The 283,639-nt window shown below is 50.7% G+C and overlaps 2 protein-coding genes across 2 annotated transcripts; one reads left to right on the top strand and one right to left on the bottom strand.

The window, feature by feature from the left end:
* Nucleotides 1-41,862: 41,862 nt before the first annotated feature.
* On the bottom strand, nucleotides 41,863-48,108 carry SOX8 (SRY-box transcription factor 8). The gene is made up of 3 exons (XM_082006676.1): nucleotides 46,276-48,108; nucleotides 44,741-44,979; nucleotides 41,863-43,862 (listed from the first exon to the last, which is right to left on the bottom strand). The coding sequence occupies exons 1-3, from the start codon at nucleotides 47,082-47,084 to the stop codon at nucleotides 43,126-43,128; spliced, it is 1,785 nt and encodes a 594-aa protein (XP_081862802.1). The 5' UTR covers nucleotides 47,085-48,108; the 3' UTR covers nucleotides 41,863-43,125.
* A 6,272-nt stretch (nucleotides 48,109-54,380) lies between these two features.
* LMF1 (lipase maturation factor 1) lies at nucleotides 54,381-259,500 on the top strand (the record flags this gene model as incomplete). The annotated part of the gene is made up of 11 exons (XM_082006549.1): nucleotides 54,381-54,579; nucleotides 64,286-64,595; nucleotides 79,185-79,195; nucleotides 113,976-114,124; nucleotides 136,152-136,217; nucleotides 195,359-195,526; nucleotides 230,550-230,733; nucleotides 233,838-233,991; nucleotides 238,691-238,874; nucleotides 249,051-249,163; nucleotides 259,326-259,500. The coding sequence occupies 11 exons, from the start codon at nucleotides 54,381-54,383 to the stop codon at nucleotides 259,498-259,500; spliced, it is 1,713 nt and encodes a 570-aa protein (XP_081862675.1).
* Between the last annotated feature and the right edge of the window lie 24,139 nt (nucleotides 259,501-283,639).

The following is a 283,639-nucleotide window of genomic DNA, read 5'->3' as shown; positions in this document are numbered from 1 at the left end:
GTTGCGAAGTGAGAGGGGAAAGGCCACGTCCACAGGTTTCACGACAGGTTGGCTCAAAGGAAAAAGCCACGTCTCAGGTGAAACACGGTCTTTGCAGAAGCTGAAGGACCGGGTGGAGGCATGGCATTCGTTAAGGTCAGCGGCAAAAACCACGCTAACTTTCCCGAGGTTGGGATTTTAGCCTGGGGAGAAGCCAAACAGCAAAGCAGAGTGACTTCATATCATTTGTGCAGAGCTATGGTATCATCCTGCGAACGCTGCTTGCTGTTAAAGGTGGACCCGGCTCCCCCCGCAGGAAAAGGGTTCATTGCTTTGAAAATCATTATGGAAAGTTGATGCAGTTGAGCAGTCCGGTCCGTAATAGCTTAATCCAAAAAGGGCTGCTGAAATGCACGATTTCAGCTCAGTTCAGTCCAGCTGGTGCCGTGTGTTGCATTGGTCATGGTGGTGTTGGATGGCAGAGCAAGGGAGCGCGATCAGGCGCAGGGGCAGAGGCGGGACTCCCAGACATCTGCCATGCAAACCACGCACAGCCGGCTGGGTGCAGCCAAAATCCCGAGTCCGTTGCACAGGGCAACAATGTGGGAGCCTCACCCCGCAGGTGAGCCGGGTCTCTGCAAACATCTTCTCAGCCCAGGGCAACTCGCAAGGTCTGGGTGTGCACACACGCGCGGGTCACCTGCGGCTGGTAGGACCCCGAAGAGAGCGCCGTGCCAGACCAGCCCGAAGCCGAAGGAGCATCATCTCGCGGTGAAAGGCACGCAGGGGAAGGGCTGGCCCTGGCCGGGTGCAGATGTCCAACTGCACCCGCACATTCCAGGCTGAATTCAATTTTCTGCTCCTCACCCAGGGTCCTGGAGAGCAGCAGCTGCCTCAGACTGCACCTAAGATGCATATAAATAGAGGCATAATACCTTATTATAAAGGAATGCATGCCTAAGCAGGAGATACTGTTACCTTCTGAGGAGGAAGGGGGAGGAGGCAAAATGCTGTGCAGAGGAAGGAAAAGTAGGCTGACAGAGATCTAAAACGACTTACAGTAACGAGACGCTGTCCAGATTAAAAAAATCACCTTAACCCCCTCCTCTTGCATTGCAGCAAAAGAAAGGACCGAGTCCTGGCACCCTCCGCTGGGCCGTGCTGGAGGAGGACCCGGGTTTGCCTCCAGGATGCTGGGATGAGCCCTATGTCCTTGACTGTGTGTCACAACCACGCACGGCTCCACCGAGCCCTCTGCGCAGCCACACAGAGCGAAAACCGTGAATTCTGGAAACTACCACCTCTGCAGCACAAGACGTGATGTTAGGTTTTCATCTGAGGGCTGAAAACTACTTTGGGCATTTGGTCCATCTGACACGTTCCTGGGCATCCTGCTTCGGCAGCGTGTCCCAGGGCACGCAGGAACCGGTATGACATCCCTGTCATGTATGACGTCTGTGCTGTGTATGACATCACAGAATCACAGAATCGTTAAGGTTGGAAACAACCTTTAAGATCACCAAGTCCAACCACCAACCCAACACCACCATGCCCACTAAACCATGCCCCAATGTGCCACGTCTACTGCGTGCGACATCCCTGCTGTGTGCGTGGAGCGTGGAGCCCGCCAGGCGGAGCAACTTGGCAGAGGCCGCGTGAGCAGTCAGTGGCAGAGCAGGGCCCTGACCCTGGGTCCTCCCCCCCGCCCCACTCTGCTGTTTGTGCAATTTTGGGACAATCCTGCCCCTGGCTTGCAGCCAGCAAACGCAGGCAGGGCTCTGCCTCCAGACCTGGCAGAAATCCTGCCTGACGCACACCAGCGGGCAACACCCAGCGCGCCCCGGCCGCGCGCCCTCCTCCAACCCAGCGGCCCTCGAGGGCACTGGGGGTTTTCTCGAGAGCTGCGTTACCGTCGTGCGGGCCCCTGCAGAGCCGCCCCCTCCCCGCGGGCCGCGCCCCCGGCACGCCGCACGCGCGGCTGCTGGGGTAGTTAGAGCCGAACCGAGTCTGTGTGGTGCTGAGCTTGCCAGCGCTTGGGCTTTGATCTTCCCAGCCAGGGATGTGATGTAACACCTGCAGAATGATACCGTAATGAGGGAAAGGAAAGATTCTGGCAATTAAAAAGAGTCTGGGAACCAGCCCCAGCTCAGCGCAGAGCTCTGTGTGCCTCCGGTTTAGGGAGCTGGTTTTCAGAGGGATTTTTAAAGTGTGTTTGTTTTTCCAAGACCTATTGCCCCAACTTTGCGCTCGTGCTCTTGTGTTTGTCTGAGCACCAGTACCCGCTGTGAGCTCTGGCCATCGCACATGGGGAAGGGGAGGCCAGGGCAGCCCGGCAGCCGACGATGCCCCGTCCCGGGGCTGTGGGGCAGTGGCCATGCCCACCCACGCTGGTGACCCCACACAGACCCCAAGGCATCGGTCCCCTCCTCTGGCCAACTTCGGAGGTTTCCGAGCAATATTATGTGCAACCAATAATAGTAATAATAATTTCAGACTAAAGAAAACACATTTGTGGAGCATCTACTTTAGAACAAGGACACAAACGGGTGCCAGCAACCATGGAAATCCCAGAGAAAACAACTGAAATTCGTGTTAATGTGCAGCTCCTGGTAGCTGCAGAAATTGGATTCCCACATGGAAGGGGACCTTCGCAGCCGCTGTACACGCTGACAAACTCTCCGGCTGTGACCTTCCGTGGATGCGCTGGTTAATAAAGCCAGGGAGAGAGGGGAAATGTGCTCATTAGTTAATTTTCACCAAAATACTTGGCAGGTGAAGCTGAAAAGCCTTATACAAAAGCTGGGCATTCATCTTTTAGAGATATTCCTCAGCAAATTCAGGTGTCAGCAACTTCGACTTAGGCAAGGACTGGCTCAATGGCATTAGGCAGCGGTAAGGGAAGAGCAGGACCTGGGCCAGTTTAGGCTGCAGGATTCGCACCGGGATAAAGCAGAGGGATGGCAAACACACTCGAGACTTTTACCAACAGTGCCAGGGAGGACAAACAAATTTCCAGATTGAACCCAGCCAGAGCAGAGGGTCCCTATTCCCTTGCAGCAGAACTGGAGTGAGCCAGGCGCTCCAGCCCGAGTGTTTCCACGTCCCTGACAGTGGATGGAGACCGCCGTCGGCAGAGCCGTGCGACCGCCAAAGACGTGGCCCCCGGCTGATGGAAGCAAACGTCCTGAGTCTGGTTTGTCTTCGGGTTTTGTGAGAAGGCTTTTCTGGGGGAGGAGTTGGTTTTCACGTTAAGGATCCTTCCATTTCTGATGATTTGTGACAAGCATAATCCCATACTAATTAGATTTCGGTGCATGTGTTGAAAGCACTGCGCACATTTAGATCGGTTGGGGTTTATGGAGATTCGCTTGTTCTGCACAATTGTTTCAAAATTAATCCTTGGAAGCCAGAAAGCTCAGACCAGATAGAGCAGCCAGAAATTCAACAACCAATAAAAAAATCACTTTGTGTTTTTTAATTCCCCTGATCTAGTCGGGTACTAGGCAGGTTACAATTTCTGACATTACGCTACGGCTCAAAAATGTCCCAAGCTGTCTAGTTTCATTGCATCAATGATATCAGCTGTGTTGACCTGCTCTTAGAGAGTTTTAATTCTGTTTGCTCTTGGCTAAACTCCATTCCTAATCCTATTTTCACCCATTTCTATCCAATTTAATACAGCTTCTGTAAGTCAAAATTAATTACTCCGTGTGCTCTCCCAGCCCTGTGGTCTAAAGGAAAAATAGAGAAATCCCACCTCGCCGTTAACGGCACCTCATGGCGGCTCTCATCCAGGGAAGCTGAGAGAGGGAAAGGGGCTTCAATAAGAAAATCTTAATGCTTTGCTCGTTTTTGCAATTAGTATTTCATCCTCATGGCTCTCTCCTCAGTAAGTCTCCACATGCCCATTTTTGCCTTATTAGATGGTGATACCCATGGAGGAAGGCTGATCTCCTGGGGCAAAGAAACAAGTCAGCACCTCCAGGTCACCTTCTCCCTTTTCCTTCACCTACTGAGAAATAGTTCATTTGCCTTTCATTTCCAGTATTAATTACTCCTTCTGTCCAACCTTTGCCAACGGGGCTCCCAAAGGGAGGAAGGCTGGTTGTCTGGTCACACGCGTCTCATGTTTCTTTAGTCAGGCCTCCTGGTTTATGACTTACCCCACCTAGAAACTGAGTTTGTTCTTTACAGGGGTGCTGTAGATTAGAATTAACTGGGAGTCATCAAGTATCCCAAAGATGTAAAGCAGAATTCCTACTAAACTCTAGAATAATTATTTTACCCCTGGTTTGTAGGCACCTAGGAGGTCTCCTGTATCTACGATGATATTTATTCCTATTTTTTATTTCTAACTGTTTTAGCCTATGTGCGTTCTCACGTCCATCTTTTACTTCTCTCTCCAGATATTTCATCCACACACTACATAGTTGAGAGGTATTTGAAATTCGGGGCTCGTTCTCTGATTTGACTTCCATGGCAGAAAAGACAGAAAACGCACCACGTCAAGGACACGAGAGCTCAACCAGCAGACTTTTTCGTTACACACAGGTCATGGATGGTGGGAGTAAGCGTAGCTTCACTCACTGCAATTGCGAAAGACAGTGAAAAGCTTTAGAAAGAAACTTCAAATGCAGTGTGACCAGCTTCTCAGCCAAGAGGACGCGGAGGGGAAACTTCCTCCCTAATATTCAGTAAACTGTATGCAGAGGGTAGTCAGAGTCCACCAGTAAAAATCAAATGGCTTTTCCTAAAAAGTGGAACAAATCACAAGCATGAACTGCATGACATGACTGAGAGCGCTACAGGGCTAAAAACATCCAGCCAATAAAAAGGTTTGAATTTTCTATGTCAGAGAAGAAAATAAATCCACAGTATAATAAAGCAAGGAGTTTGCTTTCATATAGGCTTAGATCGTCGACGCTGGCCTGTGCTGTGTCCCAATGGGTACAATCCAGTTATAGAAGAAACTACGAACAATGGAAAAATCAACATCATTAAAAAGATCCAAGAGAAGATGCATTTCTGCCACGTTCAGTTTGACAAGATGTCACTGCAACGCTCGGATGCGTTATGCAGCATAGGTCGTCTGGCATTTGGGGAAAAAATTGCTTGGCTTCTTTCTTAATCATCTTTAATGCACCTGCTAAACCTTCGTTAGAGGACATTGCATGCTCCAAAACGCGTTTGCCTTGTGGTTTTTGCAAGCAGTAAATAGCTTTACGATTATTAAGTAATCACCAGAAATTCAATCTGGGTATCTTTGCACCAACAGCACAGTATTTATGTGATGTTTACGAACAGCACACAACTCCAGTTTGCTCTCGGAATAAATGCCACGGTCACCATTTTGCTTTTACCTCCGCAGGCTTCTTGCTCCAATGGCTTTGATGGAGATGCTTATAATTAAGCTGTTACAAAAAAACTCAGAATTAAGAGTAAGGTATTAAAGAAGAGAGGTTCTAGGCCAAGAAATGACTTTCCTATGCAACACATGAATGTCCCACGGCTCCTTGTAACAGAGACAAATACGTATCTCAAGTAACTGCGGTGTCCCAGGTACCAAGGAAAATGCGATTGCAGGCTGGAAATCATAATTTTCCTATAACATGATGCTAATTCATGTAAGCAAATTGAAAACTAAACCTTTTCAAAAATAAACTTGACTTCCATCGCTTCATTTCCATTAAATGTGCTGTGTTTTATTCCTTTTAGCCTCAGTAAATTGTTCCTCTTCCAATTCTTTGGTAATTAGCACATCGGTGGCTGTTGGTCAGGAAGTTGTTTTAGGATTTGCTTACCACAAGGCGGTAAGACAGAAACACGCGGAACTGTATTGCGAGGTGTTGCGCCTTTCCTAAGTGCCTGGGTCTTACAGAAAATAATAACATACTGTTGCTATTTCTTAATAGCCTTACCCCTTTAGCTTAAACAGCAGAAGTTCATATTGCAGAGCTGACGCATTTTGTGTAGGACCAGCCAAAAAATTATGTTCCTTCCTAATGAAGAATGTCAAGGTTTCGTAAGTCCTTTTAATCCCCACCAAGGTTTTTGGAAACTATTTGTGAAAAAAAAAAAAACAAACAACCCACACAAAAAACCCACTAAGAAGAGAAAGACCCTGATTGACCCACGCGCGCCACGGGAGCCAGTAGCTTGGTTGGTGGTAAAGCATCTCCCAAGGGAAGCGAAGGCCAAAACTGCTTGTTATATTTCATCTGCTAACAGAGTTGTGTTCCTAAACGATGATATGTAAGTGCTAAAATACAGCAAGCACAAAGGTGCTCTTTCATTCGTGGAAGCCATCATCTTAAAGTAATTAACTGGGGATTAGTCAGAGATGATGCCCAAACAAATGAGATACGGAAGGGCAAGAAATTGTATTCCTCTCTTGAACCTTGCGTTACGTGGAGCGCTGCCAGTGCAAACAGCAACGAGAACAGAGCGTTATGTCTTAAGAATAATGAAAAAATGAGATTGGCAATTAGAGCTGGATGGTTGTTTTCAAAACAAAGCGTCTCGGGGACGGACAGCGCTCTGCCTGCCACCAGCACTGTCATCCTCTGGCGTCCCGAGCGCTCGGCCCGTCTTCTCTCTCCAGCAGGATGCGAACACGGGTTGCACGGGACTTGCTGCCGCTTCCACGGCTGCAGATCAACGGCTGCGTCAACAGCGCGTCAGCAGCACGAAGGAATACACACTGCTCCTCGTGCGACGTTTTCTCCTAACAACCTCCTCCTTTCGTTGGCCTTCCCGCGACTGACGCGGGACTCAGGAAGGAAGCGCAGGAACAGTGCATTTGCTGGGGATGACACTGCACCAGCTCTTGCGCAGGGAAGTTTTATCGCTGCGGAGCACCCGTAGAGCAGGGCTGGGCTGCCCTTCCCTGGAAGGGACGAGAAGAGCTGCTCGAGCTCCGTGCCCAAGGGCTGCTCACGTCAGGTTCTTTGCAGACTGAAGTTCTGGCGTTGCCCCCTCCAGTGCAAAGCTGGCCCCGAGCTCCCCGCCGGAGCCGACGCACGAGCCGGAGCACCCCAGGGAAATCATGAGCTGACACGAAAATCCCAAACCCCCTCTAAACGAGCCTCGTGGCTCCCCCGAAACCTTCCCGAGGTGCACGGGCTGCTGCCAAACGCCAGCAGCTCGTGTGTCCGCGCCGTGCCTGTTGCTGATGTCCTGATAAATGCTGAATTGGCTCCCTCGGGAGCAGCAGCCAGCGCTGCTGCTACTGAGGAACGGCACAACCCAGCGCCCCGGGGCTCTGCAGGCGGCTATAAATCCCCTGACCTCTGCCACCCGCCTGCTCAGCAGCCGCTGTAAATCCAGCCCGCGCTTCGCAGCCGAGCTCCCCCGGTAAAAGGCAGGCGGTTGCCTCGCAGACGCGGCGCGCGGCGTGTCGGTTGCGCTGGGAACAAACCTGCCTTATTGTAAAGCCCATATGGAGGAGAGGGAGGCAAGTTGTATAACCCGAGACCAGTAATTGAGTGTGTGTGTTAAGTGACTTTACAACCATGCTTCACTAGGAAGCCAATAAAAAGGCAAAACACAATTGCTGGGTTTTAATTAAGAAGCTAGCATTTAAATGAGGTGCATCATCTGTTTGTATTAAACGTGTTTAATTTAATTTGTTATAGTACACTTATTAAATAAATCAGCTTTATTGAGTTTGCTATGCTGGTGGCATGCTGAACAGACGTGAACGGAAAGAAGCCGGGTCTGGAATTTTCTTTTTAAATCTACCGAGGTTCTGTCTGCGTGCAGCGACACTCAGGAAAATTAATTCCCGATAATTAAAGGTGTGAATTTAGAGCAGATCAGTTCAGCCGCCCTAAGACTCTGCGCAGACCTCTTCATTCAGAATTCAAATGCCATTGATTCGTCTCAGCTTGATTCACCCAGCGTGCGATGTAAGAAACGGAACTAAGGCCGTTTTAAATCTGAATTAATGTCTGCACCAGCCTTTCTCAGGGTTTAGTTCGTCCCCTCCTTTTTTCTGAGCATCTCTGTGTGGACCAGGGGTTTGCAGGAGCCGTGCAGGTTGGGCCGGCAGCCTCCGCTCTCCCAACCTTCATCCTCGTTGGGGACGGCCAGCAGCCAGAAAAGCGAAGCGCTGACGGTAACGAGCTCCTCGGCTGGCCCTGCCTGGCTGATCTCCGCCCCGCTCCGTCCTCTCCCATCCTCACTCCGCCGCGGAAACGCAGTGTTTCAGCTCATTGCTATGGGAGATCCAATCTCGAGCTATTAATACATACCAGCTGGGAAGAAATTTTCCTGAAAACTTCGGCCTCTGTCCAGACCGCAAATCCCTGGATGCAGCAGCTCCCGGGGCTGGGGCTCCGGCTGTCCAGCAGGACCCGGCCTCGGGCTTTGGCTTCTTCGCCTGCCTCGTGGATGGCCTCACACCTCGGTGCGGGAGCTGGCAGACCCCCAGCTCTGATGCCTCCGGCCGTGGGGGCTAGAGGTGCGTATCCAGCACGGGGGTATCCAAAGGCACCTCCAGCATCTGACATTTTGGAAAATGCCGTTGCGAGGCTCGGCCTTTTCCTGGCTCACCTCCATCCCTGTGCAGAGTCAGGTAATACCTACTTATTTCACAGGACAGCCAGGAAAGTTCCAAAGCCTCCTGCAAGCCCCCCTGAGCTCCCCAGCCGCGGCAGCGAGGCCGAAGCGTCGAGCGTCGGGGCGCTGGCTCGGACGGCACGCTGCCTCCGCTCCGGAGGGGAGCGGCACGCGACCGCCGCCGCCCCCGGGGGGCCGCACGCGCCGGAGCCCTCCCGCCGCCGCCCCACGTGAAAGGGCCCCTGTGCTCCCCGCTGCCGCGCGGCGAGGCCGCCCCGCGTCGTCCCTTCGACTTGGTGCGCGCTTTTCCTGGGAGGAAAATGGAATTCCTGCCTTGGAATTGGCGCCACGGTGCCAGAACGGCAGTGACCTCTGTAACCACACAAGATTTAGTGGTTACTTTATTTCGGCTGTAATGAGGCTTTGTAAACCACTAAAAGCCAAATGTTTTCTTCTCCTTTAACTCTTGGTGGATCGCGCGAAATAAATAACAGAACCGACGTGCTGTCTGTGCATGAATTGAGAATTCACTTAAAATTACCCGCCGTCCGAAGCGGGTGAAACGGAGGTACTGAGAGCAGGTAGGTGCCGAGTGAGAAGTTATTTGGAGAGATGAGCCCTGCGCTCCTTCCAGCAGGCGCAGCCGCGGCTGGTCGAGGGCACGGGGAACGGCTCTGGGCGCAAGGCGGAGAATCCGCTCTTCATCCCTGCGCCGAGACCTGCGGAGCGCCTTCCTCCAAGCCCCGCTCGGCACACGTGAGGCGTCACCTGCGCTCAGCCGGCGCCGTATCGCGCCTGTCGGGAGAAGCGTGTGCTCATCCTTTTGGTTTTCTCTCCAAGCGGCACCCGCAGGAAGGCTCCTTCCCGTTAAGAAGTGGCCCTGGCTGCAGTCCGCCGACCGGCACCGCCTGCCTTGAGCGCCACAGACAGACACCGGCTGATAAATGCAGTTGAAGTCGTTGTTAAAGGGCATGTTTTTCAAGGTGAAACGCTCTTTCCTTAAACATACTCCTCATTCCAGAGCCTGCCTCTCCACACCGAAAAGCGTTAAAAATGGTGATGATCAAAATGCGCTGATGTGGCTGTGCTTTACAGGGAACTTCTTCACCCTCTGCTGCCGATTAAAAAAAAAAATATAATCCAGTTTTTATTCTTCGGAACAAGTGTCCATACGTGTGCCACTTCCATACCAGCGAGCTGCAAGGGCTGCCGGCACGGTGAGGCGGGTTGTTTCGGGACTCAGCAGAAGGGCTGGGGAGTGGCAGTGTCCCCAGGACACAGGCGATGCCACCGCCGTGCCACCGCCGTGCCGCTGCCGCCGGGAGCGGCAGAGCCGTGCAGGATTCAGCCTGGGTGACCCAATTAATTTGGCACAAGCGGAAACATCTTTCTCCAGGTTTAATTTGCTGCATGACTGAATACCACCTGTGTGATGATTTAATGTGGGAGAGGGGCAGGGCCCCGGGCAGGGTGACGGCACGGCGTCACGGAAATGAGGGCTCATTTCGAGGTCCCTTCCCCAGATGCGCCTTCCCGGGGCGCTGGGAGCCACGTGGCACCCAGTGACCAGGCTGCTTATCTGCGAGGCCAGCGCCTGGTGCAGGGCACCCAGAGACCAGGGATCCGCTGCACAGCCTGCACCCAAAGTGAGGAGGGCATGGCTTCTCCCTGCTGCTAGCAGAGACAGGCTGCTCGCCACCCGTAACTATGAATTCATCAGAAAACAGTGTCTTCTGCTATCCAGACCACGGCAGTGAACCGTGCCCGCTCTTCCTCCCCAGAAGGTGAGCTCAGCTGCACGACTCACCCTTTGCAGTCGAGATCGGCCCTTTGGGGTGGAGGTACCAGGAGTCTGCAGAGGGTGAACGGAAAGTCAGGATTTCTGGTTTCAACCCCCAGCTTGGCCCTGAGTAAATACTAACAAGGGAGTAATGAGCTTTCATCAGGAGTCTGATCCACTCATGCTCGGGGAAGATTAAGAATTTCCATTAAATTCACCCTTGTGGGCATTTTGTGCCCAACCCTTTGCCCAACCAACGCTGTGCGGCAAACTGTGGCTGGAACACGGGGCTGGTTTCAAAGTGCTGGAGGGATTTGCCAGATTTTTCCAAGCACACCGTCTCTTTGTTCATTTTCTGGTGAACTAATCTAGCTTGATATTCTAGTTTTTGTTACAGCCATGACCTTTTCTATTCTAATTCACATATATAAGTCTAACCATTTTGGCATCTCTTAAGCTATTTGCTGTAACAATAATCTTGCATCAGTAAGTTCCACAAGTTTATAACCTATTGTACTGCACCAGTTTTATTTAAATAGATAACGTCAGATTCTCACCTGCACTAGGTTGGAGTGAAGTCAATTTATGCCATCAAAAGAGCTGGCCCAAAGTTTTAATTTCATCAAACGCCTCTTTGATCTTCTATTAGAGGAAAGGGAAAATAGAAGCACTTTATAGCTGGAGGGGGTTATGCCACACGTTTTATCTCCTTCTGCCTCTTAATCTTTCAGAGTGGAACTGTGCTGTCCCTTTGAACTCTTCTTGGATAGAGACTCCCACCACTGACTCTCTGGTCTCTACCGACCCTCAGGAAAGTCCAGGGGATCATCTCTTTGGCTCGACCTGCAGGACAAAGCTCCTGCTGGGTTACCCACTATGAGGGGAGAAGATACCTACACATTGCAAACGTGTTTTAGGAAAGGCGGCAATTAATTCCACACCTGCAGGGTGCCTTGCACCGCTCGGCGATGTCGGGTACAAGGCAAGATTCTGCACTACCTGGACATGGCTTTATCTAATCTCACTGCTCTCAGATTAAGGAAGGACCTTATCTTGTCATTTGCTCTCACTACCAGGAAGAGACATCTTCTCCACGTCTACGGTGCTTCACACGTAACAACAAACAAAGGCTTTACTGTGCGATACCCAGCAGCATTCTCCTTCCCACCTTCCTCTTTAGTCCCTCCCTTGACCTCCCCGTGTTCCCTCAGGTGAACCAGCTCTGGTCCCATTGAGCAGCCTCTCTGCAGCCAAACAAATTTCCTGTCCATGTTCCCAGCGTAATTTCTCGTGATATGGCCTTGGGGTTGAAGAGGAACCTGGGAAGGTTTCTGGAAAGGCATCTTTATGCCCCCATTGTTGAGTGGGCCAAGGAACACCATATGAGAAGGCATTTTTCCAGTTAGACTCCTGTTTTTTATACTTTTTTGTGTGCGTGTGCGAGATCAGTCTGAGCTACTGAAAGGGTCTGAAAGCTCAAACTAGGTCAATGTGCAATGAGTGCATCCTTGGATCACTGCCTTGCTGATATGTATCTCACCAAGGACAAAGCCACGTTGCCTTGGCAGGCCTCTGAGCTATCATCTAAAGCTGATCATTTTTTATCTTCACCAGCCAGGGCTGGATCTGAAACCCCAGGCAGTGATGGATGCGTAAGCTGCCTACTCAATAAAACAGCTTACCTTGGAGCCACAGGAGTCCTCACGCTGGGCTTCGAGTGAGGAATTTAATCGAGTTGGGTCTCCCTCATCTTCAGGAGTGACTCAGGCCAACTGCTTGAGAGGAAAGTGCGAACAGGCAGCCACAGGCCAACGTGCCCAAAAGGGAAGTTTTGTCCCTACCCCTGTTAATTAGAGCTTTGCAGAGCACTGAAGCATGAGGATTTACAACCGTGTTTCTGGGTTTCTCCTAAGGCTCTCCAGCTCAGGGTGCTGGCGTTACGCTGCTGTTCCTGCTCCCTCCTGGAGCCCTCTGCTCCAGCACAGCTCAGATCACCTGCCATCGCACCAGGCATCAGCAAGCCCAGCCAGCAGTTGTGCAATAAGCTCTTGGAAACTCTGAAAGGTTAAAACATCCTTAGAAACCAAAGAAGGGCTACAAAAGTCTTATTTCCAACCCTCCGCCTTTCCCTGGATGCCTTTGAGTCATGCTCTTTATGGCAAGGTGAAAAACCCAGAGCTTTTAATTCAGACTCTCTGTGCTGATATCCACTCAACATTAGGAAGAGGGCACCGGGTTCTCTTCTGCTTTTACAGATGCTACATGTGGCCATGCCAGATTTTTTCTAGAGGCTCTGTTAACGGGGACAGGACACAGAGCTCAAGAAACACTGATTTTTGGCATGTGACACTAACGCCGAGTTGCAGCCTTGCGCTGCAGAAGTGGCGAGTGGAAGTCCCGAGGACGCAATGCGGGAAACGCTTAGGCGCATCGCACCCCAGCAGTCTCAGCGAGTTCAGCAGGACCACGTAGGTGTGTGGCTGAACAACATGTACAGCGCCAGGGCTAAAGGGCGAATGAGGGCTAAATTCCAGAGCTCGGGTGTGCAGTGGTCTTCCACACCCTGCCCGAAGGCTGGCCCGACAGAAGGGGAACCCTGCATTTGCCCCCCACGCCCTTTAGTTAACATAAATCAGTGAAGCATGATCCAGACTCTACCTGTTGACCCAGTAGTGATCCAGCATCATCCAACCAGCTCACGCCGTTGGCATAGTCCATGCTCCTTTTAGCTAAAGCTGCATCTCCAGAGACAAAACAGGTAAAGTCAGGCCTAGCTAATTAATTTTAAATAACTTTGACACAAGACCGCTTTTTAATTTGTCTAGGCAGAAACAAGAACGGTGTGTAAGACCATGGCCAGGTATACACCCGGAGCAGCAGAGGCTGTGACAAGAGCATGCAGGCAATTACCAGGCACACGTAGCTGTGACCCACAGGAAGACCCTACCAGCCGCGAGCTGGGGGAAGGAAAACCCATCGCAGCCAGCCGTGAAGGAAGCCTGCACACTGAAAGAAGGTGTCTGCCACTCGGCTGTGCAGCAGCAATCGCGACAGAAGTCCCTGGCTTGTGAAGTTGTCAAACCGTAAAGTTAATGAGGTAGAAATGAGAGTTCGGTGCAGGCGTCTGAATGTTCGAATTGCTCCCCAACGGCTTTGCCCTCCTCTTATTGCAGCCTGCGTAAATGAAGTGACTAAGGGTCTCCCTGGACGGCGGCCAACTCGCCACTGCTGCTGCAAAAAGCGCGCAGCCTTGTTTTGCAGATTAATAAATACGAAGTTGCCGGTGAAGGAAGAACATGTGGTTTCTAAGAACTAGGCAAGCGGGGAAAAGCAGACAGACATTACACTGCTCCTTGTCCCGGCGAAAAAAATAAAAGCCATCCAAGCCATGCGTGCACAAACACCCCTGCGCCGAGCACGGGAAAGCAGCGCTGCTGTGAGACAAAGCAGCGATGTCTGGAGGAGGCTGGGGGATGCTGACAAGGGCTAGATGGAAAAAGTTGGAGATTTTTATGCTTTGCCACTGAAAGAGGAACTTAAACTGGACGAATTTGGTTGGAGTTGAGGCCTGCTTTACCTGTGTGGAGGGACAAGTGGATGAAGACACAGCTGGCGTGCCAGCAGGAGAAACCACCCGGTGGAGGAAGACCTTCCTGTCTGGTACTGGTGAGTGGGTGGCTCCCCAGAGAAGATCGGTGTGCCCTGGCGGGAGCCCAAGGGCAGCAGGAGGAACACCACAGGTGGAAACAAAATCAACAGACTTATGTGCTACAGAAAGGTGAGGGACGAATTGAGACATCTGCAAACAGCCTTGCTGGCTGAGTAACTCGTATATCCTTTCGGGAGCCCCACCAGCTGACCTGCAACACTATGCTGAAGTGTAGGAAGAATATTAATGGTAGAGAGCGAGCAGCAGAGCTAATCCCACAGAGACATTCGTGTCTAAAGGCTTGTGACTATGAGATTTTGTTTCTCAATATCCCTCCAAGTTCGCCTCGAGAAGTGGGTCATGGTCATCATCGTGGTCCTAAAAAGAGTGATGCAAGACCTCCATGAGCAAAACTGAAGGAAGAGCACACACTGCAGATTTTGAATAATTTTCTTAATTGCCAGAAAGCTTAGAGAATCCTGGAGCTGGAGTTTGGGCTTTAGTGCAGCTTGAAAGCCCAGCTTAACCAGAAAGTGAGATGTGTGCTGATGATGTCCACGAGCTCAGTAAGAGACCCTCCTCTTGAAATTAATTATTTCAAATAAGTCCTGTCTGTCCCTTCCTTACTGCTAGAGATGAGGGGCCCCATTACAAAGCAGGGGCCCGAGGAACAACTTTTAGCTGGTAATACAAGCAAGTTCAAAGGAATATGAAAGTGGGAACAAGGGCTGCAACAAGCCTTCCACTACTGTCAAGACCACAGGAGCGATCTACTAGGGTTTAAAAGATTTGGACCCCATTGCTGTGTCTTCCCCACACCAGAGGAACTGATCCATATGTCAACTTTGAGAACAGACATCCCAGCAAACCCAAACCATTACCGACGTGCTGATCATCATGTAAAACAGGCCAGACCCTCGCTGCTAACATCTGTACGCTCTGCATTATCAGCGCCATCAAGTTTTCTATACTTAAGGCTCGACTCCATCCCCAGTGCAGGTTATTTTGATAAAGCAGCATCGGTTTAGATCCTGTATGGTATCCAGTGTGCAGACAAACACACGTAATGGCAGCCCAGGGGTACTCTGCTCTCCGCTGATGACACACACAGAAACGGGGAAATTGCGAGGATCAATTTTACACCTAATTTAACATGAGTTAACATGTCCCTGTAAGTTTCCTAATGGAACACAGTCCCACTGCATGTCACTTACAGCTGTTTCCTTCATTTTGTGACTTCCAAAATTGCGGACTTGTGACTTTAGGAAACTGCCAAGCTGCGACTTTGGATTTTGCCAACTCGCGCCTTCCAAGAGGCTCTGGAAAAGCTCCAGGGAAGCTCTGGGACAGCTCTGGGAAATCTTTGAAGCATCTTATTGGGAGTGGGAACATCTGAGATGATTCTAGAATGTGTCCAGAGAAACTCTTAGATAAGACAAGGTCTGCCTGGGCTCTAGAGAGGCTCTGGAATGGTTTTAGAAAGCCCCTGTGAGCTCCAGGAAGGACTATTGAAAAGGTCCAGGATGCTTCAGGAGACTATGTACTTGTGCTATGGAGGTGGCTCTGTGGGGCTCCAGAGACACTCCGGAGAGCTCTTGGTTACCTCTAGAAAAGCTCTGTAGTGCTCTGGAAAGCTCCAGGAAAGGTTTGTTTTGCCTCCAAAGTGGCTCTGGAAAGGCTTAGAAAAGGTCTGGGATGACTCTTGTGAAGGTGATGGGGAGCACCACGAAGGGTCTAGAAATGCTGCAGGATCTACAAGTCTCCAGAGATCTGTGGACGCCGCAGCACCACTCTGCAAAATCCGCCGGCACGACTCGACACCTTTGCAGAGTTCCCGCTCGGCAGTGTCGGGAGACTGGGACTGCAAAATTCGCATTTGTGACCCAGTGAATCACAAGGTCTTTGATTTACCATGTTTCACTGATTTTTGCAGGTGTTTCACATCTGTGGGTTACCAGTCTGCAGAGCTGTCAGCTGGAGGGCAATTTTCAAGCATCATTCTGTTACGTTACTGCTGCTCCATCACCTCTGCTGCTTCCTCCTCTCTCGAAGAGAAGAACCAGAGTGCAAAGAGGACAGGGCTTGAGCCTCCCATGTACCTGCACACCTTCTTCCTCCTCATTCATTTCTCCACAGAATCAGTGATTTTCCACACACCCAATTTTCTTCCAAGTTACTTCTTCATGCTTAATCGCTACTAGGAAGTCAGCACTTTCCTGCCTCCCCTTCTTCCCCATGACAGATTATGTTTTCTCACAGGTTTCATACCAATGTCCAAGGGCACACATTTTCCTCTGCCTTGTCTTGTCTCTGCTTTCATTTCTGCTTGCCTTCAGCATCCCTTTACCTTCCCAAGAAGAAACCAGGGGCTTTCTTCCACATGTCTTCCAAGTCTTGCTGGATCTGTGCTTTTAACTCCTGTTTTGCCACTAGGGCATTGCTTACACTTTGTAGTAATCTCTAAAGAACAGGACTTCATGAGAAGGATTTCAGAAAGCATGAGATTGCAAAGTCAACATGCCAATCCTGTTTAATATAATTCCATCACTTGCCTGTAAATCTTATTTAAGATCTTTTCACCAAAGCACGTTTTGGCCCCGGTCATTCAAAAACGCATGAGAGCCTCATCTTCAACACACAAATCAAGCAAGAGATGCCGATTCACATGAGTCCAGTCAAGCAGGACAAATTTTGCAGGACTGGCATCTCCTTGGAAGTGCTTTGCCCCATTGCTGGACTGTCTGTCCTCACCTGGGGACACCTTTCCTTGGGTCTGTTTGTGCAATACCAGTCCTGGCTGTACTATATCTGCCTGCTTCTGCCACAGAGAAGGGGCTGAGGCCCCGTAGCCCCTGCCTCGCCGCCCGGTGCCGTTAATAGGGTGAGATGTTTGCAGAAAGCCCTGCTAGCCCCTAGTGTGCGCGGGCTAGGACGTGCGCTGGCGACGGCTCCTTCCCACCTCCCCAGGCACGGCTCTTGCGAGGAAGACGAGGAGCCTCTCGCTCGGTGTCTGCCTCACCTCGCGGGGCGCAGAAACACAAGACCTCGTTCAGGGGACGCATAATATATTTCCAGAGCGCAGATGAGTTTACACGCTGCAAGGCAACGCTCTTTTAAAGTGATGGCAGCAGCTCCTGTTCTGCAAACATCGACTTTATTAGGTCCCATCCCAGAGCTGGAGCTCAGGGTTGGTTGTTTTTTTAAACGCAGGTTAAATGCTGCAAGGAATCAAAGTGCTGCTTCTTCCAGCTGCCTTAATCTTCAGAAAAACAGCGCAGTGGTTTCTTCCTATTGCAGTAACTAAGACTTGTTTCTGCTGTGTCCAAAGCCTGAGCTTATGCCTTGTTCCCAACTTTACATGCCAAAACCCTCATTTACCCAAAGATATGAATCAGGCACAGTTCGCATCACCTTCTGCCTCTCCCTTGCCTGTATTTTTCCCCTTTTCCTACGAGGGCCCTTTCATCTCGGCTGAGCCACCGGGAAAAATGTGAGCTGCCTCTCAGCTCCTTGGCTCCGTTGTATGGATGCTGGGATTATGTTGCAGATGTTGCCTGTGCTGAATGTGTAAGGATACTACATGGTGGTGTCACAGCTGGACATCCCATTAATAGGAACAATATTTGGTTTGAGCCATTTTAATTGAAACCACGGCTGTAGCAGCATGTATTTTTTTCTTAATCGTACGCAAACGTGTTCCTTTTGGCCCTCCCCGCCTCCTGTGCGATAGTTATTGCTCTAAGACATCTGGTTTCACAGTTCAACAAGCACAGGCGTATTTCCACCATGTAGTTCTTCGCTTGTTGACAGGGCAGAATTTTTTAATATGGGGTTACTATCATCCAGACTTCCTCCACCTCCTCATTTACGTGACGGATACCTCTAAACAGTCCCTCAGCTCCTCCATCTTCAATCTGCTGGCCCAGTTTTATTAGCTCGCATACATGACACCTCGATGTCTGATTTCCCGCTCCCCTCCCCTTCTAGGTGAAATCCAAACCCCAAACGTGAACCGGACCTAATACTTTTTTTTTTTCCCCCTTTTGTTAAGGTCTGTTCTATAGAAACAAGGCCAGCAGCTTGGAAGTAATTCACAAGTGGATATAAGGGCAGGATGAGCCCCCACCCCATTGCCGACCAGCGCTGTAGGACAACCTGGAGCAGAGCAGCTCCAGAACCTCAATTTTGTTCTCTACAACCTCAGATGTTGCACAGACATTATACTTTGCAAACTGCTTTGGGACCTGTGCGAGGGCGAAGGGTACCGCCGGCTGCCAGGGCATTTCGGGCTTTGGCATTTTGCGACACAAACGGTTGCTTCGCTACGTGCCACCGTCACCAGCTTTGCTGAATTCCAAAAAAAAAAAAAAGCCCCGCTCGGTGGGGAGGCCCTTCTCTGCAGGGTGGCTTCGGAAGGGGAACTGCTGTGCAAGGGGAGAGGTGCCCTTCGCAAGGGAGCACCCTTGCCCTTGGGGTCTGGACATCGGTGGATCTTTGCCCCAGGCTGATCTGCCTGCCCAACCTCCCTCTTCACTTCTGAACATCAAAACCAAAGCAGTTCTATCACCAATGCACCCCAAAACACACGTCTCAGTCCCTCCCAAAGAGTCACGTTATCTCCCATCACGCTCCCGAATTTGTGCCTCATGCAGCCGAGGAAACCTGCGCCGGCAGCTCCAGCCCAGCTCCCTCCCCAGCGTCTCCCCGCGACACCGACGGGAACGGCATCGTAGGGTGTAACTGTGACATCTCACGTAGTCACCGCGCCCAGCATCGGCCTCGGCTCAGCTTTGCATCCTCCCGCCTTGGAAGGTTTTCTCCAGCTATGAATTAACCCCTCCAGCGCTGGGCGAAAGCATCAGTCCCGCTCTAGGGACTGAAGGTGGGGAGGTGACCGGAACGGGGCAGAGTGGAGGTGACGTGAGCTACCAGCGACAGGGACGCACACGTGGACTGCGAAGATGAAGCTAGTTTATGTAGATCATCGAGCAGATGAGAAAAGGCAGAGTTAATATTGCACTGGGCTAGAAGGAGCCCGGTGGCAAAGCAAGGACAGCAAACCAGAAGTCCTCACTCCCCAAACCATCTTTTGTCCCAACCTGGAGCTGAACGTGAAATAGCACCAGCAGACCCTCGTTACCTGAATTCATGCACCACCTAAGAGGGGTTTAAGCCCGGCTTAGAGGTGCACTGTCACTGGAACAATTGCATCTGTTTGCCCAAGGTGTGAATTCAGCTCTTTATTCTCCTTTTAGGCTTTATTGTACAAAAAAAGGCAAAACTCAGAAAAAAATAAAATTATTAGGTAAGGTAAAAACAAACTTTACCTTTCATTCCTGGTTTATTGGTTACTGGAAAATAAGTTTTACAAACTATCTCTTGCAGAGGACTTGTTTTCAGCTAGTTTATATAGTAGCTTTTGTTCACATAAAAATTTAGAAAGCTACTTTCCTCTTCTCCTTTCCCCCCCTCCAATACATAAGGGAGGTATTACAGTGTGAAATATATCTACCGCTAGCAGGGCTGTGTTGTGAAGCTAAAATGAACACAGTAAATTCTGAGAAGGAATTTGTTTAACCTATAACCTTAAAGTAATAAGTGGAGTGCTAAATGTTTTGGCTCACACTGATATATTTTTATAACACTTGGCAAGGCAGCTTGGAGTCTGAAAGAAAAACTTGAGCGCTGGAGAAACAGCTCGCTGCCTCTCCATCTCCGGGAGGCCGAGCCTCAGGCCGGCACGGACCCCGTCCCTCCGCCCGGGCACCAGGAGCACGCGCGGGGCCACGTGTGCACGTACGCGTACCCACGCGTGTGCCCGCGGCAGCCGCGGGAGCCGGAGCGTGGGGGGACGGCGAAGCTGGCGTGGCTCGAGCCGGCGCACCCCGTCCAGCCTGCCCGGTGCGAGTTGCCGCAGTTGCATTTGCCTTTTTTGATTTCATTGAAACCCCTCCGGAGGGTTTTAGAGAGCCGGGGCAGCGGGAGCCGGTGTTGGAGATGGCGCGGGTCCCGCGGGGCTCGGTCCCCTCCGCCGGCAGCGGCGGCTCAAGGCCGGCGCCGGCGGCGAGTGACCCCGGGGGCCGCGGCGCGCCCCACGCCCCCGCTTCCCACCTGCCGCTGGGAGCAGTAATTACCCTCCTCCCGGCACGCAAACACCTTTTCCCAGCGGTTGTGGGGGGCTGCAATAGGCAGGCCTGCTTTTCCTTCATTAACACCCGTTTGACATGGATCTCAATAACATCAGCCCCTGCTCGTGCCACCGCCGGAGCCGAGCGGCAGGAGCATGGGCGCCGGCGGCGCGGCGCCGTGCACGGCCTCCTTCTCCACGCCAGCCTGAGCCGCGGGGCAGAGGGCAGCGGGCCGACCCGCGCTCCCCCGCCGCGCCCTCGGCGGGAACCCGGGGTGAACCGCCCCGCAACCGCCCCGCGGGAGTTTGCATGGCCGAGGAGCAGACCAGGATTCGGCCCATCTCCTGGCGGGGGCCCAGGGTACGGTCTAGCCTGGAGCCCGCCTGTATACTTTGGTTGCAAACCCACGCGCCCGCAGGTTAAAGCAAATCCTTCTTTCGTTCCAGACAACGTCACGCCTGTTGCCTCGCAGCCCAAGGTGATGTTTTTCCTGGGGAGAGACCAAGGGCGCAGCATTTGGGCTGGGTTGCAGAGCCGCGGTGAGGTGCTGCCGCTGCCGCCCCGCGCCGGGCAGCGCTGGCAGGGAGCCGTGGGGGGATGCAGGGGCTGCGGCTCCAATCTCCATTGCTGGGGGTCTGCAAAGGTGGGAACGGAGGGGATCTCCCGCCTGGGAAACAGCCCAGGGACCGCAGGCAAGCTGGATCCTGGGCAAGGCAATAGGGGAGGTGGTATCCTCGCCGTGCAGCAGATGGGAAAGTGGATTTTGGGGGGATTAATAGGAGATCCACAAGATTTCCCAGCCCTCCCAGTGAGATCTGCGGCGGCACCACGAAGGGCTCTCACCCGTGGCCACTGACGCTTCCTCGACAAAGAGTAAAGGGTCTGTGCTCAGCCCGGGGCAGCGCGGGTCCCTCCAGCACTGGGTGCTGCCAGCCACCCCCTTCATTTGGGAGAACGGCACCCGACAAAGACCTTGCACCCATCCTTAGTTCCACAGAATCACAGAATCATTAAGGTTGGAAAAGACATTTAAGATCAAGTCCAACCATCAACCCAACACCCCCACGCCCACTAAACTGTGTCCTGAAGTGCCCCGTCCACACATTTTTTGAACACTTCCAGTGATGGTGACTCCACCACCTCCCTGGGCAGCCTGTGCCAATGCTTGACCATTCTCTCCATAAAGAAATTTTCCCTCATATCTAGTCTAAATCTAGTTTAAATACATCTGTGGCACCCATTGCCATAGCTCTGAGCACCCATGCCCCTCATCCGCGTAGGACACTGCCCTCGGGAATTTGAAAGCATTAGTATTTTGTGTTTAAAGATGGGAAAACTGAGTCACAGCGCTATGAAATGCCTTTCTCCAGGGCTCCTGGGAAGCCCCTGGCAGACCATGTGTCAGGGTAACTTGAAGTGAGATGGGTGAGAAGCTCAACCCATCTCTGTCAGCCCTCGAAAGCTCAGGGGAGGCAGGGGAGGACCCGTCTTCTGAATCGGGGTATTTCCCTTCCCATTAGCAGCCCCCAGGAAAGCACGCTGCCCCCCCAGGGAGCAGGGACAGCAGCAGCAGGAGGGTTTCACACCCCTCGTCCTCCTCTTTTTTTTTTTTTTTAATTATTTGGCATTATTAATCTCAGGGGGGGCGTATAAATAACCTTGCTCACCCCTTCCCTGCCTCCGCCTCCCAGAGCATTTACTGTGGATTAATATTTGCTAGCTCGTTTGCACAGTAGCCTGTAGATTTTCAGCCTCCTCGTTGGAATGATGTTGACTTGCAGAGAAATTACAGGGGCTTTGCCCTGGTACAAAGCAAACAGTGTGTGCTGTAATCAGACTCAACACCTCAGCAAATAATGAAAAGAGATATTATGTGGCTATAATTTCCACGCGGGATTAGGTGTTTGTCTTGTAAAGCATTCAGGTGCCGCCGGGTGTATAAACGAGTGTGTAATTATGGTCATCAGGTTAAACAGAGGGAGCAGGAATCCGAGCCGGGGTTGGGGCGTGCACCGATGGGCCGACGGTAGCTCTTAATGCGCAGCTATGGATGGCCCCGGCAGCCGCTGCGTGTTGGAGTGACTCGGCTTCTATTTCTGGTTCCCGCAAGCAGAGCCCGGTCCAAGGCTCGTGGGGGTCCACGAGAGCTTTTCCGCCACCCCGCGCTGACCCCCCTTCGGTTTTTGCTCATCTGGTTTTCGGGGTAAATCAATCCCGCGCTGTCCCCCCGGCTGGCACCAAGCCACCCTGTCCCACACCGGGAGATGGACCTCGTCTGCTGCGGGGCCTGCGTGAGACCAAAGAGAAACACCCGGGACAAGGAAACAGGGGTGATGTTGCCGGCCCCGGGACACATCCCAGGCACGGCTCCTCGCCCCTCGGGTGCGTTACGGGTGGAGGGGTGTAAAGCACCGAGTGGGAAGGTGGGACGGGACGGGAGCACACACTAAGTTTCCTCCTGAATCGGTGCCTTGTTCCCTAAAGGCTGGAGAGGGACCAGCCCGCTTTGCCCTGGCCGGCCAACAGCCGACGGCTATCCCTGGAAAAACCACCAAAGGCACCTGGGGCAGAAACCCACACACACAAAGGAAAGCTGGGGTGGTCACAGGCTCTTGCCAGCAAACGCCGGCGGGGGCCAGCACGGGCCAGCCGAAGCCCAGAAATGGAAAAAAATGGGCAAAACTTGGCCTGGGGCATGGGCTGGCGCTCGGGCAGCGAGGCCCCAGCAACGCGCACCCTCTTGGCCCGGCACAGAGACAAGCTGGTGGTGCCTCGGGGCCAGCGAGACGCCCCAGTGCCGCCCCGGCCTCTGGCGCGGTGACAGCCACCCACGCGGCGCAAGCCAGTGCTCCGGCGTCCGAGCAGGGGACGAACCCTCCTCAACACTTTGTCTCTGCCTGGGACCGGGACCGGAGCTGCGGGGCCAAGGTGCTCGCGGGCGGCGGGGCAGGGAGGGCGGCAGGCCCGCAGGGGAGGGAGCGTCGCTCGGCGGCTGTGCTCGGCTCGGGGCACACGTCCCGGGCAGGCAGAGCCGGGCAGGAGCCCGGCCACCGGGAGCGGAACGGAGGAGGCTGGAGCGGGAGGCCGGGCTGGTTGCCCGGCCGGCAGCGCCAAAGCTGGAGGCCGAGGGGACGGTTTGCAGCCCCAGCAGCCTCCTGGAGCCGTCCCGGCTGCCCAGCCTGAATTCGCCCCGTGGGGGAAGGCAGGAGAACCGTACACCCCCGTGGCACCCCCAGGGCATCCCCTGCTTTTCCCCGCCAACCCGACTCCATCGCAGGGGTTCCCCTGTGCAGAGACCCCCACCCCGAGCCGGGTGGGCCAGCGCCTGCAAGGAGACAGGTCCGCAGCCCCCCCCGCCGCCCTCCGTCACCTCCGCTCAAGGGGAGCGGCCGGGCCGAGACGGCTACGCCGTGCTCCCCGCTTCCCCGGAACGGAGTCGCCGCTTGTTATAGCGAATGTTATCGCAGCGGCGAAAAGAGGCCGCATCCAGGAGCAGACAATATCCCGCCCGAAGGGTCCGGGGACCTCTGCCACGCGCGCCTTCTCCCACGGCATAGTGAGGGTGGCAGGCGCTGGCCTGCTCGGGACAGGGCTGCTGGGTTGGGGTTTTTTTTTCTTCTCTTTGCAGTAGATTCACCTCAGATGGGGAACACACTAGTTTATTGAACACAGAATGTTCCAGAGGAAATCATTAAAGTGGGGTGGAGTGACGGAGGTCTCGGTTAATGTCACCTAAGAGACAAAGGGTTTCCAGAAAGGAAGAATTCAGGAAAGCCCTGACGGACCCACACGCTCTCGGTGAGGAATGGGGACATGAGGCCGATGTTCTCCCAGGGAAAGGCTGCAGAGAACCGATGGCTTCTGGGATTGGCACGAGGAAAGCGCAGCGCTCGGGGCTGTGCCACGCGCGGGATGGAGAGCCTCGCCGAGGCGTGGTGGCAGAGGGGACGCGTTAGCTGAGCCATGCTTGTGGCTGCCTCCAGCCAGGGCTGCAGGTACTGGGGGGAGCTGCCCCCGCGCCTTCCGAAGGCTATGCCTTCGTCACAACAATATTTTCAAATTGAAAGTTTCAACTATATCTTTTCAATGCTGTCAGGCCTCCGGTTTTGGTGGAACTCATGCACTCCTCCTTGTTGGAGGCTCATGTTTTTGGGGAGGTTTTACAAAAAAGGTCGTGGCAGCTGGAGCTGCAGCAGCCTGATGAGTCCGGGCTCCTGACCAGCCCCTCCATCACCGCCTCTGTCCTACCTCCTCCCACGCAAAGTCCCTGCTGCTTAGTAGGGGCTGAGTTCAGTCCTTTCCCTTAACAGAGGCACGAGCAGCATCTCATAGGAAAGTGGGATTCGTCCTGGAAGTGGCCTTGGGACCGCTCGCGGGGCTGAGCGAAGGTCTGCAGATCTTCAGGCCTGCTTGTGCTGTAGCCTTCGGGGCAACAAGCTCTGGGGCGCTCAGAGGGAAGGATGCTGTAGGTCTGTGACTTGTAGCGTCCGGATGTTTGGTGCACTGAAATAGTCAACAACATATCTAATAATAAGTCACTATTTCAGTCCACTTCAGCTAGGGAATCACAAACTTTTAACTGAGACTAAGTAACCGTAAAGCCCACCTCCTTAGATTGCAGAAGAATTAAAGAGTTTAGGGGGAAAATTTAACTGCTAAGTAGGCTTGTGTTTGATGAGGGTGTCTGGAAATAACTTCATCCATTCATTCATTTCACACGGCGTGGGTATATGGAGGAAATGTGTTACCCTGAATGCTGTCTTTGGGTTTCATGTTAAAGCATACACTTAATATTTAGCTTGCCGTTTTCCTGTTTCCCCTCTGGGGTGACCGAGTCCCCAGGGAGAAACCTCCACAGCTATTTTGGAGCCCAAGGATGTGATTCAGTGCAGGCAACCTATGCAAACAACAACATAAGTGTCTGTCGTGCCTGTCCCCAGGAAGCGGAGGAAATCTGTCATGCTTTCAGCTCCTTGGCGGACACGTCACTGCACAGCAATTTTCTCCCAGCAGCCACAGGGGTGGGTGCCAGGGTACCACTGCCAGGCGTCTGCAGGCTGATACTCCAACCTTTAGCCCACGCTGAGTGCAAGTTTTGGGACTTCAACCCACTGGGAGCTGCTCCCTTCCTGAGCATCCATCCCTTTCGCCCCGTAGCTGCCTATCCCCTTACAGCCGTGGTCTTGCCTTCCCATTGCAGCAGCCTATCCCACAGAAAAACAGCACAAAGCAACATGAAATATATGTCCCAGAAAAAAAGGGCTGTGCCTTGGCTGGAGAATGAATAGCCACCTCCCAGCTCAGGGCCAGTTGGGTTTTCTGTAAGAGGTCTGGCACCGAGCAGGGACAGCGAGGGCATCCAGGGCTCGGCGGCCCTGGAGCAACCCAGCACAGCGGGTTGCCCTTTCAAACTGGCTCCGCACCCCAGCCCGGGCTGAGGCTGAGCAGGAAACCTCTTCACAGCAAAGCAGGGGGGATATTTATTACCACTGTCAGGATTTGGGAGTCGGAGAGTGGCAGCAGAACACAAAAACCAAGCCCGGGGTACAAAATCCAAGCCCCTGGGTTAGAGAGATTAAATAAAGGGGCTGTGTCCCGCAGGTGAGAGGCCATCTCTCCCTCCCGCTCGTGAAGGATGGCTTTCTGGTCTTGCTACCTGCATGGAGAAGCACTGTTAAGTCTACAACTCGGCCCGTGGCTGCTCCTTCCACCACCACAGTCCCTGCCAGCCAGCGTCCCTCCGAGCCCCGGCTCGCGGCTGCGCCGGCTTCGGCTGAACTGGGAGGTGGGTGCTGTCGTGCCGATGGAGGTGCGGTGGGCAGGGATAACGCTGTTAGAAAGACGACAGGATGGGATTCGTGTTCCCCTCAGATTTCGCACCCTGCTTTCGTCCCACCCAACATTACTGCACCTTCTGCGGGCGAGAAGCGAGGCGTCCGCAGCTACACGGGGTTGTCTCCTTCAGGAGGAGCCAGAGAGACGCGAGTAACAGGACCGCGGCCGCTCGGGTTTGTGCCAGGTTTGTGACACGATGCTGCCCAAGCCCCTTGTTCCAGCAGAAACCCAGGAACCCCCCACAGGGACAACACCGAGCACCCTGTCAAGGACTTGCAGGCAGAAGGGACCTTTCCAATGAGATGCTGGGACCTTGGGCATGGGCCGGGCAGAAAAGTTCTTCCCTGTTATGTAAAGCAACGTCAACAAGCTCGGTAAAAATGCAGCCACTGCTGGGAATGCTGGGATTAGCCCTGAGAAAGCAGGTTTCGGGTGCCCTCTGAGCCCCTGTCCCAGCACAGCTCCGGCAGGGTGAGGGACTGGAGAGCTCGTGGGAGCTGGAGGGGATGCAGAGCTCTGGAACGAAAGGGAAAAGTATGTTAATCAGCTGAAATTCAGGTAGTTTTACAGAGGCAATTAATAGACAAAATTTAGCCAGCTAATTGCAATGGATCCAGCTGTATTTGCACGAAGAGGAATGGGATTTTTTTAAGTTGAAAAGATAAAGCTTTAAGGTCCTTGTCCTCCAAACTCTCTGTCCAGAAATCCGGTGTGGGCCCAGCAGCAGAGACATTGATACCCACCGAGAGAGCTGTAAAACAATTCCCTCCCACCCTGGTACAGCTCCAAGCAGCCTCTACATGGAGCAAACGATGCAAATCCATGCCCCTCTCTTTTGCATCCCATCTGCATGCCTCCTCGCGCACCATGCGGATCTGCTCACGCTGCAGCCCTCGGCCTGGGGCTCTGGGGGCAAACAGGGAGGCACTGCCAGGATGGGATGGGATGGGATGGGATGGGATAGGGATAGGGATAGGGATAGGGATAGGGATAGGGATAGGGATAGGGATAGGGATAGGGATAGGGATGGGGATGGGGATGGGGATGGGAATGAGGCATTGGTGCCTTCTCATTCAAGGCAGGACCCAATTTCAGAGCCAGCAACATCAGTTGGCATCTTCCTTCCTTGTCTCTTCTGTACGAACAGAGATGATTCAGCTCTGATCATCTTTAAAAAGTGAATGAAGGTTTCAGGGAAAACTGATTTCGGGAGAAAATCCTCGGTCTGATCGGAGCGAGAAGGCAGGCAGCGGGCTGCTCCACCGTCGGCAGGGCCCGCTGTGCCTGCGTGCTGTCTCTAGCATCTCTCCTCAGAGAAAAGAAAAAGCAGATACTCGCAGCAAAAACAAGCCCCTTTGCTCTCGGAGCGGTCAGGCAGCCAGGCGTGACTCCAAGGGGGGATCCTCAAAAACAACTGTTCCCCCATTTGTTATCCTGGTTATGGGCCTGGGCAGTTCCTGAGAGCCAGGGCGGCTGCAGCGAGCTGCGGCGTTCTCAGCTAGCAAAGCCGAGAGCGAGGGGCTGCAGGTAGCACCGAGGGGGAGCAAAAGCACATCCCCCCACGCCGAGACCCGCAGCCCGCCCACGGCCACCCACAGCCCCCGGTGGGCATGAAGGTGATCGCAAACCCTTCAGTTGGGGTGATCGCACGGAGTAGTAATATTAATAAGAGTAATAAAACCCCACTCTGACTGTGGTAGTGAAGCTGGAGTGTGGCAGAAAGAAAAAATCATGCAAATGAGGCTTATCGGCTGATCAGAATAACAAGTGAACTTGATCTGGAAGAGGGCAGCCTTCCTGGGTAATGAGGATTATTTACCCATGATTTCACTTGCAAATCAGCAGCGGGTTCCCAGAGCCGGGCGCGCACAGGGCGATGCTCGGCACCCTGCTACGCCTCTCCGGGGCCGCGGTGCAAAGCCTGGGGAGCACACGGGTTGCCTGGCCAAGTCTTCAGCTCTTTGCGATAAAGCTCTCAGGTAGGCGCTCCCCTCCGCCGTGCCCCGGGGTTTGAGCCAGGTGCCTTACGGACACGTCGTTTTTCTTTTCATGGCTACGCTGTGTGTGTAAAGCAAAGGCGAGTTCGTGACGTCCGCAGCCTCCGCTGAAGAGGGAGTTGCAAGCCACAGAAGCGAGTTTACATTTTGGCAATTAACAACGTTTGTAGCTATTTTTCTCATTATTAGCAGGCAGAGCATCTGTCCTGTGTCATGGAACAGCACTCGCCAACGGCCTTGAAATCCTCCGCAGCAAGGCCAGGGTCTCAGCAGGCCGGTTGTCCTGTTTCCTTGGCTCCAAGAGATCGCCCTTTATTGAATCCAGCTTCCAAGCAGCGTCCAGAGAGCTGTCTCTTCGAGCTATTTGGGTCTTACCCATGCTTTCCGGGCCAGGACTATTCCCATATGCATGATCCGTGTGTTCCAAAATATTAGTGTATTGGAAAGGTCCTAACTCGATTTCACTCTGCGTTTTCCAGACATTTATTAAAACAGTGAGCTGTGAAATTCTGCTGTGGATTCCCCCCGGCTCAATTTTGTGTCTGGGATGGAGGAACCTGGAGAATACCCATCCAGCGCATACCGGCACAGGAGGCACCCTCGCTGGGTGCTGACAGGAGCCTCTCGCAGGGATCCCAGTACAGTTGGCGAAGTCAAAGCTTTTTCCTTCTGAATATTCAGTACGAGGACACAGGGAAACGTCAGGAATAGCCGAGGCCTCATTGTCTCTGCAAGAGAGATGTTTGTAGGACCCTCGGGAGCATCACCTCCCTCTTTACCGAGTGCCCCGGTTCCCAGCCCCAGCTCACGCCGCAGTCTTCCGCTGCCCCGTGGGAGGAGCAGATACCTGGAAGAGGGAGCAGATGTACCAGAGACACTGTGCTCAGGCTGCTGGAGATGGACAAGATGTCAGGATCGAGCCCATCCCAAAGCTGCGCATTATCTTTCCTGCGCATGTTCTCCCAGGCTTCTGGGAGCAGGATCTCAGGGCGTCACCCATTGGTATGATCTACTACCAATTTTTCTTGGCTCTGGACCAAACACAAAGGTGAAAGACCTCCGAGCTGAGGTTCCTGGTGGGCACGCATGGTTCACAGGGCAGGGGGGTTCAGCAGAGGAGATCTTGCCCTCCCAAACCTTGTTCCTGACGAAGGACCTGCGGTGGGACTGTGCAGGAGCTCTCTTCCTTCTCAGCCCAGCTCTGCCTGGGGATTTGCCATGGAACAGTAGGATGTGGCTCCTTGCGAACAAGCATTCAGCTCTGGAGACACCTGGCCGGGTGGGCACATGGAGCACTGCCATGGGCAACCCTGCGCTGCCAGCAGCACGGCGGAGCCACCCCAGCCCTGGTGAGGGCACGGAGAAGTATGAGAAAAGGGGAACAAAATTATTAAGGCCATGTGAATATTTGGGGCAGAAGTCCAAGTCTAGCCAAGCTCAGTGTGCTGAAACCCACCACACCCATGCCCAACAATGCATATTCATTTTGGCGTACCGGGGGGGCGGAGGGCAGCCGCTCACACGCCTGCGCTAGGACTTTGTTTCAGAGCGTCATGCTGTGAGACGGGGACGTCCCAGCGCAGACATTGTCCCATTGTCCCTTTGCCCCAGTGCTCCCACAGTCCAGAGCCGGTCTCCAAAGAAGAGATAGAGGAGGTAGCGCAGGGTCATGTTTCCAACCTTGAGGCCATCTCCGCTGTATGAACTTGCCAAGTGCAGCATTGATCACCCCAATAATCCAGAGAAGGATTCGCACCGCTGCTAAAAATGTCGAGGCCAGCTCGTTACAGGAGGTTACGGTTTAATTTCATGATGGTTTCCCCAGGAGCTGCTGCAATAAAGAGCTCGGTGCTTCAGAGGCTTTGGGTACTCTTGGGCCAGGTTCATCTCTCGGTACCCTTCTGCAAAGCTGAAGATGCTGCATGTTTGGAGGCTTATTAGGGAAAATAGGATTTGGCCTAAGATTTCTCCCAACAAACCATTCTTATGCAAATACGGCCATTTTGCACACGCCTTGAATACCAAATTAGTACATGTTTTACTGCCTCAGCCTCACGTTTCCCCCACGCATCCCACACCACCACGTCTGCCCACACCGAGTACCGGCACACGGCTTTCCCTGTCCCTGAAACATGTTCTGCCGGTGGTGACTCTGCTCGCTGCAAAACCAAATTGCTGTTGTTACACCAACAGCAATGTTGGGCCGTCAGATGGGACGGCCAAGGGCTGCTCATGTGGGAATATTTGGCCATGGATGTTGGAAGGAGCAAAAGAAACTGGGACATGACAGGGAACCCGAGAAGCCCATGAGGAGCTTTGCTGCGTCTCTTGGTTGTAGATGAAGGTGCCCGAGCATCAGAGCACCGGGTGGAGGGTGGGTATAAAACCCCCAGATTAGGTAAATGACCTTTAGGCAGAAGCGCTGGAGCAGAACGGTGTATTTCTGTCATGCCGAGTGTAGCCGAGGACGGACCCCTCACTCCCCAGCCCCTTCAGGTGCCGCGCGGGACCGGAGCCACCGGGGGGCATTTGCTTTTTCCTGGCTCCGAATCGTGCTGGTCCCGCTGCAGCTGGGAGGGGATTTCCCGTCAGCTCCGACCCAGCTGCTTAAAAAACTCCTCCGCTAAGTGAGCTAATATTTCATGAATAAATTGAAGTGGTCAAGTCCCATTTTGTGCAGAAAGCACGGTTCCCTGCCGATTAGCCTCCTTGGTACTTTCGGGGATATAAATAACTTCACAGGCTCATGCTCTGTGTCTTTCAAAATAAAAGCAACATTCAGTTATTTGATTTTTTTTTAATTTTATGCAAATGATCTTCTGTTCTGTGTTATTATGTAAACGAGCCAACTGAAATGGTAATGAGGGAACCCAGAACTATGCATATATTAACTGCCACTATAGAGTTTACACCTACAGAAATGGCACTGAATTACATTTCTAAGGGAGGGACAGGTGTCCCGAGGATGAAGATTTTACTCCAGGACTTGGTTACTTCTGAAATTTCTGTATATGAACGCTTCTTCCTACAGAGAATAGTCAAGCATTCAATTCAAAGAGCAAGTCAGTAGTACTCCCGTCAGAAATTGCTTATTTTCAGTGGGGGAAAATGTACGGCATTCAGTGCAGCAGCAGTTCACGTCCCACCCCTCGTACTCCAGCAAGTCTACCTCAAATCCGAGCTCACCTGAGTATAGAGAGCATCAGATAACGCACGATGAAGACAGAGCTGTAGGAATGTTTCTCTCCATGCACTCCATTGCCATAGGAGAACCTATGGGCAAATCATCCCTATGTGCACTGCTCTAGGGCTGGGGTGAAAAGGGCGTCTCTGGGCTCAGGTGAGCCCATGGCATGATAGCTGTGTAGGATGATACACATTAAGAGCAACTTTTTGAGTGCTTACGGTAGAGGCAAAGCCCATTTCTGAAGGTCATGCAGTCTCCAGTGAAGTCGGTGTCAAAACCCAATGGTGTTAGAGGAACGAAAATGTTTCTGTGTCCTAAACCGCACCCCGGAGGCTGCTCAGCATGCAGCCCCTGCTCAGCGGGGTCCTCAGCTGCTCTCCTCCAAGGTGCTGCATGCGACACATCTCAGGCTAGAAAAACCGCCGTGAGAACAGCAAGACAAGTAGTATCTTCATTTTCTACACTCTTCAAAAATATTCAAGGGTTTTAACCAAGGTGAAAGCGTCAGAATTTCTCACCTTCATAAAACATCCTGGGAGAGCTGAAGCTTAGATCACAAGGGAACAGATGCCTCAAAACCCTCCTAATGCTAAAAATCCAGTGTTCAGCAATGATGTTTAAACGATTAGAGGCACGGCGAGTACCGTCCCCAAGAAGGTAGAGCAGATGTCGCACGCAGAGATGCATCAAGCTCACACTTGTGGCTGGACTGCAGAAATGTTGGCCAAGGTCTATCTCAGTATGCCTGACGCTTATGGCTCCCAACAGAGTGGACTGGACCTGTACCATAACAAAATGGATCCGTTTTTCACAGTTTGTGAACTCACCACCGTGGCAGGAGCCAGAGTGAAATCCAGGGACCTCCTGAAGGCAACGGGAGTCTCGTCCTTGATTTCAAGGCACCTAGGAGCTCAATATCTGCAGCTTCTGTTTAGTAATTAAATGTGAACTAGCAAATAATAGATAATTTGTCATAGGAAAAACTACACCACGTGCCTAGGTCTGATCCAAAAGACCATGAAAGGCTTCTGCTGAGCCGACTGGGTTTTGGAACAAGCCCGTAGTGGTAATAAAAATAAATCCCTGTTATTAGGCAAAAGGGAAAATGCAAAAGATGCCATTTGAGCCATTTAGGGCTCAAAATCTGTATCCTGGGGTTTGGGCTGGGTGGCCCGGAAACCTCAGGAAATCCCACGAGCCCACAGGAGGTGGGTCACGGAGGAGCTCAGCCGTCCCCGTGAGAGGGGATGGGGGACCATCTTCTGCACCCCAAGTCTCAGCCTGCGGGAATGGCAATTCCCAGGTGAGCCAGGGTGCCCCGAGCCCCAGCGGGATGAGGAGACATCACCCCAGTTTGGGACCTGGCTGCCCCGTTCCCAGTCTCTGGCGGCACATGTACGGCAGTCCTGTCCAGGCCGCTTCACCATCCACGATACAAATGTCATTTCGGGCAGTGCTACAGCCTTTTCCACTTTGTCTGCTTTCCCTAGAGAGTATTTTCCCAGAGATCTAGAAATTTATCACTTGGAAGGCATGGCCCAAAAAGCAAGATTTATGGCTCAGAAACCAGGAAACCCTGACTTTTAAAGCATGTTTAAAGTCCATTTTTCACACTGGGATGAGACAAATGTCACCAGCATCAGCGCCAGGAGTGTACTGGGCCCCAACATGGAGCCGGAGACGGGGACAACATTTTGCCCAAAGTGGATATTTTAGGTCTGGAGCTGAAATATGTTGCTTGCTTCTAGTAGGCTCTTTCCAGCCCAGACCGAGGTCTTCTGGTGTAGGCGGTGAAGCACCAAATGGGGAAAGGAGAAGGGGAAAGGTTATTCTTGCCATCACCTGGTATGTCTCACGATAGAGTAGTTGAACAGAAAGCTGAAATTAAATAAAAAGAAAGACTTTTTTTTTTTTTTTTCAGAGCAAACAGTTCAGCCGCAGAGCTCTGCCACAGGCAGAAGCCGAGCAGCAGAGCTGGGTTCAAAGGAGGGTTAGACAAATTCATGGAAAATATGCAACTTCTAGGCATAGCACTGAGGCAATGCAAGTGTGTCTCAGCAATTGCTGATTGCCAGAGGCTGGCAGAGAGCAGGGGAAGGGCTATTTTGCACAAGCCCTGTTTGTTTCCCTGGTTTGAGGCGGGTTTTGTTTGCTCCTGCATGGCAAACCTACGTGTGCCTTTGCGGGACACTCCTGAGACAGCCCTTTGCTCTCTCCCATTGCAGATATTTCCATCTTCCCTCTTTCTTCCAAGCAGATCTGAACCTCTACGTAGTTTGGGTCTGATTGTTTTAGCATTTTTTTTTTCCAGGGGGGGTTCGGAGGTTCTTTCCTGCATTCCCAGAAATAGAACACAAACATCTACTACTCGGATGTTTTGTTAAGTTATTTTCATTAAAAAAATAAACTTGCTTCCATCTGGGAATTTTGTTAAGTGTTTTGGATAAGTTTTTAACTTCTCTGCATCCCATCACCAGGCATGGATTTCAGCCAACTATTCCAGGGCTTGAACACGCAGCTCTTAAGGGATGGTCGGAATCTGGCTCTGAAGCTCTCACCTGACTTCGTTCTGACAGACATGGCTCCAAGCTCCTCCTCCGCAGATCTGATTTCTCCCAAATGTTGAGAATATCTGGATTCCTGCCTGAATGTTGTCTGTCTGGGTCCAGCTTTATCCCCATTTCCATCTGGTGACCAGGAGAGGATCCCAAAGCCAACAGACCTTCTGGGGCTCAGGTGGCCCCGGAGCAGCGAGAGCTTCGGCGGGACGGGAGCAAGCGCCGGGGGACCTCGACAGCCTGGGAGATTGCTGCCCCGGGGGCTCGCTTGCATTAAATCCTCCTTGCCGGGAAAAGAGGGGGTTTGCAGGAAGAGGTGGCTCGCTGGTCGGGTGTGGGTGACCCACGGCTCAGCTCCAGGGGCTGGGTGCCCAGCCGATGGCAGCGAGGGTCCGATGGCGGCGAGGGCCGTCGCCGGCGGCAGAGCGAGCGGTGGTGGCATGCCCCGGCTCGGCGGGCACCGATGCCCCCCTCGTCGCGAATAACGGCTTTTCCCTTTGCCTCCGTCCCGGCTGCAGCGCGGACGGAGGAGCGCGAATGGCAACGTATTTTTTTTTTTTCTCCTTTCACGGTGTTAAGAAGCTGAAGCCTCAGGAGGAACATTACAATGTCCAGTGGAACCAACGACCTTCCCACCTCTTTTTTTTAATTGTTTTATTTTATTTTTGTTTGACATGCACGCCTTTACCTTCCCGAATGAAGAGTGCCACTACCTACCTCTTAAAATATTATTACAGAAGGGCTATATTCTACCGAGAATGGCGTTTTTTGTAATAACCCCATTTTCCTTTTCACTTATTCTTACCTAAAAAGTTTCAGATTGCAGCTCATCCATCTCCCTGACACCCAAATCCCCTCTCACGTTTTCGAATTTTATATATATATGTAGTTAACCCATTATTAGCCCATAGTACCCAGGGAGAAAAAAACCCCTACAACATGGAGAAGCGTGGGAAAGGGCCAGGCCCTGAGCGCAGGCGCGGGACGCCTGTGGGGGTACGCCAGTTTGGGCTGCTGTTTTGGGGAGCTTGGTCTGCAAACGGGTGGCTGCGGAGCCTGCCTTCTCTCTGCAGCTCCCCTCTGCAAGGGGCTTCGTGGGGACACCTCGGTGTCACCAGTGGAGGGTGACACCCCTCCTTCTCTCCCCGGGTCTTGCTCCAGCGCCTGGCGGGCAGCACCAGCCCGCTCTGCCCCACACCATGTGGGGCGTGAGACCCGCTTTGCCCCCAGCCCGCCCGGACAGGAAAACTGGGGACCAAAGGCTGAGGAGGAGGAGAAAACCAAACTGTCCCTGCTGTTTCCTCCGGCCGGGACCGGAGGCGCCGTTTTCTGAAGGACGTGGGTGTGTGAGCTCGTCCCAGCGCGGCAGCGGCGATGCCCGTGGTGCTAAAATCTCCCCGAACTGGGTTCCTGGGGTGGAAGAAGGACAGGGACGCGGTGTGGCTCGGGATGCAGAGGCAGACCTGGCAGCTCCGTGCTGCCCGTGGGAGCCAGGAGCAGTCCGTCCCAGTCCATCCCAGTCCACCCCAGTCCATCCCAGTCCATCCCAACTCCCCCAGAAGAAGCCAGCAGGAGATTTCAGGCAGGCTGCAGGGGCAGCTGGACGAGATGCATCAGCGCTCGGCGGCTTTTGCCCCTCTATTCCTTGGAAATGGGGGGTCCCTCCATGGCACCGCGCACCCCTCAGCCGGGAGCGAGCCTGCGGGAGCGCCGCGCCGCGGTGCCGGCCGGGCGGAGAGGCGTCCGCTGCTCGTGGCTCGGGAGGAGGGGATGTCTGTGCATTTGGTTACCAAAAAGCAGCGAGGTTGGGTGGCATCCCGAGGGCAGGAAGGAGGTTTGTCAGAGACGAAGTTATCCTCTGTGAGCTTTTGAGCAAAATTTAAAATATAAACTTCATTGTGTAAAAACCTCTAGTTTACGTGAAGGTGACGGCTTTCTGTTTTCATCGGGCTGTAATGAATGACTTGCAGGGAAAAAAAAAAACCCTGTATCTTCATTAAAGTTTTCTTTTTTCCCCCTGAAACTTTCAGCCAGCTACGTACAGACCTGCTATTCCTATTTGTTATCCTCTTCAGAAAAGAAAAAGTGCATTCCTCATCAAAATCACACCTACCCAATGTGCCGAGAATTTTCTTTTATTCTTTCTTCCCCTTCTGTGTGTGTGGTTTTTATTATAACTCACAGGCAACTGCTTAACATCAACAACAACAACGAAACTTTGGCAGAAGCCGCCTCAAAGGATCCGTGTGCGAGATGTTCAATGAACTTCCTAGCTACCAATAATTCCAGTTGGCTGCTTTTCCTTAAGCTGCATCCTCCCGGCATCAGGGTGTGGAAGTGGTCAGTGCCCCGTCGCTCGCGGGGGCTCCACCAGCTGCACGAGGCTTCCCCGAACGGCGGCTCTTTGGGAACGGAGGGAAGTGGCAGAAGTTTATTAGTTCTTTTTCTAAATGAAGCTACTTCTCGCAAGTCTAAATATTTACTGCCATTTCTGGACACACACACGAAAATTAATAAAACTATCCGTGGAACGAGATTCTGATTCCCAATTATTTTGCCTTCGTGAAGTTAAAAAAAAAAAAAAAATCCCAACTTTGTTTGTGCATTCTTATTGCAAACACAATGCCAACAATGGCTAAATAGACAGCATAATAAATAGCACCACAATGCCGACATAAAGGCCTTTCTGGTACTGCATACAAAATATAAACTGTGCCATGCCATTATTATTCCAGAGCCCTTGCTGAAACAGTGCAGTTGAAATTCCACCCCCAACGTGCACCTAATCAGCCATTCAGAGCCCCTTAATGACTTGTCAGTTCTTTGCCCTGCCATTTTCTGTCCAATTAATTCTTTTATTGTGCACCGGATAAAGGAAGACAAAGGCCTTCCATGCAATAATGAATCATTAAAATTCAGCAGCTCCTCTCTTGTGCTCTTGGCTCCTCACCAGCAATTCAGGCTGTTTCGCATTCGTTATGTGTGTGGTGGTTAAAATTCACTCTACCTCAAACAAGACCTTTCAAAATGCTTAACCCTTTCCTGGGTGAAGACCTCCATCGCTACACTGGGAATTTAGACGTACACACACAATTAAAAAAAAAAAAAAGAAAGAAAGAAAAAGGAGGAGGAGGGTTTGAGCGAGGGGAGGAGAAAGGCAGGCAGAGGTATTTTGGGTAAATGTTTTAATATCACGTCTCTGACAGTCACAATATTGCCTGCGCACACATCCACAAACAAATACGGGGAGCAGGAGCCGATGCCAGCGCGGCTGCGAGAGCGGCCGGGCTGCGGAGCCGCGGCGGGACGGGTGTGCGGGCGCCCTTGCCCCCACCCGGGCAGCGCTCGCCGACCGCGCCGGCAGCTTTGCATCGCTTTCCCTAAACCAACACAGCCCCGGGAGCGGGTGGCGGAGGCAGGGAGGGACACCCTCTTATTTTGGATTAGGAGCGGCTTGTTTTTCATTCCTAATTGGTTTAAGATAAACTGAAAGAAGCCGGCTTTTAAACCTGAATAAGTGTGTCCAGCTGGCTTTTTTTTGCACGGGCTTCACTAAATCAGGTCAAAACCAACACTCCGGTTAAGCCAGTGACACACCGTGCATGGCTGAGCTCCGCGGCCATACGGGAGCAGCTGAACAGGGGTCAGCAGCAACGCCGGCGGCTCCTCCCGGCACGGGGAGGGGAGAGCCCCGCTTTCGGCAGCACCCACCGTGTTTATCCAAGCGCCATTTCTGAGCAAGAGCCCCCGGGCTGGTGGCAACGGGCACCCCGCCGGCGACTCCTGTGCCGCCCCGCTACCGCGATCTGCGCTTCTCTGCAAACACGGCACGAAGCTCCGCGACGGCGACGGAAGCCCCGCGACGGCGACGGAAGCCCCGTGGCCCGGGACCCACCACGAGCCGCCCGGGCTGAGCGAAGGGCTGTCGTTCCCGAAACCCCGCGCTCACCGTCAGGGAGCAGCCCCGGCACCCCGCCGCGTCGCGCCGCGCCCGCAGGGATTGCCCTGCAGCCTGGCGCGGGCTGGGGTCGCGGGATGGCAGGAGAGCGAAGGAATTTGTAATAAGCACCATTTTCTGCGGTTTGGGCTCCGGGGGACTATTTTTAGCTCCTGCTGACTCATTTGGGAAATGGCTTCCCCTCCCCAAGCCTCGTCCTTTGCCACTTAGGGCCATCCCTAATTCCTGCCTATAACACGTATAAAGTGAACTTTAAAGGCCACCACGCTGCCTCGCCTGGGTGGTGGCGGAGGAGGTGGCATCGGGGCTGGAGCGGGTCTCCCACGGTCCCGTGAAGCTCCCCTCCCTCCATTAACTAGGGTGCCGGGAGATGAATCCCCCCAAAACCCTGTGGAGGCTCTGCAGGGTCTGCGGGGAAGCGCGGGGCGGCACAGGCGCGGTCTCTCGTGGCAGCGGGGGTCCCGCCGTGCATCGCTCACGGCGCGGCCAGCCGCTGACGCGGAAGGCCCTGCTCTCCCCCGTCCCCCGGGACGGGAGCCCGGAGCCCTTCCGCCGGGGGATTCGCGCCAGACTGAGAGGAGCCCTAAAACGGTTGGACCCAACCTCACGCTCCTGCAAGGCTGAAAACGGGGCAATACTGGAGTCTCCTGAAAGCCGTCCCCGGCAGCTGGGCTCATCCAGGCTCCCCGGGGCTGTGCCACGCCGCGTTCGCCGCGGCACCGCCTCAGCCCGCCCGGCCTCGTCCCAGCAGCTCCCGCGGCCACAGAGCCTTCCCGAGGGCTGGCACGCCGCGGCTCCCGCTCCCAAAATCCCGCTGGCTCTGCCCGGGTCACCGGCCGCAGCATCTGCCGGCTCATCTGAAAACGGCCCTCCCGGCGCTTAAAACACCACGTGTGCCAAACGGCGCTCACGTCTCTGGTTGGTTTTATTTTATATTTGATTTTTTTTTGCCTCCAGGTCACGGGCAGCGTGCAGCAAGCACCCCGCCTTGGCGCTGGGAGGACAAACGCGGCAGAGGGAAGGGCAGCCGCACGCCTCTTCGCGTCTCAACGCGCGCAAGGCTGGAGACGGCGGGCGAGGACCGGCAGCCCCGCGGCTGCTGCTTCCAGGGGCAGCACGTGAGGATGGCCAAATCCCTGCGTCCAGGTCCCCCGGGATCCCGCGGGGAGCAGTCCTGCGTGGAAGGGCCGGGGAGCTCGCCCGGTGGGGCCGTCCCGTAGCCCCGCTCTCGTGGCCGAGCTGCGGGTTGGGGCCGGCGAGCCCAGCTGGAAAAGCCAAACGTCCCGAGGAGGTCAATCCATAGGCAGGGAGCAAGGATATACCCGCGTGGAAGTTGATTAAAACTGAACGCCCTCACAGAAGTGCCATTTCAGAACGTCTTTGCCATAAACCTAATAGCCAACTGTAAAAAATGTGTAACAAAAGTTGATATCACTCCAGGAAAAATTACATTAAGGAGGACGGGAAGGGACTTTTTCTTTTTCCACCATGCAGAAGGAATGTGGATACGGTCTATAAAATTAATTTCCTCTTTCTTACTACACAGTACCTTCTGGGCAATTCAGATAAATAGCAACATTCATTTTTCTCTGCACCAAAAATGAAAAAAGAGGAACTTCTATCGCTTGTGTATTCCCGCGATTATCTTGAGAGCCCTTTTTCGTTGACAGCCAGGGGTCAAAAGCCGGTCTTGGTTTCACCTGATCTCATTGACTTCTGCAGAGACATTCCAGATTCACGCCAACACAAGAGCCATCAGAGCCGAGCTCGGGACACACAATGCTGCCATTCACGTCAGGAAGACGCCGGGCTCATGGAAAATCACTTCTCTTTCTGTAGGTGCTATCTACACATAAAATGGAAGAAAAGGACGATGCGTGAAAATGCATTTATACGAAGAGCATTAATTTCAAATCAAAATGCTCATCTCTGAATATAAACTGTGCCCCCGGGGGGTGTTTTGCTCCTAGGGAAATGAACTGGGAGACTCGTCTGTTTAAGTCTAAACCTTGGCGTGGGGAACGAACTTCTGCTGCTCTTAGAACTTTCCAGCTCGCCCTAAAGCCCGAGTCACTGGGATCATTCAGGCCGGTGAATTTTACCTGCCTACCACCTTCTTGAACACCCATTTTGCGACGTCTTTGAATGTTACTCAACAGCAAACGTGCAGCGAGTATCCCCCGACTCGGAGGGCAATAAAAAAAAAGTTGAATGTCACTATTCAGCATTAAATATCCAAACAGGAGCTGCCCCCGGGCGCTGCAGAGGGGTCCCCAAGGCTCACGTCGTTGCTTGTACCTCCTGGAGGGTATCGGTCTGTAGCACTTGGTTTCTGCAAATATTAGTGAAAGCTCACTCGATTTTGCAAAGCTGGTAGAAAGCAAGACCAAACGGAAAGTAAGCGTGGCCGAAAGCGAAGGGATTTTAAATCTGCATCTTTTGGGCGCGCCTCGCCTCGGCGCAGGCACCGGGCTGGGCCGGGACCCCCGGGCTCCCGCCGCGGGAGAGCCCGTGGCCGCACAGAGCCCGCGGGGGGAAAGCGCGGCTGGTGGGACACGCTGGGAGAAGAAGGAAAAGGAGAGAGGGAAGAGCTTGGTAACGCTCCCCAAGCCTGCAACAGGCCCCCGTCGCACTCTCCCAGGAGCCAGAGACGCGTCGGTGCGGTCTTTAATTTCAGCATCCTGGGCGATTTACCCCACCATTGCATGCAGGTATTTTAACTCCAGTTTAAAGATTAATCCAGGTATCAGTGAAGACACTGTAAGCTTTGCCGTCGAACACCGAGAAGAAAGTCAAGGTAAGCGCTTATAAATCCCGCCTCAGCCTCTTTTCCCCAAAACGTGCGACTTGGGAGGGGAAGCACTACCTCAACACGCGGAACAGGCAAAGCCAAAGCGCGTCGATTTTTCGAGCACGAGTTCGGAGAAGACTTGGAACTTGCCCTGTAACTGGAGGGAGGGGAAAGGAGGAAGGAAAGTCTCTGAAAGTTATTCTGCAGCTTTGGCTTCGAGCGTAATAAAGTCGTTTTGCCAGCAGTTTTGTAAATGAGCGCAGAGAAAATGGTGTCCCGTTACAGACACTCTGGCAAGATAGCTCTTGGCAGATACTGCAAACAGCAAATTTGCATTGGGACTCTGTTGTTCAGACTTTGTTAATGTTCTTCAGCTTCATTAATTGTCATCACATTTCTTTTCCCCATGTTAAAACATTTTCCACAGTGCTGCACTGCAACCGAGTCCTGAGCACGTTTCTCAGGCAGGGGCGGCCGAATTTCCCTAATCCCAACCTTTTCCTCCCAATTGGGGTCGGTATGTCTGAACTGCAGAAACCAAACTGCAACTTAGTTTATATAAGCAAAACAACAACAACAACAACAGTCACAAATATAACTATTTTAATGACTGTATTTAAAAAAAAAAACCAAACCCACTACGTGCAACATATAATTTTGTTGCTATCATAATGAAGAGGTATTTACAAGGGCTCGCCAACCAGAAAACAGAATTTGTTACTGTAAAATTCCGACGTGCTGTACAGAAGAAAAATGAACTTGGTCTAAAACCATGCAGTCTGACCTTGCAAACCCTTCCTCATGTGAGCAGTCTCAATGAAATCCTATGAAATCCTTGGGATTACGAGTGTGGAAATACACTTCTCAAGGAAGTAAAAAAAAAAAAAATTTAAAAGTCTCATAGTAAGACACCATTTAAATACAGAGAAAGTGAACGAGGGGGGAAAAAAAAACCAAAACCAAGACATTAGGAGAACAGAGAACCTTGGTCAAAATATTTTATTCTGAACATCCTGACTCTCTCAAAGCTGTTCTCTGCGGGTTTTTTTCCATCAGAGAAATAGGCTCAAGCAGAAAGAAAACATAACACGTACTTGATAAAAAGCAATTTTTAATTTTATCAAATTGATCTGTACAAAAGTTAGCATTGCTTAGTCAGAAGCTAGTGAAGAGAACAGATAAGTAACAGCCAAAGTCTTTCAAACTTTATACAGAAAAATAGATTGCATAAAAATGAGTTTTCTGTATTTTGTCCCACCCCCACGTCCCCAAAAGGAAATATGCAAAAAATATTTTTAGAAAAAAGTAGGAAACGTAGAAAAGGTAAAAAGATGATAACCTCTGAAATGTGTTTTTAGATTTACAAAGTTTTTAAAGGCACAAGTTACCATAAAATAGATGGTTATTATATGCTCAGCATACAATGGAAGAAGTAGAAATATATCAATGAAATATTAGTCTAAACCTAAGTACCTAAAAATTTTTTTTAGTGGAGAAGATTTTAGTTTCACAGCTTGGTGGATGATATCTGGTCCCTAGAAGCCAAAATTAAATCAGAAGTTGATAATTTCTCATTAAATTACATCTTCCTATAGAGTAGTCCTGGTTCTGAAAGTGTACAAAGACCCCGCAATGCCTTAAAAATCCAATTTTAACACCTGAAAGCAGGTAGCCAGAAAAACCGCCTGCTCCTTTTTGCAATCGCTTTAGCCTCCCAATTTAATTAGTAACTTTCCCCCCCTCGTTATTTTACATTCCTGTTTGAGTTTCCTGCTGGTGACCAGGTCTGCGATGGGCAGATTCGTTCAGTCCCTCTCTCAAACACGACTCCTGCAGCGGTTCAAAACGAAAAAAACCCCAAAAACCAACAAAAATCTATAGACTCACAACACCGTTTTATTGTATCATCTCCACTATTTTTATGCTCCCTCCCCACCCCATCTTTAAAATCTTTTAAAAATCTACTTTTTGCACAAAATTACTTCATTAATTAAAAGACAAAATAATACACAACATAAATACATATTTAACAGATTTAAAAAAAAAAACAAAACACTTTAAGCTTCCAAAAAACAAAACAAAATGTTAATTACAGCCAAACCTTGCTTAGAAGAACTCCTGACTAAAAAAAACAAACACTTCAGACATTTAATTGGTTGGTCCCACCAGACTCATTTGTTCCCACGAGATTGTTCCACGGAATAGCCGGGTTTTCGGGTTTCATCCGCGTTGGTCCGAGTGAGTTCTTGCCCTCAAGGTTGGTCCGTTCCTCACATTGCAATAGACCCTTAAAGTCTCGAACAGCTTTTTATTGTTTTTTTGTCTTTTTTGTTTTTTCTTCCCCTCCCTTCCCACCCCCCTGCTCCACTTTTGCACTTGTCAGCTTCCACGAGGAGTAAGCTCAGTTCAGTCCTCACAGAGGAGTCAAATGGTTTTGTCCTTCATTTATTCAAAAGGAATCGCCGGTCCTTTTTTTTTTCCTTTCTTTTTTTTATTAATTTTTTTTTAAATTGTATTAATTAAAGAAAAATAGAGCTCTGTCCTTTTGGAGAGTTTTGAAGCAAGGGGACATCCAGTCGCAACGAGCAGAGTTCCCAGTGGCTCAGGAGGCACTTCGGAAACTATCGCGGCACTCCACGCTCTTCGTCTTCATTCCTTCATTAGTGCATTCGTCGGGGAAGCCCTCGGGGGCTCCGCGCATCCTTTACGGCCTCGTCAGGGTCGTATAGACCGGCTGGTCCCAGTTAGCGGTGGGGCTGTGGGCCGGCGGGATGGACAAGCCATTGAGGATGGGCGTCGCGTAGGGACGGCGGGAGGAGTGGAAATAGGGGTACTGGTAGATGCTGGAGGGGTAGCCGGGGTAGGGGTTGTAGTAGTTGGAGCTCTGGAGGTCCGTGTAGTCGCACTGGGAGCTGGAGAAGGAGGCGGCGGCCGTGGCGGTGGAGGCGGTGGTGGCACACGCCTGGGCGCTGTAGGAGCCGTAGTCGGAGTGGGCCGGGGAGCCGTGGGACTGGTCGCTGTAGTGGCTGGGGCTCAGCTGCTCCGTTTTGATGTGCGGCCTTTGCTGGCCCGAGTCGGCAGACGACGGTGACGCCGAGGCCGGGCTTTTGTGAGTCCAGACCTGGTTGGTCCCACCGGTGCCCGTGGCCGCGTGGGAGTAGGACGTGCCGTAGGAGCCGCCGGCGGCATTGGGGCCGTGGTCGGCCGGCATGGCGGCGTGGCCGTTGAGCGGCAGGTACTGGTCAAACTCGTGCACGTCGAAGGTCTCCATGTTGTTGATGACTTCGCTGCTCAGCTCGGAGATGTCCACGTTGCTGAAGTCGATGTTCTGGCGGCCGCTCTCCACGAGGCGGCGGCCCTCGTGCTTCAGCTCCTGCTTGCTGCCGTGGTGGAGGTCGGTTTTGGGGGTGGTGGGTGGGGTGGGTGGCCCGTGGGTCTGGCCTGGGGACAAAGGGACAGCAAGGCTTTTAAGAGCAGCACCCGCAAAACAACCGACTCAAGGGGGATACGCAAGCACACATTTCTCCCCCTTCTTGTTGCAAGAGGGGAAGGGGGATTTAAATCGCCATCCCTGCGTTGGAGGTAGCTGATGTCCCCCCGTGCCCGTGCTGGGGACCATGTCCTCGGCCGGGGTAAGCCACGGGCCTGGGCGACGGTTCGCAGTGGGGAGGAGAAGCTGGGGAGCGTGCTGTGCCCGTCAGGGCCGCGCTGGGACGCGCCTGGGAAGTGGGTGCATTTGGAGGGACCGGCTCGGCCGCTCTCCGCGGGCAGCCTGAGGCCAGCCCGGCTCTCCCGGAGGCAGAGAAGCCGTGCCGGCAGAGCGGGCCGGGATCCCCAGCCAGGCTGGGCGAGAGCGCAGACGCGTCTGAAGCTGCAGGACGTTCGCAATCCTCCTGGAATCTGTCAACACGCGCCCTGTGCCAATTCACAGCGCCGACGAGGAGCGGGGAGCTTCGGGGGGAAGCCGCGTCTCCAGGACGCGTTCCCCCAGGCACCCTTCGCACGGTCAACGGATTATTAACCCTTATGAGCTGGCAATTAATTCTCCCTACGCTGGAGCCAGCTAGGAAACCGGGGTCCCTGCACTTTGGGGGCTTCCTATCGCACAGTCGGCTCTATAAGCATTTACTACAGAAAACCGTGGCTGTGTTTTCACAGCCCGGTGCAAAACCACAGCTCTCGGGGCAGCAGCTCCTTTTGGGGATGGTCCCAGTCCCACCGATATTCCTCCAGGCGGGTGAGGGGGGGCAGATGAGCCCATGCCCACTGCGAGTTCCTGTCCCAAAACAACGCGCCCCGGACCTGCAGGAGCCCTTTACCTGTGTGATCGCCGTGATGGTGGGAATCGGCCATGCCTGCCAGCCCGCTGTCCGCTTTGTAGATCTGCGTGCCCGCGTGGTGGCTGAGCTCGGCTCCCGAGTCGGAGTCGCTCTGCCCGGCTTTTACGCTTTTCCTCCTCCGTGGTTGGTATTTATAATCCGGGTGATCCTTTTTGTGCTGGACCCTGAGCCGCTCAGCTTCTTCCACAAAGGGACGTTTCTCATTTTCACTCAACAAACTTGTTTGGAATGGATATTTTTTTTTTTTTTTTTAATAAGGAGGAAGGGAAAAAAAAAAATAAATCCCAAATTAATGTCTTTTCCCTAGAAGTTTTCAGCCCATTGTCAGACTCACATCCCCACTTCCCATACACTGATTTGAGCAGCCAGAAAGTTAATTACAAAACAAATTTGCCGTGGCAAAAAAAAAAAGAGCTAAACTTTGTTGCAAAAACATACTAAAATACCAACTATAGCGGTGTGAAAAAAACTACTACGGATATCGATAACTGGGCAAAACGAAATACCCCTGCCCCACTTTAAATGCCTTTGCCAAATATTATTCTTATGTTTGTCCTACAAATGCCACCCCCTCACCGCGATACACAATGCTGCCCATTTCCAGCTTTGTTTGGTGCTTACAAAGAAACCACGAAGGCAACAGTGATGGGATTATTTCTTTCAAAACTCTCCCCTGCCCGGACCTCTCTTTGCAAACTCTTGGCGAGTCTCAAACCGCACGGGAGCATCGCTGGCCCAAGCAGGCAGGAAAGATGCAAGTTTGGCACAGCCAGACACGACCGAATATCCCATGCGGTAGAGCGCGGCTCGTCGCGGAGCCTTGGAAAGCAGAGCGCGCTCAGATGCCGCCCAGCAGAAAAAGTTTGCATCGGTGGGCAGCGCTGAGCATGCAAGCACACAGATAAGAAGGGAAATTAGAAAGAAGATTAAGATAATTGCTAAAAATGAGCTTGTTCGTTCTACAGCTTGTTAAGCAGCAAGCCAGCCAGGGCGAAAAAACTTTTAGAAAAAGCAGCAAAAGAAGCAATTTTTTAAAAGTCTCCGTCTCCTGGGGACCAGGACATGGGAAACCCTGGCCGGGAGAGGAAAGGGCCAGAGCTGCACATCTCGCTGATGGAGCGGGGAAAATCCACGCGTGACACAGCGCTGGGGCAGGACCCATCGCTGCGGCCGTCGGGGCCGTTTTTTTGGAGCGGGGACCGGCACGTCCTTTGCAGCGTGCCGACACGCACCGGGGGATCTTTGCGCGCCAGTGGGAAACGCTTCGAGAATCCCCCGGAGCACAGAAGGCCAAAATAATAAAAATAGTCATAATAATAGCTGCAATAATAATTAATAATAATAACAGCAGCAATACAGATGAAGGAAAAGACGACTTTAAGAAGCGGTGGGAGGGGAAATCCAGCCGTGCGCCCCAGGCGAAGCCCCGTCGCCCTCCCGGGCAGCCCGCGGGGGTCCCGCCGGTCCAGCCCCGCGGCGCGGGGCGGGGGGGGGCTGCGCGGCGCGGGACTCACCGCCAGAGCTTGCCCAGGGTCTTGCTGAGCTCGGCGTTGTGCAGATGCGGGTACTGGTCGGCCAGCTTCCTGCGGGCGGCCTGCGCCCACACCATGAAGGCGTTCATGGGCCGCTTGACGTGCGGCTTGGCCTTGAGCGATCCGTTGCCGCGGACGGGCATGGGCACCAGGCTCCAGTCGTAACCCTTCAGCACCTGCGAGACGGCGTCGCGGATGCAGGCGGGGAAGCGCTCGTCCACCTCGGCCGCGTCCACCTTGCCGCCCAGCGCAGCGGCACCGGGCGGGCGCGGGGCGGGCGCGGGGGCGCAGCCCAGGCCCTCGGAGCCGGCGGGGGACAGCGGCGAGTCCGAGTCCGAGTCCACGTGGGACATGGAGCTGGCGGTGCCCGCCGGGCTGCACGGAGCCTCCAGCGCTTTGTCGTGCTCCTCGGTCATGTTGAGCATCGGTGGCGACGGCAGGGGAGGGGAGGGGGGGGAAAGGGGGCGCGGGGCTGAGCCGCCCCGAGGGGGAAGGATGTTCCCGGGCGGAGCGGCGGGCGCCCGAAAGAGCGAGAAAAAGAGGAGGAGGAAAAAAAAATTAAAAATAAAAGAGACAAACGGGCAAAATGAAAAATCAGCCGAAAAAATGTAAAAAAAAAAGAAACAACCCCAACCAGTCCTGCTGCCGGCTCCCGCGCGCCGCCCCGCGCCCCGCGCCCCGCGCCCGGCCCGCCGCCGCGCGCGCTCCAGCTCCAGTGCCAAGCGCGGCCCCCGGCAACAAGTGACTTTAAGGCGAGGGCAAGCGGCCCCGCCTCCGGCGCCGCGCCCCATTGGCGGACTCGGGGGCGGTCATTTACATATGGGGCGGGGCGCGGAGCGGCCTCGCCGCTGCCCGCGGGGCGGCCGGACGCGAGCCTCCCGCGGCGGGGACCCGCTGTCGGGGTGCGCGGGGCTCCCCCGCGGTACCGGCGGGGGCCTCCGACGTCGGGGCTGTGCTTTGTGCCCCCGGCGTGCGCTAAGCCCCCCCCCCCCCTTTGAGGGGGGTGGTTAACGGTGAGCGGGAACGGGGCTGAGCGGTGGGCGCTTGAGCCCGTTCCCAAGCCCCGCGGGACGAAGCTGCCGCCGAGGTGGGCGACCGCGCACCGGGCGGTTCGTGCCTCTGCGGTTACTTTCTGGTTAAGAAATTCCGAGGGGGTTTCGGGAGGGGGGGGGGTTGTCGGTACGTTGGCAGAACCACCAGTGCGTCCCGGCTGCAAGTGGGGCCGGAGCTGCCGTGCGCTCCCCGCACCCCCGAGCGGTGTCGTTTCTCCCCGCTCTCTCCAAGGGGCAAATAACGGAGGAAAGCTGCGAATTGCTGGTAAACACCGAAACGAGCCCCTCTCCCCGGGCTGGGGGTACCGGGCTCCGGGGACGCTCCCCGGGCCGGCAGAGCCGGGGCTGCCCGGGCCGCGTCCCGTCCGACGCCGGCGGCTTCGGACGCGGCACCTCGGGGTGAGCTCCGGGGGCTGGACGGGCGGTTGTTGCCCGCAAAATCTGTCCCCGTCAGTTCCGGGTGCCGGAGACCCCTGTGCGGGGCTGCGCGCCTCGTGCCGCTCAGCAAAATCCCACTTTTAAAATTTTTTTTAACTTTTTTTTTTTTTAAAAAGGTCTCCCTGTTCGATCCGGAGGGCTGCCCCTCTCGAAGCGAGCCCGGGTTTTGCAGCGTTTATTTGGAGCATTTGATTCTAATTATCCGCGGAATCCAGCCTTCTAATTGCGACTGGAGGAAAAAAAAAGAGGGGAAAAAAACCCCCCAACCCCCAAATTCCAGCTTTATCCGCTGCTTCACCCCAGCCCCACTACCCCGTGGAAAAAGAGGGACAAGTAGGAGATTTATAGGAACAAAATTAGGAATTGTGCGAGTGCTTCAAGCATTCGAGCATTTAAAAAGTAACAGGAACGTGGTGGGTTTGAGTGCATTTTGTTTAATTACTGCCATGTATAATCACCTTGAAATACAGCGCACACTTTGAATTTAAATGTAACGCTGTTTAAATGTGCCTGAACGTCCATATGCCTTCTGTGTGAAAAGGAATATAGTCTGTTGAAGTGCAAAGCAGGATTTTTATTTTATTTAAAAATTCTCTCATTTCCCTATTAGTAATTTCTCAAGATTGCAGCTTTCAGTTTGCAGAGTCACAAAGTGAGTTACCATCGGACAAAGGTTTTTTTAAAATATAATTTTACAAAGTGTCTTTTTAAAAAATACTGTTTTTAAGGCTCAAGGCATACTCTGTGTGTTAAACTTGCAAGCGAGGAATAATTGAACTTTTCTTCCAGGACTCAATTCAAAGCTTAATGAGACTGTGGAAGAGTTTCTGTTTCCTGGGGCTTTGTAGTGCTGTTGGACACTTGGCAAAATTTTTTTTTTCCTTCATGTGACATATAATTAACATACATCTGTAGTGCCTGTCTCTTTGGGTTCTCAGAGCTCTTTTTAGTAAGTTTACCTTTCTGAAATTCTGTGAGTTGGGTAAATTGTATTTCATCTGTTTTAGAGGTGGCTGAGTCAAAGCAATAATCACTATTTTCAGTCCATCTTTTCAGACAGCTGCTCCTGCGGAGTACCTTCCTCAGAAGATTCGAACCTCGTGGCATGGCTGAGGCTGGGAAGGGGTTTGGGGAACACCCGGTGCTTTGGGGCAAGGCCACAGAGGTAGGAATGAAAACAGGAGCCCCTATTTTCTGAGCCTTGCCTTCAACTACAAGTCAAATTCCTGCAGAAGAAGCCCCCCAGGACAGCACGAATTGGAGACACTGGTTTTCTTCCCCCTTGCATGCTGCTGTCTTTCAGGGCTCCCCAGCTCTGCCGAGCCAGGGAATTGCATTTCCCAGACCACACACTTGAATTACTCTTTGTCCGATGCAGGTAGCAGGAGGAGGACAACTTTTGGTAGTTGCTCCCTCTTCCTCCAGAGACAGGCATGGGGGAAGAGGCAGTGCCTGGAACCCAGAGCAGCCTACGTGTCCTGCTTCACATCTGGTTTTGTGATCTTGCACAAACCATTTCATGTCTCCGAGTGTCCGTTCTCAGCTGAGCTGGTGGAGGGAGCAGCGTTGTCCTGCCTCGCAGACCGATCCACGCTGGGCAAGGTGGGAGAAGCTGAGGTGACACAGGGAGAGGAGGGAGCTGGAGCACCTGGGAAACTTCAGTAGCTCTGGTTTCCTGAGAAGTTCACTCATCCGTGAAATGGAGTGAGATTATGCCTGGGACAGTGAGTGTGTTCAAGTGGCATCATTTGTCTTACGGGGTCTCATGTTCAAATTTGGTACGACAAAGTATACCGGCGATGTTTGCACAGGGATGGGCAAATGATGAAGCTGCAGGGCAGGTCTTGCAGTGATCTCACAGGATGTGTCATCTAGACCTGGCCTAATGCTTCTCTGTCTTGACCCAGCCTGCTGCAGGGTGGGCCCTGACATTGGGATTTCCAGGGAAAGGGTGCAGATCTGGGAGGGAAGAACCGAGATTCCCGTTGCCCCATGGAGCCTTAAAAAGTGTACCCAAGCAGGGTACATTTAGAGAGAATTGGTTGTTCCTGACAGAGAGCGGGTGCAGCAGAGGTCCACCAGCTGCCTGTCAACATTGGTAATATTGCTTCATTTTCTTTAAAGTCTGACACTATCTCCAACAAAGTTCCTGGCCAGCTCACGCTGGCGTTTCTGAAGATCAGGCACTGAACACAAGGTCTGCATGCTTGGCTCCATCATGTTGTCACTTGGCACCTGTGAACCCTAAGAATCCTCGTGGGATGGAGGTGGCTTGATCTCCCGTCCCAGTTCCTCTCTGCCATACCTATTCCTTATGCAGGAATAAGTGTGTGTGCGTTAGCTTCAGAGCAGTCGGAGCCCACTAACGTCCGGGAGGAGAAATTTCGTCTTCAGTAGAAGACAGGGAAGGCATTTTCAGAGCATGAGAGCACGTGGGAACCACTGCACATGATGGGATGTGCCCTGCGACGCATACACATACTGCACTCCTTCCCTGGCTGGGTGGAGGCCCACCCCAAAGGTGGGCTCTATCGCTTAATCTGATCAAGTGGTAAAGTTATCATTTTTCAAAAACTGGCTACCTTTGAACTGCGAGCAGAGTTTACATGGGAATTTCAAAGAGCAAATAGAAAGAGCCTTACGGGGGAAGAAAAAACAACCCCCGATCAGATAAGAGTAACCTATGCGTGGTGTTAAAATAAGCCTCTGACATCTGCAGGATTAATGCTCTGCCCAGAGGATACAGCAGCTCAGTGGCAGCTCAGAGATTGCTGTGAAACAATGTTCAATCCTTTTCAGGAAAGCTCCTGATAGCTGGGGGAAAAAAAAAAAAAAAAAGGCCTGTGGTAACTTTCAACTAATTTCAATTAGTCGAGCAGCAGAAGAGCTGAAAAGCTTTGCCCTCAAGATGAACTGTAGTTAGTGATGGGTCCAATCCTACACTGTGTGCTTGTGAAGGCTCCAGCACACAGCCGGTGCCTGCTCACACGATTTTAAGACTAAATTTGTATTGCTCAGCTGCTTGCAGATCAGTTTAGGTGCAAAATTTGTCTTCTGTTCACATGAAACGAGCCTTGCTGCTCTGAACAATTCGGGAGTAAAAGGGACAGAACTTTTCTGCAAACGTTAACACTTGGGATATTTAGTCCTCGGCATTTCCACAGCTCTTACCACTGTGCTTATCTGTACTCTCAAAATCCTTGTTTTTACCTGCACAGCAGGAGTGAAAAATTACTGTGTGCTGTCATGAAAGTCACTGTGTGCTCCCACCACAGCAAGAACAAGTTTTCATCGCATGGCCTCATCCAAAGCCTGTCATTAGAGGTGTTTCTGTGGATTGTGAAAAGCTGGGGACTCGAGGCTCCCACCACTGTGACTGGATGCAAAACTGCACCCCTTGCACAGCTGCTGCAGTCTGCTGAGAACAGGGGGAAAAGAGAGAGTCTTAAATATTAGTTTAATATTAGTTTTTACTGTGTTAATGGGGTGCTTAGCTCCGGCATCCCTCCTTTTTCTGGACCGGAATAGTTTGGCAGCTGCAGGGTGAACAATGGAGGAACATGTCCCGCAGCAGCTCTTTTTCCAAGCCATGCACATTTACCTGGCGTTGATACAAGAAACTGCACACCTGCACTGGGCAGGACTCCACTGACCTCTCTCCTGCTTCAGATCCAAGTGGGGAGGAGTACATAGGATTCCTAAGGTCTTTTCTAGGTTTCATCAAGGCAGCAGATATCAGAGCAAAAGGATGTTTATTTTTAGAAAGCTTTGACTTCAGTGTGAGTCAAAGGTAGTGAGGGCTTCATGAAAACCTTTACATCTGGCCTGGTGTGGAATTTCTGCTGAAGCAAAATAAAAGTAGCCCTTACTAACAAATAAACATAATTTTTTGTTTATTGATTTTTTTTTTTTTTTAATATCCCAGTGGAAAAAAGTTAGCTAGTGGCTTGTTCTGCATTTTTATCTTGCAGCTTTCCCAGCCTGAAGCTGCACACCGTGGTGCTGGCAGTCAAGGACCCAGAGGGGAAAGCAATTACAAACCCAAAAGGGGTGGCCTTCTCTTGGTCTCGGAAAACATGTATGCGTAAGGACCAAAACCAATGGAAAAGAAAAGGTATGTCAATGTGTTACTTCTGTTCAAACACTCTAGGATACCAGCAACAAAACAAAACTTGCTTTTGCAGGATCGACAACGCACATGTATGCATTACATGTTGAAGGCCAGGTGAAACACTGGCAAAAGATCTCCTCTTTCCTCCTGCCCAACACAGGCTGGACGGCATCTTTTCAGAATGATGGACAACCACAATTCTGTTAATTATGATTACTGCGATTATTAATTGTTAGTCCTATGGTACTGCTTAGGAATCCCTCTTCTGAATCAGCACCCCCTCATTATAGATGCTGTACAAATACAGGAGAAAAAAGGTAATTCTTCCTCTGAAAATCCTTTTCAGCCTTAATCCTGGAGTTAAAGATCAGATTTCCACAGGGAAGGATCAGGGATTTTAATGGAAAAAATATTACTGCTGGAAAAATGTTAACTAGTAGAAGGGAGCTCCCAAATTCTTTGCGAGATCCCCACCTCCCATTTAGCGAACGCAGCTGAATGTTCAGCGGGATTGTGTATAACTGCATTATACATAATTGAATGTATTTTTTCTTTAGAGGAGTCCCCAAATGTTAAGGCTGCTTTACAAAATCGTTATTTCTGCGCACATTCACTTTCTCTGTTTTATTTAAACCCAATTCCTGGCAGCCAGAGGGGCGAAAGACTAGACCTGAATGAACACAGAGTAATTTAGGGTGCCAGGGACAGCAGGGTTGAGGTGCTGGTGGGGACAGCTGCTGGGTGCTGTGACAGTAAATGCTTGTTTCTCTGTCACTTTTGCAGCTGTTTGGAACACAGCAAAATAGGGTTGGGCGGGGGGACGTGGCGGCGCGCATTTTGTTGAATGAAGATCAGCATCAATGATGCCTCAGCGCCTGCCTGCCGGCCTGACATTTATGAATCGCTTTCCTTTTGAGACTTTAAGGCTCAGAGCCTCGCTTTTAAATATCTTGTTTGCGTTACTCACTTGGTTTTTACATTGTTTGCTTTTCTGATACCTTACTTTGAAAAGAGGGAACGCGAGGGAAAAATCGGGACGTGCAAATAAAAGCTGACAGTAAATAGGTAAGTGAGGAGAAAAACCCAACACAGATGACAGTCCGCAGAAAGCCGTGTACCAGCAGGAACTCAGAAGAGAGAGGAGGTGGTTTGATGTTCTGATCTACCATTTTATCGCATGTTTTCCTTTATGAGCTTGATCCATCTCCCAGTAAAGCTAAAGGAAAGGCTTCCATTGCCTTTTATGAGGGTTGGAGCCGTCCTTTAGAGTAACGACGTTTTTATGCCACTTAACAGACTTACAACGTCGCAGCTCGTGTTGTTGCAAGGCACTGTTGACACACGGTGTCCCCCGAGCTTGGGTCGGCTGAGCTCGGTGTTCGTTCCCGCTCCCATCCCAACCTGCGCGTCCGGCAGATCTCAGGGCGACCTTCGGTAATGAAAACCAACCCAGTTTGGCGTTCCCTTCCCAGCTCCAATTACTCCCTTTTTTTTCTTAAACTTTAGCCTAAACCATCCGCTTCTCCTCAGTAATTTCCTCAATTATCCAGTTTGTTTTACAGACATTTCCATTTAATGTGGAATTTGCTGTAAAAGTTTCATAAAGACTCCACAAAGGAAAACCATTAGCTTACATCTACTTAAACTTATCTATCCAAACCTCGTGGCTAATCCAGAGGGAGAGCAAAACTGCAGTATACCAGAGGCCTTTAACAAATAGCTTATTTTTCTTTCCCTATACAATGCACCATTATGTAGGTTTTTTCTAAGGAGAACAATGCAAGCAGCAGTGATGGGAAACTGGGAAAACAAAAGAGGCATTTAGAAGGGACCCGTTTACAGTCTGAAAAGCATTGACTAATGTTACACCTGATAACGGATACTTTCTCAGAGACCATCGAACGGTTTAGCGCGGCGGCGTTTACCTGAGCGGGATACGTGACGCGCACCTGAACTCACCGATGACTCCCGAGGCCGCTTTATTGAAGTGGTTTTGCTAAAAACCAGTATTTATGAACTCAAGTGCTCGACGGCTACAGACTACATGAAGTAGAAATCACGGCAGCACCAGAATGTCGAAAGCTGAGGAATTTAACTGAACGTTTTTCCTCAGGGACGGAGCCCCGGCACAGCGGGGTGAGCTGAGGGGGCTGCGGCGCCGCAGAGGGCCTTGGGCGGGAGGTGGACGGAGGGTTTTGGAGCCAACGCCTTCCGTTTCTTTCCGTCTTGTTGTGGTGTTTCCCCCCCCGCCCCGCTTTGCACTTTCTCGCCGTTTTTTCAGAGGTCGCTCCCTGGGGCCAGGGCGTACAAACGCCATTTTTCCACAGAAACCCCCGCTCAGGCTCCGCTGTAGTGACAAAGGCCGACCCGGGGCAGCTTCCCGGCAGCCAGCGCCAGGACCGCCGCCTCAGCCGCTGCCGCCCGCCCGGCCCTGCCCGGCGGCGGCGGCAGCCCGCGGCGGGGGGCGGGCCGGGCCGGCCGCACGCATGCTCGCTGCGGGCTCCGACATGGCGGCGCCCAGCGCGGCGCTGAGGCAGAGGCGGGCGGCGGCGGGCAGCGGCCGCCCCGAGGCCCCGGAGCGCGTTGTGGCGGGACCGGCGGGCAGCGGGGCCGGGCCGCTGCCGCCTCGGGGCACCTTCTGGCTGACCCGCATCGTGCTGCTGCGATCCATAGCACTGCTTTACTGTGAGTCTCCGGGCGCTGCCCCGCGCCTCTTTCTCTCTCCGCTGCCCGGGGAGCGGGTGGGGGCCCGGCCCGGCCCGGCCCGGCGGAGTCGCCGGGCTGCTGTGGGGGCGGCCGGGCTCGTCGCCCTGCAGAACCTCCGTGAAGTCTTGGGGTTGCCCCGTCCCTCAGGGCCTTCCCTGCTGCGAAGCCTCAGGTGTGGCAGGCGGGACCCCTGCCACGGGGAAGGGGTGAGCCCACGGGGTGCCTGTCCTCCCGTGGGGTCTGTGCTGGTGCTGCAGTGGGAGCCCCTGCTATGGTGGGAGAGGAGGCCCGTGACCGTCTTACGTACTCGGTGGTGGATTTCTGTTTGTGGGACAGGGGCTGCAGGGTGCTTCGCCCCGGCTCCTGGGTCTGGCCTCTGTCCTGACCTGGCAGGGATGTGGCTAGTGCACTGAGGAGCCTTCCCTGCCTTTCACCAAAGTGCTGCTTAATTTTGGGTGTTGGAAGTATGAGTTTGTGTAAGCAAAGCTTGAGAGGATGACTGATATGTGAAATGGGAAGAGCCTCTTGTTTTCAACTCATGATTTGCCAGCTGGTGGGATGGGAACCCTACAGCTGGGATGGTGGTGGGTGATGTTGGGGCTCCTGTGTTGGTGGAACTGGAAGGAGACTTTGCTCACACCACGAGGCTGGTACCTGTTAGCAGAGCTGGTAGTCCTTTTTCTTCAAGGTAGATGTTGTGAGCTAACTGTGCAAGAGAGAAACTTCTCGTCTTGCACAGAAGCAGGCCTTTAGCATCTTACGGAGGACCAGAGAAACTACATCCTTGGGCGCCAACACTGCTGGTCAGGACCTAGAATTGACATGACCTTAAAATGGTTAACGGTGAAATTGGTTTCCAACCTCGGCTGTACTTGTTTGGCTCTCACTTTGGGAAGGAATGCTGAGAGCCGTGCTTGGAGCCCACTAGTGCTCCACTTAAAAAATATTCACAGTGAAACCTAAACTGACATGTAACACACTATGTTACAAATTCTAAACTTGCCCCAGATTTGTCCACAAAATCGTTAGGATTTGTAGACTGCCAGCCTGCTTAGATTATTTTGCATCAAAACCATGCAGAAGTTGTAGTTTTGTATGGCTTTGACACGTGCTCTGTTTCTAGTTTGGTTTCAGCTCTCAGTGAAATGCAGGGTTATGACTCTTTCAGTCAAAATGAAAGCGATTCCAATATTCCCCTGTGTGTAAATCCAGACTGCAGAGTTTCCCGTAGCTCAGTTTGCAGTTTCCTTATGAAAAACTGATTAGCGTTCTCCGCTCTGCATTCGGTGGAGGCCACTGCTTTCTGATCGTGGATTTGGGGTTATAAATATGCCACATCTGTGACCAAATGCTGTCCTGTAGTGTGGCGGCATGTTTGATGGGAAGGGGCTGGTGGGGAGGGAGCGGTGGTGACTGGAGGGGTGGGAGTTGGTAAGGGGGTGATGAGGCAGAGGAACATGAAGAGCGAGTCAAATGTATGGGACCTTCTGGTGAGTGGGAGACCTGATTCGGGACGAGAGCAGTAAGGTGAGGAGCAAGCACCCAGTTCAGGGTCAGGTGAGTTACAGTATGGAGATGACTGAAACCTACGGGCTGCAGGGGGAAAGGGCGAGTGAGCACTCCTACAACAGAGGATGAAGCTGAGATGACAGGCTGGTGAGTGAAAGTGGGATGACAGAAAATAGGGAGGAGAACTGGATTCGGCACTTTTCAAAAGAGGAAAGGGGAGTGGGAATGCCTGGAAGTGGCAGAAGCAGGGAGGAGACCCCAGAATGCTTCCACAGTCCAGAGTGAAGAAACCTTTTTGAGAGAGGTAACCTCAGGGGAAAGGGTTTGGGTACCAGAGCTGGAAGGAACAGGGTAGGAAGGTGGCTCTGTCCTTTGTAATAGAGAAGGTGCAGGAAGAGAAGAGTTTACCATCTTGTTATGCAACTTCAGCTTGATTGCGATCAGGTAACAGTGATCTCTGCTGTTTGTTTTGGTTGAGTAACAGCCAAGGGACCCAAAGCCAGAAACCTGGGTCAGATTTGGACAGGTCAAATTCTGACTTTGGCTGTCACTGGCAGTGATGTTGGGGATCCATCTCTGATCCCAGTGCGCGGGAGATGCTGCACAGCCTACAACCAAAGCACTTGTGGAGTGGAAACTAATTGATGTGTCTGAGATGGGGAGATTGTGAAGAGGCAGATTCCGCTGTCAAAGGCTGCAAAACCATGACATGACTGTTGGGGTGGGATTCTCTCGAGGGAAGGTGGGTTGCCTTTTGATCTCTTCTGAGAGCCTGGGTTTAGAAACAGCAGAAAACAATTTAAGGCCTCTGTGCCAAGCACCTCTTCCAAGCTCTTTTCTGAAGATGGAACCATTTACTCTGACAGATTATTTTTTTTCCCAGACGTGGCGATTCTGCACATGCCAAGTCTCAGACTTGCTGAGGAAACGGTTGATGCCGTTGTGACAGTTTGACATTCCTCAGTCGTGGGATGTTTTTCCCCCTTCTTTCATTTCACCCTTTTAAACGTAACCCTTTCATTCTTGCTGTGTTAAGCAACAAACCCTTTGGGGCACCTTGTGCTAAAGTATCAGGAAAGTGGTCACCCCCTGATGATTGCAGCTCCTGCCTGTTAGTGCAGCTGTGTGAGCTGAAAGCTTGTTCTCTCTTCTAGGTGGAAAGGGAGGGCTGGGAGAGTGAAGGATCCTGTGGATGGGATGGAGAGGAATATGATTTGGGGCATACAGTGACGCTGAGGTGAGGGGCAGAATTGCCAAGTGTGATTTGGGGGCCTGTCATCTCCTTCTTGCCCTCTGCTCCTGAGAGGCTGTTTTATTGCCTGATGCGAGCTGGGGAGATGCTTTCCCTCTGGATCTCCTCCTGTGGAAGGAGGACAGGCAGAGCAAGGCAGGTGTGAAGTGTCCTTCTGTGTGCCCTCCCTTCTCCTCCACCTGCTTTGGTTATAACAGCTCTCCTCCTCTTTTTTTTTTTTTTTTTTTTTTTTTTTTGAAGGGGGTTTCCAGAAGCAGCCGGAGCCTGGGAAGTCCCTGGCAAAGCAGCTGTTGTCTGAGAGGCAGGTTAGAGGTGGAAAAGGATCTGATGGTTCGTGGAGGCCAGCGACCAAAACCACCTGCTCCTTGCAGGAGTGGGAAGGAGGGGGAAAGCGGATCCAAGCTGAAGGTGCGCAGTGAGCTTTGCCCTTTGCAGCAGGGCTGTGCCAGTGGGGTCCTCCCATCTGAGCACTAAGGTAAATGAAATGCCTCTCTGTGCAATTCTGTTTTTAATAGTAGCTAGCACTGCGCACTTGTAAATTAGATGATACTTAAAGTCGTATAACTGACAGCCCTTAGAGACATTTGCAGATCTGGGACCTCTTTCTCCACTTCAGCAAGTAAGTGTGGGCAGACCAAGTTGTAAAACCGTTTTGGAGGAGGACAGTATGAAGTCACACGGAATGCAGCCTGAACACTGAGGAAGAGAGCAGTTGTGTAGGTCTTACCCTGTGCTCTGCTGCCCAGACCCCTCTCTCTGTTTTCTGTGGAGGCATCTTTGTCACTGGTATGTACTGTACTGGTGTGCCAATTGAAGAGACTTGTCCCACAGACTTCCACTGTTGCAACCTGTCCATCACTGGCTAATTGCAGTCTCTCATACAGTAATTCATGGGACAGGGAGGCTTGGAGAAATGCCGTTTTGAGATTTGAAGGTTTTCTGTCCTTGGTCTTGCACTGTGTGTTTGTTCTTTATGGCAGGAATTGACATTTTGTAAATACACAAAGTTCTTGAGGTCTTCTTGGAAGTCCTGTTACAGGTAAATAGCTGGTCCCAAAGCACTGGACAACAAATGTGCATTATTTGCTCCCTCCACCCACCTTCTAAATCATTAAGTGCCCTTTTTGGATGATTGCTATCATCAGATTCCAGATGTAGAAGTTTAAGTAATTAGATACCACCCTTCCCAATTTCAGCCAGGCTCTGTAGAGTGCTTTGAAATAAAAGCTATTATTTAAATCCGGTTTATCTTCCCTCTCCTTATGTATTGCTTAATGGTAGTATTTTCTTTCCTCAGAGCTAGAGCTATGGGAGGTTCATGCTACTTCTTCCTAATTCTGAAATCTAAAGCCTTCTCAGGGGGGTTTGGCTTCCTGTAGGTTGCTGGCTCTCCATGGTGTCCTTCCTCCTCCCTCTTTCTCTCTGCCATCTCCCCTGCTTTCCCCCTTCTCTTCCCTCAGTTATACTAAAAGGCTCCCAGTAGCTTTCAGCTTGCCTAGTCAGGATTATAGTACATCTTCGGATGCTTTTTCTCCCCTGAAAGGTTTTATTTCAGCGCGGTGCTTGTTAGCAAGTCTGTACAACAAAGGCAGTATGTTAGCACTCCGTCCTCTCAGCGAGCTACATGCTCCCTGTTTAACTCTGCACGAAAGAGCTGCGTGAGCGAGACAGAAGTGCGTTTGGTGCTGAACAAAGCACTTTCACTGTGGGAAGATAAATTCATACCAAGCAGTGGTAATTTAAGGGAAATGATAACAAGAACTGAGGAGAAGAGAATCTGTCTCCCAGACTGCTGTTTGCCGAGAGCTGGTCTGGAGCAGAGGGATCTTCTCAGGGCATCCTCCAGCTGCAGGCTGGACTGTTGCTGGTGGGGTCCTATGGGGAAGCTTTTTAGCAGTACCACAGCCCAGCCTTTTCTGTTTGCTTTCATATTATTTCAAACAAAGAGGCAATGGGGAGATAAGCGCTTAAAAAGCCTCTGAAGCAACCACCCCAAAGTCTTTAGCTTTGCTGTGAATGGCAATAAACAAAAAAGTGTTAAGAACAAACTACTTTGTTGTGTGTTTATTTGTGGCTGCAGGATTGCACGATGAAAAGAGAGTGCTTGGTTTCACTCTGGCTCTTTGCTCAGTACTACAGTGTTTGTGTTTCTGTGTTGCAAAAACTTTGCAGGGGAATTTATCAATTGAAAACGTATTTGATTAATTTCTGTGATAATAATGAAAAGACCATGCATATTCGCCCCCTTCTCCTTTTCAGTAGTACAACCTCAGCTTGCCAGCATCCAGCATAGGGCCTTTTTTGAATGCCTTGTTGTGTCAAAGGTGTACTTGATATATGGCTCCAGGCAGATTTTTTTTGTGCGTGTGCAAAATGTAGTTTGGTTTTCATGCAAAGCTCTGTGCTCTTGGTTCATTTCTTCTTGTGGTTTGGGCTTCAAGTAAAAGTTAAGACTTCTTTTAATGGGGAGAGAGAGAGAAAGCCATATGACCGGAAAGTTTTGGATTTCACATCTTTAAATCTTTACAGAGCATGAAGAATGGGATTCTCTCATTCTCCTACCATGACAGGCTGAGCCTGAACTGGGGGAAAGGAACTGAGGTGACAGGGCAATACAGATAGACCAAATAATTTCAGATGGGTGACTCTTGTGTTGCATGCTTGGGTTGTGTTTATTGGTAGCATGTGGGTTTGAACAAGGAACGTGTTCAGTTTTGGGGGCAGAGAGGAGGCTGGGAGGGGAAGGAGAAGGTGGAGGGGGGGACTTAATGGAAAAGTACAGTAAAGCACCTTCTGAGGTGAGAATAAGTAGTGAAGGTCTATTAGCAGTTGATGACAATTTACATGTATTACTTATGTAAAGATCAGCTCGCAGCAGGTAGAGGAGCGTGCTCCCATGTGAGCTGTCAAAGGCTCTGTCTGCCTCCTGAGTGGGAGGGAGCATGGGAGTCTCTGGGGCTGAGCTTTTTTTCAATCCACAAAGGAGCGAATAGTCTGAAGAATGGCAGAGTGCTTCAGGTGGAAAGAGGGGAGACTGGCATGGGCTGAAGATACCCAAATCCAGGAACTATTGGTAAAAAGGACAGGCAGCGAGCAGCCGCAGGGGTGAATGGCAAGGTGATGGGGTTTTATGCTGGGTTGGGAGACTTGGAGATGTGCAGAGCTGTGCTGGGAGTCTGCAGGGGATGTCCCTGAATTAGGAGCCCAGCCACAGCCTCACATCATTCCCATCCGGGATCCCTCCAGCATCGGCTGATTTACTAGCCGGTGAATTCTGGTTCATGTATTTCATGAACCAGATTCATGAATTCAATACTCTGTTCATGTAACAGAGCTGCTCTGCCACTCCCTTGCCAGGAAGAAGCTACAGGACAAACAAGAGAAGCGATTAACCTTGCCCCATGCCCCGGCAGTGTGGTGAGCGTGGCAGCACGCATGCCAGCCAGTGCCCAAGGTGGAAGCAAACTTGTTTGACCATGTTTACCTGGAGGGAGTGGGAAGATGGAGAGTGGAAAATCCCCAAATACGAGGCCAAAGGGAGAGAGGTTTCAGAATGGGGGTTAAGGAAGAGGAAGAAAAGCACAGGCTTTGAGACCAAAAGGGACTTTTCTCCCCCACCCCTGACTAAGCCAAGATCAAAGAGAAGGTTCCTGGAGAAGGGAGCAAGGTCTGTCTTATAGTCAATTTAAGGGTACAGTTTCTCGAGAGGGGTTCAGGGAGAGGAAGCAATGACAAGCTGATAAATAACTTCCCTTTTTTTCCCCCCAGATCTGTGCACCTCCTGTGTTGCTGAAATCCTTTACAGAATCTGTCTTTAGTTTCAGCTATTGCCTGTGTCTGGTAACATGGGAACTGCTGCCTACAGGGTGAAGCCTCTCAAAGGCTTAGCTGGTGCCTTGGGAGAGTAGGTCTAGATGATTTGGTGGTGGGGTTTGAGAAGTGGTGCTGCCTCAGGGATGCGCCTTTCAAAGGGTGCTCCAAAAGATGCTGGAGATGAGTGGAGAGGGAGCACGGTGCAAGACAGCGGCTCAGCTTGGGGAGCGTCCAGGAGAGGGAGCTGGATCCGGGCTGGAGCAGCACGTCTAGGAAATGCTGCACGCGTGTGAGCAGTGAACGGTGCTTGCCGGATGTGGGCCCTGGTGGCTCGGGAGGGTGATGGATCGACATGCAGGTGGAACGGTCAGGATTTGGTTTGGGTTAGATGAGTTCTTCATCAAATTGGGGCTGTTGCTGATGAGATTTAGCTATGAAATGGTAACGTGCGAAATATCAGTGATGAAGCGTCGTGTGAGAAATTGATTTGTGGGAGAAAACCACTTTGGAGCCCAAGCTGGGGCAATCTTTAGATGTGCAGTTCATGCCAACCTATAATGCAGTCTTTTCTGCTTTCAGACCTAAAAAGGCTGTACAGTATTTTGTATATACAATGTGTACTTTTCTGCAATTGCTATAGTTCGTTTTTCCTAATTTACCCTTTCCTTGTTTGTCTTCCATACTGTCCAGGGGTCTAATTTAGATTTTTTTTTAGGAAAAAAAAAAACCAAAACCCTGCTTAGCAGTTATGGGTTGGGGAAGCAATTTCTGTAGCATTTAGAGGTGAATTTGATTAGCACTTTTGGAAAACTGTGCAGCAAATTGCAGTGCTAATCAAGGGAAATCAAGCCATGGAGTTTTAAGGCAGAGTCAGTCTTTATTTTTTTTTAAACCAAAAATGAAGATACTAAGTTGTCTGAGGCTCAGAAGCATTATATTTCTGCCTGTTTCATGTGTCAGGCTTTCTGATTACACTGTTGTGCTGAAGAGAGTGTTGGTAGAAAAATACTCTAAAATGTAAAACACTTAATTTGCTGTCCAAAGCTGATTCTTTAGTGTTGCGATCAGTTTTTTTCTCTTGTCCCTCCCTGTCCGTAATTGAGTAAAATATTCTGCATGTCTTTTATTAGTTTGTAAAATCCTGCACTGTGTATAAAAGACGGATGGAAAGAGATGCAACCAATTAAACCCCTAACTTTATTGTGTTAGCGCTGTGATTCGGGATCTGTTGAAATCAATGGGAACCCTTCTAGTGACCTCGGATATGTGTTGGACTGTGAGTGTGCGCCGTTTCTCAAATGAGAACAAAATACATGCCGTGTGCGAAGACATGGAGGAAGCGTGAAGTGGATTAACTGAAACCCACCGGAGACGTTTGCATGTGTTTGGGGGGAATGGGACATTTGTTTTTATTCCCTGGGGCTGCAGACTTCGGGTTGCCAGTCGAACTTCAAGGAAATGGGAATCCAGGCCTCAGCTCGGGGTATAGTTTCACACAGACTTTCCAGCAGTGAGAGACACCAACCAGATGAACACCAGAATTCTTGTTTTCAGAATGACAGTCAGATAAGGAAACAGATTTGATCATTAACTAAGGGAGACTGGGGGGAGACAGATTGGCCTTTTGCAAGACCTCTGGTATTGCTGCATGTGACGTGGCTGGTGTCAGGATAATGTTTGAAAGATGGGTAAGTTAGCTGCTGGGAGCAAAATGTATGGCGCGTAATCAGGAAATGTTGGCCTTCATTTTTTTTCTGAGAAATGGAGATTACTGCAGTTACGAACTGCAAATTGGTAACTGGAGGAGATTCCTAAAATATGAGATAATCCCTAGAAGCCGACCAGCTTTCTTTGTAGAACATCAAATTCTAGGTCTATAATCTGTAATTAAATTGCTTATGTGCTGTTAAAAAAAGCATCTGGCTGTTCTAAGATTGTCCAGTGCAAGAGCATAGATACTACAAATAAGAGAGCTGTAGTGACATGTAAAAAGTAGCAATTTGGAGGACAGGAAAGTATTAAGAGTTTGTATTTCCAACCTACCAGGATGTGAGAGGATCCAGAAGGTCCGCCCGTAGCATAACTAATGTCTTTTGCAATTGCCATGGATACCCATAACTTCTTACGCTGCCAGAAGAGTTAAGGTGTCCTTTAGATGCCTCTTAAATATTGTATATGACTTTAAGCTGTCTCATTAACAGTATTTTTTAATATTAAGCATTGACAAGGTAAGGAAAAAAATCCAATACTTGATAGTTGCACAGGTAGTGTTACGTAAAAAGGGAGATGCGTTGTCCTCTAAAGTCAAAGCAGAACCTTGCAGGCACAGTCTGCTATCAGTCTGCTGGGGGCTGTTTGTACTGGGAGCAGCAGACCTTGTGAATCACCATCAACACGCCCACCCCTGCGGGAGCTGTTGTCTATTTACACTGCAAAATGTTTTGTGCAACTGAAATAGGAGGGGTCAGAAAATACAGCTGTGTCTTTGGTGCTGCAAAGCTGAAGGGAGTTGTGTGTGCTCCTCTGGCTGCTTCAACCGTGCTCCCCAATATCTGTGTGTGAACTGAGGGTTTCTTGGCGTCTGCTTTCCAAATGCTTCTTGTAGAAAGGAAATTCTGTCTGAAAGCCTTGAGATTAATGCATTACTTTCACTCGTACTCTGCAGTGCAATTAAACTGTTTTCCTCATCTGCATTAGGAGATGAATAGCGTATGTGACTAACCTAAGGTCACACAGAGTCTAACAGAACTGGACTGAGCCTCCTGTTTCTACACTGGGTCAGGTCGCTCAGTTACAGGGAGCTTTTCCCAGAAGTGCATTGTTGAGTTTGCCTGAAGCAAGTGGCATGTCCCTTACAGCTGTTGAGGAGAAAATTATCTCAAAACGGACTCTGTGCCATTTCTTGGTGTGAAGGCAGAGACAGTATTTATAGGATTCTTCTGCCTTCTGCATCGTGGTTAATAGAAATGACTGTGTTGTATTTTAATGGAGATGAGGACATGTGAATAAATGCCTTCCCGAGGAATGAATATACTTCTGTAACTCAAAATATGTACTTCAGCCTGGATGATTTCTAATAGTGGCTTTTTTCCCCTCCTTGTTTTCCTCTAGTTGTGGCCTTCCTGGTGGCGTATCATCAAAACAAGCAGCTAATAGGAGAGAAGGGTCTGCTCCCTTGTAAACTGTACCTGCAGAATGTCAAGAAGTATTTCAAAGGGAAGATAAACCTGGATGCTCTGAGCTATGCGCCAACAATCATCTGGTTTCTGGACTGGTCTGACATGGACAGCATCTTGGACTACCTCTCCCTGTTTGGCCTGGCAACTTCAGCCTTTGTATTGGTAACTGGATGTGCAAACATGGTCCTCATGGCTGCCCTGTGGGTTCTCTACCTCTCGTTGGTCAATGTTGGACAGATCTGGTAGGTCAACAATCTCTCTGCTTTGTTTTTCGCTGTAATCTCTTGCTGTTCATTGTACACGTTGACTTTCTATTACCATTTGAGGCTGGTAATCTGGTAAAGAGCGATGTAGGAATGTGAGATAAGCAAAGCATTTGGCAGAAGTGAGCTATGGGCATGCCCTTGCTGTCTGGGATATCTGCTCTGATTTCTGTTGTCCTCTGTGAGGTGCAAACTGACTGCGTAATGTGCCATGCTACATGTTGTCCCTGCTGTGGAGTACTTTCCCTTGTGGCTGTTGCAAGGGAATTCCCCTAATAATTACCTTTGAGGTTGTTCCTCAATTTTCAGTTCTATCCAGAAGAGAGCTGGAGCACTTATCCTAAGTGCATAAAACCAGTGGGGGAAAAAAAGTAAAGGAGAAATAGTGTCTGCACGTCACCTTGCTGGAGGGGAAGACTGTGGTACAAAATGAAAGGCTTTAGGTGGTCCTCACAGCTGTTGAGGCACCAGTTATATTTGTTAAGAGGATGGGCCCTTAGGAAACCACATTTCAACAGCTGACCCCTTCAGGTACCTCTCTGCCCATAGCAGAGGTGATATGGTAACTTTGGGGAGGTAAAAAGCCATGGTGTGAAGGGATGCCCAAGCTGTGAACATGGTACAGTTGAGTCATTGAGATGTTCTGGCTCTGCAACACATGACAGAGCACCTTCCATACAGATGAGCTCAGTGAATTTAATTCTAAGGCTTTGCACGTGCTTGGGCAGCTCTGCATCTTGTCCTGTCCCATTCATTCCTATCCTACTCCAGATGGTATGTAAGTGGGTGAAGGATAACAGCTTCAGTTTTCTGAAAAGCTCTATTCTCTGAGGTCTTAACTCAGCATGAACTTAAGACTGTGAAAGAAAGCCACAAAACTTGAAAAATAACTTGGTGGCTATTTTTCCATTGCCCATTTCCAAGTTATTCCAAAATCGCTTGTCTGTTTTTCTAGATGTTTTATGTTACAGGGCAAGAATTCAAGCATCGTCCTGCTCTCATTTCCAGAGATACAGGAGCCTGTGACATTGTAGCAGCAAAATCTGAATGTGTTCCTTGACTTCCTTCTATTTGCCATTCTGTTTGGGGAAGGGGGGGAAAAACCCTAATGACCTCTCCCCCAGGTTCATCGTTATTAAAGTTGCAAAGGTTTTGCAGCTGGAAGCTGGACCTGTAGTGGCTTCCAAGGCTGAAGGCTTGATCTGGCTTGCTCTTAAAGGAGTGGACTAAGACATTGTCATGACAGGCTTTCTTCGCTAGTCCCTGCAAGGCAGGGGTGCTCAGTGTACTGGTGCCACTGCCGTAGCAGTGTGAGAATGTCGTTATAGTTTTGATGTAAAAGCAGCTAGGTGGAATGTGTTCTCCATGTCTCGTTGGGCAGTCGCGTTCTGTGCCGGTCCTCTGCTCCCAGCTGCTTTTCCTGGTACAGGCAGACTGAAGGCAGAGGTGTGATGTCTACTCTGCTGGTGCTGGAGAGGTGGCCGTCCTGCAGAGCTCTTGAGGTTTTGCCAAAAGAAATGCAGTTGTGCCCGTTGAACTCTGCGTGGCTCTTTTGTCATCTTTCAAGTCTTTAAGGGAGAGGTGAAGGGCGGGGGATAGAGAGGGGAGTCTTTTTTTTACTCTTACACTGAACCACCACCAGTGTCCAGCAGACCATGTCCACATACCTCTTCCTGAGCGGGGTTAGAAGCTCACAGCCAAGCGTTAGGTCTCTTTGCAGCTCTGAAGACAATGAGCTGGCCGGCAGGAATGCAAGCGGAGCCCAGAGTTCGCCTTTTGTGCATGCTGTGGTTGAAAGGAATTGACTCTTGATATTTGAGATAAGGCTGTATTTTTTCCTCCTTTGCTACTTTGGATTTGGAGTTTGAAAGTTACTGTGGCGTAGGCAGGTGACTCCTGGTATAACGGCAATAACACACCAAGGGAATGGGTCAGGTTCTTCTGGGGAAGGGGTAAGAAAGAAAAGGCGGGGGGATAGGAGGCATTGCCTCAACTTCATCTCTTTTTAATTGTGGCATCAATATATTAAACAGGAAATTAGGTTCTTCTTGTAAAGGGGTGGGGGAAAGAATCAAAGCAACCCAGCAGCACAGTTCATTCAGCTGTGGTTACATTTTTCATTAGATCCTCTGAAATGGGTCACTGGGTGGTCAAAACCATATTATTATTGTGCACGCAGTGTGACGTTCAGTTCCCTGGAGAAGGGGACGCTGGGCGGCTAGGTGCTTACAGTGCAAGTAAACATGGGGAAAGAGCAAAGGTGGGATTAACTGATTTCTCACCGTCCTTCAGGGAACTGTGGTGGCATGAGGGATGAGCTGAGAGTATGTCAAACCTCATGAATTCTGGGGCTGATCATGAGTGGTAGTATCATCCTTAAAACTAAGGCTGGCTTTAAAACTCCCTTTTCACACTGGTTTGTGGGTGCAGTTAGATGATCCATTAACTTTGTCTTACTCTAAAATTTGGACAGATTCAGACGTTTTGGCAAGTTCTGATTCTTCTCCAAAGCATCTGTTGAAGACCACAGTGACTTCTTAAAAAGGGGGACAGGACAACTTCCTGATCAGAGTTATGGGAGGGCTCAGCAAAGAGGCGTCTGAAATGAGGAATAAATTCCTTCTGTGGCCACGTTATTTTGTAGTTCTTGTACAGTCTTTCTTAATGTTCCTCTTCAGCTGGCAGGCACGGACTCCTGCAAGCTGGCATGGCTGGTCGGGGCATGGACCCGTGGGCTGACCTGATCCAGAAAAATCCTTCGCAGTAGTTGCCTGGGAAGCCAGTTCAAGGAAGATATGGGGTGATAAGGAGGAAGAGAGTTCTCCTCTTTAGGCCAGTGAGGAACAATTTATTCCTTTTATCGCCTTTTCTTTTTCTATTTTAATTTTAAATGTTTCTATTTGTTTTGGGCTGGAGTCTCCAGATACCAGGCGCTGCTGAAGGAGCGAGTCTTTCAACTGCTATCCAGCTGGCTTGGGCTCAGAGTCAGAGGAAGCTTTAGAAGAGCAAACTATCTCCTTTGAAGGGCAGGACGCGTTGTCTGTTTGCCCCAGTACTGCTGACCTCCACCTGCAAGCTGGGGAATACACTGTGTGCCTGGGGACAGCTGAGCCTGCTGTGACAGCCCGGCAAGGGACCAGCTAAAGGTCTTTCAGGGTGTTATGAGCCTTAAGCAAGCTGCTTCTGGAGCAGGCTGATGTGAGCTCTTTGTAATGGATTTTGCAGTATAAGGATTACTTTGGCAACCTAAAATCCCGAGAACTGGGATCCCTGAATTCTTGACTTTGCCCGTTTGCTGTTGGCTCGGGCAAAGTGCAGGTGAACTGTCTGAAATAAGATGTACTTTGGTGGTTCTCAAAACTGGGCTAGCTTTCAGAGCTTTGGTACCTGGGAAACGTGGGGCAAAGATTGCCTTTGCCAAATTTGAAAGTGGAATGCACCAGGAAGCTTTTGTAATTCTGGGCACTCCATTCCCAAAACAGCGTTCGGGGTCTGCTCAGACTAAACCTGGTGTTCTCTGGGTCATGGGGCATGCATATAATGATGCCCCACTTGCATCAGAAGCTCAGTGTGTCTGTCTTAGACAAACACTGGAGATTTTTTTTTTCCCTGCCTCTGCCATTTTGAACTTTTCGCTTTGAAGTAGGAGGAGACTGTCAAGGATCTAAAAATCTGTCAGTACAAAAGAATATTTTATGTCTGACCCATAGGGTGGGTGATGTGCTTAATCATTATGTTAATTTTAGCCTTGATTTTTCTTGTAATTTCAGCAGACTATGCCTAATTTCAGTAAAATAATGATAGGAAAAAGTGGTTCCAGTTTGAGTATAATAGAAGCTTTTTAATGAAGCTAAAGATGCTTGAAAAGACTTTGTGGGAATTCCCCATGCTTCAGCATCCATTTTGCAGACTGCAAGTCCTGCTTGTCTAGGTTCAGTCATTGGAGGAACGGTGCAGCTCCGCACGAGTGGCTTTGCCTTTCTCCCCACTTCCTCCCTCCTAAATATTAATGTAAGGGATTATTGTACATTTAAACAAGGATGGGGAAAGCTGCCTCTTTGTTTAAAAGTAAAAATACTTGTTGCAGGTGACCTCATGAAACCTCCATTTGTGGTTTTAATCCCTATGGTTTCTGCTGGGGCATATGTCTGCAGAGATGGACCATCAGCAGTAAAGGTCCTTTGGCAGGACAAGCTCTCCGGGAGAGGTGTTCCGGCAGAAGTTAAATCATTTTTGTACCAAAATAGCTAATGCACTTCTAAAGTAATTCTTCTAATTGGTAATTCTGGAATAAAATAACTTTTATCCCACAGTAAGGTGCCTCCAGAGAGCTATTACATTTTCTTATATAAACAAACTTTTAAACTACTTTGCCACTGATCTCCTGTTTCTTCTCCTGTTGTTTCCTCGTTGAACCCCCCCCGACACTTTAAAATGTCATCTGAAAACCTCTGCTTTCCCTTGGTTATTGTGTTGTTTCATTTTACACAGCGTATTGTCCACTGTTAGAGAGCATTCAGTGGTACAGTTTGTAAGACACTCGATACAAAAGCTAGAATTGCGGTTTTTTAAATCCTATTGCCTTTTTTCTTTCATAACTAAGATTCTGGTAGAGTTACAAGAGCTCGAGGGAATAGGTTAAACAAGCCAATAAATAAAACATTATAGCATGAGGTGGCTACAGCGTTCTTTTCAGTGCGTTCTTCCCTTGTGGAAAATTTTGGTGGAGCTACTGCTAACAGGTATTTAGGATAAAATAAGACTAAGCAGCACACCCTTTTTTCTGCAAGGAATATGAGACTGAGCAGTGTGTCAGTGCTGTAGAGCCCCAGAGGTCGCTGGCGAGAGCCATTGAGTTGTGCTCCCATGCCCTTCAAAGCCTGCGTGTCCAGGTGGTTTCCAAGAAGTTGCAGATGCTGCATGCTTTTGTAGAGCACGGAGGAGAGGACATGCCTCTGTCTTTCTGTCCTCAAATGCCTGGTGTTTTTTCATGTTTAGCTGATTGAACACAATACTGATAGCTTTTAACATTAAGGACTTACTGGAGGGACAGGTGTACTGCAGGTTGTGAAAGCATGTCTTTGAGGCATGTATTTTAATTGCAATTAAATTACCATCCTTGGAAATTCATTTACAACAGAGTAGAGGAAAGACTTGTATGGCATGGAGATTTTGTGGTTTATATGTCTCTTTAAAAACCACGTGACCCATGCAGGACTTTAATCACAGTCTTCTGTGTGCTAGTGGATGAACTGGTGAATGGTTCAGGCTGAACTCCATTAAATGCTCAGGGCTGTGTTCACGCTCCAGGAGGGCATTAGTAGCCATTAAATGGACCTCTTCCCCACTTTTTTCCCTCTTACATTCTACAGCTTTGGTTTTTCAGCCTAAATCACTTGGGGTTTTTGTCTAGTGTCATCCCATCCAGTAAGGTTGGATACAGATCTCTTCTGAGTTTCTTATTCCAGCTTGTAAAACAGCCAGCCTGTGAATTGTGAGCTGGATTTGGCAAAACGTCACTCCCATTTTTAAGTGTAGTGGCTTGATGACGAGGGCACAGCACTTAAGGAGATACTAGTTTTTATGACTGGAAGAGTCTTAGTCTGACACACAAAATACAGGTGGAAGAATCACCCTTTGAGCTTCCAGCAGACCAAAGCCAGATCAAGGGCGAATGAACGTATCCACACGGGTGCATTTGAGCTAATGCACATTTTATTCAGTAGCATGGGTAATCCAGTAAGACTTTTTTTGGCTGCCCCTGAGCAAGCAAACGCTGAAAGATCAGCAGCCGTGCAAGTAGAGGCTAGGAACTTGCGTGTCCTGGGTTTCATCAGTATGCCTGGTTCACTTGGGAAGTTCACTGAGACCCCACTGTAGGGGCAGGAATGGATGTGTCAGGCTGTACTTAACTGTGTGACCTTGGCAAGGTCTTCCCATCGGTCTATATCCTTCTTTATCTGCCTGTCTGGAAGTAATACAAGCTTGTACTGAGGGACTGTAAGACTTAATTGATATCAGCTTTACAGATATTAAAGTTTGAAGTACAAGCAAAAATTAATGTTGTGCCTGAATCCAGTGTACCATTTTGTGTATTAAAAAAAAAAAAGTATTTAGGATTTTAGATGAATCATATTAACATACCACCTTGATGCGCATGCTAAATTGGAGCCATTTGAAGTTTGCTAGGGGCTTTGCAAATAACCCTCTTGCAAAGAACCCTTTTTGCAACCTGACTTTATTTTTCTAGCTCTCAAAAATAGCCCAACGACAACAACAACAAGAAAACTTAGAATATCTTATTCCTTTATCTGTCCATGGCCTTGGCAATAAAACTCAGGAATTTCTTTGTTATTGTGGATTGCAGCCTCACATCCCTTTACTGCAAACTCCCCTCCCTCTTTCCCCAGAAAGAAAAGATTATCTCTAGAAACGTAAACCAAAAGTTGAAGGATCTCAGGGGGTCATCCTTCCTGTCGAGGAAGCTGCTTTTTGGCACTTCCTACTCGCACAGAAGAGAGGGAGCGTATCGGTTTCAAAGAATGCTGTGAGCAGTTGATATGACATATTAATGAAAACAAAGATTAATACCATGTGACACTGTTGCCTTGCAGTACAACTGGGAACTAATGAGGCTAATGAGAACCATATTTTTGTTTGAGAGATTAAAATTTAATCATGGCTGATGTCAGAAGTGAATCATTTAGCGTTTCCCCCTCCAGCATGTGTAAGGTTTCCCCTCTCTGCCCTAGGCTGGCTTTTGGTTTAGCAGCAGACCTTGAGAGGGGCCAGCCCCTTGTCACCCACTCGCCTGGCGTTCCGCGTGGCTGGGGAGGAGGAGGGTGATGCCGTGGCCGGCAGGCCTTCCGTAGTCCCCGAGACCCGTAGATGTGTGCTCTGCAGTGTGAGGTTACTTTCTTGGTTGAGGCGGCTCAGTTACATGCGGGTGACGACGGGTTGTATGCCGTTGATTTAGGCTGGACTTTTTAAAGGGGCAAGTAGGAGCAAAGAATGCAGTTGTCATAGGATGTCCAAAGAGGTTTGAGTGTGCTCCTGTCCACGTCTACTCCAAAATCCGTGCATTAGCCTGTCAGAGTGGAGTGGATTGAAAAGGCAGGTGGAGATGAACCTGATGAAGAAGCCAGGTCCAGCTATGACATGAATTTGAGAGGATCTGCATGAGCTGTCACTAGACGAGGAGCTGCCAAAAGCCTTAAGGGTTGTCAAGGGATGCTTCGGTGGGGTCTCGGACTGCACCAGGTCTGATTGTTGCCTGCTTCTGTGAATGTATTCCTGGAGGAGAACTGACCCGTGGCAACTCTTAACTTGCCATTGAAACATGGTATGAAAAACAAGAGAAGCAGCTTTGGTAAAATGGTGTGCTGGGGTTTTTTGAGCGGTTGCAGCATGGAGATTGCTGCGTTACTGCTGAGGCTGTTGATTTCGTAGCAAGTAGTGCCTCTAAGAGTAATGTCATCAGAATAATGTGAATGCTTGTAGGAACTTAAATAGGTTTAAACAGAAGGAAACTAAAGAGGAATTTAAATATTTTTCACTGACTGGTTGCATGTATTGTTTTGACTTGCTGTAATTACTGGCTTCACTTCACTTAAATGTTTCTATGATTCCATGATTACGTTGGAAAAGACCTTTAAGATCATCAAGTCCAACCGTTAACCTAGCACTGCCAAATCCTTTGGAGGATTTTTAAAATTTTAAATCTGCTGTAAGACAGCCAGAGATCTAAAAAAAATTAATTCACCATATGTAGAAGAGATTGTGTATTTGTCTACAGTAGAAAACAGTATTGTGGCGAGGGTCCCCTTACGGTGCGTGCAGGGGCGACAGCGTTACGTCGTGCGGCAGCGTGTCCCGGGTGCTGCCTGGTGCCGCTCCCCTGAGCACCCCATTGCCAGCCAGCTCCTCCCGCGCCAGCGCGTGCTCCCTCTGTTAAATGTGCGCTGTGGAATTGCCCTCTGAGTCCCATTCACAACCTTTTATCAAGTTAATCCTTTAATCAAGTAATAGCTTCTGTCTAAATGTCAGAGCTGTTACCTGTGTCTAGCATTAGGAAAGCATAGAAAAGCAGTGGTGTGTGTCTGCTGCTGCAGAAAGCCTGAAAAAATGACTTAGCATTGTCGAGCGCAATGCTTTGATAGCAGAGCGAATGTCAACAAAAGGCACGTAGCAATATTCGTTCACCTCCTTCCTGCTTCCGCTGCCCCTAACGTGATTTCATGAGACGACCACATTAAAACATCGGCAGCAGTTGGGGTGGGATATGGGGTAGAGCCGTCGCACGGGGCGTGGTGTGTACCCTATGGACAGTTAATAACACGCCGCTGTTGCCTTTGCACAAACTGTCTCTAGCTTCCAATCACTTCTGCAAATCACAACCGATGAGAAAATGAGAGCAAAGAAATTATCAGAAGATTATATGGTTAGTGGCGTGGCTGTGCAGGGTCTGATGTACCACAGGCCTTTGCCAGAGACCGAGACAAATGTTTTTTAATTGCTTATTATCTGGCACATCCAATTGCCAGCTGTATCCAGTGTGTAGACTTGGGTATTGATTCCACAGCTGAAAGGTTTAGGAAAAGAATGAATAATGGGTGTTTTTTCTGGGTTTTTTTTGTTTTTGTTTTTAAACTGTAACTTGCCAAATAGCTTCATGCGCCCAGTCTGGTCCAGCACGTTCATGTTGTTTAACTCATCTAACTTCTCAAACAGCTGTGGTTGGAAAGAATGTTAATACAGTGATTGGTACAGCCGAAAAGCAATCAGGGGTTAGGGAAGGATCCAAGCCGTGGTGGGATCTGTGTTTACTAACTTCCCTAAGGGTCGTAATCCAGAAATTTATTCTTGAGAGCAGCGTTTGCTACCAGTGGTGCCGGCTCATCCCTGGGCTGGGGTTACTCTGCAACCAGAGCTGTTTGCAGGGCTGAGCCATGTTGCTGGAGAAATGTTCCAGGTCTGTCTGGGTAAACAGCAGCTCTGTCCGGGAGAAGGGGAGGCAAACGACTGGAAAAACAAGCAAGCTCTCTTGGGGAAAGGGTCTGGGGTAGAAAGTAGGTGGAAACTTGCATTAGAATAACTCATGTCTTTGTGAATTTAGTGTAGAAGAAATGACCATGCTTTTACTGAAACCCGTAGCCTTGCTACAGACCTCTTCATTTAATGGGGAACCACACTTAGTTTGTAGAATGGTTGACAGTGGGGGACCAACCTTTGGAGAGAGCTTAATTAATGCAATAAAATTATTATTAAATTATTATTATTTTTTTTAAAAATCAAGGAATGGAATTACTGAAATGCAGTTTTCCTGGGATTTTACCTGCCAGCATGCTGGCAGCAGAAATACAAAACCTTTCTGCTGCTGGTCCTGAAAAAGCAGGATTGCAGCACTCATTTTGTGCAGCCTCCCCGTGCACGCTCGTGCACCAAAACATCGCAGTGGGACTGACCTCCTGTTCTACGGTGTGAACGTGTTCAAGCTGATGCTAACCATCGTGTTTTCCATCAGTGTCCATTTCCACTTGCTGTGCACATGCTTTTGTTCAAATTTGTTTCTGCTTAGGGAAATGCAGCGGTTTCGGCAGGTCGGGCAGCCTGGCATGGCTCCTGCCAGGCTCCGGCAGGGCGGAGGAGCTGCGGTGCTGCTGCGGTTGCCTTCAGGCTGCCGGCTCCCATTCTCACCTTTCCTGCCTTGGACTCGCCGTCTGGCTTAAGGAGTGGCTCAGAGCAGGATTCCCAAGGCTGCCATCTCGGCATCTGGTTTTGCCACTGGAAGGATTTAACCAAAGCGGACTTCACTTGAGTTTGGCAAATTCTGCAGCTGCGTAAGCCTGGGCTCGTAATAACTTCTAGCTTTGAAAATGAGCACGGACAGAACAGTTGGCGAGTGCCAGGGCTTAGTTGGGTAATTCACATTTGGTCTCTTAACCAAGCCTGGTCCCCTGCCGTGCAAGGGGAAAATAAAGTGGTGCTTCGATGGCTTGCCACGTGGGAGCTGCCGCTTGCTCAGTCACGGGGAGAGCCGTGCGGCAGTGCCCGACCATGTCGTGGCTGTGCGGGATGGGGCATGGGTGTGAGCACCCGGCGCTGCTCCAGGAGGGCGGCCGTCCCATTCCTCATCCACTGGTTCACTCCAGCTCTGCTCAGGCATCTCTCCCAGCACCATGTGCAAACCGAGGAGTAAACCTCATCCTCGAGCGCTCTTTTTTTTAATGTTATCCCTGTTCCTTCCATTTAAATGTGGATGTTGTAATTACAGAGCGCAGAATCCCAGTTTTTAGAGATCTGTGACCACAATAAAGTGAATCCAGAAACCAGACGAGTGGTTTCATTTACTACCATTCTAGCTTATTTCCTCCCCCCATAACCGCTGTGCAATACTAAAGGCTTGGCAGCAACTGAAACCAGCTGTCAAAAATGTTTCTTACCCCCACACTTTCAAGTTAATGATGTTCTGAAATTAATGGTGCACTAGACTAATTCTGTCATCTCATTTTGATGGACTGTCAGTCTCTTGCAAGTTACATTTGCCAACTGGCTGCTTTGTTTTGAGCCAAGGAAGTGGATCTCCAGGTGCCAGGTTCTGTATGTGTACGTATACACACACGTATACACATTGAAAAGATGTTGGTTTTTGTCCTGAAGCGTTTACAGCTTTAATTTTGTTGGTATATTGTGGTTCACCAAACAAGTTTTCCAGGCACGTAAACCAGTAACTTTTAGGAATGTCATGTGCAAGACAGCAGTGGATGAGGTTTTCCACTTCTCGGAGCTGGGGAGGTGTCAGCCAGCATCTCGCGTCTGGTTGTCGCACTGCGCTGGAAGCGGCTACGGCCCCACGCCGGGCAGAGAAGAGGCACAAGCCTCGGTGGTGGTGCAGAAAGTGGCCTGTTGTGATGAAAAGCAGAAGAAGCTGAGTTTGATCAGTCGAGAGAAAGGAAAACTGGGAAAGGAGAAGGATCTTCAAGCACGTGAAAGCAGCAGAGAGGATGAAATTAGCTGTTCTCCGTGGTCTCGGTCTCCATGTGGACAGGACAAGAAGCGGTTGGTCTACACGGTGGAAAGGAAGCTAGAGGTTAGGCATAAGGAAAAGCCTTGTAAATGTACGCATGGAGGAACACTGGGCTGACTCTCTGGAGAGGGAGGTGGAGTGTGCATCGCCGCTTAGACAGGTATCTGTCAGAGGTGATTCTCACACAGTCAGTCCTGTCTTGGGGTAGGTGGATTTCCTACATTTTCTATACTTCCATGGCTTAGCCCTTTTTTTCTCCCCTAATGCAATGCCTGGATTTATGGCAGGCAGCTTTCCCCATTACTGAAATTTTGGAAGTTCTTCGCTCTGCCAGTTGTGTGTCCCTTTGATTGCCCACTGCGGTCTGAGGCTGCTGCTCTCTCCTGGGGACATGGTCCCCTGCATCCTCCGCTCCCCACCTGGCTACTGGAGGGAAGACCAGGGCAGGTGATGTGTCACATTTCCACCCTTCGCAGGGAAGGGATCCCTCACAGTGTTTCCGTTGTGGAGAGGTGCTGCTGTGGAAACCTTGTTACGGAAGATTTTGGAGCCATATCCTGATGGAGAATAGAAAATGTGTCTGTACTACCCAAATACCTTTTCTCCCATCCTAAGTACACAGACCAGAGAATGAGAGGTTCATAATGGAGATGAAAGTTGACATCTGGGTTCACTTTCCGTAGAGGATGTTCTCCATGGAGAACAGTGAGAGAAGCTGTTAACACCAGCTGCAGATTAGGGATGCAGCAGGGAATTATCCTGCTTGTGGAAATCAGTTTAGCTGGAAAGCTCTTGTGATGGTGGGAACTGCTGGGATGTGAATGGTGGGTAGGGCTGTTTTTTGGGGTTTTTTTGATTATAAATACAGATGTATTTTCCTAGTAAGCATCAATATACGTAAAGGTAAGAGTTCTATGTTCTGATACTGTTTCTTAATAGACTCTAGAATTTTGTCATGTTTTACAGACTTATAAGAGGAGTCCCTGTCCCAGACAACTCTCACATTAAATAATTTGTGTAGCTATGGGGTAGGTGAGCGGAGAAGGAATGTAAGTTTGTTGGGCAAGTCTGGCCGATCTGCTTTTCCTCCTCCTTGAGCAAATACAAACCATCATCCCGCATGCTTTCCATGCACTAAAAAAAGATGTTATACAGAGAAGGCGGTGTTTTCGGCTGGGTTGGTTTGAGAGCTCCCCGTTCGTTTGCACAGTGGTGCCTGCGCGTGGTTTGGAGACGTGGGAAGCTCTTGCAGAACCGTGTCTTCAAACCCAGCTCGGCTCCACGCTGCCTCTGCCGTGGGCACTGACGGTGGCAAGCATTTTCATCAGGAGTGATATAATTTGATCTAGGTTAAACTACATTTTTTGCTTTCCAGGAATATACTTGAGCTAAAATTAACCAGCATGACAGTGTGGTGAAAACAATGTAACTCAAATATCTGGTGATGTTTATGATTCCCAGCTGATACTTACAGTCTTTCTAAGTATGAGGTGAAGTTTGCCTCTAATGACAAATCATGGCTAATTACAATGTTTCTCCAACCAGAAAACAGAAATGGCATCACGTTTTAATTTGATTTAGAAGATTCGAATGGAATATACTTTTAATTTTCAAAATTTCTGGTTTTGACAATGTGCAGATCAAAAGTTACTCTGTTGAAATTTGCCAAAAAAACCCAAACCCGCAAAATCAAATCCATGTTTTTACTCATCATTAACTGTCGGTAGTGTTTCAAATGCCAAGGCAGGCAGTAGGAAAAAAAAAAATCAATTTTTTTAATAAACACTTCTGGTTACTCCATATAAGCAAGGAAGAGGACCTTGGAGAGGAAACATGGTAATTAGGTTCCAAACTACAACCTGAAGTCTGCAGGAATTGGGTACCTGCCTGTTTGTACCTATTTAAAAAAAAAAAAATTCCCTGCAAGAAGCCCTGCTGCTTTTATGTATTTGGAGTGGGCCATTTGGTTTGGGTTCCTGGGCATTTGTATCACAGGCTTCTTCACAGAAATAAATTCACAAGTGTTTGCCTGTCATCACATGACAAGTTATGGAGCCTAGATTGATGTAATCAGCAACAGACACACGTCAGAAAACTTAATGTGGTTCAGAAGAATACAATATTTTATTAATTCCTCATTTTGTGTGTGTCTGTGTGTATGTGTTTTAAATGAGCCTCAGGGGGTTCTTAGCTTCTGCCAAGAAATAAGAATAATTCGTACAAGTTTGTGTTTAACTGCACCACAACTGTGGTGGAGAATACGAAGTTAGGTTGCCCTTAATGACAGATATCTTTATAAAGAGCCACTTTTATTAAGAAAATTAAAACTTATTGTGCCTTTTAAAGTTATTGCTTTCTAGATGTCAGTAGCCCTGCATGAAATTGTTGTTAAATATGTAGGAAAATATTTAGGTTGACGGATTTTAGAACTATTCAGACTATATGTCTGCGAGTAGAAAATTTGCACACCTATTCAGGACACTGTCAGTAAGAGCAAATCTTTCTGAAAATCTTTAAAAGCCTGGGATTTTTTTGTTTGTTTGTTTGTTTTGGGGTTCTGTGTTTTGGTGGTTTTGGGGGTTTTTTGTTAGTGTAATGCAATATGCTGCAGATACAAATAATAAAGCCCTGACGTGGGATTGAAGCCATAATGGGAGTAAATACAAGCTGTCTGTTGAAGAACAGCGTCTTAAAACTTATTAACCTTTGGGTTTTACTCTTAATCGGAACCGGTAATCTTACAGAAAATCACTATGTTGTAGCTAAGGCTAACTGTAATTCCAGTGAGTTAAATGATGCACCGGAGTGTGATGAAAATTTACGTGGAAGTGGTACAGTAAGTGCGTATCACTGTTCCTGAGAGAGCGAGGATTGGTGAGCAGCTCGTACACAGCACTCGGCTAGCAGACGGCACGGTGCTGGACTTCTCGGTCTTAAAAGTGAGAAAAACCCAGTGAACAGTTTACCAGCGAGAAGTAACTTCTTGTTTTTCAGTGTTGTGAGCTTCATCAGAGCAGAAGCTTGCATTCGGCTTTGTGTTTTTAACAACTTCAGTTGTTGCCTTCTGCCTGGGAAGTGCTTAGCATGCCTTGGAAACCATAAACGAATAACCGTGCAGTGGAACCTGGTTAAGCTGCACGAGCAACTAGACTGCTCGCTCAGGGTTGTTTCTTGGGTCAGAGGGAAGGTGAAGAGCAGCCCATGGTGAAGCCCAGTATCTGTTGTGATTTGCGACTGTGCTGTCTCTTCTGGGTATGCTGCTTAAGCATCTTTATTGAAAGAAGGGTGGCCAGTTGCTCAGAGTGCTAAATAACAGCTTAATTTGCCCAGAAATGAGGGAATGTGCTCTTCTTGCATTTCCAGGTAGCAGCAATTTACCATTTATTGCCTGAGAGTTGCATGCTACATGGTTCAGGCATGCTTCCCTACTCCTTGACGGAGTGAAATGTGTGAAGTTTGAAAGAAAACTGTGAGACATAGGTTCCTACAATTGATCAACCGAGTTTTTAATTTTTTTGCTTTTTCTTCATTTTGTTTTGCAGGTATTCCTTTGGTAAGTGAATAAAAGTGAGAAAAAATCTGCAGTTATAATTTATTCGTTCATTTGTGGGTATGTAGCTTTTACATTACTCTAGCTTGCTTTCTCTATCTATCTCTGTCAAATGTTTAAATGACAATTGTCTCTATTCTCTGCCTTTCACTGAATTTTTTTCTGCCTGTATGCCATTAAGGAAAGGAAAACTGGTGTAAATTCTGTATATTGAGGTTGAAGGAGACTTGGTGGAAGGGTTGTGTAAGCACCAACAGCATCATTTGGAGGGTGACATTAAAGACTAGTAGTTAAATAAGCCTGAGGCAACCAAGTGAAGCGAGGTCTGAAGGACATCCCCTGGGAGGGAACGTGTTCTTCCTGAATTCCAATTCCTTTTCCACTGGTGATTTGTATGAGCGTCAAGAACCTCTTACTCATCTCACCTGCTTTCCCACTGGTGTGTGGTGCAGATACTACTTCCCTGGAGGTCTGGAATGTAGATTCATGCTTTGCACAGGTTGGATTTTTTTCAACATTAAGTATTCCAACCCACAGCTGGAGTCTAAACAGAAAGTTAGAAATCCCAGTAGAAAACCTGGTTTTCTCTGTGGAAATACTAGGAAAACTGCTAGTGTACTTCTGATTTTTACTGGGACGTACTGCCATGGCGTAATGTCTTAAAACAGCCTATTTGGCCATGGCTTCTCATCCTGTCAGCCTGGTGCTCATGATGTTGGATGGGTGAGTGGAGAAGGGTGCTTCACCACTGTGTGGATGAAAAGGGAATTCGCATTGCCAAGTTGTCACTAGCCAGTCACAAATAGAAATTTGGTTAGTCTAATATAAGGCACAAGAATAGTTAAAAGTCCCTTTGTGTATTATGGAGGCTTGCGAAAGAAATGACCGAGCATGTCTCCCCCTTCTCCATCAGGGAATTGCATCTGTCTCCTTGTTTACTAATTGATTGTTTTAATCAGTTGTAAGTGAATGAAATGGTTTAGTGTATGTGGGGTCATTGAGATGGTGCTTCACCAAGTGGAGAAGCGGAGGAGTATGGAGAATTGTTTCCACTCCTGGGTGGCTTAGATAATACTTTCACATTGGATGTGGGTATTTTAACCAGCTGGACTTTACAGTATGAATCCAGACTTTTGTTGGGTTAGTGAGGAAACCCATCTTAGCTTTAACTTGAGTTACTCATCTTCCATATGTGTTTTCCACGCTCACTGATGGTTGTAGAAAAAACGCTTTTCGCCAGCGGTGTGTTATCTTTCTTTGGCCTTTCTTTATGTCCCGACTGGATAGCCACCCTATGAGGATTACTGAAGTCCTTTGTACGCAGTAGGGTCTCTCCCCTCCTTGTTTTTGGCTTAAGGGCTACTTCTGAGTAAGATGAATGAGATGTAAATCTTGAGTTACTTTTGTTAGAATACAGGAAAACCACAATATTTTTGTTATAATATAGCTGAAACAACAACATTGTCATCCATTGCTGTAGAAGTACATTAAATATTGCTGAGCTCTGGAAGCCTTATTCTTTGGTAGCATCTACTTCAAAGCAAGATCTTAAAAATAAAAAAACAAAACAAAAAAAAATTCCTGGAGAGATCTTTGTAAATGCTGACTGTTTCCTATTCCCCTCCAGGAAGTGTGCTTTTTTTGATACATCTTAGGATGGATTTTGGTAGCCTCTATTAAAACTGCAGGCTGTCCCTATGAATTTTAAAGAACTCCAGAGTCTGGAAATAACAAGAAGCTGTTAGGCCAAATGGGATCAACTGGTATTGCCACAGGTTTTGCTCTTTGCTCTTACTCCTGTCAGGTAACAGTTATTAAAAACACTCCTCACTTCAGGGAATGAACAGCGAAACAGCCACGCAAGAGCTTTCACTGTGCAAAGCACCGGCCGTGTTGGACTATTTGTCTTTGGAAGGTGAAGAGGTGCTCTGCAACGCAAATCCTGGAGCAGGCGTCAGCCTGAGGGTTAGCGCTGTTCTGAAATGAGCCAAGCTGTAATAACTTCTCGGCTTTATTTACTGTTATTCGGGTATAAACTTGGCTTTAGATGTAGCGTGGCGTGTTTCAGTGAGCACACAGCAGTTTTGCATCGGGTTCCTCCCCGTGGGTAGGCGCAGCTCAGGCGTGCGAGGTTCCCTGCCAGCAGACCGGAGCGCCCAACTTGATGACCCCTTTTCCTCCCAGTTTTTGGCAGTGCAGTGCTCTGGTTGCGGAGCGTGGACTGTACTCTGGTGGGACTGCTGGTTGGCTGGAGTACACTGCATTGCTTTGGTCTTGCTGAGCTGAGCTGAGGCTGCCGGGAGTTTTGGGGATGGATGGATGGATGGATGGATGGATGGATGGATGGATGGATGGATGGATGGATGGATGGAGGTGCTGCCTGTCCTCGGTGGACCACACCTGCAGGACCAGCAGCCAGGCTGCTCCTGGAGATCTAAGCTTCTGTGGCAACTTCATCCTCAGCCTAAGTCTCCTCTTTGAGCTTTTCTGTTCCAAGGGCTTTCCTCCAGGGCCCTCTCTGTTCAAGCCCCTTTCTAGGTGCCTCGGTGACCTGTGCATGCCACCATGAGCCAGCTGGCCTCGCTCAGCACCCTTGGTCCTGGCTTGTCTCCAGAAATGGCAGGTCTCCGTCTCTTTGAAGGTTACAGCTGTGGTGCTGGGACTGGAAAGAACCAGCAAGATAACTTGTTATTTTATCCTTCTTTAAAATTAAGGACATCTTTTCTCCTGGCTTAGAATGAGACCAAAGCTGCTTCAACAAATTTGTGGCGTTGACAGCTTTGCTGTTTCTGACCCTTTCTGAGCAAGGGTGTGCTCTCCTGGAGCAGTAGCTCCTGATGGTGCTTCTGTCTGAGATACCCCCAAGGACTTTTTTTCCCCCAGTAGAGGCCTGATTTAAAACAAGGATTTATTATCTGGTTTCTAACAGAGGCTTTGAAAAATACAGTGCTCTTTTACAGGCTTTCTTGTCCTCTTCTGTTCTGCCGCCTTATTGTGTTAAGTAGCCCCAGATATTCAGCAGACTGTTTGACAGCCCTAGGTATGTCCTGATATACTGGTCGAATGAGATACCACTGGGGAGCTAAGCAGAGCTGCAGAAAAGCTGCAAAGATTGCGTGAAATGTAATGGATAGCCACCTCTCTCGGTAGAGTGAAAATCCAGGTGTGGTGTGGGAAAATGATGCAACTGTCAGGGAGATTCTGACTCCAGATCGTCATCTCCACGGCCGTCAGATACCTCTTGGAGCAGCAATCTGGATTCTCAGCAAGGAACACGCAGAAAAGACAGAAATGTGTCTGTTTACCTTTTGGCTATCAATGGGATCATTAAACAGAAAGAATTGAGAAGCAGCTGATCTTATTTGATTCTTGATGCACAAAAGTGTCCTATTTGGAGCCAAAGCAAATGTTTCCTTGGGGATTGTTCCAGCGAGCCTTGCTTCTGCACTCTTGCAGGCCAACTGTATGGCTAGAATTAGAAGCATATTTTAAAAGTAAGAGCTTTTTTTGCTTTTACAGTAAACTTTCTTGTTAATTTTGGTATGGAGAGAAGACAATCACTGAAGGTTGAATTAAAGTCCTAGTTTTCTTCTATTATCTGTAAACATGGAATAAGCAAATAATTTAGTTCCTACCCATGCCTGCTGCCAAATTTTGTATTGCATCTATTATCTCAGAATTTAAGATGAAATGTGTTTTGATTAGAAGTAGAATAAAAAGTTGAGAGCCAAGTGTATGTAATTCTCCATTACTTGTTAAATCCTCACTCTTTACTTCAATGCAAATTGTTCCAAGGAGGATTTTCTTTTAAAAGGTCTTCAGGGATCTTGAATTTTAGATGTGCATTGACATAAAATGAAATGTTAGAGTGCACAGCTGGGGTTCTGGCTTTTGCTGTACAAGATTGAGATGTTTCTCCTCTGTGAGCGCATGCTTCCAAGGAAGGGGTGAAGTTTTCATATTAGTTGCACTACACCAGTGAGCAGTGGTCACCGAAGAAAATGAGAGTAAGTTGAAAAGGCAAAGGTCAAACTTCACTAGTGCAGGCCCAAGGCTTAGTTGAAAAGCGTACTGAGACGGGGATGCGTGGGCTGAACTGTGCCCAGAGCTAAACCCGCTGGTTCCTGCAGACCCATATGCAGCGTCTGCGTGGTGGGTGTGAGGTTGCTCGAGTGCAAGAGAATTCACTGGCAGAGGTTTGCTTTTTCGCCTGGTGGCACGTTAGTATCCTGCTAGCACCCGGTGGTACGTGGTGCTGCGGTAGCTTGCTGTACAGACGGCACGTGGGAGAGCCACTGGCAGCGGGACGTGGAGGATGGGTTGGTCTGTGTTATTCCCGGAGAACTTTGTTCTGTTCGCAGCAGGAGACTGTGGAGCTGCGGCGCGCGCGTCCCAGCAAGCCCCTGGGAATCGCTGCGGAGTTGAACACCCAGATGGCCATAGGCTGCTATTTATTCCTCCTCCTCCCATGCTGAGATGGGAGGGACGGGGGCTGCTTACCGACTGTTCCTGTTCCTGGCTAATATTGTGATCTGCTGTTCCTATTTCTCGTGTAAGAGTGGGAAACTTTTCTCTCTGTCTTATTAAATCTATTTTTCAAGCTGTCACTTAACCAGGTCTAGTGACAGAGTCGGATGTTTATGTGGCCCTGGACACTTGAACTCTGGTGTTTTCAATCACAACAGCACCTTTTGCCAGCCGTTGTGAATTAAATACTCCTCGTGACCTTTTACCCTCGCCGCTCTTAAATTCATGCTTTAAAAACAGCTTAATGAGGGGTTTACTGGCCCAATTGGAAGTTTTTATTAAAACCTATTAGTGTGCTAGAGTAGCCTGCCTGAAGGAAACGATTAGCCCAAAGCAACGAAACTCGGAGCTGGCCCCTAGCCACACCAGGTTTTCTCTAAACTGTTTCCAGACCCACGTTAACCCTAACACTGCAGCTTGCATGGTATTCATATCCTCTGCTTTAATTTATAGCTTGTCTGATTCTCTCCCCAGCCTTTCTCCATGTTCACGAAAGCATTTTGTTTTAATGTAATTAGACCTGCATTAAAGGGCAACATGCCTTAATTCAGGCCTGACTCATTTGAGAACCTCAATTAAGTGGAATTGTTCCCCCAAAGTCCTCTGTTGATGCCACCTGGGGAAGGAGATGCCCTTTGGACAAGGTGTGGAGCCCACTTGGACAAAGCTGTGATGGTCCCAGGGTCCTCCTTTCCATGAGGAGCATCCCAGCATCAAGTTGGTGATGCAGCTGCATTGGTGGAACACCCCGGGGTTTGAAATGAAGCTGTGTTATCTGGAGGACACAGACCTCGGAATAACATGCGGGAGCTGGAGGGTGGAAATCCCCACTGGCTTCTGCCGCTAACTTCCAATTGGATCTTAGCTTGTTTGCTCAAAGTCTGTGTTTCATATTCAAAATTGGGCCAGTGGTTCCTGCCTATCTTAAAAATGACCTTTACAATGCTACTGAAGCCCTGTAGCCATTATCTGTGTGTTCCTGTGCTCATGTCTCCATGCAGCTGTGAAAAGCGGGCCAGAGCTCCTACTTGTTAAGAAAATGGCTGTAGCAAGTCCCATGCCCCAGAAGTGCTGAGCAACTGTCAACTTTGTACGTATTCCCTCCCCATCCATGCGCCTGGCTGCTTGTCCAGGCTTCCTGCAGTGTCTCCTTCTGAAACCTGAAACCATGAGGTCTTTGGAGAAGGGGCTTCCAGTTCTTTTTTATTTTATATATATATATATGTGTGTGTGTGTGTGTGTGTGTCTATATAGATTTGGTACAGTAGCTTGCCTGTTTGTAGATGTCTGCAACTACTGAACTGAAGGCATGGAATAACACAAAACTTGTATTTCATGTTTTGCTGGTGGTGTTCTTCATTGTCTGGCTGCCAAAACGACTGTCGATGTGTTAATTGTACATCCCCAAAGTAACAGTACATCACCCAGGGAGTCACTGCTGTACGTATTGAATTCACTTGTCAGGCTTTGTGTTTTTCTTTGCTAACCTATAGTCAGAGAAGGTAAGCTGAAGAGTGAGACATGGACTCTCTCTCGCTTACAAGACCTTGTTTTAGCCTGGAAAGCAGCCAGATTCCCCTATAGTAAGACTACAGACAGTAAATATCAAAATTAATATGAAAAAAAAAAACAAAACAGGGAGTTGCCAGTGTACTATCTAGGCTGCTGTTTAACTAACAAAGGTTTAGGCTCTGGGATAAATTTTGAGCATCATAAAGCATAAACAAAGCACAAAACATGTGGTCCCTCTCCACACGATGCATTTCGCAAGTGTCACCTCCCATCTTTATTTTTACTGGCATATGGATGCACCAACCTTGGGAGGTACCTTTTAAAAAGAATGTTTAAGGAAAAATCTGCCATTAAAGTTATTACTGTAAAGTAGTGCCTTTGATTGCGGCAATTATGCAAATGATTTTAAGGGATAAAATACTTCTTAACAAGGACTGATGTAAATGGTGGTGCTGGAATGAGTGCATAACTTCTTCAAACAAGATCTTTCCATGCAAGTAATTTTCTTTCAGCTGTTTGCCATGTTGCCTGGATGTCGACCTGTGTAACCGATGACCGGCCTGCGGATGTGATTTTATTTTCTCTTAATACAGGAATGTAAGTGGGTGGAATGGGAACGCTGGTCTTGCAGAAACTGGGAAACCCTTTCCCTAAGCAAATTGTTTCTCCACAGCTCTTGTGACTGACTTTTGTCCTAGCCTTAATAAAACGGAAACAAACAAAAATGCTTTTTGCAGGCAGAGATTTTCCTCAGAAAAAGGCGAGTTGGACTGGGTGATTAGCAAGAGTGGAGCTCTCCTTGATTAAGGCTTTTGCTTTAATGCGTTGCCAAAGTTAAGTTAGATGAAATTTCCTCCAATATTAGTTTTAAAGCAGAGAAGTTGGATCCTTGTCTCCCGTAGTTTGGAAAAACATTGACCACAATTAGAAGGCAAGCATATGTTGTTGGTGTGGCTGAGAGACTTATCTCCTATTTCAGCCTGTGGTGCTTAAACTAAGCTTTTAGCTTTTGGTGGAGCAGAAATGCAGTGCTGCACAGTGCATGACATCAGTTATGAGAAGGTTTACTGTTTCAGTTGAAATTATTCCCAAAAAATGGGCAGTCAGTGCCTTGACTTCGGACACAGTCAAGGATGTTCTCCCCATATTATGGATTTGTTGTCGTTGGCCCTCCTGCAGCTGGCATATAGCAGCTTAAAAGCCAAAAGCCTTTTAAAGTCAGTGCAGTGAGCAGTCGTGGAGATACAGCAGCATGGCAGGGTGCCCACACGTGACGTGAGTGCCGTTTGTGCTCTGCGAGGTGGCTGAATTGCTGTGTCCGTTTGAAACCTTAGCATTAGAGGTATGGTGGAACGCAAATGAGCATGTGTGCGCTTTCACTAGTGATGTGTCTAGTCTGCCGGGACACCCGCGTTGTGGGGAGAAAGCTGCAGGAATTAAAGGTAGAACAGCAAAAAAAAAAGTCTCGAAGGTCTGGTGGCGTAGATGTCATGTACGGGTCTTGGGGTGCAGTGAATTACAGGGTATTTTGTTCAGTGTGTGCTTCAAAACCGGGCGCAGCCTGCACACGGATGCAGTAGCCTTTGCCTTTGCCGGCAGTGGCGATGGGCAGCCCCCTTGGCCGGTCGGCGTTGGACGTACAGGCGAGCGCCGCGTCCCTGGCGAGAGCGTGGACGCTATTGCGCCGCTCGAGCTGCAGTGCCCAGTTTGGCTGCAGCAGGTGTAATAATTTGCAATTATAACCCTAGTCTCTGGTTTTGCACATCTGTGTGCAAATAGCAAGGGTATTGTATTCAAAGCTTCGTAACCTCTGCATTTTCTCCTGAAATGCGTTCTCTCCTTTTGGGTGCTTTTTCTCCTTTATATGGAAAGGATTTAGTGTGTTTACTGCAACGGTATTAGCATCTGCGTAGATTTTTATCCTTTTAACAAGATGCTAAGGAGAGAAAATTTGTATACATATTTCTTTTAAATCTAAGCATCTTTATACTAGGAGAAAGACAATGCAGGTTGATTAACTTTAATTGCTCTAAGTATCTAAGACTGCACCTCTTCACAGATACACCTGAACAGTTTGGTACTGGCACTGAGTTCGCTTGTGTGCGTTATGAAGCCAGTACTTGTTCTCCTTATCTTACATTAGCGTCTCCGTTATCTGCTATCCTGACCTTACGTTGGATTTGTGTTAAGCCTTTCTGTTAAACTTGTGTCTTTGTGCAGTGTTCCCAGTTGCAGATTCTGTGCAAAAGCAAAAACAAGACTAGGGCTAATAAAAGTGCCAGCTCACTTCCTTTTTTTGGAAAAAAAAAAAAATCTCCTTATAGTATCCTTTTCATAGAAAGGTGTATCTGAACAAAGGCACTGGCTCTGATTGCGCTCAAATTTTTGAGGATTTGACTTACATCTAAACATCCCAGCTTGGACCGATTGCTACTTGTTTGTGTAGAAAAAAAAAGGCGGCATTTCTTTTCCCAAAGAAAAAAAAACTTGTTCCAAACTCACTGTAGGCAAGGGCAATGCTGCCCACCACCTGAAGGCTGCCACCACTTCAGCTTGGGGTTTAGCACTGCCGAATAATGCACAGGGATGGTGCACAGCGTGAGCCGGGGTCACCTGAACACAACAGCCGCCCGCTTGCGGGGGTTTAAGGACCTCAAATGTAAGTACCCAGTTGGAGCGTGGCTGAGGGAGGGCGATTAATTCCCCCGCTCCTTCAGAAAAGCCTGTGGGAATTGTAACGACCCCAGGGATAAGATCCTCCGTTTTGAGCACCGTTGGGAAAAACAGAGCTGCACTGCCCAGCCCTGCTCTGACACTGGGTGTGCTCGGCTTTGGGACCGATTCAGCAGTGAGGAGGGACGGAGAGGAGCGGTGCGGGTGAGCCATCTGCAGAGCTACCATCAGTGTCCCACACCCTTTGGCGGGTGTCCGAAAGGTAACCAGGTGGGCACGGCCGCTCCGACCCTGCTCAGGTTGTTAGCAAGAGGTTGCAGCAGTTGTACTGACTGGTGGGAGTTGTTCCTTCTCCCTCTTTTGGTTATTCCTATTTAATTGCACAAAGGCATGAATTTTCCCTCCGCAAAACTGGAACAAAGTCTTTCAGCAAGGCTAGTCTCGTACAATAGCCACAACGTCGTTCCTGTAAATACTGTGCTATGTGATTATTTCTTCCTTTTGCTCTGTTTTTAAAAACAAAACTCAGAGAACTGTTTCAAACGGGATTTTTTTAAGTGTTTAGGCAATGGCAGAGGACATCAGCTTTATTTTATGTCCTCACCTCATTTATGGGCTAGTGCTGTTTTTTCTGCTTCCGAATAGTACCTTCTTTATGGCCGTAGCACTCGCCTATGTGTTCCTGCGTGTGAAGGATCTTGAGCGTGCTGCTGTGACGGGCAGGAATAATGGCACTCCTTGTCCCTGCAATATTTGCCAGTTGTCATAAATGCCAAGGGTCAGCACAGCCCAGGCACAGTCCATCTACTTGGTCTTACCTTCTAGAAAGCAGTTGGTTCTTGTGATTATGTCTTGCAAGCCAGAAGGCCAACATAAAAGCATAATACACCTCAAAAGTGGGAGCTGGATAGTAAAGTTTTTTCTGATTCTTAGTGAGAAAGACAAGTTGGGGAGAATCCAGTGAAAACAGTGGATTAGCTCCATGACAGTGCTGGCTTCAACAGGCTGACACTTCTCAGCAAGGTGCTGTTTAGATTCATTGTGATATCGCCAGGCTTTTGATGGAAGGAGGGTGGGAGGTGGGCAGAGTTGTCTTCAAGGCATGCTTCGATCAAAAGATCAAGTCTGGCATGGGAGGACAAGTTTCATTTTTATTTTTCTGAAGTTAAGTAAACCTTGATGGGCAGAATAACCCCTGAAGAATAATAATAAAACTGAAGGACATGCAAGGAACTGCTGCTGTTTTTATTTTTCATTAACTACACTGTCATTTCTGATTTATCTGTCTGGTTAACCGTGCAAATGCCCTTTTTCTGACCTGATATACCTCACATAAAAATTTTACGGCAGTAATTTATAGAGGATGATTACAGCTCTGAATGTGACGTTTCGGAGCACAATTCCTCTTGACGATGGTGGGTCTTGTTGGATGTTCCTGAAATACATGGTAGAATTACAAATTAAAGGGTTGAGGTCTGGAGACTTGGCATCTCTGGGCAGCAAAAGGAAGTTGTGTGTGGACCTCTGAGGAAGGTCAGTGAGAGTATGGGCCCTTTTTAAGGAATCCAACTCTATTGGGATGTTTTTCGTCCTTTATTCTGGATTTGATCTGGAGTGTGGAAGTTTGAGTGGAAGTCCATAGATTTTGGATGCTTTCCGTCAGGAATGTTTGATGAACAGAAATGCACTGCAGTTTGGGTCAGGTTAAATGGTCTAGATATTTTGTCTTTTTTAATAAGTCGTAGGATTTAAAAGCAATTTGTCTGGAGAATGATCAGCAGAACTGCACTGTACCCTGAAAGTCTCCGTGCAAAATCCCAGCTGCTCAAATGCAGATTTGGAGGGAGCAGTAACAGCATTGCAGTGGAGATGGCATTTTGGAAGGAGGAAGAACACTGTAGTAATCCAGCCCATTTGTAGCTGGTACAAACTTTCTTTGGCCATGCGTTTAAAAACAGTATTAATCCAGTGACTTGACCAATAAAACAAAGGGCCAGTTTCAGGACATGTATCCTGGCGTGCTCTCATCTATTCTTTTGGTCGTCTTTGTCGTGCTGGGGAGAGGAGGAGTGGTGTGTTTTGTTTTGTTCGGGGTTTTTTTTCCTTCTTTTAAGTCATCTTTTTAAGGGCATTTATTTGACTGTTCAATGCTACTGAGGGCTAAAGAGGTTAATGTATTTATGCTGGCAGAGTCCCTTTTTGAAGCCTGTGTGTTTGTTCACAAGTCTGTATTTTGAAGTTTATTGCATTTTCTGTGTTCTCTCCACACAGAAAGACTGGTAGAAGTACTGGCATTGGGTAATGGAGTGAGAGCCAGAGGTCAAGTTTGATCTTCCTCTAAGCGCGGGACTCCTTGATCTCCCCGGAGCAGGGAACAAGCTGTCACTCTTCACTGTCTTTGCAGAAATTGATGCAAAAGTGAGTGACCACATGAATGGAGCCGTCTATGGATTTCTTCTTAAAGTTCCTTTGTCTAAAAATGTCATTTCCTTGAAATGGAGATTATTTGTGGGAACGCACCGGTAGCTTTCTGGATCAGAAAGATGAAGTCAACAGTTTTGAAATTGTTGAAACTCTTTTTGCCTTGCCATCTTTAAATTAGAAAAAAAAAGCGTGTCACAGTTCAGAGAGGTTTAGTATATAGAAATTTAGACATCAATTGCACTATTAGTGTGTTTGCACATGTGGAAAAATGGAACTGTGCAGCACCTCAAAGCCGAATTAAGATCAAATCTGTAGGCTTAGTAGCAACCAGAAATACTGCATTTCCTTGCCTCTCCCCAGATTTAAATGTGAACAAACTGACTGATTTGTGTGAAGGAAATGTTTAATGACTTAGCATCATTTAAAACCTGTGTCTTTGTAAAGTTAATAGGATTTGACTGCATTCTGGAGCATCATCTGCACTTCAGATTTTGGGTAAAATCATTCCAAGAGCGAATGTGCAGAATTGGACACGACGAGAGGGCGTGCGGAGTGTGCCCTGTGCTGTCGAGCTGTGTTGAGTGGTGGCTCAAAGGTACCGCGTCAAGGAGCTTGGGCCTCGGAGCTGCCAGTTTTCTTACTGGCCCCGAAGCGTCTCGTTTGGCTGGAAGGAATTTACTGCGGCAGTGGGGTTGAAATAGCTTGTGTGTTTTTATATGATTTGTGGCATCTTTGCAGAGAAGTCAAAGCTGATGCATCTGCTTCCTAATGAGCCCCGTGTGCTTCAGCACGCGGAGCAGCGGGATGCCCTTATTTTCTTAAATACCGTAGTAGCGGTTGAGTATTACAGTTTTATGTTATCAGTTTTGGTTTAAGGAGAACGCTACCTAGCCAAATACTTCTGACCGCCTCCTCATTGCATCCACCATGTTCCCTTAAACTCTTAAAAATTTTGATTCATTTATTTGTTTTTAGTCTAGCGAAATAATTTTCTCATGGGTTTCTTTTCCGTTTCTAAACTGGGTGAAACCGCAGTGTTAAGCCGTCCTCTTCCCAGTCGCATATAGGAAGTGAGCGTGAGCCAAGGTACATATTTTATGTTAGTCAAAAGAGATAAGTGTCAGGATTTCAAAGTAAATTCCACCCTGCAATTTCCAGCGCTGAAATCTCTGCTGTACCTTGGCTCCCGTGCCTTGATTCAGAACAGTTGGCGCTTTTATCGCAAGTCTCTTGTATTTTCGTATTCTTTTGTGTGGGGGGTGCCTGCACGCATGTCAAAATTACCTGTCCGAGTCATAGTCCCTCCAGGAAAACCCTTGGATGGCAGGAAAACTGCAGGTGGTGAAGCCGGAGAGGGGGCCGGCCGGGCGGGGAAGAGGAAGGCGTGTGGTGCCGAGCTTTATCGTCTCAGAAGGAGCGAAAGCGGCTCCGGTCTGCACTGAGCGGGCGGCTCATCGCCTGCAGAAGCTGGCCTGTCCCCGGCGGGTCGGACCTGTCGTGGGGAGGGAGGTGAGCCTGGGCCGTGGCCCTGTTTGCTGGGTGCACGTTGACTGCATCTTCCACGTCCTGTTTCCCGTGACGTCAGATGGGGATAAGGCTTTCCCCAAGGGGCTTCCGGGCCTTTATGTAAAGCTGCTGCGTAAGAGCGAGAGAGGTTGCTACTCTGTTAAGGCACGGTGCCTAAAATAACAGTGTTTTAGTAGTGGGATTTTGATTTTTATCCTATGCTTCCAGGCTATTAGGTGATTAAACCACCATTAAAACTGGACTAAACGGCTCAGGGTTTTAGCGGAGCAGGTAGCTGAGGTGTGGAGGTTCGTGAGGTTGCTTCTTGATTTACCATTCATTATGAACATTTATCGGGGAGGAGATCCGGGGTAATTTTCTGTGGTGTTTCGTGTTTGCCTGAGCCCTGCTGGGTCATGTCCGATTCGGCAGCTAACCTCGAGCTCGGCTGGAAGACCTGCGGCATGGAGGCCTTCGCTGCTGCGGGTGGGAAGGATGAGGAATCCCGAGCGGCAGGCTGTGGTTTCAGCCCTGCAGACTGAGCCTCTCCACGAGTATTGCTCAACCTCCCTGGGGCTGGCTCGCGGCTGGCCGGCTCGCTGCGTGGGCAGCCCGGGCTCCGACCCGCCTGCCGAAGCCGGTGCGGGGCTGGCTGCCAGCGGTGGGTGGGAAACGGCCAAGGCAGGAATAGGTCCTGCAGCTCCAGCCTGGTCTGCTGTCCCTTCTGCAGATTCGGGCTTTCTTCCCCCGCGAAGGAGGGGTCGGGGCAAGCACAGAATGGCTGCGCTGGCAGGCAGCGGAGATCTGCCTGGGAGCTGAGCCGTGGTACCCACGGGAAGAGTCGTTCTGCAGTTCTCCAAAAATAGGGTGGCACGTTTGTGTGGGAGAGGTGAAAGGAGAGAGCGGAGATGATCCCCCAAAAACAGTGAGGGGGGGAATAAACAGCCATGCCGTAAATAAGGAGTGAGCAATCTGGGTGCAGGGTAGGGAGGAGACGTCAGGAAGGCTCCTCCGGGGCAAAGGAGCAGTGGGGAAGGGTGAAGGACGCGGGGTAGAAACCGATGGGGAAACAGTTCTTGTCCCTTGTCTGGGATTGCTGTGGTAATGCTGTTATTTTTGAGGAGAGCCGGAGCGCGTGGCGGAGCTCAGTTCCCCCGTGTGATGTCTCTGCTCGGCCTCGCAGCTGCAGGAGGAAGGCTGTCAGCGACGGGAGCGACGGGCCGATGGAGCTGCGGCACAGCCATTTGTTACTGCCAATTGTCACAGCGGCAAATGCTGCCAGGATTTATCTTTTTTTTTTTTTTTTTTTTTTTAATGCTGTTTGGTAAACACGAGGGCCAGATTCCGAGTGTAAATCTGGAATTGTGTCAGTGCAGTTGGATCTGCCCAGCTGTGCTGGATATCTCGCTCGGGGGAAAGCACGGCACAGAGCCGGCGCGCTGGGCTGCGCTCCGCTTGGAGACGCTGAAAAATTACCAGAGGGATGGGGAAGGGCGGCGAGAGGGAAGGAGACGCCGGGGAAGTGTCCAAGGGGATAACGCAGAGCTGTTGCTCTTCCCATCTATTCTGTGCTTTGCTAAGCTTTAAAGTGGCACTTTTTGTCCTCCGTGTTTAGCCGGTACATTTACATGGCTTAGTTCTTAATATGACCTCTTCTGGCTTACTCAACTTTTAAAACAGATGTGTCTGATAGCTGACGGCCAGAGAGAGGAGGAGAAGACTTTAAAGTCACGATTCAGTGCTTTAGGTTCAACACTTCAAATCTGAGCTTCAGAAAATCCAGCGATAGGAATGATGTTTGCATGGAACTGCGTGTGCCTTCATCCCAAGGCTTCAGTGAGAAGTGAAACCCGGTGCCCTGGGCCCGTCTGGGGTTGCCCAGGCAATGCCGGTGCTGAGCAGCCCCAAACGCCAGCAGCGGAGCCCCGACGTCGCCCAGCTCTGCCCACGCAGGCGCCGGCACAGGGCGGCATCGCTCCACACAAATTTCCACGCTCATGCCTATCTGCAGGCAGGGCACGGGGATCTTTGTCCTAAAAGGCTCCGGGATTTCCAGCTGTGTTGGTTGTCGAGCCCTTGGGAGGGGAGTTGGAGGGCTTTCAGCATTAAGAGCTGCCTTGCCTGTGCCCTTGCTGCAGAGTAGGTGAGGTTCAATGTCAAGTGTCATTTGGGCTTTAAAACTTACCCCCGAATACGGGATGAACCAGAGCTCGGAGCAAAGGTAAATCCACATCCTTGGGGGTTTCTCGTGGGCTGCTGGGTCTTGCGACCAGTGCTGCAGGTCCTTCTGTGTTGTGATACAGCACAGCTCTTCGTACAAAATCCTTGCTCACGCTTTGCGGTGTTGTGTCAGCCCTGCAGAGTAGCTCAGACAGTGATTTCATTTATTTATTTATTTTATTTTAAAGAAAGTAGCTTGATGTACATATTTCAGTCTACAGGAATATGGAGAGCTCTGAGATCTGTGCAATGAAAATGGTATTTAGATAGTTAAGCAGGGGAATTTGGCCAAGACTTTCTGGCACAGGGCTTGGACAGTTATAATAATTTATTATAATATTTTCCCATCTGTTTGTTATTATTAAATATGAAGTACTGATGTTGCACAATCTTACCTTTTGGATTTATGTCCAGAAGAAATCGGTGTACATTTTTATTGAGTGCCTTTTAACTCTAACTTATGGTTACGAACAGCATTTTGAACTTCTCCTTTGTGAGTTTGAAGTAAAATTAAAGTAAAAAAAACCTTCTGACACATGCCACTCTTTACAGGTCAGCACTTTCTCTTTGGAAGATTATCCCGTACATGAATGTCTTTCTCAAGTGTTTTATTTCACTCCTAGATCCTGGGCTGCCAGCAGCTTCTTTTCCTGTTTGAGTTGTCCCTGAAAGAAGGTAGCCGGTTTTGCATTTGTGTCCCAGGCCATGCACACACGGAAGGCAAAATACTCTATATTTATGCCAGCACCAGGTATAAAACTGCTGTGAACTTGAAGGCTCACGTGGTTGCCAGAAAACAACTCCTGCTGCTGGACTGCTAATACCCGCTGCCTCGAGCCGGTGCAGCCAGGGCCGGGGGGAGCTGTAGGTACATGCATGGTTTTGTCACACACGCTGCTTTGCGGGGTCCCTGTGATGGAGACAACTCCGCAGGCCAGCAGGCATCTCCAGAAATTCCAGATATTGGCTAAAAACTCCCCTATCTGCAGAGGCATCGGTTGGAAGGGGATCTGGGCTCTTCCTTTGAAACGAAGCGCTCTCTCACTCCTTTCAGTCCAGAGGCTTGCTCTGCTCAGTTCTCTTTATTTCCACATTTCTAGATACTTTAAAAAATGGTTTCTCTCTGATATATGTACTTATCCTGCTGTGTAGTCATTTAGAGTAGGACAGTGTGTCATGCTAAAAAGCTATTAATCTCTTTTAAATGTCTTTCTAGACCAAACCAGCAATACTACGTTGCTTAGGGAGAAGAGTAATTTTTTGTATGAAAGGTTACTGTACTTGGTAACATTTTAAAATTGGCTATTTTATAGAGAAATTATTTTAACAAGTAATGCAAATGCTTTAGAATGGCTTTTGCTTCCCTTACCATGTGTCAAATGATTTTTAAATAAAACATTTTGTCTCCCTTCCATCCAGGGCTTTACTGGTGTGAGCATACCGCAGGCTCAGGTGTATGACAAATCACTGGAGTAAGCAATGCTGGTGTTCGGGCTACCTTCACGCGTGTTTCCAGTTACTGAATTTCAGCCCCCAGCTTTACTGACAAGTTTCCCATTAATGACTGAAAGTTCGCATCAAAGACTGAATGGTTATTTCTGTCAATAAAAAGAATGCATTCTTTGAGCGACTACTTTAGAGGCATTTCCATTCACTTTCAATTTCAGCATTAAACCAGTTGCAGGATGTTTTCCCCTGCTTTGGGGTATTGATAACCATTTGTCTGGAAACTCCCCAAGCGATACCTGCTATTTTGCATTTCCAGGTTGGCTTTACATTGCTGAATGCTTAACGAACTACACGCTCCCTTGCTGGATCGCTCTTTGTTCTGGCGCACACGTGTTTTCAGCCTGAATTAATAACACTGTAGAGTGAGGACAGAAAAGCCAGTGATTAATTCATATGGTTCATTTTATGCACTGAAGTAATTTGGATTTCTTGCAGCGGGGAGAGCAGAGCGGGTGTACGAGGCTTGTGGTATTGGGACATATGTGAATAGCTGTTTAATATCAGTTGTCACTATCCTGTGTGATTTTTTTTTTAATGTGGTTCATTTCAGCGGTTTATATAAAAATGTAAAAAGCTGCTTCTTCAAATTAGAAGCAAAAATTCTAATTATATGCTACAGAATATCCTCGCAAGTGAATTTGATGTCACCACGCATGGGAAACCCACCACCCAGGTTGCCGGCAGCATAACCATGGCTGGCTGCTTCGCGGCGAGGGGTGAAGGAAAATCTTGCTGTACGCTGTGTTATGTTATCGTTAAACCGCTGAATCCTTCCAACTGGCAGCTTCTCAGCAGAATTTGGGGAATGGTAATATTTGTGGGAAAACATGTTTCTTCTCTTCTCCCCTCCCTTCTTTACCAGGAAGGCTTCATGGCGGTTGTGGCTGGGCTGGAGAGGGGGGATCGTTCTGGGGTCCCTGTAGGTAGATGTTCACTGGGATGCCCGACCCCGCGTCTGTCTTTCAGCAAGCCGTGATGCAAGATCCGTCAGATCGAGACGACAGGCAAGAGAGTTATTTTGCCAGGGTGACCTGAATCAGGACTGTGACCAGAAGTTGCATGAGCATCAGGACACCTTTGCTGATAAACCGGTTGTGCAAAGCCCTTGCTCAGCACTCCTGGGGGGGCCAGCGGTGGCCAGGCCATACTCGTCTGGGCTTCTCTTGAGAACAGAACTTGGGTGAGCAGCCTTCATGCTGCTGCATCCTTAGGAATCAATGCTGAATATCTGCGGTCACGAATGGAGCAAAATTCCTGCTCTAAACATCTCCAGAAATTAATTTGCAATTGGTTTTGATTTTGTAGCAGAAGCGATAAGTAATAAACAGTTGTTAAGAGCTCTAGGAGGTAGGGAAAGGGCTAACGATTTTAAAAACGCATTCCTGGAAAAAACAGCCTTGCCAGCTAAACTGTTGGACAATTTAAAATGAAAGATTGCATCCTGTGAGTGTGGTGGGGTTTCTTGTTTGTTTATTTTTGTTATTATTTTGTTTTGCTGTTTGTTTTTTTTTTTTTAATGATCTCCTGGCTAGAGGAGAGGAAAGACGGGATTGGATTTAGGGTTGTCTTTTTATTGCTGTGTTTTGTTACTGATTATGGGATGTAGACATGAGTAAAAATAGAATTGTGAGGCTTAAAATATTAAAACGTTGCTGTGTCAGGAGCTTCGGGATTCCTCAATTGCCGTCTCTGGCCCTATAGATGCAGCAACGGTTGTCCAGACCCTGCAGTTGGTGGGGGTGCAATACCCTGGGTCAGAAATAATTAGTGTACTTAATTCCCTGAGGGAACTTGGGTTTGATGGATGGGGCAGAAAACAAGAAACAAGAGCCCTCCAGTTCTAAACCTGCCGGTGCCGCTGCCGGTGCCTCAGGCTGGAGCCGGGCTGCATCGCTCTGGTGCCTGGTGTGGTGGTACCTGAATTACGGTGCAAAGCCACCTACCCCAAAGTACACGGGAGAGCTGGGAAACTGAGGCAGTGGCACAGCCTGAGACAGAGCGTGGAAGAGCGGCGACTTCCCGCAGAGCGTGCGGCACGTGTTTAGTCTTGCATAGTCATTTCTGCAGAGTGCAATTATGTAGTTACTTTGCCTTGGGTAAATATAGATTTCAGCTAGCACGAGTTTGAAATGGATGTTGTAATTTTGGGAACATATATCTGTTTTAATTTCCCTTCTAGGATTTTCTTGATCGCTCCCTTGATACTTCTCCCATCAAATTATTCTCTTGATGGTTGAGCATGACAGCTCGGGTTTCTCAAGAACATTTGCTCTTGTCCCAGATGAATTTGGGCTTGGAGGCTGCGTTGGAGGGGACAGGTGAGGACAGGTCGGTGGAGCAGCCGCTTCTGTGGCAATGCGTGCAAAGTGCACGCAAAAGGGGAAAATGGAGCGCTTGCTCAGGACCATCTTTAGGCACTGAACTTGCCGGTTTTAGGGCTCGGGCGCACTGCCACCCTTCTCCGCCTGCAGGGCACAGCCTGGACCATGGTGCAGGCTCCGGCACTCGGTGGGGCGAGCGATGCTCAGCCCTCCCATCCCACGACCCGGGCACAGGAGGGACCAAGCATGGGGCTGTCACCCAAACGCCCTGATAACGCTGTAGGGGGAAGGATTTGTCCCAGGACTAGGTGACCAGCGCCACTGTCGGAGCACCCGGGGGCCGAGCCCAGCCGGGACGGGGTGGATTGAGCCCTCTGCGTTGAGTGGTGTCCCTGGGCTGCCGGGTGCTACAGCTAATGATGGGCTGAGATACCGGGGAAAACTCCGCGTTTGGATGAGTTACTAAAACCTGTTGAACAGCAGCTCTTCAACCTTCTCAATTAGACGGTGTCTCCGAGCCCTTTGGCTTGGCTTTCCCAAGCATCTCAGTACAGAAACACTCCTGTTTACCCAGACAGGCAGTTACTACTTTTTATTTCATTGTACTCTGTATTGTTTCGTACCTGAATAATTCTGTTTAGCTGGATTTATTAAAACTGTGTGAAAAAAGGAAACAGTACTGTGTGTACAATGATTCAGGAGGAGTTATGGAGTAACTTTGTGTTACCGTTTAATTTACTGCGGTCATTATAAATCCTATTCGACGTTGACCACGGACTGCTCACCTTTGTACATGACCAACAAATCTGTGTTCAGACGTATGGCCCCACCTTTGCCAAAGGTTTAAAGGATGGGTTTTTCTGTTAGATTTTTTTTTTTCTTCTAAAGTATAAAATAATATATAAGTTGCCATTTTTACCAGGTTTGATGTTGAATTCTGCCTCCTTGGCAGCTGAGTGTGGCTTTTCTGGGAGTTTCTTCCCAGGAAAGTGTTTCTGGGGGAAAAATTTTATATTTATCTTTTGGTAGTACGTAATGATATTGACTACTCAATAGTAGGCAACAACTCTGCAAAATGGCCAGAAAACAAAGAAAAATATACATTATTTGCCAAGAGTTGGGGAAAGTGAAAGTAATTTGTCCCAGCTGGCATTGTCAACCATAAAATGAATGCGTAGAGTTTTCCAAAAAATAGGGTGGCTCATAACTTCCAGGAACTGAGAACCTTGTTTTTCTTCAGGCAATATTAACAGTGATTATTCCCATAGAAGATGTGCAGTTAATGCCAGTTAACCGTGGCTGTGTTGTTAACAACATACTTATGTTCTTAATTTTTATTTAATGAAGTCCTAGGGTATCTGCAGAACTTCTACTGATGGATATTGATATCAGAGCAAAGAGGCAGGTCCCCTAATGAGAAAGTATCTGTGAAAACACATGTAAAGTGGTCTGTTTTCCTCTAGTTTCAATGTTTTCAAGGGGAAAAAAAAAAAAGCTTTCTGAAGAATTCATGTTCATGTACAAAAAACCTGAACGTTTCCGTGTTGCTTCTGTAGCAATAACCTCAGGTTTGGGTTTGGAAGTTTTTTCTCCTCTCTTTCCCTCATCTTCTTCCTCTGTGGCTGCATCTTTGTGTTGGAGCCCATCCTGCCGTGCGTGGTCCCCGTCCCGCTGTCCCTTCTGCAGGGACTGCACCAGCTGGGGCTGGTGAGGGGGAGCAGAGGGCCGCTGGCCGGGGGCCGCCGCAGCCCCGCGCCGGGCACAGCCTCCCCGCGCCGGGCACAGCCTCCCCGCGCCGGGCACAGCCTCCCTGCGCGCTCCCCATGGACTCCCGTTGCCCTCGCTGGGCTTTTGGCAAGACCTTTTGAAGGTGCGTCAAGGTACGACCCATTTTCAGGCACAGGAAATAAAGGACCTAGGAATGGTAATTTGTCGTGCCCTTCAGGTGAATGGGAGTTAAATATTTGGAAAGTATTAAGGTTAAATCCTCTGTGTTGTGAGGTCTAATTTCCGCTGAAGGGAAGCGCGTTCCTATTTATTCTAAACAAGAGAGCAAACCCGGGTCGTTGCTGCGGGCGGGTGGCACCTGCAGGGGTTTAAGCGGCGGGAGCCAGCCGGATGCCCCGGTGCCACGCTCACCAGCACTGACCCCTACCTTGACGAAACTGGGGGGACTCTGGGGTGACACCCGCCTGCCCGTGCTTGGGGCGGTGGCAGGGACCCCGCGCCTGCCAGGGCTCCCGGGAGCATCGCTAACCCTCCCGGGCAGGCCGGGGAGGCACCAGAGCCCTGTGCTGGTGTCCCCCCCCACCCCTTTCCCCATGGCTGTCCCCGATCCCAAAACGTGTGGTTCGGCCGTGCCTCCTCTCTGGACTCACAACCCGGCTGCTGTTACTGAGGCGTCCTTATTTTCCTGAAGTGGATTTCTGAGTTTCTTTTAGAACCATCATAAACAGTTAAAACAACTGAACTGCAGCTGTCAAAATAAATAACCCTGCTTTGTGCTGCTTTATCTTTTTGTTTTCTTACTACTCTGAAACTTGCTTATTCCTAAAAATGAAATCCACAGTATTCTCACAGCTGCTGGTTCAGATTTATAAGGGTGTCTGTCTCCAGCTCTCTTGCCAGAGTCTGAGATTTTCAAGTTTAACAAGTCATATCTATATATGTGGCGAGGAAACACAGTGAATGGCATGTTAATAAGAGCAACACTTAGTGAATGCCGCATTTTCTCAATTTAAACCTGATTTATATTTACCTTTTTTATCAGCTAAAATCTAAATTTGTATTTTAGATGCATATTACAATTGGGTATTTACTCCTGTTATTTTGTAGGTCATAAGCCAGGCATCTGCATACTCGTGTTTGACACGGGTGGAAGCTGCTCTGGATAACTGCTGTGCGTCTGCCGTTCATAGAGGGAGTAAGATACTAGGACAGGCAGAGAAAAGAGCTTAAAGAAATGACCTGAGATCTTAAGACTCTTGCAATTATTTCTCTCTCCTCTCAGTGCATCCTGGTGAAGACTGATGAATAATTTGATCATGGTGGGGAATTTCTGTGGTAGAGGGAAGAGAAAAGGCAAAATTAGGGCAATGTTTAGGGCTGCCTTATGGCCAACAAAAAAAAAAGATAAAATTTTATGGATTTGACATGCTACTTAATAATTGTAACAGGTTCTGGGGGATGGGGTGGAGAGGTCATCTTCTGAAATCTTGACATCAGGCCTCCAGCATTTTAAGTTGTGTAAGCTGGAAGTGGCAGGGTTTGGCTCGAGGTGGCTGAGCGCAGCTCTGTCCCTGGGCTGGCTGCAGGCAGTGCCGCTGCGTCCTCCTTCCCTCTCTGTCTCTGAAATCCATTAGCAGGTTGGCTTTAAAGGTGTCCAAAGGACACTTTGGACTTTTTTTCAAAATAAGTAATGGTGGGAAGAACACCAGCTTCTACGACAGGCGGGTTTTGTTTCTGCTACTTCGGTAAATTGTCCTTTGCATGTGGCAGCAGATTTGCCAGAGTAGGTCGCTCGTGTTGAAGGCTTAATGTTTCCTGCAGACTGAGTGAAATGGTCGCTTACAGGTCCATTTGCTGTTGCTGAAAATCATAAACAATAAAAGAAATCAGAAATACTTCATCATAATTATTTTCAATGTGGTTTTTGTTAGTTTAGTTGTTCAAGCACTGAATTAACGGATTGCTGTTCTAGTCCATCTCTTTCTTTGTATCAACAGGGAGATTTCAAGGCTCGGAAGACTTGGCATGTCGCTCAGGTCTCTGACCATCAGCATTTCTGCCTGTTTGTGTGTTTGCTCATCTCTTTGTACTGTGCAGGGAGAGAAAGACTTCCTAATGCATTTGACTTTTTGGCATTCGTCCCATAGTTGCCAAAAAGCTGCTTCTTCCTCCTACGTATCCATCAGATCTTTTTAAAATCAGATGGGTTTTGAAAACAGCTTTTTGATTTCCTGAGATCTGTCTTTGGGCTTCCTTCTTCCGGCTCTCGCTTTCTTCCTTTGTTCTTGGAGGTTAAAGATGTGGGTGTTGAGGTCCCATTAGTCATTTTGGCCACTTCTGAGCTCATCATGTTGAAAAATGCGTGGATTAAACCATTCCAGAATTGCAGCAGATTTACATCACTGAAGCTTCATTAGACTTGTTTGAGTTACTTCAGTGATGTAGCTGAATGGAGAGTCTTGTTTACTTCTGCTGGGATGGAGGTGGTGTCCTAAAGGACACAGCAGTATCAATTTTCTTATCTAACTGTAATCCTGAAAAATGACCTTCACTCCAGACAGAGCAACTCCCCTTTTAGAATCAGAAAATTCATATTGTAGGTACTGTAGTGGTTATCTCATGCGGTCTTGTATAAATAGTATCTCACTTTTGGGGGGTGGTTTGGCTCTTTTTTTTAAAAGGATTTGAGTGTAAAAGATGGTGCAGGAATGTAACTGAAAGCTACATGTGTGGGTTAAAATAGTTTCTGGAGTTCGCCACTGCCAAAGGAAATGGGCCCTGTGGTCATCTCCCTCCTGATGGCTGTTGGCTCGGGCACTGCTGCTGTTTCCTTGGATGAGCGTGGTTGGCGGGATCCGGGCTGTGCAAACACCACCTCTCCCCAGGCTCTTGCTCTGTACCTGGTTCGCAGGGCTGCTGATGCCTCCTGGGCGTTTGGCGTGCGTGTTCTGATGATTCATTGTGTGTAACTGCGTGTGGATGAGTGTTTGTCATGCTGAGTGGTGGGACCAAGTCTCTGGCCCCTGTCCTGGTAAGAGCAGCCTATTGGAAACCAATGTGCCATGCCCGCTAGCTAACATGCAAAGTTGTGCTCTCCTTCTCTGGGACTCTTTTTTACTACCAGGACCTGCATTTCCTCTCTTGCACCAGGACGGCCTTTCACGCTCAACCTGAAAGTTGGCCATAATCTGCTTATGGTCTTCTCGCATATCACCTTGGAGATTACACCTGTGTTATCGCTCCTGTGATCCTGCTGCTGTTGGGGTGTTGGATGGGTGTATCTGCCTTGACGTTAATGAACTATGCAGCCTTTGTTTCCTGCTCAATGTACAAGCTGTACTTTAAAGGCACTACTTTCAGGAAAAAATTAGGGAGGTGGAGAAAATTTTAAATGAGAGGTCCATTTCAAACTGATGGGGAAGCCCGATGAAGGAGTCGTCCCTTGGTGAGTATTTATCATCTCCTGCAAATGTTGATGCTAAAACATGTGCTTGCATGAGGCTAAAATGTGATTTCTCTAGGGCAATGGGAATCTCACATGATACAGCAGGAAAAATTTATCTAATATGCTTTTTATTTCAAGACTTGCTTTCTGTCTGCTAGCAAAATAGCTTGCCAGGTGCCTTCACGGTATTGGTTTTAATTTGTTCTTGCTTGAAGTGTACAAGTGGGGAATGATAGTTTTGAAATGGTGAAGAAAGCGGAATGGTTGAGCTGTTAGGCTCAACGTTGCCATGCTAACCATGTTAACAGCTGCTAATGGTTTCTTAAGCTGCCAAAGCAGCCTGCAGATAGATTTAACACCCAACAGACACCTGTTTTTAGCAATTTAGCTCTGCAGGCACATGGCACGGTACTGCAGGGGTCCTGTCCGTAAAGAACAGATAAAATGTGTTCAACAGGTTGCTTGAGAAGGTGGAAATTGCTGACCTTCTACTTCATGGTAGGGCTTTCTTGGTGGAGAGTAAGAAGGAAAAATACAGTAAGAAGGAATGTAACCTGGAAGAGATGAACACCAAAAGGAATTTTTGGTATTTCAAACTTGGCTACATCTTCCAAAGTCCTTGGTGCCTTTCCCTCAGTCAAAGGACACTCGTGTCCTTGGTTGCAGTGTACTTCTAAGGTTCAGGGTGCTTTGCTGGTGGGAATAAGATGCCATTTCTCCCAGATGCTTGGAGGCTTCTGTTCCATCTCTGAAAGAGTCCACCTGTAGCAAGGCCAAGTTGCAAGATGACTTTCCCAGGAGTTTTAGCCCCAAGGCGGTGTTAAAGTCCCTGCTGGCTGATCCCAGCACGACCTTAAGTTTCCTGAATGAACATTTGTGCTCATTTGCACTGTATTTTTCCCTGCCTCTTCCCTTGGCGCAGTTTATGTCCTGTGACCATGCGAGCTGCAGCAGCCACCAAAGCTGAGCAGAAGGCCGTCCCTGGAGTAGCTGGGGCAGGGGGGGAGTTTGCGAGCAGCGGAGAGGCCCTGCTGGGAGAGACAAGCTGGGCTAGGGAGGGTGTCTTGTATGCAATGGCGATGGCCTTCAGGTATATCTGTCATGTTGGAGTAGACTGGAACTTCCAACCCAATCAGTGCCATATCAGCTGTTGATCAATGCTGGGAGGAAGACATATATTTCTCTGTGAAAGAGGGCTGCGAGCTGAGGTTCTTCTCTCTAAGGCTTTCAGAGCCACTACTTCAGCCTCCTGAAGCTTTGCATGACCATTCATTGCAATAAAGGGGCTTTGAGAGATTTCAGTTGCTGAATCGCTGTTAGCTTCTTGGAGGAAAGGTGCTGCAAACGCTGGTGCAGGATTTCTGTGTAGATCTTTCTTGTCCTTTGGTTGTGTTTGGGCTTTGCTTATTTTCTTTTAAGCCAAAACCTCCTGACTGTGTGCTCTTGGCTGTGCCATCATGTATTCTTTTCATCTGATCAGCGTGGGTTTCCAGAGAGAAAACTCATCAGAAAACTGTAATTGGCTTTTAGTTGTATCATGAACTTCAAAGCAATCGGCACAGAAAGGATAATTGGAAAGAAAATCCCTTCCAGGTTATAATTATTTGTCCCAGGAACCGGAGTTCCTTAGTGATGATACATATTTTTCCTTCTGTTTTCCTAGTGCCATGGGAACCTGGCAGTAAATGGTCCCCACTGGTATGTGCAATGTATACCTGAACCTCCGCACAGCGGAGCGGAGGAATCACAATATTGAATTCAAACCAGTGACCCATCAAGACTTGCTTCCAGCAGTACCAGAGCCAGCTGCTTCAAAGGAAAATGGAGAGCTCCGCAGTAGGCAGGTTATCGGTTTCGCAGGGAAAGCTTTCCTGCGATGACTCCCGTCAGGCAGGGATTGTTCTCTGCCTTCAGGCTTTTTTTGCTTCAAGCCTTTAAAACTGCTTTCTTTTCTTCAGCTGAGAATTGATTAAGTGGGAACATGCTGCTGTGCCCTAATGCAGTGTGTAGCACCAATACTACATGGGTCATATCGCCTGGTGATAGTGGCATCACCTGGCCTTGGCCTCTCCTTTCGTTCTCCATATGTTCCTGCCTCTGTTCGATGTCCCATTTCACAGTTAGTCCTTTCCATCGCTTCCCACTTCATTTACGAAGTTCTCTGTGTGGTTTGTGGACCGTCGCAGGATGCTCAGGTTTTTTTTCCCCCCTCCCTCTATCTTTGTGGCCGGCCTAAGTCCTGCTGATCTTTGTCTAAATTTATTGATGGACATCATTGACCCTACTCCTAATAGTCTGTTAGGGGGAAACGGAGTGAATTCCCCACTGCGGGAGGTGAATCTGGAGGAGCTGTTAAACCTGCTGTTGGGTTGCACCAACCCAGCATTGACCCCAACTGTGCCTGCAGGAGGACGATGGGGAACCCTGTGAAGCCACTGCCATCTCTTGGCTGTGAACCATTCCTGATGCTCATTCCCCTCTGCTCACCAAGATTTGTGGCACAGGTCTTGTGGCTGTTGGCCATGTGAAGATTTTGAGGGATGGCTTGAGATGTTGAGAAGTCAGTGAGGAACCAGTAGCTGCTGTGGTTACACATCTCCAGAGGCAACACACATCTCACTGACGATGCAGGTTCTCCTTGCCTTGATGGCCATGCTTGAGAGGTGCTGGTGCCAGTGAGTTCATACGAACACAGATGAAATTATTTTTGTTACTTTAAGACAGAGTAATTAAATACAGTATATACGGATCCCTCAAAATGACAGCCGCCCACAGAGCTAAAAACAGGAAATCCATTAACTTCATTATTTAAAAAATAAAATAAAAACCCTCCCAACTGATTCCTCTGTCACTTAAAGTTCTGCATGGAAGGAGGGCTAATTTAACGCTGCATTAACTTACTGTTATCACCCTCCTGTTACCTAAGTAGTTTCTAATGACTACCCTGGAGAGCACTTGGAAGCTTTTAAAAGTTTTTATGCTAAATTTTTTTTTTTCTGTGTGGTTTATACTTTAAGAACAAAAGTTATTGATAACATTTTTCCAAATCTTCCAACAACATCAAGAACTATTCTGTTGGCTGCAGAGATGTGAAGTGTCACCAGTCTCTTACCTCTTTGGCAGACGAGAAATTTGAAGCATTTAATGTAGGTGGTGTTTGGGGAAAAAGGATATGGCAGAGTTCGACTGCGGGAAGCTGGTTCAGATCTTGGGCTCGTTGGTGCTTGGGGCAGCAGCGTGCCCTGGGGGCGCAAGGGGAGCAGCGGGGTTGTCCACTCTTGCCCAGGACAAGGTGCCAAAGGGGACCCTGTCCTTCAGCCCCCTGAGCTTTGGCTTTCATAGCTCTGAAAAGACTCGAGACCCCGTGGGGCAGGCGGCTTGCGAGACGTACCGCTTTGTTCTGGGATCTGTAAGTGAAAGGCACCACCGAACTGAGAAGCAATAAATCATTGTCTTTTCCTCAGAACTGCGGTGGGCTGATTTCTTCCTTTTTTAAGCGTTTCTCCTTCTTTCTCTGTCCTAGATCAGATGTGCTTCTGAGGGCAGCTTCTGTTGCGCTGGGAATTTTGGGTTTTTTTCGGGGGTGACTTCAAAATGAAGCATTCTTGTTGCTGTGCAGTATTTTTAAGTCTTAAAGGCAACACTTTCTGCTGTATATTGGTTTGAAAAGAGAGCTTTGCTGTGCTCCTAAGGGGTGTGCAGTGCCAGTGCCTGGGCTTCACTTTCCCCCTGGTTGGAAGCCCTAAAATATTTCAAAGTTAAGGCTTGCATGCGTGCTCTGCCTGTTGATGGAGGAGATTCAGAACTGCTCTCTGAGATTAACAGGGTTTTCATGTCTACAGGCTGACTATGTGACTGCGGAGAGACCTGGTCGTTCCATTAGGAATCACCAGGAACCCTGTCCATCGGGAGCCCTGGAGAGCTTTTAAAACTTGATACAAACTTGAACGTTTCTTGTCTGTGCTCTTTATGCCTCTACTTTTTACTGGTATTTGGAAAGCTAGAGAGTGAGGGGAGGGAGTCTGTCCCCTTGATAGGTTTGTTGTCCTTCTGGAAAAGGAAAAATGACTGGAAAAAAGGCAAAAAGGGGCAATGTCACGGGGAAGGACAGCTGGTGGCGATGCCTCGCGGAGCTCCTAGTGCTTCTGGGGTGCAGAGCACGACTGATCCCGGTGTGAACTTCTGCACAGCGAGTTAAAGCGATTCACTGAACAGCCTCAGCTTGCCGAGGGTTTCCTTCTGTAGTCTAAGCTGTTTGCATCTAGCTGTTGCTCTCCTGAAGCCTGAAATGGCACAGCAGCGGACGGATCCTGCTTACTTGGGTCTTTAGTGTCACCTTCAGCACCGTGATGCTCTTCCCCTGCTGCGGGGCTGGCCGATGAACCCGCTCCCCTGGCACTTGTCTTCAGCGGGGAGGAAAAACCATGGTTCAACAGGTGGTAGCTGAGACATGTGAAACTCCTGCGTGAAAGCCAAACCCAGTTGAAACTGGTGATAATTTTGCCACGGGTTTTAGTGTGGCCCGTATTTCACGCTGGATATAAAAAAGGCATTTGTAGTTAGCTGGCAGGCGCAGTATTTTAATTTGTTAGAGGACGTGTTAGCAAGACGCTTCAAAATGATGCAGCTCTATTTAGGATAGTTGGGAACTTTGCTTTCCTTTGAGGAAGTTGTTGCTATGAATGACGAAAGTTGTAATCTACAGAGTTATTTTGGTTTTGTTTTTTTTAAAGTAAGGGAAAAAAGCAGAAACATTTATTTTCCTTTTTTTTGGGGGGAGGGGGTGTTTGTGGATTTTTGAGATTTATCTTTCACAGTTAGAGAAGAGGGCTGGGTTTGACCTAACTGTTGTCCTTTAAGGCGATGTCTACTTATTAAAAAAAGTATTGCTATATGGGTACAGTTCTGTGCATTTTCTAATTTGATCTGCGTTTCTGCAAGCGGGAGGTGAGTACGGGCGGCAGGGTGAAGGAGGAGACCCTGGCGAGGAGGGTGACAGGGATGAGCGGTGGGTGCAGCAGTGAAGAGCGGTGCCCGTGGGAGCACGCCGGCCGGTAAACACCGAAGCGCTCAGCATGTTGCTCCGGTTGAGCCGCACGTGGTAGTCGCAATGAGTATTTGCAGACTAAAGTCCTTGGTCAGAATATCCTGTAGTCCTTAACGTAACCCTATTTTCAACAGGTGTTTTAACGCTATAAGCTGGAATTGTATCATCCCAAATTTCAGGGAGGTAGGGAGGAGAGGCTCAGGAGCAGTGACTCTAATTCCAGTGTCAGTCGGTCCGTATTGGGTGTCTCCCTTGCTTCGGCTGCTGGGATGCCTGACACCCAATATTCCGAGGGAGACAGCTGCTCGCCCCGCTGCCCAGCCCCTCTGCGCGCTGGCCGCGGAGCGAGCTGTAAAATGCGTGTGCGTTGTAGAAGCGTTTGTCTGTGCCATGCAAACGTGCTCTCTATAAGTTTTGTGTGTAGATATGTATATACAGAGAGGCGGTTTGCTGTTTCACCTTATCCCATGTTTTATGAAGGGGAATTAATACCAATAAATTATCTATCTGAGCTGTGTCTACCATAGCTATGTATGGGTTTTGATTTTGACCAGATGATTTTTTTTTCCCTCATAAAAGTAGATTAATTGCAAATAAGTAACTTCATTATCTTTGGACCTGACCTTTTTGTGTTTAGTTCTGAAGGCTTTCTGCTCTTCGCTGCCTCACTGCTTTCTCCCCGACTGTCCATGTAAACATAAAACTGGTCTGGGATGCTGGAAGGCTGAAGGTGCCACGGGCAGGGCTGGGTGGGAAGGGGTTGCGCTGGCTTTCCTCTATAGCTGTGGACAGGCTGTGATAACTTGGCTGTTTTTTTTCATCGGGTATTTGATGGTAAATAATAAAGACAAAAATTGGAAACCTTAATGATGCAATGCTATATAATCTATATTCCACTAGACATAATACTCTCTAGAGAGAGCCATAATGGGGCTGCTTTGGACTTTTCTGGAGACTATTCATACCAAATTGACTTTTTTTTTTAAACATGTTAAGCACCAGTAATGTTGTCTACAGCACATTTGATGTTCCTGCCAACGCATACGGTCTCTGCCATAGGACTCGGTGAGACCGCGCGGTGCCGGCTTTCACAGTTCCTCTTTCAAGCAGCAAATGGTTTTTGACTCTAGAGATCACTTGATGTGGAGCTAAATTCCCTAGCTGAAAATTTAAACTCTTGGAGGGTTTATATGATTTTAAAGAAAAGCATTTGAAAACCTGAAAAGGAATGTGGGAAAGCTTTTTTCGGTTTTGTTTTTGCTTCCTCCCCTTCCCTCTCTTTCCTGCCCCCCCAGCACATCCTCCCCGCTTCTCCTCCTCCCCTGCCCCAGCAGAGACCTCTAGAAAATGCCAAACTGTGGATTTTGCCGCATCAAGTTTGGAGCACGTAACAAACATTCGAAACGCGTGTGGGGCAAGTGCAGCCGCCATTGGCAGTTTATTTTATTTCAATTTTTTTTTTTCCCCAAAAAAATCACCCCCGTGGCTCCCTCTCCGGCTGCGCGGGAGATAACAATGGGGCGCTTTGTGCCGCTCTGCAGCTGCTGAAATTTGACTAGATCCAACTGAAGAAAACAGGAGCAGGTGGGTCAACAACGTGACCCTTTCGTTCCCAGCAGTATCAGTGTGCGCCGGGGCCGGAGGGACCAGGGCGGAGGTGAGCCCTGAGATTTAGCCCAGGCAATAAGGATGTGTTGGTTGGCGCTTTGAGGATGGGAGCTGCCTTTCTGAGATAACCCCCATGCCTCTAAATATCGTAGGGTTTGCCGCCATTTATAAAATGGGTTTCACTCAAAAAATGCTAGGATTGTCTCTGTACGTGACAAACTGGAGTCACCACAGGCAAGAGGTCTTTGCTCCATTATGGTGCTTTCGTTCCCTTATTGCCGCTAGTTCCTCGGTTTGTGCAATGCCCTGCGGCTGCCAGGCAGATGCTCCTAAAGCTCCCGACGCCAGTGCCTGCCCTCCCCTCCCACAGCCCCAAAGTGGGGGATCATTAGGTCCCCCCCAGGTCATGGAGATGACTGACTTCATGTCCCTGTTCTTGCTGTGATAGAACTGTCCTAAAAAACATCGAGGGTGGGAATTCCTGCAGCTTGGAGGGGGGTTTGGGACGTGGTTCCCAGTACGATTGGTGGAGATGGAGGTTGTGTTTGACTCCTTTGCCTGGCACTGATGCATGAGCAAATACATCTCATCAACACTGCCCACTTGCTAGCAAGGAGAGGAGGATAAGTATAGGGAGAAAAATATCATTATTACTTGGCTGCACGCGTCAGCTAAGTACCAGTTGTTCCTAAGGTCTTCCCTGCCAAGGTGTGTTGACTTGGTTGATTCCTTGTAGGTGTCATGGCGTCTTTGAGCTTTGTGTTTTCGGAAATGGTGTTAAAAGGTGGCAATGCTCGAACTTCAGCAGTGTTCAGCAGACACATGGTTACAGCCTCAAATCTGTCTAAGATTGCAAGGGATTTTGAGTGAGGCTTTTAAGGAGTAGACAGGAACAACTGGTTGTAAGTCAGCAGTTAGAAACGCAAGGTTTCTGTTGATGGATCTTGTAATCTTGCTTTCTAATATCAACTTACAGTAAAGTGAATGTGATATGGAGCAGAGCTCGCCCCCCTTTTACACTGTACTGTGGATGTAGTTGTGATGTTCAACAATGTGTTCACATCCTTGAAAGTCTTCATGATCTAGCTGTAATTTTTAGTAGAGAACGTGACACAGGTAGCGTCTCAGATAATCCGACCATCACAAGCACATTGCTTATGGGGCAGGATCAACCATCAAGGCTTAACTGTTTGCACGTGATGAAGCCTGTAAGAGGACTAACAGCAGGATGAGTCCATGCTAAATGGGGAAGGGGAAAGCAGTGACAGGTTTGGCAGTGGGTCGGGAGCAGGAGGGCTGCTGCACGGAAGGGTCCAGGGCGAGGAGCTGCTTGGGCTGGAAGGAAGATGGATGGAGGCTGGAGAAGGAGCTTCTGCTGCCAAGGGCAGGGTAATGTGACTGTTTGGGTGATGTGTGCTAGTAGGGAAAATTGATCTGCATGACCGCATTGCCAGCTGTGGAGACTCAGTCCATCAGGAAGAGGGTTGTTAATAAATCAGAGGCTCTCCCTGCATATCTGCATCTTAAACTTGGTTTTTTAGCAGGAGCTTGCCGTGATCTGATATGAAGGTCAGTAGCAGAGCAAAGTACAGCACAGCGCTTCATCTGCGCTACCAGATCTGCCTGTTGCCATCGAGGGGTGCAGAGCTGGACAGCATTTAGCCACAAGCCGAGGAGGTTTAGACGGAGACTTCTGAAACGGTGCTGTGACCGTAGTCTGTCCTTGGCTGCACTTGCAGTTAAACCCTGTTTGGTGCCGGCTTAGCTGCACCCGCTGCCAGCCCCCGTTGTCAGCAGCGGGTAATTTAAGAGGTTTCTCCCAACAGCTGGCAGCACCGTTTGCTCCGGTCCTCCCCTCCCACCGCGGCGCTGAGCTGTCCCCCTCACTGGCACGGTTCGCTCCGGCTTGTGCTGTTGGACTCGCAGCCGGGTGGTGGTGGTGCCAGGAGTCAAACTCGTCGCTTTGGAGCAAGAAGCACAGGTGCAGGCTGAACTCATGATCCTTAGAGGCCAGCACATACCGGGAAGGCTTCGGCTTCGCTTCGGACACACGCGCGCTCACGCACGCGTCCCCGTGGACGCGTGCTCATACAACCCATGGAACGCACAAGAAGTGTGCCACGCAGGATCGCGCGATCCTTTCGTGCCCCTTCCCTGCACGCACGCAAACACCTACCGAGGAGTTTGGTTTAAAAATGAAATGTAAAAAAATGCCACTGTGTCCTGCTTGGTGAGACACAATACTGCTCTGCAAAGGGAGGTGTGTACGTAGGATCTAAAGGCTATTTGGAGATGTAGAGGCGTACGCCTTCCTGCTCAGCCATCCAGCGTGCATCCTATACGTCTGCAGGGGAACGCAGTGATTAACATATGAAAACGCTGATAACAGTGGGATTCTTGTGCAGGCAGAGACGAAGGAGATATACTACCATTTTGGTGCCAGTTAGACCCATAACTGCTGTTTGTGGCTGAGTTTAGTAACAATTAACCTTTCACATTTTGTATTAGCTGTTGCTTTCGTGGTGCAGCTGCTTTTATAACAATATACTTCGCTTCTCCTCTCAGAAGCGCTAATTTTGGCAGTTGGGGTATCTGTTCTAGAAACTACAGGATGTATGGAGGGAGAATGGGGATGTATATTATTATACAATTATATTATACATCAAATAGAGACTTCTGAAATGGTGCTGTGACTGTAGTTTGTCCTAGGCTGCAATTGCAGTTAAACCCTATATGTTTGTTGTATAATAATTTTTCTACAACAAAACAAACCAAAAAAGAACACATTACATTTTGATTTAAAGGACCTTGTGCATATTAAGAAAAAGAGGAGATTGCATGACTGCTACTTCAAATATTTTAAAGCAAATTCAACGTAGTCTTGCTTGTGTCAAATCAGGGGTCTGAAAAATCTCGCCCTGGGGTGCATTCAGGTGTCTCAGACTGGATCTGGGAGAAATTAATGCCTTTGATAGGTGTTGCCCTGGGCTGGGTGAAGGGAGGTGTTATGGACCAAACTTTGTCGCTGCCATTTGAAAACTGGTAAAGTGCCCGGGGGACTTTTGGGAAGGAACACGGCTACAAGTGACCCACAGGCACCATCTGGTTTAATTTATGTAGACATGTAGATGGAAATACCAGCATCTCAAATGGCTCCAATGAGGTTGCTGAGTTTTCAGGAATTGTCCCCACTAGTGTGCCATTTAGCGTCTTTTTTTTTTTTTTCTTTAATGACTTCGGTGTACAACGGTATCACACAGAAATACGTGAAAATAAGGGCGTGTAATTGGAGGCAGGACAAAGTTGGAGTAATTTGGTTTTGTCATCAGTATGTTGTTACTTAAAAACATAGTGGAGGTTGGACTTCACCTGTCAAAACAGAACTTCCGTGTTCTGGCTCTTCCTGAATAATCATTTCAATATTTATACTCTATGCTGTACTGGAAGAAGAAAATGCAAAACGCAGATTTGCATTAAGTAAGCTGTGGTCTGCCTTCTCCAAAGTGTCCAGCATGGCAGGTAACAGGTTCACGGTGTGGTTACAAGGCTGTGCTTTGATCTCAGCTCTACTGGTTTTCAAACTAGAGTAATTTTGCTAAAGCCAGCAATGTGTAAAACTGACTTGATGGATGATTTGGACTTTTTTCATTATTATTTTTCTTTACAATTAAAAATTCAAAGCTTCTTGTTGTACGTTAAAGTCGATGGTGAATAAGACTTAATGTGATTTTAATAATTGCCTTTGGAAGATAAAGACTACCGCATTTTGGCACAAATCCAGTAAAGTCAGTGGGACCGTTGGCAATGGCTCGGTCAGTCCATGGCCTGCAGTGATCAGTAGCAGCACTGATCAGTTGTGTGTCTGGGTCACCTTGCCAGTTCCCAGGGCACTTAAATTGCTTTTCCTTTGCTTCGTAAAAGTTCTTATTTTTTCTCTTGCTTCACACTGCATAAAATAACGATATAAACAATGAAAGTGTCCGTGGGTGCTCTTGGAGAAGAACAATGCAACAACACAACCCAATGCACCAAACGTAGATGCACATCATTCACGCTGTAGCTTAAAGCACGTGAATTCCCAGTGTGTGTGGTCTGTGTATTAGGACAGAGTTGGTACCTAAGTTCCCCCAAGTTAAATTTAAAAAGTGTTATGGTTTGTTTTGGTTATTCTCTTCTTGAGTGTTTAAAATTTGTGAAAGGATAACTCAGAGGGCTTGTACAATAACTATTTTCTTTTTCATTTTTCACATGTTGGCACTCCAGGATGGGAATCGCAGCTTCTGGAAACAGGGTTCCTGGGGATATTCCTCTGCCCGCTCTGGACCCTCTCCCGCCTGCCCCGGCACACTCCTCCTTCCAGCATCGTCATCTGGGGCTTTCGGTGGCTGATTTTCAGGATCATGCTTGGAGCGGTAAGCAGGACTTCCTTTTTTTTTGTCTCTTTGAGGTGACAGCAAAAGGAGGCTCTCGTCCTAGCAGAAAACCTGCCCCTCGTCCCACATAGTGGAGTCCTCTGGTGTAGGAATTTTTCTGGTTACGAGGAAGGAGCATGTAGCAGGAAATTCTTCATGCTCTGGTTCGCAGAATCTTTCAACTTATTATTAGTGTTTGTTTTAAGGAGGACAAACATAGGAGTAAGAATATCTGTGTTGATATGTTGGTGCTGGTTTTGTGATTGGCTCTTGAAAAGGAATAAAAATGAAGTTTGCAACTTGGGCATTGTGGCTTTTTGATAAGATGGTTGGGAATCCAGTAGGTAATTCCCAGGAACCAGAAGCTTTACCCTGAGTTATTTTTCTTTTGTGTGTGCTTTACGAAATGTCATCCTCTGCTCCATGTTTTCAAAGAGAACAATTGCTGCATTACTGTCCCAGTGCCAGTGGAAATTCCCAAGTAGCTTGTAAACGAATCCATCAGGAACTGACACATCTTTATTAAAATAAAGGTGTGGCAGGGGCGTTACCCGGTCATCTGGATCCGCATTTTGGACATTTCAAAATATCCCAAAACTTCAAGTTAAGGGTCATCACTGTAGAAGGAGATTGCAAGCAGGTGGGATGTTCCTGTTTCCATCCGCTCTAAAATCCTTCCCTCAAACCAGCTCTTAAAGTGCTTGAATCTGTAGCTGAGCTCAATAAGCCTTTAATTATCCGCCTGCTTTTAAAAAATAAAATAAACGTAAGACAAACTTTTCTTGTGTTAACCTTAGTCTTATGTGTTTTTGAGACAACTTTGTTAGTGGAGAATGTGTTATTGCAGTACATATTCTTGGAAAACGTGCACTGGATGCTTGTTGCATCAAAGGGCCGCTTCCCAGCCCACGACAGTTCAGCAAATTCAGCTTGAAAGAGCAGAAAATTTTGCTTTTTCATATGTGTCGTGCAAGTGATATTTCAAAACCCACTCTTTGATGTTGCATTCATTTCTCTGCCATAGCTATTGTGTAGCTTTGCCAAATTTTGCTCAGCTTCCTAAAGCTGCCATTCTTGCTGGTAGTGAATTAAATACATCTAGTCCTGCAGCAGGGCAATACAGATGGATAAAATGACTCCTGAAGGTCCACTCCAGCACAGCTTTCTATAACCCTATAACATGTCTGCATGTGTAGATAACCCCATAGATTTTAATGCAACTGCCAGTTGAAAATGTTCAGGAAAGGTTTATGGGACAAAGTCACCTTTGTAACACTTTTAAAACGCCATAAGGCTGTCGGTTGGAGTTCAGGTGAATGTACTGTTCTAGCACCCCACTGCTCCGCCATACCTTGGGATGGAGGCTACTGGATGCATCTGTCATTGCAACTTTACTTTAAATGATAGAAATCCAGTCTTTTAGGAAGCCGGACTCTTGTAGAAAGAGGGTCGTCTTTGACACTCCCCAGGATGAGAGCAGGAGATGGAGCTAATGGGAAGGTCTCTGTGCTAGGCTAAACGCACAGCGTCAGGATGCTCACGGCAAACAAGCTGTTGTGGTTGGGTAGGTAAATGCAAAGATGATCTCAGTCTCTTGTGAGCTGGTTTGTGGAGTCTTTTCTTGGGGCAGCTGGGAAAGTGCTATCAGAAAAAAGTCTGGAATGGTTTTTAGCAGGACTGCTGATGGGAAAGGAAACAAAATGGGGATGTCTGCAGAGCTTGGTGCTGTCTATGGGAAAATGGTGTTGGAAGCGGGTGACAGCCAACTGAAGCGCCGTATATGGTTTTGGGAGTGAATGATGGAAGATAATCCTTAAAAACGGCCTGCCTTAAGACAAAAGACAGTTTGTAAATCCGTGTGTGGGCTCTGCTGCAGCGGAGTAGCAGTCGGGGGGCTTCAGGGCTGTCTCTGCAGCAGGCTCTTGCTGCAGAGAGGCACTGGCTTCATAGCCTCAGGGCTGGGTCTGTGGCGGTGCTTGTTGCTCAGTGTCACTTCTGCACGAGATGGCCTGTTGACTTGCCGCTGGCTCTGCACAGAGCTCCCTGGAGGCAAAAATTTGCAGTCCACATGAGCATCGCAGATGATGAGATGTGGGTCTCCATGCAGTTGATCCAACAGGTATGAAGAGTACATTGTTGGTCTAGTGAGAACGGTTCTGTTGAAAACTTTTTTGGATGAGAAATTAAGAGTGGTTTTAGTACAAGGTTTTTGTGAGAAAGCATCTGTTGTTCGCGATGCTTTCCCGTTGCTCGTTTGGACATCACGTTGACTTGGTTAAAATTGAGATCTTTCAAAGTTGGCTGGAGAAGGTCCCAGTCACGTCTGCCCTCGAGCTGGCTGGAGCCATGTGTCCCCAAGCCATGGGATAGGTGTGGGGAGGTCACAGTCCCAAAGGCAGCTGCTCTCGCCACCTGAGGAAGTTTAACTTGTACAAGTTTAAAGCAGCGTTTAAAAGTTAACACACCAACCACTCTTGAAGCATGGTTTTTACAGTAGTTGTCAAGTATTTTAAGCAACTGTTTAGGGAACACAGTTGAAGGCTGCTAGCCTGACAGAAATATCCATCCATGTTTTATTACAAATTAAATTTCCTGTCTTCTCCTTTAAGCACAGAGTGATAAACACTTCAGTAGCTGGCCTGTGTGGTTTCTTCATTATAGTTTTGAGGGCAGCAAAGGTCTAAGTTGTTAAAGATTTGTGAGTGCAGTAACATAGGGCTGTCTGGCCTTTAACGACAGTCGCGGTGGGTGACCTGAGGGCCCCCAGTCTCTGCAGGACCCCTGTGCAGTGATTCAAGAGGAGCTGAGAGTGTTCCCTGTCTTGCCAGATTAGATCCCATGAGGTGACTTGTTAATCCTCTGAACTGTGAAGTCCAAGGAACAAATTACCCTAAGTGCAAGTTAGACTTTGCTTTGACTGCAGGGCTTTGAGGGGTGCTTGGTTGTGGGTGGGGTTTTGGGGTTTTTTTGTTTGGGTTTTTTTAGGAACTTCATTGTGAATGTATTATTTGGGCCATTTATAACCAATGACTTTTGGTGAAAATGTCATCCTGACGGATGGAGGCTGACTCCTGTGGTCTTGATGCTTCTCAGCTTCTGAAATATTTCTTCTCAGTGTGATGCTGATTATAGAAAGGATCAACAGTCCATGACACCAAACGTAAGCAAAGACAGCTAATTTTCTTGACAAGTTCTATGATGACCAAGTTTGTATTTCCTTTCCTTTTAAAATGGGAGTCTGACTCTGAGCTTTGCTCTGTTCCTGCTGATTTGTGATATATATTCTGAATTATGGGACAGGTTGTATGTAAAGGAAAAACCATGCTCACCAAACGTCTTTGTTACTGTTAGATAACTGTGCTGCTTCTCAGTTTCATCTGGAGGGTAATAACTCTCCTGTTATTTTAGGGAGAGCCCTTTGCAGAAGAGATGCCACCCCTTGAGTCCCTTGTCTGTCTGGGTTACTGATATATAAGTAACAGGCATGGCAGAGGAAAACATGGAAAGGTCATTAAATGGGGATCTATACAAGCAAGTGGAAATCGGTGATTGATGGTATCTTCAATGTTTTGGGGCCCAAACACGTGTATGTTTCCTTCTCGCCGGAGTAATGACGCTTGCAGGCACCGGGAAGCGAATTTAATGCATGAAACCGAAGTATCCTCCCGAGCGCAGGTGCACCCGCTCACAGGCCATCTTCAATTTCTTCCCTAGGCTGGGCAGGAGCTGGAGCCTGTGCACAAATGTGGGCTGAAGGAAGTTTTTCCCAGGGGTGGGATTGTCAGTCGTTATATCTTAGGCAGAAAGAATGTTTGACTTTCCCGCCTGGTTCTCCAGGGACTTCTTTTAGCTGGTTGGGCTTTCCTTGTAAAATGCTATCCTCCAAGCAAACGGCGTTCCCGCGGGTCAGCGGGGTTTTTCTCGCCTTGTGGTGGACGTTCGGTGGTGCCGCGCATGGGTTTGAAACGCACCATAGATGGGCAAGCTTGTCTCTCTCTTGCAATGTGATTGCTCCCAGGGAGGACTTCAGGTTCCTATCCCATACCTCTCCTGTTTTCTGCCGTCGGTTCCTGTATCATGAACAGCACATGGGGATGGATTTCACTTGCCACACCCTTCCCCCCCGCCCCATTCAGTGTGCTGTATTTGGGAACCTTTTCCATGCGGAGCTCTGGCGACCACAGACTTTGCGCTGAAGCACCAAGAATTCCTACCAAAATGAATGCTGCTGTGCCGATGCCCATTGCAGCCCCTCTTGTATCAACCTGTGAAGGAACAGAAGATCAAGCCCAGTAGCTGCTGGACACAAAATAAACCTGACTGTGAAGAAGGGAAGCTGGACCTAGAGGACGTTCTTTCCTAACCTGAATTGGCATGATTGTCGCCATCCATCTCCCCAGAGCGCATTAACCATCCTCCAAAAGCTTCCGTGTCCTATCGCTCCACGTGCTTGTTTACAACCTCCTGGTTAAGGAGCATTGGAGCAGCAAAACGTCTTTGAACTTTCTACCACGTAAAGTGTAGAAACCCGCAGAGCTGGTGGACGACGTCTGAGCAGCTCACGAAGCTCACAAATGCACCGTGCCCGCTCCCTTGCTTTGCTGCTGCCTTTTCTTTTGTGTCTCCCTGTTAATCTCTCTCCTGCTTAGGAGGTGACTGTTGCTCCTGACGCTCAGCAGCATCCCCAGCACAGTCCTGTTCCTCCTCTCTTAGTCTTAACCAGGTGCTTGATGCTGCAGCGTGTGAGCGCTGTCGTCCAGCTTCGGACTGGTGTACGGGACCCTTGCTGTCTCCTGGCTAATCCTCCCCGCCCCAAAATCATGTCCAGGTCTTGCTTTATTGTGCCAGCCTTCCCTGGGGGCTGGCTGGGCTTTCTTAGGGGAGATACAGCATATGGCAAGTAAAATAATCCCGGCTGCGTACTTGCGGGAGGCAAGGAGTGTGGGCAGGCTCTGCGTCTGGGGTTTGATTGGCAGCAAGTGCTGGGCTGATCTCAAATATTGCTGACTTTTTAAAAGGCATAATTATGTGATTCCATCTATATGTTTGATGTTCCTAATAATCCATTAGTGCAGGATATAAAGACGAATGCTTCTTAGGACCACGTAGAGGCAACAGAATAGCGGCCCCGTTGTGTGAGCGCGCAGCTTGTTAGGAAATAAATGATGCAAACAGTCGTTTATGGGGCTGATTTGCCTCAGAAGTTATTGGTGACTTGATGTCTCTGTCGGTTTGCTTGCGACTCTCTGTCACTCTGATTTCTTGAAGCTTGGGAGATGCAAAGCATCATTTTGTGTTTCCGTGAGAATCCAGAGGTGGGTAAGCAAAGGTGCGTCAGACGTTGACCGAGGATGCTAACCACGCCAGGAGCGGCCCGCGCTGTCGGTGAGGTGCTTTGCTCGGCGGTGTTGCCTGGTGGTAATTAGGTGTTTTGACATCTGCAACTACCTAGGGAGACATTGAAGGCACGATGCTGCGCTCTCAAAGCCTCAGCCCTCTCTCAAGTATATATATTTTTCAGCAGCCCGAGATTGCTTTCCAGCTGCTCCGTTCCCTGTAGAGCTGGTGTTGGACTCGGTGCGTTTGGTGGGTTTGAGGATGGTGGGGCTGTCTGAGTGCTGCTGGGTCAGCCTCTTCTCCCAGCCCCTCACCGCCGGCTGGAAGTCTTGGGGGGATCTCGGCTCCTGAGATTTTTACAATCACCTGATCCCCAGTAATGGGACTTGCCGAAGGAGTAGCTGTGCTTGCCTGGTTCAGTGGAGCAGCATCCCCCCTGCATCTTGCGGCTTTTCAAAGCCGAGTCTCCCTGGTGCCGCTGTGGCCATGCTGTTGGGGAGAGCCTCTGGTTGAATTACCAGGGCTGTGATCACACGCAGCTCTGATACCCCGTTGGGCAAATGTTAGTCCTGTTCTTTTTGCAGAAGACCTGAAAGTAGATGTCAACTTTGTCGAGTTCATATATTCTGTGTAATTACCTGCTGCAGGGGAAACCATGTGCTGGGGGAATCCAAAAACCTGCCCCGCTTGTGTTGGGGCAGGCTGGGGAGTAGCTGTGAGCTGATGAATTGCTAACGCCGAGTTGCTGAAACTTGGTAGTGGCTCGTTCGGTCCTGAAAGTCGCTAGTGATTGCATACGTAAATCATAAAATACAGTTTCTGTTTCTTCATTAGTTGAGTGTCTAAGAAACGTGGCGTGCATACTTGCTCAGACATGCGAGTGTGATTTTCGTCAACACCTGTGTGCGTAACTATAGTAACACCGATCAAACTTAGTAACTGAAAAAAACCGTGAAAAGGGATAGAAGTACGGGAGCGTGATTTCACTAGATTTTGGGAAGAGCCCTAGACGAGGTTCATCCTTGAGCCCCCTGCAGCCAGCCTCGGTGGGCAAGGGCTGGCAGCACTGGGTGTCAGGGGCGTCCCCTGATTTCTCTGCCGTGGGCTTTTCCAGCATCGCATGAGCTCTCATGTCGGGCGTGCGGTGCGATGCCACGCTGTGCTGCCGAGGAGCCCCGGCTGCATCTTGGCGTGCATCGAGCTGAATCGTGACTTGCAAAGGTCGATGCTTTTGACGGTAGACATGACTTTGATGATTTCCTCACCGATTATTCCCCAGGATTGCCCTCTGCTTGTTACACACAGCTTCTCCAGTCTCACACTAGAGGGGTTTTTTGACAAGAAGTAGTTAAATGTGAGGTTATTCCCTCTGACCAGCACATCAGAAAGGTTGACGAAGCCGATACAAACAGGGTGTGTAGTGAGTTCAGGTCCAACTCCTGGCATTGCCTCTCCCAACAGGAGCTGGTGAAGTGTGGTGGTACCGGTGGGACAGGTCCAGGACTTATCAGGCAAAAAAGCAAAGCAAGCAGTGAGTCCCCTGTAAAAACTGCCCCACTGCTGGGGACAGAAACTATGACTTAGGGACTGGGATGGGGAAACAGGTCCCGAACTGAGCCAGGGGAGAGACTGGGACGAGCACAAGCAAAGCGGGAGCAAGAACGTGGGAGCCCCATGCGCAGCAAAGGATGCTGTGCCGGTTCGAGCGAGGTGACGGGGCCCTTTTCCCGCTTGGGCAGGTTTTTTGCGCTTGGTGCTGCCAAAATCTTGTGTGGCCAGGTTCAGGCCTGCCCAGCTCCTTGCTAAGATCCGTCCTCACCCTATTACATCTTTGCCTTAACTGGGGGAGTGTGAAATAGCGGGCGGCTTTGAGCGGAGGAGACGTGAGTGGTTTTTATGGGGGTACGTGACAGTGTTCGCACGTGTGCTGTCTCTCCTGCTCCGTGTTTCTTGAGGTTTGGAGATATTTGAAGTATGCATGAAGGTTTGTAGCGGGTGCGTACCCGCTGTGCACGGCCTGGATTGCTGCTGCAGATGAAGCCGGGGGAGCAAGTCGCGCCTGGGAGCCCTGCCTGGGAGCGTGAGCCGCTGCTGGTTTACTGCAGCTCTGTGCGGCGCAGGTGGCACTTGGAGGGCTGGTGCGGAAGGCAGCATGGAAATGTCATTATCCGTTCACGACTGGTGTTTCTCCTGTAAAACGCGAGTCATGCAAAATGCCTTTAGGTCAGGTTGGACTCGAGGCCAAGGAGAAGCAAGAGCCGAGACCTGAGCTTTCTTGTTCCAGAGCGAGTGTTTGCTGCTCGCGCGTGGCACACGGCCGCGATGCTGTCGGGTCTCAGTGGTCCCTCCGGAAGCGCCCAACAGCGACGGTGTGCTTCGAGTTATGTGGCTTTTCATCGTCTCCAAAAGCCATCTGCTGTGTCTTTTCCATCCCTGCCTTTCTCTTTGCGGAGCCTGGCACTTCCCCGCGTTATATGCAGCCGAGGGCTGGTGGTTGCTGTGCTGGTGACATGGATCCCATTCCGACGCGCGCTCTGAGCAAGGGAGGTGTCAGTGGGAATACCTGTCAGAAACAGTGGTCAAGGAGGTTAAACGCCTCGAGATTCCCACTCTCTCGTTCCCACAAGCCTGCTGCGTCCCCGTTTCATGGCAGCATAGACACACGTATACAGGTGAGGGTGTACACATGCAACACGGCTTGTTTGGACGGTGAACAGAGAGGTGGTCATTCTCAAGGGTTTGCAATAAGCACTTTCATTTGCGTCAGGATGGCTTGGCAGTGCCCCGTGAGCAGGGATGTGCACGTTAGTCACAGGACTAGGTAGGTAACGTTTGCCAGCTTGGTGATGTGATGCTCTGTACAGATATTTATCGCTACTGGAGATGCAGCAGGGAGGGGAGGATTCAAGCGCCGGGGGTGTAACGGCATGTTGGGAAACTGGAAATAAATAGGGAATTAAGGCGGAGCTCTGTCTTGCAAAGGATCACAGACATATGGAATAAGTTACCAGGGAAGGTGGCTGGAGCAGAGAGTATAAGTGAGTCTGAGACATCTTGATTAGTTTCTGGAGGAAAGGATTGAAGAGTGCAGTGAAAAAGCAGGGAAACAGGATTTAAAGCACATTACCACTTTAATTTAAAAGTGCCCAGAGCAAGGAAATTCAGATTTAAAGCTGCCAATCTACCACTGGCCGCTGCAGGTGTTGGGGCTGGGAGGGCTCGGCCGGGGTCTGTGTGCAGACGGGTCCGTGCCCTGCAGGCTCCGCTCCCCAGCCGGGGCCATCAGCTTGGGCAGCTGAAGCCAAAGCCGCATGCTTGCCTCAAGAGTTAGATCCTTTAATATGTGTTTTATGTAATGATGTAATAATAATATTTATTATATGTATGTGTTTTTATCTGGTAAGAACATCATAACCTGCTGCGTGTGCGGTGTCCTTGACGTCTTCCTTGGGCAATACCCTTAAAACCGTTGCAGGGGCTGCTCGCCGGGCTGGCGGCACCCCAGGGGCTGGGGTCACCCAGGGAAGGGGGTTTCTCCCCCTTATCCTCATGCATTTGAGAGCCCTCCTCAGGGAGTCACGGCCCCGCTCCTCCCTGCGCGGGGTATGTCGTGCGGAAGGTCCTGAGGGGCGCAGGGGGAATTTAGGGGAACTCAGGTGCCTCTTTTCAAGTTGTGATTTTTGACTTGGTGGCTCCTCCTCTCAGTTTATTTTTTGTAAACAAAATTTCTCTTTATTTCCCCCCTCGCCCTTTTCTGGATTTCCCTTTCTGAATGTAACTACAGCCTGAACCCCCTGGGTCTGAGCTCTGCCTCCCTGAGCTGTTCAAGTACATCCTCAGAAGAAGCCACTGCAGAACAGAGGAGTCCCGGAGCATTTTTTGGCAGGCAGAGACTTAGAAAATAATTTAAATCCTCTGGCGTTTCAAGTCTACACAAAAGATATGTTTCCCCTTTTGCGGGAGCCGGGGGGAATCATTTAAAGTGCTAGTCTTGGGAAAGAAATAGTGCAAAAAGATTTATAATAATTAGCAATAAATTCTTCCGCTAAATTCTCATCATTGTTTCCTAGTAAATGTTGCCCATCTTTCACACAGAGATGTGTTTTCACAGAGAAAGGATCAATTGTTTCCAGATTATTTGTACATCATTAGGTATTTAATCTCTTTGTAAATTATTTTTTTCTTACAATTAGAAAAAATGGTTCTCTTAATCAACTGCAGCGAATTATTTTAGAAACTAGTGGTTCATGTTAAACTCCTCATTTTTCTTGTTTTGTTTTTCCTTGGATTCTGTTAAAAGTGTCATAACGTGGGTGGCATTTTAAAGGTTACTGGAAAGGGTGGGGATGTGATTAGCTAATAAGGGAGATGAACTTTCTGGCAAAAATAATGAAGACTTTGAAGCGAACAGAATCTGGATGCCTCTAGTAAAATTACATTAGATGTAATGAAATAAAAGTTGGAATTTAGTCGATCTCTGTAAATATATAAAAAAAGAAAAGAAGAAGACTCAAACGGATGTAGTTGTCATTTCAGTGACAAGCATGCCCTGATCCTGGGCATTATGGCTCTGAAATTGAGAATAATTATTCTAATTTGTTTTATTACATTAGCGTGGGTAGGAGGGAAGAAAGGGAGCTTTCTTTTACGGCTTTCTCATTATTCATAGGCGAGCGCGGCGGGGCCAGGCTCCCGACTCCCGCGCCCGGGCTTCATGGGAATTTTTGGAAAATGATGTCTGCAATGTTCTGACCTTTGCCGTCCCAGCTGCAGCCCTCCTCCTCTCCGCAGGGATCCCACACTTGACTCCTTAGCAACCTCCTTTGTGCCTCTGATCTCTCTCCATTCGCCTGGTAATAGCCCTTGGCAGGAAGACTTCTCCTTCCTTCGGTGGCTGTGAAAGGCGGGAGCCGCCAATGCCAAGTGCTTCTGAAACCCCCTCGCCCACTCCTCCCGGCACATCTTCAAAGCCGGTCAGATGCTGGTGCAGCCGTGGTGGCTTCTCAAAGGGTCTTTCTGGTAGCTGAGGGGGAAAAGCGGCAACGATTATCTGTTATTTTATAACAAAAATCAACAGCAGTCACTTCTCTTCCAGAAAAGCGTTTTCCAGCCCGCCACTGAGGTGCCTCGCGGTTGCGTTTCGTGGTCGCACCGGTTCAGCTTTGACGCCGGAGCGGCCTGCGCCCACGGCAGCACCATCTAGATGCTTGCCTCTTCTGCGGGCGCGACCTGTCCCGTGGGCTTGCGGTCCTGGGGCCATCGCAGAGCCCGTCCCTGCCCGTGCGGGACGCCGCTGCGCCCCTGGGGTTCGCTCACCTGGGGGTGGGTTGTTCCAGACCGTCTGGTCCTGCAGCCTGCTAACGCTGGACCAGAACTAGTGTTCTCCGGAGGATGGGGACGTCCCGTCAGCTTGGCGCAGGCTTGGCCCTGAGCGGGTCTGACTGTGGGCTCTGCAATGGCGCACAGGGGACAGAATAAAGCTATTTAGACAGCAGCGTCATCTGATGAGCACCGGCTTGTCATTCTCTGAAAAAGGAAGAGGTATTGTAGCTCGTTGCTTCTCTCTTTGCATGGAAGAAGCAGGAGAGATTTGAATTACCGGAGGTTCATTTCATGAGAGGTTTGTATGAACATCAGGTGCGGCTCCTCTTAAAGTCTTTAGTTTCCTACTGTCAGAGTTGTAGAAAAAAGTTCCCAAAAAACCTACTACCTGTGTCACGTCCAGTGTGGCGTTTGTAAAGGGAAGGAGTAAGACGCCCTGGCGCAGCACACGCAATCCAGGTCATCCTTCCTGCGCCGCCAAGCTCGAATCCTCCGGCAGAGCCTGCGGGTGGGAGACGGGGCCTCATGCGGAGGGTCTGCCTCGGCCTGGCCCCCACCCAGCCGCTGCCGCTAGCGCCGTTCGTGGCGAGCCCTGCGCCACAGCGCGGTGCCGCTGAAGGTACGGCCTCATAAATGATGCAAATATTTAAAAGCATGTGAACAATTTCGACAGCCTTAACATGAGCCTCCGGGCATAAAAGGAACACAGAAAATGTATTGAATTTTCCAAAAGCTAGAGCCTGTGCTGGTCTTGGGAATTAAATATTTTTCTCTTATGAGGTATATTGAAAAAAAAAAAAAGGCGTAAACCAATGCGTTAGCGTTCGGAGGGAGTTTTACACGTCCAGCAGAAGGGTTGTGCCACTGCTGTGTGTTGCTGTAGTGTTGCACCCATCAAGCATCCTTCCCCTTGTGAATGCAACATTTGAGCATGATATTCGTTATTGAGGTTGAAAGAAAATCCACAAATTTTTCAAGATTTATCCTTTCAAATGCAGAAGGAAACTGGAGCAGGCGGGCAGCAGGCAGGCTGGGTGACCTGGTGCGTAGCAGCAGGAAAACTCGAGGCGCTTTAGCATTTCTGTCGTGGTCTGAAGGCATCGTGTCGGGTCCCTCAGATTTGAGCGCTTCAGGTGGTTGAGCGGCAGCGTAGCTGGTTGTCCCCTTACAGCCCTCGCCTATAGTCCTGAAATGTAGAGTTTTGGGGTTTTTTTTTAATTTTAACTGTGTAAAGCTCTTTCTTCTTCTGTGAACTTGGGATCTAAATTACAGCGGGTTTTGTCTTTGGAATACACTGGTATGTATTTGGCTTTGAAAAGATGTTGGAACCGCTCTTTCCGTGCGTAGCCGAGGCTGGCGGGCGGCTGAGTGTGTGAAGGGCAAGGCACCGCTTGGGCTTTTCTCTGGGAGTGTTTCATATTCATATTATGAGAAGAATTAAAATCTAGAATTTAGGATTACCCGTCATTGAGGATTTTTTTTCTTTCTCGCCCGTGTTTTGTATTGTGAAGACGCAGATAGGAGGTCTTTAAATTGACTCCAAATTTATAACGCTGATGCCCCGTACCCCACCCTTGTCTCCAGAGCCGGTATCAATAGGGGTTTTGCAGACATAGCTTGAGTCACCAGGCTTTTTCTTGGCTTCCCGTGCTATTGGCCTGTCTGTACCATTTTTTTCAGAATTAATTTTGGGCTGAAAAAGTCTCAAAGAGTGCTTTGTTCCTCCTTGACACTCACTCCAGGGAAAAAAAAAGAAAAAAAAAAAGAAAAAGAAAAAAACCGTGGAAAATCTGACATCTGCATTGTAGAGAAAAATCAATAGATAGGGAGGAATATAATTATCCCCCACTCCTGAAAGAATTTTTAAGATATTTTTTGTAACAGTGACTCATATCGGCTTAGAGCTTGAATGACATTTTAATTATTTAGGCTTTTTTTCATTTTGAATCACCAAAGTACAGCAGCCTGAAAGGGGTACAGTCGAGCAGAGCGATCCGCGTAAGATGAAAAGGAAGGATTTGGCGTCTCGGAGTTCAGCCCCTTCCCTGCCTTCGGGCGGTGTCAGAGCTGGAGCCGCGTGGCTTGGGTGTGCAGAGCAAGGTGCCGCACCGCTCCGCGGCGACGGGTGACGGATCACCCCCGGGTCCCTGAATCGTGTTTGCCGGCATCAAGTAAATAAGGAAACAGTTTGTCCTCTTTGGAGATGTTTTGCTGCTTACGCAAAGCGTTAAATCCGCACGGAGTTGTCGGAGACGGTGCATCTCGAACTGATACTTGTGCCTGGGTTTGATCTTTTCGGGAAGGGGGTCAGGGACAAAAGTGGGGCTGGTGGAGTCGGTGGGGGAGAGGGAGCAAGGGCAACGCTGTGGGTTTTGTTTGGGCATAGGCAGGTTTAATTAGAAGGGAGTCAGCTAATTGGAAAGGCAATTGAAAGGAGAGTGAACACAGGAAGGAGAGAAAGAGAGGTCTGAAGTAAAGCTGGAGCGCAAAGGCCGTGGCCAGGGCCCATCTGCGTGGGGCAGAGATGGGGTGAGAGCTTAGTGGGAGGTCTGGGGGAGCTGGAGGCCAGACCTGCGCGGATCTGCCCCGCAGGAGGCTGCCCCGCGTCTCCGTCAGGGTGGGACGACAGCCTTGGGCCGTGCGGTGGGCAGCCGGGTGGAGGACGCTCGGCACGGCGGGACCGGAGATGGGTTTCTGTGAGTCCCGTTGTCCGCGGTGGCTGCGACGTGGACACGGTGGAAGGGCTCCTCCGCACGGTTCCCACGCTGCGAACCTTCTGCAGATCTAGAAGGTCTGGGGCAGGTCCTCGGGATCCAGGGAGGGTTCTGCTGACGGAGCCTCTGCCAGTGGTAGCGGGGACCAGGCAGCCCTCACACCACAGTGTTTAGCTGAAATCTAACGGTGGAGCTAGGGACGATACAACAAAAAGGATCAGTGTCCAGAAGTGCTCCTCTCACGGAAGAAATGCAGTAGAAAAGCGAGGACCCGTTCTCTTCATGTGCTCATCCTCTCTGTGATTTGAGAAGGCGATCCCCAGCGTGCCACAGTGCAAATTCAGGTTTCAGCACCCTAAAACCAAACAGCGTGGTGTCAGAGGACGCAGCCGGCAGCTCGTACCCCTCGTTGGTTCTGTGGTCCAGTCCCGCGTTAGCCTCCCCATGCCACCGGGTGCTGCCGCCTTAGGTTTGGGACTTCTGGCACGATTTAATCAAACTCATGAAATGTGGAAATCGAAAGCTGTTCGTAAACTTCCTCACTATGGCTTAATTTCCCCTGAAATCCCTCTTGTTGGATACTCTTTCAACGGTGGGGAAAGAAAGGGGACACGTGAGGTTACCCAAGCAAGCAAGACTGGAATTGATTCAGTGGGAGTGAAGGGGTGATTTTGATTTCCACCCCCAAAGTCCCCTGGCCGCCAGTTGGCAAACCTTGCAAATGTGTTCAGCAATCTAATGCATCTGAAAGAGAATTTATTAGTCATAAATAGGTTGTTTTCAGCAGGCTTACTGAGTTCTATAAACCGGACTGGTTCGGTGCCTTGCTGGCTGGACCAACTCCTGCAGTAGGCAGGCAGGAGGATGAATTTTTGCAGCGTGGGTTTTGCTAAGAATTTGCTGGGAAATATGCTTTTTTTTTTTTTTCTCTGGTTGCTTGTGGATCTGCTCAAGTGACTACATCGTCGTCTTTCCTTTAACACTGCAGTAAGCTATGAAATCTGGTGATGGTGCTGGAGGCAAAATAGGGTCTTGTTCAACATAGACGATAACTTATCTGTAGCTGACAAATAAAATAAAAGTACAGTGAGAAAAGTACACTGTGGTGCATTCAGGGCACGCATCAGCCGAGTTGGGGAAACGCTCTTTATACGTGATCGTGAATGCCTGGACGCAGAGCAGGGCTGATGGATGGAAAGCGCATGGGGCTGAGCGAGGACGGCAGAGAGGCTCTGGTGATTAAAACCAGGCATTTTGTTGAACACTGTTAAAATTAAAAAGAAGGGGGGGAGGGAGGAAAAAAAAAAAAAGTAGTCCTAAATGTGATTTTTCCTTCCCCTGTGAAAAATGCTGGTGAATTTAATGCATCTTAATTGTGAGAGCCTGGGAGCCCCGGAGGTTGGTATTTGCGAAGTACAAGCAGGTGCTGCGTCCCCGTCCTCCCCGGCGCTCCTCCGCCGTGCCCTAAAGGGAGCAAACGTAGCAGGGGAGAAGGTATTGAGCACATATTTCATTCTGGATGCTAATTCAATCCAGGGTTAACATTTTATAGTTCTCGCGGACAGCAGCGCAAGGAGGTTTCTGAGTGTGCGGAGTGGCCTGGAGCCGCGGTCAGCTGTAAATTAATGTGGCAAAGACCCGGGCTTTCCCCGTCCCCAGGCCGGGCTTTCTTACTGCTGCGAGGGGCTCGCCTGCACGTTCTGGCGGCCACGAGCTCGGCCGAAACGATCAAACCCCGGTGTCTTTGGAGCCACCACCCCACCAGTATGAATTTAATAATTCTGGTTAGGACTGGATTCAAAGCAAGGCCACGGAGGTGAAAGGGCAATCGCTGGTTCACTTAGCCACCTGTTTCCTTCCCTTTAGCTGATATTTAATTTGTGGTGCTGAATGCCGTTCCCGTCCGATACGCAGGGCTTTGAAAGCCCCTCCGCCTCCCTCCAACCTGCAGACAGAGCCGGCATTTCTGGCGTGCTTGGTTTTTTTCCTGGGGATCTGAGCGTGCATTTGCCTTTATCATTGGGAAAAGAAAATGAACTTTAGAAGCCATTTTCCTGTCGTGTGTGTCCCCCCCCCCTTTTTTAATTTTATCTAACAATTAGAGCAGATCATAAAAATGGAAAAATTAAAAAATGTTTTCAAAAATGCCAATCTCCTGCCCATTAGTCTCCAGTCCTTACGTCAAAATAAGTGCAGAATTCAAGCTTTTAGCTAATGCTCTGCTAGCTCAGAACTAGGAATAAACTTCCTAAATTTGCCAACTTTAAAAAAGGAAAAAAAAACTTTACAAGTCATTTTGGAATTTAGAGAACAAGAGACAAGTTAGTGCGCTGAGCTTTCTATAGCACATCTTTTCCATGTTTCCCAAATGATTACATTGCCATGTGAATATTAGGAGCATTATGCCAAGCTGGAATAATGTAGAAACATGTATAAATGAGAACAGTGACTTCTTATAATAGCAGTGACTTGAGTTGACAGAGAAAGCCGGGTGCCGCAGGACCAGCTGCCCCTGGCTGGTGCGAGATATTTAAAAGATGTGTGGATGTGGCACTTGGGGACATGGTTTAGTGGGACTTGGCAGCATTCGGTTTACGGTCAGACTCGATGATCTTAAAGGTCTTTTCCAACCTAAATGGCTCTATGAGGCGCCGGCAGGGCTCGCAGCTTGGTCCTGCGTTGGCGCAGCATCGCGCCCGCCGGGGTCCTGGTCGGTGACACTAACTCCGCAGTGCCGTCGCCCTGCGAAGAGTACCTACCCGCGTGCAGCGTGGCATCGGGTGCTGTTGCAAATTGCCTGAGATCTGGAGGTTTTCTTCTTTATTTCAGACTTGTGAACTGTGGTCGGTGTGCCGTAAGATAACCAGGAGTAATGACATTTCCAGCTGGCACGTAGCCCCTGCTGTGCAGGCAGCCTAACTTTGCAAGCTTAATAAAAAGTGAGGGAGATGGTTGTGTTGGACAAGGAGCTGAAAGCGGGATGAGAAAGGCTTTCCTCTTCTTCGTGATGGTGTCATATTGTACTCACATCTTCAGGATGATTCAAAAAAGGCCATAAAAGCTGGGATTGTTTAGTACGTTGAGGTGCGGTCCAGTCTTCAAGATGAATTGCAGCAGGTAGATATTTACCTGTCACTTTTTATCACCTGGCACCTAGAGCTCAGTAGAGAGCTCAGCTCCTCAGTAAACAGGGGCTGGCAAGACCCTGCCCCACGTACGGCAGCAGTTTCTCAGGAGTTAACAGCGGCTGCCTTGGAAGTGTTTTTCTGCTTAGTGCCTACCTGTAAGCATGGCCAACTTCTGACAGCATTAATTAGTGCTGAGCTAACAGATCAGTTTTGATGTTGTATCAAAAAAGACGTGGTACCTGAAGATGCTTGAACACCGCAGGGAGAAGTTAAAGTTGGGAGGGATGGAAGGGGACCAGGCTTGGCATGGGGAACACCACTGGAAAGTATGAAGAGGGATCTGCAAGTGTTGCTTTTTTTTCATTTGCTTCCTGAGCCTTGAATTTACTCTTCACAAAAACTAGAAACTTGTACACATGAGAGAAAGAGCGATGAGGCTGGAGGCTGGTACAGCAGGTTTGTGGTAGCAGCTGCCCGTTGCTACCGCCTCGAAGCTGCTGAACGTTCTAAATGCCTTTATATGTTCTTGGACTTTGAAGGTATCAGGCAGATTCTGCTCTCAAAAAATGCCCCCCCAAGTAACGGAAAAGTCCTTTGTGAGAATATCTCTGTCCTGGTCTTTCTGACATCAGGCATTGCCTCCAACACAGCCTTAACGCAGCAAAACATCAGGTTTGTTCTGAAATCCGTCTCCGCTAAGGCTGCTCTGTGGAGCTCGGTTTCAATCGTGTACTTAAAGCTAAATGCTGTGCGGCACTGGAGCCTAAAGACGGGCTCTGTCCTTCCTCTCCTTTCTTTCTGCTCAAGCAACGTTACCGGAGGCAGCTGGAGATGTGAGACCTGACTGCCGCATGCTGCAGGAAGGAAGCAGTTGGAAATGTGATTTTGGGTTGTGAGCCCTGCTCTCCAAAGAGCTGCTAAATTATTTCTTTCCTTTCCTTGTTTTCCCTTTAATTTGTCCATATCCTTCACCTCTTGAACTCTGCTTAATATTTGCCCCCAAAATACTCCTTACAAGATGTTTGTGGGTTATGTCCAAATGAGAGGAGGGTCTTCCAGAGCTTCTGGAGTCTCATGGGGTTGTCCCATACGCATGCCTTCTGGCTCCTTTTCCTTCTGGACCCTCGCAGGTCCCCTCCACATCCGAAGAGAGGACAGTCCAGGCACATCAGAGGTGCACTGGCCTCTGCTTGTCTGAGAGCAGGGGATGGGGATTTTTCCCCGTGCTTTGATCTGTGGTATGGCAGCATAATCTGCTGCAGATGTGGAGTCCAGCCCAGTTCAGCATACACAGGGAAATCTTGAAAATGGACTGGGAATTGTTAGCAGACTGAAAGAAACCCACTGAATGTCAAACTCTGGCAGATGTGGGGATCCCCATTTCCTCCTTCCCCCTCCTGTGCTCACTTGGACCCAGATACTGTTTCTCAAACGTAAGTTTTCTCCTTCAAGACAACAGGAGCTGACTTCCAAAACATCAGCAGAAGCCAAATAATGAGGGGAGAGTCTGTGAAAACAGAGTCCACCCGAGCGTGGAGCAGCAAGATGTGTCAGAGCTCGTCCTGGTGTGCCCATACCCAGGGACCCACAACTCTTCGCAGCAGGATTATTTAGCCAGCCACCGTGGCTCGTTCTCCTGTTGTGGTCCTCCTCAGCAGAGACGAAGCTACGGAGCACGTAGATGTCCCTGCGCTACATGCTCTTGTTTCTTGCTCCAACTTCATTTGAAAACTGGAAAACTCACATGCCAGTGTGGGAGTGGAATGGACTTGAAGACAGCAGCAGCGAAAAGAAGCCTTGAAACGCCCTCTAATTATGAGAGTGGGAGTTTTCTATGCTGAAAACCAGATTTGATATTAAGAGCTTTAAGTGACTTTCCTGTTTGAAAGCTTTATAGTAAACAAAATGTGATTAACTCCCTTAGTGACTCATTGCAGGGAAGATTTTGATTTTCAGTATGGTGCTTTTCTGTCATATACTTGTTTTAATTATCCCTGCTGAATAACAGAGCTTGATAACAGCTTGGGCAAGGCAGGAGGGAAGGTCATCAAGATAGATGTCCTTTTTTAATATTCCAGCATTCTTGCACAGAGCCTTTCTTAGCGTCTGTCCTGCCACTGACAGGGCTGCCGGCTGCGGCACATCCTGTGAGATGCTATCAGCGTATCCTGTAATTTTAGAAAAGCTTCCAGGGGCAGAGCGAGCTGCGGATGATTCGGGAGGGGGAGATGAAGCCGTGACTGTTGACAGCAAGTCTGTCTTGTCCCTGCCTCCCCTGCTCCAGCCCTCGCGGAGTGATGGAGAAAGGAGTGACAGGATAACTGAAGAACTCACTAGCGGGTAACACTGCAGAGCAGCCGCCGGTACCCACCTCTCTGCTGTCCATCCTGCGAGTCGTGTGTGATACCCCTTTGTATCCATCGTGCTTTTAGCTGTGCCTTTATGGACCAGCTCTGCTTGGGGGTTTTTTGGTGGGGGGTGTCCCTTTTGTGATGACGCTGAGATGCAGACCTCCTGGGCCGGGGTATTTCTAGGTCTGAGCTCCTGGCGTGGACCCATTTCAGCCGTGCGTGGAGCCACCCCCCGCCGTTCCCATTGCAACCCGCGTGAGACGATGGCATGCGCGAGGTTTGAAGGGGCCTCTTTCCTCCGGAGGCTGCTGGGAGGGCCGGTGCTCGGGCTTCGGCGTAGCTCTGGGGGAGCTGTACAGCTCTGAAGGCTGGCGGGGACGTGCAGGGTGCCAGCGTCCCGCAGGCTGCCCGCCCTCCGGGGCCAGAGCGTGCACCGCGCTGCTTTGGTACCCTTCCTCATTCCCGTGTTGTGCGGAAGCCACATCAGACCCCACAGAAACCTTTGCCTTACTGCAATCTTCCGTATCAACCACTTCTGTAAAATTACAGTTACTCTTTACTATATCTCCTCTTCCATCCTGGCTGGTTACGGCGGTGCTGGTTTGCTCTGCTGCTTCTCACTTGCCTCTGTGAGGTGATGCTCTTCCTGCGGCTGAGAACTCGCAGGGAACGCGCTGCCTAGCCGGCGTTTTCTTGGTTGGCCATGGGATGGGTTTGTGTACAAAGGGCTCTGCCGGTGTGGGGACTGGCTTTCATCCCGCTCCATGAGATGCACCATGAGGATCTGGGGCTTTTACTGCCTTAACTCCATCAGGTTCTCCAGGTTTATTCTTGGATAAAGACTACAGGATGTAAATCGTCTGGATTCACAGATTTTGAAAATGTGTAATAGTTTCTGTTTACTGTCCTCTTCAGTTAGCATTGGCGTGAAAAATGTTTCATTTTTTTTATGACTAGGGGAAAAAAAAGGAAAAATAGTTTGGAACAGCAGATGGGTGAAAATCTGCTTGAACTCAGCAACGCGCCTGATAACAGGTGTAATTTAAGGTTGTACATAGGTCTGTTGAAGGCTGCTGGGATCACCCTATGTTCATAAAGACATACATGTCTAAACAGCATCTGGTATAAGGCTCAGACCAAGAAAGGTGCCTATTTCCTATTAACTTACTTGCCAAATAAGCTTGTAACTATTTTTGTGGATCTTTCTTTGCTTAAGAAAGTCTATGTTGGGTTAAGCCCAAGGTCCAACTAACTTCTTGTATTGTCTGTAACAGCAGCTGTTAACGGATGCTTGGGGAGGAATATAAAACATGAAGTGATCTTCTGGGGCAGCTCCGGGCACTCAGGTGGTTTAGGGACCTTCTGGGGAGGAGGTCGTGTTCAGAAGTTACCCCGAGCCTGTCCCCTGGGAGCGTGTCTCATTCCTTTTGAACGCATTTGTACTTTTGGCTCCCGTAAAGTAAATGATTTGCTGTGTGGAAAAGTATGTCCGCTGTTCGTTTCTAAGCCAGCTACTCGATCCTTGCATCAGGTTGCCTTTACGTCTTGTATCAGGAGAAACGGTCAATAATCGTTCTCGGTTGACCCCTTCGGTACCAGTCAGGAGTTACAGGACTCGGCTCTTGTCCTCTCTTTTTCACACTCAAGAGCCCTGGGCTCTCAGATGTCATACAGCCTATATACAGCCTTGGGAACTGGGTATTTCTGGATATTTAACTGGAATTTGGAATTTTTTTTGAGCCCCACACCTGCTAAACTTTGTTTAATGCTGCAAGGGAAGATTTTTTTTTTTTTTTTAGCAATTTGGATGAAACCCATGGGCCAGGATGTGTCATAGTGCTGGAATCTTCTCCTCTGAGCTCGCAGGTTTTAGCACCGAAAGGTCACTTCTGTCATCTTGAAAACCTTCCCTACTGCAAAGTAAAAAAGCTTCAGGATGCTCCTCCTGCCGCTGGCAATGGGTCCTTACAGAAACTCCTTGGTTTTTTCTACGAAGGCAGGCAGGAACATTATAATTAGGGGCAATGTCAGAGGTAGGGAAATACCCCTTAATTGTATGCAGATGATAGAGCTGGTTCAACCTTTTGACTAGTGAAGCTTTCCTCAATTTGGGATGTTGTGATCCTAATCAGGGACCTTTCCCCATACATCAAAGCCATCGGGCTGAACCCGCATACCTTCAGGCTGGCACGGCTTGATTGCAGGGCTTCCTGCTAGCAGGCTCATCCCTGGCCAGGTGTCCTTCCCGCTGTGGACGACTGATTCCTTTCTACTCTTCATCACTGAGGCAAAGAAATTTAATCCCAATATTACTGCCAGCCCTGGAATGGACCCACTGATTTGGAAATTTCACCCTCTTGTTGCCCTGAAATATCAACGCGCAGCAACCTCTGATACCTACCTATTTCATCGCCAACCTCTAACCTCAGGTGGAGCAGACCTGTCATTAGCACATTCATCTGTGTTTAGATCTGTCAGCTTCCTTCCCCTTCTCCTCTTTTGTTTCTCTAATGACTTTGATTGCATCTCTGTATCCAGCTCAGGGCTGGTGAGGCTGCCGGTCCCTGTCCCAGTCCCTCTCATTATTTCCTTTTCTATACGGAGCGGAGGCGGCTTTGCAAGAGGGAGAGAATTGGGTCTGGATTTTAAAATCGTGAGCACAGCTGCGTTTAGGTCTGCAGGTAACTTTTCAGTCTGTTGTAGAGAAATGTCCCAGCAGCAGAGCCTGGTTTTCAGGCTTTTCCTGTCGCTTCTCAATGCTCTGTGCCTCCCAGCCTTGCACCCAGCAATGCTGGAAGCTGATGCTGGAAGCACTGGGCTGCTCATAGCTACTCTGCAGAGACTCAGCTGTGGATGAAGCATCTTCCAGCACATTTTAAGTGACGTGGCATATTCCACAAGGATTTTGTGTCAAATTTTCAGTAAGCAGGCAGTGGAAGGAGTCACGATGGAGTTCTCGTTGTGTTATGTTCCCCTGGGGACAAGACTGGGCCTGGGGTGCAGATGTAGTGGGTCTCCGGGTGGTCGTTCCAGCCCCTGCGCTTCCCTGCCACTACGGGTTCTCCCTGTAGTTTAACCAGAATATTTGGCATCTTGAGATAATACCTTGACATATACGATAAAGTAAAATAAAACATTTGTGATGGTGTTTCTTGTAATTTTTTTTTTTTCCCAGGGGCTGATTAAAATTCGAGGCGATCGCTGCTGGAGAGAGTTAACTTGCATGGATTATCACTACGAGGTGAGCGATCTGCATATTAAAACTAATTTCTCTTGTCTGCTTTACTTTGGTAGAAAAATGTTTTCTCACCTTTTCTCTTCTGCCAGGCAGGTCTCCATGTTTTCTTTCTTTATCATAGCCTTCTGTCTGTGGCAACACAGTCAATGTCCACACACCAGCTCGGTGATGCTATTTTTCCCAACCACAGTCCTAAAAGACCAATTTCTCTCCTTCCCTCCCCATCATAGGGTGATTCAGGAGCAAACCTAAGCCCCCCTGAGAACTCCCCCTGTAAAACTTCCTCAGCAGAGGAACAGAAGGGACTTTCCCATAGCGTTGTGCCGAGTGCTTTCTGCTTACGCTTCCAAAATGTGGACGTATGTAGACAGAAATAGAGCATCTCGGTGCTCTCCAAGATGCTGAGCACTAATTGTTGGCAATTCAGAATTATATGGTTTTATCTTTTTGACATCTGTTTCAGTGATTGCATTGCATTCTGATTATAAACTGTGGTTTGTATTCTGGCTCTGAGTGTTGTCTCCTCTTTGATTACAGAGAGAGGGAGCTCAGCTTCCCCTCTCTTTTTACCTATATTTTTGCCTTTGCGTTTTGTGTAAACAGTGTTAAAAAAGAAAGAAATTGCTGTGCAGAGCGATGCTCTGCTGGGCGAGTAGCGCTGGTTTAACGAAGGGATCGGTGCTGAAGCAATGTTCCCTTCTCCAGACTAACCACTGCAAATGGCACACTACGTTATAACGCCTCTGATCTACCTTCTGTGGCCGTCTCGTGAGCGGGTGAGTGCGCTGCGTCCGCTAGCACGAGGGTGCGGGGTCTCAGCCTGGGGCTGCGCTTGTCCCACATCGGTAAGACCCGGGTACCTCTTCATGCCTCAACCACACAGTTATTTTCAGCCAGCAGCCCTGAGCTGTCAGTCCCTGGAGATGGACCTTTGGGGTGACATTCTCAGCGGACTTTCGTCACGTCTGGAAACCATTTCCCCCTTCCAATTAAACCTGGCAGAGCCTGACTTCTCTGACCTGCAGAACGTGTTCCAAGGTGTTGCCTATGAATTACTTTTTACGGGGCAGGCACGCTGAGCAGTGGAAACGGGGACGCTTGTACAGGACCTCTGTCTTTCCACCCCTGTGTGAAGAGAATTGCATGCGAGTGCCAGGGACCACATTACCGCTCCTGTTACAGGAGCAAATGAAAAAAAATAGCAAAACAACCCTAACAATTCCCAGGCGCTGACACCTTTATTCTTCACTCCTGTGACTGAGTTAACTGGTCACACGTTTTGAAATGGCATTTTGCAGGTCCAGAAAGTTGTATCTGCCTTTTCAGCTTCAATGCTTTTTTTGTTATTATCATTTACTTTTAATGGGGTCTCACCCACTGAATGCAAGGATGACCTTTCACAAAGGCCGCGGCTCAATTAGCTCATGTTGGACCATCGGTGTCCTGCTTGATTCTGAGTAAAACTTTGCACGCAAAGAGCCTTCAGTGCTCCCGTTCTTAATCCCGAACGCGAAGGCGGTTGTGGGAAATTGCCCTCCATTTCTACCTGGCAGCGCGAGGGCTCGGCTCGGCGTGCTGCCTGGCACCTGGCCGCAGACAGAGGAAAGCCAGCTCAAAGCAAGCCCCCCAGAATCCCCTGGCCGGCTCCGCTGGTGACCCCAGCCCACAACAGTCAGCCTGCGTAATCCCAAATATTTCAAATCAAACCCAGAATCAATTCTGTAGCCCAGAAGGCTAATTAAGACCATTCCTGTCATATCCATAACGCAGAATCCCCAGCCTGCGCAAGTAATTGGGAACAGGGGCAGGGGGCAGATCACATTATCAATATCAATTATTTTAATCCGCACAAAAGAAGCTACAATAAAAGGAAAATGAAAGAGGCCAAACTTTGTCTAGCGGCGATAACAGACAAAGGACTGCGATTCACCTGCTGATTTCAACCAGCCAGAGGGAGGAAGAAGAGGGTGAAGCTGAAGATACTTCTGCGAGAGAGGGAGGGAGCGAGCTGGAAATCTGCTCGTAATTAGGATGATAAAACTGGGTATTGGACCAGCTCGCAAGTGGACCTGGGCCAAATGTAGTCTGCTGTGATGTATGTTGGCCACCCCAGCTCTCCTGTTCCAGTCCTGAGCTGCAGTCCAAAATCTACATGGGCTTCTCTGCCAAGAGAATTAATGAAAACACATGGCCTCCATCTCTCGCGTGGTGAGCGCGCCCTGGACTATTTATTTGTAGTAGAACCAGCGGCTATGCTCGTGGAAAATAACATTTCCACTTTTGTCAGGAATCGTGTATAAAATAGTAAAATGTTGTTATGGCTTGGGTAATTAAACGGAGCATATTTTTCCTCCCTTTTTCCTTTCTAATGTGCAGGGCCTTAATCCCAGCCTTTATGGAGATCTGTTCCTCAACTGAAGACCCTCTGTTTAGAGGGCTTACGATCTGTGACTGTGTAATTTGGAGAGGGAAATGGCAGAACGCATGGTTTACATAGGAAAGGTATTTTCCTACCAGCCTAACGCTCCTCTGATCCCGGAGGAGTAGATGGGCTCCAGTATGTGCGGAAGGGAAAGGCAGACACTGATGGAGACGGGAAGACTTTGCTACACCACTGTACACAGCCTGGCATGCGGAAACTACCCGGAGGCGGCGCTGAGGGCTGGGGGTAGAAACGCTTGACGGATTAATCGTGGCTCTGGGTGCCAGGACTCCCAAACTCTAATCCCAGCTTGGCAAGACAACCGTGAACAGGGATTTTAACCTCCTTCTGCATCAGTTTCTTTGCGTATGTTCGCACCCCGGTGTGCACGCAGGTCAGGGCTCCTGCTGCCCGTCGTGTCCCAGAGCCTCCCATGCGACGGGGTCCAGCTTAGCATGTGAAAATGGACACACACGGCTGGCATCTGACGTCCTGGGGTCTGCTATGCCATGGGCTTTATTTCGTCGTTGGGTTTGCCCTCGTTTCACTGCCGGCGGTGGTTAGATGGCTTTTTTCCCTATGAGAAGTCCCGGTTAAAGGGCGGCTTCTGCTCAGTGGAACCTGTTCCCGACGCAGCTAATGCGGATGGAAGCTGCTTCTGGGTTTTAGGTCTGTTTGTCATCATGATTATTAAGCATTTATCTACTGTGTACACAATGGTTTACAAATATGCGTGCAGCGGTTTGCAGGCTGGAGCTAGATCTCCGCTGCCACTGGAGCGCGTGGCACGGATCCCACGGCGCTCGGCGGCATCCTGCCCGTCAGGCGAGACAGAGCAGCCTGGGCTCCCTGCTTGTGCGAGCGGGGGGACGCAACTGAGCGTGTCCCCCTGCCCCTGCCTGCCCGTGCCTGCTCCGGAGGGCTTCCTTCCCCCGCTGCTGAGTGCAACGGTTCCATCCCATAGCCAGGCTCCCATATGGACCAGGAGAAGACTCTGCTACAGGAGGGTTTGTGCCACTTGAGGCCGTTTCTGGAGCTTGCAGGACGCTGCCTGGGCATGGGCTGGAGCAGCTCTCCAGCTGCTCTTAGTAGGTACTGGACTGTGAGCCAGGTACGGCGTCGGGAAGCACCAACCTGCTCCCCAGGGGCCTCTTACTGCTCCCTCCTGCGCCAAGCTCTGTCTGGCCCAGGCTTTGCTGATTCTGGGTGTGCTGCTTAGCTGGCACAAGCACAACGTCTTAACATGCTCCAAATGGAGCAAATCCTCTTCTGCAAGACCCGTATTTTAAAATCTCCCCACCAGACCTGCGGCTCGCCGCCCCTCGCGCCTACGCTGCAGAGCACCTTGCAGCCATATGCCTTGGCGCAGGCCCGGTTGAGTGGCACAGGCAGGAGACGCGTGTTTTTGACCGGCAACCAGTCCGAAGGGCGCTTGTGTTTTTGGATGCTGGTGGTGGTCTTGGCGGAGTAGTTAAGCAGATAATCTTGGGGGCTTAGAGGTGGGAAAGCCCTATATGGTCACATCCATCGCGTCTCCCCGCATTCCGGTGCAGAAGTACTCCCCGTGGGATGCGATCCAGTGATGCGTTTTTATAATGGCTGCCAAAGTATTGTTGCTTTTTAATTACAGACAGATATCTTGTAAAATTCAGCCACCAACTGGTAGGAACAGCTGCCGAAGCAGCTGCTGGGGCAGGCGAGCACGCGGAGGAGAGCCCCGCTGGGCGTCCCCCTCCTCTGCCGGCTTTGCACCGAAACTGCGCGGGAGCTCTTAGACTCAGCTGGGAGTCCCTCGCAGCCCCGTGGCCTGTCCTCGGCCAGGCCGGTGCTGGGCGAAGCTCAGCAGAGGTGCAAGCCATGGCATGCACCGGGGCAAGGAACCTTTAGCCCTTCCGCTCACTACTGGAACAACTTGTATTTCATATTTTTAATTTTAAGATAATTTTTTTTGAGGGATGTTTTGAAGGGAATGCCTTTCTCATTGATCGGCATCCTTTGCTGCAGAAAGCCAGGCTCAGGAAGGCAGACTTACTACTGAGACAAAGATGAGGCTTCCTGAAAAAAAACCTGCTCCCGAAGCAAAAAGACCTTTGTCAGCACTGGAAGTAAGACCCAGGATTTGCTTCTCTGCTGTGGAGGTATCTGTAGGTGCTCAGGAGGGGTCAGTTGTCACGAAGCAGGAAAGTTTGGAGGACTTTGCTGAACCAGTCTCAATAAACTGAGTCACATTTTAGTTCTGAGAAAAGCTTTGTTCTTTACGTAAGACGCTGCACAGCCACAAAGGTCACTTCTTCTGATTTGTACAAATTGTCGCTAATTATTCTGTAACTGTTTTTCTTAAATAGAGGCTGTCAATCAGTGCTCCAGCTTCTGGCGTACAGCAGCTCTCCGGTTCCTGGAGAAGCTCTCCAGAGCACAATGTCTTTTGTACCTAATTACGGGCTTGCTGACTGATAGCTGTGCTGATAAGGATGAGAAGGAAGCACTAACTGCTTTTTAACTGCCTCTTGATTTCTTTTCTCCTTTCTCTTCACTGTATTAGACCTTGTTAGACTTTTCATCTAGCTTTTTCCAACCTATTATGAAAAAAAAAGTAAATAATACCTAGCAATTCATTTTGACAAATGAGAAAATGATCTGCTTTCATGATCCCCGATGTCTCAGGATGGGCTTTATTCCAACAGTTTGTATTGCTGGAAGCAAAAATGTTCCTAACAGGGAAGCAGGTACTTAGATCTCACACTTGAAATGTATGTTTTAAAGTTACAAATTAGTATGAGGGAAACAGTGCTGAATTAAACAGAAAAAAAGAAGTAACCATGGAAAGCATTTTGGAGATCTTCTTTTTAATAACATTATAAAATATTTATGTAGCAGCCTAAGTTTACAACCATTGGCCCTTTACAGAATCTCCTCCATTCTGAAGACAGTAAAGGTGAATCCTGGCAGGACTGATGGTCACAATAATGAATTATTAAGGCCAACAAAATGTATTCCCAAGCTGTGGTTTCACTGTGGAGCTCCCAGGTCTGGCCTGGCTATGGGACCTCAGGTTTGATAGGTGGGCTTTCCAAAACTGATGTCTTCTGGGGGAAGCACAGATCTTCCCGTTACAACAGCCACCAACGGGAAACCAAAGACCCCACCTCGGTGTTTCTGGCACAGCGTGGCTGAGCCGGCTGGTTGGTACCTTCCTCCCCGGCTGGTATGAAAGGGTCTGATTTTGTTTCACTCAATGCAGAATAATTTGCATCTCTGCTCCTTCCTTCGTGCAGGGCGTGAATTTGCACGGTTTTGCTGACGGATTGTGCTGGTTCCCTGTGGGACAGGAGGTGCCGGGTCGCAGTCGTTGAGTTACCGAGGTCAGGGCTGCTTCTGAGTCCTGGCGCATGTGCTATCATGATGTTTGCTGCAGAATTGGTTGAGGCTTAGAGGAGGGACAAGGTGCAGCCTTGACACGGGGAAATTTTACAGATTTTTCCAAAAGCGTTTGAAAAGGATGTGGAAGTCCAGGAGTCCATGCTTTGCAGGGCCTGGGTGAGCTCAACGCTGCTGGATGTGTGGCTGTGAGCCCAGGGCGACTGCCGGCCCTCAGCATCTGGGAGGGTTTTAAGAAGTGACCATGGGATTTGGTAGATGTGCTGTGGGTTTCTGGAGTTGCTCACAGCCTGTTCTTAACTTGAGACGGTAAAATTTGTACTCTGAAAGATATGTTTTTATAAAAATATGAGTGAAGTGAGTTGTGATCCATCTCTGCCTTCACTGGACAACTTGCCCCACAGAAGCCAAAGCTGCTGTTGATGAGTCCTCCATAAAGCAAGCAAGGCAGAGGAAATGTGCTTCTGCCCACGGTGGATTATACAGGCAGTTTGTTTTCATCTCCTGTTGTAAAAGCAAACTGTTCTTGAGTTAAGGTGACTGATACCAAAAGGAAGAGCACACTTGTGTTCAGTTTGCCTTTTTTTTTTTTCCCCCCATTTGGTCATAAGTTTTGAAAAATGACCTTTTCAGAGGCATAATTGAAAAACCAGTTGTCCTCATTCACATGTGTCGAAGGGCTGCTTAGTGTGGATTTGAAGCTGAGGATTAGGTGCTTTCTTCTGGTTTTTGGTAATTTGCATGATGTCAGTGCTAGCACTGGAAGAAGGGCCAATTCCTGACCTTGCCTGTGATCAATTAAGTAACAAGATCCATCATAAGGTAAGTGCATGAAGCAATAATATTGGCAGATAAATGTCAACACAACATCAAAAGCGTATTACGCTGTATCTGGATTTTGTATCAGGCTGCTGCAAGAAGGTCTCTATCCGAGACAGGTTTTCAGATGAATCCCAGGTGCTGTATATTGGATGCAAGATATCTTTGAATGCAATTTGCTGGAAATGTTTGTTATTCCCAACTTCGGGCTGGGCTCTGTTGTTCTAATAATAGTTCAATGTGCACATCACTTAAAAAGAAAGGGAGCAAATGCTTTTAAAGGTGGAATTTGTGCTCAGCTTGGGAAGGTAGGTAGTGCTAGGCTTGCACAGGTCAAGTTTACTGGCAGAAGCGGGAACAGAGATTCAGTGACGGTGTAAGTTCCAGCTGAGCACTTCTCGGAAGGAGGCCCGGCTTTCCAGAGGTTGGGCGCTGGCAGTGGGTTCTGCTGCAGATGATCAGCGCTCCTGAAAATGAGGTCTGAGCTCTCCAAAGCTGCGAAGCAGTAAATTTTCAGAAGTGTAACCTTCCTTGTGGAGTTGCAGTTTTAGAAGGCATAATGATAAATACTGACATTTATGCTCGGTCATGCTGCCTTTTAAAAAGTGAAAAGGAATACGGGTCTTCTGAAGTCAAAGGATGGTCCAGAAGAAGCAGGGTGATTAATAACATTGGACCTTAAGCAGAACAAAGACAGATTTATCCTACTTGCAGGGACATGGTAGGTGATATTTTATTCCAAGAAGAGCAGGCAGGGAAGCTGCTTTCCAGAGTCGTGCACTCGTGAGAGCGTAGGTTTACTGTCAGCCAGTGTCTGGTCCAAGGGGCTGGCTTCTATTACCCTGAACAGCAAACATGAGAGACAAATGGTAAGTGGATTCTCAACCACCTCAAAGTCAGCATCAGTTCAGCTATGGTCTTCATCGGGACCGGGATCCTGGCAGGTCAGAGAGTTATCACAATAAAAGGTAGAGCTGCAAATCAGCATCATAAAGCAGACCCAGCATCTTTGGCCCACGCTCAGGAAACCACATAATACTGAAGTAAATTGGACGTAAGCAGGTGCTGAGAGAGAAACTTTCAGAACAGCTTTAAAAGGGAACTTGTGGCAGGAACCGGAGAGATGGGATAAGCAGTAAGTGATCCCTCCCAGGCGCCGGCTACCACGGGCAGCCGAGCACTGGTTTTGCTGCGGGATTTTATTTATCTCCCCGGTGCAGTTCAAGAACCGCTTTTCTCTGTGCGTTTCTTCACCAAAAGTAACTGTATTAAAACAGTCAAAAATGAAGTGAGCAACGCCTGTGATTCTCACTTTGGTATCAGCCAAGCGGGTTAGTGGCACCTGCCGCTGGGGTTGCCCACCACTTCCCACCGGTTGCCCCAGCTTTCCTCTGATTTCCAGCAGCATTAAAACAAAATAGGATAAACTAGCAAAAGTTTAGTGGAAATGTCCTCCAGGGAACTTTCTGTTGTGCGCCTTTTGAGGTTTTTGAAGTGTAGGAAGACATTATCCCTCCCCAATGCCGGGATCAGCAGCAGAACTGCCAGTCACACGCTATAAATGCATTGGGAATATGCCAATACCGTTTTCAGCAGTAATACAATTCCTCTTCCTGGATTCTTTTCTGTTTTTCTTAAGGATTTGTTTTAAGCCTGGTGAAAGCTTCCTGTACAACTATTGGATTTCATCTCTTCGTTACACTCTCCCACTGTTTTAAACTCGTTTACAGACCACCCAGGACCCTCATCACTTGCCTTAAATATTCTCCTCTCTTCTCTTCCTCTCTCCTCCACCCATTTGGTCTTTTTCAATCCTAATCAGATTAATCCTTACAACCCACTTCGCAGCCACTTAATCAGCTCTGACCCTGTACCTGGCTGTTACCCCGCTGGCCGGCTTCCCCAGCGGACAGGAACGATGCAGCCCGTCGCTTCCCGCTGCCTACCAGGGGCTGCAGGGAAGAGCCCACTGCTTGTGAAACATTCAGGACCCAGGAGGTTTGTCAGCTTTGAAGATAACAGAGGCAATGCTCCCACAATTATTTAAATTGTGGATTTATGAGCTAGTTAATGGCGTGCTTTAAGAAATCTGCAGAGAAGAAATATGACAAATTTCAGTACTCTCTGGAAGACAGAAACAAGGGGAGAAAATGGTAGAAGAAAATTTAAGAGCTTTCCAGTCCTTCCAGGTAACATGTCTGTTATCTCTCTTGCTTTATGGATGAGAATTGCTCAGTTGGCCTCCCCGATACGGTGGCAGGAACTCTTCCATTCCTACCATGGCACCTTGGTCCTCCAGGCTCCACAAGCACGTCCATGAGGCAGGTCGGGCGGCCTGGCCTGGGACCCTCTGCCGTGATGGGGCAGCCTTGACGCCCATCTTGGACCTGCTCAAGACCTTGTCCAGAGCCCTCACACAGGTGTCCCCAGCCCTGCGTACTCCAAATGGTCAAAACTAGTCTCTGTGGCAATAAGTATCCTAACCTTGTGTCATTCTTCGTGGCACACATGGACATTAAATACCGTCTCTTCTGGTCTCCTGCATAGCAACGTGCCAGCTGCAGTCTAGGGAGAGTTGGTCTTCTCATCCATTCCCACTTTCCCCAGTGTTTGTAGGGCTTTAACCACAATTCCAGTTCCCTTGCGTCGGAGACCTTTGGGATGATGCAAACTGTTGGTGACTGCCAAAATTTAGTGTTCTTCTTTTTCTGTAATGTTTGCTCTCAACGGTCCAGAAATTTAAGTGAAACTGAAACTCAAACACTGTGGTTTCACATAGTATCAGCTGCAAAATCATGTATGCAGAGCCCCAACGTACAATTAAATTATCCAAAAAACAGCCTACATCCTTACCATCTGCTTTTCCAGGGCAAGCAAAATAACTGCGTGTTTTTAATTGCAGATAAGAGTTTAAACAAATAGGGTGTTGGTTTACAAGCTGGTGCTTTCTTCTTTGGAGATCAGATTACATTTTCAGCTGGTTATGAAAATGTGCTGCTGCTTCATCTCTTTCTTTGACTATTAAATGTGTTAAATTGTTTAATGAATTTTTGCATGGCAGAGAAGTCTGTCCTAATTTAATAGGTCAAATATTGAATTTGCTGCCTACAAAACAGCAGAAGCAAAAAAGTTCTGCTGAAGAAGGCGCATTCCCAGTGGTGGGTGTGGTTGGTGGGTGTGTTTGTGCATCGCTCCTCCTCTGGTCTCTTATTAGGATTTTCTTACGGGAATAACCCTAAGAAGCTGTTCCAGTTCTGAGGTTAACGCTATTTTAATGATTGTGTGCACCAAAAGTTTTAAGTTCAGCTTGAAGTTTTATTTCTACAGAAGTGGTGGTCTGTCCAGGAGAAGGACCAGCCACTGGCAGAATTTCGTAAATGGTAAAGCCCTTCAATTTGCTGGTAACAGCATGTGTTGCATGGCTAAAAAAGAATTATTTGCATATCTTCTATTTATCTTTGATTTATGCTGTTTCCATGCAATTCTCTGGGTTTTCAAACTTTCCATGCTGAACATGTACTTGATTTGAATTGCAGCACACAGGTAACGTCACTGCAGTAATGAGGGGGCTGATGGCCCCATCCAGCTCCCACACACATTGCCCTCCCGACTGTAGATGGGGAAGAATTCCACCTATTTCTCCAATGCAGTTTTCTTCTGTCTTGCAACTATTACAGGGCTCCCAGCCAGCCCTCGTAACTCTGCAAAAAGAAGAATTCAGCGTTAGGATGGTTAACGAATGAGTTAATAGTAAGTTTCTGCTGTGGTGTTTTGCTCCAAAGTCGTGTGCGCCAAGCTGACCTTTAATCTTGGAATATAAATCACTTTCCAGTCCTATTATTTGTAAAATCCTACAGGCTTGCAAATGCACAAAAGAAGCCTTTGTCTCTTATTAATTTAATTTATAGGTTAAAGTTTCAAATCAGTGGCAAGCAAAAGCTGATTTACTGTTCACTTCAGGAATTGCCGTTCTGGAAGGCACGGCATTTGCCTAGACTGCCTAGAAATTGTGATATGTAATTAGAAGCTTCTGTAATTCTATGTAAAGTAATATAATTTACTTAACTTTTTTGGTATATGTTCTACATAAAAGCTGGGAGGGTAACTCAGTTGGATTAGCTCTTTCAACCCTAAAAACTCAACAAATTAGTAAAAACACTATTTTTGTCTCATTCTGTTAACACTGTGGCAGGGTCAGTGTTTTCAAGCATTTCAAGTTGCTGCCCTTTTATGTATAGAATCATCCCATCATCTCTTGCACAATGCCATTTGTGCTGCAACAAAAAATAGCCGCTTCTCTGATAAAATTTAGATAAAAGCAGTATGGAGCTTTTTCCCGACAGTTTAAAACAAAGCAACCATTCCTCTTTTTTTAATTTGATTTAAGCTATAAAATTCCCAGGTGGAGGTCTCACGTGGGACACTGGTTTCTCTTCCCAGAGTTAGGAGTGTTCCCATCTGCAGTTCAGACCTATTTCTTCCTCTTCATGGGATTTCTAGTTAAGCAATTCTGTAACCAAGTTTTCTAGTCTGTCTCAAAATAACTCGAGAAATAAAACTTTTTCATAACCATGCTGTCATACCACATTCCAGGGTAAAAGCTTTGGCTGCTCAAGGTGCTCAGTGGAAGCTTTTACCTCTTGACCAATTTACATGAAAAAGTAGGGATTGTGAATTGTTGCCCTTGCCAGCATTATGGAAATATTTGTATTAAAAATAGCATTTATCTTACTCATATTCATGAATTCACTTATCTATATTTTCCAAGGATCATATTCTTCCTCTTCCTTTTCAGCCTGGCCGTCTCGATGGCTAAAAGAGGTTTTATTGCTTTAGCATTAATCAAGACATTTGACAGAATTGAACTGGATCCTGTCCAATTAGACTGAGACAATATTGAATTTCGAACTGTCATGTTGGATCCATTTGAATGTAACACAAGCTTGTCGGTCTCTGCAATCAATACATCGGTTTAATAACCCCAGCCCGAGGTGAATGAATGCCCACCTTTCCCCTGCAGCCGGGGACGGCGACTGGAGTCAGTGAAGCTGTCCCGGGGCTGCGTGCTGGGGTTTCCCCTCAGCGGCTGAGAGCACTGAACAAAAGCTCTGTGGCACAAGCAGGGAGAAGGTTTTTTTCTTTTCTTAGAGCCACGCTCAACGAACTCGCCTTCCTCAAGGAACCTGCTAACATCTGGAGTCCTGCTGCTGGTTCCCCTCTTCCCCCAGGCTTGGCACTCCAAGCTGTTGGCTGCCTTGGTGAGTTGGGACCAGCACCCCTTTTTCACCCACATTTCCCCCTAGGACTATAGATATAAGGAAGACATGTTTTACTGTATTTACGACTTTTTACGGTGAGGATGGTGAAACAGTGGAACACGTTGTCCAGAGAGGTGGTAAATGCCCCATCCCTGGAAACATTCAAGGTCAGGTTGGACGGGGCTCTGAGCAACCTGATCTAGCTGAAGATGGCCCTGCTTGTTGCACGGGGCTTGGTATAGATGGCCTTGAAAGGTCCCTTCCAACCCAAACTGTTCTATGATTCTATGAGTCTATTACTGCTTTTTTAACTTCTGGGTGTCAGTCCGTGCCCACTCACACAGAGGAGAGTGTGGGGAGACATTAACCCGCAACTGCTGGAGCTAAGGAAATTCTGCTCTGCAAATAACGCTATTGAAGGGCATTTATTGAAATATAAAATGTGAGTTGGCTTTAATACCCACTAGTCTAACTGCGTCACTTGCCACAAAGAACATGTAGGTTTGTTGGTAGCTCAAGGGCCTTGCAACAGTCTTCATCTTGTTTGATAAAATTTCCTGTCATCTGCCTAAGGAGTAGAAATAGTGTCCCACACAGGAGGTGGCCCACGCTCTGTATGAAATGAGCTAGGGTTGGTAAGTCCTTAAGGCAATAGTTGCAATTAACAGTTTGCAAGCAGCCCACAATGGAAATCTGCTTGAATGTGTTACCCTTGGCCCCAAGGCAAATAAGTGAAATATTTTAATTCAAGGAGTTAATTGCAATTTTAGCAGCCTTTCAATACCAAATTTGGCAGATGATGTGAAATGCTGTCCTGCTGTACTCCAAGCCAAGGGCTAGGAACACCGGCACAGATGTTGAAACCCAACGTGAGCGAGAGACTTGGAATTTTTCTTGACTCGTTATGTCGTTCATTAATGATTTTTTAGTATTGCTGCCACACTTTAAGTTGCTGCAAATCACCTCAAAGAGTATTTCCAGCAACTACAGAAAGAGCCCCATGAGCAGATTGCGTGGTCAGATCCTGAGATCTCTCACCATTAGCTGCCAGCTCGGGGTGCCGTCTCCGTTTGCCCTTGCTCACCGGTTCTGCTGGTAAACAGAGCTGATGGACGTTTCACAGCCTGTGCCTCCTTTTGAAGGTTGAACCTGAACTACCTGAGCGCACAAGGGATTGACAGGAGAGAGCAGGAGCCAAAGAAAACTGCAGTAACCTGTTTTCTCTGCCAAAAGAAGTGAAAGGATAATGTAGCATGTAGTTATCAAAGGGTGGTTTTCTGAAAGCCGGTCAAACCTGACTTTCCTAATTGAACTTTGGTTTTATTATATAGAGAGCAACTTGCTTTTGTAACTTGCTGAGATTAAAGTTCACGTGAGGGTACCTCTCTGAATTCCTGCACCCTTGGTCTCGTATGCCGACCTTGTGTTTGGGTCTGCCGTCGAGACAACTTCTTCTTCCAGCAGTTCTTGTGCCAACCTTGATTCTACCAGAGGATGCTTGGGAAGGTCCTACATAGATTGTCGAAGAGAGACTGAGGGTGCCAGGGGAGGGTCAACACCTGAAACCCTCCAAGGCGAGGCAGCTGACCCCTCTCCATGTTCGCTCCCAGGGCTCCTAAAGGGATGCTCTTCTGCAAACTTGTTTTCCTTCTGCCAGCGGTCCCCAAGCAGTGGCCTTGCGGGGCAGGAGGCAGTTGGGAGGGGCTGGGGAGCTCACCATTTCTTGGCCGGATCCTGCTGGGATGCTACCTGTAAGAGGTGCTGAACATTTCCAAGCAAGTTGATCCCTTTGTTTCCCAGAAACCTGCACACACAACGTTTTAAAAGGGCAATCCTGTAATTCTTTAAGCCACTAGTCTGAATTTCACTATGGTCCGTGAATCTGTCATCATTGAGAATTTCCTTTAGAAGTTTTGTAGGAAACGTGACCAGAAATATGTCTTTCAAAAGCAGTTTTTCTCCATTAATGCACTTCGCTTCTGCAAAATGTTTGATCATTAGCATTCCCCTGTGTATGTTTGTGTGCAATTCTCATCCCGTTGCTCCTGCCGTACATTTTCCTAACCACGAGCAGGATCTAACAGTGCTTTTTATAATTCCCTTTTGCAGTTAGCCGTGCCAAATATGCAGCAGCAGCAGCACACGTGACCCGACTGCACTACCAGCAGACAAGCGTTAGCTGATTACCTTGGGGGGATGTAAAGGCCAGCAGTAGTTAACAAACGTGGCCGGTGAGCTGCTTAAATATTGGAGATTTGCTTTCTATCGTTCTATTACTCCTGTAAGTCTCGGCAGTACGATTAACATCGAGCTCATCACTTTCCTCGTTACTGTAATGAGTTTATCGAGCTGATGGACGAGGGCGGAGGGGAGTTCCCGGGGATGACGGCTTGCGATGCTGCGCAGACGGGAGAGCTGTGTGTGTTGCGTTGTGTAGTTAAATGCAAAACTTTCTCAACTGGAGGGTACATCTGAGCTTTGTAGTTGATATGTTTTCTTGTTTGTGGGAGAGCTGTAGGTAAAGGGAAAAGGGGCTGTCAGGACTGCAAAAGATCAGTACGGGGAGGGGTTTTAGTTGCTTTTTTTTTTACTTCTGAAAGAAAAGATCTTCTGAAGGTGGCAATTTAGCAGCTTGGGTGCTTTTGAGGATTTTATCTGTGGCTTTTTCCTGTTTAGTGTCTTCGTATCTGTACCCCATATGAATTATTGGGCCTTACTCTTCCTACTGGCTAGGATAACTAGAGAGTAACCCAGCACGGAGGGTCAGGAGGCAGGAGTGGGGCAAGGCAAGGCTCGAAGGGCACAAGGGAGAAGCTGAAGCACAGGAGAGGGAATTTACTTTACTCCTTGCTTGCACTGTCTTCTATTTTTGTCTGACAAGGATGAGTCCAGGTTTCATTTTATGTGATTTGCCTGCAGCAAATCTCAGAGGAGCTCGTGCCAGGCTTGAGACCTTTCAGCCTATCTCCCTCTGAGAGTACTTTCCTTGGGCAATAATACGGGCTTTTAGCAGGGTTGCCTCTACATCAAGCGTGGTATGGGTTTAATTTGCTAGTTAAGATGTTACTGACTTCTCCTAGATTTCTAATGTTTCCTCTTCTACGAAATCTTATATGTCACCTATACAGGAGCCGTTTTGGCTGGGGGTTTTTAGGAGAGCACTCAGGAATTTCTTACTGTTTCTCTGGCACTTTAGTTCAATTTACACTGTACACTAAAGAAATAGTTCCCTTTAGGTTAGGATAGGTTACACGCTCTCCTCCGTGGAAGAACAAAGGGCTGTCTGTTACAGCGTGCCCGGTTATAAGTTGGGAGGTGATGCTGCAGACGGTGAGGATGCGAGTCAGGATTTTGGGGATGTATTTCACATTTAGGGGGTTGACGAGCAACGTGAACGTTGTAATAAAGTAGGACACAAACAACCCCTGAAATACTGGAAATGTAGAAACATATTAGATGATTAAAGTGCAGGGTGTTGACTGCATTGTTGTTTTCTATAGGGACCCTGTAGCAGCCCTTTGTGGTTTGGGAAGGCTGGATCCCGTGGTCCTTGCTTGCTGAGAGGGGCAGTGGGGTCAGGCAGGTCGTTGCTGCCCTCAGGCTGTATCGGTGCCTGCGAACCACTCTGCCGTCCTTCGGAGGCTGGACAGACTCCTCCGGCTCCGTGGAGTCTCTCGATGCTGAGCTCAACTTGCATCTTCGTACCAGATCTGGGCTTTTTTTAAGTGCTGCTGAGGTGCTGGTGTAATGCTCTGACTAAATGGTTTAGTGGGCATGGGGGGTTGGGTTGACGGTTGGACTTGATGACCTTAAATGTCTTTTCCAACCTTAATGATTCTGTGACTAAAATGGGATGAAATCACTTCATTTTTTTTGTTAGCATCAGTCATTTAACTAGATCTTTGTGGGGAGCATTACGTTTTGCCTTCCCCCAAGTTGCCCTAGGAGGTCCCCGGCATACTGCATCTTTTGCTGCTTTTTTGGTCGCGTCCTCTCCAATGGCTGCAGGCTGATAGAGCCCATCCTTGCATCTCGGTGGCAGGGGAGCCCTGCACAGGGCATGCTTTGACGTTCTCAGAAGTGCATGACATAAAAGCACTGTATAGCCACAACCGTGATGTCATTTCATGCAGACTTTTAGTCCACCTCCTTTTTGGAGCCTGTTGGAGACACGCTCCGTGGCCTGGTGTTCACATGGCTCTGGTGCGTGCAAACCTCTGCACAGTAGCAAGCCCTGACCTCTCCCACAGGACTTTTCACGCTGGGAAAAATGAACCCCCAGGGACCCTTAATAGGTATTTTCATGTTTGGCTTAAGGAGGCTCCACAACATGCTGGTTTTATGGGTATTGCATTTGTGTGCAGCAGAGCTGGGTTTAGGGTCCCTCTGGGATGAATGGCCCAGTTACTCGCCCGGTCTTTTCTTCCAGAAGCTGTATTTAGAGGTAAAGCAGCTGTACATTTGTATAATCTCCCCTCTGCCATCAGACACTGTTGCTGGGGTATAGGATTGAAGGCCACAGAAAAGCTAGGCAGTGATTTTGACCCTGGAACGATGGTTGAAATGATAAGTTTGTTTCTCCCGCTGTTAATGTAACTGCTGCCTTTGATCCCAAGGAAGAGCTAGAGCAGACCTGGGCGCGCGTCGCTGGAGGTGTGGAGGTTTCAGCACCTGACACCGTGCAAGAGAGTTGACTTCTTAGATTTCTTCCTGCTCGTCTTGGACAATCCCAGGACTATGCCCTTACTCTGTACCTCGTTTTGCACGGAGAAAACATGGATTTTCATGGGTTTTGAGGGGGTTTTGCCTGGACTCGGAGACTCAGATCCAGGGAGTTGTTCTGGAAGGTCATCCACATGATGACAAAAGACCAGAAGCTGTCCAGGGTGCGGTAGCCTGTGTAGTCAGTTGGGGAGGTGGGGAGAGAAGGACTCTTTACATAGAGCTCAAAAATAATTGCCAGCTTCGGATTGCAGTAGAGCATTGGACTTGACATGCTTGTTCTTGGGGGGACTTCCACCGGCCTTCCTTCGCCTATGGCTCCGAGAGGAGTCCTCCATGTGTCTAGTTGCCCCTTTCTAAGCCCCTGTTTCTTGAAGATGACCTCTCCTTTGCCAGCCGGTAGATTCGAGCCCAGCCTACCCAAGGTAATGCCAGAATTTGCGCTGCTGTTCTGCCATTTGTAAAATGACTTAGGAAAGAGTCAGCACCGTCAAAAACAGGAGCTGGGTTTCGTTGTGGAACCAGGAGATGACACGCGTCTGATGTGTGCTGTGTGAGTACACGCCAGCAAGGTGACTGCCAGGTGCCGGGGGGATATTTGATTTTTAGCCAAAATAAAAAGCATCTTGTCTCATAAAAGCATCTTGGGAAGAATTCCTTGCAGAGTGCATATGTTAATCTTGGTCCTGAGCGTGTGGCGTGCTGGCCATCCGTGTGTCCGGGGGGACTCAATCGGATGTCAGGGGTAGTAATTAACTCACCATTTAGCATTGTACATTTTTAATGGTTTATGGCTTCTGAGAAAGCCTGACTCTTGGATTACTGGTTTTTTTTCTTGTAGTCCGTTAAGAAAGCTTGCTTCAGGATTTGGTCCTACCTGTTGAAAGAATTTATTATAAAAGATATTGAGAGCTTTGTCTTGTTTCGTTTACAGATTTCACGGAATAAATTGTATCCATGTTACAGGACCATGAATGTATGTCTATGACACCAGCTGTTTTTGATAAACTATAAAATGGCCCGTCTCAAGTAAATTAAACACAAATTTTACGAAACAATTATGCATCGGCCTTTTCATTCCCTACCCTCAAAGTTTGAATTTAATTTTATTGCTTTAGATTTAGCAGAAATTTAATACTTTATCTTCTTCTGAAGAGTGAACCATCTCTCCGAGGCCCAGCATTCCTTTGGCTGCACAGCGTGGATTTTGGGTTCCAAGCACAGCTTATGTTTTGCCAAATTTAAGTTACTCTGTACCCAAGCTGCCCAAGTTTAGTGGATGGTTAAAACTTTTGAAGTTTGCTCAAGAATGTGCTTTACGTTTAGTTGCATGGCAGGAAAGATTTCTGCTTTTTAATTTTTCATTTAAAGCAGCCTTTGGTCAGAAAGCCAGACTCAACCAAGACGTCATGAGTCACTAATCTTTCAAAATGCTGGGTTAGGCCTGCAGAGGTATCTGTTTATTCAATAAGGATCCAAGACTTATCTTTATTGAAAGAAAGTAATTTAGAGCCACTGATGCAGCACTTAGTCTTGTGGTTATTAGATGAGCATCTAATCTGCTCTGCAGTGGGGATGCGGTCCTCCAACTTTGCTAATGATAGGAATTTCATTAGTGTCTGTGGGGCTCCAGTGTAATAAATGCTTCCATGTGTGAGAGTTCTGACAGTTCAGGATAGGAGTTTTATGGACGTTTGTGCATAGAGGCATCCACCAGCTCAGGATCATTTAATGTATGATTGAAACAGAATAGGATCGGTGTTGCTGGAGGAGGAAAACCCAGCACACGGGTGGAAGGAGAAGAGGGTTTAGAAGATATTGTGGGCATTGCTGAAGCCTGAGGAACCCTGAGGTACCATGGTGTTGATGGCATGGGAAATGTGCTGTGGCAAGGATATTGTAAATGGGATGTGGTGAATGGAAGAGGAGGACACACAGAGGCAGAACTGTAGGAAACAAGGCTTCGGAGCTCCAGCTCCTGATGGCACAGCTCTTGGGGCTTTTGGCACTGTTTGCTGCATGCAGGAGATCTGCATCCCAGAGGAGAAAACTGAGAGGGAAGCTAATACTGTTGAAGCATTCAGCAGATGCACCCAGGAGCTACCTCCTGGATCAGACCGTGGCCTGGGTCCAGAGATGGGGCTGCTTCATGTGTCGTAGAGCCGCTGGCTGAGGCTGTCTTTAGGAGTGCCATCTAGTGCTTCCCTGTAGTACTGGAGCATCCCAGAGCCTTCGTTTCGGAGAAAGTTAGGCCTCCGTTGGCTTGTTTTGTTGTGCTAAACCAAGGGCTGGTGGAAAGCTGGGTACTTGTGTTCGAAGTTTCTTTGGAGGCTTCATGTTTGTCTTCTGCTTGGCACAGGTTTCCGGGTCGAGTGCGAGACGTGAGGTGAAATCTCCTCAAACAGGTTTACATGCATCCTGCAAAAATAGCTTATATTGCTGTGTTTGAGAGCAGGAGTATTGGCAGGCACTCAAGCACAGTTAGGTGGAAGCAAACAGGCCCCAGCTCCCTTGTCTTTTGGATCACAGCATGGAGCTGGGGACAGACAGTGGGTCCGCCTTCCCCAGGGTGCCCGGTGTAGCTCCTGACCTGCAAAAGTTAATTGGTTAGAGACAGACTCTGGTCTGATGACCATCAAACCATGAACATGCTCCATGTTAGCAAATATGGTTGATCGTGGTCTTTATGATACGCAGCTCCATGGAGTTACCCCTTTGATATTAATGCTGTGGGGTAAAACTCTTGGCTTTAAGTGCTTATTTCCAGTCTGCTTGCTCAAAGAACGTCCTTTGTTCCTTTAAACTAAAATTGTGCATTTTCTGTGGAAGGATAGTGCCCTGGGCTATCTCGTAGGAGGGTGGAGGTGGGTGGAAGAATGATCACATTATTCCCCGTAGACATGTGGTTAACTGCACATGCGGAGGGGCTGCTTTCGGTGTCTGCGAGAACGGCAGCGTTTCTTCTGACTTGCAGGGGGAGGAGGGGGGGTGGTTTGGGTTTGCCCCAAAGGGCTTCACCCCAAAGGTTATCAAGATTTTGTAGCATTTGCCTTCGGTGAGTTTGGCTCTCGCGTGGAGGTCCCCAACTCCCCATCGACACATTTGCAGGCTACTCTCAACCGCATCGCTTTTTGTGAGTTTGTGCCAGAGCTGTATTATTTTAATGTGGCTGTTAGCGTGTAAATCTGTCCGTATTGCAGCGTACAAACAACAGCGTTTTCCCTTTGCAGTTTTAAAAAAAACCACAGCGTTGTTTATTCCTCTGGTTTTTGTCCGGTAACGCTGGGCATCTCCTGCCCGAATGCAAAGACTGAGAAAGCAAGTTTTAAAACGAAACAGGAGATTGTTTGTCTTTTGACATTTGAGGTAATTCCATTTCTAGTGCTTTTCTAGAGGATGTTCTTGGGTAGTGAGCTGGTGCAGTGATGATTCGATTAGGGGTGAGAGATGGGTATGGGCCTCTCAAAGGCAGGGACAAGCCTTTCCTCATGGGATGCTCTCTGGCAGGTCCCCAAGGCATGCGGCGCTGGCAGGAAAGCCATTGTAAAGCCATTGTAAAGCCATTAAAGGTGTCACGCTTCTTCTCTGCTTTTTGTTTATTAAAAAAAAAAAAAAGGCTACAAATAAAGCAGTGTCACAAGATCCTACTTGTAATTGAGGGTCCTAAATTAATTAGCCATGGTGAATGTTCTGCATGGCTTTCTCTCTCCTCTGAAGAAGGACCCCTTTGTGCATCACGGCCGAAGGCAGCCGGGGCAGGAACTGCACATGAAATACCTGAGGGCATCACGGGGCCTTTTCCTCCCTCTCTTATTTTCACACTTCTCTTCCCCTTTCCCTGCCTGTCCTTTCAAATTCTTTGGATGGGAGGATTTCCTAACATCTCTTTTCAGCGTCGCTTCCGCTTCGGCTCCCTCACGTTTCCCTTAACGCCTCTCAAAGCCGCAGCAGCACTAGTGCTACCCTGGTGTCTGGTTTTAACATCGGCGCCGATGAGCTGATGCCGTGGATTTCCAGACCTCCGCGGGCTGGTAGGTGCAGCTGATCCTTTTCCAGAGCCTGACGCTGCTCCTCTCACACCCCTCCGTTGGTTTGACCGCTGTGACTGTCACAATTTAAGTGATGTGCTGCTTGTGCTCCTCTGCTGTGCCTCTTAATCTGGGGCTTACTAGTTTCTCTTTACATTTGCTTTTTGTAGCCAGTTCCATCCTTTTTTTGTGGTGATAGACATTGTTTTGCTCTTTGTCTGTTGACTGAGCGATGACTTCGAAGAGTACTGGCAGGAGCGCGTCTGGATTTCTCTAGTATTGGGGTTTTCTGCCTTTTTTCTGGTCAGTCTCTCCAGTTTTTTTCCAGTGACTCCTGCATAGCAAATTCAAGTCTACAGACAAGAGCTCTTAACCTTGAAAATACAATTGTGTTTTATAGAATTATATTTTATATAATTCATATTACAACTTACATAATTGAAAATAGTTATTCATCAACAGATTCAAGGCCCTTCCAGGTCTGACATTTAATTTGTGCTTCCTGATTGTGCAGGACTGGGTCCTGCCCCCGCAGTGTGTGCACAAGCTTTTCCCCACCCGACATCCCCTTTTGCAGCTGAGAAGCAGAGCTGCTGGCGGATGAGGAATGCGTCCATCAGCCCCAGAATAAAGCAGGATGAGGAGCGTGTCGGGGAGGCTGATCCACCAGCTGTTCCCCCACGCTGTCCCCGATCGCTCGAAGACAAGAGACCCGTGGAACGAGTAGAGGGACGTTGTTCCGCGGCACTGCCACACCGGCCCAGGTTGCCTCCGGTCGCCATAAGGGGAGGCGTTGAGCCAAGCTCTCTGCAGAGCATTCCCGATAGCTGAGCATCCTCTGGGAGCGGGCACCCTCTTCCCGATGGGTACGTGCTGTCAGAAACGTGCTCCGCTGCACCGGGAGCTCCTCCAGCCACGGCTGCGTTAATGTAGGGAGCCTTCAAGAGGGGTAAATCCAGCGAAAACCCGTTCCCCCGCAGCCAACCTCCCCGTGCAAACTGGGAACCTGACTATAATCTGTTCCAGTTGTAAACTTACAATCAGCCCTCACCCTACTACCCTTTTAATACTGTTGGGGCTGTTTAAGCTAAATCTCCACAGCATGAGTATAATCTTATTTTACCGTTCAATGCAATGTTGTTGCAAGTGGGCCAGGCTAATTAAACTCCACGGCCGCTTGCGTACTGACACTTCTAATAGAGTAACTGGTGTAATTCATGTTTAAATCCAACAGCCAGCGAGCCCAGGGCTGATGTTGGAGACATATTTCATATAGCAGTAATGAGCCTAAATTTCAGGTATGCGTCCTCTTCCCCAGCCCTCAACAACATGGCTGCGACGCACTGTTTACTCAAGGAAATTAAAGCCAGCAATGTACATGCTGAGTTTTTTTTATTTGGGGGTTTTTTTTGGTGTTAAAAACAAAACAAAAAACCCCTCCTGACACCCCTCCCTGACTGTTAAAGTTTGTGCATGATTGATTTTAGTGGCTGGATTAAAAGAGCAAATCTTTTCTACCACGTTCCAAATCATACGTCAGAAATCATAGGGGAGACGTTTCTGCCCTGGGAGTGGGGCGTATGTTATCCCGGTTTTAATTGCGAGGCCTGGATGTGTGCAAACTGTTTCTTAACGTAATTGGATGAGGGTCACTGGCTGCCCTGAGATATATGGGCACACTAATCAAAGAATAATTTCAACCAAGGTTGAAGTTACCAGTAAAAGTTGTAAAAGTTAATTTTATAGGAGTTGGTACAAAATATCAGCGAGCGGTTTTTTGTAGTTATGGTTTATTTGCTTTGTCTAGTGACATTTTTATTATGTTTTATTATTATTATTTGGTTTTAAATGCAATTTTGGGCAGAGGGGAAGAGAGAGGAGGGAGCGCTGACCTGATTAGCAGCCGGAGCAGCATGTGCAGATGGATCAGCCAAAGTAGGAGGAATTCATAAACTGACATGAACTGCCCTAGTCACAACCAGAATTAAATCAAGTTGCAGGATGATTTATGTATTTTTACCCTTATGTTCTTTCCTTTGATTTCCAACAAGTGGCAAAGCCCATCCGGAGGGTACTAAGTAAGCGGGTTTATACACGCCGCAGCCCATCGCTCTGTCCGGATGAAACGCCTTCAAACCGCCGTCCCCGGCTGAGCCCCGCGGTAGCGGCAGGCGGGGAAGGTGGGACGTGGCTCACGCGCTGGGAACGCGCACGTTCTGGGATGTCCGCAGGACAGCAAATGCGGGCAGCAGGCGGTCAGTTTGGAGCTTCATCAGACCCATCTCAGAAGGTAATTTTTGTGTGACAGCTATGTGAGTCCTTCCTTAATCTGCCCCTACTGTTAGATTGTGCAGTTCCCAGTCGTATTAATAGATATGGCTGAAACCCTATGTCATCAGGTATGGTTTGCTTCCATTTATATTCTTTTTTCAGGTGAAATGCTTCATATTTGGATTTTTGCCATCCTTGCCTTTTTTCCTCCGTAAATTTCAGCGCAGTCTGTTGTTGAGTGGTGCAGACCCGTGCCTCTGATCTGAAAGAGTTCGTTAAGGACCTAATTGTACGAATAGGCATGCGATAGCCCACAGTAAAAAAAAAAGAAAAAAAAGAAAAAAAGAAAAAAAAATTGAATTTTTTCCCATTTTGAAAACATGCGGTGGGAGAACTAAAAGTTAAGCAGCAACAGGAGTTACCCTGGAGCTCAGCAGGGAGAAGGTCTGTGGGGATGTCAGCAGTGCCTGGCTGGAGCCCCCGCGGACCCGATCTTCAGAGCCTTCCTGCCCAAGGCGAGTGGGCACCCTGCCAGGGCTAGGCTCTGCTGGGTACCGCACCAAAACATACGGTATAAAATGTTATAGCCCTTATAAACGAGTAATTGCTTTGGAAAGAGCCCTGTTAAAAGAGCGAACGATGTCAGTGCCGTGAAGTTACCCATTAAACCGGAGCAAACACCTAGAGAGCCCAGGTGAAGCCGCCGGCCAACGCTGACAACGCGCTGCCGGATTACAGTTCAGCTCTTGTCTGCGCTCCCCACTTGAACGTCTGGGCCCTGGCCCCAAGTACGGTTCCCTGCTTTTTCAGCAGCATGACTTCAGTGTACTTTCTCAAAATAATTTTCTGTGGTCCTGGAGAATCCCATGAGCTTTGCAGTTTAAATAAAAGCCAGACCTCAAATGAAAGCTTTGTAACATTCAAGCAACCCACGTTGACGGTTTCTTCAGCATGGCACGACCCTTTTTCCAAAAGCAAACAAGATAGTCATGCTTCTCAATGAAAGATTTTGGGCTACTAAATGGCCTGAAATGCTTTTTGATGCCTGTCTGGCTACCTTTATATTTTTTCCTTCCAAAGTGAAAAGTTTGGTTTATGGAGGTACTATTGGTAATTTTGGGCTCATGCTTGTTCTATCTCCAGCAGAGATGTTACTGTTTGGAAATGAGGTGTGGCAGTACTGTCTCATCAAATTTTCCTTAAAGGATGTTGAGCAAGGGTTTGGAATACAGGTTAGGAGAGAATCGTCCACAGTAGTCTGTCATGGCATCAAAGGAGCATCCCTGATGGGAACTGATGTTTCAGCTGCCCCGTGTTTTATCTGATGCTACCAGCACACCAGGTTGCTCCATAGCCATAGTGCTCCTGAGGTCGGTTCCAGTAACCCGAGGTCCTCCTGCGGTCAGGAATTGGCTTTGGGAGCCCCGTTCTCCCTTAGGTGCAGGAGGTGCGATGGGCGGCCAGGGAACGGGAGTGGGAGACACGCAGCACCAGGGACCTCCAGGTTGGACTCTCTGAAGGTCCGTTCCTCAGAAATGATGTTGCATGCTTTATTTACCATCTTTTAAATGAAATACTTTTAGCTGAAAGTCACTTGTCTAAACGCAGCGTTCTTCAGTTTGCTCCCTGCGCCAACCTCAGCTTGCTCCGGGCGACCCACCTCTGTTGCAACACAAACTCATGACAGCACGGAGGTACCTTGTAGAGAGCGGAAACGGGGCGCGTAAGCACAGGTAGCCGTACATCAAAGGCGTCTGTACGCGTTGGTGTGGTGGTGACCTTTCCTTCCTAGCGGAGCGGGTGGACAGGCTGGCAGCTTATTGCCCGGCAGCTCCGGGCTTCCAGCCTGGTCAGCAGTTGTGTTTGTTCATGGTCACAAGAGTTTTCCACAGTCGCTTCACATTAGGGGAAAATACGACTTTTCGAAGAGGGGATTGTGTAATTGGAATTGTTTTTCAGAGCCTGTTGTGAGCACCGTTCTTATTCACCTTCCTGTTATTCATCTTAACATGTCATCTGAGCTGCAAAGTCTCTATTGTTTTCTGCTGGTTTGAGCCTGGTAGCAGAAAAGCAGCTTCGGAGAGACCTCGGGAGACTTCATCACTAATAATAAACCACTGGAGGAATCAGCAAGTATTTTTCATTGGCATTCGACACAAAACGGGCGTTTTGCCATTTGACTTCAGAGAGTAGCTGCTTTGCTTTGTTTTGCTTTTTTTCCAGCCCACTGCATGTGCACTGAGGTTATGCTGCTTGGGCTGCTCAGCTGCACCTATTCCACCATGTGCCAGGTGACTTCTTTTTTTTGTTATTACATAGGACTGATAAAATCGAATGTAAACAGCATTTGAGAAGTGTTTGCCCCAGGAAACACTGCGGTGTTCCTGTGCTGGTGGTAGAATTGTGGGGGAGTTCAGATTCGTACATATTATCAGAAGCAAGAGAGACCGTCACTATTAAAAATGATGAGCCGCTTGTTCTTTGAAGGTCTCTTCGGTGTCTGCAGAACAGGTAAAATGTTGAGGCCGTTGCAGTTATTGGTCGTCACATCCCTGGGACAGACGCGTTCCCTTGTTTCTGCAAACTTCTAAGTAATAAAGTTCAAGTGCGTCTGTAGTTGTGAAAAGCAGGGAGGTCACCCATCCCTTTGTAACATCTATAAAATACTTGGTCACAGGCCTCATCCCCTGTATAAAGACAGTCATGAAAGGTATCTTCACAGGTTCTGAATTGAAGCAAATTGTTTCTTTTCAGTAAACATACGACTGTATTGGGAAATGTGCTCTTTTACATCCTTCTCTTTATATCCTCCTGCGCTGCGGCGCTGCCAGCTATGCCAGTCGGTGCTGCAAAAAGGGATGAGTTTTTACGGTGATTTGCCTTTTCACCCTTCCCCTTGCCCCACTGAGCGTCAGCTACTACTTTTATCTGCTGCTTTCTGGGAGTTTTGCTTGATGCTTTTGTCCGCGAAGGCTGCAGTCGTGCCTCTGGTCCGCAGGGCAGGGGAAAGCGCTGCTTCGCGGGGGACCCGCAGGGCTTGACGCGGCGGCCGGTGGGTACCGGCGCCCGGGACGTCCTCGGGCAGCGTTTCTGTGTGCGGCTGCTCCCAGTCACAAAGCCTACAAGCGGCGTCGGCACGGGCAGACGTGAAACGTGGGAGGCCAAACAAAAAGTAAATGCCACTTGGTTCTGTTTAGGCCTGGCAGTGACATTGTTTAATGCACGGCTCCTGGTTTGCAGAGTGGCCCTTTCTGATGCGCTCCTGCAGAGAAGCGTTCGCTAACATGCCGTTTGGGGAATTCTTGAATGCTTTCCCAGCAGCTTCCTTCATTACTGCAGACGTTAAGTTCCAAGAGCCGGGCTGCAAACAATATTAGCGTGGGGATGACAGATGGACGCTTTAATTTTGATGACTGCATTGCTCCAGTTTTGATGCTGAAGTTTCATTAACCCGAGCAAAAAAGAAACAGGGGAACAGGAGGGATCTCACGGGTGAGCACGTACCTCTGATGCTGGGTGTGTCACAGAATCACTAAGGTTGGAAAAGACCTTTAAGATCATCAAGTCCAACCATCAACCCAACACCCCCATGCCCACTAAACCATGTCCCGAAGTGCCATGTCCACACATTTTTTGAACACCTCCGGTGCTGGGGACTCCACCACCTCCCTGGGCAGCCTGTGCCAATGCCTGACCACTCTCTCCGTAAAGAAATCTTTCCTGATACCCAATCTAAACCTCCCTTGATGCAACTTGAGGCCATTTCCTCTCGTCCTGTCGCTGGTTCCTTGGGAGAAGAGACCAACACCCACCTCACCACAACCCCTTTCGGTAGTTGCAGAGAGCGATGAGGGCTCCCCTCAGCCTCCTCTTCTCCAGACTGAGCTGAGCTGGGTGGGCCCGGGTGGTTTCCCAGGTCCCTGCACTGAGGGCTGGGGGGAGGATGCTGCAGGCAGGGCAATGCATGTTGTCCATACCTTTCCCTTCCCCTATACGTCTGGCACTCGGAGTCTTTTTTTCAGTTTTGAACGAGTGCTCGGGGGGTTGCTCCTGGCTGGTGGAGGCTGTGGGGTGAGCAGCGGTCGGCCGGTCCCCCCCTTTGGGGGGGTTACCTGCTGGCTCTGAGACCAAAGAGTGGAGCCTGCCCTGGGAAGGGCAGTGCCCAGGCTTCGGCGCCGGCTCTGCTTTCCCTGCGAAGAACAAAATTAAGAGCTCGGAGACCCTGCTTTAATCGAATTCAAAAGTACCCATAAATTCCCTGCATTTTTCATCAACATGCAGGATCAGGAAATCACGCTTTTGGCGCTCAGGCTTCGATAAGGAGCCCAGCGTAGTCTGTCTCCTGTAAATTTTTCATGGCTGAATCTATTAACAGGTGAGAAATTACTTAATTTGACTCTAGTTTTATCTGACATTGAGCAGTTTCACAGCTCCCGTTCCTGGATTTGGGAAAATGTGTTTCATTTTCACCGTACATCTGCGTGATTTGTGATCTGTAACTTCCTTCTCTCACTTAAGCAGATAGTATCAGTATGGGGCTCGTTGATATTTAAGAGGGTGTCTGTCTCGGTTCTTATTTTGGTTTTATGTTGTTACTGTGTAGGTCTACTCTAAAGAGCTTCATTCTAGCTCTGGGCAGTCCACATGGAGGGGACAGCTGAGCTGGAATACACTTCTATTTTATCATTATTTTTATTTTACCTAAGAGCTGCCTTTGATTCTTGACATATAATAGGTTAAAAATGCAGAATTCCAGATCTTAATGAACAAAACGAGGATGCACAGGCTCCATCTCCACTGCTATTTAAAGAGTTTAGGGACACAGAGTGGGATGTGACTCTGTGGGATGTGGTCTCGCGGGGCCCAATTTACTTATTTCACTAAAGTGGGACGCAAAAATATTTCCTTTAAGTCCTCAGCGTGGATGGGAGTGGATACGAGGACAGCTCACTTTCTGTGTTAAATCCTCTTACCAGGGATGATACGATTCTTGGGGGCGAATGTGAGATATTGATTATTCTCGGCACCAGTCTTTGCAGAATTTCTTTAAAAGAAAAAAAAAGTGGTTTTAATTATTATAAGTAGGAAAAATATTTGCATTATTAAAAACATCTGCATCCAGCCGAGATTGCTCTTATCAAGTGAAACATTAATTGCTTTTGACTGAAGCAGCAGCATGTTTATTCAAATATGCCTTTCATTTTGATGATACTACTAATTAAGCCCTTTATTTTATTTAGACAATTATGTCTAAACAATTGTGGAGTTACAGTAGCTCTAATTGAGCTCTTATTTTCTTACCTGCTTAAAGATTACATCTGGCTTCAAAGAGAGAGAGGTGGGGTTGGGTTTATGTCCCGGAGGATTTAAAACCCCAGAATCTGACACGAATTGGTCAACTTCCAGTTCCTGTTTCTGTCTGTAAAGTTTACAGGGAGGGTAGAGGGTTTGGCTTTTTTTTTTTTTTTTTTCTTTTCTCAGTGGATTCTGCTTTCCACAGCCCTGTGTGGACGTGCTGGGTGTGTGGGCTGCGCGTCCCGTGAAGCCCAGAGCTGCTCCTGGTGTCTTCGCCCCGAAACGCGGGAGCTGAGACCGCGCGGAGGTCTGCAGAAGGGACAGGAAAACCCACGGCACTGGTTCGTGGATCAGCCGTGAGCCTTTCCGCGTGCTGAGCCCGTGCGTTTGCTCCCAGCTGTTCCTCCTCCACCAGTATAAACTAGCAGCGATGCTACTAAATTCACCGGCCTTGTGGGAGAATGGCTTTCTGCAGCCTTTCACTTGCAGTTTGCTTTCTGTTTTTAGGGATGTTGGAGGGAAAATAGGATCCTTTCTCCTCAGGCACCCGTTTCCCCATCTTCTCCTTGTCTCTGTGCCTGGCACCCAGAGCTCAGTTGCTGCTCTCTGACGCTTTAGCTCTTGCACCCGTGTCTTGCTGTACTGGCTTGCTTTGCTGTGCTGCTTTCCTTGCATTTTTAAACTGTATCTGTGTCAAGCTAAGAAAAAACTTTCCAGCTAGTAAAATGCATATTTCTTTATACTCTCTTTATTTTTAAATCCCTCTGTTTTCAATGTAATTAATAATTCACAGCTCCACACATAACTTTTTCCCTCCTCTGTTGGGCTTATTTGCAGCAGTTCTGAACTTACTGGCGTGTGTTATTTCTCTCTGTTTCCTTGTTCTCTTTTTTATTTTTTGCCACCTGCCCTGTTTTCTTGCTGTGTGGCTTTCCCTGTGCTGCAGCTGCCTCGTCCCTGCTTTCCCAGCAAAATCTCGGGGGCTTTTCCCGAGCGGATGGGAGCGAAGGGCTGAGGTCGCCTTCCCGGAGCTGCCTCTTCGCCAGCGCCTGGGCAGGATCCGTCCCGGCTGCTTTAGCACTCCCAGACCATGCTCGTGCTGCTGCTTTTCGTCGCTGCTTTGCCTCGAAGACTCGCTGCCAGAGGAGAGCGTGGAGCAAGAGAGGCAAGATTTTCAAACCGCTGTATCAGTTTAGTAACGGGGATCAAGAGTTGTTTTAACTACATTTCCTAAACATATTCCAGGTGTGAAATCCGTAAGTCGCCTTTCCTCCTTTCTCCCTCTCCTTCCTTCCTCTCCTCGGGCACTGCGGTGTGGGTTTCTTTCTTGGCCGCAGCTAAAAGCCACAGCGAACCCTCGGCCGTGCCCGGCTCGGCAGCAGGAGCAGAGCCCAGGTGGTCCCGCGGCTTTGCGGGTGAGGCTTTCAGATCTGCGGCGGGAGGATGTTATTTCTTGAGATTCCTGGTGCGGAGGAGAGCCGCGGAGCCCCGGCTTGGGGTTTGGATGCGGTTGCGCCCAGTGCTGTCCAAGAAGGAAGTAAAGGCTTGGCGGAGTAAATGATGAGCAGGTGGACAAGCAGAGACAGACGGACGGGCGCAGAACATACCCATCAGTCTGGTGGGCAGCGGTCTGCGTGTGTCGTAGTAATACCAGTAATACCAGTAATACCAGTTGCTTGTTTTAGCACGAGGCAAAGGACCACGGGTGCGAGGGCGGCACCGGGACTCTGTGCCAGAGCCCCAGCGTCCGTGAGGCTGGGGCAGGAGCGTGCTCCTCGGGCTCAGTGCCGCTTTTCGGGAGCAGGCAGAGTAGCGTGTGCCTGCGGGGCCGTGCACAGACCTCCCTTACACCTTAGATACCCCAGGCTTTAGAGTAGGAATTCGTTATTTTCGTCACTGAAGTTTTTCCCATTTTTGTTGGCAACGCACAGCTGAAGGACAAGTGAACGTGATTGTTCTCTTGTTTAAAAGGAAAAGGAAATCTGGATTTTTTTTTTTTGCATCATCAGGAGAGAGCCCAAGTGCTTCTCAACCCTTCAGGTGGCTTTAACTGATTTTTAAACTGATTTTTCCACATGGAACAAATGAGTGTGGCCCAAAAGTCCTGGGAAATGAATCTCTGTTAGAGCTCCCGTCATTGCTGTACCCGGGTACCTCCCTCCCAAATTAGCAGAACCCCTGCCGGGCGCTGAGTCTTTCTCCCTTTCAAGCCAAGAGCTTGTTCTTGTTTTTCTTTAAGGTGATGGGGCTCCTGCGGCCGTCCGTGTTTGGGGCTGGCATCAGCGGCGTGCGCGTGTCCGTGCCGCAGATGTCTGTCCTGCCAGGAGATGCCTCTCCCCGAGGGGCAATCTCCGTCACCCCCGGTGGGGCTGACGGAAAGCCTGCTCTCAGGCATGGTGCTCTGCCCTCTGCTCCCCCCAAACCCTCTGCTCTCCCACACGCACGCCAATAAATATAAATCATATTTTGTCAGCAGTGTGGGGCGGGGGGATGTTTTGAGCCTTGCAGACTTGTTTGTAAGGAAAAGCAGCTGAAGGCCTCCCTTGCCTTTTCCACCTTGTTTATACCTGACAGGCTAATTATTAAATTAAAAATACACCTGCCCTTTGGACTTATGTCTGTTTTAAGCACCAAGGGTGTATTTTAGAGCTTCTGTGGTCTGCGCCCTTAGAAATATGGGGTGCTCTGGCCATTTCCCTCGTTGCTTTCCTGTCTGCCATCCCCCAGTGCCTCTTCTGTGGCCACCGAGGGGTGCAGCGGTGCCGAGGGGCTGGTGGTGGGCACGGAGGAGAGCGTGGGCCCCCCAAGCCGTGGAAGCTGCGCATCCCCGGGACCGTCGTGGTCATCCCTGGTGCAGGTCCCCTGGGGCTGCAGACAGCTGACCCCTTTTCCTCGTCTTGCTTGCCTGGAAACCAAGCAAATAAAGTTATTACTGGACTTGGGCTAACTAGTAGCACAGGTTAATCCACATTTAGTTGGTGTCCCACAGTTTGAACAGGGAAGGCAATGTTAGTGCCGTACCCCTTCTGTCTGGGATGGGGCAGAGGGGTGTGCTCAGCTGCACCGAGCAAAGCGGGATGAAGAAAATAACTCCTGCTGCTGCTGTTTCTGCCCTGTCTGTGCCATCCTTAGACTAGATATTAGGAAAAATTTCTTGACTGAGAGAGTGGTCAAGCATTGGCTTGCCCAGGGAGGTGGTGGAGTCACCGGCACTGGAGGTGTTCAAAAAACATGTAGATGTGGCACTTCAGGACACGGTTTAGTGGTCGTGGGGGTGTTGGGTTGATTGTTGGACTTGATGATCTTAAAGCTCTTTTCCAACCTTAATGATTCAGTGATTCTGTGGTCCTGTCCTGGAAAACCTCCGGGGAATTGGAGAGCCCAGAGGGTTTGCTGGTGGTCCCATCCCGCCTCTCCCCGGCTCGCCGGGGCGCCGAGGCCCCGGGCACTGGCAGGTGTCTGTCCCAGAGGGGCCACTGCCCTGATCAAAGCGTATTTACTGTCCTGGGGACAAGGAAAGGCTGTGTTATGTCAGGTGCAACCGGAGGCTGACGGAGGATTTTGTCCTTGCGTCTTGATTCCCGTTTTCCGGAGCTGTTTAGAAAGAGTCACATGCAGAGGGGTTCCCAGCGCCGGAGCAGAGCGGGTGAAGCACCGACTTACCCACATCTCCCTCTGAAGGGAGCCGGGTTTGTTATTGCTCTCCCGAAAACTCGGCAACAAAGCCGAGTTTCCTTGTTTGTGTTTGCTGGGAACGTCAGGGGGATGATGGATTTGGCTGGAAAGGTAAATAATCTGCCAGGCTGAAGTGTAGCCCAGGCAACCCTGAGAATGTGCAGTCACTATCTTGAAGGCCTTTCATTTCTTACGTTTGATTTGACAGGTTTTGGTGGTTGCTCAATATTTGCACTCTGCTTTGGACACACGCTGTTCGTTTCTGTTAGAAGTTACTTAAACATCCCAAATTTGTTCTTCTTAAACAGCTGCTTCGGTTTGTAGAGGCTTTAAGGCGGTAGATGCCTCTGACTTCACTTGCGGTGCAAATAAATAAATAATCCATTTCCAGGATTTCCAATTTAGTTCTGTTTATTTTCCTTTAATACACACACAGAGGCACAAAGCTGCAGGGGCTGCAGGGCACGGTGAGGCACTGGGTTTGGAAGGGATGCGCTCTGATGTCCCGGGGCAGGGAGACGGGGCACGCTGGAGAGGGTGCAGCGGGTGCCATATTAAATGGCTGTGCTGCCAGAGGAGAGGGAGGCGTTGCTGCGGCTCCTGAAGAAATGAGAGGTGTAGACAGCCTTTAGGTAAGATGAGGCCGTAGGGTTGACGGATCTCCACGCGAAGCCTGAGGCGCGACGAGTTCGTGAGGTCCCTTACCCTTCTCCCTGGGGTGAAGCTCGCCCTCGGATTCCCCAGATCTCAGATTCCCCGGATTGTTCCTTGTCTCCCACCTCCAGCACAATGCTGCCACTTGAAAGCTCGTCTGAAACGTCCCACAGCTCTGCAAACCTGGCTTCGCTGCGCCGCAGGGGTGAGAAAACGGGCTCCCCCCTCACACGCGCGTGCCCGCGGCTTCCCACGCCGCTCGATTTTGCAGCGAGCGTGCAGCACCACCTCCCTCCTCCCCGGCCGTCCCGTGGCGGCGGGCGCAGCGGTGCTGAGCGGAGGCACTTTTGGAGCCACGGGGGATGAGCCGCAGGTAGCCCCTGCTGCGGGAAGCACGCGCTGGTCGGGGGGTCCGGCGCGCCCCTGCTGCCCCGCCGGGCCACCCTGGCGCGGTGCCGCAGGCGACACGGCAAGGGACGTCGGCAGCGCCGGGGTCCTTCCCGAGCCTGCTCCCGCCCGGGGCTGCCGCCGCTGGCCTGTCCCGGGAGCAGCGATATCCGGGGGGTCTCCAGACCCTGACGCTGAGCCTGCGGAACGGCGTGGGGCTCTGAGGGACTGCGCTGCCTTCTGGATGTGTCCCTGTAGGAGAAGCAGCAGTCCTTGGGGATGGAGCTGTAGGGAGCGGCTGCCTTAAGACTAATTAAGAGTGTAAACGTTTTGGGGCAGGGCCCGGTCTTTGTTTCGGCCCTGTCGGCGCTATAGTGAAACAAAGATGCAAAATAATAAAGCAGTAGCTGTGTAATACAGCTTTTACTCAAAAAGAAAATGAAACTTCTTGTTTAATTGTAGTATTGCCAAGCTGAAAACGAGTGGAGAGAAAACCCCTCTGCTCTAGTGCTTCGAAACGCCTACAGCTGCTATCACATAAAACCCATGACAGGATTATTTTCGGAAACTTTGTTGGCACAACCGTAAGGTCATTCTTTACTGTCGGCCAAAGTCATACTATTTTGGGGCAAAGCGTGTTTGAATTTGCTCAGTGTTCGGTGCTGGCTTCCCGCACCCCGAGAGCGGTGGAGGAGGGGGACGAGGGGCAGCCCTGGGACCCGTGCGCAGCGCGGGATGCTCTGCGGGCGGGGGGTTTCGTTAGAGCCAGTGCCCCTTGGAGCAGAGCTGGAATGCAGGCGTGGCGGAGCGTGCAGCGCTTGGTCGTCCTGGGTTGGGGCACAAGGTAATTTGTCGCTTGTGGTAAGTTGGTGGCAGTTTATGGTTGAGGTTTCCTTCCAGCAGCATCTTACCAAGGGCGCCCCGGGGTGCGGCGTGCGATCAGAGGTGTCCGGCGGCAGGACGGGTAACGTTAAGGGCGGAAACCGCTTGAAATAACATTTATAAGCATAATAAGCCGACGGTGCAATTAAAGCCATGAGATGTTCCCGGAGCAGAAGGGCTCCTGGTGCCAAATGCTGCTTTTGCTTGGTTTGACCCGGAGCGCGGATGCTCCCGCGGGACGGTGCCTGCCGGGTGTGCTCAGCACAGCGCTGCCTGCCCAGGGGCAGAGGTGCAGGCAGGGCTGCAGGCAGGGGAAGGCTGTATTGCCCTTCGCAAGGCGTTGCTACGAGGGCACAGCCCTTAAAGTCCTAATGAGGGCTGAGGAACGGAGCTCCCCGCTTTTTGTTTTATTTCAGTGCTCCCGACGACACAAGCTAATATCTACCCAGTGCCTGGAGCCATTTGGAAGCAGATTAAAAGTTTTCATCGGCTCTTCTTAATAGAGCCAGATAAACCAGGCTAATAGTCATGTGTTGAGTTATTGAAGGGAGGTTCAGGTAATATGCAATCACCTTTAACCTTCGGCTTCCTCAGACCTCCTGCTTGGCGATTGTTTGTCTGTGGTGTAAACCATAGTCCAGTTCATAAATTATTATGTAGTTCCACTAACCTTAATGCAGCACAGGTTTCACGGTGTTTCATTTTGTAGTGTAAGCTAATTCTGGCTGTGCACGCAATAAAGCTCCAACGTTGCTAGAATTAACCCTTTCCCTGACAACCAGGAGTTTGCCAGTAAGCAAATTATCACCGCTTGTGCACTGGTGTCCGTGTTTTGCTCGTGGGCGTGATCGACGTGTAATTCTCTCTTTTTGCAAGTTCCTACTGAATCTGAAAAATTCCCCGAGTAAAACATAGCAGGAAGTTTTTATAAAAAATAAAATCTAAGATGTCATTTTTAGAATTCAGAGTTAACACCACTGTGGTGATTTCAGCCTAAAACTTATAGTTAACGGTTTTACTCCAGGGATATCAGAAAAACGTATTGTGGTATAAAGGCACATACAATAGTAGTCTGGTATTTTTAAATTGAATACAGGCCGGTAGATCCCATGCATTGTGCACTGTCCTCTCCACTGACCGTGGCGAGGAACTAGTCCCAGAGGATGTTCAGACGTTGGGTATCTCTGCCTGAGTCTGCCTCCTTGTCTGGAGTGTCGGGAGGTGCAGCTGGGCCCCTCCTCGAGATACCAACGTCTGAAAGCCGCCCAACACCGGCGCCATCCACGCAGGGCTGCATCCTTCCTTCCTTGGCCTAATTTCACTCTAAATGGGGTTTATGCCAAGGAGCGCAATCGCAATCTTGAACTTGTTTCTTGGTGTTTGGGGTGGGGGGGGTGTATGTGGGTTTTTTTAATCCTAGTAGGTTTTTGCTATGCTTTCCTGTAGTTTACTTTATTCAGGATTGCTGCTGGCGTACGACAAGTCTTGCCCACCTAACGCATCGTTCCGGGCTGCTAGAACACGGGGTGAGGAGCCCGGCTGGCTGGGCTCTGCGGGAGCACCGGCCCCCAGCCCCAACGGCTGCCCGAGCCCCTCTCCTTCTCCCTTGCTCCAGCCTCTCGTCCTGCTTTTCCTCCTCTGCCCGCACTCGGAACGCCTGACCGCGCGGATAGCTGCCGCCTGTTGTAATCACACTGTGGAACGACCTCATGGTTAGTCCTAACTGCAAAATACCGTGCAACGTATTTTTCTCCCCGTAAAGACCCTGACATTAAAGTGTTAAGCCAGCGTTCAGCAGCAGCCCCTGTCTGTTGCGGATTTGGGCCGCTGGCACTCTCTTTCCCCCCACGTTCCCCGATGTGGCGTGCGAGGTCTCAGGCCGGATCGCAGCACAGTTTCTCGGGGTGCCGGTGCACGTGGGTGGGTTGCTCACTCCCACCATGGTGGGAGAAGGGCTCCACGGGAGCGGGGGGCAGAAGCTGTCCCATATGAAAGAGTGTTTTCACTGACGTACGACGGTCTTGCCTTCTTCCTCAATAATAAGCTAGTATTTCCTCCGATAAGCTAATAGACTTGTATTGCTTTAATAACAATAATGCATTAATATAACAGTACGTTCATATAATGTACTTGGAATTTAGTTGTTTAGTTTCTTCTTATGAACATCTATGGACATTTCATTTGTATTCATAAACTTTTTTTTTTTTAATCACAGTTACTCTGAATTTCTTTCAATAGTTCCTCCTCCTGTTCAGCAGTTGCTGTTCTCCATTTAGGTAGCAGATACCCTGCCCTGTGGTGAGGGGTGGCTGATACGCAGCGTAGCTGAAGGATAAGAAAAGGTCGAAACCCTTTTGAAATGAAGAGCAGAATCCCGTTGCTGGCGGGGATTCCGAGTCGCTGTAGCAGGAGGCTGGGTGCACGGGCGTTTTGGGGGTGTTTATGCCCAGGCTGCTCAGCAGGTTTTTATATTTGGACTTTGACATTGTCATTTTTTTAATGGAGAAGCCGTGAGAGATGAAATTCAGGCATTGCTGTCGGACAAAGCAAACCTTACGGAGGAGCTGCTGTTTTCTGCAAGCAGTTGCCTTTCGCCTTGCTCTCCAGCAGCCCTGTACACCGGCGTTCTCAACATTTCTTGTTTTTGGAAAAAGTTATTGCTTCATTAGCTCTGCAGGACCTGGATCGCATCCATGAGGTGGGAGATTTGCACCAGAGGAACTGGACTGCCACTGAGGCCTGCCTCATCTCTGATCTCCATCCAGCTGGCTTTGGGAAACCCTCTGTTTTCTTGGTCCTTGGTTCCTTCTCCTAGAGCTGGATCTGATCCGCCGTGTCGGCTCACCTGTGAGCCCCGACACCCAGGACCAGGTTGCCTCCTGCTCCCCTTGGCTTGGGCCAGACCACCTTCTGTGCTCTCGGCCCGCTCCCACCCCGCTCACGGTGCCCCTCTTGTGTTATCCCACTCAACCATGTAGTGCAGACCTTGCGCAGCCCAAACAGGAGTCTCGTACAGCCCCTTCACCCCCCTGCAGCCCGACTCAAAACACAGCAGTGCTTCTCGGGAGAGCCACCCCGTCTGCCTGCGCTTCCTACTGGGCCAGAGCTCTGCCAGCTGCGTTCCCTGCCCTCCCAGGTCCTTCTCTTCTTCTAGGGTGGGCGTCCATCACTCCTCTTCTTCCCCAGTCCAGCCAGAATGGGGGTCCTTGGTCTCTGGAGGTCCTTGAAGGCTGCCTGTGGTTCACATTATCGTGGTGTCCTGTGCAAGAGGGTTCTCAAACCTGCAGAGCCACAGGTCCTCTTCTCCTGGCACCCAGCCTGGTACTAATGAGGGGAACTGTCCTAATCTCTCCTTTCTCAAACAGGCCACCCAACCGCTGCTGGCAAAACATTCAGGACAACCTCACAGGAAGGTTTGGCTATCCTTTCGTTTGGGTTTTTGTCACCTCATTGCGAACACTGCGTGGTCCAGCATGCCTCTGGACAGCTTTTCCCCTCTTCCCTTTGAATGGGGAGTAATAACCAACTTGCTCGTTGAAAGCAGGACTAAATCTGCACTGCTACTTTTATTCCTGCCAGAGTATCTGCCCTCAGACTGCCATTTGCACGACTTCGTCGGGATGGTTAATGCCATTGCTTCGTCCCCTTTCCAGCCAAGGGCTCAGCCCCCAGGGTTCCCTCATACAGCGGTTTGCAGGTTCTGCTGGCTCGCCTGGGAGCTCTGGAGCCCCTTTCCTCTGTGACACGGAGCAACGTGATTATTGTCGTCTTCCACTGACCCTTGGCAATCGAATAGGAGACTCTTTTGTGTTGAATCTAGTCCACTGCAAAACTGGACTTAGAAGGCGTTTGAGCTATCTCCAGGCAGCCAAGCCCATAGCCAGGTATTTCTGTTGTTGACTTGGTGTTTCATTATCTCTCTTCCCAAAATTTTCTTTGGCACAGTGGCAAACAAGGCAGCAAATAGCCATGACTGAGGCAAATGTCCTGAGGTAAATATGAAATTGTTGATTCAGAAGGGGCCAGGAAACACAGGTCGTATCTCAACTCCTTCCCACCTCTGGAGTCTTTTCTATTTGGTACTACGAATGGGCTGTTTGGGGCAGTAAGTTTATTTTAAAATGCCCAATTTTGAGGAAGAAATGCTGTTACCAGCAAGCTGGTCCCCGGTGGAGTGCTGTGGACAGCCACAGGGGTAAGTAACAGTAGGAGTTTCCAGCGGCACACAAACTCACGGCACGCGGTGACGTGGTTGTGTCACGTCACATAAATCGTACCGATGTGGTTGCGGAAGGTGGGGAGATGGTACGTACGCGTCCTCAGCGAGGGCTGGGTACAAAGCCCCTCCTATATGCATCGCCACTCGCATCTCCTTGTAGCTGCCTGCTTTTCTTTTTCCCAAGGAGTCTGTTTTCCTCCCAGCCGCCGCCGCTGTTAGTTTTTCCATATCCACCGGGAACCACACTCCTCGTTAAAGCCGTTCCAGGGCGGGAGAAGGGGAGGGATCCAGTTCCTTCCAACAACACGCTACGCCGCTCACCGCAGGCACGACGCTGGGGCGAGCGGAGAACATTGAGCCATTGAGGAAAGCGGCGGCCGCCGTAGGCGCGTACCTGCGGAAGGCTCCCGGTGTCCCGGCTGCGAGCTGACACCTATTGGCACCGTCCGCACCAAGAGCTCCGCGAGCCAGCCACGTGCGCTCGCAGCCCTGAAGGCCAACCCTGTCCCTGGCTGCACCCAAAGCAGCGTGGCTGGCCGGGCTGGGGAGGGGGTTCTGCCCCGCTCTGGGGAGACCCCCCTGCAGGGCTGCGTCCAGCTCCGGAGCCCTCGGCACAGGAGAGACATGGACCTGCTGGAGCGGGGCCAGAGGAGGCCCCAGCGATGCTCCGAGGGCTGGAACAGCTCTGCTGGGAGGACAGGCTGGGAGAGCTGGGGGGGCTCAGCCTGGAGCAGAGAAGGCTCCGGGGAGACCTTCCTGCAGCTGCCAGGGCTGAGAGGGGCTGGTAAGAGATGGGGACGGACTTTGTAGCAGCGCCTGTAGCGACAGGACAAGGGGTAACGGTTTTAAACTGAAAGAGGAGAGATTCAGACTAGATATAAGGAAAAATTTTTCCCAATGAGGGTGATGAACCCCTGGCCCAGGTTGCCCAGAGCGGTGGTGGATGCCCCATCCCTGGGAACACCCCAGGTCAGGCTGGACGGGGCTCTGAGCACCCTGCTCTGGCTGGGGATGTCCCTGCTCACGGCAGGGGGGCTGGGGCTGGACTAGGTGGCCTCTAAAGGTCCTTTCCAACCCAAATGATTCTGTGATTCTAATAATACAAGAATTCTCTTTATATGTAACCAGAATAAGAACAGAAGCATAATTATCACATTCCTGTTAATTGCTTTGTGGCCGATCTGGGGAGCCCAGGAAAGGAGTCCCTCAGGTGCTGCTTTGCCCCTGCTCCTCCCCTTTCCTGGGCTTGTTTATCTGTATTTATTAATTCATCCAAGTATTAAAATAGTTTGGAAAGTCAGTTGCTCTTTGCTTTTCCCCTCAAAGCTTATGAGAGGAGGACAGTGAATTTTTAGTGAGACTCTTTGCAAGTGCTGGCTGTGGAAACCGAAGCACTGAAAACGAATTCGTACAAACCTGCATTTTATAACCAGGCTGCGCTTGAGTTCCTTTTGCAGTGACTTAACTTCCATTCTGCTGGACCTCCGCAGATCTCTTCGGTGGTTGGTATCAGTTTCCTAGATTGCCAAAGACCTGCTTTCTCCACGCGAGGAGGGATGATAATTACACCTACCGTGTGAGCGCTGTGCCAGCGGCTTGCCGGGGTCTCTGTCCTCCTGGGGAAGAATGAGGAATTTATTTACATTCAAAGCGCTTGGCCTTCTCCCTTGAAATGTGGCGGTGTTTTCCTCCTCGTCCTGTGAAACGCAGGCGTGTAAAACAGTACTTCCGTGCACGGCGCTTTCTTCCTGCCTCCCAGTTGCGTTGTCCTGGGGACCAGCCGGACGTGCTGCAGGTGAATGGGGTGTTGGGATCACGTTTTCGGAGTTCGGTCCTTTTTAAGTCAAGATGTACAGTTGGATAAGAAGTTTATGTGGGATTACCGTAGTCCTTAGCAGTTTATAACAAAGGCAGCAGTGAGTCGTCGCGCTGCCTGGTCCAGGTATCCCTTGTAGCGTCTGGGGGGGGTGCAGACTTCCAAAAATGTGAGCAAATGTGTGTGCAACTGCAGGACGCTCTTGTACTGCGGTCCACGGGGTCACAACCCTGTGCGGACACTTAGTCAGGTTTTAAATACCTATTTAAATACCTCTACCTACCATATGAAGCTTGTGTCTTGTAACTGCTTGCATCTGTGTGAAAAAGCTGCTGCGCTGGACCAAAGCTGGGGCTCCTGAGCGGAGGAGCGCGTTCGTACAACGTCTGTTGCTTTGTTGGTTGGGAACGTCAGAAATGAGTTTCATGCGCGCTACATATTGAGAGCTTCTGCTCCGGGATAAGACTATCGAGCCTCCTTTTATTATTTTTTAACTGGAAAATTCTGGTTTATTCCTTTATTCACGTGGGATTGCCTTCAAATAATTAAGTTCTAGAAGATCAACCACAGTAATGTTTATATGGAGAAAATTATTTGGGTAGTTTTGATACATATGCTGGCAGTGAGGCAAAGAAGTGGAAAAAACGGTTCAGCGCGGCGGGGAGGGATCGTTGGGGGGACGAGGGAGAGGGGCTGGGGTGACGTCAGCTCGGCTGCGCTCACAGCCCGGGCGCATCTGCTGAAAGACGATGACAGATTGTAAAGGGTCGTCACTGTTGAACTGAAGTGGTCCTAATTTATAAGTCTGATTAAAATTAGTTTTTCTCTAGCATTTGCTCCGGCCGGAGAGATGCCGCGGGCTCTCCGGTCGGTCTGACCCGGAGGGGCTCTTGCTGCTTTCTGGAGTTGGCCGCTCTTCCCACGTTTCTTAGTTTATTCTGGATCCCTGGGAATGAGGTTATTAAGAGTGGGTACCAGCTTAACGTGAAGCAATGGTTAGCAGTTCATAACTATTTTTTTCCCCTAAATGTAGGAGGAAATTGCCAGCTATGGTGAACTATAGATGTTTTAATGGCAAACGCAGTTAAAGAGTTTTACTTCCCAGCTTACTTATTTGTAAATTTTATTTTAATTAGTGCATCGACTTGGAAATTTGTTAATCACTAATACATAGGTTCTAGCAACTCTCTTCTTTTTGGGCTGGTGCATACTTTTAATGCACTGAGCTGCTTGTGTGGGCGAGAAGCTTACTTTTAAAATACTTTACGGAAGGCACAAAGTCTCAAAGGTGTTTTATGTGGCAAGCTAAAGATGTAATTTAATAACAACAAATAGTTGAGGGGTTATTTGGGGAAAGTTTGCTTCTGTGCAGAAATGCTGAAGAACGTAATGGAAAATCCAAATTACCCCTGCGTGGCACGCTGCTTTCTGTTGCCCCCCAAAAGGATGAGCCTGTGGCTTTGTTTCACTGGGCTGCTCTTTTCTCTGGTAGAGTCTGATCCTAAAGTCTTTGCTTGGCTTTTCCCTGCTGGGTTTCTGTAGCGCACGGGGTCGCTGGCTGTGGGACATCTTCCCCTGCTTCTGCGGGTGCCTGCCCTTCGGGAGAGGTTCGGGGGTTGGACCCACCGACCACTTGCACGTTCTGGTTGTGGTTGTCGTAAACCGTGTTCATCTAGATAAGGAATTTATTTTGTTCTTTCCAAAAGCCAGTGTGCCGAGAGACTTACTGAAAACTCAGATTTCGGGGCGGGGGGGGGGGGGCAGAAATCTGATGTTTTAAAAGTCTCTATAGACGTTTTCTGCTCCCACCAGCTATCCCCTTCTGGGCACCGAGTTAGAAAAGAAAAAGCCGGCTACAAACACTGGCTCTTCCCCCGGCGCTTGCGGGAGCTGCGGGCACTGCCCTCCATCCTCCGAGAGAACGCCCGCGCCGCGCTTCCGTTCCCGGTGCCGTCCAGTAACGAAGTTACGCCTCGTAGAGGAGAGGGATTATAAAGGAAATGTAAAATGATTCATAGCAGAAGTGGCATGAAATGTCATTACAGGCGAGGCGGTGTAGGCGGGGGGACCAAGGGACGGGGAGACCCCTCTTCCGTCCTGGCCGATGGCGTTGATTTAATACAGCGTTGATTTAATAGAGCGTTTTAGCCACGTCACTTTTTTGTACTCCTTTCCTCCCTTAAGTTGTGCCGTATTTTTATTAGGCTTTCTGCTCTGATCTCTCACTTCCTCGGTATTTCCACGGCATTCAGCGTAACAGGGTCCCAGACGTGGACAAACTGCTATCCAAACAAAAATCCCAGGGTTTCTGTGCAAACGCATTTGGGATGAGCAAATGGGACAGCTCTGAGCTCGCTCTCACCTTCTTGTTTGCTCCTTCTTGACAGAGGGATGCTCAGGGACTGGGCTTAGACGGCTGGAATAATCCGTAAATTATTGGCAAAAATTGTGGCACGTTGCTCAGGTCTGTGCAGTTACGGGCAGTGGCTCCGTGTCACGGAGCCGTGTGGCTTTGCTCTGCACTGCAAATCCAAATTATTTAAATACCTGGGTAGGCAGAGACGTGCACAGGGGTGGCCTCATCCTAACGTCGCTCTTCTGCTCTCCCAATTTCTTGTGGACAGTCGCGTTTGCTTTATTTTGCCCTTGATTTAAGTACAGCTGGAAAGGCAGCTTAGACCGTATTTAATAACTAGTCCTTCAACACAGGGAGGTGCAGAAAGTAATTTGTCCCCTTGCCAAGCACCAGAAAGAATGGGCGTTTTGTTCTGCGCTTCACGGTGATTTTACCTGGGTGTATTATGGAAAGAGAGAAAGACTTGTGCTACTGTTACCCTGCACGCTGTGTTGATTTATTGAAACTGGAGCCTGCGAGTGTGAGTCGCGAGGTACGTTCTGACATGGAATTTCTAGGAGAAATATACAATTGGCCTGGTTATTATTTTTTCCCTCCTCCGTTCACTTGGGCGTGTTTCCAGCTTTTGCGCTAAGCAACAAGACTTTAAATTAGTCTTGAATTTTAACACAATGCAGCTTTGCCTTCATGTTCCCAGCGTTTTATTGTAAAACATCTGAGCTCGCGTTCTTGTTTCATCTCCATCACCATACTCACCTGCTCTGAAACAGATAGTTCCTTCTCTTTTTTCTTTTTTTTCTTTTCTTCTTTTTTCCTTCTTTTTTCTTTCTCCTTTCTCCTTTCTCCTTTCTCCTTTCTTCTTTTTCCTTTTTCCTTTTTCTTTGTATCTTTTTTCCTTTTTTTCTTTCTTATTTTTTCTTTTCTTTGTTCTTTGTCCTTTGTCCTTTTTTCTTTTTGTCTTTTTTCTTTTCTTCTTTTTTCTTTTCTTTGTTCTTTTTTTTCTTTTTCTTATTATCTTTTTCCTTTTTTCTTTTTTTTCTTTATTTTTGAGGAATGAATTTAAAAGAGGCTGCAGGCAGTAGTTGCCCTGCTGGGCTGAAACAGTGGCTTTGCTGAGACTTAAACGTCATCATCCCCCTTCCCGGTGCGTCTGCGTGGGCTCCGGTTGCCTTTGCCCGTGTGCGCATCCAGGTGACCCGTCGTCTTGGCAGGGGAGCGCCCGACAGAGCCAAACCTCTCCTGGATGCAGGACGGACGCAGGAGCCGCCTCTTTCTGCCCAACACGTGTGTCCGCGGAGACGCCGCGCTCTGCCTCGGAGCAGGCGGGAGGAAGAGGAGGAGCCAGGCTGGGCTGAAGACGGGTTTTATCAGAGGGGTGAACAGGAGCCGGCGCTTGCAGCAGAGCGGAGCGGCAGAGCTTGGGTGAGAGCTCGGACATCGCCTGCTCCAAGCCCTGCTCGCACGTGGCCTCAGCGAGCTGGGGACGCACTGGAATATTTTCTCTTGTTTAGGTTGTTGTAGAAAGTTAGGATGCTGCTGTTGCAGCCGGTGCTCTATACGGCCGTTTTACTTAGAAGATTAATGGCAAAATGGAATAAATTTGTTGGGCTGTAACAGAACTTCATCTCTTGTTTAAGTAAAAGCACATGTGAAAGGCAGGAGAAGGCTTCGCTGGGTGAGACGGTGTAGCTGGTCTTTGTTGTAGGGCTTTAGCGTGATTTATGTGCTCGTATTTATATATAATTTTGTATCTGCTTCCAGAAGCTGATAGAGACATTGCAAATGCAGTGAGATGAAAACGTAGGGATTAGAAATGGCCTGTCCGTTACCGGTGACGAGGTCTGAGGAAGGCGTTCAGCTAAAGCGGCAACGGGCTTAGGGCTGCGCGTCGCTTGCCGCGAGCAGAAGCGCCTTGCGTGCGGCGTCGCCCGAGGAGGGTTCGCTCAGGCTTTACCGTCACGGCTGTAACGCGCGGGAGAGTTTCAGCTGTACGTGGTGAATCGCGTTCTCACCTTTCAGTCCTTCTGTCGAGACCATCACTTAAAATCTACCGACGTGTGGCAGAGGGAGGGCTCGGGGCAGCTGAGCGCGGCTCCCGCACGGCAGCCAGATGTGCGCTGGCACTGGGGCGGGCTGGAAGAGTCGAACCCTCTCGTGTCTCGGTACGGCCGAACAAAGCGCGGGGTGCATTGGCTACGGAAAAACTGACGCAGATGAGAAAACCACAGGGAGGGGATTGTTTGGCGACGTGGTGCTGCATTATCTGTGTCTAAGGTCTGTGAAAAGAGTAAATTCCCTGATAGCAACTCCAGTTAATTTATTTCCTCTTAAGCTGTATTGAAATACATGAAGGAATCTTTCTCTTCATTAATGTCGCCAGCATTCAAAAATTTTTGCCGTATTTCGTCGTTTTTAGAGCAAGAAATTCAGGATGACTATTTTACACTGACTCTTCCAGGCCTATTTTGTATCTCCTTATTAGACAGCTAGACTGCTTCTCCTCCAGCTTTAAATTATTTACTGGGCAGGTTTTAACTCGGAGAGAAGCTCTGATCTCAGCTAGAACTCTGCGAACACAGCGGGGTTACGTTGTGAACAAGCCTTGAATCTGTTCCCATTAACAAATTCTCGACAAACGAACTCAGGATTTGAGCACTGCAGTGCTTAGGTTTTCTCTCCACTCCGCCGTTAGCGGGTTTCTATTGTCAGCAGGTTAATTATTGTCCCGCATAGTTATTAACAGTATCTGTGATCGTCAAGGTAAAGCACTTCCAGGCTGGTGTTTCTCCGTGGAACACACATCTGCCTCTTGACATGTGGAGTAATTCAGCAAAACGCTTCAACACGTGCTCGCTTCGAGACCGGGAGCGGTTGTTTGCTGGCGGATCGGGACCGGCGTGGCGGCGCTGGCTGGCGAACGGCGGCGGTCGTTGCACTGGGATGGATGGTCAGAGGCAATTTTTGTGAGCGCAGGGAGGGCAGAGAGCTGGAGCTGCTGGCGGGTAGAGCCCGCAGCGGCTCAGCGCAGGTCCTCTGTAGTCCTCCCGCTTTCCGCTCTTCCAGTTTGATCAATGACAAAAAGCCGCCTTCCCGCTCCGGTGAACGATCGGCTCCCAAGTAATGATGTCCAGCTGTACTGACAAAACGTGATTGCTCATCAGTTTGGTTGACGACTTAATCTGGGGCTGATTAGCATCTTGGAGACTGTCCAGACGATCAAAAATGATGCATAATTTTGCTGCAGGCCACAGTTTATTTAACGTTTTAGCATCCTCCCGGCTCTCGCGTAGTGGCAGGGGCTTGCGTCGCGATGCGCGTTCCCCCTCCACGAGGTCTGGTTCTGGGGAGGAAGGGTGCGCTCCTGCCAGGCTCCGGCCGTAGGGAGGAGGGTGTGAGCTGGAAGGGCTTGGCTTTGTGTCACCGGGCTGCAGGGGACGTGTCGGTGGCCGGGGCCTCACCGTGCAGAGCATCCCGCGCTCGCCCCACGGCATCGCTCCCCGTGGAAGCTTGCTGTGCCCTTGGGGTGATGATAAATGCATAAGAGCAATTAAAATCCCCTCCTTCCCCCCAAAAAAGAGGGGAGACCTTATCGGTCTCTACAGCTACCTGAAAAGGGGTTGTGGTGAGGTGGGGGTTGAACCAGTGATAGGACAAGAGGAAGTGGCCTCAAGTTGCGCCAGGGGAGGTTTAGATTGGATATCAGGAAAAATTTCTTCACTGAGAGAGTGGTCAGGCATTGGCACAGGCTGCCCAGGGAGGTGGTGGAGTCACCAGCACTGGAGGTGTTCAAAAAATGTGTAGACGTGGCACTTCGGGACACGGGTTAGTGGGCGTGGGGGTGTTGGGTTGATGGTTGGACTTGATGATCTTAAAGGTCTTTTCCAACCTTAATGATTCCATGATTCTGTGAAAAAAACTGTTTCATTAAGCAACTGAACACATTTTCTGGTTCTTCTTGCAACTTCCAGATCACCACCCCAGGTACGAGGGGGCTTAGGGAGCAGCAGGAAAGATGAGGCTGGGGGGAACGGACACGGGGATAAACCCTGCGGCTGCCGAGACGGCCGAGCTGCGGGGCAGACGGTGCTGCGGAGGCAGCCTGGCTCCTGCCCGGCAAGGGTTAAAGCTGGAGCAGGGACTGCTGGAAGAGTTCAGTTGTTTCCCATTAGGCCGGGGCAGCCCTGGCTGCCTTCCGTGCTCTGGGAGCTGGGGCCGAGTCCCCAGTGTTAAATCTGCGTAACCGATGCCGTACGACTGGCACCAGCCTTGACCACAAGTGGCCGTTAAAATAAACATCCCCGGGCTTAACTGACAGGCAGGCTCAAGGAGAAACAGGCCTGCATGACGGGGAATATTAAATACCCGGCGAGAACCTAACTTCATCAGGCAAACACCCCCCCCCGCCGGCCCGGCATCGCCCCAGCCCCGCGGCATCAATGGGCGCAGTGTTTGGGGCAGGCGCGTGCCTCTCCCGGGGGGGGACGGGCTGGTGCCAGCGGTGGGGGAACACGCGAGAAATCCAGCCCCGAAACCCGCCCCAGGTAAACACGGCGGCGCGAGCCCCGCGGCGGCGCGGGGAGCAGCCGGCACGGGCACCGCGGCACCGAGCGGGGAGGCAGAGCCAGGGAAGGGGCCGCCATCCCTCGGTTAGCCGGGCTCTGAGCTCCTGCTCCGGGACGTTACTTGGTGTTAGGAAAGGAGGTAAAAGGCTTCATTAAAAATGAGTCGCTTGGCGTAGGTCAGCAGTCTTATTTACGACGATGATTTGCAAGCGCTCCAACTCAGGACAAGTGTGAGGGCGTTATTATGTCCCCGGGGATAAGCGGAGCGACATGTTTATTGGGTAGAATTTATTCGTCTACAGAATTTATTTATTTCTTTTTCAGAAAAGCATAGAAACAAGCAACACTTACAAAACAAGCAAGGCGATTACACAAGTGCAATACTTCGTGGACCTCGAGGCAGAAGGAGCTGGAGGTCGAGATGCGCGTTGGTTGGTGCTGGTAGGAGAGGTTTCACCTCGGGTCCCTCTCGGGTAACAAGCTGCTCCAGCACGTGCTGCTTAAGATCTGTCACGTTTTTGTGCCGGAAGGTAAACCACCAGAGGTGTTAAGAATATACTGTAGAACTTTCCGTTCCTAAATTGTCCTGAAAAATATAGGTAATGATTATTTTTACCCGAGGAAGACCTTAGGCGGGATGAGGACATTTATAACAAGCACACTTCTGTGCCCAGATGTCCAAAGTTGCCCAAGCCCGTTTCCTGGCATCGGCAGAATTTAATATTTCTATCTGTGTCACTGTGTGTGTGTATCACTTGCCATGTCTTTGTAAGAGGTCACTATTTTAACCCTTTAATTAAAAAAAACCCAGTTATTGGAGTGGTTTCCGCACGGGAAGATGCGATGCCTGTTTAAGTGGCTGCGGGGTGTGATTCGTTGGCGAGAGCGAGCAGAATTGGCTGCTGGATTCATCCAGCATCCAAGAGTTTGTGCACTGGCTCCTCATGGCAAAAGAGTTTTCTAAGGGAATTGTTTTACTTGTCCTAAATTCTTCCAGTCTGCATCCTTTGTCACTAGGGAGAAAGCTTCAAACAGAAGTAAGCTCTGCTAAGCTTTTGGCTGCGTCTTTGGGACAGCTACCTGTTTTTTCCTGCTTTCTTGTTCGTGCCGGGGAGAATGGCTAACGCAGGAGGTGACGCTCGCTGCTTTCCAGACTCTTACGCTTTGGCAGGTTTTTTTCCTTTCTTCCCGCCCCACCCTAGGAAACAAAAGGATTATTTTTATTCCAGCCTGCTCTATAAGTGCTGTTCGATGAACAGGAGATTCAGGCCTGAATTCTCCTGAATCAGCCGCAGCATGTCCTGCGGAGCTGGTGCCTCCAGCAGAGTAGAGCCTTGGCGTGATCATCACTGTGTATCCAGCGCAAGGGATGAGTAGTTTATACGCCCATTTAAAAGGCCCTTTTGACCAAGTGTCACAGAGAAACCGTTTTGCCTGCTTACGGTGCGTCCAGGGGCTGCACTCCTTCAGCTATAGAGAAATAGTTAGACTTGTAAAATGCCGTGGACTAGAATGGGCAGAGTTGTCCTGGTGTTTGTATCAACATAGTTTCTAGAAGACAATGGGAATAAGATACACCACACGTTATTTTATGTATATATTCAGCTTGGTTTGAATTGGCATAATCATTTTGGATTAAAAAATTACATCTTCGTTATAACTATGCAAGGCCTGTCAATAAATTGCAAAATCAGAACACGTGTTAGAAATATCTATTTCAGTGTCCAAAGAGGTGAGGTCTACAAGAGCACAGACGTGTTCTGTCTGCTCTGGGAAGTACTTGGGTGTGCTTCTCAGTACAGCAGGGTGAAGTAGCTCCATACCCTGTACTTTCGCAAATCCCAAGAGCCTTTATTTTCATCTTGCCCTTAATGACCAGATAGTAAAGAAATGAGAATGTGTTAACCTGGTGTCACAACAACTAGAGCACAGAGGAGCGGACTTCACTGATGTTACCCACCCCAGAAGCCTTGCCCAGGGCTTCTCCAAGGCTGTGTGCTGGGAATCTTAGGCAAAACATGTATTCCTAATGATAGCCTTCCATTTTTGCACCTCTCCGATGGACTGAAGAGTCAGTTCAGTGGTTTTTGTTATTTTGGAAGGGTGTTTTAAGTTACAGTTAACAGCGTTACGGGAACACGTGGCAGCTCTTTGTACAAACGTCCAGGAGATGGATGGGAGCTGACCACCTTCAACTTGTTTCACTCTTTCCAGCCTTGCAAAAACACCTGGTCAGTGTTGGGATCACTCTTTTATTTCATTTTAATGTGAAAGTTTCAATTTACATTATTCTCCTTCTTTTTCTGACTTGGATCAAAGTCTTCTCAGTGAAGCCCAGGTGACTCCAACCAAAGCTCAGGCTGGACGGGGCTCTGAGCAACGTGATCTAGTTGAAGATGTCCCTGCTCGTTGCAGGGGGTTGGACTAGACGGCCTTTAAAGGTTCCTTCCAACCTACAGATTCTGTGATTCTATGACTCGCAGAGCCAACCAGCGCCAGGATGCCCTTCACGCCGTATCCTCAGCCCCTTCCACCCCTTGGATGTTTCGTTTACAGCAGTGACTGCTCAGACCAGCTGGTTGGTTGAAATACCTGCATTTGAGCCGGATGGTGTTGAGCATACTCTGTCTCTCGGGCAGTTGGAGAGTTAAACGAGGCAGCCCATGACGCCGAGTTCCCCCTCCTGGCCCCGGCGCTGGGTTTGGCGTGGAGCGCGGTGGCGTTCCAGTTCGGAGAATTCAAATGACCATCCAGGTAGTCAGTTCCTAATGGCACAATTTACCCTTTGTGAGCATGTTTTATGAAAGATCCCACTGTTTGTCTCAAGTTGTGAGGAAAAAAAAAAAAAAAAAAAGAAAACCTAACCCAACTGTAAACGTCCAGGCCACGAAACTGCCTAATCCAAACACAGGCACGAGCCGGGGGCTTTGCTGGCATTCGCCGCCGGTGGGTTTTGCCCATGTGTTCCTTGGCCTGGTGCTGAACGTTGTATTTATGAGCGCACACCAAAAAAAAAAAAGCTTTCTGAAGGAGGTACAATCCTGGTTTTAGCACTGGACTTTTAAAAAGGCAAAAGAAGTGAAGTAAGGCAGGCTTTTGGGAGAGCAGCTGCAGTACGTTTTTGGAGTCACTAATGGTGGGTTAAAGCCCAGGGTCCCTGGACCCGCCTGAGCAGGCGTAGTGGCTTGCAAGGTGTTCAGAAAGATGTTCCTCCAACCTCTCTCTACAGCAGCGGATTTGCCCTTCAGAGCCCATCCCCAAAGAGACAGAAGGGACCACGCTGCGTCACCAGGGTCTTCGGTGTCGGCGGGAAATGGGCACTGGCTGGTTTGGAAATACCGTGTAGTTTGGGGCAGATCCACGAGGACGAGGTGACCCTCCAGCTCCATCATCCCGTGCATCGGTACCCGGGGCTTTCCCTGCGGCAGGAAACCTCGCAGCCTCCCCCGCGGGGAAGGGGGGAGCGCTGGCACCTTGGGACGGGAGCAGAAAGGCTGAAAAGCTGGCAGCTGCCATGGTCCCCACAGGCAGCCCGGGTGCTCGCAGGGGTGGCAGAGGAACGTGCTCCGCAGCCAGGTGTCTCCCCTTGCTGCACTTCTCAACTGGACATAGCCGAGTTGTACCAAGAGACCCAGAAGATGATTTGGCTGTAGATCCTCAGCGGGGAGGGCAGGTTGTGTTCTGGGCATCTGGACTTTTTCCTAATTGAATGCAAACTTGTCTTCTTTTTTAACATGGCTGACTGATAGTTTTTCCTCCTCTTCCTCTTCTGACCATCTTCTGTGCTGTAGGTTCAGCTTCAGCTGCTTAGGGCAGCCTGTGATCTGTGTTTTTAGTACTTAAATTGGATTTTAAACACTTTTCTGACCCTCTGGTAGTTACAGCTCTATCTGTTGGCAGCAGAACACCGTCCTAGCCCAGGGCTCTGCGACTTCTGATGGAAAACACAGGCTTTGATTTGCAAAGCAGCGGACGGGAGCCCTGGGGTAGCTTTTGGTTCATGCGTTCTTGTCCCTGTTGTACCCGCAGGTTATGGTTGTCCGTTTCCCGTAGCAGGGAGCGTGCTGGTGCTGCGTCCAAAGCTCCCTGCTCATCTGCTACATCCAAGGGCTACGGCAAAGCAGAGAATAACCATGGTTTGAACTGGTGAGCTCAGCAGAGCAGCCCTGCGTGACAGCAGCGCGGGCTCTGTGCTGTCTTGCTGGGTGATGTTGACTGAATATCCTTTTGTTTGCACTGGTTTGAAAACACACTCATTTTGATATCTTTTCGTGGCTGTGTTATCGACTGGAGCGTGCCAGGAACTCTGCTGAAAAGGTCAGAAAATCCCAGTTCATTGAAAATTCTTGCAGAAAAATGGTCCAGAAAAGACCATGCAAGTGACCTTGCAGAGGTCACAGAGGGGAATCATCAGAGGGATGAACAGGGCAGGATTATCCAGGGGATCTTCAAGGTGCCAGAGATCTCAGGGGAATGTGCTGTGGGACCCAGAGGTCCCATCTGGTCCTAGCCGGAGTTAAGAGCGTGGAAGATGCTGGTCGCTGGGGTGACCCATGCTCTTTGGGATGAAATGTTGACATCCTTTCCTTTGAAACATTTTGTACTCGGGCAGAATAAGGAACTGCATGAGCTTTAGTGTTGGAAATGTTAAGCCTTGGCATCTCAGTCAACTTGATGGTGGAGCTTTGGGTCTTGCAGTGATGGTAAATGCTTGACGTGGTGTCCTGGCTGCATTCTCTCTCCTTTCTGCTGCTTCTTATTCCCGGGATGTGGCAGCGTAGCTGTTGCCTGTTCTCTGATTTACCAGTTGCTTCTACCTGGTGGGAGCTGGCAAATCCATCAGCGTGCTCATGGACCAAAGCGATACCTCTGGCCTGCAGGAGAAAAGACTAAATGAACCCAAAAGTAACGTGTATTAAAAGAAAATGTAAAATGGCAGAGGCCACATGAACTAAGCAGAGGTATTTTCTAGCTGTCTAGTCTAACGTTTGGTATCATTTTTCTCTGGGATTACAGGGGCTTTCACCTCATAAATTTGTGCCTGTTTGAGGTCGTTAATCTTTCTTTACATGTTGCCTTGCAATTTTAGAGCTTTGCCACCATCTGGGATCACATTTTAAATGGAGTTTCCACTCAGTACGTTCCTTTTCATGAAATTATTTATATATAGAGAAATATATAATAAATATATCGGGACTGGGTTGTTTTTAAACATTTTGAGTGCTTTCGCAAGGGCTTACCTTGTGTGGAAAAACTTGTCTTCTCTAATAGAGAGCCATAACATTGACCAATTAAAGGATCACATTTGCAATATGCTCTTAAATGGCAATTTAAAATATTGGTGAGTGACCTGCATCGCGATCCACTGGGGAAGGTGAGCTCCACCGGAGAACGCCGGGCCAGGGAGCACGTTTCTGTGTTGGAAAACCTCGGAGTAAGAGACACACCGGGAAAGCACCATCTGATGGGAACTTGATATCAAACCGTGGCGATCACTGGAGAAGGATTGCTGCAGCTCCCCTGTCTCAGCCCCGTTGCTTTTGGGATGGGACCTTCTTGGTAAGGATGTGTTGCTCTTAGTTCATGTTTCTTACAGACACACCTTCCAGCCTCGTCCACTCCCTAAACCAAAGGTGACCCATCTCTGGTGCTCTTAATAAACAAGGCTTCTCCCCAAAGGCAGAAATGACCCACAGTTGGTCACACCAACTTCTGCTGACCCCGCCAGAGCCAAGATGTCTGTTCCAGGCCCTGCTAATTATTTTAAACGGATTTTGAACAAATAAATAGCCTGAACAGTTCAGCGGTTCCTTGTATAATTTTAGCTCTGGACCCTTCCAAGAATGTACAGAATAAATAGGTGAATCTGTAATACATCCGCAATTAACTCTATATACAGCGAGCAGCTCGGAGGCATGCTATGGAGGAATAGTGTCAATAAACAGGTATGCTGTGGGCCGTGGAAATGTGGTCTTTATTATTGGAGAAGGATAGCTCTGACCAGGAGGTAGGGTGCAGTCTGGAAAAGCAAACAGTGCCGCTGTAGATCCTTCTGCCTCCACCCAACTTGTTGGAATTCAAAAACCCATCGTTTCAGTGTACCCCAGGTAAAGTACATCCTCGCTCGTGCTGGTGTAAATCAGAGCTGACTCATCATGAGCAAAGCTTGTCTTTGTAGCTAAATGTCACGGATGTGACGGGAAGGTTTCACCTACACTGATGACTTCGCAAGTGCAACTTTGTGAACAGGAAAAAAAAATTCCTCGGGATATTTTATAATGCTGAGGCATGAAATTGCACAGCAGAATTTTCTCCCAAGACCCTTTCCCCTCCGGCGTCCGTAGCAGCCATCATTCCCCAAGAAACCCAACGCCCAGACGTGAATCATTTCTCTGATTTTTCATGCTTTTAACTTTTCATTGCTGAGGCTTCGCTCGGCTGGGAGAAGTAGGGACCTGTTTCGGCTTTGAAAAACCTTAGACGGAGGGACGGCTGGGGAAAGGAGTTAAAAATGAAACAGCAGATTTATATATATAAAAAGTAAAAATATATGTTCTACATCTGAAGTTTATTTAGGTCCTTTGGGAGAGTGGCGCGGCACTACGTCTCTACTAAATTGCCAACATTTTATGGTCGTGCTGGCACCGAGTCAAACACACATCTCCTTGGCTTGGGTTGCTGTCTTAAAGCAGGCAGATTCCAGTGTGTTTTTCTATGAACTGAATATTACTATTGACTGGACAAGGGAAGCTCTGCCCAGCAAGAACGTATAGGTAACTTTTATTTTTAATAGATCTATCGAGACTTAATTATTTTGATACTGCTTTACTGAAGAGCCGACCCCTTGTGACCCACTCGGCCATTAGATCTCTGCATTTTAAGACAGATACAGCGCTTTAATTTTTTCTTGGGATTTTATGTTTTTATTGGAATCGTATTAATAATTGGAAGGTTTCAAAGGGCATAGTTTTAACTGGTTAGCTGCTGTGTATGCAAGCATGTTAGTAGCATGCACATGGGGATGCGTGCGCTTGCCCGCATGTATAAAATATACGCGGCACGAGGTACAACTGGGATTTACACAAGAGGCTGAGCCGTTTGCCGCTCAATTTCCTTTCAAAACCCTTGCCTACATCTGTATCTTTGTGCAAAATCACTGTGTCCTTCATCAATCAAGGTTGCTGCACATACAGAGCGCCCACCGCAAAGCCTCACCGGCGAGGAAGCAGCAGCTCTCCGTAATCTCCCCGTTATGAAGAAGGGTGTTTCGCAGGAATCGTTGGTTACTGTACAGCGTGAGACGGTCTGACTTCAGTCAAGACACGCATCTTCCCACACTTCCCAGCAGCTGCAAGTGACCCAGTTTATCTCCTTTCTGCTTGCTGCCTCTTGCTCTTCTTCACGGGGCTGGGAAGCCGTTTCTGCTCGGGCTTGGGAAAGTGGAGCTTTGATCTGCAGATGCGTAAGGAGGAAGGGTCAAGATCTGAAGCAGAATAGACTGGCAGAGAAACAGCCCATTGGATCATGCTGATCAAATTATGCTCTGCGATGGAGAATCCTTTTTAGTTTTTGGACCAAAGTCCAAGAGAAAGGAGAGCTTTTCTTTGAAGCTGAGAAGATGAGTTCATGCCTCGGTGCCTTGGGAAGCTGGAGAACTGTGCTTTACAGTTCATCTGCACCTTCCGCAAACGCTCGGGAAAACATTCAGTAATACCTCAGCCTGGTTTTCCAGGCTCCTGCTCTTCTTCACGCCTTTCTGTTTGCGCCAAGGGCTTCCCTCTCTTTTGAGGGTTGGAGCCTCCGGTGCCTGCGAGCCGTTAGTGAAGTGTCTGTTGTGCCAAGTTAATCCTGTTTCTTTTGATCGAATAGTTGCTTCCTCTCATCATTTATTCATATTTGCTGCTGTTCCATTTCCTGCTGTTTTTCAAGATTTTTCTGCCATTAAGTGCACTCGGATTTGAGTATTTTGGTTAAGTAGGTGCCTTTCTATGAGAAAAGAAATTATAGTATCTAGAGGGTATGGGAATATTTATGGCTTGCTTTGTTTTTCACCAAGCCATACTTCTGCGCTAGGCACCCAGGGCGATGTTTTGAAAGGCTGTCCTTAGTGTTGTTTTAATATTAATGCCAAGTATGCTTTTGGTTATCTGAATCAATAGATAATCTGAGTTTACCTTATTCAAACAGGTAGAATAATGGATTTGTTGTTCACCTTTTTGAAACGGATTCATTCGTAACTTGCTAGTGTTTTTGGAAAGGCGCCTTGTGAGCTTGAGCTGTTTGGGTGCCCCTAAGCAGGTACGACAGAGGTGCCCGAAGCCATGCCGTGGGTTGTTACGGAGCGAAGGAAGGTAAAAACCCGTCATTGCGAAGGGTAAAACTTGCTTGGTATATCTCTGGGCTCCTCCTCGCTTGCGGTTTTGGGAGGACAGGGTCTTCCCTACCCTCCAGCTTCACCCACTTTCCTACGTGGGACTTGCGCCGCTCACGCTCTCAGAATAACATCCCCAGGTCTGAGCAGCGGGTTGTTCGAGGACAATGCGGGACTTGTTTTCGTGCACGCGTGTAAGGGAGCCTGGAGGTTTCCTTGGGCTGGGCCGGGGTATCTGACGCTGGGATTAAATACTCCGTCGGAGTTTATGTAATACCATACCAATAGGGAGGCTGAGAGGAGAGACCATGTGCATTCACAGTCCCAGGGAAGAGCGTTTACTCTGGTGTATAATAGCCTTCTGTTGGGTTTTAGTAGCGTATAGTTTAGTAAATTAGGAGTCTTCAGGTACTTAGCACTTTAATGGTTCCCACTAAGAACATAATTAAACCATAGACCCCTTAGGGAGAAAAAACAGTTTATTGTGCGTATTTTTAGAATCTGTTACCAGCCCTCATAAAACCTGGTAGATACAAGCCAGAGAACATGCCTTAGCTGGCGACCCAGGATTCGTTCAGCAGCCCCCGCCGAGCGTCGCCCCGCAGTCACACGTTACAAATCTGCCCCGTGAATTATGGAATTAATTTTCCCCAATCTGATTTCAAAACACGTTTGCAGCGCAGTTTTTCTCCGGCTGCCAGAGGTGTGAGGGAGGCGAGAAGGTTTGTTATATTGCACCTTGTGCTGACACATAAAGCCGGTTTTTGCTAATCGTTTTTTTATTTAAAAACATTTTGTGCTTCACAGAGGTATCCAGAAACGGGGCTTGGTGGGGACAAGGGCTCTGCTCTGTTCCTCTCACCGTACGTCTGCCTTGGGCTTGTTATTTAGTCGCATCTGGCTTGGAGCTGCATTTTTCTCTGTCTCTGTGTGCCAGGAGTTCACAGTTCCTGATGGAGGGGAACTCCTGGCTGCTTCCTAGGATGCTTCTCCTTGCAAAGCAGCCACAAAGCAACGCGTAAAGCTCGAAGTCCCTGGCGAAACGAGCCAGGTGAAGTGATGCTGGAATGTTTTTCCCTCCTCCCAGGCTCCGACACCGCCGCGATGTTTCCGTAGGAAGGCACCGGGCACGCCTGCGTTGGGCACGTTTCCCCTCTAACCCCAGCGATGTGCCCCGGCTGCTCTCCCCCAGCCTCAGCTGCGCAGCAGGACCCGCCGGTCGGGGCGTCGGGTGCCCCCCGCACCCTTGAGCAGCGGTCGACTCAGGTGCGAAAAGAAGCCGGAAAGGTTTCTAGCGTCACGGGTGCCTGTGTTCAGCGCCGCAGCGATCCGCACGCGGCTCTGGGTCTTTGCTCTTGCCTCGACACCCCTCCCCGGGTAAACGCGGCGTTCTCCCGGGAAGCCTGTGCCGCGCTACGCCCGCGCTCGCAGCATCTGGAAGGCATTGGGAGGAACACACACGCGCACAGCGCTCTCCTCCCCCGGCAGCCTTTTATCGCGTTTCTGATGCACGCGAAGCACTTCTCCCTCGCCGCGTTTTGTTTTACGAACGCGAGGTTTACGCGCCGGAGAAGTGGCTGCGGCGGTGGGCAGGGAGGGCCCTCGCCTGATTATCGAGTGCGTTTCTCTCCCTCTGCCAGAGCAAATGCCGAGGAACTGTGTGTTATTTGAGGTCTGTCTGCTGCTGGTTTAGACTTTTCAGTCCTGCTTGCCATATGAGTTACCTTGCCCGTGGCACGACGTTGCCGCCACTGGTGCCGTGATGGTGTCAGCGCTGGTAGGGTGAAGGATGGCGATGCTATGGATGTAGCACCCGGGAGCGAGTCATTGACCCACGCCAGATTTCTGCACTTCGCTGCTCCTTTTTCCCTGTTCCTCCGTCAGGGTAAGAACTGGGTCACTGCTAAGAGGATAAAGCGCAGCAGACCCGGCTTGCCAGCCTGGGCTGGCCCCACGCGAGCCCCTGCGTGGCTGCTGCAGGAGCCCAAGCCAAGAACTTTCTTCTGCTGCTTGTCCCGCTGCAGTTGGACTAGAGGCAAGAATTCCTCCTGTCCGCCCCTGAGCTCAGCAGAGCGGGGGACGGTGTCTCGAGTCCCAGCCCAAAGCAGCGAGCGGGATTTGCTGGCGGTGGTTGGCCTCGATAGATGAGGGCATCGGCGTGAGCCTGGGATGGAGGGGAAGGGTCTGGGGGAGCCCGGTGGCACGCTCGATGGCTAACGAGGGTCTGTCTTTGCTTTAAAATTAAACAGCGTCGCCCAGCCCTGCAAAGCCACAGTCAAATGTGTAAGTGCTCAGTGCCGTCACGTTATGAGGTTTAATTACAGACGTAAGGAGGGATGTAATTACACGTGTAATACTGCCCGTTCTCCGTGGTCCCCGGCCGTGGGAGCTGCCTGCATCGAAGGGAGCGTCCAGGCGCGCCTCCGCGGCGCGCTGCCGGTGGGGAAACGGGCAGCGGCTGCGTCGCAAGAGGGGGTAAGCGCGAGTGCCGCGCTCCCGCAGCTCTGCCCCGTTAGGATCACGCGGTTACGTGCTGCGAACGGGCTCCTCTCGGGCTAAACGTTACAAGCTGCGGGACTGATACCTCATCTAGGTCGGTTTTGGTTAATGCACTTAAAATAATAATAATAAAAAAAAATAGAAGAAGCCAAGAAAGCAACCTGCCTTTTTGGAGGGATAAAAGCATTTCTCAGCAGTTTGGGATCAAGGTAAAAAAATCTCTTTGTGAGCCTCCCTGACGTTCTGGGAATGCTCAAGAGCAGTCCAGCAAGGAGATTAACTCGAAACAGGTCCCGTGTGGAGGGGAAGGACCCTCGGTGGCACCCGGGGCTGCCGCTGCTGCCCCGGGAGGGGGGAGCCCTGACCTCCCGCCCCGCTGCCGGAGTGGACTTGGCAGAGCTCCTTGACCCCGACACCGCTCCATCCGGCGCCGGTGTCCGAGGAAGGAAGGATGCGGTCTCCTGTCCTAAGGGGTTACAGCAGCCTCAAACCCATATAAAGCAACAACTTTATTAATCCCAGCTTTGCTAATAAGGAATTACAATAGTTGTGGGATTTGGCAGTGGAAGCGCACTCGGTTGCCATGCATAGTACGGTATTTTCCCTGTTTTGTTTGTATTTTTGATTTAACTACAAATAATTTAAAGATGTGTTGTGTCTCCTTCAATTAAAATTTGCATCTTCATCCTCTCTTTTTTTTTTGGTCGCAGTTTTAAAACAATACTAATGGATTCGAACTTGTCAGCTACGCTAAGATAAATTGTTACCTTTCTTCTTCTAGCTAAAATTGCAGCATTTCTAAAGGTGGCAGATATTAACATATCAGGATTTGGATTTGTTTCCTTTGTAAAATTTTCAGCTTTATTGTACTGGATGGAAGATCTCCCAGTGTCGAAAAATTTCAGGCTGATAGAAGAATAATATTGTCATGAGGCCAGTATGTAAATACCTTAAACCAATATAGCATGTTTAGAGGAATTACGCTTTCCTCTCCCAAATTACAATTTTGGAAAGCAACTCTACCACCACATTTATTTCAAATTTAAACATTTTGAAAGAATATCTCCTAGGTTTTGAAATCTGGTTTCCATTCCTGGCTCTGTTTGACCTACTGTGTGACCCTGAGAAAATCTTTTTCTCAGTTTCTATGTCTGCTTAGTTGCTCTGATGAACTTCAGCACTCGTGCAGAGCGGTTTAACATCCATTGGTGTCGAGCTATGGGTAACATTTCGGGATTAAATAATAGCGGTTTTAATTTAAGATGAGTGGGTTTTGGTTATGCTGAAAAAAGAGAAAATTAAAACTCTTGGTTTTTAAAAGATGTCTTGGTTAAAATTTCCTTGGGTTTGCATGAAAAATACTGAATTAAGTAATTTTCTCTAAAAAGAAATGAGCACCCAGACACAAAAGACGGTTCTCCTGAGAGCAAACTTGAGGAAAGAACCAAGGAAAAAGGCCAAGAGCTCTGTAGCTCCCCCCGATGACGAGCCTTGGAGGGGGATTGATTCCTTCTCTCTTCCGTCTTTCAGACGCAGCCGGTGCCCAACCCCATCGCCTACTTCATGCATCGCTCGCCGTGGTGGTTTCATCAGTTCGAGACCCTGGTCAATCACTTCATCGAGCTGGTGGTGCCGTTCTTTCTCTTCCTGGGACGGCAGATGTGCATCATACATGGCGTCTTGCAGATCCTTTTCCAGGTGAGATGCTCCTGGGTTTGCATCCTAAGGGTCACGTCTTCGCCCAGGACAGAGCGCGGGGTCTTCAAAGGGTGTAAAACCTCTCCCGCTGCCTGCGCGTGCTGCCTGGCAGCTGCCTGCAGCTTAGGACCCTAGGGTGGGCTGGGACCCAGGCGACCGAGATGCAGACACACGTTCCCAACGCCAGCTCCGTGCCCTGCAGCCAGGACGTGGGCGCGCGTGCCGGCAGCGGCAGCAGTGCCGCCGCAGCAGCGGCGTGGTTCGCTGGAGCCCATCTTCTCCGAGCGGGAGCAGCATCCAGACGAACTGACTCAATGGGCAGGTCCAGAGTACGGGCTCGAGTGAATCAAGACGATTCACAGCTATGAACTGCTGGCTCTCGGGTGGTTCGTGCTGGCGTGGCCGCTCTTAGCGTGTTGCTGGCGCTTTGTTTCCCTTGCCACTGGTTTGGTTTCCATTCACGTGGATGGCAGAGAAAAGTCAGCCCAGGACTAGCGTAACAGGTTTGATCCTGCGGCTGCAGACAGCTGGGATGAGTGCTTGCAATTTCTCCAAAAGTTAATTTTTATACATTTCTTTCTCCCTTGAAGGGATTTTTTTTATATATATATTTAATGCTCAAGGGCATTAAATCTTTATCTCTGAAAATTTTTGAGCTGTTTTTTACAGCCAGCAGATTTACTGAGCCCAGGTTCTCATCGTGCAAGTCGTTTCTTCAAAAATTAATGGCATTCACGTTCCAGTTGTTTGGGGGTTTTGTACACGAAATAAATAAATGTATGCAGCAGTCAGAGGACAGGAGCTCCTGCATAGATAGCTTCCCATACCGCAGCTGATGCCTCTCATCTCTGCCCCAGGGTAATTCAGAGACCTCATTACACCCCAGCCCAAAGTGCGGCTTTCAGCTCTTGCTGGCTGCGGCGTTCGTTCAGTATCGGTTCAGCATCACGAAATTCATCTGGCGTAGCTGTTGCTGCTTCCTGAGAAAACGTGTGACGATTAAACTGGAGAAGAGCTTATAAACTCTATTGGTAAACCACAAAAGTGCTGATCAGGTTTTATGGGGCTGACATAAGAGCTGCAGGACTTGTGCCCTCGCAGGTGCCCGCTCCTCCTCCTGCTGCCGAAACGCGTCCCCTCGTGTCTGGGTGCCACCAAACATACAGCTCGTACCTCTGCTCGCTCGGCACGCCTTTTGGCGTCAGCTTTGGTTTTGTTGGGATGGACCTTCTCAGGCAGCTGGAGGTCCCAGCAGTGGGGCAGAAGAGGTCTGACCCAGGGACCCAGGTCTTGGGACGTTGCCGCTCGAGGTGCCAGTCGTGTTTGCGATGGGCGTCGCACCTGAGGTTTTCAGTGGCACTGGGAGGATTATATTCAGACCAACCTTAAAAAAACCTGCTCTTTTGTCTCATGGACAAAGCAAAACGTGCCGTCTCTCCTCGTTGCAGGAGGAGGTGGGTGTTGAGACGCGATGGAGGTCAGATTAGCGAGCAGGAAGTGTGAATGGGAATACTTCTGTGTACGAGGCAGCGCAGGGAGGATGGTGATGGCTCTTTCTAAGACAGGTAGACCCAGAAAGGAGCAGGACACACCACGGTGAGCGGCCTCCTGGAAAAAAAAGCCACGTTGCCAAATTCCAGGTTTGGGACGGCTGCCCAGTCCCGGGGCAGAGCTGTCGCGCTCTGCCTGCTTCTGCGTTGGCAGAAAAATGATAGCGTTGGGGTCTGAGACGACGTCGCTTGGTCTTCACGTCTCTGCCGGAAGAAACATCCATGACCAAATAGCCTGACCGAACGCTCCTCTCTCACCCCCTTCTCATCTCAGGGCTTCTGCATCCTCGCCCTGCTCCCGGGCGGGGGCCGGGGTGCACGGGGGATGCGCCCCAAGCCCCCGGCCGAGGCTCTCCGGCTGGCGCTCCCCTCCAGCAGCCTCACAGCTCCTCCGCGGGCCCCTCACGAGCAGCACGCCTGCTTGTGTGCTGGGGGGCTTCGGACGGAGCCAGTGGGATCTGAAAAAGTCAACTACATACAATAAAGGCTCATAATGACATATTGTAAATGCATGCATCTAACCACCCTTTAATTGGTGCTTTATTGATAGTTTGCAATTACTGACTTATTTCTATCATGAGGGGAGTCTGCAAAGGAAAAAAGGGTCCCAGTGTAAAATGCAGCTCTGGTGCATTTATAGCATTTCAACAAAAACCTGTTTATTTAATATTTACTGCCCTTTTCTTCATTCAGAATGACTTTTATTGACAATACTTCTGCTCTGCAAAGGAAGCAATAAAGTTTAATGTTGATATACCACTTAATTCTGCTTTTCAAGATTTGAATTGACATTACATGCAAGTTTTATTGGACATTTTATAATTGTTATTGGAGTCATGGTGGCTAGGTTGAGTAAGTATATTTTTCCAGATTCCAACTGGCCTGGAGAATATTGCTTTGTCAGGAACCCAAAAACAGTTGTGCTTTAAAGAAAAAAGTATTTTTTTTTCAAGTGTGAACTTACTATTCTTGCCTAGTTCACGTTCGTAAGGAAAAAGGCTTAGTGAGTTTGGAAACATCAGAGAGGAGGGGCTCGGCAGCCCACCGGCTCGGCGGAGCAGAGAGCGTGCTGGGAGGATGGATGTCTGTCCTGCGCCGGACTCCCGTGGGCTCGTGCCGGTCGTGCCGTAGGCATGGTGTGCTGGTCCCGGTGTGCCGGACCATCCTGGGCCGCCCGCCCTGCGGGAGATGTGGGTGATGACAACTGAAACACCGCGTAGGCGCGTCTCTGCGCCGTCTCCTTCCCGTGCTCACCCACCCACCCGTGTCCTCACAAGACCCGACGTCGGGAGCCCGGCGAGCCGGGTTTGGTGCTTCGTGCGCATTGATGTTGCTGTGATCTCAGATTGGGGTCTGCCTGCTCTGATACGCGCCCTTGTAGCTTGAGCTTCCAGAAATCTCCCCTTTGGCTGCTTTTTGATCTCGAATAAATCGAAGAGTCTTACTGCAAGTAGCAATATAAATAGTCTTTGCTTAAAAAAAAAAAATCACGGAGTGGGTTGAACGCTGGCCAGTTCCCATTAGACAAATCATTCTTCATTGTCGCTAACCACCAGCCTGGGGAGGGCTTTGCCATTTACAGCTGCGGGTGTAGTTTTTGCAGGACATCTGCACACGGAGAGACTCGCCATCGGATTGCAGCGCCCAGAGCATGTTTACCAGGATCAACGGTGAGCGGAGAGAAAATGTCATCCAAGATTTTACAGCCAGACCCCACCAGCCGCTCGTCCCCCGGGCAGGCTCTGGAAGAGCCCCCACAGCCGCCAGCGCAGCTGCTCGTGGTCCCGGCCAGGGGCTCGGCGCTGGGGCCGGGGACCGTCCCCACGGCGCGGCAGGGGGGTCCCACCAGGCTGCCTGTCTCCCGCACGCCGGGGACACGGCTGACTCCCTGCTCCCGAGAGGGAGGTTTGAATGGGCTGAGCTGACCTTGCAATTAGTTGCTGCGTGAACGCCCGCTCACGAGGAAGCCGTTGGCACTGAAGAGGTGGCCGCGGAGGGGAGGCTCTGGGACACGGCGCCTCCAAGGCTGAGGAGCCTTTCTCAGCCATACGGCCGCTGCAGCCAGGCCGGTCCGTGCTCAGACGGACTAAACAGTTCGGCTGTGCCCATCTTGCTTTCTGCCATCACACAGGTTCCCAAAGCAAAGACTCCCAAACTCCCGTCTGCACAGGTTAACATCGCCCCACGAGGTGTTTTTCTTCCTTTAGCCTCTGCTGGGATTCAACCCCCCTGGGTTTCTGAGGCCCGGAGTAGCGCAGCGACCCATCCCACCTGCGAGGGAGCCTGCGCGAAAGAGCTCAGCCGACGTGAAGGAATTCGCAGGTGATGGGGGCAAAGCCTCCCCGTTAGACTGTCTGTGCTGAGAGCATCCCTCTGCTTTTAGAAAGAAATCTTAGATGAAGGGCAGCCGATTATAGAGGATCTCCAAGGTAAATATGCAGCATTGTTTCAAAAAAACATTCTTTCTAGCATTTACCGTATGTAGAAATCCAAATCTAAAACAGAAAGTAAACTAAATGGCCGTTTAACTTTTCACCATTGTTAGGGATTTATTGTAAGCAGGTGCCAGACTCGATGCGCCGAGTAACGCTGCTGCAGATTGTCTCTGCCAGGACTCAAGCTGGAGGAGAGACTTGTAGTTCAGCATCTTCCCTGCTCAGCTCTGCCCTGCAGCCCTGTGAAAACAGGCTGGTGAGAAGTGGCCAGTCTGAGCCACAGAAACCTCCAAATAAACCTGGGGTGGAGTTTGCCCTTTGCTTATGTACAACCAAGAGGCCGTAGAGTATTTTAGAGCGTGCTAAAAACTGAAAGCTTTTTGCTATCATTTATTGTTGTCCTTCCTGGGTAGTATAGGCGCATTTTGTAGCTGCTGTGCAGAGGCAGGACCACGTTCACCAAGATGCTCGTGTCTGGAGCAGGGACGTGTGCGTCCCTTCAGTCGGTTTTAACTTCCAGTGCCGGAATTGGGGTTTTGGACACCTTCTCTAATTCATAAGGATGGGATTGGGGATTCTTTTCGCTGAAAGTCTCTTGGTGGTGGCTATAGAATGGGATGTTCACTTAACGGGATGCAAATCCAGCCGCAGGTTGTTGCAGTGGCCAGTGTTTTACAAATCACTTTGATGAATGATTCTTTCCTTTTGAGTCTGATGGTACCAGCTGGCTGATTTTGTAGGAGTGTCGGGGTCTGACGCTCAAAAATATACATGCGTATCTGAAGCACTGCAAAGTTCAGGAGAATTCAAGTCCAAAATGTGGCTGTTGGTATCTGGAGGTGGAAGAAGAGGCCTTGGAGTGTCTTGGAGTCCACAGGTGAGGTCTGGACTTTGTTATTCTTGGTTCTGTAGAAGCATCAAGCCAGAGCCTGTCCACACCCTAAGGATCTCGTGGTTTTGAGGGGAGGGAGGATGAAAGCGCTGCGTGGGGAAGGCAAGTCCTTTCCCCTGGCCGCAGGTCGGTGGCAGAGGACCCCTTCCCACCGCACCGCCTGCGAGAGCCTCGCGTCGTCTGCCCCCTCTCCCCGCCGACGGTTCTGTCCCCGTGCGCACACGGTCACCGTTGCGCGCCCGTGGGTCCGTCCCCGCGCCCAGCCACCCATGGGCAGGGCGAGGCGAGCGCCAGCGTCCTCGGGTGAAACCAGAGAGCGTGCAAACCCGCGGCCTCGCTGCTCTGCGGGTGTTGCGCTGTTCTCTCGAGCTGGCTCCTAAAACCCTGAAGCTGCATGTTTTTCACGACGTCTAACGCGCAGCTTACACCAGCAAACGTATTTCTTGGCTCCTTAAGCCAGGCAGTAAAATTACACTGCTTGGCAAACGAGTTGATGAGGGGAAGCGAGAGGAAAGCCAAAAATCCAGGAAAAAGCCACCTTGCCCCTATGAGCTGGCGGGTAGTGCTGGGTTAGAGAGCACGGCACGGAGGGTGCAGCGCCTGGGCGGGAGGGGGCTGAGGTTTCTTCCAGCCCGGGGTGGTTTCGGCTGAGCCAGATGGGAAGGAGCTTCAGTATCAGAAAGGTAAAATCCAGAAATAAATAAATAGTAAACGGAAAGTGTAAGGCTGGCACTGCTGGAAAGGCAGGGACATTCCTTTGCTTCCAGAGTGCTGTTCTGCCATAGTTACATAGGGACAGTTTGGGTTTTTTAGGATGCGAGGAGAGTTTTAGGCCTTCAAATCCCTCTGGATTTGAATGAATTTGGGGAGCCTGACTCCTTCCCGTGGCCACTGAAAACCCCCAGCATGTCCTTCTGCGCGGAGCATCCGTGGTGCAGCCTCGTGGCTGCGGAGCTCCTGGCGCGGGCACGGTCATGCCGGGACGAGCTCAGCCCCCAGCATCACACGCCGGGACAGAAGTTCCCCGGAGCAGCGAAGCCTCGGGGCTGCCAGTTCTTTGCTGCCACCGGTCCTCCTCCCGGGAGGTTTGGCAGTGGGCTGAAATTCGGGCTGTCCCAGGATGTTTTTCAGCAAGGAGCCATATATAAAGCGGAGGGATGACAATGCCAAGAGTGAAGCTGAATTCCAGCCTCACGGAAGGCAAAGATAAAACCTTCGCAGCCAAAACCCCCTCGAACTCAGAGCGCTGACAAAGGAAGCTCCCGAGACGGCTCTCGGGTCCGGCCAAGGAGCTGCGCGGGAACGCGGCAGCTTTACGAGCTGGTGGAGGGCCAGGGGCTTGGACCCGCTGAGAGGGAGCCCGCGGGGTCTCGGGGCTGCAGCATAAACCTCTGGCTCTTTTCGCTCGGAAAACAAGCTCTGAGCCCTCCCCTCGCCCAGCCGGGCACTGCACCGGCGACGTGCAGCCCCTGCGCTCCCGGGAGCCAGGAACACGTATGGGAGTGGGCAGCAAAGTAATTTTCCTCTTTTTTTTTTTTTTTTAAGCAGAAAACAGTTGTTGAATAGATAGATATTTTTTGCCCTTTTTTTTCCTTGGCTTGGACAAACCTCAGCCTCCTAAAAATGTTGATGGAAATGGACATTTTCCTCTAGTTGATCCTTTTCCCATCTCCTCCCCAAAGCTGTGCACGGGAGGCGAAGCAGGGGTTTTCCCCCCAGCTCTTTTGGGAGGGGAGGTCCAAGCCCCCGCTTCCACCGCTGCTGCCTCTGCCATGCCGCAAGACGTTGGAGGGATGAACTGCCCTTCCAGCCACACACGCGCAAATTAAATCATGCTGTTGCAGTGCCACAGCTGCAACATATTGTGTTGCTGACTTAGGAGGTAGCAGAGGTCACCGCAGCAGCCCAGGGAGAAAGAACAAAAATTAAACAGCTCCCCCCTTCCCCGCAGAAAGCGTCTGAATCCACTGTTTGTTTTCACTTGTCAGATACGAGCTCGGTTTTGTTCTTTTTCTTAGGCTGGTGTAAATGAGAGGTGTCTCCGGCAGGATTATCAGGGTGACGCAAGTCCCAGGCTTGTGGCAGAGGAATCGAGCCCTTCGTTTGTGCCTTAATCACGCACCTACAGGACGTTCGCGCTGTGCAAGTGGTTGTTCTTCTCTGTGGGCGCAGAGCAGCGTCGTTGCCTTATGAACACGTTGTGCATGAGGGTAAAGCCGCTGCCTGATTTGCCGTAGGAGCCACTCCAGGGCTCCTGGGAGGCAGCAGCCAGAAAATCCGGGCATCCGTTCCGCACTTTGGCTGTCGAGATTGGCACCGTGAGCACCCGTGAGTGGAGACCGTAAAAGAGCCCACGGACGGTATTCCTGCAGGTGATATCGCCAGGCCAGCCTCCCATTTCCCTCGCAGAGCCCCCGCGAGGTCGGATGCTGGGGAGCGCGGTCCCCCCAGACCGGCGTCGCGGGCAGCCGCGTCCCCGGGAGGGCGCGAGCGAGTGGGCGTTCGCTGCTCGGGCCGGGCAGCGGCGCAGCCTTTCCCCTGCGGAAACAAAGGGGAAATTCAGCCTTTGCAAAAGTCCAAATTGTGTTGATTTTGTTGTGGTTTAGAGGGGAAAAAAAAAAAAAACAACAAACGGAGAACGTCCCAGGAAAATTAACAGCAGAACATGAGTTCGCTGCTAGGGGAGGAATGGTCGGATGGAAAATAGTTTTGCAGCTCAGTTGTTTAAAACTCTGCTTTGGACTCGAGTCTGAGGTGCAGGGAGAGCGTTTTAAAGGGTTGGTTGGAAACCTTGAAGCACTGGACTGGGATTATGGAGATTAATCGTCATCGCCGCTACCTCCGGGTGGCTTGGGCCAGCCCTGCGCCGCCGTCGCGGTCCCGCGGGCGAGGGGCGGCCGGGGTCCTCCAGCCCCCCGCGCTCAGCCCTGGCGCGGCTCCAGCTCGGCTTTTCTCAACAGCAAAACAAAAGGAACGTGAAATCAAAGGAGTTACAGGGTAGATTTTCTGTTTACGTTTAAGCCACCTTAAATTAAATACCGAGCTATAACCCCCCAAAAATAAGTCCAACTTAAGCAGGCAGAACCCAAACTACTTAATCACTCCTATATTTGATTTCACATCCAGCTTGATAATATCTGTTGCGAGGCGAAGCTGCCGTGCCAGACACAAGAATACCAGCACATACCACCCCAAATCGGTAAATAACGCTGCTCGTATAATGGTGTCTGGTATTAGTTAGCAACAAGTTAAGTTCTTGCATTCTGCAGTAGTCGGAGTGACTTAGAAATACTTACTGTTAGCCATAGGAGTGCATTTAATTAGCTTCTGATTCAGGGGGCTGGGGGGTTTTTTCCTCTTTTTTTTTTTTTTTTTAATCATTAAATAAAGTGTCACCCCTAGCCAGTGCTGTAAACTCTATTTTGATTGTGGCTGCAATAACCCCTTTGGGCGTCATTCAAATTGTACTAAACAGTTTCTGGAGAGCACTGGTTTCTCTCAAAATAAACCAAAGTCCGGCTTTGACAAGCTCTAATGAAAAACAAATTGTTATATTACTTAGAAAAATAATTTGAAGGAAGTCTGAATTAGTTGTAAAGGTGGAAAAGGTTCAGCTACTTGAAAATAGAAATTTGGAAGGTATTTATTTTAACCATTAAGCCAGCGGCCTTGAAATACAGCCTTGTTTGTTACAGAATGCGCCTAACGAGAGACATGAATCATGCTGTTAATCAGTATGGGAACTTGATTAATTGGAAAGGGGACCGTCAGTGACTCCAACAGGCGGAGCCGCCTGGCAGCGGTCTGCGCCGGAGCCCCGGAGCTGGTGTGATTTACCATCAGTCATCCTGCTGGCACGCGGAGAGCAGCTTTGGAGGGATCCCACCGCCTTGGGTTTGCGGGTTGCTGGGGTTTTTTTTTAAATTGAAACTAAAACGTGGTTATTTGGGACACTGTTGGCCTTCGCTTTCTGGTGCCTCTGCGTTTGGTTGTCCGACTTGAATCGTGCTGCTTTTCCACGCCGGAGGGCTCGGTGTGTCTCGGAGGCATCTTGTTGACATGTCCCGGGCCGGGATGCCTGTTGTCGCACCTTTGCTGCTGATAGTGGTTTTGCTTATTAAACCTGAGAGCAAGATTTTACACCCAGCTATGAAATCAGATTTGCATGGGAGGCCCCCAGGACGCAGAGTGCTGCCATGGCTATAAAAACGCAGCAGGACGGTCCCTATTAATTTTCACTGCTGACTGGGGCTCTGGGCTTCGGGGCCAGGAAGAGCTCGAGTGAGCTTGGCCGCCCAAGAGCACCCTTCGGGTCCAGAGCGGCGTAGATTCGCTCATACGGCGGAAGGACGCGGTGGCAGAGCCGAGGATGAGTTCTGGCTGAGTTTGGGGTTCGTGGTGGAAGGTGCCACACGTGCCGGGCTGTCCCAGCGGTGCGGGCCGGGTTCGGTGCCGTCGGTATCGTCTCTGTGCCTCAGCAACCACCGTGGCCGCGCCAGGGAGACCCAGGGACCAGGTAGGCTCCAGTGGCCCCATGCCCTTGGGCGTATTGCTAAGCTCTGACCGTCAAAGGTCACGCATTAGATCCCCAAACTGCAAGATTTGCTTAAGTGTAGTGAAAATGCAACCGATTCTGGCTGCCCTTGGCGTTTCTTCCGCCTCACAGCCTTCCCGGGTGCTCTCAGGTCTCATTTTCTGTGCTCTGCGTAGGCTTTACGCCGCTCTCCTCTTCGCGCTGCGTGAACACCTTCCAGAGCCGTATTAAATGACGTGGCCGACATCCACCACATGTGGTCCTTCCTTTGCCAAGGGAAGAGGTTGTGGAGTACTTAGGCTCCTAGGGCTCTGGGGCAGGGTTGGGGTGGGTTTTTTTTTTCCCCCGTTTTAATTTTGAGTTTGATTTTCAAGATTTCTCTGCGATCCAGAACCTTTGTGTCTGCGGTCCTCTAGCAGAATTTCCAGGTGCTTGGGCTCGCAGAGAAAAATCAATTACGATGATGTTGTCAGTGAGGCGATATGAGTTGGCGAGACTGCAACAGCTTCAGAACATCTGCACTTTCCAGATGTGATTCGCTCGGTGCTACGCTGCAGCATTTGGGTCCAAACAAGGATGGGAGATAAAGTATGTGTTGCACGTGTGATTGCACGTATGTGTAAGTGTACATATAAAACATTACATCTAACGAGAGCCAGACCGGCTATAAACCAGAGATGTTACTGAAGTCAGTGACATGATCTTGAACGTGCACTGTTACCATATTTCCAGTGATGATTATTTATTTATGTTTAGGTGTAGCTACTAAAGCTAACTAAAACCATTATGATCCATTAACGTTGCCCAAGCCAAAGGACTCGCCCACTAATACGTGTCAAGTGTCTGTAAGCTGTAGCTCTGTCCAGTTTCAGTGTAACGGCTTGAAGGGATGGTAAAGTTCTTCCAAGTTTAATCACATTTTCTGTCCCTTATTCCTGATCGGAACTGGTCACACCGCATCTTCCCGGCCCCTGGCTCTCACCGGGTCTTTGTTTTTCAGCAGGGTGACAGTGGTGCTGGTATTTGGATTTTGGTTTCTCTCCTCTCACCATCTAGATTACGGGACCTTTAAATAATGTTTTATATTCCATTTCAAAAAAGAAGAAATCAGAGCAGCCTAACTGGAAACAGATGGCAGACTATGAACTTTTTTTAAAGGGAATTTAGAATACATGTATTATGAAGAGAATCATTTAATAGTGTCAGATACAGACGTGTGAGGACAGAACGTGCCCATTCGAGGAGGGGAAGGGGCTGAGAGTGGGCTGTTGCCTTCGGTGCAGCGTTCTTGGGGGCGAGGGGAGGATTTTGCTGCAGTTAATGGCTGCAGCGAGCTCTCCTGGCTGAAACGAGGGCTTCCTGCCTCACCGCTCTTTAGTCTCTCCTCTGGCGTGGCGGCTGTCGGAGCAGATTGTGTCAGATCGTGCTCTTACCTTGGGTTTCGGGGTTCAGGGGCGCAAAGCCAGCGAGCCCGGGGGGTCAGAGCTCCTCCGGGCGCGTCCCCTCTGCGTGCGGAACGTTCGACGCTGTCGGCTCTGCCTTTAGCCACGTCCAAATTCCCCTGCAGAGACGCGGCTCTACTCATCTTCCTCACCAGCAGGAGCCTTCCTCGGCTGCTGCGCCCGCGGCAGGGGCGTCCTGGGGCGGCCGGCCGGTGCCGGCGGGCTGCGTCGCTGCGGTGCGCGCCTCGGCTGCGCCGGGACCCGGCGCGCCGGGACCCAAGCTGCAGGTGCCAACGCCTGGGCCGGTTCTTCGTTCAGTGCAGTCGGGGTAACTCGGAGTCCATCGAGACGTGCCTGTGTGCCCGGGTGATACCGTCCGCCCTCCCAGGTGGTCAGCTCAGGTTTTTTTATTAACTTGCATATTTCGGTAAGTGATGTTCTGCCGAGTTAAATTAGTGCATCTTTTATGCGTGTGGATAGTTGGATTTAAGCGCACCTCGTGTCAGCTGAACGTACATCTGTAAAACTACCAGCAGATCAAGATTGGATAGCTTTAATTAAAGCCGTTAAAGTAAATTCCGTGTGATTTCAGAGTGAAGACAAAGCCGTGGAACTTGGTGTCCGGGCTGCTTAGGGATAGAAGTGAAGATGGATTTTGTAGTGTCCTGCTTTGATGAAAATAACTCATTTGCTTGTTCTGGGCCAAGTTGCTGGGTTTAATGTTTCTCTGTAATGGTGCTGCCTCCAGAGAGGTTTTATTTTGATTTGGAAGTGTTGGGATGAGGATGCGGCCCTGAGATACTTTAGCCCACACGCAGTTTACACAGCTGTATTGCCCGATTCCCCAGGCACCACCACAGACATTATCTCCTCGGTGATGCAACAGCTAGAAATTGCAGGAAACCTGTGTCACTCATTACTTTCATCTTCCTATAAAACCCGGGGTTTCTTGGAGCCGGTGACTCAGAGAAATCGCCGATTAGTGCGAGATACTCCTCGAGCAGCTGTGGCTTGTTGGCCGCGCTGAGTGACGTCGCGCTCGGACGCGGGCAGCGGTGCCCGGCTCCTCCCGGGGTGCGCACCCAGCCACGCGTGGGACGGGGACGCTGCACGGCGGTCGGTGGTCAGCCTGGCCTGGAGAATTGTTTGCAAAGCCCAAGCCTCACCTTTCCTTTCCTTTCCTTGGGGTAACGGTGGCATTTTGCAGAGGGTAATGGATTTTTCTTGCTGCCGTAAACTGAGTCGGTGGCTGAGCTCAGCTGAGCCTCAAGCCCCAAAATACCTTGTTGCCGGCCAGCGCTTGTAGCGCGAGGTCTCACCCCTCTCGCTTTCCTCCGAGGGGCTCTTGCATTTTAGTTTTGTCTCTGCCAGGAGCACACGGACGGTTTGTCTGTCCGCGGGAGGTGTTCTTGATTAACTGCTCGTCTCACACGTACGCAACCCCCTTTGGAGGTGGGTTAAGGTAAACAGGAACGACACAGGTCTGGTCTGCGCTTGGCGTCCACATGTGGAGCTACTCGGGAAGAGATACAGCGCTTTGCATTTGCACCCTGCTTTAATTAGAAAAACTTGCAAGCACCGAGAAACCCTAGATCAGAGCCAGTTTTACAAAGGCTGAGAAAGCAAGTGCCTAAAACAACGTTCCCTACTCATCACATCGGCACTTCTCGTGACTTGGGCTGATGAGAGGAGGGATGAAAGAGAAAATCCCGGAGGCTTCCTGGTAGCCGTGCAGCTGATTCATTCAGCTAATAAAGATACAAGGATCTGAACCCTCTAAAAGCTCACAAAGCCAGTTCCCTTCTAGGAAACATCATTACTGAATTCATGCTGGTGTTAGAGGAAACACAGCACGGGTCTCTCCCGGTTGCACAAATGGCGTATTCAAGGTGGTGTGATGGGAGGGTGGAGAAAGTCTAGCCGAAAAGCTCACAAAATAAGCAGTAAATCCTTAAAGCAGTTTGGGAATGTTTAGCACCAGGTTATGGCCTGTGTGGCATGGCAGTCAGGGCTGGTGGGCACGTGGGTTGACTTCTTGCACCTTGCAAGCGGGCAAGCAGGCCGAGAGGAGGATAGAGGCAGGTATTTCGGAGGACTCCTCCTTACGATGGCAGGTTGCTGCCTGGCTGTCCCTCTTGCTTCTGGAGTCCCCCGTGTCATCTCGGCTGGTTTCTGTAGCGCTTGGGTGACGCTCTGCGTTGAGTTTGTGCCAACAGCCCAAACTGTAGCTGCTCTGGCCAGCTCGGCACCATCAGCTCAAGCTGGGCTTGACGTCGCGTTCCCAGCTGCGTGTGCTCCATTACCTTTTCTCCCCCAGGACGTAGCAGGACCTTTTTTCTCCCCTTTGAAGGTGTGAAAGGTCTGCTCTGAGAGTCAGAGGCGTGCCCGAGGCTGCTGTACGCCAGCGGCGGCGGCAAGCCGTAGCCTTTGTAAGCAATGAAGCCGCGAAAACGAGCAGGTGAAGCGAGGAGCCGAAACCTCCCGTTCCAAACGGTCTTTGCAAAATGCTCCCGCCGGGTGTTCCGTAGCGATGCGTTTCCTGTTCGTCTGCGCCCGTTTCAGGTCGTGAGCCACAGGACTTGGAGGTGACCCCTCGCCCCTACACCCAGATACTCGCCGCTGCGTCCTCCCGGGGCGCAGCAGCAGCGGTTCTTACCTGCCTGGGCTTTCCAGTGCCTGGTGGTGGGTAGTGCCTGGCAGGCACAGAGCACTTTCCGAACTGTTCTGGTTGTTTCTTTGTGAAGCTCATCTTTTTCCTGGTAAAAAGAGATTGATGAATTTGTTTTCATCCCTACCTCACCCGATTCCTCTGCAGGAGCCATTTTTACCCAATTTCCAATGTCTTTTACTAATACTTGCCTGGATGCTTGGGTCTGTGCTGCCCTGTGCCAGGGGTCCTGAGGCTGGTTGGCATTCAAGGTTTCCTCTGTCTCTCCTTCAGCTGCATCCTCCTTCCTTGAGGAGACGGTGGATTTTGGAAGAGGTTAAATTATGGAAGCTCAGGTCATGCTTCCTGAGCAAAATTAGGGGAAGGGGGATTTGCTGAACTCCGCATTCCTATAGCATGAAAGAGGTTGGGAGGGAGGGAAGGACAGTCGTTTCTCATGCACCCGTCAACCATCATGGTCTGGAGCACCTGCCAGCGCCTGCTGCTAGGTGCTGTGGAGAGATGCAGAAGTACAGGGGCAATAGAAAACTCAGAGCATAGTTAACATCATAAATTTTAAAATTTCCTCTGGAAAAACAAATCATACTGCATTGTTCGTTTGGAACGAGGTTGGGAATTAGTATGGCAGGAGTGGCGAGTGGGAAAGGGACAGAGATTGCTTTTATTGCATCAATAATGTCATTTATTCCATAGCCAACCCTTGAAAACCAGTACTAATCCCCACGCAAATCCCTCTGTAGCAACAGCGGCAAATCTGCCAGTTCTGCTAATCAAACGCTGATCATTACTGTGGGCCAGAAACCTCAGAGGGAGCGAAGCCAAGGTAAAAGGGTCAGGATCTGGGGGAGGGGGCACTCTGAAACCCAATGCATCCAAATCAGCTCCGTCTCTGTGATTCAGTGGGCAGATGGGATGGTGCCAGAGACGCTACGGGGCCAATATTTTTCTTTCCTCCCCGCAAAGTGTTCAGGGGCAGACAGTGGGGTCCTAAAGAAGTACAGAGATCATTTTCCTGGGGCTATTTAGAAGAAATGTGACCACAGATAAGAAATGGAGCTTAAAAATGTTGCCATCGGTCCTGTGTTCCTTCCCCCTTCCCCTTCCCCACCCAGAGTGGTCATCAGCTGGAGAGCCTCCGTTCTCTGGTCCCGGTTGCCGTCAGCAAAAAGGGGTTGTTGGTGCCTGCAGTGTCTCTGCTGGAAGGTTTTCCTCTGGCCCCCATTACCGATCACTGGAGCCAAGGGGAAGGGGAGGGAGATGTTTTCATGGAGATCTGTACCTCAACCATCTTGGCAGCCGTACCTGAAACGGCTCGAGTCTTTTGCCCCCAGCTTCATGTTTATGGTCAATCTGAAACTCCACCTGTGATCGCCACATGCGTCCTCTGCAAGACTGCAGTAAATTAAAGCACAACAGGGAATTTTAAGAAATACATCCTCTTCCTTCTTGGAGTCAGGTTACATCGACCTCCGAACATCTGGACTCAGTGTCTCAGGGCTCCCAGAGGTTCTGCCATATTAAAGGTTCATCTGCCTTTGTTAAATTCCCAGCCTTTTCCCTTCCTCATCGTGCCTCCTCTTGATTCAACGTTGCTTTCAGTGTGGCTGGCCGTCTATGTAATTGGTATTTTATGTTCAGTATGTAAAAGACACCATGGAATTTTAGTTATCTCTTGCCATGGGTAAACACTGATCCGTAACCCATTGCCATTTACTGTGCTCGTGGGAGAAGTCTAAAATAAAATACACTCCTATTTTTTTCAAAAGCCTAAATTCCTTCTAAGCTACTGGTTACCAACGTCCTAAAATACTGAAATATCATGTTCATTTTTTTTTAAAAAAAGCTATTCCCTAGTATTCCCCAAGTCGCCAAAATGCCTTTGTTGGTGCGAGGCTCCTTTGCTTTGAAATTCCTTTGCCTGATCTCCAGGTTGCCCTGACAAACAGCCGGGCTTTAATCGCCAAGTCTTGCTAGCCGCAACGCAGATGCCGAGGTGGAAGCACACGGGTCCTGCTGCCTCCGCCACCCGCTGGGCTTTGCTGAGAGACCGGAGCAAGAGAGAGACGCAAAAGCCGTCAGGTGGCTGGGAGGAGCTGCGGTCGCCGGTCCGGTGGTGGTCCGTGCAGCCCCTCTTCAGAAGATAACGTCGGACTACGGCAGCTCACGGGCATCGCCCCATCCTCGCCCCGGGGAGCGGCACATCTCGCTGCTCGCCCCCATAGCGCCGCGGCCGCGTTGTGCAAGGGTCAGCGCCCGGAAGGAAAAATGCAACTCCAGCTTTTTGCTTTCTGCCTTTCAGGCATAGGCCTCAAGGTTTTAAAGACTTACATATGTGTTTCACTTGATGTGCTCTGAGTATTCCCATTGAAGTTAACTAAGTGGATAAGACTTTGCAGGATTAAAGCCAAATGAGTCCTCACCCACCGTGCTGGGAAGTCTTGTTGAAGTGGGTCATTGGAGGGAAAGGAGGAGGAGTCAGTACCGAACTTGCCCCTTTCATTTTATGCTTCTATTTACTTAAAGGATATTTTTTCTAAGCCAGCTTGAGGGGAGAAAAGAAAAAAAAGAAAGCCCCAGGCTGTGGTGTAACCACCACAGTCAGATGTTGTCATGACTACTAAACAAGAAACCTAATTTATAAAATGAGGAAGAACATATGAATGTGAAATAAAAGAGAAAAAAAGAGAGAGACTATCTTAAAATATTCACTATGATGTAGAGAAAAATATAAACAGACACAGTTAGGGAATTCCGTAAGGAATATGACTTGTTTAATATTAATCATAAAGGAAAAGATTATGAGAGCTCCAAAGAGTGCCAGATGAAATACTCCATACACATCCAGCGCTGAGATAAGAGTCCTTGCGGTGGTTTTCCTCGGCTGCTCGGGCAGTCGGTGCTCTCGGCTGTGCGCCGGTGGAGATGCCCTGGTCGGAGGATGCTTCAGGGGTGTACGTGGTGGTTCTGCCGCTTCTCTCTTCGTGGTGCTTTTCCTTCCCTGCAGTACTGGTGCAGCGTGTGACTGAGTGCAAACCTCCGTCCCGTCCGCGACAGCCAAAATAACCTGTACTTTTATTTAAAGTATCAGGAAGTTGGGGAAAGCAATTGTGTTGGGGATGCAGAGGGATTTCTGTGAACGGATCTGGTCAGGAATGGATCTGATGTTCCTTAAGCCACAGCTTAATTGTCTTCCAAAGCTGAGATCACTGCAGAGAGGTGTCTGGGCGTCTGATGTGGGAACCCAGCCACCGCAGTCCCCGCGATGTCTCTCGGGTGGACTCTGCTCCCTGCTCCTGTCTCCGTAGCTGCAGCGTCGCACTGCTGCTCTTCTTGTCTCTGTCTTGCCATCGCTCCTCTCCTAAGTTTGGAAGGCACATGGAGACCCTGAAAGCAAAGCATTAGAGAAGTCCCAGATGTTCACGATTTATTTGATCATGAACACTCATGAGCTTACAGGCTAATGACCATTATGTGTCCAGGGCAAGGTCAAAACAGGGAACCCTGAAGGGTCTTCAGGACCGAGCTCACCCTGAAGTCACCTCCGAGCAGGTACCAGAGGGCTCCTTTGGAGCTCGCCAGGTCCATGCAAATACCTTCTGTTGTGCTGGGCTGGCACCGCTCATCTGTTTTCTGGTGACAGTGCCCTGATGTGGCCCAGGGAACCATGACCACCAGCACCATGACAGCAGTGGTGCCACCACAAGACGCCAGAAAGGAGCTGCTCCGACCACAATTGCCGATGAGCAAGTACTGGGAAATACCTATGTGGTATCTCGGGTGGAAAATCCTGGGCAGAGCTGTAATTTGCTGCTTCGTTAAACTTCCCTCAGTCATGTCTGAGCTGCTCATGTATCTGTCACGCAGAGATTTCAAGGCTAAAATTGTGCGTTGGGAGATTAATGCCTTGTGGCACGTCCTGTGCTCCATGGTGTAATTTTGCAGCGGTGAGGCTGGCTGGGCGCAGGCCACATTGGACCCGGCTCTCTGTTTGGCACTCGCTTGTAAACATGCTGGTTTATAGAAACCTTAAGGGTTCCTTCTGACTGTCAGAAGAAATTAAGCTACAAAGTCACACTAAAACTACCCAAAACAGCGTCGAACTGAAGTCCATAGCATGAAGGTTGTAGAGGATGTCCAGGGTGTAGATGCCCAGCTGAGCCAGGACCTCCCAGCGGTGTGGACCGAATCCTCCTCGTGCCGGACCCCTCCAGCACACGTGAGCAGCGCTGCCGCCGCGCTCTCGGCTCACGAGATGCCGTTCCTGCCGCTCGCGGTCCCGCGCTGCTCTAACCCGGCACCAGGCATCCGCACGCAGCCGCGTTGCCAAAGCGCTAGTCACGATGTTGACGGTGCAGAAAAACGGGACCAGCACAGCTCTCTCCCTGCTGCTTCTCCCAGCTCCGTGCATCGCCTCCCAGCTCCTCGCTGGCGTGCAGCAGCCTGGGGGTCTTCAGACCCCTGCTCCTTCTGATCGCTGCCGTCCCAAACGCCGCTGCAGCAGCACCGGCCAGTGCCAAGCAAGTTCTGGGCTCTTCTGCTCCGTGTCTTGTTCCCCCTCTTCTGTCTTGATGTCACGCGAGCTGTCACCTGGCTCAGAAGAGCTCGTTAGTCCACTTCGCTAGATGAGGCTGTTTGAGTCACAGAACCAGGCAATACTGACTTTTTGCTCTCTCCGTCTGTCGACAAATCTAATTTGCTGGTGAATAATGAGTAACCTTTTAAAACCAGCCCCGTGGCTGATGTTGATGCACTTGGTTGTCGTCGAATGAGTCACACGCTCGCTTTGGAGCGTAGGAACTTACTCACGGACAGGCAGCTGTGTTTCATCCTCTGCTAGAGATTGTTTTGAGCTGGAAAACCTCAAGCCCCGTGCAGCTTTTCTCCAAGAGTGCATGTCTTCTTGATAAGAGTGCAGCTGCCATTAGGTTCTTGTCAGTGCATGGGCTCGTTGCAGCGCTCCTCCGCCAGCAGTAAGGCTGTCCGGTGGCAGCTCTTCCTGGAATATTCTGATATACGTATATTTTCATTCCTCTTCCAAGGTTCATCTCATATGTAAGCGATCAGTGCAGCAGTGTGAGCAGGGATCTCCTTGCAGCTGTGACCTTGAAAGTGGGTGGCATTTTCTGCTTCCTCTCCAGCATCCTCCGGGATCTCCATTTCATGTGATCCCATCCGACACGAGCCAAATCTGTGCTGGGAAAAGTAGTACAATACTGCCAGGAAATACCTACTGCACTGACCTCTTTATGGTTGAGGTCTTCAAAGCTCCCTGTAGGAGACAGGCTCCTTAGGCAGCGTTTGAAACCGTAATAAGCCGTGTGTGCAGACAGCTCCCTGTTCGATAAATTGCACAGAGTTTTATTCTTTTCCATACATCCCTTCAGAGCACCATAACTTTTCTGTTTTCCCCTGCAAACCTAAAATGCAGGGCCGTAGCTTCTTATAAACCTTTGCATTACTATCTAGTGCTAAACGGACGTAACCGGTTCCTGGATTGGAGGCTTATTTCGGTTTTCTACAGGGAAATAGGTGTGCCCACGAATGCACAGATGAAATAAAAGCCCCCGCAGCGAGGCTGGAGCAATGCTGAGCGTCCTGGTCCTCCGGGGTCCTTCCCCGGCTCCGTCCCGCCAGCCGTCCTCGGGCACGGTTTGGTCCCGCGTAGAAGGAACTGCTCGGCCAGGGGAGGGAAAGAGCTGAAAGTTCTCCTTTTTTGATCATTTCATAATTTACACCTCGTTCTCATTAGAACCTAAATTACAAGCAAGGTGCCCCAACACTGAAAAGAAACTGCTGCAGACGGCAGCATAAAAATGTGTTCTTTAACACGTTTTGTGTTTTCTTAAGCATATCTGGTTTTGCCCAACGTACGTTTCATTTGCTATTTACTTAAGTCCCCGCCACTGACAGCTTGGGGATGGCTAAGCTACCATCTAGGATGTAAGTAAAATGCCTTTTTTTCCTCCTTCTTCTTCTGCTTTTGGCCTTGGAAAATTTAACAAAGGCTTTATGTCCACCGGTTGCGCATTTCGTTTTTTAAATACGCAGTGCAACACGTCGGCGAGCTGGCCGCTTACGTCGTGTGCCTGTCACAATTTTCACCCCATTTTCGAATACGGTGGAGGGAACGGCTTAGGGTAAGTGCAGCGGGGAGCAGCCGGTGCTTTGCTGCCTGCCGCGAAGGCTCTTCACCGACGGAGATGCTACGGCACGGTAACTGTCCCGCGCTTTCTTCAGGTTTCTCCCTTTTTTTTTTTCAATTAAACATAGCATCTCTACTAAAATTTTCACATTCAGTACTTCGTTTTTTATCCCCGAGGCTTTTGCAGGCTTTATTAAAATCGAATGGTAACCAGCCCCAAACAAGGCACCAGATGATTGTTTTTTCTCGGTCCGTTTTCACACCACAACTGTTTTCTATTTCCCCGGAGCTTGCAGAAGCCCATGGCCAGCTCAGGTCCGCGCCCGGACGTGCGTGAGCTCCGAACGTGCTGCGAGAGGTTGGTTTGGTGGAAAAATCCAGGTCATCCTGGAGTTTGAAATACGCCCAGCCTTGGCTTTCGGTGACACCGAGTAGCCAACCCAAGTTAAATATTTTACTGCAGATGTTGCTAAGAGCTTAGAGTTACTGAAATTATGTACTTTAATGAGGCAAAGAAAGTAGCTGCAGAAAGACATAAATCAGAGGAGCCACCAGTGTTTTCCACCGTAGTGTCAAGCTGATCAGATGTGACATCCCCTTTGCTTTTTCCTTGCGTTTTCCTCCTGCCTGCGGATGTGGTCGTGTCCTTTCCTTTTAACTTTAAAAGGAAAAGATGAGTTTGAATCTGTGTTGGGATTGAAATGCCAGTGGATTTGGGGAGCGGCGTCCTGATCCAGCTTTTGCAGCTGGCTGCGATGTCTCCACAACTGGTCGAACCAAAACCTTGGATCTGAATTCCTTTGAACGGGATTCGTAACACGGATCCCGTTCCCCTGTGCCAGGGCTGTCTGAGATTTGAGGTACTCGGCCTGCCCATCTGAATTGATTCCAAAGAACGTTGTTTTCCCCATACTGTCTTTGATACCAAGTTAATCCAAATTTTACCAAGACGTGGACGGATACCAGGCAAAAAATTTGCTCTCAGAATAGATTTTTTCTGATGTGTTGTGTTCTCCTTCTCTAATGGGCTTTGCTCTTATTTTGGCAATTATTAGATACGTCTAAATATTGTAGAAAAAAGTGAATTTCAAAGGAGCCTGCAGTGACTGTATGTGGAAGGGGAATTGAAGTATTTTCGCCAGAAGTATTTTAGCATTCCTTCAATCAAGGAATATAAACAGTTCCATGTGACTTCAGACTGATCCAGGATTTGAGCGAGCAGGGTTTAATTCACATCATTTCTTGCAGAGGGAATTTTGAACCCACACGTCTCTCAGTGAAGAATGTCCTAATTAGCAGAGAAAAGGATATTCTGGAAAAAGAGCTTTCACTTTCTAGTCTTAGTACTGTTCTACTTTATCATTGATAATTCAATAATCACTCGGCATTTATTACAGTGGAGCTCTGTGCTTCGCCGTGTAATTGGTGAGCGAGTTATTGATTTATGCCTATCGACAGCCTATTCCAGACTGCAATTAGAAAAACAGGATAGACCTCAAACAAGGATTATTTCTACTAGGGGTGAAAAATGCTTTTGCTGAATACTTCCTTTCCTGTACGTTAATATTAGGAGATAACGCTTGCTCTGAGGCAGAAATGGCAAATGGATTGGTGTCTGTGGTTTGACCAACTCGTGAGTCAAACCACTGCTTTGTCCTTGCAATGTCTCGCTCCTGTTGAAGCTGGTGGGAAAGGCCCCGTGGAGCTGTAGGCTGGTCTCAGTCCTCCGAATCCCGCTGCGCCTGACACCCGGGTGCCTTTTGGGAAGGAGCAGGGTGCTCGGGATGCCTAGGGAGGTGTTTGATCCCTGCTGCTGTGTAAAGCTAACGGGCCATAATTGTGCCACTTGAGTAAGTCACCTTCTGCCTTTTTTTCTTTTTTTGTTTCCCGCACACGATTGAATTCATAACACCACTATGTGGAAGTGACTTTCCATAGTCCCATATTCCTGTATTTCTTAGGAATATGGGTCTAAGGTCCTCTCATTGGAGGGGATGTATAATCTGTCAACATAGAGGCAGTATTTTCTCTGTTGATGGCTTCCCACATCCTCACATCACCTTAACTCATCCGTCTGACATTCCCTCCGTGTTTCCTGTCCACCAGCAGATGAGCCACGTGCTCTGTGACTCGCCGAAGGCATCTCCAGCGTGACTCGCGGGCTCCTACCGAACCTTCGCGCTGCAAATAACAACCTCCTCGGATGGTTTCGCAGGGACGACCCACCAGCCGGAGGTCCGGCTCCTCGCGCAGCGCAGGACCGCGCCACGACCGCCTCTCGGCGGCCACGCGCTTTCCCACGGGGACGGCCTCTGCCGTGGGCGCGCGATGCCCCGGCCGCCCTCGAGGCGCTGCAGCCCACAGCGCCGCAGGTATTTGTCTGCGCCCGCTTCCAGAAGCGCATCCAGCCAACAGCACGAGCAGCCCCTGTAACCGTTTAGGTTTTTGACAGTTTTATAACCTTAAATTTGCACCTTATGGAAAACTATGACAGTTAATGATTAATTGCCGTGTTGGAATTTTTCTTATGATGTCTTAATATCCGAGCATGTAGCAGACCTCAGCAGAGAGGAAAAATAAAAACCTGCAGCAAAACGCTCCCAGAACAGCTTGACTAGGCAAGTACTGCCCAGTCCAGCTAGTGCTGTCCAAAAGACACGGTTATATTTAGGATTATTTTTTTAAAGCTCTAATGCTATTTACTAGGTGTCTAGCTCAAATTGGAACCCGGCTTGAAAGGAAGCTGTGAAGCAATTTTTCACGGGTGTGTTCTTCAATCACTTTTCAGTAGAAAGTTGGTTTTGATATTACAAACCAGCTGCTGGTTGTTAACCAAAACAGGCGAGAGCTCATCATTAAACACCGCTGCTGTTGCACTCTAAGACCTTAACAAGAAAAGAAAAACAATTTCTCGTTTTTTACAGCCAGATAACTGCTTTGAGCTTATTTGCCATTGATCTGCCTTATCTTGTGCCTGACTGTCTGCGCTGGTGACAGAGCTGGCTCCGTAGCTGCTCCACGTTGACGTGCAAGCTGCCAAGCAGGCGCATCTCCCCGCGGCCGCAGGCGTTGGGAGCACAGGCAGAGAGCGGGTGCTCCAGGAGTCTGTAGCCTGACCCTGTAGATGTTACTACAAGAAGAAAACATCGGGCGCAGGCTGGCAATTCCGCTTCTGAGTCACTTCTGTAAGCTCAGATTTGATGGTGTCCTACAAACCAGAATGATGGTCTTCAAGCATCCTGGATGGGTTCCCGGGGAAGGTGCTCAGAGCTGGCTCTGGCCCATGTAATATTCTGATAAATCCACAAATTACGATTGGAAAAAATCCTTTCCAACCTGCTCTCCCCCGGGAGAAGGCGGATGGGGGGCAGAGCCTGACGTCTCTCTGGAGCACGTGGCTTGGGGCTTTTTCCAACGTAACCCGTCTGGAGATACCACTGAAGCAGAGCACTTCTGCTGGACTTGAACTCTGCATTTGCTATAAAAGTATTTTTAATGAGCGGGACGGAGCTGGTTAGTGAAACGCTTGGACCGTTAATAGATGTAGAAATTTTTTAACGTGCTGTTTGACTTTATTGATGAAATGAGCTAATCGGAACGAGTGCCGCTCTCGCGCCGAGTGAAGAAACCCAGGCATGCTCTGGGGGAACAATGCTCTGGCTTTCCACGGCGCTCTTGTCCTGCGGATGGATCCTAAAGCCTTTTGCAAGCAGCATGTTTGGAGCTCTGTGCCGGCGGTGGGACATCACCGCTCCTTGGCTGTGTGCCGGAGGGGGCGGCTGCCGGGGCTGCAGGGGCCTGCGGGGATGCCGCGAAGGGCTGCGGAGCCTGGTTGTAACAACCTGACTTGAAGTTTGGGTTGAGATCTTCTGCATCCTGCTTCTCCCGGCTTCATAGAAAATTCCATGGTCTCTTTTATGACCATGAGTAATCAGGAACTTGGTTTTACGTCCTGTTGCAAAGTCCACACAAGGCCCCATAATTACATGCTAATACGGTTTTCTCAGGGCTGAATCAGGGCCAGATCCTGATCTCATGCTGGTACAAACCAACGGAGCAGTTCGCTCCAGTAGCTCTGCCTCTTCCTGCTCCACCTCCTCCTGACAGCGACAGTAGTTCTGGTGGTGACCTGCCAAGTCTTCTGCTAATGGTTAGCGTTTTGAGTCGGTGCCTCACGGGTATTACCTGCCCGCAGGGCTGGTTTGGGTTAGCAGCTAGAATTGTCCCTGGCTTATCCCTGTACGAGCTCAAAAGCCGAGGGTCTGCAGAAAGGGTCTCCCTCGCTCTTTCGCCACCCTCTTTGCATGTACTGACGTGTTCTCCGTGAAGAAACTTTCTGTCCCAAACTTAGAGGACTTGGTCTTAATCCGGACTTGCCTTCCTCCCCTTAAACAGCATCCTAATCTAGGAGGTCTGCCACTAAAGTCAACTTTTTGGAGCAAACTGGAGTAAAATCAGGAAGATCTGAAATTGGTCCTCTAATGTAATGCTGCTGAAAAGCTTGTTGAGATTTGCTGGTCCGTGAAAATGTTCTTTGGTCTTTAGTAAAAATAAGGTGTTGAAAGGTTTTTGCCGTGAAGCGTCTTCGTGACAGCTTCCCCCTTTAGGAAGTAACTTTACCGTCAGGGATGGAAAGATGTCGATAATTCAGAGCAGAGTAGCAAAGAATTCCTTCCTTCTGTAAAATTATTCTTTCATGTTATATTGGTCCAACACTTACATAAACAGTCCTTCGGCAGTTATTTAGCCTGTAATATATTAATGTGGAACACTGTAGCCTCTAGCAAAAGAATCAACGGATCAAGCAACACCAAGAGGTATTTTACATAACAAAGCTTCAGAGCAGAGTAAATGTGTCAAAGTCAGTAATTCGGAGACATATCTCAGCTGTGCAGGAGCAGGACAGGAGGAGTCCAGTTGTGTTTCGGACCCAAAGCGAGCAACCGATCCTAAATTCATACACGGTACTTTGGTAATCGAGTTAAATGTATAAAATTTCCTGGAATCGGAATACTGACTACATGATAAATAAAAGAAACTAAGTTTAACCCTTTTGGCACTGGACTTGGCTCTAATCCCCGTATCCCAGCCCTAGTCCTGGGTGTTTCAGAAGGGGCAGCCGGCACTGAGCCACCGTCTGTCCATACTTCTCCTGACCGCTCATCACTGGAGGTAAGGTGGAGTGCCAAAGCGTGAGATTTGGGGTTTTTTTATATATATATACACACACACATATATATATATGTAAAAAAACATAATCACTCCACTTTCACTCTCTTGCTTCTCTTTAGTTTTTTTTCCATTGAAAATCTGGAAGTTGTGCTTATCCATAGAAATGCTCCGCAATCAAATCCCATAATCTGTGGGAACTACAGTAGGTGGTTCATATAGCTACAAATTAAAAATGAGTATGGAGTGAGACATTTATATTGCTTTGCATTTAGATCAAGAACAAATGTCGGGTATACAACAGGAATGGCAAGGGTTTGGTTCCCTATTGCTTTACACAGTTCTGTTTGTAACTTTAGACCAGGTACTTAGACCGGGGATTGCAAAAGCCTTACAGTGCAATTTGTAATATGTCAACATCTGACCCGGTCCAAGGACCTAGTTAAGATTGCTGCACGATTGCATTTGTGCATCTAAAGTTATTTTATTCCTCAATAATTCCATTTTTCCAAAATTTTCCATTCCATGCATTTATAGTCTCTAACTATACAAGTATTTACAAATATTTTAAATCCTGCTTTTTAGGAATAAATATGGGTCTTTTTTTAACACAGTTCTTCGAGCCTGCAGCCATAGCTACTCAGGCAAACAAAAATCTGCATCTAGCGTGTGAATTATAAAATGCTTTGAATTCTAACTGATTCCTCTGGCTCTAAATGAATCGTTCACCTCTCTTTGGTCATGTTCAAGTGCCCCCCGCTAACTGGAGGTGCACAGTGTGTGTGCAGCTGTGCAATGGGTATCTCCAGGTTTATTATTTTCCTGTTTCTGTGTTAAATGTGGTAATAATATGTGGGTTCTCTCCTATCAACTTGTGGGAAGGAAATGCTCAGCCTTTGCCTACGAAGTCATGTTTTGGATACCAAATTTCGGCTATTTCCTGCCTCCACGATATTCCCCGGGAGCTGGGTAGGTGCTTCCACCCCTTTTGGAAACTCAGGGCTGAGGTCTCTGAGGAGCGTCTGGGTGTCCCGAGGCCAGGTATTCCCACCGCAGGGAAGGGATGGAGAAAGGGAGTTTGCTTTCTCTCGCGGGCTGCCTTTTGTGATGTGAATTAAGTTGAGATTACCTAATTGACCGCGCGTCCAAAAGTAAACCAAAGTCAAGCCGCGTTCTTCTTTCTCTCCTTACCGGCACGACTGACTTTGCTCCTTTTCCTCCTGGTGCTTCCAAGAACTTTCTGCATTCCTGTGGGATTCACAAAAGTATTTTATCTGCTGTCTGAAACAGAGCAAGTGGACAGAGGTAGTTATTTTCCTCTGTAGTTTTCTGCACTAAATAGCTCTGCAAAGCAGAGATTAAATCCTCGTGCAAATACTGAATGAAGAAGTTAACAAGAGATTAAGTTAATAATAGGGGAAAATTAAATATTCTTGCTGTTGTCATTTAATGGGAATTTTTTGCCCGTGCCTACAATAACTTTTGGGAAAAACTACATATATAAGTATTTTTCAAACTGAAACCAGATGGGGGAATGATAGCCTGTTTTTCTTTGTGGGAGGCTGTGTTTTCATGGTACGCAAGTAACTGGAGGCACATTAAAATCAAATTTGGCTTTTGAGGCTTGTCCTTCCTATCTCTTACAGGAAGGACCAACTTTTGATGTTATGAGTTTCGGCTTGTCCTAAGAGTAGGAGGTTCTTTGGCGGCGTGGCCAGAGGTTTCAGAAGAGCAGAGTTAACCGCTAACCCCAAACCAAAGCTATGTATGCCCGCTCGGAGAACGCGGGTATTTTCTTTTTAAAGATCCATCCCCGGCACAGATGGCACAGAGGCTGCGGGCGATGAAGCGTCCCCAGCGCAGCCGGTAGCGCTCGTGCTTTCGGTTCCAGCGTGCCACCATCTGCCTTCCAGCCAGCCTGGCTGCTGGGCACCCAGAGGAAAACCAGAAGGAGAGCAGGTCGGCAGAGAAGTGATGCGGGGGGACTGGGCAAACAGGCTGAGGTGGGTGATGGCAATTCCCCCTTTCCCTTGGTGTCACCCGTACCAGCGGGGTTTGACCCCCTCTGCTCAAAGGCATGGCCGCGTTGGGTCATTTCCAGACTCCTACCTCTGGTTCCCACGGGGAGCCGAGCCGCCCGTGGTGCCTCTGCTGAAGCTGGGGGAGATGAGTGGTGCAGGCGTTTCTCTCAGCTGGGACCCTTGCCGTCAGCCCGGCACGGCTGCGGGGTAGCACTGTTGTCAGGTGCGGGATGGAAGGGGACGGGGTCCAGATGGTCCGGCCGGTGCCGAATGCCGCCGCTTTCCCTGGTAGCCCCCGAGAGCACGGCACGCGCGTTCTTGGGTGCTGACATGGGCTCCTCCTCACATCTGCTCCTTCATAAGGATCCATGAAATCCAGCTTAAAAGACTGATTTCCTCTTTCCGTGGTGACGTGCCAAGTCCACCGAGGAGCGTTCTTCTGTTCTGGAGATCCAGCAGCAGGTCCGTCTGGAGGAGGGGGTCTTTGCCGTCCCGATCAGCCGAGCTGATCGCGGGTGGCTCTGGGGGTCTGCAGTGAGAAGATCCGGGGGGGGACCCAGGTGCTGCACTTTCGACAGCGCACAGGTGAGCTGGGCTCTTTTTTCTCCAGCTTTCGCTAGCAGAGAGTGAGTAAGCGGATGTTTATTTTGTGTGCACGGAAGGAGGTTTACTTTTGTTTTTTCTACACCCTACGTTTTTTTAATTGATGAGTTTGGTCTGTGTTTTATCTTGAAATGATTAGTGCCTTTTTTGTAACAGTCATCACTAAAAAGTCACATCTCGCGTGGCGGTTGGTATAATTACTACCAGTAACGAAGCGGGATGACCTCAGCCACAAGCAGGGGAGAGCTGGAGAGTACTCAGCTAAGTTAGATCTTTTCAAATCATCTGAGCCTAAGGAAATCTTATCCTAGGGCTGTTAAAGAGCTGGTTGTTGAAATCCTGTCAGCATCAGTGATTATCTTTGAGAATTCCTAGAACATAGGTGAAGTAATGAAAGAACAGAGAAGAGCTAATAAAGTACCTGTACTCCGAAGAGAGAAAAAAGGAAGAGCCAGGACATTACAGAGCCATTACTGGAAAAATACTGGGGCAAAAATGATGAAAGAGGCCATTTCTAAATACCTCCAAAAAACAAGGGGGATAACTACAGCTGTCATGGTTTTGCCAAGAGCAGACCGTGTAAAAGCAGTCGTCTTTCCTTTATTGACAAAACAAGGCGCATGAATAGAGGATAAACAATATATGCTTTTACTGAGGCGCTTGAAACTTTCACATAAAATCTCATAAACAACTCAAGAAAACGGGGTCTGTAAGAAGTAGGAAATACTGTCCGGCAGACAAAACAGGTTGGAAAGTCTATTCAGCAGTTAGCAATGGCTCACTGCCAGAGGGAAGGATTTATCAAGGGGTCTATCTAGGGATATTCAGGATTTTCATTAGTGATGTCCGATATTAGTCGACCACGCTCAGGTAGAGGGTCTTGGCACACATGATGAGTATTCGGAACGGTCTTGGCAATGCGATCGCGTCGGCGGGGCTGCACTGTTGCAGAAAAGGCAAATGTCCTGCTGGAATATAAAAATTCTTTGTGCTCCGAGTATATCTATAAATCCTCCCTGCTCTCTGCCGCTGGTAAGGCTAGAGCTAAAAGCTGTGGCTCGGTTTTGGGCAATTCCCTTCAGGAAGGATATGTCCCAGCTGGAGAAAATCCAGAAGACAGTGAGAATAAGCAGGGATCTAGAGACTGGATTCAGACGGCGGGGCTGGACCAACAGGGATCGTTTAATCCAAACGAGAACGTTACTGGGAGAGAAGAGGCAGTGGTCAAAGGGCAGTTTTCACCTTTCCGGAAGGCTGTTGCAGAGAGAAGAGAACGGTCTTTGATGCCAGTGAGCAGAGAAGGCGTCATGGGATTAAATGTTGTCGGGAGGAGTCAGGCTGGGTGTCAGGAGTAACGTAAAGATAGCGGAGCCGGTAGCTGGGGACGGCCGGGGCTCCGTCACTCAACAAGGCTTCTGGGGAAGACTTCAGACAAACACACGATGCTGCAGGAAAGGCTGGACGGCTTCTCGAGGTCTCTTCCAGCCCTTCGCTTCTCTGCTTTTCCTCTTTCAACGAATTATAGTTCTTCCAGGCACCCCAGTTTTGGCTCTTCTGTGCCAATGGCTTAATGTCAGAAGGCTCCAGTGCTGCGCGGCGGCTGTGTCCCCGTGCTCGGACGGAGCCGCGAGCTCCAGCCAGCCCTCAACCGTGTTTAAGAGTTTACAGCCCGTTGTTGTTCCTTCTGGACAAATATACAGTCTGCTACACAGAATATGAGCTTCTCCTACCTACTGTATGTTTGTAACAATCTGTGATTTAAAAAAATAAAAACCAGCCAAACAAAGAAGTCTAACCTGTAAAAAAATTATGGGTGTAGGTGCCCATTTTCTGGCAGAGGGGTTTGGTAACGGTGCAGGGGACAGAAATGTAAGGAATAATTGTTTTTGGGCCTAGAACCAGGAAAACTACTTTTCCAAATTAATCCAGTGAGAGCCATGAATCCACAGTATTTCATATCACACTTCATAAAACTCCAGTCATAATCCATAAAACTGACATTATTAGATTAAAAACCTCAGTTCCTCCTATAAGGAGCTCGCTCATTAGACATGCTGTAGTTTTATAACCTTAAAGTTCCTACCCAATTACCATGATTAATACTGTGCTTTAATAAAAAATTTTTAAAAATCACCACAGGGGTTGATACCATCTGTTTGTTATAACTGTGCATTTAAATATTGTCCGGCAAGAGAAAGACACTCAGTAAACACAGGTCCAGACCGAGGGAGGGAGGGCACAGCCCCTCCGCCGCGGCGCAGGCCCGGGGCGGCGGCGCGGAGGCACGGTCGGATTGCGATCGTGGCAGGAGCGCGGAAGGGCCCAGCCTGGCACGGTGCGAAGGCTGCAAGTACCGTGAGGCGTGTGCGACAAACTCTTCTTCTGCGCGCGGGCGCTGGGGAAGGAGCGGCGACGCTCCCCGCGCGCTGCCGGCCCCGCAGCACCGGCCCCCGGAGGCCTTCGGTGTCCTTGCCCCCGAACGGGGCTGCGGAGGAGGTCCGGCACCCACGCACCCGCACCCCGTGGGTGAAATGGGACCTTGGGAGGTTTGGTGGCTTACCCCAAACCGCCGGCGGCGGCGTGGGGCGCGCGTCGCCGCCGGTTCCCGGGCGGGAGGTGAGCACGCGGCGGTGGGAGATCTCCGCCCTCGGCGGCCCGGGGAGAGCGGGGCACGGAGCCTCGGGAGCTTTCGGGCGGAGAAGGAAGGATTTAGGCACGTGTGCGCTGCCGGCCAAGGCAAATGCTCGTTTGAATCGCAAAGGACCCACCAAGCCGGGGGATGCTGCGCTCGCAGGATCGGCGCTGCGGAAGACGCCGGTTGCTCAGCTGACAAAGCGTCACCCGTAACGCCGGCCGGACGCGTCGATCAAGTAACCGGCTCCTCGTGCAAAAACGGCCACGAAACCGTTTGCTAGGTCGGCGTGTTTGAAAAGTTATCTGTTTTCCTGTGAATTGACTTTGAAGTGGGAGTCCCTTTGAGGTTTATTTTTGCGAAGCCGAGGGGTCGACGGTGCTCGGCCCCCCGCGGGCAGGGTGGAACGTTAACCCGTGTTGGAGGCCGCTGCCGGTGCCCGGGCAGCAACGCGGCGGCCGGCGTCAGCGTCGGGACTCGGTCGGAATAACTGAAGTTAAAAACGTGTCAGGTTCGTGATTCCACCCACAGACCAGAAAACGCCAAACTTGTATTATTTTTGAATCCCCTGATTTTTAAGGGCTGGTGGAAATAAGATATCTTGCTTCTGACTTCCAAGCAATAAAGAGAGGTGAATCACTACTAAAAAAAACCTCCCGTGGACCACCCAGTCGCTCCGTACGAAGCTGTAAAACGAGCCTCGGCAGAAGTGGCAAAGTGCAGGACTATTTTCTTAATACCGCTGCAGTTGCGCGAGGCGAATCGCGTCAGGAAAGGGTCAGAGTTTCCTAACAAAGTAGCTGGGTGAGAAGCGTGTTAATGAACACAGGCTGATTAATATGCATTGCACTAAATCACATTCGGGTCAAAAGGGGAGCACCGAATCTTGAGTATAACGTTGCGTTCAAGGACTTGACATGTGTATGTAATTCAGATTTAAATACTTTTTTCCCTTCGTAATTCTGGATAATTATCCAACTCACGATAAGTCAGTAATTTTTTTTTAATTAAATAACTTTTAATTAAATAATTTTTTTTAATTAAATAATTTCTGTTATTTACCATAGTTGGTCAGATCTCTCATTTTTTTAAGTTTATGTGACTCTGTTACTGAAGAGTCCTGCTGGGGTTTTGAAAATTGTAACTTGCAAATCACCATGTTTAAAAAAATGGTGCCAATCATATAAAATATGAAATGGCATGTTTTTAACATTTATTTGTTGTCCTTTTTAATGAGAAAACATTCGTCTTTTTAACAGAACACTGGCTGAAAGTCCTCAGACCGCACTTGTGCGTGCGTTATTGATGTTCGCATTGTGGGAGAGGGCACGCTGGATGGGGGCACGCCGGGGTAGACCATAGGGAAACTCTCAGGACCAGCGCTTGGGCACCCGGGTATTTCGAGAGGGACTTGTAATTAAGATACTGGGTTTGTAATTGGGAGATTTGGGTCCTGTTTCAGGTTCTGCTGCAAGACTTCGTCTGTGATCCTGAGCGAGTTTCTTTAAAGTGATATCCCCAGGGAGCATTGCTGAAAGAAGAATTAGGTGCCAAAATTCTTCCAGTCTCTGCCTGTAACACAGCTGTAATACATCCTAATTTTGACCTAACTTTGTCTGGTATGTTTAGATTCATTTTTTTCAGGACAGGAACTGTCCTTTTACCATCTGTTTTGGCAAGTCCAAGTTAAACGGGTCCGTGTTGCAATTGGAACCTCCTCGAGCTACGCAAGTATAACAAAATCCTAATAACAAACCCCCAGGTAATGCCCAAAAGCCCTTGAAAACAAATTAAGTGTGCTGCTTATGAGCCACAGAATCACTAAGGTTGGAAAAGACCTTTAAGATCATTAAGTCCAACCATCAACCCAACACCCCCACGCCCACTAAACCATGTCCCGAAGTGCCACGTCTACACGTTTTTTGAACACCTCCAGTGATGGTGACTCCACCACCTCCCTGGGCAGCCTGTGCCAATGCCTGACCACTCTCTCAGTAAAGAAATTTTTCCTAATACCCAATCTAAACCTCTTCTGGTGCAACTTGAGGCCATTTCCTCTCATCCTTTCGCTAGTTAGTTGGGAGAAGAGGCCAACACCCACCTCACCACAACCCCTTTCAGGTAGCTGTAGAGAGCGATGAGGGCTCCCCTCAGCCTCCTCTTCTCCAGACTGAGGAAGGTGGTGGGCTCATTTCCTTGTCCCCGCCCGTATGGTTGGCACTGTTCGTGGAGACCTTGCTCTCAAAGAAGCCCCAGCAGAGGTCAGAGACCTCTGAGTGAGGTCAAGAGCCCTTCACTCAAAGCCAAGGGCAGCATGAAGTAATATGTAAAAAATATATTGCAGCCATCCCAGGATTTAGCCAAAGACCCGCTCTGTTACACGGTCTGTCTCGTGCTGTAGTAAGTTTTACCGTGATAGTGGCTACGTGATATGTTACACAGTGGGGTCTCTCTCAGCTTTCATTGTCCCGGCCAGAGGAGGAGAACCTGCACGGCTCACTAAGGTTTCCTGTTTGCTTGGGATGTAGCTTTTTGGTGTTCACTGTGGGGGTTTTGTGTATGTTGGAGAAGGGAGACCCAAAGGTGTGCTTTGCCGTGGGAGTGGGAAGTTTGTGACGGTCTTCTTGCGTTTGACCTGAGTTGGCTCTTCAAGGCAGCTGGATTTCCTCCAGAGCCCCGCTGTCCTCATGGTGCAGCGTGGACTGGAGGAGCAATGGAGAACTTCAGCTGCGCCTCTTGGGTCTGTGGTCGAGTCCTTCAGCTTCTGCATCTTCTCAGGGTTGCTGAAAGCTTCATCACTTGTTCACTGAGAGGAGGAGACTGGTGAGGGGGCTGAGGTTAATTTGGCAGCAGTGTGGTCCACACTCCTGCTGCGGTGGGATGCTGCTGGTGGTGTGGGTTTGTACGTTTGGTCTTGCACCGTCTTGAACGTCTTCCTTGACCACATGTGCTAAAAATCGTCAGTACACAGTTCACAGGAGGATAGAGTTCAGCTGTGTGAATGGAGGAGTGTTCTTTAAATAAAATAATAGTGGTGCCAATCAAGGTTACAGCTTTCAACCCAGCTGGAAGGTGGGGCAAGTTCTTATTGGCTGGTCTGAAGGCTGAAAAATAAATGACTTTGTTACATCAGGGTATTATTTTTCGACGTGTAATACAGTAAGTCAGCTTTATAACCTTCATTTTGTATGGATAAGATGGTGAGACTACTTTTCTTTCCTTTTTTTCCTCCTCTTTTGTTTTAACACGTCTGAGGAACAGGTAGTAAATTAGGGCTAAATCCTAAGTAATCTGACTAACGGGGCGAGAGTCCACATCGGCCTCACAACTCAGATAGTCCCAAGCAGGCATCGGCTGCTTTTCTCTTCTTGTCTTTGTGTACATGGAGTCCTATATATTGTTTTATGCCAGCATGCTAAATCGCTCCTAGCACGTTCCTTGGGGCGGCTGCGATGGCTGGGCAACCCCAGGGAAACCCGGATGCGTCTCCATGGCCACCGCCCCGGGTTGGCTTCGTTGGACACGCCGTTTTGCTGGCACCGGAGCAAGTTCACGCCCGCTCTGCACCGGGTGCAAGTCCTGGTGTCGGCAAGGTTGAGCTGGCAGCGATCCCTGCTCGGACGAAACACGGAGCAATTAAATGCTTCGGAGGCTTTTGGTTAAAAACCACATTGTGTATGAAAGCAAAGCAACAGATTTTTGAGTCCGTAAGTTCTCAGCATCCTTGGCGGTGTCAGTGCAGGCGAAACCCTGTAACATATCACAAGTTCCTGGGGAGACCCGCCTGATACCCTCCGTAGGGCCCTGGTCAGCACCCAGAAGGACTGACAGAGGCTGGCTCGGGCTGAGGGCATGGCTGCTGGGAGAAGAGCCAGGGGAGTCCTCTGGGAGAGGGGACCAGCGGTTTGGCTTGCTCGGCAATGTGAAGGAGGCGAAGGGATGGAACTGTACAGGCGAAACAGGGGGTCTCCAAACAGGTAAAATACTGGCTTAGAATGCGAGCGAGTATAGACTGGGCTTGAATAAATGTATGCTAGAAAAAGAGAAATTACAAAAGGCGCTTGTGAGGAAGCAGGCGTTGCTCTGTGCGTTCCTGAGGCTCTGAGGAAAGGCTCTGGCGGGGGGGTTGGCACGTACCTCGAGCAGGGGTTTATGTGCACCTTCCCCGTGGCTGACGTGTGAACATGGCGAGGAAGTGACGCCTTGCAGCTGCAAAATGGAGCCATGTGCTGTGAGGATGTGTTTCATGACCAAGGCTAGACGGGCTGCGCCCAAACACGACCGCGCGATGCTCCTTAGGACTTGCTGGAGAATGGCAAGAAGGTTCCTCGTATTTTTCAAGTCATTGTAAACGTAAGACAAAAAATAACACGTGCCTACAAAAAACCCTTCCCAGTGTGTACAAGTATTTATGGAGATGCCTGCAAAGGTTTTTCCACGTTCTCTGCTTTACACATGCCAGACATTCTCCTAAATGGCCAGCAAAAGCTGAAAATGAAAAAAAAAAGCCTCTTAAAAAAATGTACTCTTCTATGTTTAATGCTGCTCTTTAATTAGAAGTTGCAATATTTCCTCCTGAAGGGGTTTGGGAGCGTTGCTGTCACAGATACATCGGCATAAGCAGGAAGCAGACGATTGCGCCATGGCCGGACCGCTGCGCAGTCCCCGGGAGCGCTGTGGAAAGCAGGTCACACTGTACGCCGGCCGATCCTTCTCCCGCGGGAAGCGAGGGCAGAGCTCGCCCCGCGAGCCAGCGGGGTACCTTTGGGCGGTAGCCTGGGCAGAGAGGGAGAGGTTTGCCGTCAGTGTTGCAGTCATGGAGGAGCAGCGACGTGCGTGCGAGGGCACTAAAATCCATCCGGCATTTTTTCACCAGACTTTCCTGTCGTCATTTAAGCGGACGCAACATCCTCTGCTGCCTTCTTTCCCGTTCAGGTGCTTCTGATCATAAGCGGAAACCTGAGTTTCCTCAACTGGCTAACCATCGTGCCCAGCATCGCCTGCTTCGACGACGCCAGCCTGGGGTTCCTCTTCAGCTCCAAGCCAGGAGGGGTGAAGGAGCGGGCGGCGCAGACGCGGCTCCAGGAGGCAGCCGGGGAGCAGCTTCCCCTGCGATACGGTGAGTTATTCCCGGAGGGAGGAGAAGTGGCACAGAGATGTGCTCGGTGTGCTTATCTCGAAAGCTGTCCTCTCCTTCTGGAGCAAACCCAGGCGGGCAGGGAGGCAACGCTGCCCCTGCGTGGTCTCCTCGGCGGGTCGGAGGGTGCCTGGACCTCGCGCTGCGGACGGCGAGCCTGACGGCGGTGGCTGGTTCATAAGGGTCTGCGGGGGCATCGCTGCTAAAGAGCATGTCCTCCGGGCAGCGCCGGCGTCCGCAGCAGGTCCAGCCGCCTGCAGCTCCGACACCTCTGCTCCGAGAGTCAGTCCTCCTTGCTCTCGCCCCAGTCAGCGTCGGACTCCGACCCGAAATAAGTGACATGGAATTGCACAATTTATCTTCTGATTTTTTTTGTACCTTTTTTTTTTTTCTTTGACTACTTAACGTCAAGGTTGAAACACCCAGTGTGGTTTGGGGTGAGGATTTTGTTTGAAGTTGGGTGCAGAAGCAGCTCTCGTGTTTGCTGTCCTCTCTCCCCCATGGCACGGTGGCCCTGTGACCCATCTGCCCTCCTGCCCTTCGCACCCACGGGCACTAGAGCTGCACGAGGACCCTGCTTCCCTCCTTTAATAACTGGGGATGAGGTTGGTCTTCCAGAAAGAACAACATTTATTGTTGATCTGCTGTGGGTCCAACAACCCTTCCGCTAACTGGGGAAGAGACCCGGCTGCTGGGAAGGTGGCTGTTCCCCGTGCAGTCCCCCTTCTCCTTTTTGGAGAAGGCAAGAGGAGCAGATGCTCGTGGCCACTGCTGGCAGCGTGGGCACTGCCACGGCGGGGAGGGGGTTCCCCGGAGCGGGGAGGAGGTGAACTCATGTTCATACTGTGAATATGGAAGAGCGAGTACAAGAGGTTTTGTAACGGAACAGAAGGGATCAATGTGGCCGATGGTTCCTTCTGACGGGAGTTTTCAAGTAGCCCTGTTCCGGAAGATCACCCACACAAGCAACACTGGGGTATTTTTCATGGGGCTGCGTAACAGATGTAGAGCTGTGTTTGTAGTGTTTTATAAACCGCATATAAGCAACAAATTGCCTGTAATATCAACAACTATCACAGATGCTCATTTTTAAATATACTAAACATCTGTCAGAAGAGTGAAAAATGTCAAGAAGATACAGCATCTGTTTCTAGTCCTTTCTCATCTACCAAAGAAACACAGCTTATTAACCAGAAGCGTTAGTTCCAGCAAGGCTAATGCAGTTTCATTAAACTTTCTGTGTCTCCTACCTTACATATTTTGCTGGAAGAAATCTTTTAACAGCTTTTCCCCTCCGGTAGTTTTGCTTTAGAGGCTGTGAGAGCCTCGAGCTTTCCTACCAACTGTATTTTTGCATCCAGCCCCAAACAACACTCAAGTTGCACCTTCCTTTCTGGAGGAGAAGCCAAAGGGCACCTCTTTGCTATGTCACTCGGTGAGTCACCGTGAGGGGGAGGTAGATCCTTTTTTTGAGGAACTTGCTCCTTTTCTGTCATGTTCTCCAGAAAACCTTCCTGAGCCAGGGTGCCCAAGCAGGGAGAGCCATCCATACTCATCGCCGCTCTGGAGTGTAGATGCGTCCCTGTTCTGGGCTTTTGAAAAGGGGTAATCCGCGAGGAAAGGGTAGAGTATCTGTAATATCTGTTGGATTTCTGCGTATTTTTTCTGCTAACAAAGCAGAGGCCGTTGCGCTGGCACTGACGGGCTGTGTGGCAAGAGGCTTGGAGGAGCCCTCACCGCTGGGTCTCCAGAGCAGAAGACAGGAGGGTACCCAGCCGTGCCCAGCTCGTGACCTGATTTTACAAGGCTCCGGCCACATCCTTGAAGTGTGCGTGTGTAGTTCCGACGGAGTCTTCGAATTCCCATTGCTAGTGCTCAGCTCCTGCCTGCTCGATCCAGATCCCATTGGCTCGTGTCCCATGCTCCTTCCCCAAATCTTGCTCCGTCCTTGCCGTGTCGGGTTTTTCTTTCCCTGTATTAAACCCTTCTCCTCTATGCCTGAGTAGTCGTGACCCCAAGGGCATGACGGCGATCCCTACCTCCTGAAGGATGAGCCAGCCACGCGTGGCCATGAAGTGTGACCTGAGGAGCCGCTGGCACTGCCCGTGTGGTGGAGGGCTTCTGTGTCTGTGCCTGCTCTTTAATTGCAGGCTAGAAAGTTTAGCCTATCTAAAAGACAAAAAACATGCCCAACGGACTCGCATTGCTCACAAGGGGCGAGGGGAGGCATCCCGGCGAGCTCCTTCCCAAATCAAATGATTCTCCAGAAATGTTCTCAGACTAAACAATTATTAATAGCTTCTGAGAGAGGTTCAAATAAACATCCCTCTCCTGCAGAGATAAGGGCAAAGCTACCCGCAATTGCTTTGAATCTGATCCTTTGGCTGTTAAAGTCAAACAAATTTAAAATGGCCATAAGGGTAGGAACCCCTCAGAGGTCACGTCTGCTTATTTGTCCGATTGCAGTAGGTATCTCCTCAGCCTGAAATCCAGCACAGCCCTGCGCTGCTCCCGCAAACCGGACACCAAAGCGCCGGTGAAGCAACACACGTCTCATACGTAAATGATAAGCAGTAGAGATTTTGCAAAAGGAGAAGGAGGTTTGAGTGGAGCGAGTGAAGGAGAGGGAGGAACATGCAAGAAGTAAATCGGCGTGGCGAGAGCCTGGGGCAGCAGGGAGGAGGCGGCCGCAGGCAGGAGCGGAGCCGCGGGGAGCTGGAGGCACTCCACGCGCGGCTTACAAACCAGGAGGGCAATTTTGAGCAAGGTACAAGTGCCAGCTGTGTTTTTTCCCCTGTGTTAGAGCAACGATTAATCTTACATTTTAGACATTTTTCTTTTTAGCCCTTTCTCAGACTATTTAGAGAAAGGCAGATCTCTGGAGCGATAGCGCGTGGCCCTTGGCAAGGTCGGCTTGATTACGGCGGCGCGTTCGTCAGCCCCAGCCGTCGAGCCCAGAGCAGCTGTGGGCGCCCGGGCAGGGTCCCGGCCACCGCGGGGGGGGTCGGGCAGGGGAGCGTGAGGAGCAGAGCCCGTCGCCGGCGGGGAATTCACCTTCCTCCGGTCTGCTTTTGTGTCCCGAACAGGCTGCTACGTCCGCAAAGTGGTGAACATCTCCTTTGGCCTCCTGATTGCTTATCTCAGCATCCCGGTTGTCCTAAACCTACTCAACTCCAGACAAGTCATGAACACCTCGTTCAACCCTCTCAGAATAGTGAACACCTACGGAGCTTTCGGGAGGTACGTGCATTTTAATGGCACATCGTATAGGTCTGCTCCTCTCTCCAGAATAGTCCTATAGCCAGTCTGTGTGCTTACACCTAAAGAGAAATCCTAGAAATCCTTCCAGTAGCCGGTAGACTTGGAATATCTGTTTATGAGAGAGAAGGAGAAAAGGAGAAGGTTTCTTTCCCACTGAATTATAATTTATTTTCTTTGAGCCACTTTTAGTTATCTGATTATATTGATGTAGCAAATGTAATAGCAGGATGAAAATATCCGTAAAAGAGTTCATCCAGTGGATAGTTTTCACCATCACCAGCCCGCTCTATATTTATGGTGAACTTCCCTTCCGCTGCGCGCATTTGCTCTCCCTCACGTAAATATTCACATAAGCTATTGGGTAGCAGATCGAAGGCCAACAAAAGGAAGTGCTTTTTCCAATGAGTGGCTTGGGGGATTCATTGCTACAGGAAACTGTGGAGACAAAAGTATAAATGGCCTCAAAAAAGAACAAGACAGTTTGCAAGGACAGGCCCAGCAGCAGTCTGGCTGCTGCCTTCAGCTCAGGGAATCCCGCTTTGGGCTGCAAGCTGGAACTGGGCAAGGGAAGCATCTCCAGCTGCGTTTGCAACCAGGCTCGTTTTTTAGGCATCTGAGTCTGGGTTTTCTGGGGACAGGTCACCAGGCTTAGGTCAGCCACGATTGGGCTCACTGTAACCATTTGTGTGCTGTCCCACCCAGCCTCTTCCAACGGAGAAGATGCTGGAAAACAGGGCTTCATCAGAACAGCCTGCCCCAGGGGCAGCAACAGGGCCGGTGTGCTCTGCATGGACCTTTGGCTTTGCCACCACCCCGCCACGGTGGCCATGGGGTGTTCCCCAGAGGTCTGAGCCGAGGGGTGGGCTGGGCAGCTCTGGGGTTAGTGGGTTCTGGGCAAGGTCCCACAGGAGAAGCCAACAGTAATTAAATAGGTTTTATAAAAGGCGAAGCGGGTTGGCTGTTGAGAGGGCTGGCTGAGCCCACGGTGAAGGGGAGGAGCAGGTCTCACTGTGAGCGCTGAAGATGCAGAGGACACCTGGAGCACATCCACCTGGACACCCACAAGTCTATGGAGCCTGATGGGATCCACCCGAGAGTACTGAGGGAGCTGGCGGAGGAGCTTGCCAAGCCACTCTCCGTCATTTATCAGCAGTCCTGGTTAACAGGGGAGGTCCCAGAAGACTGGAGGCTTGCCAATGTGACACCCGTCTACAAGAAAGGCCGGAAGGAGGATCCTGGGAACTACAGGCTTGTCAGCCTGACCTCTGTACCAGGGAAGATCATGGAGCGGTTTGTCTTGAGAGTGCTCACGGGGCATGTGAAGGACAACCAAGGGATCGGGCCCAGCCAGCATGGGTTCATGAAAGGCAGGTCCGGCTTGACCAACCTGATCTCCTTCCATGACCAGGTGTCCCGCCTAGTGGATGAGGGAAAGGCTGTGGACGTTGTCTACCTGGACTTTAGTAAAGCCTTTGACACCGTCTGCCACAGCATTCTCCTGGAGAAACTGGGGGCTCATGGCTTAGACAGGTTCACTCTTCGCTTGGTGAGGAACTGGCTGGATGGCTGAGCCCAGAGAGTTGTGGTGAACAGCATTAAATCCGGCTGGCGGCCGGTCACAAGCGGTGTTCCCCAGGGCTCGGTTCTGGGGCCGGTCTGGTTCAATATCTTTATCGATGACCTGGATGAGGGGATCGAGTGCTCCCTCAGTAAGTTTGCAGATGACACCAAGCTGGGTGGGAGTGTTGATCTGCTGGAGGGCAAGAGGGCTCTGCAGAGGGATCTGGACAGGCTGGATCGATGGGCCAAGGTCAACTGTATGAGGTTTAACAAGGCCAAGTGCCGGGTCCTGCACTTGGGCCACAACAACCCCATGCAACGCTACAGGCTTGGAGAGGAGTGGCTGGAGAGCTGCCCGGCGGAAAGGGACTTGGGGGTGCTGGTCGACAGCCGGCTGAACATGAGCCGGCAGTGTGCCCAGGTGGCCAAGAAGGCCAACAGCATCCTGGCCTGTATCAGCACTAGTGTGGCCAGCAGGAGCAGGGCAGGGATCGTGCCCCTGTACTCGGCACTGGTGAGGCCGCACCTCGAATCCTGTGTTCAGTGTTGGGCCCCTCACAACAAGAAGGACGTTGAGGTGCTGGAGCGTGTCCAGAGAAGGGCAACGAAGATGGTGAGGGGTCTGGAGCACAAGTCTGATGAGGAGCGGCTGAGGGAAGTGGGGGTGTTCAGTCTGGAGAAGAGGAGGCTGAGGGGAGCCCTCATCGCTCTCTACAACTACCTGAAAGGGGGTTGTGGTGAGGTGGGGGTTGGTCTCTTCTCCCAAATAAGTAGTGATAGGACGAGAGGAAATGGCCTCAAGTTGTGCCAGGGGAGGTTTAGACTCGAGATTAGGAAAAATTTCTTCACCGAGAGAGTGGTCAAGCATTGGCACAGGCTGCCCAGGGAGGTGGTGGAGTCACCATCACTGGAAGTGTTCAAAAAACATGTGGATGTGGCTCTTTGGGACACGGTTTAGTGGGCATGGGGGTGTTGGGCTGATGGTTGGACTTGATGATCTTGAAGGTCCTTTCCAACCTTAGTGATTCTGTGTGTGAAATTGATTTGATGTTTTCCCCAGTTTTCTAAATAGCGGAAATTTCTGTGGAAAGAAAAAAGTTAGAAAAAAACATGACTAAAAATGTCAACGCTAGTTGTGGAAAATGCTGAAGTTTCTCCTTTTTTTGAGAGAGGGAGAAATAACCCCTGAACCTCTTTGAAGGCTGGAGTGGTGAAGCTACGGGAGATTGTTTTCTTTGGGTTGTTGTTCTTTTTCTTCTTCAGTGTATGGTTTCTGTTTCAACAGTTACCAGAACCTAAAGAGCATGTGATGAAATGCTGCTGTAATATGTTTGTAATTCCAGCCTATGTAAACCAATAAAAAGAGGATTGCAGCTTATAATGAATATACGATTATGTGAAACTTGACATATTTTGAATCACACAGTAGGAACATACTTTTATTAGTAATTTGGTGTCCCTGATTTACAGTGTGTTTCTAACCATTGGGCAGCTGGCCACGGCTCATAACTCAGCCCAGCGTATAATATGGAACTTGGCTGGAGAATCCAGAAGTCTATTAAATGTAGGTAACAATTATAAGCTGAGACGTACAGCATTCCTTGGGTTGTAAGTATCTATCACTGGAAGCCATCAGGGGAGAAGGTGGAGGCTGTGTGTTTCCAAACTTTCGGTTTCTTGGGTTGGAGGAGGAAGGACCAAAGTAGTAAAAAATTAAAAGGGTGTTGGGAGCTGGACAACTCTGATAGGCAGAGTTATGCAGTTATGTGTTCGTTATGGAAAACAGCTCTCCAGTGTAGGCGAGCGTCACTGACAGGTCATTGAGAACTTGATGATGGTCTTTTCACATGGGCTTTCCGTGGCCTGGAGAGTTTGCCGTCCCCACAGCTCTACCACCTTGCTGTGCAGAGTCCAGCCACACAGAAAGGCTGCCATGATCTGCCGTAAGGCTGGGGTGCTTTTTAACCAAGTTGCTGTACATCAACTGGGTATGGAGGGCTTTTGTGTTTCCATTTGCTGCTTTTCTTGGCTTGGTTTGCATTGGCTCACACGTTACCTCCTCCTCCTCCTCCTCCTCTTGCTGAGTAATAGCTCCATGAGACCTGTCTTCCAGCAGGGATGGTGAAATGTTTGGGCACATTGAGGCACCATTAACAGCTGCCTCTAGAGTCAGCTCCTGGGGGTGCTGCGTATGGGGCCAACCACCTCCCCAGGGCTGAAGCAGCGGTAGCCAGTTACCCTGGGCTTATTGCGAGCACGTCCTGCTCTTCGCCATGGCCAAGGCTCGAGCTGGAGCTCAGCACCCCGTGGCCAGCGGCTCTGCGGGGAGAGCCAGGCTTGCAAAGGGGATGCTGGAGTGGTCCCAGCTGGCAGCTGCTCTGCTGATCCCGCAGCTGGAGGTGTCAGGGCCAGATCTTCAAACCGCAGAGGCTGGATTTCTGTGCGCAACCGCCTGTGAAACTTCCCCTGCAGATATCGTCGGTGGCCGCGCCGCTAGCGCAGCCACACATGCCAGCTGTAAGCCTGTACTTTTGCACACAGTGCATGCTAAGAACCTGGAGATGGAGCTATGTTTTGTGACCATCTTTCGTCTCCATTTTCTCATATGATCTTGAGCTTGTGGTTGGAGAGCTCTTGTATCATGGGAGTCATCGGAGTAACAGAAGCAAAAGTTTTCTTCAGGAACATAGGACAAAGAAAAGTTGGTGCAGGTTGGAGATGCTCATGTGGGTCTTGGGAGACACTCGTCATATTCTCTCAATGTCTTGGAGAAGTGTTAGGCTCTGATCTAGAAAGACAGACCCATCAATTTCAATAGGAATCACCTTTTGCGGCCATAGTGCCTCCTTGGACTGGCACAACTGCAGTGTGATAGAGGGGAGCGTGGAAGGGCATGGAAGATGAAGTTTTCCATGTACTTCGCTGCTGGAGAGAGAAAAGTCTGCCAGATAGGCAGGTTCTCTGTAGCTTGACCCATCAGGATCCAACTGTACCATGAGGCCATTGACTCATGTTGCCATGTTGACTCTCATTGAGTTGATGGCGGTTGTAAAATGCCGTGCTGACTGGCATTTTACATGACTTGAGACAAGAAACAATACCATGTTGTGTCCCACAGCATTACCAAGGAGAGAACAGAAGTCATCCTTCAGGGGACGTCCAGCCTGGATCCCAATGACCCCGCTGCTGTCTGGGAGGAGTATGACTTCAAATGCAAGCCTGGGGACTTGAAGAGGAGGCCGTGCTTTATCACTCCCTACCACTACCGCCTGGACTGGCTTATGTGGTTCGCTGCCTTCCAGGTACGTGCCTTTGGGTGTCATGAGACTTGGGTGTCCCTGGACCAGGGAAAACAATTTATATTAATTTGCTATGTGTTGGGATGGGTGGGGGAATATTTGAAGCCCCAGCTAAGTTAAATATGTTAAAAAAAAAACAACTTCTATTCCTAAAGGATGGCCGCTACTAGTGTAATGAAACTCTTGGAGATTTTATGTGAAGCTTTTTAACTGTTTCTCAGCAATAACAAGAGCTAAAGACATTGCGAAAGCTCCTGGACTGCAGCCGCCTCGCGAAGCGGTGGCACGGCGGGGCAGAACCTGCCTCGGAGGGTGCCCGGGACTTGCCAGGGCTGGCAGCGGCCCCAGCGGCCCGCTCCGCCGGCCGGCTGGAACCCGCATCCCTGCTGGGGACACCGGCAGTTGCTTCCACCGCCCGCCGGCCTACGTGCAGGGCCTAGGGTCCCTCAAAATATTTTCCCCATGTGGTATCAGCAAACAGGTGACAGCCGTAAATTATAAAAGAGAAGGGGGGGAGAACTTGTAAAATTAATTCTTGTATATCTTCTAGCCTCTTCTGCAAAGTCTTACTCGCGTGAGCACGAGAACTTGGACTGGGTTTTTCAAAACCGGGGCTTACAGCAGTGGCGTGAGGCAAGCCCATCTCAGATTATCACGGACTTTTCTCTTTGTTCCTGTATCCCCTCCCGGCGTATCCTCTTCCCTCGCTCCTCTCCCCCTGCCCCAAACTTCTCTGTTTGCTTTCTTTGTGGTATTTTCATTTAGGCGCCTTTCGGATTCCTCAGCGATGACATAACCATCGCTCTTTGGCTATGGTTTTATATTTACCCCGCTAGTTTTTGTGTGCTGGAATTTCATTTAATCTGCATTAGGTATGCTTATCCCTCAGCAAGACGACAGCGCAGGTTACAACTCAAGCCAGCGACGGTGCCCAGCGTTACGTAAAGGTGCAGAAGGGTGAACGGGAGCTGTTGGTTTAAACCTGACTGTATTTTGGGAGGGCTGCGGCAGCGGAGGAGAAATCCAGCTCGCCCAAGAGAAGGTTGTTTCTGAGATCAGAGAAAAGCTGTTTGTTTCCAGGGCAGGAATATCCCAAAGGCTTTCAAATACAAAGCGATCTCAGGTTTAAAAACAAAGGAGGACAGAGCGTAAATACTGATGCATCGCAGGCGAGCGCGGGCTGTGCCGGTGCCGAGAGACGCCGCCACACCCCAGCGCCGTCTCTCCGCACAGCCGGGCCGGGCGCGGAGTGGCAGGGACGTACGGGACAGCCTGGGGAGGAGGAGGGAGAGGAAATAACGCGGCCTCTTCGCTTCTTTATTCGCGTTGAATTCACTGGCAGGTTCCCCCACGTGGTTCCGCTCTCCGGGGCACGGGGGGCTGCTGCGGCGCCTGCCAAGGCCTCGGTCCACGCCAGCTGATTAGCAGCAATTAGCGCGGCAGGTCTCATGCCCCGGCGGGAGGAGGGTGCTCGCCTGCCGCTCGGGTGGGTGCGTGCCGGAGGTGGGCTGTCACCTCCCCGCCGCGCAGCACCGGGCGGAGGTGGGTCCGTTGCCGCTTCCCGGCCGTCCTGGCGCGTGCGTCCCGTGCCCGCTGCAGCGCTGCCTCGTCCTCTCCTGCTGCTGGGGCCTTCCCCGGGGACCCCCGGTGCACACAGGCCTCCCTGAGGCGATTTCAGATCCTGCTTAGAAGAGATGCTAACAAAAGGTGCGGAAAGGAGAAAAAAGACCTTCTGAAAGACGGGGATGGCTCATGTTGAAATTAATAGGAAGGCAAGTAGCCCACGCACAGCAACAGACATTTTCAAACCTGGATGATCAGGCATGTCAATACCTGCTTAACTGTGGAAGTAAATCTCCTTTGGAGTGGCCGAACGTTTGCTTGGGAGCTCTGAGCTGTCTGTTTAGTGCCAGCTGCCACGCCGGGAAGGCCGGCTGTCCTGCCGCCCGCCCCGCGCTGCCGCAGCCGGGAGACGTGGCCGTCGTTCGACTGCTGTTCAGACTCGACTCGTGCGGAGCTGCAGAAAGGATGAGAAACCAGAAGTCAAAAGCCCAAAAGAAGTCTGTGAAGCCAGGCAAGTTTTGCAAACCCCGTACAGTAGTTTACAGAGTCCATAAAGCCAGGTTACTTCGGCCTCTGGATTAGATCTAATTTGTTTTCAAAAGTTCTGGGTTTTTTCTACGCCGCGGCTCAGCGTCTGTCCCATCGCTTCCCGAGCAGCCGGCCGGAGGGCTGGTTTTGCACTTCGTTGGCGGTGGCCAGGTAAGGAGCTGACATATCCAGCTCTGACAGGCTGCAGAAAAGCCGGGGAGTTGGGGGGAAGATATTTACCATCCCTTTGTGCTGCTCCTGACAGGTTCCTCTTTGCACCTCATCACCGCTTGACATACGACGCCTTCCTCCGCTCGGGGTTTCCTGCGAAACTTTCCACCTTGGCTATAGCTGCAGGATTCGCTTTGAAGAGCCGGAGCATGGGAGAGCCAGGCCCTTGGCACGGCCGGCGCGGCGGGGGAGCCGCCGGCACGGCCCTGGCGCGGGAACGGGAGGAGCCACGGTGCTGCTGCACCTCTGAATTGCAATTTATTGGTTGACTTCCTCCTAATTACCGTTCCAGTAGTGCCATAATTATTCGTAACCTAGCATGGCATTATTTTCCAGGAAACAATTTTTGTGATGTTAATTTTATTATCTAAATATAATATGCCTTTTCACTTGTTTTCTAAATCCCCTCTTTGTTTTGTATGTCTCGACAACCCGAGGGTGCTGCAGCTCTGAATTGAAGCCCTTCATTTAGTTCTGGCAGGGACATAACCCGTCCAGAAACATGTCTGCGTTGCTTCTTCCCGTCTGCAGAAGGGGAAAAGCTCCCACGGGCCGGCAGCGGCGTGCGGAAATCTGCGCGACCCGTTTCGGTTGTTTCTCAGCAGCCTCCTCGGATGGGACCTGCTTTGCGCCGTCGCCCAGCTGATAACTTGTGTGCCGGGTGGGCTGGGGTGGTCTCAACAACAAGGAGCGTGTCTGTCGGTCAGGAGCTGACGTTCGGGTGCTTGTTGCTGAGGCCGGTCGCTCCGGATCACCTACCTCCATCGAAGCAATTTAAACCAAGGTCGGAGCCAACTTAGTGCAGACACACATCTTTAAGAGGAGCTACTGCTGATCGGAAAGACCGGCACGACACGCCCGTTGCGATTGCAATGAGCAAAGAGCACAACTTGCAGAGGACAAGGTCTAAAAGCCCAGCGACCTTGCTGGGCTTGGCCCGAGCGGACAGAGGCGTGCGTGGTGCTGGGCACGGACAGGACCCGTCACCAGCCCCGGGACGGGGTGGAGCAGAGCATCGCGCTCCGGGGAAGCCGCTTGAGCTGAGCGTGCATCACAAGACAAGCACACTTCTGAAAAGGGATTGGGGAAAGGCGAACACGGTGCCGCAACGGGCGAGCAGGCGTTCGGTGTGCAGGGTGTCACCCTCCCGCTGCACACAGCCAAGCACCCAGCTCGGGAAGGATGCAGCTGACTGGCGAGGGTGCAGGAGAGGGACCCGCAGAAAGAGCAGAGGTGCAGAAACCTTCTCCCACAGCAGCCGGGCGAAGAAACCTGCATGGGCACCCCAGTGTCAAAACGGGTTTGGAATCGGTGAAAACCTACCGCAGAGGGGAAGGCGGCTATCCGTTTGCTGTGTCCCTGTGGAGAAGGGAGGAAATAATGCCTGAAACGGCAGAGTATGATTTAATCTCAGGAAAATTAAGCATTAGGAAAAACTTCCACCCCTCGATGCTTTATTGTGTTAGCGCAAAGACATCCTGTTTTTACAGAAGCTGGAGACAAATTGTTAAAGCTTTGTCTGTCCTCCAGCTGCTGATGGCAACACTCTTGAAATTATTTGACTTTTCGTTTATGGTGGGCATTTGTAGAAGGAGCCCAGCCATCACAGCCCAGAACTGAGCTACGCTGTGCCGCTGGTACAAAAAAGGTCACAGGCAGATTTTTGACAGGCTGTGGGTGGATTCAGCATCGTTAATAAACAGCAACCAGAAAACAAAATCCTGCTCATAGTTTTGGGGTTTCACGTTGGTCGCTTTTCCTGGTAGCGAGATGTCTTGGACTTCACAAAAGCCAGTTGTTTATCGTACCAAAGATTTGTTCTTCACCAGTGAGCAGGAGTGGAAAGCCTTCAGTGCCCTGGATAAAGAAAAATCAGAGGGAAGGCTTTTCCCCTCCTTACTATGGGATGAAGTTTATTTATTCTGTTCGGGCACTGCCTTCGGCCAACGCGAAGGCACGCTCTTGGCGCTTACCAAATAATAACTACTCGAAAAATAACGAAGCTAATGCCATCTTCGTGCTGTTTCCTAAAGCCCAGTGGCTTGGTGCGTCGTACCTTGAAGCTGCTCCAAGAGTCGGCGCGCGTTGCTGTGTCCTGCCGGGCTGCGCAGGCTGCCAGCAAAGCCACCGCAGAGCAGTGTTTGCGACGCACCGAGAAGCACCGTGTGTTTTCCAGATACCACGTGTAAGTTTAAAGACAAACTTCAGCTGCCTTCCTGAGAGAAGAGAGAAGCGTCAGCAGCGGGACCGATGCTCGGAGGAGCTCCCCTGGGTGGTAGCAGGGAGTCGTGACGGAGGCTTCGCGTTATCGCACGCAAACTGGGAGAGCTGAGAAAAAGTAACCCTATTTTTGGAGAAGGCAGATCAATATTTTCATAAAACATTTTATTCAAGCCTCTTTTATCTCAGTCTTCTAGCCAGAAGGTGCTTACAGGAAAAAGCTGAGTGGCAGCAGAATGGAGGAGGAGGAGTGTGTAACGTAATAAAACCCAAACCTTACGCGCGGCGTACCGAGCACAGCCTTTTACATTTCCTTTCTTCCCCCTTCTAAAAATGCAGGCCTCAATTCACTTCCATTTTCCATTGCAGCATTCATACGTTTTGGTCCGCGTTCAGCATGTAAGAATTTTATTTTCTTCTTTTAACTGCGATTACTTGTCTCCCTGTGAATATGAACAATTTCAAGCCCCCGAGCTGCGCTTAGACGAGCTGCAGGCTGGCTCACGGGCGGACTCGCCTCCAGCAGCAATATTGTGGTGGAAGTGCTCAGAAACCCAAGCAGGACCGATAGCCTGGCGTGCCGCGGACGGCGCAGGTACGGCGTGAGACCTTGCCTGCGCGGGCAACAATTATTGTCTGCGGTGGCTGTTCTATCTCCCTGTCTAGACCCTATCCTGGAACAAAGTGACTTTTCTTTCCAAATACCAAGGCGATACGGGAGCTGTGCCAGGTGCGCAATTTCCCCGTATAGGCAAGATCTAAAAGCCGGTTCCCAAAGTTTTGCTCTGCCTTTTATTCCTCGGGCCGGCCCTGCCGCGCTCTGCGCCGCGCCCGCCTCCTCTGGGGACCCGCTGCTTTCCCAAGCCTTTTCCAGCAGGACGGGCTAAGGGGTGGCTTTTAGTGAGGCTTGAGAAACTGCCGCCGGTGAGACGCTGTACGTCGAGCCAGACCCGCAGAGAAGCGGCCTGCCTCTTTGGGAGGCTAATCGAAAGAAGGGGATGTGGTTGTTGGAGATAATGAGAAGCGATGCGACATGACGGAGCCTTTGACCCTCCTTGATTAAGCCGCTCGGGTGGCGGGACGGCAGCGAACGCAGTGAGCTGGAATATTATAAAGAAGCAAATAACTAAAGCTGCAGTAGTTATGCCCTCTTTTCCGTGGGACGTGGGTTCTTTCGCCCGCTGATAGCTCCCGTTCCCTAAACAGCGGCAGTTGATGTGGCTCAGCTACACAGGTGGAAGCACCGGTGTAAACAGCAGCGTGAATAATATTGGGTGAAGACACCTGGGGCGGTGCAGTTACTGCTTCACATCCCTGAAGCGGATGGGCCGTGACGCGAAAAATGCTCCTTGCGACGTAGCGCGGGAAGCGTAAACCTCCCCTACCCCTCTGTCATCCGCCCTCGCGCACCGACGCGCAGCCGCGCGGGGCTCCCAGCCACGTGAAATAATAATGCTGGGCTCCCGTGCCAAGTTTCCAGCTGTTTCCACATGTGCATCTCATACGTACCTCCTCCCGCGCGCCTGTGCCAGGACCGAGATTCAATAAAATGCCACGCTAATCCGCAGTCCTTTTTCATTAAATGACCAATTAAAGCTAGAGGAAAAGGGTTCTTATTATTATTATTTCAGTTGGGAACGTGTTCCCTGTAGTGCCGGGTGGTTTTTATATGTATTTTTTTGCGATAATTATATTCTCTTCTGCTTTGTTATCTCTGCAGTTTCGTCGCTACTGCGCCGGGTTTGCCCCCAGCTCCTTGCTGTCGCCCAACTTAGCGGTGATTTGGTTTTAAATTCTGTAAAGTTATTAAATACTTCTGTACAGGTTAACGTATTCAAGGTGAGAACGCTGCGTTTATACACCAGGAGGAACGTGTAAGCGGCGAGGTCAGAGCATATAAACAGCTGAAGAGAGGTCTCAGGGCAGCGCTGCTCCTCCCGGGAGGTGGTGGTACGCCGGGGCGCGCGGCGATGCTCGGCTCCTCGCGCTGGGCCCTGTGCGGGTGGGGAGAAGGGGCAAACCCCCGTCCTGACGCAGCGTATGCAGCGAGACTGGCACGGGGAGCCGGTGGGCAGCAGCTCCCCAAGCACCGCACGGGGCTGGACCCCGTCAGGAAATAAAAGCTCACGGACTCTTAACGCCTGGTCCCGGGTCCTCGTCGTTCGTCCACTGTCTTATACCTAAAGCCTGATTTTCGGAGGTCTTGAGTGCCGTAAGAACAGTTAGAGATGATCTGGCTTGCTGGGGAGCTGCGCCTCTTGCATTTCTGTGGGGCTGCAGGGCTGGCCGTGAGCGCAGCTTCGGCTTTGTGGTGAAGGGAGCGTTGCTTTAGGAACCTTAACCTCTGCCCGAGCGGCCTTTCTCAGGCATTTTAGTTGGGTTGATGATGGTTTTTTCGTGCGTTTAGGTTCCTTCGTTGCTTTCTATGCTAGAACAGAAAGAAAACTCTCAAAAGATAAAGGAGGGGGTCATGTCCACACCCACGGGGGGCTGCGCCTCCCCCGGGGGGACTCTTCAGGGTCGGACAGTGAGCTGTGGAGCTCGTGGCACCTTTCGGCGCGCTCCAGCCGGCAGCTTGTAGCAGCAGGCGGTGCAGGTCACTGGTTCCCCAGTAATCCCAGCACGGGTACGGCGCGAGGGGAGCTGCAGCCCCAGCTTTCAGAGGGCGGGAGGCAGGTGCGGGAGTTGCGGTCCGTGCCCGTGTCCGGATGGAGGCGGCAGCCTGGTGGTGCGGGGCCAGTCCCCAGCTGCTCGGCGAAGCTTCAAAACCTGAAGATGAACCCGAGACATGTGTGCATGCCCACCTGTGTGCATCTGTCCTCTTTGGTTTTAATTTTTTCTTCAATTTTTAAAATTTTTTTTAAATTAATCTACTGGACGGTTCAAGCTCTGACTCTCTTGTTGTGCACGCTCAGAGCTGGCAAAAGCGGAGAGCAACGCCGGGCCAGTCCCTCCCATCCCGACCGCCGCAGCTCTGCAGACAGCTTTCAGGTCTGGGTCTCACTGGATCCACGGGCAGAGGAACTGCCACCTTCCCACCCTGCGGCGTGACGCTCCCCTGGACACAGCCCCGACCTCCTGGACTCTTTTTTTTCCTCCCTTTGCCACCATATCACTTTACAGAGTAATGAGTTAAGCAGCGCGGTCGTTAGTGCAGCTCGGCTCCTGCGTGCTCCGAGCATCGGCGGCGTGCGATATCTAAGCCTTCGTGCCGGGGGGGACCTGGGGGGCTGCACCGGGTGGAAATTTCTCACCGCAGACTTTGCTGGGGCCAGACATGTTGTAAATTTTACAAGAAAAGCACTTTACAAACCAGAAGTCCAACTCTCATGCGCATGGAGCGGAGCTGCTAATTAACAATTTGGAGACCGAGTGAGCCAGGAGCCAATTCCACCATTACAGAGCCTCCTGGTTTTGAATCAGGCTTTGAAGATTTGGGGTCCTCCAGGAAGCTCTAACTCCGGGAGCCTGGTGATTTCTGTTTCTGTTCTTCTCCTGCTTCTCCCCAACTCACATACAGGAACCCTCCCATCTCCCAGGCTCGCCGAGAAAAAACGCTTAAAATCATACAGAGCGCTTTAGAAAGGCATCTCCGGGAGGCGCGGGGTGCTGCGGGTCCGACTCACGACGCTGCATCGTCCGCGATTGCCGTCGCAGCTCTCGCGAGGGCCCCGCTCACAGCCGGGGACGCCCTGGGCTGCAGGTCCCAGCGTGGCACCCGCCCTCCCAACGCCCGGCCGGAGCCGAGCGCCTCGGGCATCGCTGAGCCGGCGAGGGGCACGGAGCCGCCCGGCGAGGCTGGCAGTCCCGGCGTGAGTCGTCCCGTGAAACGCCACGCGGCCGGGCCCTCGGCAGGGACGGCGCCGGCTCTTCCTGCAGCCCTGCCAGCCCCGGCGGGTTCTTGCGAGTCTTGCAGGGTTTGTGTTTAACATCTCGAGCGATGCCGAGCTCCCGGCTCCAGGGCCCACCGCGTCTCCCCTCCCAGACCGCTGCGTCGGGGCCGCGGTGGCCCCGGTCCCGCGGGGGCTGAGGTTGCCCTGTCCCCCCCATGAGAGCCGCCACCTCCGCTGCGCCGGGAAGGGGCCCGGGAGGTGGGAGACAGGGGTGGGCCGGGGTGTCAGTGGAGAGAGGGGTGCGCCGAGGTCAAGGGGGGCTTTGGGGTGGGCAGAGCACGGCACGGGGCCGGCGGTGGGAAATGTCCCTGGCTCCGCCACCCGCCCGTGTCGGCGGTGCAGCCGGGACGGCAGATGGGACGAACCGCGCGGTGGGGCGGGACGGAAGCGGGCAGGTCGGGAGAGTAGTCTTTTTTAAAAAGTTGTTGGCTTAACTAACTGTGGTTTTCCTCTAAATTGTGATGAGCGCGGGTCAGGAGCCCTGCGAGGTAGAGCTGCCGCTTGACGGGCCTTTCCACCCGTGCGTTCGGTGTTTTCCATCTCCTTTCTCTTCTCTGTCTCCCTTAGCGACGGAAATAACAAACTTTACCATTAGAGATGATTTGCCTTGATGTTCTGCATTAGTCACAGCCCTGCAGGTACAGCGGCCGGGTTTCGCTTTCCCACAGTGTCCCCTACTGCTTGCATTAAAAAATCCATTTAGGTGCACATTAAAAAAAAAGAGGGGGGGAAAAAAGGTATCTTAATGGAAGTATAAGGCACAGAAAGTCACCAGAAGGGGAAATACTTTTTATGGAGCCTCGGCAAGAATCCCCGCGAAGAGCATGAGACACGTGGATGCCTGGCGGGAGGCAAACGCAGAGGCAAGTTCTGCCACGGCAGCTTGGACTGCAGCTCCCGAGAGCTGACAGCTGCCGTTCAGCGGCTGCACGATCGAGGGAATGGCATGGGTACGGGACGTAAAGGGGACAGGTCGGATGAGAGGACGTAAAGAGGATGCAGGAGAAAGGAATCGGGAGTAAAGGAGTCACTTTCTTCTGTTTTCTCCCTGATAACACAACGAGGGATGGCAACCTGGTTTAAAGTGATGCATAGTCATTTCAGAACGTGCCGCTACTGTTCCTCTGCGAAGCTCGCTGCTGAAAGAAGTTCTTAAAATCAAGCGTTCGGGGGGCAGAGCAGGCAAGCACAGCTCCGGCTGTGGTAGATACCTGTAAAGTCAAAGTGAGATTTGTGACCCAAGGTGGAGGTGGAGCCGCAGCTGATGGGTGTTGGGGGGAACCGGGGGTGCCCCGTACCCAGAGGAGGGCTCTGTGTGTGCTCTTCGCCCCTCAGCCGTGGTGCGAGGTCCGTCGGGGATGCTTGGGGTGGAGGATGCTGCTTCGCAGCTGGGGCAGGCTGGGAGAGTACACGTAGCCATCCCAGCTCAGCGAACGAGCAACTCCTTAAACCTTTGCGACTCCCACACCCTCAGTTGTGTCCGTACCCTTGGGAGCGATTTCCAGATGAGACGAGCTCAGGGAAGCTCTCCCCGCTCCCCACAGATGCCAGAGGGTCTTGGTCTGGACCTCAAGGTGTTGGATCCCACAGGATCTGTTCCCTGCAACACCAGGAAATTCATCGTTTGCCACCCAAATCGGTTGTAATCTCTCCCCAGACACCACGCAGAAGTCTTTAATGCTAATAGCGCTACAGGGAAAGCCCAGCGGTGCCTAACATTTATATTTCTTATTCCTTCCCCAAGACCTATGAGCAGAATGAATGGATAATCCACTTGGCTGGGAAGCTGCTGGCCCAGGAAGAGGAGACCTTGTCCTTGATGGCAACGAACCCATTCGCGGGCAGAGCACCGCCGCGGTAAGCGTTGAGTTTTGCCGAGGGAGTGGAAATACCCGGGCTCCGTGTCGTTCCTATCTGTGACGTGCACACGTGGTTTCTGTTGGTGGGTTGGGTTTTGTATTCGGTGGTACCCAAGTGGTCTTTAAACAGGGTGGGTTTAATATGAGGGCACCATGAAGAGCTGGTGCTCCCAGCACCTTAATGCCATCCTGGCGGGGACTAAGGACCCTTTGGTTGAGCCCATTCCCAGGCAGGTCCGTGAAGGGCTCGGCGCGGCTTCTCTTGGACAGAAATCGTGGCTGCTGGAGGGGTTTCCTGCCCATCAGCTGTAGATTTTTTGCCATGACCATTTTGCCAGCTCAGATCAAAACTACCATTTCTGTCGGCCTACTGAGGTATTTGAAAGACAAAACAGTCCTGCAAAAATGATTGGTTTTGTGGACACTTGTCTTGGAAGTGTTTGTGTTTTCAATGAAGAGACAAAGCAAACATCAGCAAGTGAAAGGCGCAGATGAAAACCCCAAGGTTTTTTACAAAAGGAGATTTTTCACAAAAGTGTCTACTTTGTTGATGAAGTTATTTTTAGCTAAGAAAACATTTTAAGGGAATTTTGGATCAACTCAAGTAGTATTATGCTTTTGCTAATATTTTCCATTTGAGGCTCTTAGGATGCACTGCAAATAAGGACAAAGGTTCACAGCACCCTGTGAAATGAACTTCCTCCTGAACCCGGTTTTAGCGCAGCGCATCCCCCAAACCTTCTGAGGAAAGGCTCCTTTTCCAGCTCAGACAGTACGAACTTCCACCTTTTACCAAAACGCTTCCTCTGAGATGCTTTGCACGCCCCAAGATGGTATAACTGTATAAAACCAAGATAGTTTATATTCCGAGCTGAACGTATGTCTGTATATAGCCTGCAAAAAAACAGAGCAGAAGCGCAGCTTGGAATACAACCGCTACGTGAGTTGCCCACCATCGTGTTTGAGTGTTTCTAATAATTACGTGTCGGGGGCTCCCCAGGCATCCAGCCCCGTCGCAGTGCACAGGCACCCGACCACAGCATCGGTGCAGGCTGATGGGAACATGTTCCCTCCAGGTACAGGAGCCAGGAGTGCTGTAAGAACAGTTATTTTGGGGTTTTTGCACATATTCTCATTGGAGAAGCCGTTTTCCCGTCGGTGCAGCATCGCAGAGCGAAGAAGCGGGCGCTCTCGGCACACGGGGCAGGAGCCTGCCCGTAGCCCGGAGACTCGCAGCCACACCGGAGTTCTCGTAAACGGTGGTTTCTAGTTCAGGGCACGTTACAGGGTGGTGTCGCCGTTTGTTGGGTTACACACGCGGCGGATCCGTGACACGCGAATGATGACGCCTTGGCTCCGGTGCAGGCAGGCACTCGCGGACCTCTATTAATTACTGCTAGAAAAGGCGCGCTGGGCTAGACCGGCGCAGCCCCCGCCGCGGATGGGGGCAGCTCTGGTAATGCGTACGGAGGGGGTTTAGCCTGGATTCGCTGTGCTGGGCTTGGCTTTCCGTGCGAGGAGCTGCGCGCTGCCGTTGCGCGATCCGCTGGGCTGGCTCGGCGGCGGCGAGAGGAGCGTGCCGTCAGGCGTGAAACCCCCTTGCTACGGGTCGTGTTCCCGTTTTGGCTGTGTGTTCTCTTTGTTTTTACGGGCCGTCGTTTGGCTGCACGTGCACTCGCTGGCTGTGGCCTTGTGACAGCGAGCCGGACCTCCCCGCTGCTCCCTGCCCCCTCCTTTTCGGGGGCTGCTCGGAAGACCCCACGGAGGTGGCACCTTTCTGATGGCCGGGGAAGGGGCACTGGTGCAACGCCAGCGGTTGCCCGCGCGGCGAAGGCGGTGGGCACCGCGTTGGGGTGCTAACGAATGCCGGGGCTCACGGCGGGCGGAAATTCAGCCCAGTGAGAGGGCTCACTCACCGGGATCCGGCAGGAGCTGGGTCCTTCGGGAGCTCATCGTGGAGATGGTGCTGGGGCGTCTTTGCGAGGCTGAGCTGGAAAAGCGACCGGAGAACCTGCGTGAGCTCCATCTCGGGTGGATTTATCAACCGAGTCTCAGCAAACCTTGCTCATGTGCTCGAGGCTCAGTGCCATAAATTCACCGAGCGGCGTTCATTGCGGGCTGTGCCTTCACGCCGCTTTTTTTTACTTTCAAAAAAAATAAAATAGAAAAAAGAAAGTCAGTCCTAAGCGCTGGCTGACCCCCGGGGTTTTTAGCAGAACCCGGGACCTTTAGGCACGGAGTCACCGGTTTGAGTTAGGTGTCCCCTGGTGCCAGCAGCCAGAAGCCGTGACCATCTGGTGGCTGCTGGCAATAAACGGCTCTTGCGGTTCACGGAGCGACAGGAGCATTTGATAATCCCGGAGCTGTTTATTACCACGTGTCCCCCGGTGCCGCAGACGTTGCTCCCGGTACTCACCGCGACTGAGGCGGAAAGCAAGACATTTATGTCACGTCTTGCCTTCCGAGACTTCGCCGTAGACGGGCTGCGTCTCTTCTGTGCTTGCGGCATCAGTGGTGTTAAAAAGAATTGAAGTAGTTGAACCCAGGAACCCTTTTTTAAATGAAAATAACGAAGGGGGCTGTGGCTGGGATAACACTGCGTTGCTCCAGGTGGTGAGCAGGGTTTTTTAATTGTATTCTGTAACAGGTGAGAAAGTGAAATGTTCAGGAATTTAAAGCAAAACCAAAAGCAAATCCTTACCGTTCGTTAGTATGTGTAGGATAATGATTGGGGAGCATACAAAGGGATACAAACAGGTCCAGTAAGTAATTACGCAGCAGCAGGGATGCTGTGTGGAACGCACGGCACTATAGATCTTGTGGAACAGGGTCTCGATTCATGCCTTACCTTGGTTTAACCGAAGCACAGACTCTGTTTTCACTCTTTAGCAGCTAGTTTATAGTAGGAAAAGATCAGGATCCAGCACTGGTTTTATGTGTCAGCTGCCTTTGCTCTGGCATTAGTTTTGCTGTAAAAGTTTTTCATGGGTCTAGCGTATTTTTGGGTGGCGTAAAATAAAAATAACAATTTACAAATGCACGTTTTGGCTCAGACCAAAATCCAACACCCCGTTTCGCTCTGGATCCCGGGTTGTGGGTCACGTTTCGGGTTTGAAACCAGCCAAACCCAAACACCTGGGACATGGGCACCATCCGGATTCTCACCCCGGTGCGAGGGCTGGGGGCACGGGTGGGTGCTCACGCGGCCCGCCCCGGGGTGGCGGGGTCTGGGTGGGATCCTGCACTGGCGCCTGTGGCCGGCGTGGGCCGGCGTTAGTTCTGCGCAGGAGGGCTCACCGTCCTGGGTTTTGGGGGGGGGTTCCTTTAGGTTTCAAAAGCACCGTCGCTTTGTTTGATGTTAAACGTGCCCTCGCCGCACGCTGAAGCTCCCGGCAGGGCTGGCAAGCCCTCTGCGCCCACGGCACGGCCCCGGGCACGTTCCCGCGGGAGAACCGTGGCCAGAACCCGGGGGACTCGTCTGTGCCCTCCGTTCCGGGTGCGAGAAGGGTAAGAAGAGGCAGTTATCCAGATACCTACTTTTTTAGTCTAGACCCCTCATTCAGCGAGCGCGGGGTGCGGGCAGCCGCGGCGCCGACAGCCGCTTGCAGCCAGCCGTCGCCTGTTTGTCACCGTTTCATTGCGGTTGTGGACAAAAGCCTTGGCTTTAAGCCTCAGCGGTAACACCTGCACAGAAAAGGTGGCTGCGGGTGGCTGGAGCTGGGGCGGTTTCCCAAGGGCGTCCCTGCGCCCGCACCCGTGAGCCGGAGCCTGCCTGCGGCGGCCGCGAACCTCAAAGATGCCGTCGCTCCCACCTTCCTGCTCAGGGTTGTGCCCGCCACGGCTCGGCTCCCTTCGGTAGCTGGGTGGAAAAAAAGCTAATTTTCCTACGATATTCCCCCCCACCACCACTCTAAAGGGAATTTTGAGACTTAATTATTTTCATTCCCTGCTAGACTAAATAATTAGGGGAAGGGACTGTTTTCCATAAGAACATTACGCTCCATACTCCACGGAGTTTATTCTGTTAATGGAAACTCTACACCTTAAATAGCCAAGGGACTTTCAAAATGAGTTAATGCCTTCGAAATGAAATTTCTGAGACCAAAGTTTGTAGGTTTCTTTACAACTCTAGAAATTATAGTATTTTTTCAAGTGCGATAAACTTAAAATGAGAAACAGGTGACTGATTAAAAATGAGGGTATTGTTGAGCACCCAGCCTAGCTGAGTGTGAAGCTTTACTTCAAGCACAGTGATGTTTGTGGAATGTGGATTTGCAAAATATTATTGTGCAGCGGATAGTTCATAAAACACCAGCATCATAAATCTGAATGGTAGGGCTTTGGCTGAGAAATTAATAAGTGTTTAACACACCGTCATGGAAACAGACTGCAACAATGAAAGAAAACAAAAATCAGATTTTGCCTACAGAAGGAGGAAAAAAACCTCAAGGTTTATTTTCGACCGAAGTGTTCGGTGTCTCTGATACTAAATCATGTTCGTTTAAGGATTTTTATTCCAATTATAGGAGCACTTTGTTGAAAAAGCCCCAAAATGTAGCTGAAGACGCGGATTCGTAGCGGTGGTGGTATTTACGGGGGTGGTGTGTCCCTGTTTGCATGGCGCAGAAGCCGACTGTGGGTGCCGCTCCCGTGGACCACAGAGAAGTAAAATGGTTTTCCCACTGAAAAACGGCTTTGCCAGCAATGAAACGGTCCTGGGCAGTGACAGGATCCCCAGAGGTGAAGGTACAAACACGGCTTTCTCTTTCGGCTTTCTCGCTGGGTTTCGCCACGGTGAAATGTGTTATTGCAGTTCATTTCTTCCTTCCCTGTGTACTAGAATTCAAAAGAAAACCTTTAATATATCGTCAGCATTATAATGTCTGATATTATCAGATGAAATGATTCCACTGTCCTGAAGGTAAAGTTGAAGGGTAAAAACGAGCTCAGTCCTTCCGCGCAGTCAGGGAGGGCAGAGCTCATCTCAAAGCGCCCGGATTTCCCCCGAGGTGGGAAATGGGGTTTCCAAGCTACCTCCCCAGATGCAGCTGTGGGGCAGCTTCGCCGTGGGGCAGCGTCACCATGGCCGGGACCGCGCTGCGTGTCCCGTGGCCGCGGGAGCCGTCCCCCTTGGCGGGGCGGCTCCTGCCTGGGCTCCATCGGCAGCGTCGGCCGCATCCCCGTCACAGCCGCGAAAGCTGAACTGAAACCCTCGCGTGGGTCTGCCCGTGCCCAAAGGAATCCCGGCCGGGGCTGTCAGCCCCCCGGTTTCCTTCCCCCGAGGTTTGCTCTGCCCTCGGTACAGGTGCAGCCCCTGAGCCTCCCCTTCTAACCTGTCCACGGGGGAGTAAACCCCCTCCCCGTCTCCCGAGAGAGTTCTGAGGATGCTCTGGCTCCGCGGGGCCAGACCGCGCAGGAGCCTTGGAGAAGGAGAAGTCAGTGGCGTTGAAAAACAACTCATAAAACTGCCCTTATTCTGCAAATTGGGCCAAGATGAATTTATGATCCCTCCTGCTAACGGGGCTAGAATAAGTAAGAAAGCCGATGATGGAGGCTCTGTTTCTGTAATGAATTTGTACTTTCCACTGCCACTTGCGCCCTGATTTACAGCGGAGTGGGCAACCTCGAGATAAAAAAAAAACAAAACAACCAAACCAAAAAAAAAAAACCCCACAACAAAAAAACCCACCAAATCGAAAAGACGCCCCGTGTTTTGGTTTCTTTCTTCCCGCTCCCACCCCGCGCTGCCCTGTCAGGCCATTAATTCTAACACAAACCACCGGCTCTGGTTTTTTCCCTCGAACCCCTCAGCTGTTGCAGGGAGACAGCTGCACCCTCTGGAACTAATTACAGCTGTCTGGGAGATTTACCCCTCCGTCCCAACAACTCCAATATTGCTGCTAATTTTTAACACGTACAGTTGGAAGATGTCATAATAGGCTGATATATGATCGAATCTTGAAAGTGCTACGGCGCAGCTGCTACCGGGCATCTGGCGGGATGAGTATATTGATTTAAAAAATAATGCGTATTATTTTTAGCCTTTCCACCCTGCCCCGAGGCTGCAGCTTTGCCCGATCTGGGTGGTGATGGAGAGCGGGTGCTTGCCCAGAAGGGTAGTGGCAGGCGGGTCCCGGCATCCCGTGCGGGGCGGTGGGTCCTTCTCGGTGGTCCCCCCTCTTCCAGCCGTCCGCGCCGGGCTCGGCGCCGTCGCTCGGCCACGCGGCTGTTTCGCTTCTCCTCCCAGGCACTGCCGCCGGGCTCGGGAGACGCTGCCGAAGGGGCCCTTCTGTCCCTTGTCCTCCGTCGCTGCCGCTGTTACAGCAGAGAGGGTTTTCCACCTCCTGGAGGAGAAATGTCTGACGTGCTTCGTCTGGCCGTATCTTGTTTCTTGCCTCGCAAGTCATTGTTTTGCCCTCGCGTGTCTCCCGAGGGACCTAACCTGGGCTCAGCTGGTTCAGCCTGATGCTTCTCCTGAGCTGTTTCCCTGCCCGGCTGCGGTACCTGGTGCCCGAGGCTCGCGGGGAGCCAGGAGGAGCTCCCGGCTTGCGTTCGCGCAGTAAATCCTGGGAAACTGCTTGCAGCCGGGATTGTCCTTCCTGACCTTTCTGTCTCCTCTGAAGCAGGGGTCTTGCTCATCCTTCTCCGAGTATGAGCGACCACCTGTGGCATTAGACTCCTTTTAATGCACGTGACCTCAGATAGCTTCTTCTTGACCTTCTTGAAGACGTTCCCATTTCTCCAGAGCAGCAAGCGAAGTTCGCGCGTGCCGGCAGTCTCCTGCGTCAGAGGGGGCTCAGAAACCCGTGGATCCCTTCCGCCAGCCAGAAGGTCTTTGTGTGAGCCCCAAAGCTGCACAAACCACAAGCAATTGCTGATAAGGTGATCCGTAACCTGTAGCGGTTCCTTGGTCCGCAGGCGACCACGCTTGCGCGTGTCTCGCCCGAGTTACAAGCTGTCCGGGGCTCCAAGTGATGCTTGTAAATGCTGTGAGCCCTGAAATGATGCACTCCAGGGTGTTAATGCCTCAGCCCTGTTAGTGCAGGAGCGCGCTCGCTCCACGAATCCTGAGAGGAGAGAGCAGGTCCAGCGAGGCAGCGCTGGAGGAGTTTGCAAATCCCGTTAACTTCAGGACTGAGGCACCCAGGTAGATTATAAATACTGGGGTAGCTTGTAAACTCTATGAACCCTGAAATGAGGGGCTCCAGTGAGTATTAAACTCTGCAGATTTTACCTCTGTGAGCCTTGCAAGGAAAGATTCCCACGGGCTCCAGGTTGTCTGTGTTTCTCCCACAGCCCCTAACCCCGGGGAGGACGGAGAGGATGGATAGCGTGGGGTCTGGAAGCTGACATCGTATTCTGATGCTCGGAGGTATTCTCGCTGCAGTTTCTCCGTCCTGCGGCACACGTTGGCTGCTGCAGCCCTGTGAAAGGCTCTTTGGTTCCTCCATTGACCAGAACGGAAACCTTCAAGTCCAGAACCCCCGAGCAGCGCTGGCGGCGCAGGACAGCGAAGAGCCGTGGGCTGCGGTGTGCCGGAGCTGTATAGCTCGTCGCTGGGTGAGGGGTTCAGCTCCTGGAAGAGCTCGGCTCCATGGAGTTTACAATCCCCGCAGCCCACGGAGCTGTGCAGGTTCCTCCTCCATGGATGCGGTCGCCCTGATGCAGACCATGCATCCCAAGGCTCCGGCTGACGGCTCAGGTGGAGCGGGCTGCGGGAGGCAGAGTGACCGCGGCTGGGACAAGAGGGTGGCTGAATTTAGAGGTCAGGGGGCTGGGGGGGGACTCTTCAGATTGATTTAGGCTCTCAACAGAAGAGCCTGAAACATAGTCAGATAGAAAGGCAAACTTTATGCCACAAAAATGCATCTTCAATTGCATGTGGTCGCTTTAATGCTCACACGGTTCTAGTTTTACATGCCGATCCCTTTGATAGCAAACATTTTAATAGACAGAGAACATATGGGAAAAATCATACCAAATCAGATGATAGATATTATTTAATCTGGGCAGGCAAGCCCATTCGAAAGGGACAAGGAAATTTTCATTCCAGAGAGGTTATAGGACAGTCCTTGAGGTTGGGGAGAAGGCGCTTCTGTGGCTGAGCAGAGAGCTGGCACCTCCCCAGGCCTCCTGGGTCCGCCCCGGGAGCCCGGAGACGTCAGCTGCGCTCTGCGTCGCCGTCTGGAAAGCGGGAGCTTTGCCAGGCAGGGATCGCAGGTCGCTCCTGCAGCACGGGGCACCCCGTTACACCCGTGTGGCGGGTGCGCGTGGGGACGGCCCCGGCGTGGCAGGCGCTCTGCGGTGCCTTAGTGAAGAAAAGCCCCCAAAAGCCCCGGTGTGGCAGGCGGGGGGAGGCTTCGAGCGGGAGAGGGACTGACATAAAATCAGCCACTGGAGCTTTTTGGGAGCTGGATATGGTTTTTTGAGTTCAAGAAAGCGATCAAGCAGCACAGCTTGGAAATCTCTAGCCATCCCGGACAGGAGCCTGCAGGCTACCTGGACCTGCGGGAACGTTGCTGTTCAGTAATGCTCTAATTATTAACAGGAAATTTTGTGCTCCTGCGAAGAGAACACTGTGGGAGTAACACTTCAGCCCCCCTTTGACTTTTACCAGGCTCAGAAGAGGGGCGGGGGGCAGGGGGTGTAGAAGCAGCCCTGGCTGTAACGGAGCCAGCGGCTGCAGGGCAGCATTTTCGGTGAGGAGACGCAGGTTTGTGCGCAGACCCCGCGCCCCCAGCCGGGGCCCTGCCGTCGCCCCCTCCTCTGCCCATTTACCTTCCCGTAGCCGAGGGCTGGTATCCCGCCTCCCCGCAGCCCCCCACAGCGAGGCGGCGTGCCGGGGCGGCCCGGGCGGCCCCGCCGCGGAGCCGTACGGCGTCGGGGGCCACCTCCGTCCCCGCGCTTCCCTTGGCACCCGGCCCTTACCAGTCGTTTAAATTAGAGCTGTCCCAGCGCAGCTCCAGGTGCTTTCGTCTGGGCTCCCTCGGATCCCCCCTTCGTCCTCAGCGGAGGGGGAAACATGGAGATTTTTGTCCTACTTTCGTTCCAGCCAGGAGACAACCAGAAACCGGATGCACTGCCGGTTGCTGCAAGTCAGCAGCAAGCGACGGGCGTGACGAACAGCTCGCGCTAACGCGTTTTGTTAGGAGAATCGTTTCTGTGTCGCTCATCTGGGTACCCGGCGAGATTTAAATTGAGACGTCGGGATGCGATCGCAGCGGAGCTTTTAACTGGGTGCGGTTTTATCCGTCGTCTGCAATCTCCCCTGCTTCCCGGCGGAGTGCCGGTGTCACGAAGGTGAGCGCTAATGGCAAAGGCATAGGAGTCGTCCCTAATTATTTTAGCAGTAGGAAGGAACTTTACGGCTGCCCAAGGCGCAGCCCCGGGAGCGAGCAGCTGCGGGAGCGTGGTGCCCTGCTCGGTAGCAGGGTTTGTATTTTAGTAGTGAAGCAAGGCAAGTTTAAATGAGCATTGACATGACTTTGACATTTTTATTTTGTGGGTTATTTTATGAACTTACCCAGCAAATGCGGCGATGCACTCTGCAAACAGGGGCCGCAACGCTGGAGGACCGGGGTGTTACTCCTTCTCTTGTCAGCATGCCCTACATCAAGCGGGACCAAACCTCCCGAACCGAGCGGCATGGTTAGCCTCCGAACGTGTTTCGCGACACTGATGAATGCTTCTTTCTGCACTGTTTTAAAATCTCCTTTTCTGTCAACTCCCAGGGCGGCCAGAAAACAGATGCGCTCGTAGCCCCGCTAATAAGCTGCGGAGCAGAAGGAGCAGCCGCTGGCTGGGGCGGAGGGATGCCGGGGGAGCTGCGGCAGCAGTCGGGCTCTGTACCTAAAAACGTCCCGGGCAGAAATACTCCCTGGTTGCTCTCAGAAAAGAAAAAAAATAGTCTTCCCGCTTTTATTATTATTCCTTCTAACTCAATTGTAGAGAGGTGTGGGCGGATGGATGGATGGACGGATGGAGCTCCGGGATGCGGGAGCCGGCCAGGCTGAGTGCCCTCGAGCCGATTTCTCCATCCAGCTGCGGGAAGGCTCAAAAACTCCACTCCCAAGGGACCGTAAATAGGGTCCGGTGCCTCTCTGCCCCCGCCCGGCAGCGGCGCCAGCCCCCCGAACAGGCTGTGCTTTGTGTCTCTGCAGGTGGATCCGAGGGGAGCACTTCAAGTACAAATTCAGCCGACCTGGGGGAAAGCACGCCAGCGAGGGGAGGTGGTGGATTCGGAAGAGGATCGGCCCTTACTTCCCCCCTGTCAACCTCCAGGGCCTGAAGAAGTTTTATGAAGACAGGAACTGGCCGTACCCCATGCAGGACTGATGGAGGACGAGCAAGGTCAAGAGGGACCGGCTGGGGAAGAGGGAGAGCAGTCAGCTCCCTTACAAACTGCATGTCTTGCCTCTCTCTGTATTTTTTTTCCATACCCTTGTTTACACGTATTTTACAGAAGGTTCCCAGCCAACCTGTCCACCTGCTGTTGTGGTCTGGTTTTTCTCACCTTCCTCTTTCCTCCCCTTCATCCTCGCCATGGCCTTGCCTGATGATCGATTTCTTTTCCCGGCTGCTCTGTTCGGAAATTGTCACCTCTAAAATTTGGGAAAAAGGTGAACAAATACTGTGATTAGTTTTGGGTAGGTGTTGGTGTTGCTTTCCCTGACCCATTGCCTTCTGTGATGGCTGCAGAGGTGTAAGGGGAGATTTCGGGCAGGTCTCCTGCCTCAGCCAGTGCCCCGCCACGGCTCGCAGATTCCCTGGGGTCCAGCATCAGGTAGAGCAGCCAGGTCCTGCTCTGCAGCCGGCTCATGCGGACGTGATGCTGGCCCAGCATGGGACACTGATCCTCCATCCCATCCCATCCCATCCCATCCCATCCCATCCCATCGCATCCCATCCCATCCCATCCCATCCTGTCCTGACCCATCCCATCCCATCCCATCCCCATGAGCGCCGCCAGCTCTGAGCCATCAAAGCCGCTTTATTCCCAGCGTAGCTGTCCCCACGCTGCCCTCGCTGTCGCCCTGGGGAGGGCCCGGTCACCACTTCCCCCACAGGTTAGTGACCAGGCTGCGCTACGTGTCCTGCCCGCCGGGCACGGTCCGGCTGTCCCGCAGTTCTGGTTCCCCCAGGCTGGGGAAAACACCCTGGGGCCGCACCCTGAATTTGCCCCGTCCCTCCTGTTTCCTTTGGAGTCTCCCCTCATCTCGGTCTGTGTTCAAAGTCACCCCGCATTGTCCCAGGACATGGGTTTTGCTTGGTGAGCCCAAATCACGGTGATGGGAGGGGAGCGAGAGCAAGAACGTGGACGGCGTCTGAAGCAGCCGCTGCCCGGGGTGGTTCCCAATAATCGATCGCTTGTTAGCACGTTGTGCTGCACACATTTCTTCTTGCAGGGGAGAAAAAAAAGATCAAAGCAACCTGTGTAGCTCATAAAACCCTGTTGTATCAGCCTTGCCTGCAGAAAGCCACAGCTTTACTGGGAAACCCGAAATAGCTCCTCGCTGGAGCTGCCGTGTGGGCTCTGTGACTCAGCCCCGAGGACAAGCGCAGCCCTGTGCGGCCGCGCCGACCCGCGTCCCCGCGCTGCGACGCTCCTGGGTCGCCCGGGCGGCAGCGGCCGGCTTGGAAAGGCAGCCGGAGTCAACAAGTCTGCCGCCAGCCCCGCCGCGTTCAAACAGGTCTTGTTTGAACGGGCCCCGGCCGGGCAGCGCAGACGCACGGGGCTGCGCCTTCCTGTTTGCTTAACCTGGGATTTTTATAACTGGTGCTTTTTGTCGGCGGCCCCAGGGCTGAAATCCGCCTGTTTGGGGAGCTGGCGGGGCTCGGTGCCGGAGGTGTCTGACCAGCGCTCGGGAGGAGCCGAGCATCCCGCGGGCACGGTCCAGCGCCGCCGGCTGCACGGCCAGGCACCCAAGCAGGATGGGGCAGGGCGGAGCGCTGAAGGGGCCTTGCCAGGCTTTTCCCCCTGGGTTTTTGCGGTGACGTTCACCTTGGCCCCCCGGGGACGAGTTCCAGTGGCTGGAAAGCTCACAATAAGGCTTTCACCCTTCCAGAGCAAATTCAGCCCAAACCACACGCAAGGGGAGAAGCGTCGCTGTGTGCCGGGCGCGGAAGCGGCTCGGTGCTCGCGGCAGAGCCGTCCTCCCCGGCGGCCACCGCCCTGCCGGGGACCCGTTGGGCACCGTGGGGGGCAGAGGCGGTGGCCGCGTCTCTGCCCCCGTCCCCAGGGCTCGTCCGGCTGAGCCCATCCCCTCCCGATGTGCCAAAAAAGCAGCTGAATGCGGTTTGGAAAGAAAAACGGGTCCCAACTGGGAAAAGCAAACCAGCAGGTAACCCTGGCACCGGCACTGGCGCGGGGCAGCGCGGGCTGCGGATGTGGGCGCAGAAACGCCATTTCACGCGTTTCTTCCCCCTTTTTGCCTGCACGTCCCGAACGGGCACCGCCGAGGGTGTGCTTCTGGAAGGGGGTTAAAGCAAACAGCTCTGGCATAACCAGAGGGAGCTTCACTCCCCTTGTGTTTTTTTCTAAAAGTGTTAAAACGGGAAAGCAGCAGCAGCCCCGGGCGGGCAGCCCAGCCCCGGGCGCAGTGCCCCGGTGCCTGCCCTGACGTGGCTCGCCGGGGACACGCCAGCTGCCACGGGGCTGAGGTGACGGGCGATAAATAAGGTGAGTCCTGGGTGTTGTGGCACTTCCTTGCGTTTGAGGGAGCGCCTGGTGCGGCATCCGGGCGTCTGATCGCCGTCCCGGTGAGCCCGGGCTGCCGGGGCTGGGAGAGCACAGCTCTCCCCTCCCTGCTCCGGCGCGTTCGAGGGTGCGTTCGCACGGTGCTCCCTCTCAGTTTGCGGTTGCTTTTCCTGCCCTGTCCAGCTCGGGATGGCCGGAGGGAGCGGGAGGACCCTCGCGTGGCCTCGTGCCCGGGAGCTGGCAGGGCTCTGCGGGGGCCGGGAGGTGCCCAGCTTCGCCAGGGATGAGCCGGCGGGCAGGGAGCGGTGGCTTGCGGTTGGCACCCGGCAGAGCCGTGACGGCGGCAGAGGTGCAGAGCCCATCGCGCGGAGCCGCCGCGCTTCTGCAAGATGTTAACGCTCTTGGCCGGGGACTGGGCAAGTCCTGTGTGTAACCCGGTCGTCTTCAAACCAAGACGAATAGTTTAGTTGCAGGGCTTGGAGCAACGTATAGGGCGCTCCAAGTCGTAAATACCGGTTTTGACTCAATTGTGTTTTCCTAAATATTTGCCATAGCTGGAAACCGATGCTCTCCTGCGAACAATGGAAGAACATTTTGTTCCGATTACTGTGCAGAGGGATGAGGGCAAACGCCGTGATCCCGCATCTCGCTCCCATTATCGTCCTTCCCGGCTTGGCCGGCCCGCCGGCGGGCCGGGGACGGCGGAGGCCGGGCTGTGTCCGTCGCGATGCGGCGCAGTTCACGGGTGGGGGTTTGCGTCTCGATGGCCGTAGGACATAACGGCGCGGCTTCGCGCCGAGCATCGCTATCTGTGTGAGCTCAGGCGCTGCCTGCACTTACCTCACTGCCAGGTGCTATTTGAGGCATTTCGTTAATTTTTTTATTTTCTTCTTCCACGGCTGAAATTGAGCCCTGGGTCAGATGCACAGAGCAAGGCTGGACCCCGTCCCGTGGCCCCGTCTCGCCTCTCGTGGGACCTTGGGCAGGACTTTTCCCGCAGGTGAGTCGGCTGCGAGCAGCATGCGCTGCCCGTGCGCGCTCTGCCTCGACGGGAGTACGGACCCTCCCGTGAAAAGGCACTTTCCACCTCCCCGGCGCCCGGGACAGCCCCGGTCGCGCTGAGCTTACCCCGCCGCAGAGCCCGTGCCGCGCCGTCCCGGCCACCAGCACCGTCCCTGCCTGTGCGGGGCTGACCCCACTCCCAGCCAGGTTTAGTCCTAAAGCCGTTTAGGATCCCACCTCCCTGGCTGCACCCCTCCCCGCCGGGGTCCCTGCCTTGGGATCCTCCGCGCAAAAGCCGGGGGACTTCCAGTCGCTGTTCAAAGCGGCTCTGCCCCCTCCCCGCGCTGTCTGCGCCCCGGCCCCGCCGACCTCGGCTCCAACGTGAACAAGCCGGCAGGCGTGGGCAGCCCCTCTGCCTCCGTGGGTGCCGGGGAGGGTGCTCCCCAGCATGGGTGACGGGTGGGGGGTGACGGACGTTCCCCGGGCATCCCTCGTGGGCTGGTCACCGGCAGCAAATGGTGCTGGCCTCCCCCCCCCGGCCAATTTAATTAACTTCTTTTGGTTTCCAACCTCTGGGTCAGGGATAATGGAACCCAGACCGGCATTTCCATTCCTGTTTGCTGCGCATTGTGCTTGTTAAGCTTTTTTTTATTTTCTCTTTTTTCTCTATTTTTTTTAAAAAAAAACCCCAAAATTCTTGCTCCGCTCCGGAGCACTGGCTGGAAGATAATACACATTCAAAGGCAGCGAGGAAGGTGCATGCAGGGGATTAAATTAGAAACGTTTCCCTGGGACAAAATTTTTAAAAAGAAAAGAAAAAAATATTTAGAGGGGCTGAGGAAATCGGAACCACATTGTGTTATCTGTTGACTAGAAGTTTTCTTGGAGAGACTTTTTTTTTTTTTACCCTGAGCTATGCGCTGGAAATAAAACTTTGTGGCGTTCCCAAGTCAGCGCGCCGTAAATCCATTTGAAAGATAACTCTGTCTGAGGTCTGCTCCTGCCGAGCTCCTCTTCCTCAGATGTCTTTGAAGACGGGAGGGGGACACCCACCGAGCACCCGGCAGAGAGGATTAGGGTCCCGACATAAACCCCACCGGCTCTCGGGCAGGGGGTTTGGGTCCATCAGTCAAAACAACCGGCAGCTGAGCACCCCCCCCGACAAGCCCCTGCTCTTAGCTGTGTTTTCCCAGCCCGTCCCCTGATCCGGAGCCTGATCTAATCCCGCTCCCTCCTACTATTTCTCTGCCGGGTCGCGGAGCCGCCAGTGCCGAGGCGGGGAGGACGCGGCCGGGCCGCTCGCCCCACGCCAGCCCCGGGCGCCTCGGGCTCCCGCCGCGGCCGGGGGCATCGTGGGTGACGGCGTCAGATCAAAAATACGCAGCTTTATTTTTTGTTCTCTTTTTCCGAGACGCAAGTTACTGACCCTCGGGGCATGAGGAATGCACCTTCCGAAAGCTGTGCCCCGCCGCCCGCGCTCTGCGGTGGCACTGGGTGCTCCACGGGGCTCGGTGCTGGCTTAGCCCTCCCCGGCCGCGTCACCCACGAAATGACGGGTGGGGAGGAAATAGCCGGGAGAGGCCCCCGTGTGCGCGCAAATTACCTGACGCCCTTCCTCGCCGGCTCCCGGGCAGGATCCCTGCGGGATGCAGGTGATAGCGGGGAGCGCCGGCGGAGGCCGCTTCGGCGTCGGCACGGAGGCCGGCGGCACCACGCGGCCCCTCCGGACGCCTCCTGCACACGTTCGCCGGGGACGGGGGTGCTCGGGGCACGCCGCCTTCCTCCCCGCCGACACCCGAGCGCGCCGCTGCGTCCGGCGCTCGCCGGGCGACGCGCTGCTGCTCGGGAAGGTGCCCGGTGCTCCCGGCCCGCCGGGCCACCGGCGCTGCCCCTCGCACCCGCGTCCTGCCCGGCTGGCGGCTGAGCTGCCCTTCGTGGGTGACCAAACGCAAGGGGCTCCACGTTCTGCGCATCCGCACCCCGGGTCCCAGCGCGCCCAGGCGTTCCCGTGGGTCCCCGGGGACGGGCCCTCGGGGCGGGTTGTCCCCTTCGGCTTTGTTTTGTGTTGCGGTAGAAGTTTCCTTGCTTGGATTTTTTTTTCCCCATTGCGGTTTTTGGGGTTTTTTTTTTTTTTTTTACTTCTTCAGTCCCCCCCCCCCACCCGCTGCCGGCTCCCCGGGGCGCCCGCTCTGCCGCGCACCCAAAGCCAGGGCTCCCCAAGGCAAGTCCTGGGGGTGGCCACCGCCGCGGCAGGTACCGGCCCGGTGATGCCAGCCGGCAGGAGGTCCGGGCTGCAAGGACTGGACTGACTTTTTTTCCTTTTTGCCACGATTACAGCCTTTTGAAAGCATGAGACCCTCTAGCAAGCACAGCTGGGCTTGTATTTCCCCACGCTGGCCGCCAGCTGCGGCGGCGGCGGATCCCGCGGCCTCGGCCAAGCTCATCCGGGCTGCTCTTCCCCCAAAAAAAGGAAGCCTCCCCGGGCTTTTTTTTTTTTAATACCACATATAAATGTCTGCTCCCGTTGTCGCCGCTGGGGAACACGAGGTGGATATATACGGGCCGCTGGATTTTCGCTCCTCTCTCGTCCAGAGGGAACGGCTAAATCGGTCTGCGCGTGCCTGACGTGGGCAGACGCAGCGGTGCGGCTTTCGGAGGACGCTGGAAGCGCCGCTGCCCGTGTCAAGGGGAAGGTGGTGTGGGAGGCTGGACCAGGGTCCCGGTGGGGGGGCTGGCTTCTGGGGTGAGATGGGAACCTGTGCTGTGTGTTCGTGCAACGTGCTTCCTGGCCCGCAGGGGTTTGAGATTGCGCTGGAACATCTTCAATGATGGATTTCTGTTTGGAAGTGCTGTTTTCCCACCGGAGGGTTGTTTCTGCTGCAGGAGCACAGAGAGGTTCCCAACTCCACCATCATCATCACGCCGGGCACTGGGCCCCGGGAGGACGCCCGCCCCGCGCCAAGCCCCCTCGAACCGACAGCCTTCCTGGGGGGGCTGTAAAAACCCCGAGATTTGGGGGGGAAAAAAGCCATTCCTTCCATTCGGTTCTTTGAGTCCCACCCAGGCCGCGCTTTCAAACCTTGCCCTGGCCAAAAGCGTGGGCTTGCCTGGCGTTTTGGGAACGCGGCCCCTGCCGTGGGGTCGGCCGTGAGGAGCTGCCGGAGAACCCGAGCTTGTGCCGGCGCCGGGTCCTCGTGCAGGGCTGCGAGGCAGCCGTGCCGTTGTCCCCGCCAGCAGCTACAGCGCACCGAGCCGGAGATTTCCTTATTCCTGGATCCGTTATAAATCGTCGCTGTTTGTTTTAAAGCAGCCAACCTTCCATCTGGGAGTTCCCCTAGAAAGTACGTGTATTCGTTCACCTTCCCCGCTCCCAGCTGCTTTTAGAAGCTGGCTTTACTTTAACACATATTAAAGGAAAGAGCTTTTTTCCTTCCCAGTAGATTAAGTTTGGCTAAACAATTCAGTGTGAACTGCTGGGCATGAGGCAAAAACCTGTAGGCTAAATTACCCAGCTGCTATAAGTTTAGACCAGCATGGGATGAATTTCAGGATCGTATATTAGTTTTCATTTAATCTGATTATTCTGGACTGGAGTTCCTGGAGGGTCTTCAGGTTATTGTCAGTCAAAAGAATCTTTAAAAGCTTCCATTTGCACTAAACTTTTCCCATTAGAAGTCTATTTTCATTATGGATTGATTTTTATTTTAATGAAAAAATGATTCTCCCAACCCCCTGCTTCCCCCACGCCCCCCAGCCGGGGTTAAAACTGAAGCCGCAGCGGGGTCTTGCCACTCAAAATGCCATTTTCCTCTTCTGCTGAGGCCGTTGCCTTGGTGGAAGGAGCTTGGGCAGACGAGGAGGGGGCAGAAAATGCCAAAAGGCACCTCGTCTGCTCCCAGCGCCGCTTCCTGGTGCCCACCTCCTCATCCTCAAGCCCTTCCCTCGCCGGGAAAACTCTTTAAGTGGCTTGAATCCTGGGAGGGGGCTTCGAGCTCAAAAGCCTCAGAGACTAACGCAGGACTAACTGGTCTTAAAAGCCCGTGGCCAGAAATAAGCCCCAAAGCCGTGTTCGTTATTTTCGCAGGGTTTGACACCGCACGTGACGGCCTGAACCTTCTGGGGTCCGTCCGTGCTGCCCCGGCGGGCGACCCCAGCGCTGGGGGCCCGGGGCCGTGCCAGCCCGGGGCAAGGCTCTGCGGGGACATCCGTGTCACTGCCCGATGTCCTCAGCTTGCTCAGGTTTGGGATGCAGGTGGGTGGGGAGGAAGGAGCCGAGCCGCGGCGCCGAATCGTCCCTGTGCACGTCGTGCCCCAGCCGTGACGCCGGGCGCCGTGCGGGGCCGCGCCGATGGCGTCGGGGTTTTCCGTCCTGCTCCGCCTCGTCCGTCCCGCGGCGAGCCGGCGGTCAGGACGAGCCTCTGCCCCCACTTTTCCGCAGTCGGCGGGACTTCGCCGTGCCCTCCGCGCCACCGAAACGCCGAGCTTTCCCCCGCTCCCCCCCGGCGCGGGCTGCGAGCCCGCTTCCTCCGCGGTAGCAGCTCCGGATAAGATTGCACGTTGCTGAGCTTTTCCCTGCGTGCGCCTGTTGCTGGGACAATTACGCTAAAATCACACCACCTGCAAGCGGTTAGTTAGAATAATAAATAAGTGATAGATTATCAAATAAAGCGTTGGCTTCAGATGAGGTCATCCCAGCACCGTGTCGTGGGTCTCGGAGGGTTTGCAGGCTGCTTTCCTGCCGCTGATGGGCTAAATAGCTCTTGTATCAGTCAATAAAAAAGTTGTAGAGATTAAAGAATCAATTAGGTATTAGCCAAAGGGGCAAAAGCGTAACCCAAACATGCTGATAAAATCCAGTAGGTGATTATGGGAACGGTTCTTATTTCATTTTGCTTTTGAAAGGAATAAATGCTCGTTACAGAGCATGGGGCGACCTGGACTGGCTCGTTTTCCGGCTTTACAGAGGAGGAAATTCTAGCGTTGGGCTGCCGAGCGCAGAGGCACGCCGCGCTTTGGGGTTGGACGGGCGGTTTTTTGACCCTCACTTTGAGGAGCATCGTTTTGTCCCCGCAGAATTGGCCAGGGGAGCTGGGGCGGTTATTTGGTGCAGCCTCGGCCCGGAGCACCCTCACCCTCGCCGGTGCACGCGTTCGGGGTGCGGGGAGATGCTCTCGGGGCGGGGCGAGAGGGATGGGACCGAACGTCGGCGCCTGGGTATTTTGGAGCCCCGGGGCTCCGCTGCTTATCACGCAAACTTTGATTAACCAAAGTAAAACCTGATCGGCTGCAAAAGCATTTAGGGATGTATATATTAGAGGTTTTTTCCAATATTTACCATATGGCCTTTCATTTTCCGGGAACGCACCCCTGCAGCGCCGGCCCCGGCCTGGGCTGGCAGCTCACGGGAATTGGGCTGCGGAATGTCCCGTTCGGCTAATTCACGCGAACGTTTATGAAGTGTTAGTCTAGCGCAAAGCCTTACCTCGCTCGGGGCCGGAAATAGAGAGTACCCGCCGGGGGACGGCGCCTCGGGAAGGAGCGGCCTGAGCAGCCCACCCGGCATAACCGGGCGGCGCGGCGCTGCCCGTGCCCTGCCCGCGACGGCCGCCCCGGGGCCGCGGGCGAGCGGGGGGTGAGCCGCAGGACGGGTCGCTCGGGGCTCGCCTGTGCGTTTCTGCAGAACGCGGCGTTCACCAGCCCGTTTTCCAGCGAGGAACGTTGGGCTGGAATTATCGTTTCCCCCACCACGCCCCGCGTGTGAAGACGACATGTTTGGTTTTACAAAGGGAAAAAAGCACGGATTGCATCGTTTTGAGTTACGTCCGTCTGGAGCTATTTCTGAAGGGGGAGCACGATGCTTTCGAGTGGATTTTTAGGTCATTTCCACCCCACCAGAAGCATTGGCTGCTCACTGCTCCCATCCAGAGCAAGCATCCGTCTTGAGACGGGGCAGCTCCCCGGGAAGCGCTGCTCTGCCCGCACGCCCGCTCCCTTTCCTGCTGAGAAGGGAGAGATTTACAAGCGTTAAAAAAAAAAAAAAGGGGGGGGGCAAAAAGTGAGGCATCCTGCAGGCGCTCCGGGCTGGGGTTACTTTGGGGGTGGCACGGGGACATCGTGCCACGGGGACAGCCACCACCAGCCTCCTCTCCGCCGGCGCGCGCTGTGCCAACGCGCCCGCCCGGTCCCGCTGCCTGCGCTTCCTCCAGCCGAGCTGCCAGCTGCCTGGCCCTGCCTGGCCCTGCCTGGCTCTGCCTGGTCTGGATGCTTATATATCCTTCACAAAGCATTATTTTTACGGCGTGCGTATAAAACACACGCACAACGTACATCACCGCCGGGCCGGCAGCGCCTCCGGAACGAGCTGTTTATTGCTCCGTGCCCTCGCCGTGCAGCTCCCCGTGTACGTGCGCGGGCGGGTGAGACGCGGAATTTGGTTTTCCCTTTGTTTTGGGGTTTTTTCCCTTTTCGCAGGTCGTATACCACCAGGCCGTGCCGTGGCCCTGGGCAGATCGCCCTGCGTGGGTTTGTTGGAGGAAGGCTGGAGAGTTGAGCCCAGCGTAGCCGGGGAGGCGTTCGCTCCCCGCTGGAGCCGGGATGCGCCAGATCCGGGATGCGCAGAGATGCGCCAGAGCTAAGGCATCGCCCGGCCTCTCTTCTGCCAGATGCACAAAAAAATCCAGAACCAAACAAGAAGCCCAAGGGTCCGCTGCCCGGCCGCCATAAAAGCTCTTGCAAAAGCTGATGTTGCCCAGCGATGGACGGCTGCGGCGCCGGGAGGGAAGAGACGCTCCGGGCTCAGGACCGGCCGCGGCGAGGAGTTGGGTTTCAAGTGCCGGGGAAAAAGAGCCCGATCCTCGCCCGGGGGCTATGCGCCGCTAATCCCCTGTTTACTCGCGTCCAGCCCAGCCGCCCACGCTCTCCTAAGCTTTTGTTCATTAACAAGGTCCAGGGTAAAAAGATACCTCTGCGGCGGCCGGGGGAGCGGCTGGTGCCCGGCCGGCCCTCGGCGCAACGCAGACTCCGTCCTCGCCGAGCAGCTGCGGGTTGCGGGCTCCGGCCCTTTCGGGGTTATTTCAGCTGAGGGCCACGGCGTAGCCCTGCGGCTCGTCGGCTGGGATAAAGGTTTCGTGCTTTTAAGAAAGCGGCAACAAATAGGAGGGATGGGGGTCGTACCGGCGGGGTGAGCCCCGGCAAGGCGAGAGGGCTCGGCCGGTGCGTGAGTCCTGCCCGCGCGGCGCGAGCAACCCCGGGGCTGCCCCAGGGCTCCTGCTTTTAACTGGCGAATTAATCTTTGTCTGCTGGGCCAAATTCAAGAGCCAACTGCTGCCCTGAAGTGACGGGAAGTGGGGTCTAAGTGGGAAAGTGGGATCTGCAGGTTATAGATCCAGGTTTGCTGCCAATAAAGTGTTGAAAGAGGCAAATTCCTTGTATATAAAATGACGATAATTATTAGTAGCAATTTGCCATTAATCATTAATTATTAATAATTATTAATAAGGCAAGTGCTGAGATACTGAGGCAGATAAATCTACGTTGGAAACAAAAGGCCAATCTACAAGGCTAGGTAGAATTGTTCTTATCTCCTGGCATAAATTAACTCTTATACAGGCTAAGAAGGTTTTGCAAAACTTTAAACAAATTCAGAGGTGACAGAATTGACATGACTTCAGCCTCTGGGATGATCTTGTCTGTCCCCGAACGGAGGGGAGATGCTGCCTGTACCTGCAATGGTTGTAGCAGCCACATCCAGCCCTGCCTGCAAGGGAGCGCGGCAGGAGCCGAGCTTTGCCCCTTGAGCGGGGCCCGGGGGCCAAGAACCGACCCCAGAAAAGTCGGAAGTGGAATCAGAAGATGAGGATGAGGAGTTGTGCTCCTCCCTGTCTCCAGGAAGGCCTTCAGGTCCTTTGGGAATGACCGCACCACGTGGACAAGCCTTGCCCGAGACCCCTCTGCCGATCCAACAGCTTGCACAGCCGGAGACTTGTTGGAGCCGGAGCCAGCCGCGGCGAGGTCGGACGTGCTGGTCACAGGGCGAGCCACGGGTGGCTCCTTGAGACATCCCAGCATCCCTTCCCGCTCGCTCCTTTTCTCTAATTAATTGCGTTTTCCGTCCCTTTGTGGTGCGGGCGCGCGCCGGCTGCGGAGGGGCGAGCAGGGAGCGTGCAGCTGTGGGCTCGGCGGCGGAGCAGCCATCTGCAGCGCCCGCCCGGGAAAAAAGCCTCGCAGCTGCGTGCGCCTGGTACCGGCGGTACCCGGACGAGGTCATTCATCACCAGGAGCCCCGGCAAGGAAGCTTGGCAGGGAAGAGGACAGCAACCACAGGAGGCAAACCTTAAGAATACCCTGCGACAGCGGGTATTGTATCCGCAGCCTCGGAGCTTGTTTCCTCTTGCTGTTGCAGGCGGGCAGGATGCGTCCTCTGTGTCCCGTGTAGGACGGACCAGCCCCGACGCGCCTCCATCGAGCTGGTCCTGCCTGTGGCGGGAGGAACGAGCCGTGCCCCGGGGCCAGCGCTGCCCCGAGAGGCGGGAGCGGGCGGCAACAAGGGCATCCTTTCCCGAGACCCGCAGCAAGGGGGTATGAGCGTTTCAGTCAGCGACGCAGCACGCTGGGGTATGTTGGGGCGGTGAAGGAGGGTGCCGTCCTTGGTGCCCTCACCATGGCCCTTCCTTACCGCCTTTCCCTGGTCTGTAGACCCCTCTATGCTAAGGGCAAATGTCAGGAGAGAGCAAAATGTGTGAATTGAGCCCTACAGGTACTTGTGGGCGTCCAGCTCTGCTGGCTCTGGTTAGTGAAATGCTGCTGAAGTCGCTGACCCACTTCCCCAGTTGACTCCTGCAAGAGGTAAAGGTCCCCACTGTGGGCACCACGGCAGCATGGCTGGCCTGGGAGCGATGAGCCGGGGTCCCTGGGCTGGGGAGCTCACGTTCGCCGCCCCTGACCCGGTCCACCTCCCAAATGATCTCTTGGTCTAGCAGAGGGAGCCAGCAGACACCCAATGGTGATGTCCATGGCAGGCTCTGACGTTGCCTCTGGTCTCTCTTCTCGGCCCCCAGTTCACAGAAGAGGAGAGTGGGTATCAGGAGCTGCACGAGGAAGAAGGGGTGACCCCAAAACCCCACCTGCAGGTCCCTGGACACGGGTGACACCACCAGACCCATCAGTGGAGACGGCTTCGCTCCTGCAAGACGAGATGCAGTCACCTCTCAGTCAGAAAGAGGTGAGCGCCGGGGGAGCGCGGCACGGCCCCGCGGGGGACCGGGGACAGGGGTGCCCACGTGAAGCAGCGCGACTCGGTCGAACGATGCGTATCCAAACTGGTTCTCTCTCTGTGGGATGCCTCGTCTTTCCTGTTTACTTGTTATTCTGGAAATAGAACAATAAATAATTTATCGCCGATCGGTTGGCACGCGTCCGACCTGTCAGTTAAGTTGATTTTAACTGGCCGAGTGTCAGGGCAAAAGGCCAGGAACGCTGTGCTAGGGAACAGTCAACACCACAATTATAAGATTAACACCTTGTTTAATGGTCAGATACTGTCAAGTGGTAAAAGATTGCTCCGGTTCGTCTCTATAGAGCATCGCTCACAAATTACCTTATTAAGCAGGATCTTGCCCACGGTCGGCTCCCTGCACCTGTGTCCTCAGATATTTCCATTCATGGTGGAGAGGAGGCCAACACTCGGCCGGGGCTGCTGGGGGCTGCGCAGCTGCGGGAGCATTATTCCCTCTTACCATATTTGCATATCAATGAGCCCCTGATTAATATTTAAAGAGCCAGCTGTCCGAGCCACCTATGAAAGAAAAAAAGCTCTGTGAGGTTGTTATTTTTTTTTTTTTTTTTAGGGATAACACTTACTGCCCTTTATCAAGTATGCTTCATTTTTAACCCCCTATTCTTTTATTTAAAAAAAAAAAAAAGCCAGGGAAAAAATATGAAACGCCATTAACGAGTTATCAGTGAATGAGTTGTGCTGCTCTCAATGCTTCTCAGTCCTTTTGTGCCATAGTTGCAGCTGCATCAAGCAGGTTTTTAGGGGCAGGAGCCCAGCGCCGGCACCGACGGGCGCCCATGGGAACTGTATCTACGGGCAGCTCCGCACGAGCGCGAGGCCTGGGAAATGGGCAGCGTCCCCGCGGGCGGGCAGGGCCGGGGCTGCCTCGCCGTTACGGGGTATATTTCCATGCCGCCGGCCCCCCTGGGCTCCTGTGGCGGAGCCGCGGCTGGTGCCGATGTCCCTGCGGTCCCCGGGGGGGAGTGGGTGCGGCGGCGTTGTGCTCAGCGAGGGACGCCGACGGGGACCCCTTGGTTAACGAAGAGAAGCAAGGCGCAAATTAATGGCTAGAGCAGGCTAATCAACTGAAATGCCATCGAAAAACTGAGAATTGGTATTTCCCGTGCCTCCCCAGCACCATGAATTGCCAGGCGGTTTTGTTTCCAGGCTTAAAGAGCTGTCATTTTAATAGACTGTTCTCTTGCCATTTTTTTTCCTTGAGCATTTGTCAATAATCCTCCAACAGCGGCAGCTTTGTTATCCCAACTAATTGGAGTCAAGTAGGGCTGCAAGAAAAGATCGTTCACAGCCCAGCCCTGGGGAAAATGCAAAAGGATTTTAATTTTCAATGAAATATGCAGATAAGTAGAAATTAACAGTGGGGCACGGGCTCTGGAGCCCGCGTGGATAATGGTGCTGCTCAGACGAGAGCGGCTCGAGTGACTCCGTGAGAACTCGAGCGGGTCGCTGGCGATGCCGGTGGCTCTGCGGGGCCGGGAGGCTGCATGGACCTGCCCCCCACAGCTGCCCTTTTTAGTACTTCTATCGATATTTTTTGGGTGCGGGAGGTGAGCGAGCCGGTTATCTGACCGCTCGTGCCTAGCTGCAGCCGGCGGGGGAATAGATCAGGTCACGCTGCGCTATTTTCATATTCAAACGAGGGAAATTTGGGCATCCCTTCGCAGTGGGGACGGGATCACCGCGGGATGCCGCAGCTCTCGCGAGGCCAAGTTCGGACACGGAGCCGCCACTGCCCGTCGCCGCATTGTGACCTGGCTGGCGGCCTCTCCTGCCGGCGCAGGCTCCCGAGAGCAGCCAGGCAGTGGGGAGCAGAAATGAAACCCCCTCCAGCTCTGCCGGGCGCACAGCGGCTCGGCTGGCTTCGCCCGAAAGGCCTCTCCGGGTGCCGCTGCCGGCGGCGCTGGGAGCGGGGGCAGCGGCACCGGAGGATGCCGTTTGCAAAGGGGTTTTCGAAAGCGACGGGATAAACCACGTCCCAGCGAGGGGCCGCGCGACGCCTCCCACGGCGCACCCACGGGAACCCGCCCAGGGCTGGGGCTGCGAGGGCTGCCCCCCGCCCGCGTCCCCGTGCTGCTCTCCCGGCTCCTCCGGCCCGTCCCCGGCTGCTTCGGCGGATGACCGGCTGCCGGAGCGGGACCACGCGCCGGCGGGGGACCGGGCGCCGGCGCGGGGTCTGAGCGCGGGCCCCACGCCGCCGGCGCCACGCAGAGCAGCTCGGTCCCGCCTGCCCCCGCAGGCCGGAGCGCTTTTGAGGTGGATTTTGCACAACTCGTGCCTCCCCGCCGCCGTGCCACATGCCCCCGCGGCGCGCCGTCCCGCGGGGCGCGGAGCGGAGCCAGCGGGCCCAGGCTGCACCCAGCCGCCGGGCGGTTTCCCGAGGGCAGGACGGAGGCGGCTGAAGCGGTGGGGACCCGCTGGCCCCCGCGCCGGCGCGAGCGGCCCCGTGGGGAGGGGGACAGCTGAGCCGTCACCTGTCGGAGCTCAGACACCGCAGCTGCGGCCGGCACCGCCGGCTGCTTTGAACCCGCCGGATTAGGCAGGGGAGAGTGCACGCACTTGTGCTCCGCATGCCAATGCCTTCCTCCTCCTCCTCCTCCTCCTCCTCCTCCCGGCGCTCTGCCGGCCGCACGGCCGCAGCCTCCCCGCCCCGACGCCTCGTCCATTCGCCAGCTCCTCGCTGCGGGTCTGGGGACAGCCCCGGGGGTGGGTGGTGGCAGCGACCCTCTGGGCCCTGGGGGTGGGAGCCCCGCGAGCCGGCAGCCGGCCCTGCGGAGCCCCGGCGGGAGTAGCGGGGACCTGCTCTCGGCTGAACCGGGCGCAGCAGGGATGGAGGCGGGGGGACCTCAGGGTGAGGGTGACAGCACCTTCAGCATTTGGGACACTACGTTCAGGTCTGCTGCGCTTTAAAAACAGATAAAATCATCGGAAATCCTGGGGGTGGGGGGAGCAAAACCGACTTTTTTTAACTTTGGGAGAGCCAGAATCCATGTGGGGACACAGCCCAGTGCGCATTTTTTTGGACAATGGACACAGCCCATTTTTTTCCCACTCCATCTTTTCCCGTCATGTTCCCTACTTCCCACCGTAGCCCTCCCAGGAGAGGAGCTGGGGTGGTGGGACTCCACTAGCGGGTGGGTGACGGCCCCGGCTCCACAGCTGCGGGGCGGCCGGGGTGGGCTCCTCTTCTGTTGCCTCCCGTCTTGTGCAGCCGCTGCATCCCCAGTTGGGGTGCGTTGGGTCCCCCAGTTTGGGTAGGGTGTCCCCGGTTGGGGTACGCCCCGCTCTGCGCCGCTCTCCCTTTCGCAGTGGGCGGCTGCGATGCGCGTGGGTGGCTCCGTCTGCCATCACGGGTGGCCGGATTCTCCCTTCAACCCGAGTACGACCCCCATCCCTTTCCATCCCTCCCTTACGCACGTGCATGACAACTCTCTCCTCGTGCCTCTATTTTTCTCTTGTTTTCCTCAACCCGAAATTCGAACCCGTGGAGACAGACGGGTCCGTTCCGCGGTTTGCCAGCAGCAGCCAGGCTGTCCCCGCGCCCTCGCCGAGCTCAGCGCCGCGGCAGGACCAGGACCAAGGCTTGGCCTCGGGCCTTAGGGCTGTGCTTCTTGGAGTGCAGAATTTGCCCTCTGCTTTTAGAAGCAGAGGAGGAATGGTTTGGGTCTTTTGGGGTTTTTTTATATAAAAAAAAGCTTTCTTCCCAGTACTGTACTTTCTAAATTACCCAGTTTTGCTATCTGTTCCCCACGCTCATGCTTTTGGTCTGTTTAAGAGCAAGAGTGTAACATTAAGGTGATTTATAGCAATCTCTGTAGTGGAAGCGCAGAGACTTGGGTATTTTTTTCCTTTTCCTCAGGTGAAAGAAAACCTCGAATGTTAACTCACGAGACATTACAGCGACTGCTCCGTCAATCCTTGATTTACAAGCTCAAATTTATGAGTTAAAAATTATTATTCCACTCGCATATATTTTTTCCCTTGGCCGTTTTAGTGCTTGTGAAAGGTGAGGGGTTTGACAGCTCCTGGAAACAAAAGCCTTTAATATCTCCCTGAGCGAGGCTCTCCCAGGCGAGAAGAGAGATGCCAGGAGGGCTTTTCCTCCCTGCTGCAGATATTAGTCACCCCAGGCTGCTCTTAACCAAACAGAGCAGAAAGTTTGCTTGACATAAGCCAGGACTAATTAGCAAAGTCCGTTCTTGGTGCCTGGGGAGTCCCCCGGGATTACCCTCAGTGGCCGGATCAGCGCGGGGCTGGAGGGTGAGGCTGGGTGCGGAGGATGCCCACCGCCCCCCCGACATTTTCGGACCCCTCCCAGGTTTTTTTGGACACCTCCAGCCTTGCTGGCGGGGACACGAGGGGACTGGGGCTGTGTGCCGCACGACAGTGGCGGGTCGCCCTCCTCCGAGGTTGCTCTGGGATTATTTTTAATCGCTTTGGTGAAGTACCTCCCCCCTCTTCCATCCCCCGAGTGACACCAACATTTTGGGCCTAAACTAAACTGGCAGCAGTCTTTAAAATATAACATGCATGAAATACCAGGGAGCAAAAAATATCCTCTTTAAAGCATATGTCGCGCAGTGGCTTAGAGAGCCAGGGGATTAAAACCTTAGCGGAGCTTGGGAAATAATGCCAGAGCCCCTGCTGCACTTCATTAAAGTACATTTTTGACGCAGCTTGCCTTATTCAATAACAATTTAGTTGACCAAAAGCTGAATCGAAAGGGACAGGCAACTGTGTAGCATTTTGTTGCATTTTCATTTTCAGCATTTTTTCATGTCCGTTGGCCATCTGCTGCCGCAGCGGCTGGAGGGCGGCTGTGCTCTGCCGGGGCAAGGCTGCGCCCGTCGCAAAGCCGCCGAGGGTTTGCGTGTGCCTCTGTGTGTCCCCCAAAAATTCCATGGAGTTGGGGTCGGGCTGGTGCTCCCACGGGGTCGGCTGGGCTGGATGCTGAGGCTCACCACCATGCCCACCTCCCCACCAGCTTCTCTGCCTGACCCACAGCCGTAAGCCCCACTTAGGGGTCCTAAAAGCTTGCTCTGGCCACACGCGGACGGGGGGGCCCTCTGGGGCTTCCCCTCCATCCCCAGCTGTTGAGACTTAACCCCGATGTCCCTGGTTGTGGCAAAGCCCAAACGGTTTCAAAGCCATCGGGGCGGCTCCGCAGCGGCGGGCACGGGAGTCCACGGGGCGGACGAGGCTTTGCCACCGTGGCCAGCGGCGGGGATGCTGGGTTGGCTTCTGGTTTTACTGGCCGCGAAAATGAAACGTGCGTTTTTCGGTGGTTTGATGGCAAAGCAGAAAGGAAGGGTTTCGCTGACCGTGGCTGCTTCCTAGGGAAATTCCCATTTTGAGGAAAAAGGCGTTTTTCTGTTGGAAAATGGGCTTCCCACCGTAGCCCTCCCAGGAGAGGAGCTGGGGTGGTGGCACTCCACTAGCGGGTGGGTGACGGAGAAGGAGAAGGAGCAAGGTCTGCACCTTACCCCCAGGAGGGACTGCAGACAGTCCTGGTGTAAATCTGTCGCGAAGGACATTTCGTGGTGTGGGGGGCAGGAATCCCACAGCCCAGGGATGGCATCACTGACACGGGGAAACCCCAGCAGCTCTGAGTATATTGGTGTTTGGTATTTCCAAAACCCTTGAAGGCAGTACTCCACATCATGGAAAGTTCCTTGGACGAAAGGAGCCGATTTCAGCCTGGAAGGGCATGAAACGGCTGCTTAGATGATATCTAATTATTTTCATCTCCTTCCTCCGCCCGCTCCTAAAGTCGGGTGGATTTTTCTTCCCACAAATTGTCTCAAAAAGAAAAAAAATTGATCCCAGGTTGAGATTTTTTTAATTCACGTATTTGGGGCGTGTTTCTCTAGCACAGAGAGAACGTCGCAGCTGGGCAGCCGAGGGCCTGGCCCTGTTTATTTAATATTCCCCTCTCCAATTCCAAGTGGCTTAAAGTCGGCATGGCCAGGCAGGGTGGCAGGAGGCACCATGCAGTGGGGGGACGGAGTTCGGGGGGAGATTCCCCGCGGTTCTCCTTTGCCTGAGTCCGTATGGGGCTAAATCTGCCTTAGGGGGCATGTTTTCGGGTGCAGAGCCCCTTCTGTGCCCCTAGTCCGCCTGCCCGTGGGTAGGCCGGGTGCCCCACTCTGCCACACGTCAAGGTGGGCACACGGGAGAGCAAGCACCACGGGCTGTTAAACACACAGAGGTGTTCTCCAACTTCAGGCGTCTCTGACCACGTCTGTTGCCACCCCGTGCTCCAGTGGTACCCGTCCATCAAAGACCAGGCACTGGGCTGGAAGGATGCTTGGGATCCAGCCAAGTCCTCACGTTCTCCTCCGTCTGCACACCCCAGGCGTCGCACAGAGGTCTCTTGGCCACAGCCCGCCTTGCTCCCTGCTGGGGAGCAGGACGGAGTTATGGGTTACACCAAGACACGAGTGATGCTCCTGAGGTCAAGGGAGAGCAGGAGGGGTCCCAGGGGAGCTGAGCAGCCAGGTCCAAATATGGATCCACCATGTGCATCTTCTCCAGGAGCAGCCGGCCAGTGTTCCCACAGCGTGTGTCACGGTTCCCTGAATAACCAAGGCGTTCATACAAACAAAACAAAGAAACCCTCCGTCTCTCCGGAGACAAGTCACAAACAGAGAGCCAGGCCAGGCCCATTGATGGAGCTGGATGCAGTGAATCACTCAACCAGCTGTAGTTTAAGCAATTTGGGTCAAATATGCACCCTGGCGTCACGCCACCGACTTGTCTTGTGTTTCACTTGTTGTACCTCAGCTCAGGGTTTGCCTTGCAGTTGCTTTTGGTTAACAGCAAAGCCTTCGGGGTTGAAGGTGGGCACCTGCTTATGCAGAGTTACCCAAGGAATCTGCCGTGTTGGTTTTATTCCTATTTATTATTGCGTCAGTTTTATTCCTGGCTAATTTTTACTGCAGCTGAACACAAAGGACAGCAAGAAAAGTATTAGCAAAGAGCTTTACTGAGCTATTAATGTTACCCGTGGGTGCAGAGTGAACTTAGACACTCAACAAGTGTATAAACGGGTCCGTAAAACGTGCCCGGGGTATCCCCGCGGCGTGGGACCGAGGGGCTATGGGGGGACTGGCCCACCTCCATGCACAGGCAAGGGCCTGAAGCCGAGAGCTCGGTACAGCTTCGGCTTAGCGAGGCTGGGCCCAGGGGACCTTTCTCCAGGATTACATCAGTAGCATGAGGATGCTGAGTGTACTGTCTGGGAATCTAGAAGCTGAGGGGTTGTTTTTTTCTTTCTTCGAGATTATGTGTATGATAAAATATGTTCTTCTGACTCTCGGGCCGCCTGCAAAAAGGGATGCACTACAAAAGCGACGTCGCCTGATTTTCCAGTACCTGGGAATTAGCAGCTCTGCGCGCTGAGGCAGCCGCGGGGCTGGGCTGGGGCTCGCTCCCCTTCTCCGTGTCCCGGTGTGGTACCCGGTGCTGCTGCAGGCGGAGGCCGCGCGGCCGCCCTGCCCTGGGCAGGGAGGTGTGTGCTGCGCTGTCGTCTGCAAAATGGGGTCAAAACCGCCCCGCTCGGGTTCACCGAGCCGCTGTGCAGGGATGCTGCTGCGTCAGGGATGTGCCGAGGTCCCGCGCCCTCGGGGACGGTCCCGTGGCTATGGCAGGGGCTGGGGTGCGACGGGGATGCTTGGCCGGCTGGACACGCGCGGGTACCACTGCGAGGATGCTCTGAACAGTAAGAAGCTCGGCCAGGATGGCTTTATCCACATTGTCCGTTTGTCCTGAGCACTGCTCGTGCTGTTTGGAGGATGCTTTAAGCAGCTGTGGGATGCAGCTTTGCATGGCAATAAACCCTGGTGTTTCCAAGCGTTCCTGACAGGGGATTATACCCCGATGAGGAGCAAAAATGGGGGGAAGAGAGGGGGCCAGGGGCTTTCCCTTCGGGGACAAGCTGCTTTGCACAAGTGTTTGCTAGCGGGCTGCGGGGAGGCAAAGAGGATCCAGTTCCTAAATTGGAGGCTAGCTGGAAAATGGAGGCCTGCCCCCGGGCAGCTGGGGATTAGCCGTGGGGAATCTGTGGCAGGAGGTAAAACGTTGGGCTTCCTTCGGTCAAGATCACAGGGACATAGTTGAGCGCCGGCCAATGCATCTCGCAGGCCAACGCTCCGCAGACAGACTCCACCTCCCGAAACAACCGCACTGCATCGGGCTTGGCAGCGCTGCTGCGTCTGGCAGCCCCCTCCTGAACCCACTCAAAACTGAGCTCATAAGGAGCCAGACTAACCTCTCGTCCCAGGAGGGGACAAGAGGAGAGGAGCAGGACCCACATCATTTTTGGTGTCGGTGCTGGGTCCGTCCCGCAGGTGCAGCACCACCCGTGGGAGCACCCAAATGGCTCGAGAAGGCGGACTGAGCTGAGCATCACCCTCACCCTTGGGTGCAGAGTTCGAGGAGACCCTAGTTATGTCCCTTAATCCCGTTCACAAGCCTTTCTGGATGGAGGAGGGAAATCGGGACAACTCCTCGCAGCCCCCAGGGCCTTCGGCTGCTGTGGGGGGACGCTTGGAGGGACTGGTTTTTGCAACCAGCATTGCTGGCCACCTGAGCCCGGGGTGTGCTGAGGACTGAAGCTTCTTTAAAAGCCCCCAAAATTTGCTCCGATTCAACATTTCAGCATGAAACTGAAATTTTAGCGGGGGGGGGGAAGCAGAATTAAAATGTCAGTGGCGATCTTTAGTAAATCGTTCAGATCCTCCATCCTCCCCACGTACGGAGGAGGCTGGGGCTGCTCCAAAACTGCGGTTCTAACCAAAAGGAGCTAAAACAAACAAACAAACAAACCCCAAAAACACTTGGCCGTGGTTTTCGTCGTCCCCTTCCCCCTCCTTTTCGATCGTCTCTGTCTTGTACAACCCTGGTATAGGCAGATAACTGAGGATTTCACCCATCTTTTCAAAGTGGCGTAGAGGAAGAAAGCAGCCTTTGTAAAGGGGTTTCTGAAGTTCTCTGTTCTGGGAAGGTTGGAAATAGCACAAAAACATCCTTTCTCACTACATTGTGTCGCTTCCAGCTCTGAGCTCCACCACGACCCAGATGTTTAGATGCTGATGCTGAAAGAGAAAATAAGAGCCATGGCGAGGAAGCCGGGGGAGTGGGGATGCTGTCTGAAATTTGCCTCTAGAAACCTGCACTGCTTTGGGTGCCGTGTCTCTCTTTTGGAGGCAGAGAGCGAATTAGAGGAGGCTCAGACGTTGTGAATTAATACCTTAATTCAGCAGGTATAGTGATGACTGCTAGTCCAACTGCACATCTCCTTACGGGCAACCTCAGCTTTGAGACGATGCGCATGCTCAGGCTCGAACGTGTTCAGGGTTTGGTACCATCAAGCCTTTTTTTTCTGCCTTTTGATCTGATTCTCCCTTTTTCACCTCATTGCTCCCAAGTTTTCCCAGCCTTAAGGACAATTATTGGTGTGAGTTCATCGGTCTGCTTTTAAAATTCTCTTTATTCAGAAGGAGGAGGGACCTCCTTAGGCAGATGCATGGAATAACTCTGCTATTACCTAATTGATTGGACAAGGAAAGTTAAGTGTGAAACTCTCCTTTATCGTCCGTATCCTCTCTGTAATTATCCCGCCTCAGCACGAACATCTCCGAATGTCCGGTCCATCGTGCCTCTCTAATTGTTCTGCCTCAGCAAGAATTTCTCCCAATGTCCAAGCTGCTAATCCAGCCCTTCCAGAGGGGTCTCGGCATGGAGTTTCGCACTTGGCTCGAGCCGAGCAAAGTCCAGGCTGATGTGGGAAGGGGGTGACTCCCCACCTCTCCCGGCCCGCGTGTCCCCGCTGTGCCGGCGTCGGTGTCCGTCCAGCTGCCGGGACGTGTGTCCAGCTGGATTTTGTGCTGGAGAGAGGGGCTGGGACCGGACCGAGCGCGCCCAGACGTTGATGGCGGGGGGGAGGCTGCAGCACCGCCGTCCCCCGGCCCTCTCAGATGTCCTGGGCAGAGGGTTGTTGCGGGGGGGTTACGACACCGTCTCCCACCCATCCCAAACCCGGTGCTGCCAGAGCACAGGTTGTCCCGGCCAAACCCCGGCGCAGGAGGTGGGAGCTGAACTCGTCTCTGCTCTGGCAGGCGGAGGAGCGAGACAAGCTGCTCCGGCGCTGACTTTTCGGAGCCCGAGCCCTGGCTCTCGCCGCACGCCTGGCTACGGGCTCGTCCCGGCGGCGGGGCCCGCGGCCGCCGCTGCGGAGGGGAGAGGGGCCATTTCTGTCCTGCGCTCTCCTGCCCTCTCCGAGGGATTAGGCCAGAGACCGGGATGCTTTAAGAACAAAGCCTCGAGCCCGCAAAGGTTGTGCTGCTGGAGCGACAAGGCTGATTTACCGTCTGTGGTGGCAAGCGGCCACGGAGCAGCAAACCGTATGGTCAGGCTGGGTGGGAGGAGGAGCTGGGCCCCACGCGCACCCACAGACCCCGGGACTATGTCACGCGGGGGTCCCCAGGCACCCCGAACGGGATGACCTGCCCGCGGCCAGCCTTCGGCTCAGAGCCCGTCCCCGGAGCGCGAGCGCTGGTTACTGCTGTGGAGGGACGGGGTGTGGGTCAGCGGTCGCAGGGACAATCCCGCTGCCCGGCTCCTCCGCAAGCTGCCGGCGGGCGCGCGGATGGGTGCAGCGCTGGGGGCTCGGCCGTCCCGGAGAGGGGACCCCCACCACCGCCCCGGGCTTGCACGAGGCCGCGCCTGTGCTCGCGTTCGCTGCGGGTCCCGCGCCGCCGCGCCGTCCCCAGGCGCCCTCCGTGCGGTCCCCCCGCGCTTCGCCGGGCTGGAGGGTGTCAGAGACCCGCGTGGTCCCTCCCCGTCCCCGCTCCCCCCCCCCCTTTTCCCCGCTCGTGCCCAATTCAATTTGCTTCTCCCCAAACAGCTCCCCATAGCTTGACCATTAACAAATGGACTTGGCCGGAGGCCTCGGCGACCATTTGCATGCTGAGCCTGCTGCCGCCACTGCCTGCCAGCCGGGCCCCGGGCACCCGCGAGCCGCGCCGGCGCTGCCGGCGTCCCGCTTTCGGCGCGCCGCGGAGAGCTGCCAAATGGCGGCGGCGCTGGTGCCAATTCGGAGAGAAAGGGGCGAGGGAGCCGCACACAAAGAGCGGTTTATAGCCCGGCCGGGCACCTGACACGGGGAGGAGGGAGGGCTGAGACGTGCTTAGCCCTGATAATCCCCAGTTTGAGTTTAATATATTATTTTTTTTTTTTTAATCAAAAGCACAGCAACAGCTGGGGCTGAGGCTTTCCAGGAGATGAACTCATGAACAACTGTTCAAAATAACTTTATTCGTACCGCTATTAGATCAGTCCACTGGGGAGCAACCAATTATTTTTGATTACACAAGGCAGATAAGGCCGGGGTAGAGCCCAAAACCGCGCGCCGCATGGGATCAAGGGCACCTCGTGGCTCGGGCACGCCGGCTGTGCTGCTCCCTGGCCGGTCACGGGCACCC

The sequence above is a fragment of the Phaethon aethereus genome, assembly GCF_964289735.1.
Source record: "Phaethon aethereus genome assembly, chromosome: 15".
In the NCBI taxonomy this organism is placed as follows: Eukaryota; Metazoa; Chordata; class Aves; order Phaethontiformes; family Phaethontidae; genus Phaethon; species Phaethon aethereus.
Note: the sequence above shows the minus strand (reverse complement) of the source record. Positions and strands in the feature narration are given on the sequence as shown.

Coding starts and splice junctions, on each gene's coding strand:
- SOX8 (XM_082006676.1), bottom strand. CDS start 47,084: ATGGGGCGCGGCGCCGGAGGCGGGGCCGCTTGCCCTCGCCTTAAAGTC. Junction 44,980..46,275: donor ACCCTGGGCAAGCTCTGGCG/GTGAGTCCCGCG, acceptor ATTCCAAACAAG/TTTGTTGAGTGAAAATGAGA. Junction 43,863..44,740: donor CCATCACGGCGATCACACAG/GTAAAGGGCTCC, acceptor CTTTGTCCCCAG/GCCAGACCCACGGGCCACCC.